Below are 269,431 nucleotides of genomic sequence, written 5' to 3' on the forward strand. Positions count from 1 at the left end.
GGTTACAACTCTTTTTTTTTTCCCCAGAATACTGAGGACTTGTGATGACCTGTAAATTACTATTCTACACTGACGCTCACACATCTGTCTGATCTGTTGATATTTCAAAATCTCTATCTTTCTACATTTGATAGCAACTTAATATTCTGTGGAAATCCAACTGCTTTAATTTTAGGTAGACATACAAACACTGCCAGCCACATTATTTGAAAGGAATGAACGTTGTCTTAATAAACTGCTAGGAGAAGTCAGTTCACATAGTGAATATGCTTGCCAGTAGCTTTGCTGACTGCATAAATTCAGTTCTGTTTGAAATGTGTTTGTGAAATCAAGAGGACCAGTTATGCCTTTGACAATATAACTGTGCAGACAAAATCGGCACTGAAAGCAGATAGCTCTCATATTGATTTCTCTGAAAGCAGTAACAGAAAAGTATATTTCATGCATTTTGGCAGTTCTACTCCTTACTGCTATAAATACATATAGACTTGTGCCTCAAAATGTTCATATTCTTATTCCATTCAGGATCAGGGAAGAAATACCATATGGTAATGAGCACGGTAAGTGGGGATGGAGGAAATTTCGTTGTGCATCTAGATAAAATACAATTATTTAATGATTATGGTCGTAGTTCTACAGGATAGATAGATCTAAAGTATAATTATCTGCTCACTTTAACACATGCATTAATGGCAGGAATGGAACTACATACTTATTTATTCCTTTAGTTACAAGTCATTTAAAACAACTTTTTTAATAGCAGAAGGAAAAGCATTCTTTTATTTATTTTTCACAAGAGAAACACGTTTTTAAAGATAACTAGTGGTTTCAGGCACTTCCACTTATGGGTACTTTTCTTTCAAGACCTGAAAGTCAAGGGCTTGGGGAAGCACCTTGGAAAAAGCAACATCTGAAGTATCCTAAGTAGGGCACACCACACCATGAGTCATTTCTCAAAATCTCTCCAGAAACAGTGAACGTGACAAGACAGTGTCATGTGGGACGTATTTTGTTACAAACAGTAGAACTGCTCTGCCTACAAAATGAGACTATAATCCAACACTGGATAACAAAGGGGATATATCAATAACTGTTGTATTTTAACAGCTGTCTCAGGTACCAGATGACTTTTGCTGTGTATATTGTCATCTCCTGATTAGAAAGGGAGATATATATACATGCACACAAAAGTAACGCAGCAGTGACATCATGATTTAAAAATACTCTAATAGCACAAGATGGAATTCAAGATCTAACCAACCAAGAGAAAATGCATCATTTTCCTATTTTAAATTTGTCAAGTATGAATCTAAAACTTGCTTTTTTAATCTCTACTATCTTGTCCACATATAAGGTTTGCTTTCCACTAAAGGCTATTTTAATGGGATTAGTTATTACAGTCAACGGGAAATAAATCACTGTTTCCAAGAGTGCCTGTTTGAATTTGGAATTATTTTTTTTTCCTACTGCAGCAAGTTAAGTCTTTCTTAAGCAAAGACAAACAGAAAAATCAAGATATGACTGGTCAATGACCGTATTAATCTGTTAGGCATTTCTTTCCTGGTAAGTCAGAAAAAGCCACCTCTAAAATATAGAACTTATTACACAGTATTACTTTTAGATGATTACTTTTTAGACATTAGTCAAGTACTGCTTTCATTTTAATGTATAACTCATCACTTAACTTTACCACACTTACTCAATATTTAGATATCTGGAGGCCGATTCCGCCCTATCATTGCTGTCAGTGCAGAGTCATTCCAGTAAAGCCACTACAGATCAAAACATGAGCAAAAGGAAAAGCAGCCCTGTATGCATTTATGTTTCTTCCCATTTGGTGCATGAACAATTTTGCTAGAATTGGGTACATTTAACAATTTTTACTATTGACCGTGATTATTTTTACTGTATAGTGTCCAATGTCCCTGAGGCACTATATGATGGAATTTCCTACATGAGTAAGTTGCATCTGCTGAATATTACCATTTGACTAATTATCCATTCCTCAACAGAAGGGAATTCATTATTCTAACCTTTATTTTTTTTAATGTCAGAAGACCATACACACATGTCTACCCTGCACGGGCACACCAATCTCCATTACATGCACAGTGTTAGATCGATTAGTTGTATAAAAATCTGTTTGTGCCTAATGATGCTATTTGCATATTGTAAATTGCAGCAAGTCTGGTTTTTCGATAGCTTTGCAAAGGTAATTCTACTTCCTCTTTCTCTCTTCTTAACCTTTTCCTCCAAAATAACACTTAATTTTTTTTTTCTAATTAAATTGCTACACTCTGTATCTGCATATAAGTTTATCTCATTGTGTCTCTGTTTCAAGATCATGACCTGCACCCGCTATGTGCCCCTGGAACAATGAAGCTGTCAACGACAGGGCAAAAATGTGGCATTTAGCCCATGAAATTTGGAAGCCGCTCCCAAAAGAGATCATGTTGACTATGGACATCTGTGTCTTCAAAGCGAAATGCAAAATCCGCTTCTTTGATCTAGTCCTCTACTCAGTAACACCACATTTATAAACAAACATGCATCATATAAAATAAACATTGCCTTGCTCCTGTTGAGCAGAGAGAGAAGAAGGCTCCTTCTGTGTCCATTTTATTTTTGGGAGGCAACTGGACGCTACAGCAAAGAGACGCTTTATATAAGGACCTAGAGATGTGGAGATTTTCCAAAACTAACAGCACATTGTGCACTGACAGGGTGGTAAGGCAGGCAGTTTTTACCATTAACGCCTTGCAATTCTAGCCACATGTTCAGCTGAAGCCCCCACCTGAAATCTGCCGATGAAAGCAGCTTTAGCTTGCGCACAGCAGTGACAGGGAATGAAGATACACAGCAGGCTGATGAGCACTAAGAAGTAAATTGTTTGCCCAGATGGAAATCAATAGCTCTCTTCACTCTCTTCATTCTTTGGCAAGATCAGGAGCTTCGGATGGCAATTAAAGCTTACCCAGCTGCCAAGTGTCCTAATTACACACACAAGAAATCCCACATTTCTCCTTCTACCTGAAACATCCCTTGCGCCACATTCATTTAGCTCATTACACTCAAGCCTCCTGCTGTTGCTAGCACTGACATTTCTTTTTTACAAAAAAAAACCCAACCCTAAAATCCTTGCTTGCACCTGGCTCCACCAGCGAGCGATCCTCCCAGAGCCCGACGGATGCTCCGCGGTGGCCACCAGCCCCTGCCATACAGGGATTTTCACAAGACCCTTCCAGGCAGTGTCTTCCCTCTTCCACTCCATCTTCAGTGTTTTTCACCTCCCATTTAATTTTGCAGCCCACCCTCCCCTGCCCAGGGCATTTTCCATTAAGAATTGCCCTCCTCCCTACTCATTCATCGGCCACTTGTTTCTTTTACTCGCACCTAATTTCCCCGCATCCTCTAGCCGCCGCTCTTGCTGCTCAGGCTCTGCATTGCTGGCCGCATTTGGAGCCGCATTTATAGACAGTGAGAAGCAGGACGGGCCGTGGCCGAGATGCAAGGCTAGCTAACTGCGTGTGGGATCGTGCACGCAGACCACCCGCCGGTGCCGCCTTTGAACGCTCGCCTGCACGAGCAGGCAACTGGCTTTCTAGGCGGGCACATCATTAGCTGCCTACACCACCGAGAGCATTCAAAATGGAGCGGAGAGCGGTTTCCTTTTGACATCCATGGACTTGTCTGATTCTCCTGGAAATGAAGCCCTATCTTTTATGTATTTTGTCATTACAGTGTTCATCCATCCTTTGTGAACTGAGGCAGGTCTGGATTCTAAGAGGAAAGAGCAGATTTTACTTCCCTTGTAAGGAACAATATAGCAAAAATTTCTCATAGAACTTTATAATCTCTTTAATTTTCCTGGCACTTTCTTGATGCTGTATAAATAAATGTAGACTAATGGACAGCTGAGCTTGAGCAGTGCAAACAGTTTCCAGGAACTCCTCCTAATTGTCCTTGACCAAAATACATGTTTTTTCAGAAGCCTTCAATAATTCAGGTCTGAATCTAATGCAATTAGTGAAGCTGCGCAAAACATACTGAAGAGAAAAGCCACTAAAAGCTCAGGCCTCTTATTTTATCATCATGATTATCACTTTATTATGAATTAAAGTGGGAAGACCCATTAAGTACCCGTGGATCCAAGAGCAAGGGCTCTGAAAAGCTCTAAAAAGACAAAGGTAAAATAGCATCCCACTTAGCCCAGCAGCTCAAGCCCACAATGCCCAAGACATTGTGCTGTATAAATCACCTTGTCATTGCACAAAATGGTTAGATTATCTTAATTAAGCCGCAAGATTAGCTGAACAGAGTTCAACTATATTCACCAAAGAACAAATAAGCTATGGGATACATCAAGGGAGAAAAGAAAGGGTAAGAGGGAATCCGTCATTCCCCTTGAGCCATCCGTAACCTTCCAATTTACATGTGAACTTCTAAGGAGGAAGAAGGTTAAAACAAGTATTATGAACATCAAAGAGTATTTACTTTTTTTGGTCCCTTTAATAGCACTTTGATTCTCATTTATCCTCGGCCTCTGCTGCACTGCTCTGGAAGGGCAGAGAGGCCTTAAAGGCAGGTATAAATGAATTCACACTGCCAGAGAAGCACAAGGGTGCCTTAGAGCTAATGAAAATGATCTCCATTAGCAGAGAAATAAAAAAATATTGAACAGCCAGTACTGTTGTTGACGCAAGAAATAGTTAAAAATTTCACTTCATCTCGATGCATTATAGTTCACCAAAAAATGCCATTTTCATTCTCTTTTAATACAAATAATTCATATGCACAAAAACTATTGCAAATAAAGCCTGATGGGAATTCTCCTTGAAGGAGAAAAAGACCATCTGTCCTTCACCAGCCAGGCACAAAAGGGATGCCTCACTATTTTATAAAAGCTGCCAGTCAGTTCTAGGTGTGCGATCATCTACCACAATAGGCAAAGTGCCATCTTCCACACTGGTGAAGTGCTGTGTAATTTGCAGCACTGGGAACATGGTTTGTAATTATATTTGATAGGGTCACAGGACATAAATTACATAGATTTTACGTTTAGCTGCTACCGCAAATTCTTGCCTGGCATTAGCTCTGGGAGGGTTTTCAGTAGGAATAAGGAGGAAGAGGGGAAAAAAAAATGTTCTGAACTTTTTAAGAGACTTTATTTAAAAAAAAAAAAAAAAAAAAAGAGTTTTAGGAAAAAAAAAAGAATATTATCTATGTGGGAATGTTTTATTATTATTATTCTTGTTTTGTTTTCAGTTCACTTGGACAACATCCCAATAGGACTAGTAAGAGAAGAAAAGATACAATTTTTAATGCTTTTTTTTTTTTCTTTTTTTAAAGTCTAGGGCTAGCAGTATCTGTCTAGGTATGTCACAGCAAGACCATTTTTCTTCTCCTGTTTGCAGTGATTTGTAAGCACAGGTGTCAGGCGATATTCTGGTCTGGAAACCAGCTCCATAAAACTGATAGCTTATAACTTGTTATGTACTTGTCAGGTGCAATACTTGGTCATACTCGCTGACTATCATGACAGACGCTCTCCAGGACACAAAGCAAGAAGGCCCCTCCTGCAGACCTTAATGATGGAATTTGAAGAGGCAGATCCTAATCATAGCACAAGAATACATACTCTGCAATTCCCCAAGGTTTACTGGCATTAAGGAACTGGAGGCTGAAACAGTGGCACGGTGAGGCCATCCTCAAACACTGATCCCAGGGAAACGCTGGATGATTGAAGATTAGCAACTATTTAATCCATTTTGGCCTGGAAAGAATTTAAGAAGAATGAGAGGCTTGAATCAAAACTCGAGTAAGCCTGAAGCTATCCTGACATGTTTGTGAACTAAATTCCCTCCCGACACTTTTCTATTATTTCGGTTCTTGGATCGTCATTCTTTGCGTGCTGGGACCAACAATGCCTTTTATTGTAGCCTGCCCCATTTTCCTCTTGCACACAAAGGGAAAGCTCCCTCGGTGAATGCCAGAGGCAAATACTGCTTTCTCAAAAAGTTACATGGGAGAACTATGCTTTGGCTTTTGTTTGCATACTGTAATCTTCAGCCACACCGAGAGCAGGCTGAGTCATTCATAAATACGGCCTTTGGACTTTAAAGGTCAGCTATGCTTTTCATAATAAAAACCTGTTAACACAGAATCATCCCGGCAAACCCAAACATCAGTTTTAAGTAAGGTATCACAAATGACCCACCATAATAAACACTCCACCCATAAACTACCGCTCTGCAGTCTACAACAAGCAGTACCAAAACAGGAAAAAGTGATGGAGATAAGAAGGTCTTGGAAAGGTCTAGGAAAATTTGGGATGCTTTTCATCAGCTTTGTGAAGGAGTTTACAGAAATGCCTGACACAGCTGAATACGAGAATATTTAGACTGAAACAGGAGGCCAGCTTAGGAAAGAAGAAGTGACATGCAAAGGATCAGCTCAGGAATGAGAAGCCTTGCAGTGAAATGACAAGGGCCAGTTGTAAATAAGAGAATAACATTTGAGACATAGAAAAGAAGCACAAGCTATTTTCCAAACATAATGAAAAATTCAAACTCTTTCAGGGGCTTAAGGGTATTTAAATGTAAATGAGTTTCCTTCACCCAACCCAGAATCAAGAGCTGCTTAGAAATTGTTGCATTATTTTCTGTTGAGTAATCATAACTTTTGAGCATCCAGCGTACTCCGACAAAGAGCTGTGAGCATGGTGTCTGGGTGTGCATGGGATTGCTTCCTATTAAATAGAGTGGATGTCTACTCTAAATGATGTAGCACCTTCACAGCTGGGTTTTATGTGCATCCATTTAGATAAGACCAATTCCCTTACACGTGCCTGAACCCCAGCATTCACTGTAAACTTGTTATTTTTATGAAAATAAGTGAGAAATATGTAAAAAGAGTGGTATAGGGTTGCTTCCATATGAGAGCCATAATATATTTTTAAATTTATGACTGGGTTTGGAGCTGATGAAAGACTATAGGTTGACAGACAGAAACCGAAGTCCACCAAGCTCACGCGAGCGGTAGCGGGAAGCAGCTGTCCCCAGCCCCTTGCGCCGTGCTCTGGCCAGCTGCCCACATCCCGAATGGCCTCGTCCCTCCCTGGCCAGCACCAGCAAGGACGCAGCTCAGTGCCAGTTGTCACAGAGATGTCAGTGTCCTGGAGGGTTTCCAGGAGATGGCAGGAGTGAGAGCAGGTAGGCAATGCTGAGCTGTGCAGAGCACTCACGTAGGATGGACTGAATCCTCACATTCCTGCTAACCCCCTTCCTCCCGCCCCATTCGTGCCAGTGGCCTCACCACCTCTCCTTCCACTCAAGCACTCGGAGTCAGATAACTTTCGACTCCTCCATTTCCTTACCCCTTCTGTCCTCCCAAAATCTCTCTAGGTTCCAATATTTCTTTCTCTACCACTCTAGTGAGAAGTCCAGGCTGACCTGGTCATGACTGCAGTGCAGCGTCGCTTCTGCCACCCTGCCACTCGGCCACCCCACCGTGCTGGCTTATAATGTTGCTTTTGAAGTCACCCAATGCTTGGATCCCTCAAAACCATAGCTCCTCATGTTCCTTCAACAGGTTTGGGCTTCTGAGAGCAGGCCCAAAGCCGGTGGGAGCCGCCCTAGGTCCCTCTGGCCTCAGTATAAACGTTTTTGCCATCTGCAGATCTACTCCTTGCTCCACCTTTGAAAATCCAGCCCTGCTCTCATCAGTCTCTAATACCATCTCCTATATACACATCCCTGGTGCTCCTTTAAGGCTCACCCAGACTGATGTTTTCTTCTTTCTTCTGCACCACCTCTCCATAAGGAAATGTTTTGCTAATTCTGCTCAGCTTACCACGTCTTTTCTTTTAAATCCCTCCTCAAACTCACTGTCACCAGCCTCCTCACAATGCAAGCAAAGTAGTGCCCGGTTATCTGCATTAGCTTCTCAAGAAGTTATGTCACACTGCGATATAACTCAACCCTTTTCCCAGGCACTTGCAGGCCGGGCTGCTGAAGGAGCTGGCTGGGGGGATGGAACAGGTCCCCGCACGGCCGGGAAGGCTGAGGAGGGACAAAACATTTCTCCCAGCTGCCCTGGTCAGATGGTGGCCACCACAATCCCCATCCACAGCTGGTGACCAGACCCCAAAACTGCTGTCTGTGGCTCTGACCCCCGCTCTCCATTGCCCCTTCTGTTGGAAACACTCAGCTCTTGGTCTTGCTTAAATTTGGATTAAGTTCTCTGGCCAGGAAGCTTGTGCCATCTCTAGTACGGGAATTTTCCTTAAAGCACCTAGCAAATTTCTGGGCACTGCCAGTTTACCAAAGGGAAGGCCATTTCTGTTTCCAAATAGTATGAAAATGAATGAATTTGGCAATATTTGTTTCTAGTACTTGATAAATGCTTACTGGAGCTGATTAGGAACGACACTATTCCTATGCCCAGTTAATTCTGCAGAGCATGATTAGCAGCATGTATCATTTCAGCTGACTGACTCTTGGACCAGCTGAAAAAGCCAAAGCTGGAAGCCTTCAAGTGAGCATGTGAAGACAGAAAATGAAACAAGAAATTATACACATTTTTAAATATTTGTGCTACTGGGTTTCTATTGCAGATCTCTAAATACTGAAATGCCTCACACCATACTGCTACCCTGTTTCTCCATCCGAAAAGGCACCAGAGCTATTGTCATGGTTTCATTTGAGACCTTGTTAAAGCTTGCTCTTGTAACCTCTGCAGGTTATAAAAAGGCCTATCCCTAGTGAAATATGTATTTAAAATAATTTTTGGAAACTAGACCCAGACTTGTTTTATACAGGAGAGTAGAAAGGCTTACAGCTGACATTTGCCTAAGCTTCAAATTGTACTCCAGTGAGCTAAGATCTTATTTTAACTTGCTTATATAGGTTTCTGTTGGTAAGTGGCTGTAGTGTCTTATTTTATTTGCAGTTAATGTCTTGAAAAACAGAAGGTATCAAAGATAGCGATTACGGAGCCTGTTTTCTCCTCTGGTATCGGAGCAGCAGTGAGGAGCTGTGCTGGTGATGCCTGAGTGCATTTACCAGACAAACTGTCATGAAGATGGAAAATGGGGGAAGAAGTACCAGCGGCAGGAAAGCGAGCGAGGCAGCGCGGGAAGAGTGCGCAGCGTCCACGCAAGCCACGCCATCGGGTACCTCTGGCTAGGGCGTTATAAGATTTGTATTGCCTCAGTAATGACGAACAAGACAGGCATCCCAACCAGAAAAAAATTAGCTGAAAATGGATAACAACAACTGGATACAAATAAAATTTATAAAAGCATGCTGTAAAGCCAAGCAGAGAGGTACCAATACCATTTAGAGACCCAGTCTGGGCAATCTGACCCGGACGAGAAGCTCTTCTGAAAGCATAGGTGTGTCTGTACTTTAACACACCAAAGAAAAACTCTGATTTCGGGAATCACCTGAGCACAGATGCTTGTATCTTCAAGCAGTTTTTTTTTTTTCACTTGCAAAGCAAGGGTGATAGCCCAAGGATATGTCATTCCCCGCAGAGAAAAACTGAGCTTAGGGAGAGCGGATCACCTTTCTGCCTCCAGCCTAGGCAGCCCAGCGCGTGCTGGAACCAAGGGAGACTTTGCTAGGAAGAACTGAGAAGGAAGGTAAGGATAAAGTAACAGGCAGAAGAAAAACTGCGGGGACAGGGTGGGTATGTTTCAGATGCCAGCAGGAGAAGCAGGTTAGGGGTGGGTACCTTCTCAAGCATTACTATCTCTGCAAGAATCGAACCTGAAACGCAGAGTTCAGCATTGCACTAATGCATTTTTCTGTGCGTCTGGGTCTAGGGAGGAAAGAAGTCAAATCCCTTTCTGCAACAGAGCCAGGGTCTTTAGCTGGGCCAGCCTGCCCACCCCTCCTACCCGGTGCCCAGGCAGTCACCTCGCAGCTCAGCACACCCAGGTACAGGATGGAACTTGTTTTCAAAAGTCAGATGTCAAAAGGACATCTTTTTTTTCCCCCCTAATGGAAAACTCCTTGTGCTGGAATCAAATAATTGAAAAGTTGCTGAAACAAGAGAGTAACAGTTAATCCAGCCCAAAGGGTAGATCTAAATTCTCCCTGGAAAGGCTACTGCATGTGGGATTATATACAGCGGTTAACCAAATATTCAGGGGACATTAGTAATTACCATAACATCCCACCACTTACTCTGTCAAATGCACAATTTATGCAACAAGCCCGCAACTTCAAAAAGAATTTGTTTACTTTAAAAATAGTTGGAAATACATTTCCAACCCACAGTTTTTTCCCCAATACCTTCCTGTCCCCACCTCAAAAAATGCCTGAAAGGCTTCTAGGTGTTTTGTGCAAACACCTTTCCCAGTGAATGTTCCCCTGGTGCCGTTCGTTTTGAACGCACAGCATGCCAGGGCACACAGCTCCTTCGTTTCCCCACTCTCCTGGCAGAGGTGCACGCCGGCCACCAGCGTGAGATGGCTGCTCCGGACGCCGGCCCCCGGGGTCCAGAGCCCTCCTGCCGCCCCGTGCACCCACCTCGGGGGATCCCCCGTCAGCTGTCACGCTCATCGGAGCACGGAAGGGGGTCACAAAGAAGGTGGCTGCACAGAAATCAACCTTTATGCTGCAATTTCTTAAAATCTCAGACTTATGAAAAATACACTGCTGGAAAGCAGAAATACCCCAGGGAGCTGTAGATGGGTGTCAGAGGCCAACAGTTCCCACCCCTCTGCAGCACCAGCACCAGCACCCCGGGCACCAGAGGTGCACCAGGATGCAGAGAGTTCACGCTCCTCTCAGCTGCTTTGCTCCTGCCTCCGAACAAGCCGCAGCCACGGCCCCGGGAGGGCAGCCCCTGCCCGCGGGGAGCAGCCCGCTCTCCCACCGGGAGCCAGCAGCTGTCAGTGGGAAACCTCCCAGCCGGTATCGTTCCAGGCTGCGCTGAGTCAGGACCCTAAAAATAAGAGCAGCCTGGTTCCAGCCCCTGTGCTTTTTGATCTTCCGGCCCTAATGCTGCGCTGACCCATGGCTTCTGGGGATCGCTTTGCCAGCCGGGCCGGTGGCATGCCTAGACTTGTTGTAACCTGTGGCCCCCTCATTTCAGTGATGTGTCAATTGAAAGCTTACTCTTGAAATCTGATACATGTTTTGGTAACTTGCTTCTTTCTTACCTACACTTGGGGAGCACCAAATGCTTTTAGGGACAAGGGATCAGGGTGTGCCCCTAATAACGCCATGTTTTCATAGCAGCACTTCAGTTTCTGATGGGATTTATTTAAGACTGTGGAATATTTGTAGTTAAATGGAACTGAGCAATGGAATAAAAATAGACTTTATAAGTTAAGCTTATGCTATTAACTGACTCAGTACCAGTAGCCAAGAAAGAAGAAGTGCTTGGTAATACAATTTTGCCTGATCAGTCTAGCTTAATAAACATGTTGAGCTGAACTTAACTGAGCTTGTGCTCACTGCCTTCACCTGGACTTTGAATGGGGTTCGCAATCCCTGCCTTCCCCCAGCGTGGGCACGGAGCTAGCTGCTCCTCGCAGCGTGGCACGCTGGCGGGAGGGGACCTCGGCAGCACGGGAGGCGCAGCCTGCGCCTGTCCCCCTGCCCCGTCCCTGGGCACGCCGTCACCTGCGGGGCTCTCCCGGCCACCCCTCGTCCGCCCCACTTTCCACTTGGTTTTGCCTCTGACCTCGATGGCTTTGCAGCTGAGCCTGCGTGGGCAGAGGCTCCTTACTAAGCCTTACAAGGTTATTTTAAAAAAACGATCTTGCAAAGATACAGGAACTGAAAGCCCCACTTTGTTCATATTTGTCTTCCCTCGGCTGCGTGCGTGCCAAAGGGCTATCATCTTGCTTTCCGGCTGAAATAGAAATTCAGTAATGCATACTTGGGGAGTTCTGTCACTGCAGTAATCATTTAATAGTGACAAATAAGCCAGGGAATAAAACAAACAGATGGAAAATGGTCATCCCCATCCATGGACACCTGCTCTGGGATGCAGTCTGTAATGATCTATATACACTTCAGAGACAAAATTACTTTACCACATGTTGGAGAGTATCTGTTCAGATCTGGGAATGAGTTACAGGAAAGACATAACGGGTACCAAAAATGGCATCAAATCAACAGTCTAAAAAGTACCTAGTTGTAGTTTTGAAAATAACAGATTATCTCATTCACAAAAAAGCTCTTGAATTGGGAAACAAAACAAGGGTAAAAATATCCCTTAAAGAAAACCAATACAAGCCCCAGCACTATTCACCCACAGGACGAGTCACCGACACCATAAGCTTCCAGGGCTTTTTCAAATGTGGGTTACTGAACCTGATTTTGTCCAAAAGAGGCATTCCTCTGCCTAGGAGCAAGGTGGAGCCTTCCATGCATTTCATTTCCAGGCTCAAGCCTTAAGGCATTTCAGCAGAAGTTGACTTCTAAAGATTTTTAAGGCTTCTGAAGCCCATTGCCCTGGTTTTGGCTGGGATAGCGTTGATTTTTCTTCCTAGTAGCTGGTGTAGTGCTGTTTTTTTGATTTAGGATGAGAATAATGTTGATAACACACTGATGTTTTAGTTGTTGCTAAGTAGCGCTTACAGCAGTCAAGGATTTTTCAGCTTCCCATGCTCAGCCCGGTGCACAAGAAGCTGGGAGGGGGCACAGCCAGGGCGGCTGACCCAGACTGGCCACAGGGCTATTCCATACCGTATGGCATCATACCCAGTATATAAACTGGGAGGAGCTGGCTGGGGGGCAGCGATCGCTGCTCGGGAATGGGCTGGGCATCGGTCGGCGGGTGGTGAGCCAATTATATAGTGTATCACTTGCTTTGTATATTATTATTGTAGTATTGCTATATTATTATTATTACTCTTACTACTATTCTATTTCATTCTACTTCAATTATTAAACTGTTTTTATCTCAGCCCGCGAGTTTTCTGACTTTCACCCTTCCAATTCCCTCCCCCATCCCACCGGGGTGGGGGGAGCGAGCGAGTGGCTGTGTGGTGCTCAGTTGCTGGCTGGGGTTAAACCACGACACCCATATTGAATTTGCAAAACCTACATGCTCAATACTTCCAAAAGGCAAGGCCAACCTGATTGTATGCCTAAACAAGATTTTAGGAGTATAATAATACTGGCAAGCATCCCAGTCTGAGTATCATTTACAGTAAAAAAGAAGAACCTTTGCAAGAAGATTTTGTACTTGTTCCCTCAGCAAAATTAGCCTTATTAGATTTTTTTTCAAGAAGTAGAGAAATGATGCAAAGAAAACATGCCTCTATTCAACAGCACCCTCCCAGCAAAAGTTTCCAGTCTCCGTCCTTCTGCCAGAATCTATTTTCATTCCTGCGCTTTGAAAGTATCTCAGAATGAAGATAGCCAGAGTACTCTTACGTAATAATGATGTGGCCTCACGCTATGAAGTCACTATCTGGTAAAATTTCAGCTGTTTCAGTACATAAATATTTTAAGACTGGGATTGCTGCTCTTTAATTGTAGGAAGGCCAGATTTAGGTTTCCACAAACTGAGCAGAAAGAATTCTCTTTCCCCTCTACCCCTCCCCTCTTGGGTTTAAGGGGAAGCAGAGTAGGTCCTAAATCTACACTCATTCATTACCTTGTCTTTCTGAGTGCATATAGATATGTTAAAAGAGCTCACTAGCTTCCCCCCTCAGAAGAAAAGCCAAAGTAGATGACATAATGTGACAACTTACTAAGATGTCAGTACTTTCGCAGGAACCAAATGGATATTATTGCAGCCCTGGACTTTGAATTGAATCCTTGATGTCCAACAATGTGTTTGGAAAACTTAATAATGGGAAGGAAACAAAAGCAGGTGTAAACACGGAAAGAAAATTGAAAGCAAATGGGCTGAATTTTGATTGCAATCACATGAAATAAGTGTGAGCACACAGAATATATATAAAAGCCTTATTGCATGCTTTAACATCAACTATAAACCATCATTCCAAAAATAACTTTCCCGGCAAAAAAAACCATATCCACAGCAGGAACAGAAGACTGTTATATAAAGGGAATCAGGGTCAAAAAAGAAGGTCCAGGAACAGTGATCTATTCACAAACCCTGAATTACTTCACCTCTTTCATGGAAAAATACAGGGCAAGCGCAGGCTTTCTCGCTTCATGTGGTTACAACTATAAATACATCTTCTGCTGACCTGCAGGTATTTAGTGATGCCAGGCAGATTAAAGGGGAATTCCTGCCAGCCTTCTGCTCCTTTTCTTGATAACAGGTACGTGTCCACGGCCCTTAGCCACGGCATGGTTCAGAAATGACTTTGGGACTCTTACAGTGAGGGTGGCTACTTTTGTAATTCACTTGTCTACATCTGTGGGATTTTCCCCATTCAATAATCCCTATTTTAAGATTAACTTGTCAGCCAACACGAGCCAGAAAGATGAGATCCAAACTTTGCACTGTTTGTATCACCATCTTGAGTCAGCAATCGGTAATGCTGTAAAACAACTCATTTTAGGCACCTGAGGCACCTAAGCAACCTTCAGCCAAACCAGCACCATAAGCAGACGACCTGGCCCAAACAGAAAAGCATTCAATGTGTTTCAGATGCTGCCCACTGCTGTTTGGCAGGGAAAACTAATTAACCCTGTATCAAGGTGCAGACAATGCTGCTGCTAGCCCACTGTCTCAGCCGCAGGGTCACCGGCAGCTTGGCAGCGCCCCACATGACTCACCTTTGCCTGCAAAGAGCGTCCCGACAGACAAACGTCCCTGCTGCTGATGGCCATTACTCGAGCTTTGAGCAATGCAGATTGTGAAAGAGTTCGGCTGTATGGGAAATAAATTGTTATTTTTCTTCCTGCACAGAAAGGAATGGATTCAGCATGTGCCAGACTTGCCTTTTCTTTTTTTTTTTTTGACAACTTGTAGCCCATTGTTTATCAAATGGCACCCTGAATCTTCTGCGTCATATTTTCTTTCACTTAAATACTTTTATTTAACAAACACAATGTGTATGATGGCAAACAAACAAATAAATTTTAAAAAGCAGGACTCCTGTGCAAACAAAGCTTACAATTTCCCACACGGATTAGATGCTGATTTTCCTAATGAGATAAAACACTTGCATATAACTCTGCTCCTCTGTACTCTAGATGAACTCAGAGCCTCACGCTGGATCTTTTCAGTGTGACAGACAATTACAAACGTGCTATAATCACCTCACCTTCTTACCTTTGTTTTTTCCTTTTTTTTTTTTTTTTGGAGAGATGCTACATTTCCCTTGCCATTTGGCTTCTGACCTTTTTGTTTTCTCCAACTGGAGCAAAACTGTTCCAAAGTTATCCGTGTCACCCTCCCCACCAGGGAGTTTCAGGGCAAGCCGACGCAGCCATGGCAGACGACCCTGGCCCACGCCACAGTGATGCTCCACTGCGTCGGGTTCCCGTACCACTGCCAGGCAGGGAACCTGCCACCAACTCACTGGACATGAGAAGGTTTTGGCTGGACCCCAGCGCACTCCAGGATGGCAACTCCTACAATTTGTTAACAGCTTGAATAATTTAGAGCAGTCTTAGCATTGCTCCAAATCACTCCAGGGCTGCTTAACCCTCCCTTGCTACACCATTGTTGTGGCTATCGGAACCCATCTCCTCAGTCCTCTCCAGTGAAGCTGTTTTAATTTTTGCCTTCGAACAGTGGAAGTAAAGAATAAATTCCATGTGCGGTTCGTGAGGGCGGCAGGAGAGCCCTGCGAGAGCCTGCCAAGGACAGGCAGCTACACAACGAACGCCCTGCTGGCACCGCAGCCTTCTGCGCATCCCTCTTGTCCCCCTCCGCTCATCCCCATTTATAAAAAATAATAATAATTAAAAAAAAAAAACTCCTAAAATCCCTATATATGGACTATCAGACTATCCCATGGGGTTTCAGATGGCTGCAGTCTTTCTAGGCTAACAGCTTTGCTGTAAAGGATTAATGCACCAAAGGGTTCAAATATTTATGAGCATCATGGAATGAGGCCGGGTGACATGCAGAGGGTGCTAGGGCTGTTACACTCATTTAGTGTTTTTAAATGGTACCTTCTTCTCCAAAAGACAATATTCTTGGGTTTGGAGATTTTTTTAATATTCTTTTGATCTTACTTACAATTTTCTTTGGAGATTTTTTCTTCAGGCAGCCAGGTAATCTGTACTTACAGAAGGTCTACAGTATTTTGCCTTTTTTTTTTTTTTTTAAAGCAAGCTACAGTTGTAAATAAGAACTCTGATGACTAAAGTGGCATGGGATCAATGCATAAAGCTTTTTCAGGCTGTTTATTAGAACATCTGAGAAAGCCTGGTTCACTTTTTCCTCTGCACACGCGTTTCCTCTGCCTCTGTGTATGGCAACAGAGGAGAAAAAACCACTGGGAAGATGTTGGAAAATATGATAGTAAAAGTGCAAACACTGACAGGTGGGCTCAGAGAAGGTACGTCTCTCCTTCGTCACTTTGTTTTTAATGGATTAGATGTGATATCGAAGTGCTGTTTTCCTCTCCCATTTAAGAAGGAGCCTATTTGCAGAGGCAGGAGGAAAGGACGTGGGGCGGGAGCTTCGAAGGATGCCGTTGGCATTTCACCCTAATTCCTCTGAGCTCTGTGGATTGACTCGAGTCATCTTTGCTCGCCTGCCTCCCAAACCGCCCCATCCTCAGGGAGCGTGGGGACCCCTCCTGCAAGCAGGGGTGCACTGGCTCAGCCCTGGGATGCACACGGGTTCATCCCCAGGAGCAGCTCAAACGCCCTTTCCAGATGTGACGTTGCCAGGCTGCAGCTGGCCACCGAGCTGCCGGCTGTCCGTTTTAGCTGGCCACAGCGCTCAAGCCAGCAGCGAGGTGGCCGCTGGAGAGGATGGCTCGGGCAGCGCTGGGAAGGGCGTTGATGGCACCTCCCCAGCAATAACCCGCCTTTTGGGGGATGCTGTGTTTATGGTGGCCGGCAACTCCCCGCCGGCTGAGCCAGGGCTGTACCCACAGCCTCACCACGCTCACCCACACCGCTGCCGGCTGTGCAGGGCCACAGCCAAAATGAGTAGTGCAGTTTCTTGCTAGGAACATTTGAAAGCAATTTTAGAGAAATGTATCACATTTGGAAAACTCTGTGTCACAGGGCTGTTGCGTTTCTGGGGGGGGAAGATGGGAGGTGGAGGTGCAGCATTACGCAGGCAGGAGGAAAAAGGCTTGGCAGTCCTTTCGGTTCCACAAAATCTGAGCTGCCGTTAGCATGTACTGAACAGCAGCTGGACATGCATTCAGGTAATTTTTCCCTAGTGATGCTCTTGAAGGGCTATGTTTTTCTTTTAAACCATGCGTTGTGCCACACAACCTCTCCCAGGCGCTGCATTACCACCTCCCATCGCTCCCCTCGGGACAGCGAGATAGAGCAGCGGCAAACCCTCCGACAGGAGCCCAACCCCAAGAGGCAGCACCACCGACCCTCTCCCCTGCCCAGCCCTGCTGCCTCTGCCCCCGGTGCGAACGCACACCCTCCCTCCGAAACGTTAACACCCCCCACGATTTCTTTGCGCCGCGAATAAGCTGCAAAGCTGCCAGCAAGGGACGAGGAAAGGACGTCCCTTCGGGCCCTCGGCCCCTCTTCTCTGGCAGCCAAAGGCAAGGCAGAGCCTGTCCCTCGCCTGCAGCGGCAAAGCCCAGGGGTGCTGGGAGGCATCGGGAGTGGATCCGGCCATGTCTCTGTGTCTGGGCTGCACGGCCAAGCTAACCAGCTGGAGTGTGGAGGAACAAGGACCATTCAGTGCTTTTAAAAGGGGAAATTAATTTTCTGCCAGACCATCCCAGGCTTCCAGCACTCCCCACACCATCTGACCATGGGCTACATTCAAAACATGCTCTCTGGCTCTTTCTCACCAAGGAGAGGATGTGAATAACAAGCTGGTATAACCTTCTCATAATGCCACGTTTTTCTGGTTAGTAAAATCTCTGGCAAAAACACAAAGAAGATCCAGATGGATTTCAATGCGCCAGCACACCAGACACAGGTTGGAAGCCTGTATGATGATGGACAGCTGGATATCACCTCCCCTAGCAGCGCCCTGGCCTGCGAAACACCTTGACCTTGGGGAGGTGGAAAGGCAGGGTGACTCAGGGAAGACATCTGCCCAGTTTCCAGCAGCCCTTTGACCAAACCGAAGCCTTGGAAGCGCTGGTGGAGCCATGAGCGAGTTGTGGGCAGTGGAACTAATGAGACCTCATTTCCTATGGATTTGTGTCTTGCGGTTGGACTTTCCGGTGTCTGAAAACCATACCAGCGCCAAGGAGGCACTTTCTGTGGTCAGGGCGTTCACGGCCTCTCCCTCTGCCTCCCCACCGTGGATTCTTCCTCCAGCCTCTAACCGGAGCTGTGCTCAGGCCACTGGCTCTCCCCGGGCATCGGCAGGGTATCCCTCTTCCCCCCGGCTGCTCGCCTTCCTGGGCTCTGCCTCCGGCTTAACCTCTCGGAAACACTGGTTTGCTGAGACTCATCCAACGGACTCAAAAATAGAGGGCGAACTAGCAGGCAAAAGTGACTAAAAAAATGCATTTAATAAGAAAGCCAGCATAACGATGTTACAAAAACATTAGACTATAAAGCAGGAGCAGCCCACAGTCTTGAGTCTAGCAGCCACAAATGAAGACTTTCTCAAGGCCAGGAGGCACTGGGCATGTACCACACACCTCTGGGAGCCGAGGACAGTGAGGGAGGGAGGGAGCCGTGACCGGGGCTCCCAGTTACCTTCTTGGGCATCACCAGAGTCACCTTCCCAGGCCCCCCGCTCTGTCCCCGGCAAGCCCAGCAGCTCTCCCACCTCCTGCCGCGGGCGCAGGATCAGTGAGCGTCCCGACCGCAGCACAGCCCTGCCACGGGTCACCCAGCACAGCAACAGAGGGGAAAAAAGCTGGTAAACTCCTCTGTTTGGTACACACGGCTGGGCAGGCACACGTTGCATTTCGCATGTTAAAAGTAGATCTATTTTGCATATGTGTTTACCCTCGATGAGACTAATTATGTAGCACTGGCAAGGGAACACCTTTGAACATTGCTGACCCGCATGTAGTTCCATGCCACAGATCGGCTGGTCCTGCAATAAACACCACTTCACATATATCTTTTGCAAGAACAGTAAGAGTAGATGTTTCTCCATGGAGATACACGACAGAACAAATGGAACAAATCAAAGTCAAAAATGAGAGGCTAGCCAGCTTGATGTACAATGTTGGAGGTGTCATATGCCCTAAAGCTATATAATTTTTAAAAAAGACTGAAAACGAAGGCAAGCACGTTCTAGCGACCATGGCGTTTGCTGTTGCAGGCAGCGGCAGGACATGGGCGCAGCCACGGTGCGGCTTCAAGCACACCATCGCGGTGCCACCGGAGGAAGCCAGCGATTCTGCCTCCCGCGCTCGGTGGCTGTGGGGAAGAGGGGTGAAGAGCCATGACAGCGCAGGCTTCCCGCGCGCACACCGGGCACGAGCCGGCAGCGAAGATGGCCACCAGCCTGCTGGGCTGAGGGAAGGGGGCTTGGTTGCCCTGGAGAAGGGGAGACTCCGGGGGGCCCAAGAGCAGCCCCCAGCACCTTTGGGGTGGTTATCCAGAAGGCAGAGCCAGGCTGCTCACAGTGGCGCACACAGGAGAGACGCTGGGCATAAACGGGACCGAGAGAGGTTCAGACTGGGTTCTGAATTCCAGCCTGAATTATCCAGTGATCTTGTATTTTCCCTGTGCCTTGGCTTCCCACATGTAAAATGCAAAGGCACATATAGATAGCATTTCCCGTTGACAGTAGGTTCACGAGAACACATGCACTAAGACTGTGCGGCACCAGAGACCACAGAGGTTTAAAAATAAATACCTTTTTAAGACAATGAAGAATAAATACCCATCACATGAACAAGTGCAAAATTAGCTGGGAGCACGTTGCCTGTGGGACTGGAATTCACTTTGCTGTCAAGCTGGTTTGCGGCAGAGCTGACCAGCCGCAGGGTGTGATCCCACAGCACATCCCCTGCTGCAGGAGGCGAGCGGGACAGCGGGACACAGCCTCGGTCTGTATTTACAGCTTAGTCCATGCATCCCACACCTTCTCTCTTTGCATGATAATCTGCTTCTCAAAATATTTTCCTTCCTAAAACTAACATGAAAACGAGAGCAGAAGAAATGTAGCCTCAAACTGCTGGTTAAATAGCACTGGGTTACTAAAAAGAAAAAAAAAAAAAGCTGGGGATGCTATCATCTGGAGTAGAAGAGAAGAGACTGACAGGCAGCAAGAGGCTTCCAGATATGCTGAGGGGAAGATGGCTCCCATTCACATCAACAGCAAAATGTCACTCATCATCTGAATCAGGACCCCTCTGCACTGGAAATCAGCTTTCGGATGCGGGGCGGCCACTCTTTTGTATTGACTTGTCTGTGCCACAGTGACACTGCTGCTAACACTTAATTTATTTTGTCCATTTAGGAGACATCTAGTTATCTCAATTATTTAACAATGTGTAAAATTACAAACATATTCAACTACAATATGTTCCTCTTGCGTAAACCTCTCCTCTTGGCCACATACATAATGAAAACCCTGTTGAGTCAGTAATAAAATCCAGAAAGCTTTCAAGTCTCAGAACTGAATGTTCAAATTTTGTAGCTCACTTCCTTTTCTAACCAGACAGCAGGGCTGCCAAGAGAATTTCTGGGCGTTCAGCCCCTTTTGATATACATATACATACACATACACACACACAAATATATATAGCACTCTACCGGGGCTGGCAGAGAGCAGGCACTAATTGTTTTTAACCCAGTTATGAGCAAACGCATTTTAAAAAGAAATGAGAATACTACTTGTTTTCATCTGACGGAACAGACAGTTCAGAGCTGGACAGGGAAAACGATCAGCTCCAGCTCTGTCAATAAATAAATATTTGCATTTCATTCCAGCAGAGGAAAAATGCAGCACTGATTTTAGGAACCAACCTCAAAAATTTGTGTGTGGAAATACCACGGTTCTTTATGCAAATGGGCCAATTGCACATGCAAATGCCTGATTTGCGCGAATAACGGCGCTATATGCATGTACAGGTCGGGCATATGATCTAGCACACCACATTTTTGGAGGCTAAGCCTCATTCCCGTGAAGAACAGAGCATCCTCACCCTGCGCTGAAGCCAAACGGTAATGAGTGAACTGGGCCAACCACAACTGGGAAGACTTCTATAGCTAAATACGAGAGCCGTAAGATTATATTACACAGAACACTTGTGATTCCTGCCCGAAAAGCTAAATAGCTTCTAAATCCTTTGCACTATTTATAACAACAACCACCACCACAATTACATTTATTTCTCTTCAGAAGCACTGTCTGCTTTTGTATTTATACTGTAAGAAGCGTATTAAAACGGGGACCAAATAGATTTCACATATGTCAATGCAATACAAGAGCAGGCAGCAGCCACGTGAAGGGAAGGACAAACATTCAACGAGTTTCATATGGCATGAAAATACAAAGCGAAGTTCAAGTCTGAGAGTTTTCCCACACTTCGGCTAAGTACATTACCAACAGCCGCCGAGGTACTCTCGGCCATCGTACAGGAGCGGGATGATACAGGGCATGATACAGCATCCCCCCGGCACACACAGGTACTTACACTGGTGTGGGAATGAAGAGCAACTGAACGTGAGATAAACTGGAAAATAAACATCGGCTGAGGAATCAGACCCTGTGGCTCCGCTGGACGGGCGGAGCAAGGTCATCCTAACCTACCCCGCGCTCTAAACGGGGAGATCTCTGCATCACTTTCATGATGAAATCTTTCCACTGTCAGTGGGCAATGAGTCAGAATAGCAGAGGGATGCTGTTTACTGAAAAGCTCTTGGAACCAGAGGGAGGAAAAGGGAAATACATAGGAGAGGCTAAGATGGGTTCCAAAAACAAGATAAGAAAAATAAAACACGGACAAAATGTGGGAGGATGGAGGTGGAGGCAGAAATACCAAAGCGATTGCAGAAGGGGAGACACATGCTAGAAGAAACAGAAAGCTGAATACAGGTAAGGAATAGCATAAGGAACCACAGAGGGGTGCGAACGGGAACAAGAGAGATGAAAAGCGGGGCAGACAAAAGGCGGCAGGTTCCCAGGTTGTGTGCTATTGACATGCACGTGCTCCTTTTTTAAGGGAATGCAGAGCCAAGATGACCCTAATATCACCAGGACTCCAATGACCCTATCAGGACAGTGAGCTTGCACTGGCAAGGGTATAAAATAAAGGTGTCTAGGTAGGGAGAATTATGGCAGTGACTAAAATGACTGGGATCAAAGGGAAGACCCATTGCCCCCCCACCAAAATGCCACTCCTCCCCCTGCGAGGGGTCAACTTGTGGACTGTCGCTGCTCCGTGCATGCTCCTGTCATTTGTAACCACCCATAGTACCCTCACTCATACTTCAGGTATCTGAATGCCTCCCAGTCTTCAGCTCACCCTCCTGACATCCCTGTGAGTCAGGAAATAATGTTTATCTCCTCTCTACAGAGGGGCATTGAAGCATGGGGAGATGAATGACTTGTCCAAGACCACACTGGCAGGCTGTGGAAACCAAGAGTTTGAACCCAGCTCTCCCAAGTCCCAGGGCAGAACTGCAGCTGCTAATGAGAACCAAGAAAATTCAAAAAATGCAAATGAACCATCTTGAAAGTTTTATAAGTGAAACTCCCGCTGCAGGCATGAATGGAGGAAGCGCAGACTCCAACAGGCAAATTCTTTGCCACCCCATCTCCCGAGTCCCAGAAATCCTGTTGATCTGGGCTAATAAATTTCCCCAAGCCCTAGACATTCTCTTGGCCCTCATCCCAAGCTCACATAAGAAGCTATTTCATAGGCAAGGTTCTTATTTACAGTTACTCAACTCCCATAATATTTTATATCTGAGGTGGCATTTTTAACACTCCCCTCCCCAATAGTGGATGAACTGTCTCTTTCTTTGCTTTATAGGTTTGTAACTAATCTAGTTAAAATCCCGTAAACATTGGGATGTTTCTGTGCTCCCCATTCAGACAGGAGGCTGGCTGAGGAAAGAGTCCATTAGCATTAAAATGATGGTGACATCCAGACTGAAGCTGACAATTCATTCATTTTTTCAGCCTACTGTCATCGTGCCAGCTGCCCTCCAGGAGCTGACTGTGCATCAACTGTGTAGCCTCCTAAAGGCGCAATACTCAGGCAAGGGTATCCTGCCATAAAACCCAGAGAGCGTCACAAGCCCTTGCCAGGTCGCACAGTGGGTTAATGTGCTGGTTTGCTACCCCTGGGAGACCCGGGCTGGGGTCTTTGTTTTACTGCAGACCCGTGTGCCACTCTAACAGCAAAAAGGAGGTCATAAATGCAGGGGAATGGGGCGCCGGGGAGCAGCCACGGCAGAGCAGGGCGCCTCAGGCCAGGAATCAATGAATCTCAGTTTGGGTCTAAGATGGCTGGGTTTGCTTGAATCGGTGCTCACAACTAACGCACAGTAAAGAGGTACGAGCGGGCCATATTGAAACATGGCCTGTAATTCAGCCTGCAAAGAAAGAGTTGCATTATTCTGCCACTCCTCCTTCTGGGTGTGCAATGGCCCCTAGTGCTGTTGCTCACTATAGCATCCTCCTTCTCCCGGAACCCTTGTTTCGTGATGCTCCCAGGTGCAACAGGGTGGTCTATGGCCAGGCAATTCCAGGAGCAGGTTATGGCCAAGCTGCCAGGCAAACACGTCCCTTCCCACAGATAAGCGGAATTCAACTAAAACAATCCTTCACCATGCCTTAGTAGCCCCTAATCCATCCTTTTCTGGATGAAAACCGTTTAGCTCCCCAGACAGTAGGAGGAACAAGGGCAAAGTAGTCCTTGCAGGCAAGGAAGCTGCAGCCAGGGCTCGAGGGCAAAGGCAGCCCAGCCCCCTGCGCTGGAAGGCCCCAGTAAGGAGAGGTGCTGAGCTGCTTTTCCCAGGACGATGCTGTCCTGCGCTGAGCACGTTCCCATGGGATGGCCCCATCCCCTCGGGTCACCAGGATGGCAGGTCACCCGCAGCTGGGGAAAGATGCCCCTCTGCAGGTGAGGCTGGTGGGAAAGGAGAACAACCTCGCCAGGACTCCTAGCTTTATTCACACACTGAGACAACTATTACATTCATATCTATCTATCTATATCTATATTTAATGATAGAGTGCTTAGCCAGCCCTAATACAGACTTCTACTTCCTAACTCTACTTTTCTTCAACAGAAAAGTTCCCTGAGAAGTCAGTCAGCCCGAGAATCCCTTTTTAAAAGTTAATCTTTTTTCTTCAAGAGTTAAAAAGCTGCCAGCTGTTTAATCAGATTATCAAAATAAACTTCTCAGCTGAGGACAACTTCTGAGGAAATCAGAGAGAGGCAGATGCGGCCACCTGTTCCATGGGAGCTCTCCAGACACTCAAATGTCAGTTGTTTCAGTTAATTAATGTGTGCTAATTAATTAAAGCCATTAATTTTGACCAGATAAATCATCTTTAATGTCAGTATAATTGAGATCAGAAGCTAGCGCTCAGATAAGACCTCAGCCAAGATCAAAGATAACTTGTAAAAAAAATGCCCCTGAATGTGGAAGTGGATTTCCCACCGTCCCCCACAGCATCTCACAGGTGTGGGAGGTGCGTGCATCCTACTGCATGGGGAGGGCTCTGCGCGTTTTGCTTTCCCCGCAGCATCTGGTCCCTCTCACCTTTTAGGAACGTGCCCGCTGATAACATCCAGGCTCTCAGCTGTGGTCCTGAGCCCCAGCGCCCAGTCCATAGAAAACCACATGCACCGCGCGCTGGCCTGTGCCCCCTACCCACCCACGCTTCCCCGCTCTGCTCACTCCTAAACTCTTCATTTCACACCTGAACTTCATCAGGGGCATTTCAGCAACAACCCTCTGCTCCCGCAAGAAGAACTCTCACCTTGACAGTCCCTTTCACTGGCTACGTAAGCGAGGAAACGTTTCTCACCCCACATCCTCACCAAGCACCATCTAGTCCTCTATTTTTGAAATATGTAAGGCCTGAAATGTAGAATTTGGGGTTTTACACCAGCTAATATTAATAGAAACATTCTCAGGATTTTTTCCCCCAATGTAAATGGAACACTTTTATTTTTTTAAGCGTGCCCCTGCGGTGCTCGCAGGCCAAACACTGCAGCATTGTACCCGCCCGGGGAGCTCGCTATAAACACATCTGTCTAGCGGCTCTGTCAGGCCCACTGAGCTCTCTATAAACCAGGAAAAGTAAGCCTGTACATTAAATATTTACTGTTTTCAGCATGTATAATCTAGAAGTGTTTTTAGCAGCACAAGTAAGGCGCACTTTTAATCAATGATTTTTATTTTGACATGGCACTGTTAAACATTGTATGGGTACATCCTGAAAAAGCCCGCTCCTTGAAACCAGAGGCTCTCCTCTCACAACTGGTTACAAACATTATCGTGTTACCACACACTGCTCACCTGAAAGACCCATCCTATCTCCCATTTGTCTGCTCTGATCCCAAATTATCCCGTAAGTCTAAAAGTTGAGGTTGTGGGGGGTTTCAGAAGCTGACCGCAGGTTAGGCAGTAAGAGAAGACAGCGACAGATATGTAGTTGGCTGTGTACAAAAGGATACAGATGAGTGCAAAGAGTTAAAAGAGTAACAACACAAAAGCAAACTTCTCTGAAAGTAAATAGCCACCAGCCAGCACTAATTTTCTTTTATGCTTAACATAATAGCTAGCTTTTAATGCTTGCTCCATGCAAAAGGGCTCCTGCTTTCACCTCAGCACTGACACTAGGAGTCATAGTTTCTGCACAACAACAGGAAAAGATACGTTAATGCAGTCGTAAAAAAGTCTCTGCACCAAAGTAGTCTGCTGATAGCCCCTGCTAACCTTTTACTTCCCGAGGACCTCGGTCCCTGGGAAAGCAGCGGGCAGCAGACGGGCTTCCTGGCTGACTCAGAGATGGCCTTCTCCCCGCCAGGCTGCACAAGCCGCCGGGCTCCTCGCTCCCGGCCGCTGGCCGGAGCCCACGCGAGGACCCTTTCGCAGAGCAGCCCACCAGCTCTCGCCAGCTGGCTCCCTCCAGTTGTATTTTAGCCCCCAGCAGAGAGAAGGTGAGGAAGAGATTCGGTTCACATAGCTGCTTCTTCGCTCCCCTAGAAAAATCACCCCAACCAGCTCTACAGCACAAGACACATCTTTCAGATTTGGATGCTAATCAAGTCTAGAGATGGTTTAGCACTTCTCCCTAATCGCAGGCACGTAAGACTGGGATGGGCAGCTATTTGCACATTCTTGGATCGTAACTCCGTCTCCACAAACATTCTTAAAGCACATACATGATCTATTGGCTGCCTGCAAGTCCTCCCTATCTGCAAGGATGACATCGTGTCTACTTATTTGTCTGTTATTGATTTTTTCACTACAGTATCACAGACTAGAAGCAAGGGGCACAAGCCAGAGAACGGCACAAGTAACTGATCTCCAGCAGCAGAGTAGCCCTGGAGGAGGTCGCGGCTGGCTTCCTTGCACCAGTTAGCTCGCGTGTGCCATAAAATAAGGATGCACAGCAGAGGAACACAGCTAGCTGCCACTGCAAGGTGCTCACGTAACATATTGGTAGGCAAAGGGTAAGAGCCCAGATGGAACAGAATGGAAATAAACAGTAACGCAGCAAACACAACTAAGGTCTCACCGTGTTTTAATAAGCTTGTGTACGTAGCAGAGAATGAGTAATGATTCTGGACAAAGCCAACAGGCACCTCAGGGGATTCTAAAATTAATCCTGTGACATTTCCAGCAGCTAGCCTGGAGAGCACAGTAAGTGACAGAATTCACTGTGTGGCAGAGCACGTTCAGCATCCCGTCAGGTCAGGCCTCCCCTTCTATTTGCATGCAAAGACAAAAATATATCAATCAATACTATTTTTGTTCAAGAAAATAGCTACAAAAAAGCGTTCTTAAAACCAAAGGCTAGGCAAGGCCTTTGAATGTCCAGGTATCCACAACAAGAAACTTCCATCAGGTCATGAACAGCAGAGAGGGAGGGAAAGCATCAGAAGGAAGGCAGAGGGTTCCCCTAGCTCTGACACAGACTAACCTTAAGGAAACGTAGCTGTGATTACTAACTATAATGAAACAAAACACCTTTGGGGAAAGAAGACTTTGCCATATATTTCAAATGTAGAGAAAAAAACCAAAACCAAGCAAACCTGAACCTACTGAAGAGAACATCTTCTGGGGCACGCAGTCCCGCAACACAGATAAAAGCAGGAGGCAGTTGTCTCCAAGATGCAGTTAAGCTGTAGACTGAGGCAGACAGCAGCTGACAACCATTACAGACCACAGCCTGGAAGTGTGCTTTGATCAAGGATTTCTCGGGCACAACCCGATTGATTGCAATCAGGTTCAGCTAGCTCCAGTAATTCCTTGCGATCATGAGCAATTTTCTTTTGAGCTTGCTCATTTCGTCTTAACAGACATCAGTTCACATGCGTTGCTCTACTGGGAAATGCTGCACTCTGAGGACCAAAGTTTAAAGTTAAGAAGAAGTTTCTACTGAGGTCATTTGGGATGATTAACTCTCTGGGGTGGGATCCCTGGCCGGGACCTTCATCTCAGCTGACACTGAGAAAGAACCTGTGTATGCGCCTGATGCCTCAGCCTCCTCCACGAAACTCAGGAGACAGCTGTGAGAATTTTTTTCCTAGACGATATAAAGAGATTTCAGGCTATATTGCTATCACTTGCAAGCTACATCACTGCATGGGATGAAAACAATAGACGTGACTAAGAACTCCGTGTGCAGCCAAGTGCTAGCTAGGACCACCTGATTTTTTTTTTTTTTTGTTGCACAGAGAGCCAAAACCTACAATAGTCTTTTCATTGCAAACTTCAGCTCTAGGGATGTGCCTGATGCAAACTGCATCTTCTGAATGTAGCCTAGTCTTGAGGTACACATGCATGAGAGCAGGTGAATATATATTAAGTAATCCACCTGTCTCACTGTGGAAACAGCAGTGGCTGGTACTAAAATGAAGTTAATGCCAGTGACAAAGGTATTTTGAGTCTCTGACGGGGCAGGAGGAGCTAAGCAGGAGCTGGCTGTACTGCTTTGTGTTTCTGCATCCCGCTTGGGGTGAGAAAGCCGTGCAGTACGTACTGCCGGTCAGCGGCTCAACAGGAACACGCTGACCGCCAGCAGGGATGCTTCTTGCCTCTGTTATGCTGCTACATCCCTTCTGTCTGTGGAAGGTCTATCTGTATAGCAGTGCAGTTCACATGCTGAAGCAGCAATGAGCACAGCTGAATACTACTGAAAATTTTCGTTCTCTGTTTCCCTGCAGAGTGAGGAGGCTCACAAGTCCCCCTTCCGCCTTCGCACAACAGGAACCTCTGCAACACCTTGACGGCAGGCAGGGGAAAATGCAGCACAGCTACAAAGCAAAGTGCCTCTCAGTGCACAAATACTGCAAAGCAAAAACCCCCCAAATATTAGAAACCACAGGCAAGGCACACACTGTATAAAAACTGTCAGGCATGAGTACGGCTAAAAGGAGGGTAGTAGAGAAGAGGAAGAAAACAAATAGGAAATGCCATACTCAAAAGAATTCAGCATAAACTCTGAGCAAATCAAAGCAAGAAAAAAAATATCTGAACCCACTTGAATTTTAGCTGCTGAAGCCTTCTGGCTACTCGGCCGCTCTGCCTGCGCGTCGCTATGCTTAATGTGCCCCACTGGATTTGCACCTCCTGTGAGTGACTGAGAGGAGCCATTGACTCCGGGAGGACTGATTTAGTGCAGCAGGAACCGGCGGCCTGGCAAGGGCTGCGGGAGAGGCCCAGCCCAAGGTAGGTAAACATTAGAAGAGGAAAGACCACGGGGAAAAAGACTGGAACAGGGAAAGGGAGAAGAAAGAGGAGGAGAGACGGAAGAAACGCACAGCAAAGGATGAGCAGAGGAAAAAGAGAATGAGAAGGAGGAAATGAAACACGGTACAAAAAAGGACTGGACGCTGGGTTTAGTAAGATCTTTCCCCAGAATTCACATGGCTGTAAACCTCCGGTGTGCTCCGGTTTGGTGCTGGATACTTACTGCCAGTGGGAGCACCAGCACCCAGAGGAGCCTCGGTCCTACGCAGCACTTCACGCTGCTCGGCGGTCCCAAAAAACTGACGCTGGGCGGAGGGAAGATAAACCATTCAGTTATTTTTTTCTTGATTTGTTTCGCTGGAAAGTCCTTTCCCTGGAGAGACACAGGCCTGTGAAAATGACGGGATATACTCAGTAAATCTGTAATACCTGCTGCATAAGCCAACTGTTTCAAATTCCTGCTTTGCATTAGCCAAGCTCCCAGCAGACTTTACCTGACAAACAGCGATAGCCTACGGCATAAAAAGTGAGGAGCCAGTAAAATACTCTTCATGACGTGAAGCAGGGAGTATTTCCCAGTTCACTTAGGGCAAGAAAGGTCTGGAACAGTACGTTACACTGAACAAAATCTAAAAAGGAAGATATTCCAAACATTTTCCTGTTTCCTGACGTACATCCAGGAGATGTAGGCACAGCCTGGAAGGTAAATGCTGGGTCACAGCTTCTGTCAGGGAAATGTGTGCAGGGAAAGCCTATGAAAGAGCCACAGTCTAACCTGAACTCCAGAGAAACTCAACCCATCTCAAGTGTTGTCAACTACTTGAAATTCAGGACAGGTTTGTTAAAAGGTGCTTCAGAGCTTTCAAAGTGACCTTTTTTTTGAGCAAATGTAGGTTCAGTTACAGTTTCCCATCAAAGTTGTGTGAATGTGCGGTAAGACACAAAACCAAGTGAGAAAAGGCGCTATTCATTGACTTTTCCTGTGGCATTTGCTGAATGTTGTGAAAGTCATCGATCAAAGCAAAACGCTTGGTGCGTGTCCTTAAATTAGATGTAATTGAATAAACAAGTGTTTGCATAAATCCCTGAAAAGCAAAAATGGCCAATTTAACCACGCAGCGGTGAGCTAGCTCCTTCTGCTTTTTCAAAATTTTTGAAAAATTTTCAAAATTTTCATTAATCAAGGTGTGTGTGGAATCACAAACTTGTTCCTCCTGATCACAATGCTGCTGTGTAAAGAGTCGTCCTGGGAAAAAAAGGTACCAGTCAGATTCTCCATCTAAACACCACTGTTAAGAGTTTTAAAACTGAAGTACCACAGAAAAAAACCATACATCTACAAAACCAAGGGAAGCCTGGCGTACTGGATAGCTTGGAGTCTGGAAACGGGACCAAGCCTTGCTCCTCCTCGTCACCGGCTGGGTCTCAGCCAAATCAGTAGGGATGGAAAGTCATTACTACCATTACTGGCAACCATCAAAGTTCACCGGTGGTCTCTGTCCAATTCTTAATGGACACATAAAATCACTCCTGTCATCAGAAATGGTATATATTGGCAGTCTTGGGAGATGGCTGCATGTAGCTAAAGACTGAATCTCCCTTTCAGCTACTGTCCTTTCTGGTCAAATTTTGAGGCATACGGGTGATGAAACCCAGTGCTGCGTTCTGTAGAGCAAGTTCCGGGCAAAGAGGGCCTGGAGCTTTCATCCCATCACCTTTCCCGAACCAAAAACCCACCACAAAGTAAAACATGGATCTAATTTACCTGAGGGAAAAGAAAAACACGAAGAGAATAAATTGTGGGGAGAAAAAAACCCACAACAGGAACCCTCCATCAGGCCTGGCCTGGGCACGGGCCTGGCCACCGGTGAGAGAAGGGACAGCAGTGCGAGGGACATGAGCCCTTCTGCCGGGCAGGGCCACCGCCGCGGGGACATCCCTGGAGGAGGAAGAGGAGGAGGAGGAGGAGGAGGAGGAGGAGGCCGGGAGTGGCACCGGTGTGCCTCCGACGGGGACACCCATCCCAGTGCCCCCTGTGATGGGGTCACAGCATCCCCATCCCACAGCTCCCGGCCCCCTCCCGTCCTCTGCCAGGGTGCCGGTGCTGCGGGAGGGCCAGCAACGCTGGGCTGTCGCCATCAGCCTCGCTCCATCCCCTGGGGCTGGAGCCCCTCAGGGAAAGATGGGACGCTGGAGAAGTGAAACAAAACGGTGTATATGTTTTTGGGAAGTCCTCCGTGAGGTTTCAGGCTGCTGCCGCCGGCCGGCTTGGCCGCAGACAGGGTCCCCATTGTGCGCACCCCTCCTTGTGCCGCCTGCCCGGCAGCCCGCGTCCCCCCGCCGCGCTCCTCCGGCCGAAGCCACGTCCAGGAGCAGCGCTCCCAAGACAACAACAAACCCCCTTTTCTGTGGCTCCGGCAAGGTCCAACAAGGCTGCCTTATTATTATTCCTGCTGGTATTAAAATACAAAACAACACAAGACGGAGGCACCCGCCCGCACGCACACGCGTCCCCCGGCCCCTGGGCAGGGGCAGCAGCACTTACCCGCACCATGTGCACAGTCCCCACTCGGTCCCTCGTGAAACGCTCCTTTCTGCGACCCCTTCGGCTGTGGCACCCGGCGGGCGGCGAGACGTCTGAGCTTCGCTCCTCTGAGCAGCGGGGCTGCTCCTGCCTCCCCTCCCTAAATGCCCATCCTTCACCAGCGGGGCAGACAGACACTTACTGTATGGAGATGCTATGCAGACAGGTTAATCACATCCCCCTCCTCTTCGCATCCCCTCCCTCTCCACTCTCTCCCCCCCTCTCTGCTTTTCGTGGGCTTTGGAGGTTTTTTTTTTTTTTTGCAAAGTTTCGCCTCTCTGAATCTGCTCTTCCACCTTCCAGCCTTGAAGGCAACCAAAAAAAAAAAACCAAACCCAAACCCCCAAACTTGTGTTAGGAACAATAATCTCATTTGCAAAGAAAAATCCCTGGAATGGGGACTTATTGTAACGCCGTTGGGTAGCAGACTCAACTGCTGGGCTTTTTTCAATAAAGGAGCAAACTGCAGTATAACGCCAGTTGGCTCCTCCAGCGCAGTTCTCCTAAATCATGATAGACAGATTGCGTGAAAAACAGGAATTCCAAAGAATTTCCTGCCCTGGGAACAGAAGTTGAGGCTATATTTAACAACATCTGAAGCTGTCAAGAATGCTTTGTGGTTGGATAACAGAGCAGAAAAATGTGAAAAATGCAGGCTACTGCTATACCAAATATGGAAATATTGTTACGTCTGGTGTCTAAATCCGCATCTGGAAATACTTACAGCCACGAAAAGAAAAGACGCCACAACAGAAGCTTAAACTCTCCTCCCCAGCCCCAAATCCTAAACTTCAGCTCGGAAATACGGTTCGGGGCCGCTCAGCGTGAGCGCGGGACGCCAGCGGGGTGACAAGCGGGCTGCAAGGGGGCCGGGCGCTGCGGGGCCCGGGAGCGCCCGCCGTCTCGTTCCGTGGCCGAGGAGCGGGCCCCCGGGCGGCGGCGGGGCACCGCCGGGCTGCCGGGCTCGGCGGCGCCCCGGAACGCTGCGGCTCCGCCCGGCGCAGCGGCGGCAGCGCCAGAACCCCGGGCTCGGCGCGGGAGGCACCCGGCGGGGCCGGCGGGACGCCGCTCTCCGCCGCTGCCGGCGGCGGGGCCGGTCTCCCGCGGGGCACCCACCGGCGCCGCCTCCCAGGCGGCAAGCGCCTCGGTGCGGCACCCTCGCGCTCGGGCGCACCGGCACGGATAACGGCGGGGGGAGGCGGCCCGGCGGGGGCGGGCGGGGGGACGCCCCGGCGGGGGGGCCGGACAGACGGCCGGACAGACGGACGCACAGGGGACCCCCGGTGGCGCGGGGCCGCCGCCCGGGCCGCGCTGCCGGGGGAGGGGAGGGGGCGGGGCGGCCGCGCCGCGCGCCAGCCGCATTCCTGGGATGCCGCGAGCGCTGGACGCGGCCGCGGCCCGGAACGCGCGACGTCAGCGCCGCGGCGCACGCGGCGGCCCCGCGCCCTATATAAGGGCGGTCGCGCCCCGCCGCTGCCTCAGACCGCGCCGGCCCCGCTCCGCGCTCGCCGCCTGCCGCCGTCCCTCGCTCCCCGCACCGCCGGCGCTAGACATGGGCTCCGCGGGCACCCGCCCCGCTCTGGCGGCCGCTCTCCTCTGCCTGGCCCGCCTGGTAAGTGCCGCGGCTCTGCCCGGGGGGGCGGGGGGGCAGCGGCGCGTCCCTCCGCTCCGCTCCGCTCCCCTGCCGGCACTCACCGGCCCCCGCTCTGCTCCGCTCCGCAGGCTCTGGGCTCGCCCTGCCCCGCCGTCTGCCAGTGCCCGGCGGCCGTGCCGCAGTGCGCCCCGGGCGTGGGGCTGGTGCCGGACGGCTGCGGCTGCTGCAAGGTCTGCGCCAAGCAGCTGAACGAGGACTGCAGCCGGGCGCAGCCCTGCGACCACACCAAGGGGCTGGAGTGCAACTTCGGCGCCAGCCCCGCCGCGCTGAAGGGCATCTGCAGAGGTAAGCGGCTCCCCCCGGGAGAAAAACCCCCGTCCCCGTAGTGCCGAAGTTTAGTAATTTCGAGTCCATGTATGGTTATGCTTTGTTGTTGGTAGCTTGGCAGAAAGGCACATGACTTCAGCAGTCTGGAATGCGATTCAGTATGTCTGGGCTGCGCTAAACGCACATAAGGAAAAGTGATTCCTGACTAACTTATTGTTCTGGCCCCGCGTCTCCGGGGGGTTGTAGGGAGCTCCGCCGTAAATTGAATTTAACAGACCAGCACATAGCTGCGCTGAAACGAGCGATTCCCACCGCTGACCCCCTCCTTTCCCTCTCTCTTGATCTCTGCAGCACAGTCCGAGGGGAGACCGTGTGAATATAACTCCAAAATCTACCAGAACGGCGAAAGCTTCCAGCCGAACTGTAAACACCAGTGTACGTGCATAGACGGGGCTGTGGGCTGCATCCCACTCTGCCCGCAAGAGCTCTCTCTTCCCAACCTGGGCTGTCCCAGCCCCAGGCTGGTCAAAGTCCCCGGGCAGTGCTGCGAAGAGTGGGTCTGCGACGAAGGCAAGGATGCGCTGGATGAGCTGGAAGGCTTCTTCAGCAAAGAGTTTGGCCTGGATGATTCCGAAGGCGAACTAACCAGGAACAATGAGCTGATTGCCATTGTGAAAGGAGGCCTGAAAATGCTACCTGGTGAGTACCGACTAATCTGTGTGACAGTTCAGGGGAGGAGGCGGGAGGATGGCCGTGCCACTCCTCAGACCCCGATGGGAAGAAAGAAACCCAGGGAGAGGATGTATTTTGGCTAAGCCCTCCTTTTCTCTTCCAGTTTTTGGATCCGAGCCACAAAGCCGAGCTTTTGAGAATCCCAAATGCATCGTGCAAACAACCTCCTGGTCCCAGTGCTCAAAGACGTGTGGAACTGGCATCTCCACAAGGGTTACCAACGACAATCCCGACTGCAAGCTCATCAAAGAGACCAGGATATGTGAAGTGAGGCCGTGTGGCGAGCCTAGCTATGCCTCCCTAAAGGTAAATACAGACTCTCCTGGTGCTCCTCTTCTTTCCATACTGCTTCGGGTAGAGGGTAAAGGCTGGAGAAGAGTCTCCTGCTAATGATGGTATTGCCTCTCCTTTACAGAAGGGAAAAAAATGCACCAAGACTAAGAAGTCCCCATCCCCAGTGAGGTTTACTTATGCCGGATGTTCCAGCGTGAAGAAGTACCGCCCCAAGTACTGTGGCTCCTGCGTGGATGGCAGGTGCTGTACGCCTCAGCAGACCAGGACTGTCAAGATCAGGTTCCGCTGCGATGATGGAGAAACCTTCACCAAGAGCGTCATGATGATCCAGTCCTGCCGATGCAACTACAACTGTCCGCACGCGAACGAAGCTTATCCCTACTACAGACTAGTCAATGACATTCACAAATTTAGGGACTAAGTTGTGTTGGGGGTGGGATGCTAAACAGAATTTTGAAGTGACCAGCCATGGAGAAAGGACCTTTGATGGAAATGGTGCCCTGCCCATTTGAGGGCAACATTGAGATGTTACGAGAGTGCACTGTGCAACTGGACACTTAACGCAACAGAGATTTAAGCATACTTAAAGCTTCATAGTACTGGAGCACCTTTACTGCTTCTTTTTGGAGCACCTTATCTAATTCTATACTGTTTTCTGTTTGTACGTGATCAGCTAAATGTTGTGTTCCGGTTATGTTCTTCTATCCTGTTCAATTTAACACTACGCTTCTCCCACCCTTTCCCAACCAAGTTGGAAGTTACATTCCTTCCTGAGGTGGGCACTTGTGGGGTGTTCACAGTGGCAGCTATTATGTACCAACTGTAGGTTAATGGCAAACAGAAATCAGTTGTTTTAAAGCTGAGTATTTTATTTATCAAACTGTAGCTTTTTTGGTTTTCTTTGAGTTTTTTTGGTTGTTTTTTTTTTTTTTTTTTTTTTTTACCCTTTCCAGCCCCTGTAATACTGGAATAAGTTGTAAATGATTTTAATTTTATATTCAATGAATTAAAAGAATTTATTTATGGAATTAATCATTTAATAAAGAAATATTTACCTAACTACTCTTAGTAGAGCATTCTGGTAGGCAGCAGGCTTAAATACAGCAAACGCAAGAGCTTCCTGTGAGAAGTCTGAAAAGCTTAGGTTCTCCGAAAGTTAAAACAAGCTCTACTGCAGCTGTGGCACTGAACTAGAAAGCCGAGTCTCAGCCTTTGGGTAAATGGTGTTTTGAAGTGGTGCACGCAGTCTGCAACCCCGTGCTCTAGAAAGTACATAGAGAGAAAGCTGCTTGGCGTTGAAAGCAAATGTTTGATAGGGAGACTGAAATGTTAATTAGACTGTCAGAGCATTCAAACCGTCCTGGAATTTGCAACATAAGGTACTTCATTAGGATGCAGTGCATGCATGGCAATGTTGAACGTCGGGGTGGAAGTGGTCGTCGGGTCTCACATTTTTTTGGTGGCCGCTTTTTGCAAATTAATACATTTCTGTGGCAGAAGAATGTTTCCTACAGTCTGCAGGAGGTAGTTTGCTTTCACTAAATTCAAATTAAATGAGCTTGAAGCAATGACTTTTGTTAATCCTAATAACCCAGTGATGAAAAGTAAACATACTGTTAAAGGGAGAAGAATGTGAGGAATTTCAAGTACTTCTCCAATAGAGTAAAAGGCAAAGCAGCCACTCTTTTCTCTTCCTCACCTCCCCTTCCTGCTTTTTAAAGAAGTAATTACATGTTATGCTGTGGGACACAGATGACATTTGGCTAACCGAGGGAGTCGTAAGATGGCTAGCCGGCACACGGTGAGAAAATGACATTCAAAAAAATGCACTAGCAGAGGACCTGAGAAAGCAGCATCGACCATTTGTACTGTGCTGGTTAGCGTAACGCTGCGCTACAGGTAAGACCGAAAGGAAACCTGCAACAGGGTTGGTTTCTTTTTCCCCTCCTTGTCACTGGTTAGTTCTCTGGCAAAACAGCCTGCCATAGTCTTTAGTAAGAAAGCTACTTCTCATAAAAAAACCAGACTGATTTTTGAGGTTTTAGAATTGTGAAGCGGTGTCATCCAGTGTCATATAGTTCGACGCAGAAGTGGTTAAGAGTCAACTTATTGTTAGATTAGGCATAAATATTTCAATAAAATAAACGGCCAAATATCTCAGAAGCTCATCTCTGGCAGCTAATGCTTTGCCTGAGAAATTACAGCCGTCTCGCTTCTGCTCAGTCAAGTTCTCTCCCCGAAGGCATTCAAAACTTGAGCTGTTTTGGAATTCACCACCTGGCCACCCGTCTCAGCTGTATCTAAACTTGTCTGTGCAATATCTGTTGACAGCAGGAGCGTAAAATGCGGCGAAGCGCTTTTGTTAGGCTTCTGCTTACGCCTAGCACCGAACGCGTCGCCACCTCAGCCGCTCGCTGAGAAGTCATGGGGCTCAGGCGCTGGCCCGCGGAGGGGAAGGGGCGCACAACGCGCTGCTCGCAGGCCCCCGGCAGCGGCGCGCGCGCCTCCCCGTCCCCGCTGTCGCCTACGCTGGAATGACACCCGTCTCCAAACCCACGTAAGTAACAGTCCCCCGAAAAATGACATGTACCTGCGACTGTGCTACACGCGTAGGCTGCATGGCGGTACCACGCACGCCACGTACAAACAACAGCGGCCCTTCCGGCTCCCGCCTCGAGCGTGGCTCTGGCCCGGCCCTGGATTTTACAACCTGCGCTTTGGGCTTTCCATGTTTCATCGAGCAGGGGGGTCGTTCTGTAATCTGCTCACTAGAAAAATGTACTGTTGGGAGAATAAGGGCTGCAGGAGCAGATCATGCAAACGTAAAATACACTAAATGAAATTATCCTGCTATAAAGAGAGGGAACGAACCCCACTAAAATGAACTGCAAGTCCTCCAGAGCTGGGATCTCACACCGATCGATCATCACCCATATAGTCCTCGCTTCACTTTTTGCATTTCACGATCACATGGCAAAACTACTAAACCCCTCAATTCACAATACCGTAAAAGGAATCAGTGTCATATTTTGTGTCTCATCTTCGCACTTGCTTTGAAATCTTTATATCCTCTGTTGTTCCAGCAGAAAAAAACCCTAAGTACTAGGCATGAAAATACAAATGATAAAAACACGGGTTCCTTAAGTGTAATCAGCAGGGCTTACAGGTAAGGTTAATGAGCGCAACTATAATTTTATTTCTTGGTCAAAACCTGAAATATCAATATTCTTCTTCAAGAGAAATACTAAAAGACGAGGAGTTAGGAACATAATAAATAAGGTACATGACAAGACGCAGTAAGTTTTCGGCACGTTTCAGTGCCAGCAAGCCCTCCAAGCCGCTGTACCCGGGCAAGTGCTGGGGTCACCCGAGGATGGAGCGTGGTGGCACGGGGCACTTTGCTGGATCTGGTGCTGCCGCCAAAAGGAGCATTTGTCAAACTACAGTTTTAGCACCGAAGGAATGCGTAGTCTTGTTTTCAACGCACTTATTTACAAGGGTTTGATGGTGGTAACCACTATAATATCAGGGTCACATATAAAAATCTTCCCTACTAATAAAGGCAACACAGTGAAGACAAAGTTTCTGCCTCCTTAAGTGCTGCATCACAGGAAACAAAATAGAAGCAGGAGTATGCAGAAAACAGCCTTCCACGATTACAGTAAATTCTCTCACGGGATGCTGCTAGCTCGCTCTCCTGAAGAAGCAGCAGACGGAGGAAAAGCTAACATCTTACTGACAGTGGGACAGCCAAGTGATTAATTAACCCTCGCTGAGCTGAGCCACGAGAACCTCTGTACTCCATATATAAATTACTGCAGAGCCCACAGCAAAGCAGTCCCCACCTGGCTGCCGACCCTCCGGTGGACACCTTCTGGGAATGGGCCCACCTCCCCGCTACCGCTGGGAAGCTGAGGGGGCACACGGGCTGTGCAGGAACAGGCAGAGACGCCGCGGATGGGTGGGATGGCTGCGGGAGGGCTTCCCGTGCTCACAGCCCACCGAAGCTGCATGAATTCCCCCGCGCTCCAGACAAGGAGCTCTGCCACAGATTTGGGGTATGCGGGAGAATTCCTGAGCTACCGCTGCACGGGTCTTGAGGACTGCAGCAAGAAAGTTTGCAGTGGCAAATGGACACCCACGCAGGGTTGGAAGTCAAACCTACCTACCTGCCTATGCAGAAGCAGTGACATGGGTTGCACCAGAGGCTTGCTCTTGCCAGGTGCTGGCCCTTCTGAGCCGATCCCGCAGAAAAGCACTTCGATGCACGTGCACATTTTAGTTTACTTCTGTTTAATCAGTGGAACTATTTCCATGCAGTGCCCAGAGTGCTCAGCACACAGCAAGGGAAGACTCTGTAGTTTTACCAGCTGCTCTGCCTCAAGCCTGTTTTTTCATGTAGACATGTCTTCACATTTTTTTTTCTCCACGCTACGTAGCCGTGTAGCAAATAGCACATAGAAATGTGGAGGTGCCGTGGTGAAAGCAGTAACATACAGCTAGCTTTGGAGATGATACCTATAAATGCATTTCAACTCCTGAACAACTGAACTGCATTGAACTGCAGCAAGACTTGGGGTCTAGAAAATGTAAATCCTGTAAAAGACGACTTCAACCAACGAAAACATACAATAAGCATCTGTGTCTACTACCCTGTAAAAACCAAACACCAAGAAACTGAATAGATGGTATCCAGTATGCTATGATTTTTTTCCCCCTAGAAAAAACTACAGAGCTACGACTTCCACATACACAATTTATGTTGGAGAAGATCCTGAAAGACCCCAAGGCACCGTTCACATAAGCAGCTTCATCTGTCTTGAAGTACACTTACAGGATGGAATGTAGCAACCGTCCAGGAGGAAAAGATTACACAAGGTTGTACAGGTTTTCATTTAACTAGACAGAAGAAAGGTAGGGTGCATAGATTTGCCCAGATGGGAATCTGGCTAGGACATTAATACACATTAACAAGTTAACCTCATGATGAATGCAGTTTCAGTAAGAATGAAGGGACTCCATTATAGACGTCAGTTAAACAGTCAGCAGCGTAATCCAGCACTGTTTGAGCACACTGATTGAACACCAGATCAAAAGGAGCCCAGCAGATCGTCCGAGTCACAGATTCTCAGAAGCTACTGATTTCCTTCAGCATCTCAAACCAACCAGGTCAGATCCCAATTAGCCCAAGAATTTGACAAAATCAGACATCCAAGACGTCATGGCTGTAAAACCAGTGAGTCTATTAATGAGAACTTAAAACAGGAAAACATATTTTACTCTACAGAAGCAGATACTCGTGCTGTAGTGGAACAATCCCATTAAAACCAGTACGGATGCCCAAGCACAGCTGAAAGCAGAGGTTAGGAAAAAAGGTCAACAAGGAGATACCGCTGAGAGTTTAGATATGGAAATGATGGGGACTTCTCAGGCAAGCTTTTAATGCCACCCTGTCTGCTCTTTTTCCTGAATGTTTATACCTCATCCACCAAACAATTTTTACCTCACTGGGACGTATCTCTACTCCCTATTGGCACTCTTGGCAAAATGGACAAGTTCTGGGGCTACAATATGATTCAGTAGTAAATCTGGAAGCGAGGAGTGGAAAGGCAATAGGCAGCTTTCACGGTCACTTCTTCCTCCTCCTTGAGGCAGAACTTGGACGCCAGGAAGAAAGTGGCAATGTGATTTTAAAAACACTTTTGCTTTCTCCAGCAGCTGAGATCATGCAGGAACCAGCCAGCTCCCAGTGTCATCATTTATTCTCTAAAGCAAGACCCCCTCTCCCCTCTCATTTCTATCCCTGCTGCTTTGGCAGATTACTTTTAACCCACTCTGACTTGTCATGCAACCCCACTAACAGCTGTACTGATGCAACTGATGCAAAAAGAAGCCTAATGCAAAAGGCTTACATAAATGAGGGCAACCGTGCCAGTTAAAAAGAATAAAAATCCACTGTTTCTGTCACTAGTAGGAGCCAGTAAGTCCACAAAGACTTCCCCTTGCCCCCGAGGTAGGCAAGGCTCTAGTGGCTTTCCATATTTTACCGCTCTATCGATTTTTCCTGCCAAAAAGCCTACTACAGTAAGAGCCTGGAAATGCTTTTCGGCAGGAAAAGTTAGCAGCGAGGACATCAGGCCAAGCCAGCGGAACTTTGCTTCCAAAACAAAAAAAACGTTACAATGCGGAGAGCCAACGAGGGAAAGCAGCTCTCGCACTAAAAGCATCGTTAGAGCGAAGTCACTGTCCGACGGGTCGCTGAGGCCCGGCAGGCCGCAGTGGGAACACATTCCCGTTATCGCAGACAGGCAGGCCGCAAAACAACTATCCTTGTTTTTTCCTGGTTTTACATGTCATCTGCAACTTCCCTTTCAGTTTCAGTATTTATTTCAAGTTGTTTCTGCTGCCATTTCTTGTTTGTCTTGCATACATGTGACTTCCTTCCATTTCACCACAAATTTCCCCCAAATAAAACCATATGCACTGCCATAGCAACATTTTAATACAAACACAGGGTAATCTTTGTTCACTGAAGTACACAGTTCATTTTTTTTTTTCTCTCTTATTAACAGAACCTGCATCTGCATACAGTTTAACTGAATGTCATAGCAACAACGTAAACACAAATTTAAGATATTTTTTCCTTTGGAGGGAGGAAGAATAAATGTTTTAAGGAAAAGAGCGTGGGACTCAAGAAATGAGAATGAAATGTTTGTGACCAAATACGGCCTGAAGTTACATCATCACAGCTGTATATGTACTCTCTGAAGCCTGCGAGGTGTTATACATTCTCAGTTCCTACAGATGTCAATAGAGAACAGCTGTAACTGGTAGGGCAAGGTCTGAATCAGAGCTATGCTTATACACAGCACGGAGGCTGGACTTCTGTCAGCACTACAGCGAACTTAGAAATTCATGTACTTTTTTAGGCTGGAGTGCTTGTTCTGCACGGTTCTGAACGGTTTTACTCCCAACACAAAGTAAAACTGCACTGTTCAACTGGAGTAACTAAAATTGGTCCGGCACGCCTCTAAGACCTAGCGCCAACCGCACGTTTCACAGCATAACCCTCTTTTCCTCTATGGATCAACAATTGCTTATGTGGTGATAAATACAGTAAACCCTAGAATGCAGATGTGTTTGTTCAAAACTTAGCTGTTACACTGACAGGGGGTATAACGTTGTTTCCCCAGGACAACTCAGTAACATATTCCTCATACCCTCGGGGCCGTCATACAAAAAAGGAAAAGAACCACGCTCTCTCACGTGGCTGACTCAATCCTACCCCTCAGCTATTGCTACGCGTTTAGCTATGCTCTATTTTTGTCCGTTATGGCTTGTGAAAGGGATGACTTCATTAAGCTTTTAATTTCTTTAAGTGGCATGTTCATTCAGGACAAGAGCCTTTGCTCTTTGCTTTGTAAGCTGATGGTCCTTCAGCTCGAGCACGCTGTGAGGGTTCAGGGTTTGAAACCTGAGAAGTCTGAACATTAAAAGAAATGCCGTAACAACGCCATACACAAATAGCTTGTTCCTTCTGTGACAGGTAATTTATAGAGGATAACAAACGAGTAAGCGTAGTAGGCATAAAATCAAGCACTCAATGCAAGCTGGTGCTAAATGATGAAGATTAAAACATCATCACAGTTTTCATTCACAGACCTCATCTGTGCCGAATGAAGGCAGAGTCCTGTAGGGATCCTGGTACAATATGATTACAATAGTATGTTTTCAAAACAGACAGAACTGAAGTCTTCCGGGCAGCCTCACCTCCGTGTCTTGTGTTTCAAGTGCTTGACCAGAAATTTAAAAATACAGCTTTTAAAGATGTATTTTCTCCCTTTGGTTTATTACAAGATGCTCATTCTGGGCTAAGTCACTCAGAGAAGAATTAAAGGCTTCCCCTAACCGCCTATGAAGGTGTTAAAAACCATCTGCCTGGCCAAAGAGGGCATAAACTTCGATTAAATCAGTAACCTTATTATTATGAAGAATTATCACTGCTGCAGGACCTGCACTGGTCACCTGTTATCAGTAAGGCTCTGCTTTTAGCCAGAGACAATAGTTCTGATTCATTTTTACAAACAAAATTTGAAAAAGTTTAGCAAAACTGAATAACAATATTTGAATTCCATCTTGGCTTGCATTTGATGAATTACCACTGTTCAAACTAGTGTAACTGTTATCAAAACCAAATAAAAATAGGTAAATAGTAACGTGGGAATGAATGGCAAATGCTACCAAGGCCTTTTACTCTCAATTTGATTGAACTCTGGAAGATGATTCCCAGCTTTGTTTGGGAAATTTCAGTTCTAGTAACCACCACAAGAATGCTCCTTAACCAGTTTTTAAAACCTTTAACATAGGAAAAGATTTAAATCTGCAGGATAGATTTAATAGCATCTTCATTTAAAAAAAAATTATGGTTGCGTTTGGCTCACAAGGAAGCTTAAACTAGATTTATGTAAGAAAAAAATGCAGGCAAACTCTTTCATACCATTAATGAAAACCTCCAAGAGTATAGGAAAGTAATGCAAATTACCAATCTGTGTTCCTCAGCCAAAGACTAATCACACACACATGCAGATCAACACTAATATTTGCAAGCACTCCAATTTCCACTGTGTGCTATGAATCTTAACAGAAATGCCATGCTTTTACTCCAGATGAAACATTTTCTGGCAAATGAACTGTGGCAGTTTTGCTGTTCTGCTCTTTTATCGGTGTTATTATGAATGGGTTCAAGACTGGTTTAAAGTAATTTGTGGCTACCAAGTCAGCATGCAGTAATCACTGATTAGGAAAAGCTTATTCACTTTCACTGAACTGAAAAAATATGAAAGCAGCACCTATAGCTAGGAATCCTGGTCCTTTAAAAAGGGTTAAAAAAACCAAACATTGAAACAAGAGGTGGGCAGCGGACCAACAATGACTAAAAAAGAAAATAGAGCACAGGTGGCTACTGCCAGGCAAGAAATAAAACTTCCCTGTTTTACCAGGGGTTGCAAAACACACCAGGGAAAGGACACGTGATACACAGCTAGGAGAAAAAGTAGTATGTGACTACAAAGGTCTGATGCTCCTTCAGTAGCCAGATGTCACGGTCAACGATTTTTTAATGACAATTTGTTTGCAAAGGTGCGAAAAAAATAACTTCTAAAACTTTTGAGCATCTCAAAAATCCCCTCCACGCAGCATGACTGGTTAAGGAACCGACAACCGGGTGCCCTGAAGCCTCGACAGAGAGCGTGGAAGCCCGAGCCCTCTCCCATACTGCTGTCACAGCCTCCCCTTACCTCAGCAAGTTCCTCCACTGCTTTCTGTTGTCGCAGGAGACAGACGGACTGGGGTAACAACCACGGCAGCAACAACCTCACAGAGCTGTTTACAAAGTGATCGTGTCCTTAAGACTTTACAAATGCTGACTTAGCTAGACCCTTGCGAACTAACCCCAAACCGAACCTATGCTGATTCCTGCAAACTCCCCGGTGCAAGTGTGCAGAGGGGCCCGCCTGCCTCACACCACTCGCAGCACACGCTCTTCTCGTCCTCCAACAGACCCCACAGACGCGGCGGACTTAATACAGTGGTAAGTGGTCTGGGATCTACAAATCTCAGAAGTTAACAGCAGATTTCTGTTGTCAGCAGATGATACAGTACAGGACTTTTTCTTTTTTTTTTAAGGTTTATTTGCTTTTAAGTAGGTAAATATAGTTGATATTCCAGTAAGTATTTACAATACCTGGCTCCAGTAGGTAAACTAGTAATACGAGATGCATAACATAAGCATTGTTTAGAAGCCCAATATATTAGCACTAGTGACACTCTATGTATCCATTTCTATTGACTTTAAAACCCATGCTAATTTAGAAGATCAGGGTAGAAGATTAAACATACAGCAACATGCCACCCTGAAAACATGGTTTGACCTGTTCTGAACACACTAAACAAGATTCAACCAAGTAAGAAAAAATGTGTTGCACCAGGCACCCAAAATGTCACCACAGAAGATTGAAGTCAAAAGAAAGATCATTTGCAGCAGCCAGCATGACAAATAAATACCCTAAAAGAAAATTAATCTAATGAAACACCAGTGGTTTTCTCAGTAAGTTTAAGCATTAAGACTCAAATCCACATATAAATACAAATATGCGATCAGATATTTAAACTCAGAAATCAGACACTGAACTGCTAGGGTAAAAGGAAAAAATATATTGTTGAAATTAACTTGGAAACTTCAAATTTGGGTTACTCTGATTTATTAAAGGTACATGGACAAAAGGGTGCAATTAAATAAGAACATAATTTTTTTCTGCAACTAGCAATTCCCCATCTCTTTACTAACATCCCTAAATATGCATTCCTAAATCTAAAACCAGGCAGGCAGTTTAGAAGTGCTGCCTTTAGTGAAGGAAGCCAAACCAAACCACTGAGAACTCAGTTGTATAAAAAAAGATTTAATTAAATTAAAAAAAAAAAAAAAAAAATAAAAGGCTCATTCCACCCTCTTCTCTCAAAGAACCTTCATGAACTGTCCCGAATTTCCCCTTCTTCCATAGATGAAAGGGATGAACCTTCACTGTCTGAGTTCTCTGCAGGTTCACTGGCATCTGAGGATGTAGGACACAAACAAAAAACAAACAAGCAATTAGTTTCAGCAGTGTTGTTTGCTCATCACACAGAAGCAGTTTCCTATCTTCTTTTCCTTTTAATCACACTTTCCTTGAGGACAGCTGTTTTGTAAGACAACCAGTCTCATAACATGGGATAAAGCCCTGGAGAAGGAGAAAGCAAGACAGTGTTGAGAATTTCTTCTAGTTTTTAAATCTTGGGTCTTTCAATCAAGTAGGTAAGCAAAGTCTGTATCCCACACAAAACTCTTCATCCACTGAGAATTTCAAATTGTTCTTTTGGCTTATTTGTTGTAAATGTTGTTTTCTGGGTTGCTGCATATATATATATGGCAACTGTAATGAATTATAAATCATTTACACTTTTATTAGCATTTCAGTTAAGATGGGGAACTACTGAGAAATTCTAAATGGAGACAGAGAATTAAGACAGTGCACCTATGTACTCTTTCCACATGTTCCAGCATCCCTAAAATGGCGTTAAGCTGTGCGAATCCATGAGCTAAAGCTGATGAGGTTAAAGCTGCACTTATGCTTTAGGACACAGCTGTTGTGGTCTGCTGAGATCGTATCGTGAAGCACTCACTTCCCAAACTGGTCTTCAGCCTCACACCCTGAGACTCCTTCTTCAACAAGCGCTGACCCCGGTCACCTTCTGGTGAGGTCACCAAATGCCACTGGTCGGTGGCACTCAAGCAGCACAAAAATAAACTACAGCAAAGTAGGCCCGTGATTCACGCTCTGCTCTCATTGTTATTTTCAGTATTTGATCCAACTGTGAATTTAAAGGTGTTTTTGAGCATTTAGAGTCAGATGCTTCATTACAGAAACGTTACCCAAAGGGAGCTGATGCAGTATAGTTACTGTCTTGTCAAGATAAGTTCTACAGCTGGCAGACACAGATAATACATAGGACACAGTGTGCACCTGTACAGTTTCAATGGAATTTGTTCAAGAAAATAGAAGCATTTCACCCAGAAACATCAGAGGTCGCACTTTGTCTACATTAAATCTAGTGTATAATCAATTAACATTTATATGCCAGATATGTACTGAGTAATGCACAAAGTAAGGATTGTTTTTGCCCCTAAGTCCTGTGAAAGCTTCTATAATCCCCTACTATCTTCAGCCATGACTGACCTTGTATGCTGAAATCAGAGCACCTGTAGTTTTTGCTATAAGCAAGTCAAGCATCAAAACATCACATAACAGAATGTGGCAATCTTCTGACTCACAGTGAAGCTCAACAGACAAATTTTAGCTTTAGTTTAGTCTGTTACAGTAAGTTTTATTTAACAGGAATTATAGATTGTCTTCACTCAAAAAGAACATTTTTATGGTGTTGATACCATTGCCTATACATTAAGATTGCCCAGTCCTTCCCACCATAAAACTGCAGTTTACTTATAATGTAAAAATCTAAAACTCTGGGTTTAAATTTTTCAGTGCCAGTTTCCTTCCTCAGTCCTTATTTTCCTGATTTTTTTTTTTTTTTTAAAGTTTCAGCCAAAATACTTCAGCCATTTCTGAGAACAAGGATTGGAGAAATAGGCTTTGTCCTTATTAAATTCTAACAGTCTCTCTTTGAAGGTGTTTAGCTCTAGCTCTCCCCCAGTCTTTGGGGGTAGTAACTTGAATTGCAGGGGGGAATGGTGATCGTTCCCCAGCACGCGCCTATTGCTGTGGCTATGAAAACTTGCCTCTGTTCTTCCTGGGGAAGGGAGATCTGAGATTGCTCAGTAAAGAAGCATCATTTTAGAAGTCACATTTCCACAAGACTGTTTCTTGTTCCAGCCTGGGTCCTTTGAAAACAGACCCTGGAGGGCTATGGTAGTCGAAGCCGCTGCACTCCGGCAGACGCCCTGCCAGACGTCCCCTGATCGACGCGGCAGCTGTTTGCCTGGAATGCCGAGGGGAGGTCAGCCGGAGAGGCGCTCCGAGACAGGTGTCCCTCTGGGTGCACAGGGAGAAGGAAGGCAGACAGGAAAGCCACTACTGGCGGAGACAGGAGAAGCAAGAGCAGGATGGATGGCTTAGGAGGAGTGTGCAACTGATACAAAAAGCCATCCATGTCGAAGAAACTGGACTGCAAGTAACACACAAGATGCTGCAGCAGAAAGGTCACTTCTTGGGAGACGGGAGTGGGCTAAAGCACCTCTCCGATTACACCAGACCTGGATTACAATTACCCTGGAGAGTCTGGAGGTGAACCCAAGATTTCCTCTCTTAATGATTATTTGTGAATGTAACTGGTAAGCAAACTAAATACTGTTTTTTCTCCTTTATTCTGTAAAGATGACACACAACAGAAGAGTACAATGATTGTGCCACACTTAACAAAAGTGATATTTTGTTTTCAAGTGGAATAACAGCAACAAAAAGCTCTCCTATTTTTATATTCATGTTCTGAACATGCTTTTCCTGAAAGAATCTGGAGTTACTGTGACAGGCTTCCACTCTTCACAGAAAAAGCTCCAAGAACACAGGGTCCACACCAAACTCAAGGCTGAAGTTAAGTGTTAATAGGTTAACTAAGAAGATATACAAAAATAAATTATGATAAAAGTTGTGAAAAGCATGTTATTTTTGCCATTAGCTATAATCTTTTGCTATGTTATACCCAAGACACCTCCACAGGGAGCTATGTACTTGATTTTTATGGAATCTATAGAAACAGTTAAAAAAAAATTAAGAAAATTAATGGTTCCCAAAACATGAAAGAGCTGCCAGTGTTCCTTGAACACCAACCTCAGGGATGACTGCTAACTGAATGATCCCCACAGCAGAGGAAGGTCACCGTCTTGAAGACGCACACTTGCACTGCCCTGGAACAGAGCTATCGGCACTCCCCCAGCTATTGCTGGCTCTCTCTTCCCTTTGCCCTTCTACTCTGCCTTTTACAGAATCAGCTAGTTGCTGCCGGAGCTCAACCTCAAAATATAGTTGTTCAATCAACACTTATTTGAATCTATACCCTTAAAAGGACAACCTCCCTACTAGCTCAGAAGACAATGACAACCACCCTATTCAGATTAAGTCTATGAGTCAATCAATTGTAATTCCCTCCTGACATCTAAATCATAGGGGTAGGGCTGACTACTGAAAAGCAAGGGACCTAGATCAAGAAATAATGGATAAACTGAAAGTACCTAGTTTCCTTGTACTCCAGTATACGTATGTGCACTCCTCAGGTGAATACCAGTGGACCGAGTTGCTCAGACAAGACTCCTACCTCATCCCCTGGCGTGGTGTCTCGCTCTCAGAAGCTCTTGCGGTACATAGCGCAAGAAATGTTTGCATACCGTTTCTTTGAGAGCAGATTGCTCCAATGGATCACTTAGCGTCATCTAGCCAGAACAGCCAAGATGCATGGAAGTTTGATATCACTGGTACAATATTCTCAGTCTCATATTTATTCAGTTAACGTACACAGCCATGACTGAGTTGCCGCAGGGAAACAGCCATTGCAAACATATTTCAATGCTTTTCCTCAGAAATCTGTAAAAATTACAGACTGGCTTATCACTGAAAAGTATGGAATTTGATAATTAAGGAGACTAGCTGGGGGACTAAGAGACAAGGGAACTGATTCCTTACATCAGCAGCTGCAGAAAGCGAAGCTGGGACATGAAGCCTTTATACTGGGGAGAAAGATGGAAATTAACTTCAAAATTAAAATATAAATTCCTGCTAGAGCAGGACTCTCCTCTCAGTTAACTCAAAGATGAAAGTCTTCCCTTAAGTAAATACTTTTCGAAGATAACATTGTGCTTTTAACCCACCTGGAAAGCTACTTTGCCATTACAATTTCTAATAAGTATCCTGTAATTCAGAATTATTTGTCCAATGTTAGGAGTTATGCTAGGAAATAATGGAGAATGATTCCTTTGTATGATTAGCAGGCTTACTGAAAACTCATCTTCCTCAGACAGCCTGACTTTTTAGAAATAGCCAACTCTGTTAAACTTTGCTACATACAAAATTTAGCACAAGTCTGAAGAGTTGTTTTACCTTAATGGCTAAAAAAGAATCAAGCACCAGTAAACAAAGTTAGGAAAAACACATACAATACAGCTTATGGATGTCAGCCAGCGGCCAGCAGTTTGAAGACAGAGCATTCATAACAGATTTTTTGTAACAATCTTTTAGATTCAGAGGGAAATACAACACATACTGCACATTCCTGGCATTATTAATAGGTGTATCCTTAATTATTGCTTATTTTACTAAAATATCTAAGTCTAGCATAACAGGAAATAAATATATGCTTACCTTGGCCAAGAATCACCATGTCATTCTTCAATGTTTTCAAGACCACAAAAAACGTTGGATACTCGATTATTACTTTGCCTTTCAAATTGTCCAGGAGGCTTCTACTGGCATCCAGTTCATTGTACCTTAAAAATAACAGGGAAGTTTATTTTGGATTTTAATACTACCAAGGACATAATGTACACTTTCTGAAGAAGGAGGAAGGAAAAGGAAATAAAAAAAAAAAAGGAGAAACTTTTCTGGCAATTTACAGGACTTTCAGATGATACCATGTTCAGAAGAACTATCTTATGATTCAAATTAGATATCCAGTCTTATTATCCAACGACATAATTTTTTTTAAACCCTCCTAACATCTAAGTGTAAGAACAAGAGGAGAATCAAAGTAAAATTTCTCTAAGGGCTGAAATGTTTTATGAGTTCTTAATGAATCTTTACCAAAATCAGATATAGACATAGGGTTATCAAAATTTATATATTTACCAAGATCAGATTCTAAATTAAAAGTAACACTTAATGTTCTACTTATGGCTTAATTTACATGGTTTAATTTACATGGTTAGTAGTGTACCTTATTTATCACGTTTGGTTATGAATTATAAGTGAAGTACCGGGAAGATGAAGTAAAAAGCGTATCTGAACAACTACTAAAGCAAAGGTATATTGGAAGCACTTAGAGCTCTGTTTTTGTAGAAGTAAGGGCTCTGATACCCAGAGCACTGGGACAATAAATTCTAAAAGATGGTACAATACCCCTGTTTAGCCTAAGCAAATCTCTGCTTACAGCACCATCTGCAAGAAACTCCTTGTAGAAATCCCCACATACGTGTGTGCTACAAGAGGCGCACGACCGGGATGCGCAGTCCTTTCCCAGAAACGGGCTCCTCTTCACCCTGGAGGGTGAAGCCAGGTGCATAACAAATGATGCCACAGTAATAAAAAGTAAACTGAGCATCTTCTCCACAACTATTTCCTAGAACTGTAATATTCTCTCCCAGCTCTCTAACTGGAAACCTGGACGCGGGATTTTGGGGAAAGGAAGGGATATTTCAAAGCCCTTTGTAAGAGAAACCCTGTTGCTTTCACTTGCTATAACTGCAGCATCCAACAGATGCTCTGATATTATTACACTGCAATCCGAGTTATGCAATTCTTTCTGTAACCAGCATTATTAAATTACTACTAAGCTATTGTATCAGTTAAAGGCAAATGAAGTTCAAAACCAAAATACACTGTGGGCAATAAGTGGAGTATTTCCCATAGCTGCTCTGCTTTCTCTGATCATTAACGTATTAGGCAGTTGGGTTTTCTTTTGCCAAAACCAACACTGGATGGGTGAAGGAAATTATATACTTTATGATTTACAGTAATGTGTGATTAAGGACAGTACATCAGAGGAGTCAGCACGCAAGAAGTATATCGAAGGTAAAACAGGATTTGAGTTCTTGGGATTTAAGGGAAACTTAGTTTGAGCAAAAACTATTTCTCTCTCATACTCAACTTCAATCATCATGAAAATATTTGGTTTCATGTTTCTCTCAACCCAAAGTAATTATGACCTCTTCTTACTGAAACCCTTTAAAAGGGATAACAGTATATTACATTTCTTATTGAATGAATGCATTCATAACTTGTGGATTAACACACATGAACAGAAACATATTTACTGCTTTATTTACAGTACTCTAAATGCAAAGTATGGCAATACCTTTCCTTTGGCAAGGACCTCAACACATTCTTTTCTGGTTAAGCAAACATTTACCACCAAGAGGCTAAAGTAATTCACATGCCACAATACACTTTCCATTATCTCATGTTTTAGACAAAACATCTTTAGCGTCCAGCTTGGCATAAGATAAAACATTTGTACTTAAAACTATTTTATGATAGTAAATTACTGAAGTGTTAGATCACCGAGTCAGAGCTTTATCGTTTTTGTTTTTGAAGTAAATTTTATTGGTTGACAGTGACAGAGAAAACATCTAAATTTTTAGTGCATAATGTGGGCTGTAAACTTCAGGGAGAATGTAACGAAGGAGCTTAATGCTTCTCTTTTTTAAACTTTGCTATTATTGTCTATGCTATCCAAAAGACCTCAGTCTACCACATTCCCTACTTTATACACAAGTACAAGTTGAGGTTTTCTGTTAATCCACCCGCCAACCTCTTCCTTGACTGTGCATGCTTAAAACATCTCAAAAGAAAACTAATACTTGTCACTCAATTCCCGAGTCTAATACAGGATGGCTCCTGAGCAAGACTGATTTTTCAAGTTCTCGCTGAAGACTTTGCCATGATAAAAACCTGCCCAGTTTTATCCCAGAGCTAGAAGAAAGTCATACATCAGAGGGTGAACAACACAGACCTATGGGCAAAAGACGACTGCCCTGCAAGGCTTTTCCAGAAGCCTATATACACACACAATTTCAATTTTTACTTATGAGAAAGCTAGACCTGTCCGGAGAAAAACGAAATGCAATGGCATTTTTACAAGTCTTGTAACTTTCTGTACTGATTATTCACCAGGAAGAGCTGAGCATGTAGGGTAACACTGAGATGCAGGGCTTCCCATGTATTTGCAGGGAAGTGGTCTCACCACAGGTAGGAGATGGAGCAGGGAGAACCTGGTAATCAGATACTACCAGATATTCTATTATCACCGTTTTTACCTACTTGTCTTGTATCACCAGGACTGCGTAGCCTGCTCAGTAAGAACCCCTAACGAGCTGCAACCTTCTTCAGGCCCTTCCTTCACTGTGCATTTCAAGTGACAACCCAGTAAAATGAATGACAACCAGCGTAAGTCTGTCCTTTCACTCGGACTCTTCCATGCTCCAGGGCCAGTTGCAGGAACCAACTTAACTGAGGCTGTCATCCTACACAAGCTCCTTCAGCCCTTCATGACAGTACGGATCTGAATTTAAGCCTGGCTCCAAACGAACTGACCACCCTGACAGAACCACTGCCTTAACACCCCATCTTCACATCTTTCTTTTAAACCCTCCTCCTGCTTTCTCTTTTCTCCCACTGCCCCGTTCATACAATTTGTCTGCGCTGCAGCTTCCCAATCTCTGTATTCAGTGGGACTTTTTGCACCCTTCTCTCTCAATCTTCTTTCCTCCCTGGTATTTACTTCCCACATATTTTCTCTCTCCCTTCCACACATTCCCTCAGCCTCCAACACCCACCATCTAATAATACGCTTTCCTGATTATTTTCTTGCCCCAAGCAAGGCTTTAAGCTCATGTCACGAAGCAAGAAACAGGCCTGGACTTCTTCTTAATGAGACTACTCCATTTATAAGGACCACAAAGAGACAATCTTGGCAGACAACAGCTTTTGATTTTGGCTGGAATGAAATAACAATAACTGCTTTTTAAAGGACAAAAATTAAGTAAAATTTGCCTGCCAGCAGGCAGTTTAAAAGCCTACAAAAATTGTGACAACTGAGAAAATTTAACAAGATTCAGCAATCCCACAACAGTTCCCATATAATCTGTTACCTTCGCGCTACAAATGGCTTTGTTGCCTTTCACGAAATACTGAAATTAATGCGGCTCTGCACTTCTGATAGCATCTACGAGTTTCTGCGAAGGATAGTTTCACTATCTATAGTTATTCCACCACCTTCCAGGAATTCAACAATTCAGTCTCCTAATCTGTCTCCCACAGGCAGGAATGCTGTATTAAGTCACTGCATCACAACAAGCCCCCCTCAAACGGAGCCTGTGGCTATCATCGCAGTGGCGTAACTTGTCTCCATGAATTCAGACAGCAGGAAATTCCCTGCTGATCAGGTTTTCCTGAATGTCATCTACAGGAACTTTGATTTTAATAATAATAAACAAAAATTTGCAATCTGGAAATAAAGATAAATTGTAACCATGTTATTTCTTTAGTTTAGTCTTCCAGACACTGAAAAGAGAACAAACAAGTTTTAACCATCTAAATAATTGTAAATATTGCTAAAATGCATATTTGTATAATGATGTTCATAATTTTCCTGTGAGAGAGATCAACTAAAACCCTCTGTATATTTTAAACAAAGATGCTTTTTCTTCCTAGAAGCGAGTGGAAACATCGAGGTACTTACTTGGCATAATTCAGATACAATAAATCATGATGTCTATTTTGGGCCTAGTCCTAAAAATCCACAATCAAACTTCTGCTAACGTATGGGAAGAATGAAGATTTTTTTCCCCCCAAAACAAAAGAGGGTAGCATTTCCTAGGTATCTGCATTTGCCTAGAAGAGAGCAAAGACTGGGTATAGCATTTAAAGTCTCTCGCAAGCACTCATTCTGAAGTGCTGCAGCACAGCAAAGATAATAACTAACAGATGGACTTTCATTCCTAAGTGGTGAATAACCTCTTCGTGTGGTTATGATTTGGTGAACATGGAAGTAGTGAAACACACTCTTGAATTAGGTATGAAAGGAAAGTTATATGGCAGAAAGTAAACGCCATGTATTGAAATAATGCACAATTTTTATGTTTAGCTTTGTCACTAGAATTCTGACATTCTAAAAATCTGGAACACAGTGAATTTTGTTAGTCCGTATGTGTGAAGAAGAATTAGAAAATTCAACGAGCAAAAAAGCAGAGACCTCAGAAACAAAAAAAGGAAATGACTTGCCATAACATTTCCCTTGTAATTAATTTTTATCAACAGCTTAACAATATGAAAGACTACTCTGCTTGAACACTCTTTTAAGGAAGGGGGATGGGACCAAGTTCAAGTTAATATTTTAATTAAAAAAAATTATACTACAGTTTTTAAAACCTGCTGGCTCCTCCTTTCACTCTTGCTCTATGGTTCTTCTCCCAGTCTAGGACCTCCATAATTTGCCTCAACAAATGTTCACTAACCTCTCCTCCATACTGTCGATACCTGCATAGCTCAACCTATACTAATACAGCCTGGCCAATCCTTTTTCAAGTCAGATCCCCATCTTAAGTAACTCTTCCATCACACACGTCCTTTTTCTGAAAAAAGGAAAATTAGGCTAAGAAACATTCTCTTATCAACCATTTGGCCCACAAGTCCTGCTAGGAACCAGCTAAAAAAGCACAGGAGGAAAAGCTGCCAGCATCCCAGGAAAGCATCTCAGACATTATCACCATCTCCTAACTATACACAGAATACATAAATGCACTTCCAAATAAATTGTTACTTGCTGTAACAATCCACAGTCTCCTCTTTATGTGCCATAAGAGGCCCCTCCACTAGGGAAACCTAAGAACTGGTGAAAACTAAAGTGTAAAATGGGGAAAAAAACCAACCAACCAACCAACCAACCAAACCACAAACCCCCTCTTCTTACAAACATATTTCAGGGAGTTAAAACATCCTGGAAGAAAAAAAAATAATACCCAGGTGAAGACAGCAGTAATGCCAATTGTCACCTAAATTATTTGGCACAATAGTAGATGTCCAGAAAGATTTAATCGTTTGTTCACTTTCACCCTAGAAAATACACAAACACTTAATGGGAGGAAGAGATAAGCAAAATAAGACTACAAGCATGTCACCCTAGAAGCACAAAGGCTGTCCTTCTTTAAACCTCTTGAGAATGAGGCAATTACACAAAAACACAGTTAAGATTGTTTGATGACAATCATGGAAAAATGTATCGATCGATGGCGAAACCCATAAAGCAGATAAGGCATCTGCTGCAACAACTTAGTGGACTGAGCATTAAGAGTAACGTGGTAAACGGATTCAGGATGCACAATAACGATGTAAAGATTAACTGAAGTACAAACCATTCTGCATCTTTCAGTTATGGGAGAAAGTATGACAAAACAGAAGGACAAGGTGAACCTAGCAAATGTCAGTTTCTAGGGTTCAGTAGAATTTGGTTCAAAGAATACAGAAGTAAAGTGATACTGAATTTCAAGAAAGCAAATACTTTCCCCATCTCATAAGACATAATGAAAAGAAGTAACAAAATCCAGCAGCAAGTAAAGATGCTACAATTGAAGTACATCACAGCAATAGTCCTTTACACACACAGGAATTTACTTACTTTGTGAAGCCAGGCAGCTTTACAAACTGCTCAAAAGCTCAAGGTTTGGAAATCTTTATGTAGTATAGAGCAGATGTACCGAAAAAGGGTATACCACAATCATGTAAGGCTACTACATGACCGAGATAAAGAAAGAAAACAGCTTAGTGAGTTAAAAACGATAGCCAGATGGCCTAAAAGGAATATGAAATTTCACAAGGGAAAAGTTATTAAAAAGAGAGTGGGTTGACTACCAAAGACTAATGCCTGAAGTTTCAAAAACTGAAAAGATATTAGTGGCATCTCTAGTACAAGTGAAAGCTGTGGGTGGTTCCCCAAACATGTAGGGAACTCAAAATATGTAACTTGTACCATGAATAAAATACGGGCATGATCACGGAGAAAAAGTCAATGTCATAAGTCTACTTTAAATACAGTACTTCTGTTACACAGCCTCATGAAACATTACTGTAAATCATTTTAGAGGTGGGGGGTGTACCAAGGAATACCAAAGGATGCAGTGAAAAACTCTTATAATTGGCAATACTTTTGTTATTACACTTGGGTTAAGCTAATGAACCTCCACTTCAAGAACAGGAAGAATTGATACTTCTGTAATTTCGGCTCCCTAAATAGCAAATTCTAACCTCCAAATTTAGCTCATATGGAGATAGCCTGAATACTTCTAACAGTTTGTACTAAATGGTGGAAACATATCCACAAATTTATACTTACTTGCATGGGAATCGCAGTGCCATAAACCTTCCATTAAGGGGTTACTAATGCTTTACAATGAAAAGGAAAAGCTATGAAATAAAGAAAACAAATTATTGTCTTGGCAAACAAGCAGGAAGGTCAGTTCCCTCCTTGGCGAGGTCGAAGCAATCAGCCCTAGCTCATTTCCGTTGAGAAAGAGAAAAACCAGAGGGATTCCCCTTTGGCAGCACCAGCAGGAAATAACAAGTTTTCTCCTTCCTGACTGGAACATGAGGAGGTTCTCCTCTACTCCGCCTTTGTGAAAACGCCGATGGCTACGCTGCCATGTTTCACAGCACGACAGCTTCCAAGTTCAGCCTATCACTTCAACTTCCCTCAAAAGTGAACGAGTTTATATTTTTGCTCCCAGGAGCCTCTTACTGCAGCCTCCCCATGCTGCCTGGTCCCCAAAATTTAGAAGCTCGGCTAACTTTAAGTCAGCCTCTCATTGTGCCTTTTTCTTCCAAGAAACTAGCAGCAAATCCTTTTTCCTTCAGAAAAATATTTTAACAGCAACCCAGACAGATACTGTTGAATTAAACCCCTCGACACATCTCACAACACTTACGCTAGACTGGAACAGGACAAATAGTTTGAATGTTATTTCTGCTCTACAGCCCATTTCTACCAGCTCCTTCCCCCAGCCAAGGGGCAACAGATTATTCAACAGGGGTTTTCCAACTGTAGTCTTTTCTTAGACTTCATGGCCTGTCCTCTTGCCTTCAAGTCTGCCTTATATTGCATGCTACACTGTACACGGATTTCCATGAAGGCATTTTCCATATTATGCATATGTTACATAGTACATACATACAGGCAAGTTCCTCTCTGCTCCCTAGGAGAGATGGCGGGCTGAAGCAAGCTGCAAGATTTGTTCTTGAAACAGCCCTTCCTACATGCACGCTTGCTCAGAGAGCGGAGAGAAAATCTGCCTGTGCATACGCTGGCTATGCTGCTCCCATGCTTCAAGCCCCGTTATGATGCAGAAAAGAGGCTACTCTGTACAGTCTTCTTTATGTTTGAGAATTTGGGGTCTGCCTACCTGCTTTGCAAGCATGAAAGGTCTGAAGGTCTTCAGGTCTGCCTGTGGTGCTTACAGACCACCACTAGATGACCAGACAGGACAAACCACTGGCTGAAGCCAACACTAACACTTTTATTGCTATCTCATCCTCCACCTCTTTACTTACTCACATATTCCTCCTTCATGAGTGGTCTGGATCTAACTTGCTCCAATGTCGACTGCAGAATTTTGGAGCGGAGGCTATAATTTCAAATAAATCTTTGTGCAATAGATGTCTCAGTCAGTGACTCTCTAGCTGGGACACTCCAGAAACCCTAATGCAATACAATTAATTATAAAACAGTTCATCCAAAATAGTTCAGCATGGGTTACAAAATGCTGGATTGTTCCTTTAAAAAACAGGCGCCTACTGGTTCATAAAGGAATCCCTTTCAAGAAAAAAATAAATTAATGATTGCTCAAGATAGTAAAATGGACCAATTCTGGGTTTTTTTGGAATCACCCCAAAAATCTTCTCAAAGGTCAAGTAATTGTAGTCAGACATCATAAACATTTAGCTACAGATTCAGACCATACATACTTATATTCAGCAATGACTAGTTTTCTGATTTCCATCTATGTTGTGTAATACAGGATTTCAATGAAAAACGTAAGTAGATAGGAAGGAAAAGTGACTATTTTTTACAGTAAAAGCTGTGTATCCTGGCATCTGTTGCTCTGCATCCCTTTTGTCAGCAGAGAGACTGATTTTCAGCTAAAGAAGGAGCAAGTGAAAAATGACATGAAATGGCTGCAGTAGCAAAACTGGAAAGCCTGAAATGACCTACAAGAAAACGTAACAAAGTATTCAGTAAGAAAAGGTGAAGTTTTAATAAAAAAAACCCTTCAAAACAAAACCCAACACTCTGGGAAAAAAACAGCGGCAAGTATTAATACACAGGAGCACTGTGTTTAAGAAACACGCTACAGACCAAATTCCATTTCCCCTTGAACAGTACAAAGTCGCCAGAGCCTGACTACAGTTGTGCAGTGAAGAATGACTATTGTAAGCTAGCTCCCTGCTTTTGTAAAGCTGGCAGAGCTGCTTTTGTGCCAGCTGCTGCGAGCTAGAGAGGAGTAATGAATTCTACTGTCAATCTTCTGCTGGCATAGGTTAAAGCCAGCTTGGGGTCTGTTCCAACTCATGCCAAGGCCAGTAGTTCAGCCGGGGATTTGTATCCTTAATTCCTGTCTCATGTATACCACATACTACACAAATGTGAAGAGAAATTGCTTCCTAAGTAAGGCTAGAGAATCTTAAATAAGCCACCCCACACTTTTCAACATTTGCAGAAAATGCAGAGGAAGAAATAATGTTTGAAATGTGCCAATTACAGTATATTTGTTTTGCTAGATGAAGTAGTATTTTTAAATGAGGTCGTAATGTGATGATAAAAGGAACTGATCCATGCACCACACTAATAGCAGTGATTTTTTTAAAGCAACTGAGTTATGTATAAAAAGCAGAAAGCAAAGACTGTAAGTTCTGTTGGTTTTACATGAAGTTATTCACAAATTATAATGCAGAATGAAGTGCCCTAGGAAGATGGTATGAAAGATTAAGGAAAAAATTAACCTTATCAATATTTGAGGCTATCTGCAACATATTTAAATATATCAGTTTTTGATAATCTTAAAATCACTGACAAAACAGATATCTAATAAGACATTTTTAATGACAGGAAAATAAATAATCCAATATAAATACAACATTTAAAAAGATTTGGTTCCATCATATTTACATTATTCTTCGAATTCCAAGAGGATTTTCCGAAAGTCAGTTGGCATATTTGCACACGCTAAAGCAAAAAACTTACTTCATCTTCCTCAATCTATTACTGTGACTACTGCGACCTACTAATGTGTTCTAACCCTTAGTTATTTAAAAACAATAGACTACAAAAGAAAATTCTCTTTGAGCACAGAACTCAGTCATCCAAGGAAATAACTCTCATTTCTGCCAGCTGATCTTGAGACAGGGAAGTGCTCCAAAATTACTAACATCATCCAGCCTTCTGGGAAGCAACTGCATTTGATCTGTTAAAGCAAAATAAGTGTTCACCACCATAAAGCAAGGGCATTTAGTAGAAAAGAACCTCTGATACTTGTTTAGCAGATTTTCTTCCCTGTGGCCCACAAGAATTAAGTGGCAAACATGCCAGTATTCTCATGTGCACCAGCCAATGTCACCCCAGAGAGTAAGGAGCCCCTTGATGTTGGAGCTGGTACAAAAATGCTTTTGATATTTTTGGCTTTCTGAGTAATTGAAGCACGAGCTGCACCCGTACTACTGATATAAAAACCAATGCTACAACTGATTCTATATGCATCCCTGTATGGTGCGGCAGTTCTACAACAGGAAAGCTACAGGATACAGTCTGGTATTGCGCTGTACTCCAGCTCCTTGAAGGATATGGTCCGTTGAAAGCACTGGGTTTCACAAAGCTTTTAAGGCCAACCAGACTATATTTTCCAAGTGCCTAAATATTCTGTCAGTGCCTACTGATATCTTCAAATCCCCAAAAGTCTTCTACAACAACTTATTCTGAAACAATATTCACATGCCATTCTGAATATATTAACAGGCAAAAAAGAAAAATACTATATAAAAGACCTAACATTGATGTTTAAGAAGGCATTATTTTTAAATTCCATTAAACTAAATGCACGTGATTAAAGACAGACAACTATCTAAACTAGATTCATGCAAGATATTACTGAACCCAGTAAAAGAGATGTTCCGTTTGTGTGCTTTAACCTCATTAAGATTTATTTAATTCATTGTCTCAGATTAAAGTATCTACTGGAAAACAAGTCTGTTGCCATTATTTCTCGTCTATAAATAGGATCATCTTACATGATAAGGATGAGCAAATAACTTTTTCATTAAGTATCTGTAGTTATTTCTGACCATTAACTTACTTAAAACAACTATGAAGGGTCTGCTGGATTTAGAAATTCTTTTTTTGGGCATTGGTTTAATTTTGGTTTTTTTTTGGTGTTTGGGTTTTGTTTTTTGTTTGTTTGTTTGTTTTTGTTTGGGTTTTTTTTTTGTTACACAAAGCCTAATAAGGCAATCCTCAGGAAAATAAGAAGGTGTATTTCCCAAACCAGATTGTATAATTTGGCAGTTGCATCTTTCGTTTCCTTAGTGGAAAAAGCAATACTCTTACCATATGAAGTCACTTTGAAGGCATCCCAAATAAAGGACTGAAGACAGTCAGGACACTAATTTATCCTGAAGAAAGAAAAGACTACTTTATAAAAGAATGTAGACTGTAAAAATCATCCAAGAGGCAGCAGTTAAACCTTTCTTGGAGTAGTTACAGCCGAGGAGAGAATGGACACCAACCACCAACTAAATATTGCATAACAGGTGACAGAGGCAAGCACCACCAAACGGAAAACTTATAACCCATTCAAAGGCAGATTTTTTCCAAACCAAGGTTTTAAAGGAAGAAGAGAGTTGTGTAACACTCGTTTTTTCAAACCCTCCTTCATAAGATTCCTTATAAAGTAAGTGCAGCTAATGCGAAGACTATCAAGTGGTGTACCGGTTACTGTGTTATAGTGTTAGGTGACAGGTAGGGAGGAGAGATTATGGCTTAGGTTACTCCAAGGAATTGTGGAGTGCTACCAATTCATACTGAAAGCAGTTCTTACAAGACAGAAATAAGAGCTTATCACAAAGTTCTCTAAGAACTGTCACCACGGATGACAAAAGGCACCTAGCAAGAAAGCTAGGAAGGGTAAGCACCATGTTGTTTTGCAGCTATCCATGATATCTGCACACCAGTGGATTTATCCAGTTGCTTTCTGAAGTTCTGCAGAACTGTGAGCAAGCAGAAATCTGTACTACATGGCTAATTTATATTCCTGGAGAAAGAAAAAAAGAAAACCCCAAAAATTTAAAGCATTCTGCAACAGGACCTTCAAACTAAAAGGGCCATTTGCTGTGAAACACAGAAACCAGCCAAGACTAAACCACAAACTCCTGTTTCATAAACAATTGCAGGAAATACTAAAATCCTTCTGTAACATACTTATCTTAAAACTAGAAGACTAACATTTTATAACCCATAATAATCCTGCTTAGATGTTCTCTGAAACACCATTGCACTTCCTCAATAATACGTACTTGTAACTATGAAAAGTATTTTTTTCAAAAGGTTCCGCTAAGCCTAAAAACAACATCCGATTCAACAACGTATATTTACAGCCTTTCTATTATCTAGTGCTTGTGGAAAAGGAATTTTTCTGGTGGGCACAGGGGAAGTTTTGGATAACACAACATTCATGTAGACTTGCATGTATTAGTAGACTACATCAATCCTACTCCTCCAGTCTGCCCAGAGTGACAGAAGACGATTTTGCCATACAGCCTAAAATCACGCAGAATGAGGTGGCACAGGATGAGAAATTACTCTGAGCTGACGGTGGCACTCGAGGCTGCACAAACCAGCCGTTAACAGCTCCCCACTGTTAAAGAAACGTAGATAAAGAAACGTGAGAGAGCTCTGTCTGCGCTCACCTTTTGTTCCACACTGAACACCACTAAGCAGCGAGCTGGTCCCATTACAATTGCAAGTACTTCCACTGCAATTCCAGGTATTGATTTATAGAATGAGAGCCATCGACCTCAAATTAATTTAACTCGGGGTGGGGTGGGCCAAAAGGAGAAGAAATCAAAATAAATTCTCTCTTACTTAATTGTAATGCAACTACAGTAAAAATTTAAATTCCCTCATAGAGCCTTTGTCACAACAAATACGCTGGAATAACCGCACTGAGAGCGCCTGCTGGCAGAGACACAGCTTATGTCGACAGAAGATGCTTTCCTGCTGACATAGCAGTCCCATCATTTCAAACAAACTTTGTTCTTTCCTTTCAGAAGTGGAATCTTCTTTCAATATGCTGCTTCCTTGACCTGTCTGCACTGCTGCAGCTGGGCCTGCTCCACCAACTTGTGTGAAAAGATTCACATAATTTCCAAGTGAGGAGTTGCATTCCTCAAGTCAAAGAACTTTTCTATTTTAACTTTCTACAGTTCTTTTTAAACTTTACATTCACTAAGTGGGATAAATACTCATTACTGTGACTTTAATATCAACCAACATAGCTGATTCTGGGAATACAGATGAGGCTCAAACTTAAGGATATTTATGTGTAGCACAACTCTTGAAATTCTTCTAAAAAGCTTCATGAAAAATAATTCTCTCTCCAACAAATCTGTGAGCTAAGGAAGCATTATACAGATTTCAGAAGAGGAAAATGGTTAAGTAACAAAAGAAATTGATGAGCACAAGAGATGGTCCACTTTGATATTAAACTGGTTACTTTCCCAAGCCTTCTATGCAACGTACATACCCTACTTCAAAAGATTAAAAGGTGAACTTTACCTGCTATTACAAAAGCCATTTTTTCTTCCTTTCTAAAAAAAAGAAATATGAAAAAACAAGCACTACAATACCAGGGAAAAACCCACCTGTGTATAAATTACTATATTTTTAAGATACAAATTAATATTCAATATCATTGCTTGAATACTGCCTTTCCAATCAGGTACTGCAAGAAGATGTACAGCAGTAATATACTGAATGCATTTTCAATTTTTGCTGCATTAACTTGAGTTAATTACTTGAGAAAGGGACAGACGTTGATCATGCTCTGGGAACCTGTCCTGAGTACCACGATTAACAGATGAGCAGAAGAGTCTGTTTAAAATATTTTAAAAATGGGAAATTGTTTCCGATCTCATTTCCCGGAGCTGAGCTCTAGAAGGACTTCTTTATGTGGCTTCAACAGCACATACAACCTGTACGGCTAAAGTGCCTGTGCTGAATAGCCAGCCCTTCATGGGGCACTGGAAATACAGTAGAAAGACAGGCAGAGAACTGGTAAAGCTTCATCTGCCCAGGTGCTTCTGCAATGAACTTTCCAGGGTAGCTCACAATACCAGCATTTCTAAATTTTCACCCTAAACACCCAGAATTTGTTTATTCTTGAATTAAATAGCAATCAGTCCAGACATTTCACTTAAAACCAAAAGGTTTTTAGCTAACAACTCTGATGACAAATGTTATAACCATATTTCAAATAATGATTGCAAAGAGGGGGAAAAAAAAAATCAAAAGCATGAAGAGTTTGGGGCTTGAATTTCGAAGTACATTACACATTTTTGAATAGTACTTACTGGGGAAAAAATACAGCACAAACAGGAAGCTCAGTTACAACTAAAATTTTTTTGGTATACCTTTTTTTCCCTCTTAGAAATAATATACCATGCTTCAGGGAAGCATATTATTTACATTTGTTACATTTGAAGAAAAGAATGTACTTTAAGAACCCTAACTAGGAATCACTGGTCAACCACAATAAGCTATGATATTAAGCTGGTACATATCCTTCTCAGTAACAATGACAACAGGGTGGAGTGTTCAAAATGGTATTTATACCAACAAAAAATATTTCTTTAAAGTTTAATTTTGAAGTTCAAGATTATTGTCTGTTCTGGAAACAAAGAAAACAATTCTGCACAAGTCTGAATTCTGGAGACTTAAAAGCCCACACCCAGAAATATGGTAACATGAAGAGCGATGAGCTAGTAACTTTGAGAAAAATGTGTTATTTCAAATGCAGTGACTGGATGCTGATAAGCACATAATTTTTGCTGCAGTGATTTAAAAAGACAGCTCTCCTCATCTATCACTTCAGTTTTCTTGAGGAGGTTAACATATCCACAAAGGAACTTGCAGAAGGGAATGGATGTCTACATTCCTGATGGTCAATACAGTAATTTAGCATTTTAACACAAACCTATCTTTGCTGCAGACATTGTTACATTTGCATGGACTGCTGCTGAAGCAGTTCAGGTACACTCACTATTCCACCAATGTAGCTGTGAGTGCCCTAGCTTCTGAAATTGTCCAAGTATGTGTCAGCTGAATTTACTACTCAGTAATTGCACAGAAAATTCAGTGTTGACATATTAAAAGACAAAGACATTTTTGACATTTTAGTATGTTGACATATTAAAAGACACTTTTGCTGAGTAATTTTTAAGGTGGCTGGTAATTACTCACTGAAGTTTAATCCATGAGATCATGCAATCTCCATCTGTAGTATTAAAGACTAAGAAACGTATTATTTCTTTTTGCTATTTTTAATTAATAACCACACAAACTGAAGAAACACCTTACCTGACAGAATTTTGTTTCCTGTTTTCTATTTTCATTAAAATTTGTACATCTGACCGAGGAGACCCCGTATATATTTTTAATCTGAAAAAAAAAAGAATATGCAACAGAGATGAAGAAACAATGATGTACAATGACTTTTCTTGCTATCATCCGTAAGACATGGATATCTTTTGCATGTCAACAGCCAAAAGTATGTATTTCTTCATAAAGACAAAAATTTGACACATCCTAAGTATTTCCTATAAATGAGGGCTATGATTACTAGTATGTTTTTCTAATTACTCCAAAGGAAAGGTTCACTGTCACCCTCAGTGAGGTTAATTATGGTTACATTTTTTAGAATTACAGTTGGTTTATTTGATCTTTATGCCACAAGTCAATTTCTTAATCTTCTCCTGGTTTACATTTGGTGGCTATACTCCAGGGTTAGTTGGTTGGTGAATGTTAGGATGGTTTTCATCACAGAAATTAAAGATGTACTGCTGACTGGGAACTCAGCTCTGCATGCTGAAAGTGCAGCTAGTTTAAGCCATTTATTCAGAACTGTCCCCTTCTTTTTTTAGTGCATTAGATGAACTAGGCAGAAAAGTTATTCAATACACACCTTTGACAAACTACAGGATCTGACTCCACTGGATCAATATATGGCTTAAGGATATCAGCGAGTGTTTTATCGTCAGGCACCCTTTCACCAAAGATAAAAATCAAATACATAAGACATGGTTCATCATGTACACAAAAATCTATTATCTGAGGCATTTGGAGGAAGCTGTATATTTGCATGCTACAGCGGCACAACTGGGTACTTTATGGGACCATCATAAATGTGTATCAATACAGCATAAATAATTGACAGCTTTATCTCAATTTCAACACTGGGACTTCACTGGCATCTACAAGGAGTAAACAGATGCATATCTCTAGTTTCTAACCCTGCAGGAGAAACATGCTGTTTCCTACAGCCCTAGAAGTAGAAAAGGGCATGCTTCTCATCCCCCTTCAGGCTAGGAAAAAAGGAGAAAGATTTGTCAACAAAAGCTTATTTTTTGCCCTTTGCAAAATGTGCCTGTGGGATTTCCTACAAAGCAAACAATGCAATCATTTCATCCTATATGAAGGTCAGCTCCAGTGTGCAGGCGAGGAGGGATGGCAAATCTTGCTGAATGTCTGCTCCATGAGAACAGAATGTGTTAGGTGTACAGGATATCGCTGTCATGAATATACAAGCTGCTCTGTTTACATAGAGAGGAGGACGAGCGATCAAACATTTTGCCTGATTTGAAAAGCCCGCTAGCTTTCAAAGAGGGAAGGACTACACAACTTTAAGCATTTTTTTCAATTTAAATGCCCTTTTAATTAAGACTAAAAATAATATTCGAATTTACCTTGTATAATAGAAATAGATGAAAACTGATCAAAGTATTTTGCAGTTCAATTTCAACAGACTAAGTTAAACTTTATAAAAACCTGTTTTTCAAGGTCTGTACCCTTTTAAAGTGTATTCAGCATGACAGTGAGGAAATACGAGCTTCAAATGCCAGTAGAACTTTTTCTCCCTGAAAAGAAAAAGAAATGCATATTCTTAATGTTAGCTGGTAACTACTACTTGTTTTTTCTATGATAAAGCTCGGTAGCCTACAACATGGGCGCAGAAGAAAACACATAGTCAAGATTTTGAATGGCGTTTTCAGAGAGTAAAAGGGGCATGTAGGGAAGCTGAGAGGCACTTTGAAAGATGCACTGCTCCCAGATCCTGCTGAATTTCAAGTCCTCATGGGATAAAAATCTGTTCCCTACAAAGACAGGTAAGATATCACCAAGATATCAACAGCATTTCACATTTTAAAAGGGATTATCTTCCAGCTGACTTTCTATGTGTATAGCTGCCCTTTAATTTCAGAGAAGGAAAATGCTTTTTGGCTTATCACCCAGGACAGATTGCCAAACCTGTGCAACAGTAATAGCCAGAAGTCCCAGCTGACGCCAGGTTCTACATAAAATAGGTGGCTCGACTTTTCACAGCAGTGATTGCCTAAATAGAAAATATGTCATGGGCGGGGAGGGAAGCTGCATTTTGACATAACATGGGTAACAGAAGTTAGAAAGAATAAATGTCTCACAGAAAGACCAGGAAGCTTTTGGTAGAGACAAAAATTGATGTCATGTTCCCTTCTCCAGTTTGTTAGTTTTAAGACCTAACTTCCCCTTCCAGCTAGCATAATTAATACCTGAGAATAGAAGCTACTGAAGCATGGTTCCAGTGCAGTATCATCTTAAGAAAGGCAGTATTACCTAGAGGATACTTTGCTAGATTAGGAAATCTCTTTTTGCCTTTTTACTCATCTTCAGAAACGCTGCTGAAGTCAATATTGACTTAAGACAAAGCATTTTCCCCGTCATTGCTCCAAATTCTCCCATTTGGTATGGTGAGTGTAACAATAAATATTTTTCTAAAAGAAATCTCCTAAGAAAAAGCACAGTCTAAAAGGTAGGTGCATGGCCCCTTGCTCTGGTTCAGAATTTTACACTCATAAGAAACAGCAAAGATTTGGAAAAGGAAGGAGGGAACTACTACCATTCAGAAATTGGAGGCCAGACATCTATGTGAAGCACAGGAACATCTAATGGTACTCCCCCCCCAGCCCCCCTTTTTTTTTAACTACTTAAGACCTACGTATCATTATATCCAGGATAAACACCATCAGTTATGCAAAGATTCTGGTACTACAATTAAAAGTAAACATGGTGTTGTTCCAACATGTTGTTTAACTTGCCTATCAGGCAGATGAAACATTACCCAGCAGGTTCTAGCTGGCTGCAGAGACAAGTGTACGTGCATCCAGTAGCAAAACACTGAACAAGTTAGCTGCTAAGTTCAATTAACTATGATATCAATTTTTAAATGCAAGCACTTTATTAAAAAAGTGCTCTTATCAAACAGATAATCATTCCCTTACCTAGTTATTCCTAAGAGAAAACTGAGCTTTACAGATGAACTACACTTCCTGTAGCATAAGTAAAATCAGAAGAGTGTTTACCAAAGAGACAGCAAGCAAGAATCCTAGCTCCAAGGAGCTACTAATTAGAATAAAAAGAACTAATGAAGGCCAAGGTCCCCAAAGCAGCACGTGACTCAGCAGAGTTGTGCAGCATGCCTTGGGATTCTTCCCCTCTATCTGGTCATGTTTGTTAAAGCCAAGAATGAGAAAGCCTTCCTTAAATGACAAGGTGAAGTTAGAGCACAACAGGTCTGAAAGAGGTAAGAAGACTGTACGACCAAAGCTGGAGGATAACACAGAAAACATTATTAATTACACAGCATATATAACCAGAAGCTGAAATAGTATCTTGCCTCATGAATTTTATGCTATTTTGCATATTGGTATGATACCGTCTTAGATTACCAAACTGAAAAAGGTTTTGAAATAAAATCGGTGAGTGGAATATTGGAAGTTTTTTGCAAGATGAGTGAAACAAGGTTTTGCAATTCTTCATCTTGACAGCTGAAGGAAGCATCAACACTACTGTATGCATAGAACAAACTGGAATATCAACAGGGTTATGGAACCAGTTCAATTGATTTGCGATTAACAAGCCTGTGATTCCTCTCTCAGACATATGTTAACATCTGGCATTTAACATGGCATGGTATTAATTCAAACCACCTTCTCAAGGAGACTTTAGTAAAAGCTGGTAATCTTTAGACATAGAAACAGGGTCACCATCATTAGCTGCAGGAAACATTAATGAGGGGCACATTTATTAAAATACTTACACGGACTGTTCAGATGAGGTTTTTGATATACATTATCAACTAAAATGAGGCTTTCTAGCATTTTTTCATTTAACTCATCATCTTCCACAAATTTTTCCAAGCAGGCCATGTTTATCTACTCTAAGTGACCAACCTTTCCTGTGATATGGATTTTCTTTCTACAAATTTTTAAATCAGGACAGCCAAAGCAATCGGAGTACTGCAGATCTTCCCCTCCGAAGTGGAAACAGACAAATCAGGACACAGCTCACAGAAACCAGTATGTGGCCTAGAGGGCTGTCTCCAACACAGGCACTTGAAAAAGAAATGTTCCCGAAGTACTTCTAGCTATCTGCTACCTGTTGTTAGAAATACTCTATGTGTCTGCAGAAATGGTTGTAACACAGCACATTCTGATTTCACATGCAAGACCAGTTCCCTGTGGGCTCACTGAGGCAGACTCAGCTCATCACTGCAGCTGTATAATCAGCTTAAGAGGGATCTTTTCAGACTTTCGCCCTCCCTCCCCCTTCCAGGCACAATCTAGTCTGCGGAATAGTGCACAGAAAGAGCTATGAATCAGGGAGCCTGAACATCGAAGTTAAAAAGATCATTGCTTGTCAAAAAGTTTCACTTTGGAAAATCAGAAATGTTGATTTTTTTTCAGCATGCTAATACCGAAACTACAGTTACTTAATCTCTCTTCAAAGTACTCTTGCCTGACAGTAAATGGCAAGCGGAAAGAGGTAAGATAAAGAACTGTGTAGAAGGAGGCAAGGAAAAAAGAAGCTTAGAATTGAAATAGCCTCATTCTCTTCGCTGTACAATGAAGTCTTGAAAAACAACCTGCTGGGTGCCTGTTAGTAAAGTGAAGCATCCCTCACCATCACTGATGCCTGCCCAGTTAGAGAACTTGATGTCAACTGTAGATGCTATCAAAGCTGCTTCACAACAAGTTCTGATTAAAATTAGATATCCTGGCTCCAGATCTCACTGACTTCATTTTCCATTATGGCTCACTGGGGTAGTATTTCCTTCAAATACAACTGACATGTACTATGTTCATTTTCTAAATGAAAATGCTTAATTGAGTAAGTCATCTGCGGTTGAGTAAGAGCTCACTGCATGAAGTCTTCCATGCTGCTCAGCTGCCATGGAACGCCACTCCACGGTTTTCTTGAATACCAAGGCACTGACTATAAAACTACTAAATGGCAGAGATCTGGATGAGGCACAAGCACATCCTTGATGTCAGTAAAAGCAGCATCACAGCCCATCCCTGCATTGCTTGGCTTCATATCCTGTTCTGGCTGCTTCAGAAGCATGGAAGCTGATCAGAGGGAAAAAGAGGAGCCAAGCACCTCTTCCCCTGTGTGAGATGTAGCTGCAAGTTATGTTCAGAAGTGCACAGGCTGTTTTGCAATCGCTGTTCTTCTAAAGAAAAGTAACTGTCTCCCTTTCATTTCTCCTAAAACTTAAAAAAAAATATTTTCTATAATCAACTGTAGTTTTCACAGAACTACACGTAAATTTTTACATTTTTCACAGCAACAACTGAAAGATTTTTATTTCTGATGTTACAAAGACAGCAGCAGTATATACAAAGTGGCTGTTACCTTCAGCTCGCTCTCAGGACAACTGCAAAAATTCTGACCATCTTTTATGGTGCAGTACCTACGAAGATGCTCCAAGTACTGGGGGTGTAGGCAGTACAGCTGTGGGGAATTAAAGGACAGATCTACAAAGGATTCTGGGACTTGGACATACCAGTTAAGTGCCTTGGCAGATTTTTAGAAGGGTCCAATATTTACATATTTCTTAAAACATTTATGAAATATCTCATAAAGCTTAACTTTCTTACCTAGGTTTCCTCTGAACAGTCAATTTTGCCTAGATTGCAGTAGAAGGTTTTATGTATATAAAACCTTTTTAAATGTGTGTGTGTATATATATATATGTAAAATAAAATATATATCCACAAAAAAATCCAAATTCATCACATCTTAAAATACCAATTGCAGTTCTGGCTCTACAGAAGTACTTCACTTCCAGCCTGTCAAAGACAGCGATTCACTGATGATTTTGTTTCTATTCAGCAACTAATATTCTTAAAATGTTTTAAAAATAGGATACAGGACATCCTACATCCAAACCCAAATACTGTAGTATTTCCCATGTTATTCTGAATTGATAAAAGACATAAAAAGGACATAAAGAAGTTTAATGAAGGACCAGTTATCCTTTAACTTGACAATACCCAGTACTCTCACCTAATGCACTGAAGTTTAATTGAAACACTGGGCATTCAGTATCTACACCTTTGGATAATAATGCCTTTCTCAACTTTCTTAAGCAATGAAGATTCAGCCAAAGTAAGTGACTAGATTCTTTTATGGATTAAAAAAAAAAAAATTAAAATAAGAGAACACTCAGAAGCCTGATGATTTCATCCCCCCTGCCCCCCCGAACTCTGTGTTCCAAGCGCCAAATTGACTTTGTGGCACTTTGAACAACACAACACAAAAGAAGATGTCTTGTTTTCTTGAAACTTGGTCAAGCTAATTCCTGGATTTGATGCATAAACATTAAAACTGAAATATTTCTACTGAAAGTTCATATGTTTCCTAGTTACAGTAAACAGCAAGATAATCAATGAAGAAACTGAAGCACGCTTCCTTTGCAACACATATGGTCTTCTATCAAGGGGCCTCCCAACAGCAGGAGATGTTACTAACCATATGTGTTGCAATAATCAAAAATGCCGGGCTTGAACTGAAAGTCCTGTGTAAATTAAAGGGACACTGTGAAGGCCGAGTAACCCAAACTGTAATAATCATTAAAGAATAAAACTGTCCTCTAACTTCTGCAAATAAACAAAATTACCATCAGATTCACTATGAGAATAAAACATTTCAGTTGCTAAAAAAAAGAAAAAAAATCTCAGTTGCAGAACTCAGTACTCATCTTCACATGGGGATATTCTGAAAAGCTACTGATTTACTGAAATGCATGAACATCCTGCTCTCTGATCACTCCACAGTAGCATTCCTTTGCCTGGGAACTTACTTTGGTGGGTCCTACAAAGCAAGCAAAACTATGTACTAAGAACTAAATTCAAGTTTAACAGCTCCAACAGTGTAATATTAGCCCAAAACCCAGCTCAAATAACTCCTTGGTAAATTCTCAAAATCAGCAACACTTCAAACAATTAATTTTAATTACCCCCACCTAGCTAAGGATTAGAGTTGACATTTTAGGGCTTTCAGGTGTACCTCAAAGTAGCTTCTGTAACACTAATGATCTCTTAACTGATGCTAATCCCAAATTTCCACACTATATTTTGTTCTCAGAACTAAATCAAAGAAGAGAGATAACGAAAAAGATTCCTTCTTCTCCCACATATATCATCTGATCAAATACTCCCAAGCTGCAGGCATGCCTTCCACCAGGGAAGGAGACTTGTAGCCCTCTGGCCCCTCTTGGTGGGGAGGAGAGGTAAGAAGTATTTTGTCTGGGAGGTGCTGTGAACTTAGCGAGGAGGAAGCTGGGTGGAGATGGCTCTGACAGTGTAAGCAGCAGGGAGGGCTGGAGCAGGGCAGCACAGACTGCAGAGCTGCACTCACCCATTTCAGCTTCTCACGGCTGCCATTAACTCCCACCAGGGAACCAAAAGCCATGGAGTTGCAAGCTCCGTCCCCTCTTCCCATTTGCCCTCCTGGCTGGAGCTCCCCAGTTGCTGCCCCAGCCCTCGTACCAACCTGGTCACATTCTCCACCCCTTTCCCAAAGGCTGCCTATTCCCGCAGGCCACCCCAACTCCACAGCAGCACGTGTCCAGAAGGGGAGCTATCACTTCTATTGGAAAATAAGGGCATCACAGGAAAGGCAGGGTGAAACGCAGCATATTAAAAATAATTTGCGAATAAGGCGTCCTAAACCATCTCTAAGTCAGACACCACATGCGTTCACAAACCAGACTCAGACTCTACTTTCTAATAACCCTCCATTATCTAATAATATTACCAGTTAGTCTAGTCCATGGGTTGCCCAGCATTGGCACGTATGCTTTCACAACACCGAATTTAGCAAACAAACTAATGGAACCCAGGAAATGAAGAGTCTGGTTAACACATCCAAACAACCACTGATCTGTCCTCCAGAGCTGGCACGGGCAGGGGATGATACAAGAATACATCTTGTACTTCCTAGTTTTGGATTACTCTGATTCCTGCCTTGTACGGCCTAACAGCTTGGCTCACACAGAGAGCGTGAAGAGGACATCAGACAAGACTGTTTGCAGCCTTCCATGCGCATATGTAGAGCAGCTTCGAACATCCATCCTCTGCAGCAACGCCTCTGCAAATCTCGTCTGACAAGCAGCGTGAGAAGGGGTTCAGATCTACAGAAGAGTGGACACACCAGACCCAGGCCCCTGTCAGGTGTTAAGCTTATATAAAGCAAGTATTTGCACAGCTCTACCCCATTTGAACATAATATTCAACAAAATGTCATGGGTGTCATGACATCACATGGGATAGGTGTTAAATGGCTGATACTCGCTGGTTCGATCAAACCTGAGGTTTGATTCCTCAGGAACACATGTAAGGAGAGTAAGCAAAACATGTCAATTAAAAAAAGAAAAAACAAAAACAAAGGTGAATTTTTAATCTGCATCACTGAATTCAAACAGCCCATTGCTGCGTGAATAACAGTAGCAGCAAAAGAATGGAAACGTGTCCTTTGTGCAGTACTCACTGAGCATATTCCATGCCCTTGGACAGCATTTACAGGAAAGAGATGGTTATTTCCTATCCTCTTATGAAGAGGGAACGTTATGTTCCTTCTGATGGGATGTGAAAGTCCCAGAAAGGCTAGCATCCCAAAACAACAACAAAAAATACCCCAGGACTTTACGATTGACAAAAAAAACCCAGTAAGGCATTCTCCCAGGCGGCCTATGAAATACCTCCGTGCTTATTTGCCAATAAGTCACCTTCCTTGCACCATCCTCTTAGTTTTTAAATCTGCTTCTGTTAAACAACATAAAGCACGACACGCATGAAAGTGTAATCTGCTCAAAGGTAAATTCATTCTCAACACAAGCTACACTTCAGTATGTACCCAAAAAGGCTTTCTAGAGAAAAAGAACTGAAAAACATGGTACATGAGGGCAAATTTCTGTCAGCACAGCATTGTACCATGCCCAGGATCTTCCCAATCTTCCCAATCTCCCTGTATCTGTGCCTTTTATGTTCTTCTGCCCTTCTCTTAGCTACTGATCCCGGCATCCCTGGGCTTTCTGCACTTGCTCTGGCTCTTAAAGACTACTCCTCACCTTGTAGTACTCCTAAGGGTGTTCATGTTGTTTTATCCACAACATTGAGGAAGTTCCCCAGGAAAGTTAAACTCAGCTCTAAGTCTGAGATATTTCAACAGCATGAGACTAGCAGAAGGTGTCTGTAAAAGGTAGAGCATATAGCCAAGGAAAAGAAAGTCAGTGCAGAGGCAGACAGCCTCTGCTTGCATGACTAACATGTGCAAGGTTTGGGGCTATCCCCTGGTCTGTTCTGAGGGGAGAGCCTCAGCAATGTATAAATTAGGGGTAGAGGAAGGAGAAAATGCCCCAGATTGCCTTTCTTTCCATTGATCCACCCTGGGTTTTCTCTAGCAGAACTGGTAAAATATGTAACTTTAAAAGGTTACACTTCTACACCTGTTTTATGCCTTATGTTCTGCTAAAAATTAAGATATCTGCAAAACCAAAAACCTGTGCTTTTGCCCCAGAACAAAAGAAACGATACAGGCAAGGTTGTTGAGCTGTTTTACAGGTTGGTTATTACTTTGTCAGAGAGAGACACCTGGTGGCTAGTCAGTCCTCAGCCATCGGCACCTTGCCCTGCCAGACACTGCACTTTACACCATGGCTTGTACATCTGAGAGAAGAGAGAGAAAAACGCATCCTGAAAGCAGAACTTGCCACCAAAACTGCGACCATGAAGAAAACAAGTGGAGGATAGCTGGCACAGCTGATTACTGTGAGAAGCTCAGAAGGCATTTATATTTGCTCCCAGTAGGTCATCAAGCTGAACTCTAGGTCTGTTTCCTGCCATAATGAAATAGTTTGTAATTTTTTTTTTTTTTTTACTGTGAAAATACTTTAAAATACAAACTCTGGATATCAGATAAAACCCACAGAGTGGATAAAGGGAAGAACACTTGAAGTCTTCTTAGCTTTTTTCCTGAATTCATCTGTCTGCCTGCACTTGTCTCTCTAAGCTGTGCTGTATCAAGCATCCACATCCTCCAGCATAGCAACTCCTAACACGGCACGCAACAGAGATAACTGTATTGGAAGCACCTCTTCAGACTTAAAGTCAGCCTTTTCAGAGAGAGGGATTTTTGCAATCATTCTACATCAATCCTCTGTCATAAACCTTTAAAGAAGTGTTTTCTTTTTCCAGCAACAAAACTCAATGTTAATTAAAAGATGGAAAACCGCAACAGCACTGATTCCTCCTCCTGTTACTTAATGTTGGTATTTTTCAAAACAACGCATGAATTGCATGAGCTGCTAAACTGAGCTCAAAGAGCCTAAAAAATGAAAAGCTGCAGCAAGAAATATTAAATCTAGATAGCTTTTGTAAAAAAAATCGTGCATCTAACAGATTTTAAAAGCAAGCATGTTGGTATGAATTCAGATTCTCATCATTATGCATTCAGTGAAAACAAAGTATTGCTGACTAATCAACTAAAGACTCACATGAAATTGAAGGTGGTTGAATTTTCTCTTCTTTTTGTAAATCCAACGGGCAGCGTTCTCAGGTCAATATTACACCTTCGAGCTTTGTTTCTCAAGCAATATAACTAGTAAAAAATAAAAACGATTTTTTTAAAAAAAAAATTGAATAATATATTCAAAACCTGAAAGTTAAACAATAAAAGAGTAATGCTGACAGGAATTATAGGAAAATTGTAGAATAGGCCACATTTAATGAAGTACTTTCTTTGACTTTTAAAAAAACCCATCATGTATGAAAAAATTAATAAAGGAAGCCTAGAAACTATCTATCTGAAACATTTTCAGGTGAAGTTTTTCCATGGTTAAAAAATAACATGCCAATGACCTCTTTACAGTACAAGTCGTTTAACATACCGTAAAAGCCACAGCCAGCCGTTGAGGGTGTAATACCACCCACAGAACTGTTTTTTGGGCTACCACTCAGCTAGCAGAAGGGATGCACAAGCACCATCTCAGCCACTCTGACAAATTCCGATTTGGAGGTAGCACTAAGGATGTCATCCCGTGTCACGCCTAGTACCACACCCTAAGACCTGCTACCTAAGTAGCATCTCACCATCTTCAGCGCATGTTTTCAAGACATCATGGTGATAAGTACACACACAGAGTATGACTTCTGCCTGAAAGAAAGCTGGACTCTCCGGGATTTACTTTGTCATCAACATGAGTTCTTTCCAACTGAGTTTAGTGCTATATTTAAAGATATCTTCACAAGACTGGAATACAACATGGCCCTGGTGCCTTTCTGTGACATATCAATGAGTCAAACTATTTTGGAGCGGATTTTGTTTTTCTTTTTTTTTTTTTTCCCCTCCCCTTTTTCATCTTGGTCTTCACAGTTTATCGTCATAGGACTTGCAGGAAATGCCATACATTTCTGTGATCTCACTAATGCTTTACTGGAATTGAAGGCGTTTCAACAAAAGTCCTCTCTCACCCTTATAAGGCTGGCTTTTACTTCATTGTTGCTTATTCTTTGCAGAACTCTAGTTGCTTTCATTTGGTATATGGGGAAGCATGTTATAATTTTTAGGCAATCAATAAATTCATTGTTTACCTGGGAATTTTGTACTTAAAAATTCAGAAAAGTTGTGGAGGTGAAAGGAAGCGTTCAGGCTTTCTTAACACACATCTATCACCAAACAGCAAGAGTCGTCATGCATCAATTTTAAGAACGTACACTGTTAGCAATTTATTCTTCTAAACAATTGGACATAGCCATCAATACTATTGTTACACAAACCTAGAGACTTTTTTTGATTTCTGGCTCTAAAATTCAGGGTGATTCACACCTTCATAAGAGAGGTATCAACTCTGAAATTTGGATTGGGACTGCCTCAGTGGGAATTCAAAGGTAGTCAACCCTATCTCCAACAGACCAAGTTGCTAATTTAAAACTTACAAGTTTTTTTGCTGCTGGACTATGCACAGTAGGATGCCGAGCAGCAGCATCAGCTGTCCTTCCTACATCTTCCAGGAAACGATAATCTGAAGGTAAAAAAAGAACAAGGAAAAATGTAGTGCTAACCTAGTGAAGCCAATGAATTTTAAAAGCACAAGGAATGTTCTTACCGCTCAAAAGGTTTAAGTCGGTGAATTCATTTACAGAGACAAACGCTGTTTTATCCCTGACTCCATTACAGCTCAGCGCAAGCTTATGCTTCTTTACACACAACAGACTGAAATGACAAAAAGAAAAACATTAATATGCCATGTACAGCACGAGTAGGGGAAAAAAACCAAAACAATTTAATTCAGATAATAGATACCTGCATGAATATTTCATACATCGTGGACATCTGTACTTAGCTTCCTCTTCACTACATGTTTCACATCTGAAAGAAGTAAAAAATACCTCTTAATAAAGCGGCATCTTTGTGCCTGACTGGTCTGGGAAAGTGCCTGCTCAACAACCAGGCACTATGGTGCCATCAATTGGCATTTTCAGGAAAAGTTATCTGAACCTTGAAAGAAGAAAGAAAAAATACAAATACCCTGGATTAGGTAAAGCGGCAGACAAAATAACGCAAGCTATGGAGAATATCTCCAAACACATACAGGGGTCTTACCTGCATTAAAAGACACCGCAGATGCTTGAAAAAAAGAAAAAAACCCCAAACAACTATGCTAACTGCAGAGTTGGAAGCACAGCAAGGCTGTATCAGTTTATGCTTTGTGGCCTGGTTGTATCAGTGCCTTTCTCCATTTACATCACCTGTTATGTGTATCGTACCATGCTGGCTGATAATGCTCCCAGTTTTAGGCAGGTGGAAAATAAATGCCAAGGATTCACACTGAAACCTGAACACCGCATCCCATTTTTTCAATGAAACAGAAAGACCATGCCAATATAGTCAGCAGAACTCCTGGCTGTTAGCAGTACAAACGCCAAAGTCAGGGAACCTCTCAGGCACAACGTGTAAGCTTGATGAATATAGCTAACAAATATTATCTCATTAGAAAAAATCCTCTACAAATATAATCTTCTGCTTTTTAACCAGGCTATCGCAACAGATGTTTCTATTTTTTGGAAAAAGTTCTTACATATTAACTGAAACAATCGCCACTTTTCATTTATTTTAATTCCGACAAACAGGGAAGGGAAATGACCCTCGCCCCGCGTCAGTAAAGTTTTCAAGAATGGCGCAAACCCACCACGTTCAGCTACTAGAGGAAAAACGTAAGCCTCGGAACACCGTTCCTCCTCTCCCCACCACACGCTCGCTGCCAGCTGCCGGGGGAAGCGTGAAGGCCAAGCTCAGCAGGACCATCGCTTGACGAGAAGGTGGCTCGCTATACTGGCAGCACGAAGCAGTGTAAGAACAGAACAAAACAAAACCGTTTCATGCGCTGCAAAACAGAAACGTTGAACACTCGGAACACGGATTCTTCTCGTCCTGCAGCAGCGTCCCCGCAGCGCCCCGGGCACGTCAGCGGCTCGCTGCCACGCCGGAGAGGAAACTTCGCCACGCGTCACCGGCGCGCAGACCCCCGTCACCCGCAACAGCAGAGGCCGCCGCCCAGGACAAAACTCACCCCGCGCCCAGCAACCGACCCCAGAAACTGCCCCGTACCGAGGCCGCGACGCCCACGGCGGAGCAGGCTGCTCCCCTCCAGACGTGCAGAGAGGAGAAACGCGAAGGCGCGGGGGCCGCGGGGCAGGGGACAGCGATGCCGGGCACCTCGGGCACCTGCGCTCCCGAGGCCCCGGCGCCCCCCGGGGGGGAGGCAGGCCCGGCCCGCAGCAGGCCCGGCCCGCAGCAGGCCCCGCGGCGCCGCATGAGGAGAGGCCGGCGCAGCCTTTCCCTTCGGCGGCCCCGCGTTTCCGCGGAGCCCGAGGGAGGCGCACCCGGGGCCCGGCCGGCCGGGAGGCTCGGCGGCCACAGGCCTCTGCAGGAGACCCGAGGGCGCTCCCGGGTACGGCCCTGCACGCCGCCCTCGCCCCTACCTCTGCAGGGACATCTTCCGCCCGCCCGACGGCCGCCGAGGGCTCTCGGGGCCTTCCCGCTCCGCCATGGCTGCGCGGCGCCGCCTCCCCGCGCGGTGCCCGACGGGGCCTGGCCGAGGCGGGCCCGGCCGCGGCCTTTCCTGGGCGGCGGCGCCGCCTGGCGGCCCTCCGGTGGCGGCGGCCTCACCCTGCCCCGGAGCGGGGGAAAAGGGCCCCGCTCCCACCCGCCGCGGGCTGAAGGCGGCCCGCAGGCTGCGGCGCTGAGGGCATCCTCTATCCTTTAGGCTTTGTCCCTCCTGCTTTAGGCTGGGCTTCAAAGACTCGCTTACCAGGTCCTTTTTTATGGAGTTTTAACCATGAAAAATAACAATAAAAGGAAAAGGGATAAAAGGATTCTGACGAAGCCTCTTGTAATCTAGCTCATGACTTGCTCTAAAATTAAGGGTAACAAAGTAGGCAACCACCTCAGAAACCATAAAAAATTAATTGCAGAGTACAGGTACTTGTTAACATTGCGGGACAAAATTGTATGAGATCTCCTGCGAATGCCTGCAGGAACTCCAGTAAAGATGGCCGAATACAAGAGGCTTTCCAAAACGCACACTGCACCACATATGAATATACTGTCAAAGAGGATGCTTTCAGCCAAGCGTTTCTGGCAACCCCCAGCTCAAGCAATGTGGTGCATTGTTATCTGTCAGCGTCCTGCTGCACAAGTTCATTGTGCTGTCTGCACGGGATGGGCATTCTTGCCTCAGTTACAGAAATGCAGATATTTATGTCTGAGCAGCCTTACAATACTTTTAAGCTATTTGTTTTTAAAATACATAATTTCTGAGACATGCTAATATAAACCATAAATAAAAGCTATAAAGAATTTCCAAAAATAGGGCAATGAGGCTAGTAAAATATACATGAAGCAGAACATTTTCTAAAAGATGACTTTCTTACAAAAAAACCTCAATTTGTCAGAACATCAGCTCTACAGTCAAACTAAGAGCAAATGACAAGTGATGCTGTCAGACTGTAACGATCTTGAAAACGCAAGAAGTGAGAAATTTTCCCTAACCTTTATTGTCACTCCATAATCTTGCTTCGTCTTTAGTTTTATCAGATTTTCTCACAGGGAACAAAACCGATGCTTCGATATAAAATGTAAAATGGGATGTAGGCATACGTTACCTTGTAAACGTAAACACTGTCACTCTTGCAGTATTCCATGGCACGAAGCGTGTGCATTTCCCCTTGGTAAAGGAAGCATTGCCACCTAACAAGTACCCTTCTAGAGGATTTTCATTGCTACTAAGAACGAACTACAAAATGAAACAGAACAGTAAAAGACAAATGGATAGCTTGGAAGCTTATTTTATTATACTTTGGTACGTATGGTTTCCTGTGGATCAAGACAGTTAAACAAGTTGTTTGAACACTCCCCTTCTCCCCAGTATGGTTTGGTATCATTTTGCCACGTGCTACTGAGCAGACTTTGGACTGATAACAGATAGAAACGTATCGTTATACAGAATGCTTTTCCTAATGGTAAAATTGTTCTTTTTCTAATACAAAAGATGGTTGAACATTTTAGGCTTCATTTAAAAGAACTGAAATGACCTAATAATGCAAAGAAATGGAATTTCTAGGTTGATGAAATGCTGATTATAATTTAACAGCAGCCATTCAGAAGACATGCTGTAGTAGATTTTTTTCACAAGTTACAAAATATATACACAATATATCATCTTAAGATGCCTTTGGCATTCAAAATGTTAACTGAAGTACAGAATCTAAAACTCAAAACTACTGTAGGTAGCTCTTCTACAACACTTTTTACAATGGCTGTAAAGCTAACTGGTCTGACTATATGCATCATATACAATGTGCTTCTCATATACCATTTCCACAACAGTACATAAAAATATTTTAAACAAGAAATCCACATAAATAATGTTTTCTCTGTAGTGAAGTATGTGACCAACGATTTAAAATAAGTACCTTTACAACAGAAACATATCCTGATGTAACCAGCACATACAGTCTGAAAGACAAAAAGGGACTCAAATAATCTCTGGTAAGGCCACAAGCACCTCGTGTTAGGGAGAGCACCAAGGCAACATGGACAGGAAACACGGAAGAGGTAGTGTGCCATCTGTTAAGATGTACGTGTCCACAAAGGACTATAATAAAACAAGGTTTAAGAAAAGAAGACGTATTGTACTGTGGCATAATTCACTTCTCATATATAAGCTATTGCACATTTAGGAGCATTAGCCAGTATTGCTCCTTAGGATTGTATGTCTCCAGCTTTCCTCGGGATGGGTTTTTTGCAGTGCTGTTAAAAACATTGCTGAGAACACTAGAGGTCCTGAAAAATTCCATGTTCAGATACTCAGTTCCAGGAAATTATGCAAGAAAGCACCAACCAATTTTTTTTTTTTTAAATACTTTATGAAAATTGTTGTAGTCTTTTCTTTCTTTCTTTTCTTTTTCAATGACGTTTCTCCTGAGGAGGAAGTCTTTTTCTTCCTGAGGTTCTTTAACCAACACTGTTTAAAACGGTTCTTCAGTTTCCTACTGATTTTGCCTGCAGTGGATCATTACTTTTGCATTCTATCTATGCAGCAATTCCATGTTGATGCAAAAAAACCCAGGACAGGAACCTTAAAGGAAGCACACTGAACCACTTTCTATGAAGTGCTGCTGTCCCGGTTTGAGATGAGGAAGCGCGTTAACTTGAACAACTGGAAGCTGATTAGTGTCCTGAGTGTGAAAAAAGAACTGTGTTTTATGCCAGCTGCCATCTTCCATCTGCAACACACAGAAGCAGAATATTAGATTCATATCAAAGATGACCTTCAAAACACAAATGGAAATTGTGCTTAAAGAGTAAGAGGAGAAGGAGAAGTGTACAGAAATATTTCTTCTCCCAGCAGTTCCTAAAGAAACTGTGTAATTTAACAAATTTCATTTCTCCCGTGCAATACCATGGGGACTCCTGGCAAAACTGTAACTGTAAAAAAGCCCAGCTCGCAATCCAGCTGGAGTGGATGCAGACACAGTGCGACATGGCTCAGAGCAGAGCGCCTGTCACTTTGCAAGCAGTCCTGGGCTCATATAGACTCACATCTCTTGCTAAATTCACCTCCAAATCTGACCAGTAGGTCTCAGGTTATGAACTCTACAGGCACTTGAATGACTTTGTCCTTGAAGAATAATCATGGGGAACGAAAGCTGCGTTTTTGCCATGAACTTTGTATCAATTATTCTAATCCTTTAAAAATCTCAGTAAGAAATTGATACCTCATAAAAATTATAAAATGACATTATAACATTGTTTGAGGCTGGGAGTGCCTTGATGTTTGCCATCACTCCATTCTTAAAAGCCATCAAGTACAGTGGACACCACGGGAAAGTGAAACCCCTGCAGAGAGGGAAATGTGTGAGATTCTGCAGCAGATCTGTACAATACATAGTTTCCCACAGAAAGAGCGACAGACCTCGTAGAATCTCACAGAAAAATGGCACTTCGCAATAGCCAGCACTGTATGCGTTAATTTTTCTCAGGGATTAAAACAGTCCCAAACACACTGGGAGGTGGGGAGAAGGGGCTTCAATGGCCATACCTTAGCTGCATGACACAGGCTAGAACATCTCATTAGTGTGTGCTAATAAAGGTTGGAAGCATAACAGCTTCGAAGTGCCTCAATAAAACCACTTTCTGTCTTGAGATTAAAAATCTCACTTGACACCTCTGCATCGATATGGAACCGGTCTCTTGTCTTTCATTATTTTAAATGAAAGTAGAGCTATAAAATACTGAAAGTGTAAAGTGCTTGTCTCCTGTATTTCATAGTGTTCTACCAAGACATGTACCAAATGGCTCACATCTTGGTGAGTGGAGTAATCTAATAAGCATTAGAAAATTAATAAGCTCTTCCAATTTTTCCTAAATACAAATATGATTTAATGTTTTAGTTAGCAGTGGAGTCTATTTCCAATCATCATTATTTTATTAAATAACCAAACAATTGACTCATAGTCAATGAATCGAAAGATATTTACTTGTCCAAAAAATAATTTCCAGCCTGTTTGAACCTGAGATTTTGTGTTAGATAACCTCAACAGAACTCTTACTGAAGACTGAATTTTCATTTTGAGAGTAACTGTTCCTAAAGTTACCTGGAGGACCTCCTTACTTCTGTTCTGATCTCTCTCCAGTGTCTTAGTAGAGTCTTCAAATACGTGACACTCAATGTGAACAGCAAGTATAGATACCCTGTATTACTCCAATTGCTTTTACATTTGGGTAGATGTTGAAATCAATATCAAAAGGTTGGCATATAGAGACATATGCAGAACAACGTAAGAAGTGAGCTTTAAGGGATGTGAATCTAAATGATTGTTATTTATTTGCAGAAAGTTAGTAACGTCTAAACAGTAACTCCATATGGTTTTAAAAATGCTAGTGCTAAAAGGTATTTACCATGCATTCATCCATAAGCACCTTCGGTTCAAGTAGCGTATTTGCTTTAAATATTTGACCATTCCATCCTTTGAAGCTAAGAGACGTTTTCTGGCCACCTACTTTATTTAATCTCCACATTGGTGTGTTCAGACAATGAACTGTGATGCTATGGGTTGCTTCTGAGCTCAGTAAATGAAGGAAGTTCATCTGCACTTTTCCAACGCCGAACTCCAGCTAAGTTCCAAGAGAAATGCATCGTTAGACTTAGAGCTGGACTGAGCTGAATGGCCACAGCAACGCAAAACGACGTGCGCGTACATGTGTGGTGTTCAGGCACGGGAGCACGTATACATGTTTATACATTGGGATCAATGCCAAAGAGCACGATTTGTATTTTTCAGGAGAGCTGTTCGGTTCTATTATAGTAATACAAGCTTTCATAGGACATTTTCAAAGATCAAATATAAACATTTGCTAATGCCTACAACATCGTTGAAACACAGCTGGGCAGAAAACACTTTTTAAATAAGGACACTGAAACAAATGATTTTGTGATTCAAACAAAGATAGCAGCAGCAGCTGCTGTTTAGTCTTCTTAGACCACAGGTTCTGGCAATACCTACACCCCATTAAAAATCCAAAAATTTTTAAGCATACTTTGATTTTAGACAGAAAATATAGTTGCTCATTACTCAACAAGAATTTCTCCAGGACTAGATCATATTCAGGGATCTTCCACAAGTAGGAATGCGCATGGGAACTTTATGGTATTTCTGATGCTCTTCAACGACTACAGTATAAGCAAAACTCCACAAATATAAAATTTCTATTCCCAAGTGTTTAAGGACTACATGTAAAAAGGAGCATGGACTAATGACATAAAGGAAACCAGTTTCTGCCTAATGGCATTTAAAAGTAGCTAAGTGTTGAAAAATAGTCATCATTTTCTTCCTTCCCATTGCAATGACCTCAGCATCTCTACACGTAGCTGCCCTGAGTGATGAGTTACTAATGTAGCTTAGAAGCATTTCAGGCTTATTTTTATGCCTTGTATAGAAAAGTATAAAGCAACACAAAATAATTCTATCAGCATGGAAGGTGAGGAAATGAACAAAGTGAGAGTTACACTAACATATATTGTCTCCAGAAAACCTGTAACTTCTGTAACAGAATCTATAACATGTCCTTCCACAAAGATGCACATTAAAACCCCCCTGAAATCTAACATCTTTTCAGGAGTTAAGTAAATACACATTTATTTGTTCAGAGTTCCAGCACATATACAGTCTTGGTGGAAGCAACGCATACCTTTGTCACAGACAGCGGCGTTAAACATGTCTGACCACCTGCAGTGAAGTTGCAGAAAACTTCAATAGCATCAGAAGGACATCCGATATTTGGGTCAATCCAGTATTTTCCTATTAGTATATAATCCCAGATGGAAAATAAAACCAAAATATAATTGTTACTAAACGACTTCCTAAAATATTCATACTTTTTGGCAAGTGTTAGATATATTATCACCATAGCTTCAGTAGGAAAAGAAAGAAAAGGAACATGAAAGTCTTTTCACTGTTATAATTCTACTGATAACAGATACTGAGCAAAATTATCCTAACTATTCAATTTTGATTACATATACAATGACTCTTGAATACTGTCATGGTTTCAAAAATGTTTTCTCTTTCTACAGCTAAATAGTGAGAACAAATGTTATTTCCAGTCTGCTCTTTCTCTATTAAAACTTAACTTTTTTTCTTTGGGCTTGGCTTTACACAGAGAATATATTCAGGACGTGAAATATCAATCTAAATTCTCTTGCTCTCACAGCATCTTGAAGATCCTTTCTTTCTCCGCTATCTTTCTCCTATCAGACATTTCTACATGACATATCCTAGTGATGGTAACAAGGAGTATTTGCCATTTTGAATCCATGGGCTTTGGTCCAATAAAAGAAATAGGACACATGCAAATTATATCAGGATTTAGCTTTCCTTAATTTATGGTTAAATATGGGTGCGCCTGTGCTCTACAATGTATATGGCTGTGTGTAATCCTCTGAAGCAGAGGACTGTATTGGTGACCTCCGTGGCCCTAAAGGACTGAGATTTATTTAGGAGAGCACAGTTCTAATAAGGGTTAGGCTCATCTCTACTAGAGTCTTAAAGAATTGATCTGTCCTTATATATGCCACCGAACAGTGATTTCCGTGTAACCTCTAACTTCATTTCCCATTTTCTCCTTAGCTTGTTAATGCTAATACTTGATAATAGGGATATTTACAGGTACGTGTTATTTTATCAGCCACTCAGAAGCTGAATTATGTCGCAGTATTGACATTACGGGTTTAAATAATTATTTTTGATTTGAAATATTGATTCAGGATCTTCTGGGATACAACAACTGTCGGTATATCTGACAGTGGTAGTATATTGTATACAATTTTCTCATTAGGACTCTAGAAACTGATCCACACAAAATTCATTGCAGATTAGCTATAAATATTTGGGAAACTTTTAATCACAAAATTGGATCCAGTTTCAAATTTTCTGGACACTTTTGTTTACTTTATATTTATAATATGTCTCTAATATCTGTATGATATTAGATAGCTACATACTTTCATCTTTAAAATTCAGAAATTTTATCTTAAATAAAGATAAAATAAAGATAGCTGTGACAGGCACACTGCAACCAAATATAATAAAAAAATCTACACGTTAGACTTTTGATGCAGAAAGTAACATTTGGAAGCAACACATTTCAAAGCCTAGTTGTCTTCGAGCTTTAATTAAAGTGGACACTTACCATCTGCCACTTTCCGTTCACAGTTAAGCAAATCCCTGCAGATGCGTGCTGGGTTATCCCGTGTGCCAAGGGGGTTCTTGATGCTGTGCAGTAAATTGCTAAGGTAGTGCAGCGTTTTGAATATCTCTGTACTGTGATCTAGTAAAGTTACTTCAGTATTCTGGTATTTCTGCCAAGGGCCATTAGCAAATGTGTTACCACAAAGAAGTATCACAACAAAAGTATATGCAGTAAAAGTAAAATGGCCATTGAATAGCCAGACAGAAGCAAAGTATTTATAATGCATGCAATCAGCCATATAAAACAGGGTAAGAATAACATATTCCAATAACCAAATTAGTACATTTTATTAAAATTATCAGAGCAGTGAAGTTACAGGCAGGTTAAGATCATGCAAATACGTCATTATGTCATGTTGACATACAAATGTGGATACAGGAAAAAAAAGAAAAAAGAAAAAAATTAGTGCATTTTTAAGTATACTTAGCAGTTTCAGATTTTGAACAGTGAAATCTACTCTTAGACTTAACCTAGAAAATATATGCAAATGTATTTGACTTCACCTGTGTGAGGAATTTTCTTGTAATCAGTGGGACCACACACTTGCACATATGTCAGTATTTTTTGGATCAAAGCCTAAATGCCACTATCATCATGTGTGGCTGAACAGATACAGTCCACTGTGTGTGACAGTCAATAAATTTCCATTACTGCCAATCATGACAAAAAGGTAGAAATGCTGCTGTTTTTCTTAACTTCATTTCAATTGTATGCTATAAATCCTAGCATGTTTAATTATATTCTACAGTAATTACTTGCTATCCATGATTCGTTTTAAATTAAGTCTTTGTAAAGAAGCCCTGTTCTGTCCTCAAAAAATAGAATTATAATTGCATACCCTATATGACAATATAAATACATTGAAATATATTACCTCCATCTGCAGTGCAGCATTTGACTCAATCAAAGCTTGAACAGCAGCATTGATGTCCACTTGTTTCTGAAAAAAAGATATTTCAGAATATAAAAAGATGAACAGGAATATTCTAAAATGCAGGTGGTAAATTCTTTGAGCACTATAGCAACATACGTGATAGCTCCTTTATTTTGTCATTTTAGAAAAGAATTAATTGTAAACACTTACTTTTAAAATATGATCCTCCCTTCCACTTCCAAAGAATGCAAGCATGCATACAGAAAAAGCATATTTGATTTTTATTAGCACCCCCATACCCAATTTAATGATCATACTCCTGGAAACTGGAAAAAAGATACTCTAATAGTTGTTACAGACTAATGTCCCAACTTATTCCTCCCAGCCATTTAATTTATATACTTAAGAAAACCAATCCAGGTAAGTGTGAAGTGTTATTCCTTTACAGAGAAGCACACAAAGAATATCTCAATCAGCCATCAGCAGCTGACAGATCAAAATATTCTTAATGATGCATGAACAGATACCAAGACTGACAAACTAGCCTCCGCAGGAGGAAGCCCGTTTCTTGCATATCTTCATTCTCTGCACTTTGTGTGATGTATGTACCAGACCCAGACAACAGGTTTGTTTATTTTTGTAGAATTAAGTCACGCAAACATCTAGGTCTTGCAATTTGTTCTCAGATTACATATATCATTACAGCTTCAGGACACTTCAGATATTGAGTCTGTCCTAACTGGCACAATCCCTTAACAAACTAAATCTCTGTGTGTGTATATATATAGGGAGAACATCTGGGCCACAAATAGCACAAAATTTTCTGCTTCTATCTTTCAGAGTGTTCAAATACAGAACTGGAGTAAAACCTTTTAGAGTGTGATGGAGTTAACCCATCTCAAAAGTATGAGTGTTGCCTGTTGAGGGCTCAACAGCATGGCAGAATAGAACTGACAGTGTAACATGCAAGGTTCAAAAAACATATTACTGTAGTAATGGAAGTGGTAGAAAAATGTATTTGCATTTCATGTGCAGTGATGGAACAATCAATGCATTTGAAGAGGATCCAGCTATTTTCACTGTCAAAAAAGGACTGTATTGTAGGTTAGGGTTGTTATAGAACTTACTCTTGGTCCTGGTGGTCCAGGTGGTCCCTGGAAAACGGGAGAAACCAGATGTTAGGTGCTTCACACGTTTATATAATGCAATCACAATGGAAAAATACAGGTGTGTTTTTTTTATGCACTTACGGGTGGCCCTGGCTGGCCCTGAGGTCCCTGAGGCCCCTAGAATAAATGGAGAGAAAATGCAACAGTTATAGGCGAACATCTCCGCTTTTCTATTTATGTATTTTTTAAATCACAAAATGTCACAATGCATACAATAAAGAAAATGTGATACCGGTTTTGGTAAAGCTGTAGATTATTAGTTACTATTGTTAAAGTACCATACTCTGTTAATGTGCAAATATTCCTGTTAGAATTATTGGCTTGTCTGGTTACTCGTTTATCCAATTACTTTTGATATTAAGGAAACATTAGAAGTCATAAAAGTATTAATATATAACGTGCTATACATTGTGCCAGCATTATATGCATGTTGCCAATACCAGTACTACAAGGGATGAATGATCATAAAAGCATTGTAAATAATGTTATGGGTTGTTATAAAAAACTAACTGATCTGCTTTACTCCATGAGTATCTGCTAGGCATTTATTAGCTCCATTTATTAGCAGTGTCAATTTTCAGCCAGAACACGTTATGTTCATTTTTGAACAGTGATACCACAGGCTTCCTTCATATTCAAGAAGTTATGCCCGTATTTCCTCATCATAAGTGGCATCATTTTAGTGTGTAGGATGATGCAGTGGGGAGAAGAGGAGGAGAAGGAACAGCTGCTTTTCCCTAGCTTATAGTGCCTACAATGCACGTAGTCTTAAGTCTAAGTTTTAGGCTTGCCTTGGGGTTGGACATGGACCCTCCCCAAAACAATAACTCCATCTGAATTATCCTTTCTTTGAGCAACTACTTACATTAAGATGGAATGATTATGAGTATTTATGAATATACAGTGATACTTGTGTTTCTGTTAGATTCCCTTCTTCAGTCTCTATATACTCAAAGCCTCTAGGAGCTGCTCTAACATAAACAATAACAAGAACAATGACAAGGAAAAGAATAGATGGCAGTGCCTTAATACGAGCAAAAGACAAGAAGGAGGAATGAAAGGCATAGGCCAGACTTGTGCCATGTATTAGTAAAACCTTTTAATATAACTGGGTTAATTTAAGCAAAACGCTCTTTAGCCAGTGCTGCTTGTACCAATTATTTGAGCACAGTAAGCTGTTCCCGTAAAAGCCCTCTTACACCAGTATGGTCACGCTAGTACTAAGTCTCTGCCAAAACAGAAATAATCTTATCTGACATGGTTATGCTGACAAATATTGCAAAACTGATCTAGTCAAAGAGGTATTAAGTTGTAAATCACTTAATATAGTAATAAGAAGTATTCCTGCTGTGAGATTTCACAGCAAGATCTGCGTGAGTGTCACCGCATGCTACAACCGCTGAACTTGGGCTGTGCTTCAGGCTGCAAGGGCAGCTGGAAATGGTTAAAGAAAGGCCAGATTCAATCTTACATTGATTCATGTATATTTAAAAAAAGGATCTCAAAGCAGATAGGTGCGATTTAGTATTTAAGTCACTGAGGCTCCAAATTTATTAATTTTTAGGAGAATACCAGCTACATTTCTTACTATCTCTAGACATATTCGTAAGGCAAAGCACATGGTAGCTACCAGGGAATGCATCTGTTGGGGGTTACAATAACGTCCAGAGCTGCACAAGTTAAGTGTGCCTGCACATCACCTGCCCTGGCCATGCCAGAGGGGCTCAGGTGCTGGATTATGAAGGGTCTGAAAAGAGGGGGCCATCACGTAATTCCTAGCACCAGATCTATACCAACAAGGCTATGTTGAGGGACTGCAAATGACTTTTGAGACTGACACCCATGATTTACACATGTTCTTTGGAGAACAGGGGAGAATCAAAATTGGAGCAATTTCTGGGTGTTCAGGGAGATGGCGTTCTGATAGTTAACTAAGATGACTTTAATGGCATAAGCTCTAGGGACTGTAAATATTGTCAACTTTTCAACTGATGCATCCTGACCTATTTGTTTATGTTTCATCCACTTGTACTTATAGAAGGGACTCTAAGCCATCTTTTAGGTAAATATTTACTGATATTTTGTAAAGGAATTAATGGCTGATGTTGGAAAATGGAAATCAAAGGATAAGTCATTTTAGCATATACAGTAGTATAGAAAACCCTGTGGTTTCTGTGGCAAGTACACAGCTTCCCTTTACTCTTCTGAGTTTGATTCCTGCCCAGCTTGAAATTTTCTTTGAAATCCTATTACTCTTAAATAGGCATCAAATATTGTTGTTGCTCTTCATTATTACAAAACTGATGAGAGACAAGTTTGCAGAGATGACATTCATTATTTTGGGGTAGTCCCTCAGCTGCTGCAAATCAGCTGGGTCTCACAGAACTACACTGTTGTATGCCAGCTGAGAAGGCTGACCTCCACATTGAATTAATCAGATCAGCAACTCAGGTGCTGTTAGACTGCTGCAGGATACCTTCAATCCCATGTGAATATATTACTGAACTGTATGATCATGCTTGGTGAAGTATGTTTAGTATAACATGAAAGAGGAAGTGTGAAAAAGAAACTCAAGAAATGAATTTGAGAGTGTAAGGACATATTTGTTTATCTTGGGTCAGGACTTGATTAGGCAAATACCAAGTTAAGGCAAGGCACGAAGTCTTCAACAGTTTGTCCCTAAGTAACCACTGCTCTCTGATGAATAGATGTCCTTGTTCTGGGTGCTGAGATTTAGACATTCCAGTGGATTTTTCAGATGACTGAATGCTTCAGTCAATATTCTGTTTTCTTGGCATGTGTCACAATTTTAAGACTCTCAAAGTCTTGGGACGAGAACAGTTCAAATTTATAGTGGTTTCTGAGATAGAACTGAATATTTAAAAAAATCAAAAACTGCACTGTTCCAATGAATTTAAGGTATTTTGCAAAAGAGGAATGTGATTTGTCTTGATTCACTGTCTCCTTGCCAATAAAACCCATGTAAAAAAAGGCAAATATTGAATGCTATTTGTTAACTATAGTAAACTATGTTTGGGGATATTACATTTCTTCAATTCATTAAAACTTCACAGGGCTGTATCAATTACCTTTAGAAGTCTCTAAACTGTAACAAGACTGCACAGAGTGTGTTGAAAATCCTGTAGAGATGTTATAAATGCTCATTTTTTTCTGTTGTAGAGCAGCAAAATAAGGTTAAATTACACTTTTCTTGGATTAACTTAATTGCTAAATGTTTTACTGGAATGTACAGGATTACCTTTACAAATCTACTTAATTTACCCTTTGATCACATTAGAATTTAAGTGAGAAAAGTGTAATTCCAGTTCATAATGACAAAAGCAGAGAATGGAACAGTTAGTTTTAGTGTGCTCTTTAATTATTTAATCACCCAATTTGATTGCTAGTACAGAAGTTCAAAGGCCAAAACTTCAATTTTTTTTCTAATACCAAGGACTTGATTTTACATGCAATGATACATATGCTTAACTTTGAAAACATGAGCAATCCCAAGGACTCCCATATTTTCTATGACTTTTCAAATTTTCCAAGAAACAGAAAGTATTTTTAAAAAAAATGATTAATGTTAAGCTTCCCCTGACCACTTTTGTCATTTTGATGTTACGTCACCATATCTCAGAATGGGTAAAGCCTAATAACATCCTGCAATATAACAGTCTGATGCACAATACAGTGTAGTAGCTGCCATTAATGATTGTAAATCTAAGATAAAAGATAATAATAGAAAGTTACAGATTATGCCCTGTTATATCATATCTTTTTTTCACCTTGAGGATAGTCACGCACTGGAACGCGTTGCCCAAAGAGATTATCCAGTCTCCATCCCTGGAAGTTTTCAAGACCCAGCTGAATAAAGCCCTGAGCAACGTGGTCTGATCTCAGGGCTGACCCTTTTTTCAACAGGAGGTTGGTCTAGAAATGTCTTGAGATCCCTTACAATCTGGATTATCCTATGACTCTATGTTATAATTCATTATGTGACATGTCATGAAATAATATAAAAAAAAAAAAAGAAAATGAAAACACACTTTCAGAAATGTCAGAATTCTGAAACAATATTCCAAAATGTTTCCTGTCTTTTTCTAAATGTTTCAATCACAGTGATATGAATATTTTGAATTGAAAAATAATTTAGATTAAAATTTTTCAACAAACTTGTTTCTGACTCTATCAATTTTTCTCCAGAAATAGCCTACAGGACCTGAACTTTGGTTCACCACTGACTTCAACAAGGAGATACAATTTTACATTCCATGTTTTTCATGGGATAAAAGGATATTTCTTTCTAGTAATGAACACTGTATCCCTGACAGACTAAACACTGTAACTAAAACTTGGACTGCTACAAAAAAGTTAAAGTTTTTGTGATTCTAGGAAGAATGCCAATATCAATTTTAAAGGTATAAATTCAAGCTGGGAATCCACAGTTGGATGAAAATAATTTTCTCCTTTGTATCTGAAAATAGTTGGAAATAAATCCTTTTCTTGGCTACATAATATAAACTAATGCCACTGGATATGATTTAAAATGAAACATTCTTCTTCTGAAGACAGTCTTAGGAGATGAATTCATCTTGATGAATTCAAGAACTTATTTAGGAAATAACTTCTTAAACACCAGCACCAATAATGGAAACGAGTGTTTTGGATGGTTTTTATTATAATTTTTTAAGCGTCAGCATTTTTAGCTTTATACTGTCATAGCAATTCTTATGAACAAACAGGAGAAAAAGACAGTTAAGATGGTTAATAGCAGCACAAATTAAGAACCTAGTTTTCCTCTTACTCTGAGATAGGAATAGCCTCAAGAGGATTAGATCAAAGAGGAAAGTTCCCCAAGATGTGTACAGCAAGCTTAGGTTCCAAGTCTTAATTCTTTAAGCAATTTTTAATATTTCTGATTTATTTTTCAAAACTTCTACAAGGCAGTTAGGTTGGAATTGCACACAGGTGGCTACTAAAAGCAAAATACAATAAGACAAGATAAATTAAAAGATTTTAAGTGAGGTGGGATCAAAGGCAGGATAAGAGCAACAGAAACAAGATCACACTGGCCAGTTACTGGAAAAGGAACTGATCATAAACCTGTGATATAAAGTAACATCATAGGTATCATTGTATTCATATTTGCTGTCAATACGATAAAATGACACTGGCTTTTCACATAGCCATTATTAATTGAAGTCTTTACTAGCTCTAACACTTTTTTTAAAATAAAATCCAACATTTATTAATGTACAAAAACTAATGTAATATTCCTACTGAAAAATAAGAGAGCGTGACTTCATAACCTATCAATGCTGCCTACTGCTACTACAGCTGGCATCCGTTGCATGGACAGCCATCCTCAGCTCTAGCCTTCCCCTGAACTTCTCCCTCTCTGGACAAGATGATATAGACATATGAACATGTGTATGCATGCTGTGCTGTGAGGCACTGGAGCATTGACAACAAATGTGACAAAGGATTTTTCTTTTAGATCTGAACTGGGACAGATTTGAAGTACATGACTGCTATATGATCAGGGGCCATACTGCCCGACAACACATACTCACTGGGCATATCTACATACGTCAGCCTGAACAAGAAAAGGTCAGACTTTTGACTCATGCTACCAGCTTTCTTGGCCAGCACTCTCCAGGAGCACAACACAACTGTCTGGCATTCAGAGCATGCAAGAGTACATACAGAGTAACACAGGAATATTTTTTACACAGCTAAAAAAATGAAAGCACAGAATTTGTTTCATCTTACCATTTCACCCCTTGTGCCCTTCTCACCTCTCGGTCCCTGTAAGAAAGAGAAGCTGTTAATCCAGTATGCTTTCTAGCCGCCTAGGGCTGAAATAAGCAAATTAATATCCACAAGAGTTATACTGCTCACGTGAAAAGTCCAGTCTCATCTGTGGAACTATTTACAATTCTGGGGCTTTAATTTTTCTGTACTATTAGAAAAATAAATTACTTGAAACCATCTTGTAATTCCTATATGTGGAAAACTAACCATTTTTTTCAGATTGTAAATATGTTTTTTTCTCAGTAAATTTAACTGTCAGTGTTCTCCCTGTCCATCAGCTGTACTCTCTACAGTTTGATCCACAGTGATAGGTCAGTGCTTCACCATCTTAAGAGCTGAGAACAAAACTCGGTACTCTCCGTCACTGATGAAATTCATTGGTTACATATCTGCTTTTATTACCTCTCACAGTCAGATTAGACACTGTTTTTCTGTCTCCATGGCATTTTAGCTACTTTTGCACTTAAACTGTGTTTCCGAAGACGGTAACAATCTTAAAATCTTCTCTGGAAGAATTTTGCATCTTGATGGCAGCATTTTGTAACACATCGAAGTAATCTTCAGCTGTAATGCTTTCTTAATGATAATGGCAAACTATTACATTCAATATGAAGTCTATTAAAAGCCTTCATACAAGTATATGCAACTGTAAATTTTTCCTCCTGAGTGGGATTGAAAAGAGTGTAGTAAGACTTAAAGTGCTCTCTTTTTCCCAACAGGTGGAAAGAATAGTCTAATTATAGAAGAAACATTTCCCTTCTCCTTTCTTTTTCCCTTGTAAATATTTGTGTTTATTACTTTTATTGTATATTCCTCTTATTTTAATGATTATTATTTCAATTTTTAGACATTCTTTTTCACGCCAAGTCTTGTTGATCAGACAGAGGAACTGGCTGGTACAAAGAGCTTCTAAAACTACCTTACATGGCTGGGTAGTCTGCAGATATGAGCCAGAGGGTGCCCTTGCAGAACACTGCTCTCTCTCTGGCACAAGGAGTGCAACAAGGGATGGAAACAGGGATGGAAACCTGGGATAAGGGCAGAATTCCCCTACTGCAGGGAACCTGGGGAGCACTGAAGGTCATCAGAAAGGCCAAGAAGATGTTTGAGTTGTAACAGGAACCTCACCAGCACCTGGAACACCCCAACAAGGTCTCGTGGGTACTCCCAGCATGTCTAGATGGGCACTCTGGACAGTTTAGCCCAATCAACACACACACAAAAAAAAAACCCTACATCACTGAAACCAAGTGTGGATACTCTCTAGATATGTCTCAGACCTAAGGTCTAAGAAAGAATATCTGCGTGGTAGTCACTATGTGCTCTTTTATACCTTGACTCTCCCACTGCCCCTGTAGACATGCCCTCTGTATACTGCACTTAGAGAGAAGGCCATTGCAATGACTCTTTAGTCATTGTTTTTTGTCACTGTTTTTCTTGTTTATATCACAGATGCTGGAGTCGCATACATTAGCTCACTAACATGGTATAATATGAAGATGGTCCTGCTAGCTCCTATTTGCAAATGGAAAAAATGAGAAGGTTGCTAGTTGCAAAACAGATTATTAAAAATAAGGGTAGGTGAAATAATAATTTATGCAAAACAGAAGGGAAACTTACGGGCCTGCCAGTTCGGCCTGTTAGGCCATCTTGACCAACAGGGCCAATATATCCCTGTAAACAAGCAAAGAATTTATTAGTCCATAATGTTTTCAAAATTAAGAAAATCCTCATGATGTGTCCTGGTTTAAAGTTGCTCAGCACACAGCCCTGGTAAATATCCAAAAGATCATGGTGAATAACTATCTTTCTGAATGTTGAGTGCACATTGCTACAAAATCAGCAAGGTAATTATTTAATAATTATTAATAGTTATGCTTGGAAAGCCCACACACATTCTTCTATGCGAAAGCTGATGCACTAAAACCAGTGGAAACTTAAGTACTCTGATTACCAAAGACCACATATTTATTGAGCTAAAATCAACTATAGAATCATAGAATCATTAAGGTTGGAAAAGACCTTTAAGGTCATCAAGTCCAACTGTTAACTTATCACTGCCAAGTCCACCACTAAACTGTGTCCTTGAGCACCACTTCTACCCTTCTTTTAAATACCTCCAGGGATGGGGACTCAACCACTTCCCTGGGCAGCCTGTTCCAATGCTTGACCACCCTTTTGGTGAAGTTTTTCCTAATATCCAACCTAAACCTCCCCTGGTGCAGCTTGAGGCCATTTCCTCTCGTCCTATTGCTTGTTACTTGGGAGAAGAGACCGACCCCCACCTGGCTACAGCCTCCTTTCAGGTAGTTGGAGAGAGCAATAAGGTCTCCCCTCAGCCTCCTCTTCTCCAGACCAAACAACCCCAACTCCCTCAGCTGCTCCTCCTAAGATTTGCGCTCTAGACCCTTCACCAACTTCGTTGCCCTTCTCTGGACATGCTCCAGCACCTCAATGTCCTTCTTGTAGTGAGGGGCCCAAAACTGAACACAGTACGCGAGGTGCAGCCTCACCAGTGCCGAGTACAGGGGCACGATCATGTCCCTGGTCCTGCTGGCCACACTATTCCTGATACAAGCCAGGATGCCATTGGCCCTCTTGGCCACCTGAGCACACTGCTGGCTCATGTTCAGGCGGCTGTCAACCAACACCTCCAGGTCCTTTTCCGTTGGGCAGCTCTCCAGCCAGTCTTCCCCAAGCCTGTAGCGTTGCATGGGGTTGTTGTGACCAAAGTGCAGGACCCAGCACTTAGCCTTGTTGAATCTTATGCAGTTGGTCCCAGCCCATCGATCCAGCCTGTCCAGGTCCCTCTGCAGGGCCTTCCTACCCTCCAGCAGATCGACACTTCCACCCAACTTGGTGTCATCTGCAAACTTACTGAGGGTGCACTCGATCCCCTCATCCAGATCATCAGTGAAGATGTTGAACAGGACCGGCCCCAGCACTGAGCCCTGGGGAACACCACTCATGACCAGCCGCCAACTGGATTTGACTCCATTCACCACCACTCTCTGGGCTCGGCCATCCAGCCAGTTTTTAACCTAGCGCAGAGTGCACTTACCTGTATCTAGATCTTGAGCTATATTACTGCCCACAAGTACTCTTGTAAGGCTGCCAGTAAGTACTGTTAAAATGTTACTTTCCTGTTCCGTTTCACTTAGAGCAAACTGCTCATTTCCAGTGTTTATCTGGTATAGGAATGTTTAGTAAAAGAAAGCAGCTATTAGAATGGGCCTCTAAAGCTGCTGCTCTGCATCTGGTTAACTGAACTACTTCAGTTCTGTGATGGCAATGGCAGCAGTAAGGGAATAACGTTTTGTAGTAAGGCCTTCCATGCTGCAACCTTTCTCCCTTTTTCACTTGATGCTGTAAGCTGGATGCACGCTCCCCAATATTACAAACTACTAAAGATGCTTCCACATTTTTGGTGAGTAGCAAAGTAGAATGTCATGAAGAAGGTATCATGAAGAATGAGCTAATGCAAGTTAGTAACCTTATAGATACAAAAAAATTTTTATTAAAAAAAGACTACTTATTAATCAATAATGCCTGAGCACTACTCTGTCTTACTGCAGGCAAAGTCTAACCCTTTTTTGTTTTGCTGTAGGACAGAGTTATACAACCAGCATTGTTGCCAGTAAGATGAAAGAGAATGTTCAACCCCAATAGACACAGATATGACAGCGATAAGGATACTTGTGTAGATAAAATTATACTAGGAGAGCCACACTTAGTCAATAGTCCTTGCTTTTTCCCTTCAAGATTGAGAGCCCAGCTCTGCTTATGTATCTGTACCCATGTTGCAACCACAGCAGCGTCACCGTACAGGCAAAAGGCTTCTAGTGGAGTCACAGTCTCCGAGAGAAAGGTTTGACTAGAGGGTTCTGGCCTTGTTAATAAGAAAAAAGACAATTCCCTAAATTAGAAACACGTGTCACTTCCAAGTCATCCCGACAATCTCTTTCATGGAGTGAAACACTTACAACTTGGCCTGTTGGACCTTTTGGGCCCAGAATTCCAACTAAGCCAATGTCGCCTGCAGGACCCTGAAAATGCAAAGGAACAGTTTACTCAAACATGAACATTAATTATTCACTTGTTTCAGTCTCTTGTAATCAGTGGAAATAAGATAATTTCTAAGAGCAGTAACAGTTAAAATACCAAGCATGCTGACCCAGAACATTTGTCTTTGGACATGGAGTACACAGTTCTGCCTACAATGTTCTAACAGTTCAGACAGATTTTGAACAAAGTGTTGTTAAACCCAATTAATTCTACGCTTTCCTAATATTCTCACTCTGTAAATGGCTTAAGATCTAACAGAAAAGGATGAGCACATACTTTTGGACCTGGGAATCCTTGAAATCCCATCAAACCTTGATCTCCATCTTCTCCCTGTAATAGGAGCAGGCATCCTTATTATTACTTCACTTTGGTAACTCTTGGACTACTTATTTTGCATCAACAGCTGTGATTACGTACAGTCTGTCCTTTCAGTCCAGCGTCTCCTGCTCGTCCTTGGTCACCCTGTGATCCTGGAAGGCCTCTTTTGCCTCGCTTTCCTGGATGACCCAGAAGCCCTTTCTCACCCTGTCAATAAGAACATAATACATCCTTTATTAAAATTACGACAGTTACAAATGTAAAGATTTGTTTCCTGGCAGAAGTGTGGAACATGCTTTCTCTCTAAGAAATAAACCTACTCTAGTAATTTTATTTCCATCCGGAACACTTTAAATAATTATACTTTCAGTAAAATGCAAATGTGCCTTGACTCTTCCTTGACTTGGAAACATACAAAAACCATACATATTGGATCATTTCCAGTATGGTATCTCCCAGTGCAAGAACTAAAATGCACAAAATGAAATATAGAACAGGAAGGTTAGAAGTAAATTTAAAAAGTAATCCTCTGAGCAAGGCATAGTATAGTTGTGGAACTCCTTGCTGTAAGACTAAACGTTTACATCGATTCAAATGGAAACTAGACAACTTCATGCAAGAGAAATCCTCTGAGGACTATCAAATGCACAGAAACCATGTCTAGCTCAGGATGTTATTGAGCTGCAATTAAGGCTGGGAATATATACCTTTCGTGCTTGCTTTGCATTTATGCTCTTTCCTAGGTGTTACCTTTCTGCTTTGACAAAGACAGACTTTTGGTCTCACTCAGTACATCCACTCTTAATGTTTATTTTGCACAATGTGGTAACTGTTTTCCCTCACCTCATCTATTCCCTGTCTTTTTCAGATTGCAAGCATTTCTGAGCAGGAAATACCTCTTACGGCTCATTGTCTAGACAAAGGAGTAAAATCCAGAGTGGGGGCACTGGCAATAAACACTACCAATAGTGAATACAGTTTATACTAAAATATTTCCATGAAAAGGTAACAGACAGTATTTCCCTCCCCCAGTTTTCAAGTAACTTAAGGTCTTAAAAACTGCTTACCAATAAAATCTCAGAGCACTGCAAATCATGATTTTAGATGAAAAATCCTATTCTAAAGGGAGAAAATTATCTGTAATGTTTCCATTCTTTGCTTCTTTTACCACTGAAATGAGTCTAATTAATATTGTCAGTAGAAGCTGAGGATATGCTGATGTGGGGTATCTGGAACTGCCTAGAAAATGGAGCACTCTCAGATTTCTTTCTTTCTGACAGGACTGAGCAAGAACAATTTAAGTCCTATGACAAATGAACATCCCAGACATGCTTGTTAGCCCCCAACCTTGGGACTCAGGCTTGAAATTACAGTACTTCTCTGCTAATAGATTGCTTAGATGTTCAAATCATCCAGACTGTTCTAGTAGTTACAGAAGTTTAAAAAGAAAAGTCAGGAATCATTTGGCCCTAAAGCTTTGGATGAATAAATACAAAGTGTTTTGAATGGCTTCTGGAGTTGGGAGTAGCATCCAGATGGATGGGAACTCTGTTTTCAAATTACAGTTTATAGAAACGAGGTCAGCACAACTTGCAGTCTTACCCTTCAAATAAGTTTTGATGTCAATTACTCATATGATTAACAGTAGCATGGTGGTTCCACAATCACTGGGTGCAGTATGAAGACTAAGCAATATCAGCAACACTGTAGTTAAACAAGATCCCATGTGTGTACCTTTAGTCCAGGTGCTCCCATGGGCCCTGGCATGCCTGGTAATCCTTTGGGACCTCGAGCTCCAGGATAACCTGCCAGACCTGGTAAGCCTGAGTTTCCTTTAGTACCCTTAAATTGAAAATAATTGATTACAAGTAGAACAGCCAAACATGTTTTTTCATTGTGTGCTAAAACAGGCTTGTAACATAAAATCAGTCAAAGCCACTTAATGCTTTCTGTATTGATAGTACATCAAAACATATGGAAAGACAATGATCAGCAGTATCATCTGGATTTCTGCTAATACTCCAAACACAAAGCCCCATCATACTTAGCAACAAAGTTACATGTGCTTTAACTGTGGGGTGGATTGAGTTTTCAGAGGGGTCAAGTTATTATAGTTTAACAAGTCACTGATTGTCAGCAAAGCAAATGCTAACCATGCCATAGCCCATTGCAGTTGTTCATTTCAGTGTTCATCTTAAACCTTGTTGTGTCCTACCCTAAAATATCATGATGTCATTTGTATGGGATCGCCTACCTAGACCTTGAAAGACTTCTGAAAACATTCAAGAGAATCGATTGCCTCTTTGGGTTTATGCAAGGCATCTTCCTGATCAGCACCCTCCTACATAGGAATAGGTGCCCAGTTGGATAGTAAGCAATCTTTTGTCCACAGTAATTGTGCATTCAAGTATATACGGAAGCACTCATGGGCATACCAGCGACTGCTTTTACCTCCCCACAGGGAATCATACAGAATAGTTCATATTAGAGACCTAAAATTTTTCCCAAACCTGAAAATTTGCATGTTCAGATTAATAGCCTTCAGCGCTGATCCCTATTAATTCTTTTCTAACTCTATTTTGAAATATTCAGGAAGAGAGCACTAATCTCCGTTAGTTATAGGAGATGACTCCTTGAGATGGTTCTTGGATGAGTGTTGTGTGATGTCTGTGGATTCTGAGCTTACAATAAGGAGCTCCTTCTGATGAAAACAAGATGCTGGATTCATTCATTGCAGATGGGCTGAAAATATAGTTGAGATTCACAGTATTCATTTCTTTAGGAAGGAACTGCATGTCAAGAAACAAAATGAGACTACCTTCCCTCAGAAATATTCAAAATTCAACATGCTTATTTATAAGTACCAGGCATACTGATAATATTAGTACAATTGTGTACACTCTGTAGGGATTCATATACAATAACTTTACCACATCAAGAAAGATCGTAACATTTGTTATGAAAATGTATGAGAACATCAGACAATAAACAAAAGCAACTATTTTTAATGAAAAAACATGTTACTGAGTACGTGGAGTTAAGCCAATTTTGACATGTTAAAAATACAAAATGGAAATTTGCTACCATCCAAATGAATGTTTCTGTGATGCCATTTAGCAGAAATATATACATATATATATCTTCTTTCTTATTTCATATGACATTCCGTTAAGCTTTCATAGAAATGAAAGGGTTATAGGAAATAAGATTTTTATATTAAATGTGATTTTCAGAGCTTTTGAATATAGTACTGTGGCTTATAGCCTGATGGACCGATAAACTTACATAGCAAAGGTTCTGTTCTTTTTATTCATTGTGGCAAAAATCAGTTAAAAGCCTCTCTTTATTACAAACTGTAATGCTACTATATATTGTTAATATGGGGTAATGGAATCTTTTTTAATATGAAAAATGACATGTTGAGTGGAAAGGCAAAAATGTAAGAATTCTTTGGGGTGATACTCCTGAAGGCAACTCCAAAGAATTTTAAGTACTTGAAAAAGGAGGACGTTATCTGAAAATGGAGAAGGCTCGAATAGGGTACATCTTCCCCCTACAGGTAACTTGTTCAATTTTCTCATTGTTCAACCAGATAGGCAAATTTATACTTCTAATAGAGGTGCCTCATTCGGCACCTTGATTAATTCCTAACACCAAATCTAACTTGGTGTCCTTTTATAACAATTACTGGTCCATCTAACTAGAACTACTGAGAAACACCATACCTGAAATCAAAGTGATCAGACTTTCAACAATGACAACAACCGAAGGAATTTGCTCCCTCCTCTCTGGAGTGAATAAGTGAAGAGCTGTGTCACTGCTCCCAGAAACAGCAGGCAGCAGGTCACCACCCTTGGCCCACAGCAAAGCACAGACAGACAGAAAACCTGTTTCCAAGAATGTTCCCAGCTACCTCAGATACCTAATATTCTTTTTCACTGGTTTTGGGCAAAGCTTCAGAATTGGTTAGGTAGAGAGACATAGGTTACAAATTCAAAGACAATAAGGAAAATATGGGATTATCTTGAGGCCTGAGAGGAAAGAGTCTCAGTTGGGGTCTATGGCTCATTTTCAGGAACACAACTGCAAAGCCTCTCTCATTAAGAAAGCATTTTCACTCACCTGTAGTTACTACTAATGTGTGCTAATGAAATAGTTCTCACAGCACATGTCCCTTATGCTAACCTTACATCCTGGCCAGAATATCAGGAGTAAAAGAGAAAGAAAACAAAGAATTGGTCTCATTTTCAAGATGCTCAAGGAACTGAGAATGGTTCCTTCTGTTCAAATACCCTAACCTTAGGAAATTTGTGTAATGCAAAATGACATAAAGAGGGGCAATGTGGAAAGCAACTTACTTACCTTAGGGCCAGGCTTCCCTGACAGCCCAGGCTTGCCAGGGTTGCCAGGAATGCCTTCTGGTCCAGGGTACCCGACTGCTCCTTTCTGGCCTGCTGGCCCTGGTTTTCCCTTGAAACAAATTCAACCCAAATATAGCACTGTTGGCTCTCTTCATCTTCACCATTACAGAACTAGATTTCAGTCACAGTATTTCCTAAACCCTACATAATAACAGACCCAGTGACATGGATGAATACTCGCAGAGGGGGCTCTGAGTTAGGATGTTTGGTTTAAAATGCTGTTGGATTAACCTTAGACTTGTTGCATTGTGGGCTCTGAGCAACTTCACCTGAACCCATGGGGCCAACCCCTCTGCGTGCCAGGCCTGGAAGATGGCTGAGAGTGTTGATTCTTAAAATGAAGCAAGGAAACCTAATAAAGTAATTTATTTATCCCTGTAAAAAACCCAACCATTATGTCTTTTCAGCCTTCATTTCACTAGGTACTCTGAATCGTACATTTGCAAAATTAACGCTGTTGAAATTTGTACATATCAAATATACATACAAACTTCTAATTAGACAAGTTTGTGCTAACTGTTGCAATACTTGCACAGAAAAGCCTCATGTCACATCCACCAAAGGAACAGTGATTTTTTTCTTTACAATCATTTCCCTTTAGATGGACATACACTGTCTTAAGGGGCTTGGAGTTCTGCAATTATCTCTGTACGAGTGCATTTCTTAGAAATTTAAAATATGCTAACTACAACACATCTCATTTGAACAAGTATAGTTAACAACAGCCACACAAGAATATAAGTAGTGTGCCGTCTTAATCTTATTTCTAACTTCTGCTTGCTGAAGTATCTTGCACTTGGGATGTTCTTTGACAATTCTTCAAGTTCCAGTTTTACTGTCTTTTCCTCCTCACTGTATACCTTGTCTTTCCCTCTTTTCCTTTGTCCGCCGAACGATACGCTCTCTGCAGTCCTCCAGAGGGAAGAGCCAAGTATTTACAAAAGACACACAGTTTGCTTGCCTTCAAAAGGCTATTCTTGCACTCTGCCCAGCAGGTACAAGCTCTGTGAAGCAGCTGCATTTCTCTGGCTACTGACAATGTTTTGATGTAAGGTAGTAAAAGTTATTTACAATATGTGCTTGTGTGGTATTATTTATTAGGGGACCAAAATAGTCTTGATGCATTTTGTTCTTGGTTATGTTTACAGACCACCTATTGCTTCCTGCTCTTTCTTCTCCCTCAGGGAGAAAGGGATGCAAGTTAGCGTCTCTACAGTAACTCAAGGAAGAGCATTAAAAATTTCAACTCAGGGCAAGCGAGAGAAAGAAGTAAACCTCAAGGGATCTGCCAGCTGTATCCATCATGGACACATGGATCCAGGCTTCTGTAGGCTGCAGCTGTTCAAAGAACTGATGGGAGCCAGGAGTGAACAGTAGTACAGCTCTGTGCAATATAATGTGATAACTTGCACATGGACTATGAGCCACATGCAGAAATGATCTAATTAAGTAACTGTACAAGTGGGAAGGACCTTGCTGTTATATTAGCTGCACTTCACTTCCATGTGCTGAACAACTGAGTATAATTCAGTATAATTTAAGATTTTCAAAAATTATGCTTATTTTCACAGGGGTTCCTTTACACTTCCTGGATAATAAGAAGGTTCTTTAGAGCGAGTGTAAGACTTTCTGGTACCACTGGCACGACTCAATTTTGGTTGTATTAGTTACTATTTTCTTTGTTTTATAACCTGAAGATAGACTGTATACTTTTGTTACTTACAGGAATTCCAGGTTTGCCTGCCTGACCCGTCGCTCCTTTCTTCCCTGTGGGTCCCTAGAAGTTACAAATATTTGTGAACTGACAAATGTCTTAAACTCAATCCCCTAAGACGAGCTGAGAATTATGCCCCTCTAGTACGCATGTTCACATTGCCTGGCTTTGGACCAGATTGTTTCCATTTCAGGAGACAGCAGAAAGTTTTTCAAGTATAAGTGAATACATTTTTGGTAGAGTTGTATATTTTTCCCTTTCCCAAATTGGTAAAGTGTAGTTTTTAGAACTTTTTCAACAACAATAGGCATAAAAAGTTTTTCACTATGAAGCTGGCAATTTCTCCTCTATCAGCCACACCTCTGTAAGGGAGTATGCTTTTACAGCACTTCCCGTATCTTTAAAAAGGGAAGTCATGAAAAGTAGGCAAAGCAGATGCACTGAGTGCATGTGGAAGAGAATGCTAGAAAACAATAGTGTCACATAAGGGAACATTCTTTTTATCTAAGATGTATGCAAAAGATAAAATTTACTTGAAACCAGACTTTTTTTTTATCTTGACTGATCTGGGAATCTGTAGTCTTAGAAAACTGAGTGATACTGATAGTAGATAACATTCTTGTGAGTTACACAGGAGGCCAAGCATCAAGAAAGAAAAGCTCAGAATGGGTCAAAAGCATCTCAGAGAACTTTGTTTATAGGATATTCTTCACAGAATATAAAGATCTATGGCATGAATTTTATCCTACCTCTAAAAGATAAAACCACTCAGATCAACTAGAAAAAGGCTTCCAAGATTTTCTGGATTAATTATTTTAAACACTGTTCTTAAAGCAAAAGTGATGCTAAACTACTATGCTGCAATATTACATAACATGCAATAATGTGAAAAAGCTAAGGTCATTGTAAGGGTAAATGTTTTATAATTAATGTTATTATGATAAAATCAGCAAAATTTTGTTCTATTCCTTAATTTAGTGTCTTTTTGTTAAGAAAGGCATAAAAAAGTCCACCAATCAGAACTGGAACATGTATATTCAAAGAACTTTATTATATTGTTTTCATTAAGATTTCTGAATGCATATAAAGTAAACCCAGATGATTCAGCATTGCAGTTTATGAGATTAGCTTTGTAAGGCTTGCTATAGCAGCACCAGTCATGCCACTGGAGCTAAGCCTGTATGAATGTTTTCACAATTAACGTTTTTGCGTAAACCTTTAGGCTCTTACGGGTTGCTCCAGGCTGGATATTGGTTCCATATTTGCAAATGGCAGTTTTATTCTGAGGGGCATTTGCAACACAAAGAAAACGTTTGCCAAGGGAAAGACAGAGGAATGACTGATTTTATCCTGTGCTGTGAGTAGTTTGTCAAAGGCAATATATCTGAGCTCATGGTTAGAGTACATGCTTATAATATCTTCACATCATGTTTCCTGTCTCTTGCTCCCCATTCCTAATCTACTACAGATTCTTGTATTTATGCAGAAAATTTTGAAACTCTAACAGAATTGTGCTATGGAACTTCTCAGACAAAATATCTCATTTAAGTTGCAATGGTAATTGGTATTGTAAGAAATCTTTTAGCCTAAATCTTTTGAAATCTCAAAAGCCAATGAAAGTCAGCCCATGGGAGAATATGAAATACTTTTGGAAGTTTTCAACACACCACTAAGATGAACTATTATTTCTAAATGAGAAGATATAGTCTTTGATCTTTTTCATGACTTGCTCTGTCATTATCCCTCTACTATTCTGTAGCAAATTCCTTATTTCCAGGTCTCTCTGAAAATTCAGTGCAGTGCAGTACCAGGAGGCTTCGTTTACAGATCAGAGCCATAAAATCATGGGTGTCTTCCAGGGCTAGTTTGCCACAAGGAACTCCATTTAAGGGTACAATTGAATATCACTCAAATGTTTCGAAAAGAGCCTCTCATAATGCTTTATGTCACTCAAAGTAAAACGACTTATCTATCAAATAACACATATTTACTATCCCAGATCATTATGCAATTTTCCATTCTATATTTTCGTTATCCCTGCAGGTATGAAAGGGAAACCCAAACACTGAGTTTTAGCCATATATAACAGTTTTCCAAGGATAGTCAGTGAACATACAAATCCCAATTAAGTGCAGTTTTGCTTTACTTCATTCTACTTACTTCTGAACCTCTTTCTCCTTTTGGTCCTTGCTCTCCCAATTCACCTGGCTCTCCCTTTGGAAAGAACGTATATTAAATAAATAAAAAAAAAAAATCATTTGAATGCAGATGAAAATGCATTTTCAACACCGAATAGAGAAATCTCACTTGTTTGAAACACTTACTGGAGGCCCCTGTTGTCCAATAGGTCCTCTAAGCCCTGGAAGACCTATATGACCCTGGAAAGCAGAAAATATAATATATTGCAATACAAGTAATTCAGGATATCATGCTCAGTAAGGTATAGATTTCCTTGTAAAGCCCATCTTGGGAGTTGCTGAGTGGCCCCAGCTTTATTGACATGACCTAGATAAACTATGCTCAGCTCTCCTGAGATCAGACCTTAGGAAGATTTTCTTCTTTAAATTCTCTACTCCAAACTGCAAGTGGGAATTACATATTGTTTAAACATTTCTGCACTTCTGTGAGCACAGATCATATTTAGTTCATTGATTTATTACTGTGTCTATCTGTATTATCTGTGTAACTTAAACAGGATATTCCATGTCAAGGACTGTCTCTTTTGTATTTCAGCAAGCCAACTGCATCAGTGATTAGCATGAGTTACCATACAATTTGTATTTGCTGAAAGACTGAATACAATTAATGAATAATTATTAGGATTAGATTTACAAAGAAATAGTGCTTAATGATAATTCATTCAGTATTACAGAATCACAGAATTTTTTATGTTGAAAGGGACTTCTTGAGATCATCTAGTGCAACCCCCTTCTCAAGCAAGGCCAGGTGGAAAAGGTTGTCCAGGATGATGTCCAGTCAGGTTCTGAGTATTTCCAAGGATGGAGACTCCACAACCTCTCTGGGCAGCCTGTTCTGGTCCTCAGTCATCCTCACAGTAAAAAAGCATTTTCTTGTGTTCAAAAGGAATTTAATGTGTTTCAGTTTGTGTCCGTTGTTTCTTGTCCTGTCACTGGACACTACTGAGACGAGTCTGGCTCCTTCATCTTCATTCCCTCCTGTCAGGTATTTATACACATTAAGATCACCCAAGCCTTCTCTTCTCCAGCTCATGAGTCCCCGCTCTCTCAACTTCTCATATGAAGGATGCTGCAATGTGTTCTAAGAGCTCATCAGTGCAGCGAGGCATCAGCAAGTGCATCTATGCACACTTGCGAGAGAAGATGATACTTCTGCTACATTACATGTATGCATAGCATGCAATGTTCAAACAAAAAGAATAAAAAGCAAGAGGTATTACCTTGTAGCCCTCATCACCAGGTTCTCCTCTATCTCCACGTTCACCACTAGGACCCTAGAGAGAAAACCAAAGAGCAAAATATAGCAGCTGAACTGAAATAATGCTGCAGTAAAGTACAAAAAAAAAAAAAGCTGGGATTTCTCTCCAAACAGACTAACCAATGAGATGGAACTAAGGATTACAAATATTCAAGTTATCTCATCTAAAGGAATAAACATGATTTTCTTCTAAACAAAAGGCATTGCAGTCAGACAGTAGACACTGTCTAAAATATTTTGTAACTGAAGACTAGAAGCCAAAAGATTGATCTTACATGGGCATAGATGAAACAGGAGTACTGATGTCAGTAGAACTTCTCCAGGTTTATACCCATATGTATCTATCTATCTATCTATCTCCCTGATATCTGAATTAAAACTCTCCACAAATAAACAAAGAGACTGTTTTCAAGACATGCGAGGAAAACTCTCTTATGGTCTCTGTAAAACAACACATGAAGATTGGAGTTCTGTTCAGGAATGACTTGCTGCACTCAGAATCTGCTTTAATTTTGAAGGTCGTCCTAATAAAAAGGCAATTTCAATCCCTCTGCATACCTTACACATATGAGAACTGCACAGGTTCAGAGGGAATGGCATGATTTTTGAGTGTCACGTGGTTCTTCGTGCTGCATTCAGACACCTCACTGACTCTACTTCAGGAAAGGCCCTTGCTCTAGTCCCATAAGAAATGGGATTTTCCCCCAGAATTTTAACTCTCATTGCAGCAAATGGACCAAATCTCAGTCAAAGGAAAAATGATGGGATAGGGAATCATGCCCATAGAAAGTAAGAACAGCCAAGACTTCCCAAAAGACATCCAGCCAATCATTAGGTGAAATAATAAGGGACTGCCTTTTTCCCCACCTATGTCTCAAGTAAAGGCACATAATGAAAAATTGGCCAGGCATCACTAACTGCAGTGTATCTTTACAAGTTCACAAATCAATAGATTAGCCACTTCTAGTGCATATCCACGAATAGATACTATTATGCAACAGCTTGTATACTCTCCAAGGTTTTGGCAGCTTCATGGCATGTTTCCTAGAAGGAATCTACAAGGTGGAAAGGCCCTGTTTGCAACGTTTGAGCAGTCAGCATTACAGAGCCAGTTCGGCTACAGCAGAATTGGCTGGAGTCTCTTCTCTCATGCATTTCCATAATTAAATTAAGAACCTAGTCCAGACTCTGTCTTCAGTTACATCAGGGTCTTTATAGTTCTGCCTTTTGAGGAGGTGAGGTATAAATATTAAGATTAATCTTAAGAGAATTAGGCTGCACAAGTAGTATTTCTGGCACAATCAAAGCCTGAACATGAAACACTTTTAATAAGATTTTGAGATGGCATTTTTTTTGGACATGTTCATAATTGCTGCAGAGAGATACCCCACATACGAATTTAGTAAAAAAATGGTTACAAAAGAGGCAGCTCTCTCTGAATCAGCTAAATTAGCTTTGTAGTGATAATGAAATAAGTCAAAACATATTTCTGGTTAGTGAAGCAATTAGGTATAATTCAGGATAAACACAGAGGGTAAAATTCTGTTCCAAAATGTGCTGGTCTAAACACAGACTAATGGCATTAGCGTAATTAAACACAGGGCACATACCCTTAAGCAAGAAAGAGCACATGACTGCATTTTTCTGAGAGGGATTACCGATTAAAGGACCATCATTCTACATTTTTTGTACAAGGGTGTACTGGCTCCTGAGACAGTGATACCAATTTTCAGAAAGAGCCTGCATTGTCTCTTGTCCTGAGAGGCACTAATATAATTTTTTTGAGAAAGAAAGACCTACTGGTTCACCTATGGGCCCGGGTGGTCCAAGAACGGTATTGTCTTCACCTGGGTAACCCTAAAAACAAAGATAAGTATTAAAAATATTAACTTGGAAATTCAAGTTTGTCTACAATGCATACATGTTCAAATGTCTTAAAGACATTTAGGATCAAACAAACCTAAGTATTTGCTCTATTTGCAAAGGCAACTATAAAAAAAAAAAGTATTTGAACAATGTCCATGTACTCATTTCTTTATTTAATGAAAAAAAGGACAAACAGGATATTTGACAAGAGGAAAAAAGAAAATTTCTTCCACTCTTTTGAGAAATATACTTAATATAGACAAACAAGTGTACAGAAGACTCCAACAATCAGCCTGAACCCTATTAAATATTAAATATGAAACAACTGCCATCCAAACTAATAGACAAAAAGTTATCTGTTCCAGATGATATTTACCAATATTTAATGGAGAGGCTCACATTTTAAATATGATTAAGGGTTTCCAAAGTGCATCAAAGTGCTTTTTCAGAAGTGACAAGCAAGTGAGTCACCTAGCTCCCACCAATTTAAGTTTTCAGTTATTGTTTCTGAAATTATATCAGAACCTATTTATAACATCACCACTAATTGCCTATTAGCAGTATTCACTGCAAAACTGGCCCTAATATAAGAACATATTTCCCTGTCAGGTGCAACTCCAAACTAGTCTTCATGAAGGGAATCCCTGTACCTGCTTGGGGTCACACACAGACTTCAGTCACCATACAAATCTGTTTGCAGGAGTTGAGGCTTAAAAGAAAAACAGTGAATCTGACACTAAAATAGCAGCACTGAGGCAAGATCCTGCCCCTAACATTTTATATTAAGCACAGACCTTTGTCCATCTTAGTTGGACTTTCAGCAAAATCTGTGGGTGTACTCACAGGCTTAAAGCTAAATAAATACTTAACTGGTTCCACACTGATTATTTCTGTCAGCAGTGCTCACTAAGGGCAGCAGTGCTATCTGATACAATAGAATGTGTTTCTTACAATGGCTACCTTGTGTTTTAAAAGCTGAAACATTTCAACTGCATAATTCGGAACTCTGCCTCTGAATGATCCATTTCCTCAGTTTTGCATTTCTTTTCATATTCTCTCACAATGCTAATAAATATTGGAAACAGTGGCTTTTGCTGCATGCTGTGGAAAACAGTGAGCATGCAGTAACATTTCCTCCCTTTAAAATTACTCAAACTGTAAGACAGTATAATCCATCTTCAGACCTTTTCTCCTTTGAGTCCTGGGGGCCCTGGGGGCCCTGGAGGACCCTGGTGACCCTAAAGAAGCAAACAAAACAAAAATTAGTTCCAAAACAAATAATTAAAAAAATAATTAATTCCAAGCTTTCTTTTAGCTGCTTGCTACTTTTTTTTTTTTTTTTTATTACTATTTTTGCTGCTTGCTAATAAAGCTAAATAGTGATGTGGCACAAAATTAATGGGCCCAGACAGAAAAGCTCTGTGCACAGTGGGAAGCCAAAGGTTCTGGCAGGGCTTGATGCAGGTGAGGGGAGCCAGGCTCGTTCTCGCTTCAGGGTTAGGGCCACTGGTGGAAGCTTCTGTTTGGAAAAAAGACATGGCAGTCTGGTCTGCAAGAGCAGGACTCGATCCATCTATGATTATGATCATAATTATTTTTCAGTGAAAGTCACAATATTTTCCTGTCCTTCAACTAACCTCATTCAATCAGTGTTTCTGTTATTGAAAGAGAAACTGCCTGACCAGACAGTAAGCGGAGGTGATGGTGTTTGCTGAACTCTCTTTATAATGAATGGCTGCAGTAGTTTTATAAGAACTTTATTCACAAGGAGTGGGATGCATTGCACAAACAAAGGTTTCAAATCTGTGGTAAAAAACAACTGCTAGTGAACTCACAAAAAAAAAAGTCATCATTGCTTAATTGCTAACATTTCAGCGTAGGCAATCAGGTGTCATATAAATATATGTGAGTATCTGACACTTCTAAAGATATTTGTGTATTCTAGATACAAAACCCCATGATATTTGAAATTATTTAGAGTACCACAGACTTACCTTAGGGATGCGTGTGTATATGAATTCAGTAAAAAACTCACCCCATAACCTGGAATTCCTGACTCTCCTTCAGGTCCCATTCCTCCTAGATGTCCCTGTTAAATGCAATAGTTAGGGACAGAAAAATAGCTCCCTTGTAAAATGTTACAACAATGTATACTTTATAAAGTTACCACTTGGAAAAATCCTCAAATATTGAGATTTGAGAACTACAGACAACTTCCTTGTTAAATCCAACTTCATTTGGTAACGAATACTGGACTGTCCCCTGTTCTGTGGAAACAATGGTCGACATTTTCAGTCCTAACCTTCTAATCCCTGTGCATAATTAAGATCAAAAGGATCTGAGCTTTCGGAGGTGCGGAGGAACTCTATAAATGCTAAGTATGCCAGGAGAAGCTGAGGGTGGTCCTCACCTTAGGAAGACGAGTTCAAGTCCTTCTCTTTAAAATATTGGCCATTAGATAGTTACTTTACTTCTGTACTTTGTGTTTTCAGGGACACAGTGCTGCATTCAGTGGCCACAGGATTGGGCCCTGGAGCAGTGAGATAGGCACGCTGCCTCACTAGTGTGGAGGTCGCATGTACCTGTGCATCTGTCACACAGTGTGGAGGAAGCTTGGGGAGCTTGTGCTGAGAAGAGCTCATAAAATTAATGGAAATACACTTAATTCAGTTAACTTTGGATCAGGTTCCCATTCAATAGGAGCAGCAGTCCTCACCTGAAATTCTTTATTTCAGCTATGGCTAAGGCTTATTTTATGTAATAGCAAACCCCACGATTTCTGTTCTTGGAACTGGAAAGGTTTAAGAAACAGCCACAGCAGTGAGGTTATATGTAGACTGTGGGGCATAAATATTCATGCCATATTCATATATGACGGCATGCCCTGCCATCCTGCTCCTCTGATTGTCGGATCAGGAACCTGACCAGAGCATGAGGTGACTCCCTCCAGGTCCATGGCCCGGGTTTCTGTCTGGAAAGGCACACAGGTCTCATTCTGATGCTGAAAGACCAGGGCACTCACTGGGATGCACAGGCTGGGAAGGACATTGCCTGCATCTCCAGCTACCACAAAAAATATTTATATGTACTACAGCTGTGACTTGTCTCTTCCCACGGAGAGACATGATTCTGCTAAACCAGAAATACGTGAGCTCTTAAATAAGCATGTTTTGTACGAACCAAGGGACCTCGAGTTCCTCTTGCACCTTTGGGACCAATTTCTCCAGGTTGGCCAGAGTCACCAGCAGGTCCAATTTCTCCAGGAGGGCCAAGCTGCCCCTTTTCCCCCTATTGATGTTATTGTATTAAAAATAATAAGAGATTGATACTAAGTTTCAAAATGCAGTTTATGCTTAACCAAAGTGTGTAACAGCATTATTTAATAGGAGTATTACATTTACATATGCCATTTACTGTAGTTCTTAGAATGTCTGAACCCAGAACTCTGCAGTGAAAAAAACCTCTGCTAAAGACTTTCTTTTTGTTTGTTTGTTTTAGCCAAAGCTTAACATTTTTTGACAGCAGCAGAAACTGTTCTGATACAAATTTAAATTTCCTAACGTCCTGAATGTTATTGACTGCAGAACGATGACAATTCTAATTGCTATGGCTAGCAAGAAAAAAAATTGGCTTGAAGTGTGACATAAACCAGGGATCGACTTGGTTCAATGGAATTATTTTGTAATATAAATTTGAGTTTCAGATAGAAGGAAGGGAAGTGGGGAAGATGAAAAATACTACCTTCTTTCCTAAACGGCCCCTCTGACCTGGATTTCCCGGTGTTCCTTCAGGACCCTGTATATTTATTAGGGAGAGAAAAAGAAACTATTGAGAAAGGCCCTGGAAACATGTTTAAACTGTGCTCCAAATTGGATAACTGAGAAGGCTTTTGTAATGCAGAGAGGTGGGAGGAAAAATCTCATTAACTGTGGCAGTGAGCAAGTTAGTAGGACTGTTTCACATTACAGCAGAAATAAGTGGGCAAGCATCAGGGATCACTTATCAAACTAGTGAAAAGGCACTGAAAATGGGGGGGGGGGGGGGGAGGGAGGAATAAATCTTGTCCACACAGATAATATTACTTTAGGAGTAAAATTGCTTCAAGACAACCACTGGATTTAGACAAATACAATACACAGCCAGAGAAAAACTAAGAAAACCTTGGGGCTGTCAGGTGTGAAGAGAGAGGCTCTGACACAATGTGCTGCAAAGCAGAGACCTAACTCGGTAAGTGCTGGTGCCTACCATGGCCTGCCTCTTGGTAACTGTGTAATTGGGTGTGCTGCCTGCAGATGAGGGTGCTATGGAGCTACAGCTGCCTTCTAGGTCACTTCAAAAACTGATCCTCCCAAAGGTCTGGATGTGTCCACCGCTCACTGGTTTCAATTTACCCAAAAGCTCTGTGAGGTAGAGGAGGTAACATAGCTTCAGTTTTGGATAAAGGGAGATATATTTGGGGTTTTTTGAGTCACTGTGGTGATAAGCCGGGGTAAATACAGTTTAAACTGATTTGTGAAACTCATTTGTTACTTTGTAAGTTTTTGTTTAAGGAAAATGTAATATTACTCTCACCCCAATAAAGCCCTCAGACAACTGATTATAGGAAACTGATTTCCATGTTTAGACCTGGGTGTTGTGATCTGTCTGCATCCCTAGAAGGAGGTCAAACCAAAACTGTTATGTTAACACTCCCAGATGCCAGGAAGGATGAGTAGGGAGGGAGGCAGCCGCCTTTGGAATGCGTGGAACAGAAACGTGAAAAATCCCTGGCTAACCACATCCTCCTAAACATCAAATTGTCAGACCCCCCTGTTTCACTGAGGCATAGCAGCACTGCTGATGTTGTTTACTGTATACAACTATAATTACATACAACGTAGATATACCAGGGCTGAACTGTTTTATGATAATTTCAACATACGAAACTTTCGAGCTTCTCTACAATTGCCAACCCAAAACAGAAAATAAAGTCAGGGTGATATCATTGTATCAGAAACAAAAATTGTTCTGTAGCACACTAAGTGTGCTGATAACTAAAAGAGCATTTTTTTTCCTTCACTAGGAGAGCAGTTCACTGTGAAGAACCCAGGACTAAAGAGAGCCAATTGTAACACTGATGCTTAGAGGACAGAGGGGACAGTGCTCACAGCCGTTGACAGCTGGCCCTCCAACTAATGTTTACTCAGACTCCATCATCACATAAGAGCTACAAGAGAAGGCAGTCAGAGGACTGTGAATGAGAACATGATGGGTTTTGGTAAGGGAATCTGATGTCTGACTTGAGGCTACAAACTTGCTTTAGAAACTGTGCTCCAAAATATTAGTTCACATTAAGAAATTGCATAAAACTTCAGCAAAATAGATTTCATAGATGGATTTTAGCTGCTAGGAGTGATGCCACAACAAATACGCAAACTGATCTAGAAATGGTGACTACAGATCCCAATGCTCGTTTACTATGTGACCTGCGTATGCTTGCTGCCATTTCTCTCCATCTGCAATCTCTGTTTCAGTTGTCTATGGCAACTGGTGCTCTCATGACATGTCTATTTAATTCCTTTCACAGAGGCATCAAAATGAAGTTAGTTAAAGAATAAATGTCTTTTAAGAACAAAATGGAATAATGAAATTCTTTCTTTCTTCTCTCTCCTTACTTTTTATAATATATGCCTCATTACAGGGTGATTGATGAGGTAAGAAGAGAAGGTCCACCAAAGATATAACATCACACCACAGCACAGAATTATCATCTGAAGTAGCGCTGCCTGGCATGATAGATCCTCATTTCTGGAAGTCAGTTCCAGTGCAGGATGGACAGCATCCATAACATTGTCTTTAGAACACCTTGGCAGCAGCGTAGAAAGACCAGTGTTAGGAAAGGCAGGCCATCCTTTGATGACAACTGATCAGGAATCAACAGCAGGATTAATTTGGATTATCCAATATCTATTATGTGATATGGGTTTTAAGTCACTTTTGACTGCCTTGTATTCCTTACCAGAGAAGGTGCTATAATCCACACCAACACTTTAAGAAATCCTGTGCTGTTGGTGTCTGTGCTGCAATAATTTTGTAACTAAAGAAACCTCAATGGTCAGGATATCACTTTTTCTAGAAATGCTATTTTTAGACCTTCCTTTTGTTATTAAGGTTTATTAAAAGGAATGACAGCTAAGCATGTATGTGGTAAGAACATTAGCACAAAATCTTAAATTGAAGCCAAATCTTGTGTGCTCTAACATCTAATGCTTCATCATTTACAAACTGCTCAAAATGGCAGTTCTTTGCCCCAAGGAACTTTTAATCTAAACTAAAAACTAGATAGCCCTAGGACAGTAAACAAAGCCATGAGTAGAGAAAGTGATACAAGACAACGAAAGATCTTACAGCACAATTTATGGTAGTATATGCATCTTGCCAATTTCTTTGGGTGTTTTTAAAATTTAAAGAATGATCTAATACCTTGAGATTGCTCACAGTCTCCAAATGAAGGTGAGGATGGAGACTAATGACAGAAGGTTGTCTGGAGAGGAGAGATCTGAAGTGAGAGGCTCCAGGTAGTGTGGTGTATGTGTCTGGATGACAAGTGGTAACGAATCTGCTAAGAGGTCCCAGATTTAAGATAGGAAAAACACTTGTCTCCTCTCTCTACCAACCCTGAAAAGCTGAACCACATAGAAAAGGGAGGCAAGCTAATTTAAAGATTGTCATATCTAACTGCAATAGAAAATCAGAAAATAAAAAATAAAAGAATCAAGCAAAATTAAAAAGAAAATAATTACAAAAAGCGAATGAACCAAAAGTCCACTTAAACCTGAAAACACTTACAGGAATGCCCATTACACCAGGTTCACCAGGGGGTCCAGCAATTCCTGGTAACCCCATGTCTCCTTTTTCACCAGCTTCTCCAAGAAGTCCCTGGTCTCCAGGGTCTCCCTAAAACAAAGCAAAAAAAAAAAAAAAAAAAAAAAAAAAAAAGCTTAGTCAAGCTGCTGCTACAGGATTACTTATTCTTGAGAAAAGTGAATTCTGAATCTTCGAGTCTGACAAAAAGCACACTAAAACTGATGGGAATCTTACCAGTCAAATTCAGATCAGGCTCTAAGTTAGGGTAAAGCCCTTTCTATCTCATTCATACACTCCCGCAGCCAGATTTTGCCTCATCCTCTGCCAACTACCTGAGGGTGTCCTCTGTGACATCCCCTGTCCTGGCACCTGCCACAGTCCCTGGCACAGCATTGATCCAATGCAGGGAGTGGGGTAGCCTTGGGCACGCTCTCACCAGCATGATAGTCAGCACAGAAATAAGCTGCACTCAGTTATCCAGCTTGCATTTCTCTGTCAAGCCATTCAACTTTGCAGCCCTTGCAGGGTAGGTATGTGCCTAAAAGGCACAGGACAGCCTACAACATACAGGGCCTCCTATGTTAAAACTAAGTGCACTCAACTGGGCTCTGTTGACCTGGTGAAATAGGAGGGGGAAAAAAAAAAAAAAAAAAAAAGATATTTGAGTCCTTAAGCTAATATGACTGCTTTACATATGCTATAAAAACTGAATATACCTTTGGGCCATCTTTTCCTTGAACACCATCTTCTCCTGGAGGTCCTGGTTCACCCTTATAGAAAGGAACAGTTGAAAACAAAGTTATTGCCTAAACTTCTCAACATAGAAGTATTGCCTTGGAAAACTCAGACTAGTTTTACACATGCTTATTAACTTTTGGACAACTTTTATGTCGCTGTTATAGTTTATTTGTTTTAATTTTTCACTGATTTACAGTGACAGAGTCAGAGCCCTGTGAATCTCAAACACAGAAAAACATAAAAGATGATCAACGTTAGAAAAATGAGTCAACAGTATGTCCATATAACACTAGAGATTTGGACAGTGGCACTGAGATTGTTTCCTTTCAGAGTATACAACATGTAATTACACTAACCTCAAAATATAGGTATTCTGTCCTGAAACTTCCGTGTTTATGTGGATAACTACTATATTGGTAAGTTTAGTGACTCAGTTTAGGGCCATGAAAAACTCATCGTTTACCAACAGTATGGGTACCATGGCATTTTTGAATATTTGCCTTTCTCAGGTAAAGACACTGGCAACTTGCAACTTTTGATGCAGATATTAAAAAAGCAAACGCAAGCTGTCCTATACTAATAACACAGTATTTCAGACATAGTGGTATGGTTAAGTCCAGAGCACCCACTGTGGACCAGTAATTACTCTTCTCCAAGGACAGGAAGAATTGTGGAATGCACCTTGCTGGAGATTTTGCGCAGAAGGAGGAGATGACAGTAAGGAGCTAACAGAACAAGACAGCTCAACAGTAAGACTTAAGTCAGAAAGGATAGAGTTTATGATCTTTTAAAACCATTCTGGATAAAATCTGTTTCTAGCACTTTAAAAGGTTTTTTCAGCCTTCAAAGGCAGGCAGGTGTTTGGGTCAGATGAGGGGGGTAAGATGCACAGGAAGAATAAGCAGGGGCACAAGTGCTTGGTAAAATCAAGTGCTGAATGAGCCTTCCACAGCACCAGAAGAAAATCAGCTGCTTTAGATGGTGGTACAGAAAGATACCCTGCTCTGCTGAGACTATAATGTTTCCATTATCTCACCTAGACTGGGTATCCGTACACAGAATTATTGTGTGCTGTCATCTTAACAGCTGGGCTGGACACCCTTGAATTTTCCTTCACGCTCAAACCACTCGTTCATGTCTCTCAGTGACATGAGACACTTAGATAGAAATATTTCAACGTTATAATCAATACTCTTTTCAACTTGCTACAATATTAATTTTTTTTATAAGGTATCACAAAATAGCTTCTTATTGAATTATTCTGATAAATCAAGGTTTCTCAACCTGCATTTCTGACACATTCGTAACATACTTTCCTTTTTGAAAGAAGATTTGCATCCATAGCTTACCCTTAAACCTTGGTCGCCTGGTTCTCCAGCCTTCCCAGCAGGTCCAATGTCTCCCTGGAATATCACAAGAAAAATAAATCATTTGATTTTAAAGGACAATATTCCTAACAATGATGGGGTTTACAGATAATGCAGTCATCACGACAATAACAATATTTCTTAATGGCTCATTTCCTGTATCACTACCTATTTGGCTAATGAATCAGATCACTCTGATTTGCTTTTATGGAAATTTGAAAACCTAAACAGCACAAGAGAGAATAATTGCAACACTTACCTTTGCACCTGGTTCTCCCTGCAGGCCAGGTTCTCCTTCAGGGCCAGGAGGTCCCTGCATGGTACAAGAGCTACTCTTAACACATGGTCACCAATAATAATTTTGCAACCACCAAATAATACAGCCAAAATTGAAGCAGAAAAATGGCATGAGACACTGGGAAAGATGCATGTCTGAAAACTCAAATTAAGACAACACAGTTCTTTGTTCTTACTAGAGCCCAATGGAAGAAAAGAAAGGAGGGTATAGGAGAACTTCATGAACTGCACTGTGGATCAGGAATGTACTGAATACTCAGCAGTACCACTAAGCCTGTACCTTTCATCATAAATTACTAGCAGGCTAAGCAATCATCTATCATTTGTAAATCTGACTGACAACTTCATCATTGTTTAGGCTTGGAGCCAAGTAGATACAGCCTTTGGAGAACAAAGCCCTTTTTGGAGTCCTCAGCCCTTAAAGAGTTAATGGTATCAGATTGCTTCTTGTAAAGTTTACATTTAAACCTTTTTTTTAATTGTCAGAAGACTGGATTTTGGGTGACTGAGGAAGCGCATTTCTTTGAATAAGCCAAATCCCTTCTGTTCTAAGTGAGTTCGTCCCTCAGCTACTTCATTGCAAATGTGGCTAATATATTCTGTCATATTTCTTTCAAAGAGATACTAAAAACAAAGCAAAAAATAGAAGCAAAAGTTAGCAAGAAGACTGCCTGCAGCTGCTTTTTTTCATCTACCATTTGCAAGGACATATGGTTAATGCTGTTCCACTGTCTAACTGCAAGGAGAATGGTGCTTCCAGAAAACAAACAAACAAACAAAAAAACGCAACCAACAGGTAATAGCTTTAAGTAAGAGTCTATCAGCAGCTCATGGTATTTAAGTCAGCTGCAGGTAATAAAAAACTAGTTTCTAAACACATTGTCCAGGCTTATTCAGTTGCTTGAGTGTTTGTAATTACCATATAAATGATTAAAAGCTCACCTCAAAACCCATTTCTCCAATAGGGCCAGCATCCCCTGGTTGTCCTCTTGGACCCTGGCATTAAACAAAATTTTGTATGCATCATTCAATTAACATTAAATTACATTGTATAGTCTTGACTTTGTCATAACTAGCATAAAGAAGTGTATTTCATTGTCTTTCCTCCTGAATCCAACAGTGTGTACAAGTACCATGATGGCATACAGTACTGAAGACCTCATTGCCAATCTTGACACGCTGAAATAACAGATTTCAAATAATAGCACAGATGTCTCTTCTTTTAGACCAAAAGTAAATTATTATCTAAACTAAGCACTCCTCTTGATTAACTAAGACTTTGTTTAATTAAGGTTTCTTAGGCTGTCTGGTTTGCTTTGTCGAAAAGCCTACAGTCTGGTATGGAATTAACTGAAAACAACTACTGTGTGCTTCACTATGGATTTAGCAATGTTTATACAGGACAATCAGTGAGGTGTAATAGACTAAAGGCTGGAGCCTTTTTGGTAATATTAGTAATTATATTATGAGCATTTTCTTATAAGCCCTACCGTAAGTAAATTTATTGCAGTAACACACAGGGATCATTTCCTAAAGCGGCACGCTCAGATTCTCTGCACATGTTAGATTGTCCATCTCTGCTCACAGAGTGGGATTTGTGTGCTGGGGGGGTAGAGGTTGCCTGTAACAGCTTACAGCTGATTCCATAGCCACTACGAATGTATGTCAAGACAAATCAACCCTCTGGATGTATCCAGTCTTTGAACTTTCAGAAAGTTCATATCCATTTACCCCTTTGGGACTCATCTGTGTTTAAGTACATTCTAAATTCAAAACATTTTGTTGATTTATTATTCTCATGTAAAAGAAAGGTGCTGCTACCCATATTTATGATAGAAGCCTTTTAGGCAAATATTTACTCTTTTTGGTTTCACTTCCTCTTACAGACTATGCATATGGTTTTGCTCCTCCTGATGACTTGGCAGTGATAATGTGAGTATATTCTTTCCTCGTAGCAACAATGTAAACTGTATATTACTGAGAGGATTTGCAAAGAAGGATTTTACTGAAATGCCTGACAAGTAGGTAAAGTTAGAGTGTAATTTAGATCAAGCCTGTTACTACAAATAGTTCTAATTGCTTATGTTTCTCTGCTTCTCCACCAATAATTAGGAGTTTTCTGCTCTGTGCAGAACTAGTGACAGGGCCAGAGAAACTGTTTCACTAGCTGGCTTCCATGTAGTGACCAGCTGACAGAAGATGAAATCAAGGTGCTTGGATGGGCAGTTAAAAAAAGAGCCACACATTTCATTTCGTAACATCTTGTGTCATTTTCATCACTTCTTTCTAGCTCCACAGATGATTTTCCGAAGACATTTTACTCTTTCAGCACTTGAAAGAAAACGTACCCTGTTCACAGGATAAGCTTTTCTTACTTCTGACGCTGCATGTGTAGATTCTACGATGATGAGCAGAACAGAAATGTACGTTGCTCAAGAGTAGACCACTTAGATTATATAAGGCTGATAGTCATTTTATATATATATATATATATATATATATATATATATATATATGAAAATTCAGACTTGACCAGAAAATGGCAGGAATTTTATGTATAAGCCTTGCATTGTAATGCTCTCACATGTCACAACATGAAAATTAGATAAAATAATAAAAGACAAAAGTGACAGGAATCCAATAATAACCGTTAGAAAATACATTTTCTGTTGACACATTGTGCTGCTCCTACAAGTTGGCAGCTGAAGTTAAGTAGGCAAGTATAGGCAAAAGAAAATTTACCAAAAATAAAACCTGCTGTTGGTATTTTTCTAGCCCCCAAAAATGTGTAGTGGCTTTCTGTAAGCATGTCAGTCTATGGATTAGTAGAAATAATAATATTAGAAATAATAACAATTAGTAGAAACTCTAATTTATATCAACATTCACTTTCAAGATTTAAATTAACTATATGTCATCTGATGTGCAAAATAACTTTTCAGAAGCAATGAAAACACACAATTTTTGACAACTCTGTTTGATTTCTGCACTATAAAATCGCAGCCTTCTCCCAAGTCTCCCTTGGACAGCACACACTCTTTCACTGTATTTAGGTAATCTGATTTACCCTCAGAGATTGCGATGGCTACACCTTGTAGCACTTTGCATATATTTGCTGCAGATCCTGCATGATCTGTTACAATATTAGCCACATAAAAGTGAGCGTGGCTTTGAAATAATAACCATCAGAACAAGAATCCATTCAGCAGAGGAATGTCTGAGGTTTATTGTAACAGCCTCTCTTTTGTTGAAAATTTAACCTGCCAAATAGATGTGGTCCCTGAGTTCCTGAATAACTATCCTAAAATTTGCCTGAAAAAAATACCACTAATAACTGTATGGGCACATACATTTACATAATCCATGATGTAGATGTCTGCCTCAATACAGTGTAAAGCCACATAATATTGTGGTTCAGATTCTGTCATGCTCTCTTATGTTGTGCACCCCTTACTACAGTGCTTCCCAACATGATTAACAGGTCTCCTTATGAACAAGTTACGCTAAGCAAGAGAGGCAGACTCTAGCCCTGCAGTTTTGGAACAATTACCCCACAATTCCAGCTGGCAACACTGAATCCTGGTAAAACGGAGCTTGAGTTACCAGGGAATTCAGTATAATATGTGGAAAAAATTTTAAGGAGGCATAAGGATCAACTTACTGGCTCTCCCATTGGTCCCCTGTCTCCTGTGGTTCCAGGAGGCCCAAGCAAACCCTGGAAGATTAAAATAAAATAAAAAATCATTGGAAACAAGCTGTTTCATATTCTGTGAAAAGCCACTTCCTCTCTCATTTCTGCTCACTCAATAACTTGCTCAGAAATACCCAAGAAATATGTGCAGCCTTTTGTTCTGGTTGATGTGCACTGCCACATCACTAGCTCCCATGGCAGGTGAGGGATCCCTGAATAAATCCTTCCTCAGTTTCTTTTACATAGGGATGGATCTCAGCTGACCCACCATTTACCAGTTCCTCATCATTCTCCTTAGACTCATGTACTGCTTGTGGGCACAGACTGAGCCTAAACACAATGTTATGAGTGTCCTGCCCTACAAACTGTATTTGAGATGATCAGTAAGGTTCACAGCCCACTTTTCTTTCTGGTCAACCTGGCTTATAGCATGTGTGTCTCATACTCTCTTCTAGAAACTGTAGCTGTAGGAGTAATAGAGCAGCATCTTGTACTTTGCAATAAATGTACTAAGTCCCATCATTTCAACACAATGAGGTTTTGCGTCATTCGTTTCTGTATATATAAATAAATCTAAAAGTCCTAGTGAATGAAGAGGAAATGAAAACCCATGGTGTCAAAGGTGAGAGGCAATAAGCTCCTAAATATGAGCAGAAGAGGCAAGAGAAGTACAATGACAACCAACATTTTGAGTCTCAATTTCAGCACAAGATCACCACCATTACTGCTTTGTTTCTGCTTTTCTGCTTCCTTCCTTATTCAAAATCCAATACAATTTGGACTGACTGGTAACCTTGTTTTACAAAGAAAGCCTCAAACAGAACATGTTAGATTTCCATTGAAAGAAGCCCTAAAAGGAAGAATTTTCTCCTAAACATGCGATATAAATTTTACACATTTTTCTGCATTTATTCCCAACATCGATAGTACGCATCTACTCTAAAAATCTATCAAAGAATTATTTTTCTATGTCACAATGACTTTCTCCCTTAAAACTACAACGAAACTAAAAAAATCAAAGCAACTTCTAGGACCCCCCCTACTAACTACAATCGCCATTTCTTCTCTGCAATTTGCTATCATATTGTATTCTGTGGACCATCATCCATGAAAACACTGGTCTTGTAGCAGACTAGAGCATGTTCGCACTTACTCTCACTTCTGCCCCTGATTCTTTGTAAGAATAAATGCAAACCGTACTGTCAAGAGTTTTCCAGCTGCTCTAAAGTAGACAAATTCCTTCATATCGGAGTATGAAACAAAGTATGAGATTTTGTGGGGGTTTTTTGGTAGAAGTACTAGAGAATTTCATACTCACAAGTGCACCCTGATCTCCTCTTTCTCCTGGATTTCCAGCTTTACCCTGGTCAAAGAGAAATATTGAAAGACAATGCTGTCTTCAGAGAATTTCCAAACACAGCTCAGAAATTAGCAGTAACTGTGTTAAGGCTTACTAGAAAGATTGGCTCCAATACTTACAATGAGCCCAGGAACTCCTTTCTTTCCCGGATCTCCTCTTTCTCCCTGATAAATAACCAACAATGTGTAAATTCTATGTGCATTTGCTAGATAAGCTGCATACAGGCGCTGTCAGTTTAAATGCTGGGTAACTGCAAAAACTGCAGATTCCGGCTTAGATGGGCTTATACCATAATAAGGAAGTACCTGAAGAGGGCAGAAATTTGCAAATCTCCTCCTGATTAAAAAGGAAATTTATGGCTTCTGACATTCTGGGTTGTTATTTTGTTTGTTTGCTTGTTTTCTTTTCTTATCTGTTATGGTCTATCTAAATGTTTTGTATAGTACTGAGCAATGCAAGCACTCACCTTAATGCCTTGTGTTCCTGGTTCTCCTAGAGGACCGTCTAGACCTCTTGGCCCCTAAATATTGAACAAGTGATTTGGAATATTAATTATGCATTATTTTTGGTTATCATCAGGGAGATGCAACATAAGTGTTAGGAGAGGGGAAACATGTTTTGTTAGCACGAAAAACACTTTTCATTGTATGTTAAGTGTGAAATAAAGCTTCAAAGAATAAAATAAGTTTCTGGTTTGCTGAAATATGAATTTAAGAAGAAAGATTTTTTGGAAAATATGTAAAGAAAATGTTCAGGTTGCTGTTGGAACCAGCTTGCAGGCTGACATTTTCTGCTCTCTTTTCCATCCACTTTGTACATATTTAGAAGCATTTAGATGAGCACTGGTTATATGGAGTGCTTGCTATTGAGCATAAGTTGTATATGCATAAATCCAGCTTGCTAGTAAGACTCTAAAACAGGCAGATAAAGTTCTTCCATTAGTGAACCAGTTTCAGGCAAGATTAAAAGCAATTTATCATCTTGCATAGTGAACTGCTCTACTGTTACAGTAAAATGTTTCTTGCAAATTGACTTTTTATAAGCAATAGATGAACAAAGATAACCTGTTATATTATTGTATTACAATATAGCAAATATTTATTGCGAAAACAGTCAGAAATGATTATTTAAGGTTAGAAATCTAAATCCATTAGTTTACAAACAAATGAAAAATCCTTAAAACACATCATGAGCAAAAATGGAAAAGAATATTTTATCCATGCTGACTTAGGAAGTTATTTCTGTACTTCTAAACACCATGACTATTTGGGTATGGAAAATAAAATTAAAACCAGTTAATAGCAACCTAAAACCAATGACCACTTTAAAGCAAGAACTAGATAAGTATCAAGACAGAGCCAGGCTCTTTACAGCAGTATGCAGTGGGAGGATAAGACACAACAGCTTTCCTGGCAGTGTCTGGGCTAGGCTGGCATCAGAGGGAACTAGTAAACTGCTATGGCAGTGCCTAGAGGAAAATGATCTGCCTTTTCAGAGTGCTTTTCTGAGTTGTAGAGAACCTTACATCTTGGGTCACAGTTTATAGTGCAGGGTATGGGGCATGCAATCATGACTGATTTCCAGAGAGTTGTAATACTGTTCTAATAGGTAATAATAGGGGCTTGTAAAATGACTTTGTTGGAAGCACATCTGATTTTATTTAATTACTTTCCCCTCAAAAATGTCTGACTTCCATGTCCCTCTTGAATTTTTTGAGACAAAACATAGCAGAATTCTCTTCTCCCTGACTTGAATTTACTGATGCACATCAAAACCTCTGTCAGAACAGATGGTAAGCACCGGCCTGCTTCTTTCTGGAGCTACAGTGAAAGAAATGTCTGACTGGTAATTCAGGAGCAGTGTGTATCCAGAATCATTTAAGGCTTTCCTCCTGAAACAGAAATCTCTCAAGAAAAGGCCTTTCCTGTGACCTGATACATAATTACAACCCCTGGCAGAGCCAGAAATATCCCACGGGAAGCTCATCTGTCAGCATTTCAGCACTGCTGCTTCTGGCCAGCATGAGGGAACACACAGAAACCATAGGAAAAGGAAAAGGAACAGGCAGGGAAAGCTGTCTGAATACTTTTGATACCTCGGTAGTTTGGGACACAGCTTTTGGGAGGCAATCCTTGGGTTAGCCTGGCCACCTTTCTTGTTTTGGTCTAAGCCAGGAGTGAGTATTTACAGGCATTTTTTTAAGCTAGAGGAGAATAGAGGCTACAGAAGAAGACACTCCAGGTTGCTGCATGACTCTCAATGAGAAAAGTCCCAAACCAAAGGCTACTGAAGTCTGTGGAAAAAACTCCTGGTGACTTCAATGCACTCAGAGATCAGAACCAACACACTAATGGTGTTTTCAAAGGCGATGGAGCCCTTTATAAGAACAACAAGACTGGGCCTCATGTTAAGATTGTGTAATTGTGTAAGCCCAATTATTGAACTATTATATAGCATAATTTAAAAGAAAGCTAAACATCTTGATAAAATAAATGTCAGGTTACTGCTCTGCACTTTTTCTGTAACTGCCACCTGTAATGCACAAAAAATGGGTTGTGATGAAAGTTCAAGGCAGACTAAACAGGTTTAGAGTCCCATGATCTAATATTCCTTTCAGGTGAAATGACCTGTAGAACGGAGAAGGGAGAGGAGAAAATCTGGAGATGGAGTGAGGATAGGTCATCTCGCAGGGGGGGTAGAAGGGGAGAGAAGCTCATGGAAGAGCTGCAGAGGCATCCCCTAGGGAGAGGGAAATTGAGAGTGTTAAGCTAAGCAACTGGAGGATAGTTTTAGTGTTTCTCAGACTGTTTAGATACATGACCTGTCATTTGTCTTTGTGCATCCTCCACAGGGCTGATCAGGGGATAGAATCTCAAGATGAAATATTCAAGGAGAAAAAAGGACACATTTTGATTGTACAGATTTGTGAAATACAGAAATTTCGTTCTATGTTTTATCTTATATCATTAATAATATTAACAGATAAATTCTTTGAACACCTGTGAATTCCTTTTAATCATAAAGGGGGTCATAGCCCATAGTTTGAGAAATGGTCCTGTCACAAAACTGCACAGGATTCTCAGTCTGTGTTACGCGCATAACACACCAAAACCTTTCTGCTAGTCACACAGATCTCCAGTGGAGTTCGCATCAACAGCCTGATCATTAGGAAAAGAATGACAACTGATTTGATCACTAATAATCAAGTGAAAAGGCCTACCATTCAAAACACCAACCTTCTACTATATAATTTTGAATTGAAAACAAAGTAACAGAAACCAACATGATGCTCAGCTTCTGGCTCTGGGCCGTGCTTGCCTTTAGCCTACCTTTAGCAAGCCACAGAACAGACTGCAGGAATCCAAAGGAAAGGCAATTTAATATTTTAACAAAAGCGCACCATAACATTCCTATAAATAGTATGGTGACTCATTATTGGCACAGATTAATTGGATCTGTATCATTTCCTACTATAGCTAGTACAGAATGAGAGATACACGATTTGCCTGCTGTTATTTAATTTAGGTTGCAACAGAGCTGAGGAGTAAGGCTGCCAAACAATTGCTACTACTTTTTTCTTTGGCATGGGTTCAGCTTTGTTTCTAAAATGGAACATATTACATTGAAAACTCTAGGATAATAAGCTGAGAAAAAGTCCGTCTAAGAAGACAAGAAGCACCAATTAACTCTTATTGTTCTTTCTCATCCTGCCTCCTAAACATAAGAAAAGTGAAAATAACATAAGCACACTATGTAGCTACTTCTCTCTTTTCGTGGTTCATATGCAAGAATATTAGAAAATGACATCAATTTTAGTCTCACTTCCTTTGAACAATTTAAGACAGATAAACACACTCAGCTACTGATGTATCACAAAGCACACTGGCCACTTGTTTCACATAACCCTGAAGCACACACATTTTTCTAGGTTCCATATTCCCTGCTGTGAGGAGTATGAATGATATTACTGATTAAAACTGAGCGCTGATGTCCTTAGGTAACTGAGGTTCTTCATGCCAGTACAGACACGACTGAAGCAGAGATAACCCTACTTGCTGCCACAAGCATAAGCTGCTGTTGCCTGACCACAAATTTATGGCACTTCACTATGTCATTTATCTGTGTGTTCAAAATTTAATTTCATGACCTGCAGTCCAGGAAAGTAAGCACAGAAAAAATATTGCTTTTAAGCTTTAAAACACCAAACATCAGCCTGAAGAATACTAACTGCTAAGAGTCTTAGCGGCTATTGAGAATTTTGCTTAGGTCTCACTCATGAAATGAATCTAATGATACAGGGCCTCTTCCTCTCAAATTAAAAGCTACAGTTGTATTAGTCGGACATTACGGTACAAACTAAAAGCAGCACCAGTCTCTGACATTGTGGTTTTCTTCTCCAAACATTAGCAAACAAGAACAAAAAACCAACATGCAACAATGGCTTCATGGCTGCCTACACTGCTACAAGCATGTCTTCCACACTAATGCATTTTTTCCTTCTGGTCATGGAGAGAAATTCCTTCTCTTAGATACAGATACTCCCACTCCCAGAGTGTAATTCTGACATTGAAGTATCTACAAAGCGGTGTTCTCCCTCTGTGTTTTCATGAGATTAACACTAAAAAAACCCATGGGTTGCACAAGGACCCAACCTTCCACATGATTCCAGCTGAAGGGCATCAGGTCTTGAGCAGGAGCTGAGGAAGCTCTGTGGTAGCACTACGCTCAGTGGCATATCCCCCCAAATCCCCTGACAGCGAGATACTCCATAGACTCCTAGACAGCCTGCCTTCAGCTAGCCAGAACTCCCGGGTGTACTGGAGACTCAGCAGCTGGATACTCTCAGGCAGAAGTAGGCCGCTGGGTAACCTTGGATGCAAACCAGTTGCTGAAAGGTCCAGAATTTATGAGATGAAGGAATTCCACTCTGTGACAGTGCAGAAGTAGAGGGTCAGCGCTCCTAAGACTTCCTGCAGATTCCAGCTGTGAAGACGGGATACGTTCATTTCAGTACACAACAAAGGGGTACTTCCATATGCTTCTATTTAACTTCTGTATGTGACTGTGGTATGCATTTTTCCGAGGCCTGACACACAGAGCTCGGGGTTCTGACACTTCTCTTTCTGAATCCAGTGATGACAAACCGCAGGTTTCAGGGGCCCACAGATATTTTCCTTATGCGAGATTCCATTTTGGGTCTGATATTTTGATCTTGAGAACAGACAAAATTCTCAGGGGCTTCAGTAGGGGTTTGTTCGCAGAGTCTGGAGACCTGGGTCTGCTCTGAGACCCCCTTCCATGAAGCATTCCCAGTCATGCTGGATGGAGGCAAAGGCATAAACCACAGCTCCAAACTGGGACTTCACAGAGCTTGGGATGTTTGGGATTTATTTTGAGTGATCTTTAATTATAAGCAATGTACTCCATGATGTGCTGCCAAAATCATAGAGACAGACTCCCTCAAAGATTCCTGTCTCGGTTGGCAGAAGATGTGACACTCCTTAAATAAAAACTATTTATATTCTACCTTCAAAATAGAATCCAAATTAAAATAAGTCTTTCCCCCATAAAACCAATCAGCAGGTAGCTGATGCTGCTGGGAGGGAGGAGAGCCTGCAGGGGAGGACTCACGTTCATATCAGTAGCTTGACTCTGACTCCAGCTCTGTTGATGCCGGCAGACGGACTTGCCAGGAGGGAGTTTAGAGGTGAATGCTATGTCCAGAGGAATTAAAATGTACAACCTGCAGCAGTTCAGTGCCAATCACAGAGATGACTATTTACACTAAATTACTTTTGAGCTGGCCTTCTAACTCACTGCATCCTATAGGCCACCAGTCAAACTGAAACTCCGGTGGACCAATAGGGCCCAAGGGATTTTCCTTTTTAGATGAAGCTCAAACATCAGCATTTTACAGTGAAAATGAGTGCAGATGTGCACTCTTCATCTGATGCCACTGGCTTGTGTGTCCCAATTCAGTGTAACACTTCAGCATGTATTTCGCTATCAGACATGCTGCTACTGAAATCACAGAGACGTAAGGCACCCATTTGTTTCATTGAATCAGGGCACTGAAGAAAAAGTGGTGCCAAGCTGCTACTTCTTTTCAGCCTCGCAATTGCTTTGCATTTCTGTTTTGATTTACATTTTCAAATCTGCCTGTGAACCAAAAAGGCTGTTTTTCCCTCTGCTCCTCTACATCAAAGCAGAGATTCACGCTCCTGTCAGAAGGCTGCCTTCGTTATTAACGTAGGGCTCCCAGGAGCCCCTAGAGCCCCTCTCCACTGAACACATTGGTATAAGCACCGTTTGAACGCTTCAGGAGCTACTCCTCTGCTAGCTGATGCCTGGAGTTAGACACTCCTGCTTACACCAATTCTTGGTAGCTCACTGTGCTTATCAGTGGGGGGTGGATTCTTGTCCTCTGCAGCTAATTAAGGTTTCTCTTTCAGTTTTGTTAGATATGTTGCACAAACAAATATATCTGCATTTCAGTTTTGCCTGACAAACAGGCCTCAATAAACTCATTTTTCTAGGCACTGATAGATTCAGTATGTTTGACATATTCAGTTCAGAAAATAAGCAGATGACCTGTGAGATGTGGGAAGCATTTGCTATTTCTGCATGTAAAATTATCAAAGTAATACTGAATATTTCTTAATGTATATGACTTTGTGTTTGGTTTTTTTTTACAGATAATTCATTAATAAATTAAAACGTCTATTATTATTAAATTAGCAAATTCATTCCCCAGAAAGAAATTTTTACTAATACATTCTTTTAAATAGGCTTTTAAAAACCACATCTATTGTAAGGGAAAAATGAAGACTATTTTCAGAAGACCATAAAGATTCTCTCTGATGATGGTGGGTATGTCGTTTTCCATAAGCTGCTGAGATAACTTCATTAATCCTGAAACCCAGACTCAAACAAATCTCCTACTGATAGGTACTTCAGACAAGCACAAGAAGTTCTAAGTGTATGTAGATATATGCTCAAATCTGCTTCACCCATTTAAGGAAACTGAAGTCTGAGATAAATTATGTCTGAAACTAAACAAAACAAAACAAAACAAACCAAAAAAAACCAAAAAACACCAACCCACTGGGCACTGCCAGCTGGAAACCTCTCTAATACAGGGTGACCTAGAACCACTATTGCAGACTTTTAACAGAAATTATACATTTCATATGCTACATTTCACAAATTGTTCCTACAAACTGCACCACGAACAAAGAGGTAAATTAAACCAGATTTCTTCTGAAGGAGAAGGAAACCATACTAAAAACCGAAGACTCATTTGAAACATGTGAAGTTTCTCTTATGAATAATCCTGTAGCGTACTGCGAAGTTGCTAAGCATTGTATATTTTGAATATACAGAATATTCAAAATATTGTCTATTTCAAAATATTGTATATTTTAAATATAATGAATATTCAAAATATGGTTTCAAATATACTATATTAATATTAAAATATATAATACATTCAGATATATGATTTTGAGTATACTGAAACGATAACTCTTTACCCAATCTCTTATTTAATAGTTCAGCAATCATGAAAAAGTAATGTAGAAGAATATATAGTTGATAAAATTTGTATTACAAAGTTTGCTAATCACAATATTTTCTAATCTAAAACCTTATTTAAAATGCAATGCGTGCTTCTCAAGTACCTGTCTTTAACTGGAGTGAAACCTCCAGATCTTACAACTTTTCAAATGTTACCACGTATTTTCTCAGAAAACATATGTTTCACGATAACAAAGGAAGGCTATAGTTGTATTTTGCTGTAGCAACAAAAGTTTCTGCTTCCTATGAAAGAAAGAAACCAACAAAATTATCTCACTGACAAGGATTTAGGGACTTTATCAGGAACGAGTGGTAAGGACTGCCCAATGCTAACACCACCTGTGAAGACACACTGGTCCAGCCACTGGTACGAGTTGTACAAGTCTCACAGGAAGCCTGGATATGCTGTCAAAGTGCTAGGTGAGGCTCATATTAGAAGGGTGCATCTTCACGGCTAATCTCAACAAGGTCCATAAATCCGGTGAGAATACACTTGCGCATGCTGAGACCAAACTCATCTATACTCTGAACTGGGAGCACTTCCTGCAGGCAGCCTCAGCTGAAACTGCAAAAACATAACAAAAAAACCCCTCCAGACAGGAAATGCAAGTGACTGGTGGGGTTTATGAAGAAAAGTGTTTATGAAAACCATGTAGCCAACCATCCCCCGGTAACAAACTGCAATACTTTCACTGATACTGATTTATGCATTGTGATCAAATGCTCATGTGAATTGATGTGGACAGACTCCCTCTTCACTTATGTAGGCTTTGGATTAGTGTTTTGTATATAGTGAAAAAATGGTTCCCATTTCCCTGATAAAAATGCATGAAATGGAAATGGCAATCTAATCAGAGGTTTGAGATTCTAGCACACACTATCTTCTGACTTCGCTTCTTCCTCTCTCAGAACTACATTTAGGTGATCTTGATTGTCTTTCCAAAGACATAAATGAGATGCAGATAAAGAAAATAGTCCTTAAAACATTGAAAGAGTCCAACGGCAGTTATAAATGCCAACATTTGCATATTTATGTATACAGAAAATAAGGCCAGTGGTCCTTTTGGTTCTGGTCCTGCTCTCAGCTGAAATCAATGGCAAAACCCCATTTAACTGTAACGTGAGGAGAAATTAAGATTGATGTTGATTCCTACATGAAAATACAAGTATCATCTGTCTGATTTCAGTACAAATGGCTTGAGTCCAGAGGACAGAGTTCAAAGGAAGCAACTGCACATGGGTTACATGTCAAATTCATATCGGCAACACACTACTCTCTGCTCTAAGTAACATGGAACAGCAATATTACTTACTCTTCTTCCCTTAGGTCCCTGTGGCCCTTGTGGTCCTCTTGTCCCTGAAGGTCCCTACATGTCAAATAAACTTATTATTCATTGTCTTCTGTACACAGATTTCTGAAAATTACAAGGCTCATGCACATTGAACAATAGTCAATGTAACCAATACAAATGAATCACTTTCACTCATGGTTCACATTCAATTAATTGTGTTAGTACAATTTATCTAGAAAAATCTAAATAAGAGACTCTATGTAACTTTATTCTGAATAAGAAATCATGACATGGCTGTTCAATAAATTACTTCTGTCCAACATCCTAAAATTGCTAAAGGATACTTGTATTTCAGCAACGTTATCTTAAAAAGCCTAATAATTTGTGATAAAAGATTCAGTTTTTGTCTGTACTGAAGACCTACAGTAGCCAAATTATAACACAATTATACACAGAAAATTAGAATACAATTTATTTTTGATTAACAATGAAACTGAACACATAATGAATATATTTAAATTACATTAGGCATCAATGAATTAAAAATAAAATTGTTGTGCAATTATAAACTATACTTAAAAAATTCTATTCCCCTACTTGTCTCAATAGAGTGATTTTTAAATGGATGAGTAAATGATATAAATTAGATCATCCTGGTAAAGAGCAGGTGAACAGACTTTGTGTCTGGATGGGTAAATTTTCATGACAGTTTTATAGACTGCAGTACAAATTAGAAACCATTCTTAGCTTCATCAGAGCAAAAAGACAATTTGAAAATGGTACATTTTATGTCAAACCAAAGCACCACTCTATACCTACAGGTAATCCTTCTGGCCCCACAGGTCCAGGGCCTCCTGGAGGTCCTGCGTAGCCCTAGAATTGAAATAAATATAGAAAAGACAGAACAGTTTTATCAAAATTCTTATTTTAACAACAATAATAAATCCGGTTACTTACCTGAAAAATTGGAGGGAAGTTAATAAAACATTTAATCTTGCAAAATTTATTCCCAAAATTTTGTTTAGAAAACAGATATTTGTTTGGATATATCACAATAATCTTAAAGCAACCTAAGAAGTTTTCCCACACACAGGCACTAGCTGACAGGGATTTACTGAAACAAAAGCTGCTGAGTTCTAACTGAATTTCAAAATCCTCACGTCAAGGCTGTGACAGTGGGAACAGAAAGCGGACACATCCTGGTGTGGGCAGGACTGGCCAAGACAAAATGCATTCTCTATACATTCTGGAGCCATCACAGTGCTTGCTAGCAAACACACAGCCAAACCCTAACCACTTCTCCTCAAAAACTTCAACATGAATGTGACAATGGACACATGTGTATAGCTTTTTACTTAAGTGCCCCAACAACCTACTTAACATGACAGTGGCCTCTAGACTGTCAAATGCTGCATGAAACATTGCATCCTGATTTAGGACAAGTGGTGTTGTCAGGAAGCCAGTCCTCCCACTAGAGTGGCACCCAGAGGCAGTCTGGGTACTGCTGTGCAGTAGAATTAGAGGTGATGCTGGTTACCAGTCTGTCTATTAGAATAACCTGTGTTAAGTCAGTCCACACAGGAGATCATTCATTTACTTCCCCTCCTTTATTTATCTCTTCTTTCAATTCATTGTGTTTAAAGTTTTATGTAAGTCTGCTTAGAGCCATTTTTCAAAAATGCAGCTGCTCTGCTGCTTCATTCAGCGTATCACTTTGCAATGTCACTTCCACAGAGGGGATAAAGCTGCTAAATGAAACTTCCCAGGAACAATGCATCATAAATACTACTCTTTTCCATAAAGTTTGCACAATCAGAAGAGTGAGAATTTATTACTGTTTTGGAAGGTAAAGTACCTTTGTAAGTAACATAATTATGGATTCTACGTTATTTGTGACTTACCATGGCACCTTTCTCTCCAGGAGGACCTACTGGTCCTGGACTGCCTCGCTCTCCCTTTCGCAAAAAATTAAAGAGAAAATAACAGTGAGCACTCTTTCCCTGACTCATTCCATGCCCATTGAGCCAGGCATACCTGGCCAACGAGGCTAACCTGCAATAACAATACCACAGCAATCTAAGAGGTCTTTCATGAGGGTTGTAGCCCACAGTCTACGAGAGACTTGGTTGCTAAAGGGAACAACTTTTTGCGGTGCATAACACCATTGGTTCACGGACTGTCCTTAAGAAACAGTACAGGGGCCTTTTTTCACTTCTGTTGAATTTCTGCACTCCTTCTTCCTACAAGCCCACTCATATTTTGAAAAGATGGTAAAACTGAATTTCTCTGTCTTCCCGTTTCATAGAAGACTGAAGAAGAGATTCGCTACATCAGTCTTTGCGAACTGCAGCTAAGCAGATCCCTTCTTTCTCTGTTGGGTGCATCACATTGGTAGTTATGTTCATCTTTAATCCATAAAATTCACCACAACAAACAAGCAAAAAAGAAAATGTTGTTCCCCTCTCCCTCATTTCTTCAGAATGTGTAAGGCAAGCACAGATCTAAAGGCAAGACCAGCCCTTCAGCAGCTGCAGAAGCAATTGGAGTAAGGGAAGCAGGAAGGGTCTCTTTCTTGTCTTACATACTTTCTCACCTTTTATTCATATAACATCCAGACCAAACATCAGGCTTGCCTGTAGATTATCCCCATACAAATTTTACACTTTTATTGCAGATAGTACCCGTGACATAGTGCTAATGCTATATTTTATGTTGCATACTGTCAAAGGCACTTTTCTTTAAAATAATTATGCTGAAAGTATGTTTATCATTTTAATTCACATCACATGCTTACATTTTACTGTTTAATCCATAAAAGAGGAAGACGATAAATTCTACAGAAACAGCAAAGCAATGACAACAATTATTGCACGATGAAGAAGCTTGCTTCCACTTGCTGATAGATTAATTAGCCTTTTACTGCCTCTTCCCTCCTTGCTAAACTAGCAGCAATATCCCAAGGTAATCTTTGTTGGGCCGAGTGTAATTATAAAGAACAAGAATCCTTTGACACTGAGTTCTAAGATGATATTATGATTAAAACCATATGAGACGTCTAAATTTTACTTTTAACAAGCAGTGCTTTCCACTGATGTATTTCCTTTCACAGATTATATAAATTATAATCAGATTTTCGTGCAAGTTCTAATACATTATTAACACTTTCTCAAGAAAACATCTAAATAGCAGCCACAAGTCTAGGTGAAATAATTCAGCCCTGCAGGGACGAAATACAAATGGTGCTGGATCATTCTGACAATTATGTTTTTATTATAATTGAAGCTGACACGCAGTCCAGTAATAGCTTCCTGTTTTTCAGTTTTAAAATACTTCACCTAAATAAAACCATGTCAAATATGCTTAAGCTATTTATACTGTTCTAGTCACATTAAGTCTGCCAAACTTTGCTTTCATAAACATAACTGTTACTGCACAGCAGACAAAACTAAGTGTTTTCTTTACTCAGTTAATGCATACAGCCAAATTTTACCTTTCTACTCTTGTCTTCATTATGTAGCAGTGCAAACCCAGTGACTACTGTATAAAACAAGTGTAATTTATGCCAGTTTCTGTGAAGCAGTAGTAGCGGATAGTAAAGTAAGTGGCATAATATGAACAAGATATCAAATCTATCAGCTCTAAATTCATTGCTAATTAAAATCAAGGATACCAGATGCTACCTCAAATAACAGCATTTGGGTTGCCATTTATTACATCCCCGTGCTCTGAAATAGCTACACAAATATTAGCTTTATCAGTAGTCAGTAAACAATCTCTCACCAATATTTTATCACCCTAATGGTTTCCAAAGCTGATTTTTGCTGCTCAGTAGGCATATACATTATTATACCTTTTCACCAAGGCTTCCAGATGGCCCAGTTTCTCCAGGTAAGCCAGCTGATCCCTGTACAAAAAGTAAACAAACTTTTATTAGTACAATGTTCGTAGTAGTTCATGGTTGGCAGCTCCCCAGCAACCTGGCAGCAGAGCACGGCACATTTCTTCATCTGGGAGAACCACTGGTCTATTTGTGTAAGTGCTCCTGCAGGGAAGTGACGACTGCACAAGCTAACCTGGCTTACAATCCATGCAGGAGGATCACTGCATCTAGACACACCAACAGTAAATGGCTACTGCTCGAAAAGAAACTACATTAATTTAATCATTGTACTGTGCTACCACCTAAGGTCTGCCACTGAGCTCAGTCTTGCAGTGCTAGAAGCTTTACAAACACAAAATTAAAGGTGATAATTGCTCTGCTAGTGCTTCAGTCTGACCACAAATTTCAAGGGAAATAAGTTCAGTGGAACAAAGTAAAAGCCAGTCAAAACAAAAATGATATTGTATCAGGTGTTGTCGGAATTTTCCCTTTAAGTGTTGTAGCCCCAAATGCCTTTGAAGTCAGGGGATCAGAGCTTTTCAGTCCTTTTAAAAATGAAATAACTCTCCTGAGGCTCTCCCACAAATGTCCACTGGATAGATCAAGTACAATCATATGGAATAGGAAACATAAGAGGAAGTACTTTTAAAAAGCTTATTCCCAAGTGCTTGCAATACCCCCTTTATTATCAAATGAAAAGAAAAAAAATAATTCTAGAGCAAGGCCCCAGTTGAGAAAAGTATGAAACAGTGAGCTTGAAGAAAAAGCAATAGGTGCCCAGAGTACATCGCATGACTGCTCATGAAAGATGGCAGAAACGTGGAAGCTTCTAGTAACATAATACACAACTGTACCATGTCTGTAACACGTTAAAAAACAAAAATTATTTGCACTTTAAAAAGTGCAAATAAAATGTCAGTTCACACATTGGCATTACTATCTCTACATGTGTAGGAATGCACTAGCTTAAGTAGGACTACACTGGCACTTAAGTGAGATTTTTTTTTTTTTTTTAAGCGTTACTTCTGAGCTCACTAGACAGCTCATATTCCTTTCAAGAGCCTAGTAGTGGTTTATTCCATAATGTCAAAGCAGAAAGACAACATTCCGGTCTGAGATCTCTGCTGTTGAAAAAAAAAAAAAACACCACCATTTTTTTAGCTTTTACCTGTATAATTTCAATGAATTTCAGCCTCAAGTACTTTAACATAACAGATGCAAAGTAACTAAGGCTTTATGATGGCTTCTTATTTTCTTGGACTGCTAGGTCCTCTAGAAATCTCATAGTTCAAATATATTGCAATAAGCCATTGATACAGCTGCCTTTGAGGCTGACAATACTGGCACAAACTACCTTCTGGAAGGGGCTAAAGAGATAAACAGGCACCTCTATGGCTGCTGAACTGATGTATTATGTGTGAGAACTTGTGTACTGTATGTCAGAACTGAGATGTCTCTTGGCAGCAGCCAAAGATTTGTCCTAGTGATACTGGCACTAAGGCAGTGCCCAGACGTCACTGGCAGGAATGAGGGACTTTCGTGACAAACTCTGAGAACGTGAGCTACACCACTGCTACCAGTCATCGCCAACAGTGGGCCTCAGCACCAGGCAGAAATCTGTGAGACAAAGAATTACCCTGTATTCTTGCTCATCAAGATAAGGGGTGTGGAGGTACGGTTTCAAAAGGCTAATCACTTTGATTCTCTTATTCCAGAAAGGACAGAAGACGTAATCAGAGCCAAGATGTACCTCAGATCTATTCTCCTTCCACAGAGACACTCCTGATCTCCCAGCCAATGCCACACTGTTTACAGGACTGAAGACACTGATTAGAAAGATGGGTAGCAGTACCTTGCACCAACAGTGAAGCATTTACTATACAGCCCCGATCAAGTCCCCTTTTTAATTCAAAAGTGTTGTCTTTCTGACTAAGCTGCTCTGGTCTGAAAGAGAAGGAATGACCAGGAAGCAGTGATTGTGAATGTGCTGTTGTATTACCCAGCACATTAGATGTAGCCTACAACACCTTCCAAAGCAAGAACAAAAGTTGGCTATTAAGTAGCAAGTTTCCTAGACACCAGCTGTTCCTCAGAAGAAAGTAGTTAAGTAACGAAAATTTACAGTAAAAATGCTAAAAGAAGAAAGTGGATTTTTGTTGATATAAAAGATGGGAAAAAACCTCTGCATGAGTGAAAGTAGATATGTATGGGAAGCAAAACTATAGTCAAGATGACAAGAAGAACTGAAGCCAGCAAAATGGTAAAGGCAATAGGGACTTCAAGAGGAATGAAGGGGAAAGAAGCTCATAACAGGTTACCTAAATGCTCTTCTACTCCTCCATCCAAAACAGAGGGCAAGTGTCTGAGACTGAGATAAAGCTAGGGCAGGTAGGTACAGAGGCAAGAGAGGGGAAAAAAAAAAGCTTACTTAAGAATATAATTTTGGTCCTTAAAACAATTAGTAGCATACCGTGAAGAGAAAGTGCAATCAGAGAGCAAAACACCTTGTTCCATCAATACGTTAGTCATAAAGCGCTGTTTTCCCAAGGAACTTTCTTAAAGATCACATGGCTCCTTAAATCCCCGATTTGGATTGGTTTATTATCGAGACCAGCCGCCAGGACTGGATTGAGGTTTAAACTCTCCCTCCTTCTTACGTAAGAGGATGAATACAGTCCAAAGCAGGTTTGTTGAGTCAGTGTCTTCCAGCATCCCTTCAATCCTTTGGGGAGCAGTGGTGGATTCCAAAAATCAAACTGAATGTATTAGGCAACAGAAAAGTAAAGCAAAAAACCCTGAAATATTTAAAAAAAAAAAAATCATCATGGTTTTAAACCTTATTAAAAAAATAGTCATGAACTTTCATTTACAAGGATTTGTGTAAAACTCTCCAGTGACAATAACAGCATTTGAGAAACCTTGACAGGAGCATTTTTGTGGAAAATTAATCGGAGACCAGATCTCACAACTAATGTATGCCTGAGAAAGACAAAAACATCTTGCCAGGGCATATGCTCTGTGTTAGAAACTCTACTGTAGTTGAATAATTGAAAACACATTGTATACTTAATGCAAACCCAAGTACGGAGTAATCCATTGAAAAGCTTGGTAGTGAGAAATGAATATTCAGCTGGTTCCAAACATTCCTGTGGAAGCAGTTACCTGTCAGGGTGTATGCTAACACGTTCTGTGTTAACTGAAAATTTTCCAATCCAGTGTTATTTAGGATCCATCATTTTCAAACATTTTTATTCAATATCATTTAATGAGATGACACAAGTGATTTTAAAATATTATCTTGCCACATTAACATTTTTCTATGAACTTTTCTGGTATTTCCAATTAATTTTCATTAAAATTTTCCTGAATCTGTGCTGAATCACTTCACTCCAGATCCAGCATTCAGCAATATAATCTCTGCCTGCTCATTAAGATTCCCACTTAAACATTTCTTTAAGACCTCATCAGCATCATAGTTCATGAAGGACTTTATACATTTTGGCACAGTACTCAAAAAAACCAAAATGAGCTAACATTTGGGTTTGATTTTAACAGATCAAAATTTACTTGAGGATCCTTGAAGATTCAAGCCAACTACCTATGTTAAAAAGACAACCAAGGGTGAGGGACAGGAGGAGGAAGAAAAGTGGATGCTCTGTCAGCTTCTACTATTTCATACCCAGCTGATAGATAGAAAAAATACCTCTACAACTCATAATATTATAAAAATGAAGTTCTAAGAAATAAGTATTAATCTAAGCTCAGTTTTGCTAGCCAGACATAATGGTACTTACAAATATTTTTTAAACTAATCCATCTGGACCTTGGTATCATAGGCACTAATACTGGATCTGTGCATGCATGCTTCTAACAGATGTGACCTAGATTAGGTCTGAACAAAAAATAGGAAGAAAGCATGATGCAGGGTTTGCACTGGCTGCTACTTGGGCTTCATATTATCTGCAGTAGAAAAAAAGGTAGCTGATCTGTGAGAAAGGAGGTGTCATGGATGGCTGATACCTGCTCTGGAATAAAAAAACCTGCTATTCATAGATTTCTGGGTGAATTTGTATCAGATCAGTGCTTTTGTTTGACTCTTATTTTTGATCTCACCAAAAACAGTATATTGCTGAACCACAGACAGGCTTTTGAAATGAAAGACTTTCAACAGAGCCTTTGTGTAGAACATTTGCTCACTACTGTACCAGTATCGGGTATGAACTGAACAGAGCAGCCATCAGTATCCCACACTCAGAGGTAAGAGTAATGCGAAGTTTTAAAGAAAGCCCTGTCTCTAGACCACTGGGAAACAGGATCCATTTTGGAGGATGTATTTTCTCAGAAAAAGGAGAAGCTCTAGTAATTTGGGTTATTTGAAAAGCTAAATAAAGAATATAAAGCAAACTGATGCCTGTTTACTTACAGTTTACTGCCATTTCAATTACTGAATTAGTTACTTTTGAATCCCTTAGTGACTCATACTACATTTACCCTCTAATGGCACTTTAGTTTGAATTATCAAAATGCAAGAGTAGACCAGAAAATGGCCCCATGTCAGACCTTGGCATCTGAGGAGCTCTTGGCTGACAGCTGTGCAAACTGCTGTATGTATGCCACAAAGCAATCCTGGCTTTTAGTTGTGTGGTCCTTTTTTATTATTAAAGCTGGTGGTTCCACCTCTAAGCTTTAGAAACTATTTCCTACCTCATAACGACAGTACTAAAAATGTTATGAAGTGACCATAAGATCTGTAGCTGCTTCACCCAGGATTATGTTGGGAAGCATGATATTTGAAAGGCAGATACTGTTTTCTTCTTTTTGATGCTGAGATCTGGCCATTTGACACTGAGATCATTGGCATTTTCTGTCTGTTGAGAAAGTTACTTGGTAGTCAACCAAAGGCTATAATCCAAGTGAAAATCTATGCTTTGTTACAGCCAGCGGAGGAGGTGAGTGAAAGCAGAGATGCACCATATTTGTACCTCGCAGCTAATGTTTCACTTGATTTTTTTAAAGGACTCAAAACTGCAACTACATGAATATTTGAAAGGAAAATGTACTGGCACCATTGCTTAATCTACAGCAGTTTTAGGAAAGAAATAAATGGGTTAAAATTTGCTTTCAGTAACACCAGTGTAAAGTAGGGTAATTCTGTTTGGTAACATTATGTAGAGAAACACTTGGATTTAAAGGAAGCTAGCTCACAAAGTGGCAGCAGGATGTGCCCGCTGCCTAAACCTTGGAAGCCAAACTGCAGATGCCATGTGCAGATACTATTCCTCTGTATTTTTCTTCCCAAACGACTGGAGTACATGAAATAGAATCATAGAATCATTTAGGTTGGAAAAGACCCTTAAGATCATCGAGTCCAACTGTTACCCTAGCACTGCCAAGGCCACCACTAAACTGTGTCCTCAAGCACTGCAGCTACATGTCTTTTAAGTACCTCCAGGGATAGGGACTCCACCACTTCCCTGGCAGCCTGTTCCAGGGCCTGACAGCCCTGTCAGGGAAGAAATTTTTCCTAATATCCAATCTAAACCTCCCCTGGCACAGCTTGAGGCCATTTCCTCTTGTCCTATCGCTTGTTACTTGGGAGAAGAGACCGACCCCCACCTGGCTACAGCCTCCTTTCAGGTAGTTGCAGAGAGCGATAAGGTCTCCCCTCAGCCTCCTCTTCTCCAGGCTAAACAACCCCACTTCCCTCAGCCGCTCCTCACAAGACTTGTGCTCTAGACCCTTCACCAGTCTCGTTGCCCTTCTTTGGACACGCTCCAGCACCTCGATGTCCTTCTTGTAGTGAGGGGCCCAAAGCTGAACACAGTACTCGAGGTGCGGCCTCACCAGTGCCGAGTACAGGGGCACGATCATGTCCCTGGTCCTGCTGGCCACACTATTCCTGATACAAGCCAGGATGCTACTGGCTTTCTTGGCCACCTGGGCACACTGCTGGCTCATGTTCAGGCAGCTGTCAACCAGCACCACCAGGTCCTTTTCCGTTGGGCAGGTCTCCAGCCACTCCTCCCCAAGCCTGTAGCGTTGCATGGGGTTGTTGTGACCCAAGTGCAGGACCTGGCACTGAGCCTTGTTGAACCTCATACAGTTGGCCTCAGACCATTGATCCAGCCTGCCCAGATCCCTCTGCAGAGCCTTCCTGCCCTCCAGCAGATCAACACTCCCACCCAACTTGGTGTCATCTGCAAACTTACTGAGGGTGCACTTGATCCCCTCATCCAGATCGTTGATAAAGATATTAAACAGAAGTGGCCCAAATACTGAGTCCTGGGGAACACCACTGGTGACTGGCCGCCCACTGGATTTAACTCCATTCCCCAGCACTCTTTGGGCTCGGCCGTCCAGCCAGTTTTTTACCCAGTGAAGAGTATGCCCGTCCAAGCCATGAGCAGTCAGTTTCTCTAGGAGAATTCATCAGTTAAATTGAGACAGACAGTAAAAGAAACAAACAGGGAAAAGACTGAATGTGTGCTGATATGTAACACCATTATTGAATAAGTTTAATACATGCTGGAACAACTTATCCTTGATTATTGCTAAAACAGCCTGAAACATTCTTCTCATATTTTAGTATTCAAAAATCACTTAGGCATGCAAATAAGTATGGATATAAAGCTATAGATTGGGTGGTGGGAAAACAACAACACAGTTGCAAAGTAACTACCACACAGGTAGTATCTGACTCCCTGGAAAGGCTAGATTCCTGTCTTGGTCAAGGAAAGAGCAGAGGATTTGTATGCTTTTCTGACGTTCTACTAGATCTGCAGTACTATAGTGGCAGTCAGGACACAGTTCACTTGCTGGGATGGATACTGCATTTTACAGTCTGCTTGCCGTAAGCAGCTTGGAGATGACATGAAGTGAATTGGGTGACACAAACTCCATCCAAATCAGAAGTATTTTCACTTTTCAAGTGACAATCAGAATAATGACATTTATAGAAGTTCTTGGTTTTGATTGTCAAGTTCACAAGGTAGCTTTTTGTAGTCTGTGCAAGGGAAAAAAATATTCTTCTGAAGGTAGATATTAGTCCAGAGAGTCATATCTTAGCTAAACTGAATTGGGATAAGAGTTATTTACGTTCATACATCTAACTAGTGGCTTATTTTGCTTGGGTAACAAATCTCACATGGAACAGATTACCCTTCTCTTTGACTGTTCTCAATGATATAGGGAGTGTTGACTGATTTAAGGTGTTAGTCCTAACTTGCAAAACCATAAAGGATGTGGGGCTGTGGGTATCCTGCGGGGTAGCATGGCAGCTGAAACTAGCTGAAGAGCACTATGAGCAAAAAGTCCTTCAAGGAAAATGAACATTTTGAAAGAGCTAACCTCCAGATATAGTAACCTGTTTCCCTACTCTTCTGGAGAGAAAGACCTAGCAGCAATGATAGTATATCAGTTCATCTAGGGCAAAAACAAGAAGCACAACATAGACACAGAAGTATCATTATTACCATTCACCGTAAGATCTTCATAGAACTTTCATTAATCTGTATCCAATAGGTTTCTGAAAGCAGCTGAACTAGTTCCTTCTTCTGAAGCGCTTGGCAATGCCCCATGCATTCACCAGTCTTTGAAAAAAAAGGTTTTCCTCAATTGACTTTTCTTTTGGCCTATGGCTTACAATTCTCGTTTCCATATCCCCAAAGCCCAGACTTTTCATGATAGTTCAAAGAACTCCTTCTATTGAGCATCCTGAAAACATCAGTTAAAACTCATTTAGTCTTTTCTTCAAGCAAAAGGAATCGCAGTTTCCACTCTCCATGAATTAAGCATCCCTGGTGCCTAATCCAGCTAAATTTTACCTCTGCAGGAGATGTGGTAATTGCTTTATGGGAATTCTTCTCAAAAGCAACTCAACTCCTAGGCACATGGCCTGATTGCAGTATTTTCTTGTCTTCCCACAGACTATCACAGGCTGACCATTTTCTGCCATTAACAGCCTGAATATCAGGGTTTTTTTCTTTGCTGGACTGTAACTTTCTATTCTTTTCAGCTTTTTTTTTTTTTTTTGGTGAGGGGGAAGCACTTCTCATTTCAGCTTGGTTTCTCTTCTGCTGTTTCAAAAACTACTTGCAACTGGACAAACTTGCTGACATCTAACTTTTCCGGGTCTTTGAAGATTATTTTTCCAGGATTTGTGTTCATGAACTCTGCTTACTTTAGTTGGTCCTTTTGACACCAGTTGTACATGCTGCAGCTGACAGTTCTACCCTTGTACTGTATCTCAATATGTGTATAAATGCCAGTTATTTCTAATTCAAAAGTGTATGGGCCAAGGGCTGAATTTCTGTAACGGAGCTGGCAAGGAAAAATTTGAATTAACTTGCACTTAGTTATTCAGCGTGGCCCAGTCTGGGTAAACACTAGCATTACCAAACAGTAACACAATTCTGACAAGCAACTGTTTTAAGTTCAGATTAGTTCAATTTTGTGCCATGAAAGTTGAGCAATGAATCATTTTCTTAAATTATGCCTGACACTAACACAGACAGGTCATTTGTATGAGATGCTTGAAGCTGGTTTCAAATACTTGCTGTCCATCACTGGATAGCATCTGATCTAAGCACACAAAACCCAGTTGCACATGTCAGCAAAGCGAGATTTTCCTCCCCCCAATTGTAAGGGCAATTTTCTCAGTAGCTGCAGTGGTTGTTTCCTTTGGCATGACTTCCAAAAGATTTTGTCTCATCAGCAGTGTAAATTTGTTCTGCCTGCTGTCCCTTACTTCTGACTATCTTAACCAATCCCTCTTCAATTGGACCTGATGGTCCTGCAGTTAACTGAATATCTTGCAGCAAAGGACAGCTGCTGGGTCCTATCACAGCTTGGGGCTCTGCTTAGCCAAGCAGCACCATCTGAACCTGCCCACCTTCCCCTTTAATCAGGGTGTACGTGGTAGCCAGAGAAACGGTTTTTATTGTAGGACTTGGTTAAGCAATAGCGTCTGAAGTTTGATCTTAGGCACATTCCTGATCTAGTATTACAATGTGTGTCATTTTAAGCTTATGAGCACAGTGAACATTTTATAAATTTAGCCTACTCAGTTTCCACACTGGACAAACATCCAGAAATACTTCGGCAGAAATGTGCTCTAAGAGTCAGCAGCTTCATGTGACCTCAGAAATGTTGGACAATATGGCTTCTAGCCTATTGACAAAGCTGTGTCTCAGCACATATCCCATCTTACCAGACTGAATAACCAAGCATTATGGCCCAGTCTGCTGCTGTTGAAACTTCCCTGCTTGTGCACTCTTGGCACCTGTATTTTTCTAAGCAAATATTAAGCAGTACTTGACCTGGAAAAGCTGCTACAGAAAAGCAATAACTATTTTGGCACCTCAGGCAGCAGTGACAGATGTATTAGCCAAAAGACAGAAGACGGGTGATACCAGAAAAAGTAAGAAAATGGAAAGAAACAGAAGAAAAATATTGGTGCAACCCTTTGGTATTAATACCAGACATGCACATGTGCTTCATGTCATTATTTGCTATGAAATCAACATTTACAGGATTTATTATTGCAAAATTGCTTCTTTTGACAGCTTATTCAAGAGAAGCACTAGTTTTCTGTTGGAGAACTGGAATACTGTGATGGATTCCCCATTGCTAAAAAATCCAGTATTGTATATTTCAACTGTGGGCTTAAAAGTATACATCATCATTTGTAATTTGAACAACTCAGTCAATAAAGATCATGAATAAACAACAAACAATAGATAAGCCAAAACAGGGGGTGGCATGGAAGGAAGAAACCATACACACAGAATTTTATTAGACATTGGACTTCCTATCAGCTTTTTAGTAACTTCTTTTTCCCTTTGCCTTTACTATTAAATAAAATGTACAGTAATTGCACATTTTTAGTGCTATTTGTACAAATCCTCTTTGTATTTGGTGTCACCAAGCATCTGGTAACACAAACTTCACACGGCATCAGTAAGGACAGATGCCTTACTCCATACTGTCTTTTGGGCTCCCCATCTCAAAATCTATCACAGCAGCTAGTAGCATTTGTACTTTACTCTTGTACTTCGCCTTTTGTTTTCCAAACTTTTTTTTTTTTTTCTGTGTAGCATGTTTGATTCCAGAGATGTCCTGGAGTCATAATGTGTGCCGCCAGAGCCAATATTGAATAGCAGGGAGTAGATTTATCTGTGAATGAAGAAGTTTGGAATCTCTCTGCACACCAAGGAAAAGAAAAATTACTTGTTACAAACAGAAGCTGGTGAGAAGCTGGAAGTAAAAAATGCATCCAAAGTGTACAGAAGTGAATATTTTGCATCAGGACTCACATCTGGAAAACAATTTCCTGCATATGAGAAAAACCATTCTCTTCCTGCTAGTACTTTTCAATTTACTTAGGAAAAGCTTAACCATTACAGATTACAGTGGTGAATAAAGTGAAGGGAAGGGATTTTGAAAGGTCTTCCTGTGAGTTCTGCTGAGTGTGTTTGAAAGGCTGTCTCCTGCTCTTGGTGTTTTAACATGGGCCTTAACCACAAGATAATAAATATTATCCCCCTAAAGACAATATAGTGGGTGTTAGTCCTCTGCTGCCAGATAATACAAAGGTAATATAATAGGATCAAGGGACTATGAAACTCATTTGATTAAAATGCATGTAAATAAAGCAGAAGACATTCTACAATCCACAATTAAAAATAAAGACTATTTATCTATAGCTTATAAACCACTTCAGTTCTCAGGTATCTCATGTCATCCTGTATCATATGCAAATTCTCCAAACAGGAAGTATGGGAAGTGGTAATTAATGATGGGCCATAATTATCTTTCTTTATAACATTATAACAGGCCTACAACATCCCCTTTTTCAGCACAAAGAATATGTTTGTTATTTTTGTTATTTTATTCTTGCAGCTTGTGCCTGACTACAGTTAGGTAATTAGTATGATTACTAATCATCATTGCAACATATAATCATTGATTATATATTTGAGCTAGTGAATATCATATTTGTATTAGAATGGAGCTCATTTAGTGGTGAATGATATTATGTTTATACAAAATATCTGAGTTGTGGAAAATGTGTGCACTGAATTCAAGTTCACTGAGGAGCAAAACAAAGCCCATGACAAATCCAGAAACTTAAGGTTAAGTAACTAGCTTCAGTGACTGTTTTATGTACTATTATTAATGGGGTGACTTCAGATTGAGCTTAGCTTTGTCTTTTGTTGAGGATTTTGGTGCATCTGGCACTGTAGAACAGAGTAAATGCTATCAATTTTCCCTAACATGTTACAGGCTGAAAACCAGAATTTATATGTAATAAAAGCTTCATTTTGCACACTGTTGGGAAAAAAAAAAGCAAGTGTAATGTTGTCAGAGAAATGCTGGCTGTATGGACAGGAGAGTATATTACTGTGTCTCCGTTAAGGGGTAATTTCTGCATCTCTCCATAAAAGCAACATAGTGTTATGATGTCCCACCCATTCTCCTCTACCGTGACATCCTCATTCCCCAGTACTCATCCATATTTGCCCTAATCATTCAGCCATATAAAAATCCCCAGATTTTCCAAATGGTATCATAAGGAAAGGAAACTATTGCTTTACAGCTCTGATTATAACCTAACAAAATGAAGGTTTTGCTATGTGTAAACTGCTGAACAAAGCTATGGATTAAGCTGCTACTAGTATAGTCGCTGCATTTAGAGATATGCTGGCTGACTTTTAAGTGGACCTTATGGCATTATATGGCATTATCAGTTCCTGTCTAAGCACATACTTTTAACTGACTGAGAGTCCAGCTTCTCAGTTCCCTTCCCTGAAGCACAGAGTCTTCAGAGTGCACACAGGAGCTGGACTTGAGTTACAAGGAGTTCTGAAAATTTCAGCAGTAACCAACCATTTGATGAACTGTCTGGGGTATGTCTGCTTGGCATTTTGCAGACAATGGGGACCTCACTCTGACTGCTGCCTAAGTTGAACAGAGTTTATGTCAGTAGTACAGCACTAAGCCCAAACCAGTGTATGGTATCTCTCCTCAGCATACATTAACTCAAGAAACAAAATCAATTTAGTCATGTTCTACACAACATCTGGGTAACTCAAACATGGGTCAACAAGTTCACATCTGCTCATAATTCCCAGACAAAAGTCAAAAATAAAAAAGGGCAGGGGATGAAATTAAGCAGAGAAAATTGCAAGGCAGTATGTTTAAGTGATAATTATAATCTAAAAAGCACCTACAATGGAAGAACTAGGAAAGATAATGACTTCAAAAAAGAAGGATTGGAGACTGTGGATCACAAACCAAGTAACAACAAGATATTGCAAAAATGGGGATGTGTATGCAAGAATATGGCTTGTAAGAAGCAATTTTTCCTTTCTCTCAGCAGTCTGAACAGTTTGGGCAGTAAGCTGGAGTCATAGATGTTTAGATGAATTGGAAACAGTCTACAGCAGAGTAAGAATGTGACTTAAATTATCTAGAAAACATGAAAGGCTAAGTGAATTGGGACTGTTTAGCCTGAAAAGAAAGAAGGAAGGAGGCACACAATAACAACCATCATTTGTAAAATGCTGCTTCCAGCAGAAGGGAGTCAGGTTATACAATTGAAAGAACTTTTTAAAAATAAAGATAGAGAAGCCCTGGGCTGCCTGCAGGTCATGGAGACTTCGTTCTTGGAGCTTTTTAATAACTGCTTACTCAAATGTTTGTCAGGAGTGATATAAAGATAACTGAGATCCTGCCTAGGCAGTAGAGGATACACTACGTGTCACCTCAAGGTCACCTTGAGCTCTGTGATTTTATGGAGGGCGGACAGGACAATTCTGCAAAATACATCTCAGGCTAAATGTAGCCTCTCAAATGATTTCACTGGAAAAGGATTACTCATTCATTTACTCGAACGTGCTTTGGAAGATCCCTACAACTACCTGTAATGTTCACTCAACCTATTAGGAAAAAAGCAGAATTAACTCTGGAAAATACTTAAAATGGGCAATTTCTTTAAATAGTATGATTCTGAAAGACCACAAAAGTATAGCCAACATACTACAGCTTCAAAGAAAGGCAAACTTCATCAGAAAGTTACTGCAACAAATTACTCATTCACTCTCAAATAAACATAGAATTAAAAATAAAACCAGAAAGAGAATTCAAGCTTACTGCTTCACCAGTTTTTCCAAGGTTTCCTTGATCTCCTTGTTCTCCCTGTTAAATGTAGAAAACAGACGATGTAGTTCATTAGAAAAGTAATTTCTTTCATATGTGTATATTAAAGTCCTCTATTTTCCTAGGAGCCTCTTTATTTTCTAAATTACATCCGCCAATTAAAACTTTAAAAGCTAAAATTAAGCAACCAGCAAGAATTTAATTTTGTCAGTGGCTAATTTTGATTTTGTAAAAAGCTGTAAGCACTGCCCTAATGTATTTAGGAGTTGCCCACAAAAATGAAAACTATGTATTAAGGGTTCACTAAATACATTAAGCCAGCAAGTTCTATAAATGAATGATTTAGTTTTTATTTACATTTTTCTTTCAGCAAATTACCTTCATTATTTCACAACTGCTTCAAAAGTAAATGTTACCTGTGCACACTATTGATAGCTTTAATTTTGTAATGAAATATTAGAAAAATTGACATTTGAATACCATTTTAACAAATGTCTCCACCCCCCAAAAGCTTGGAACTGGCATTAAGTATTAGATTAATTAACTCTGTTCTCCTTAACAACGCTGCAAGTCATGTTACATAACTCTGGAACACTTCGCTATGTATTTTACAAGTGGAAGCTGGGTGTATATGCACTATTAATTGTCTGGCTACGACTATAATCTCAGTGCCCTGCTGAACAGTGATTTGGGTACTGTTTACTCAGATTGCAACTCAGCACTGAGAAATTCTGCTGCCACAAGCTCCTCTTTCAAACTGCAGCACTTCATCTCATCCCCCCTCACACCCCCAAAGTCCTGCCAGTGCAGGAACTGCCCTTGGTCCCTTGTTGCCCCCAGGCCAAGCCACCCTCGCATCACCAGGCAGCTAGATCTCATTTCAGCTGGTGCTGTCTTTGCTCACACATCCCTGTCTCCTAGACCTGCATAATTTCCTTCTTTTCCAAAATGGGATCTTGCAAGTAAGCAGAATCACCAATATGATACACATTTATATTATATGGAAGCATGTGTACTCATATCCTTTCACTGGCATGCCACTGTATATAGCAGTGTATAATTGTAAACAGTTGATAGTCCAAACGCATTTTATTTCATACCTAAAACCATCACTTACCTTTAAACCTTCCAGTCCAGGATCACCTACATAACCTTTCTGCCCTGGCTTTCCCTAAAATAATGATTAGAATAAAATATTGTAAATATTTTATTTTTAAAAGATAATTTCATCTCAATTTCTGTATTTATCAAAATATGTGCACTCAAAAATGCGCAGTTTAGTAATATTTAATACCAACATTTGAAGCTAGTGTATTTATAATTCCACATCTGAAAATACACTGTTGATTATTACAGCAAATACTAGCACAGTGAGCAGAATCTATATTAACTCTTACAGTGGTTAACATTGAGAAAAAACAGTCACAATCCAAGAATCAAACACATTTCAATTTCACTTTAAAAGACATAGTCAGGAGACAAAGGTCATGTTCTCGCCTGGCTAATTCCAGCAGAACAGGGACTCATACTAACAGAATTTGATGTTTAGACTGCAGGGACTGGTGTCATAACTGTCCTTCCTCAACCAGACAAAATCAGCTCAAATATCCTCTCCTCTTTGTTCATTGAATTGATTATTTTAAGCCTTATCTCTCCCCACTAGCATTTTGCTGCCTATATATCTTGTTGCTATGATACTCAGTTGTTAACATATTGTTACCTGGAAGAAATACAGCAACATCAATCAGACCAGGAGGCCATGAAGTGACAAGATCTTTAAAGCATTTTATAAAATACATCCTTCCCTCTGTTGTCACTCACACAGACCCATAAAGGCATAAAACCAAGAATGCTTTTTTCCTGAATTTTCTATTCGATGTTTATAACTTAATTATGTCTCACTTTTAGGAGGTCATTTTCCCTCCAGGTGTACTTTACTTCCTCTGCAACATAAAACCTGGCCCTAACCATTTGTTTATCTGAACAGCATAGCCCTGCCTAGGCAAACTTTCCCCATCTGCTCTGAGCAAAGACCCTAGTCCAAAAGTAAAGGTCCAATGGACTGGATCTGGCTCTTGAGCAAGTTGCTAATGAGATCGCTGAAGCCTTATTGGAGAAAGCAGATTAATTCAACATTCTAATGATTCAGTAACAAAAAGATGCAGATTTCTGCTAAAAGGAAATTATTAGTTGTTGTTCCAGCAGACTGAATAATTGCAATCACAGGACTCTGTAATGAGAGCTTTCCTTTCCACATTGGCTGTCTTGTCTTGAGACAAGAGCAACTAAAGCAACAGATAACAAACAGGTTTCTTCAGAAAAGATGGGACTTTTCCATTTGGCTCTTTTGCTCTGGCTGTTCTGTGCCTCTTTCAGAGGACGTGTGTGTTAGTTTCCAGGCATCTGAGAAATTCTCTATATGGCTTAAAATTATATTGTCTTAGTAGGTTCCATAACTTCTCATATTAATCCTTTTTACCTCTCTCGTTCTCTCTCTGCCTGCCTGAGCAATTTCATTTTGCCCCACAAGTTGCAACAAAATATCACTGCTTTAGGAACAGACTGTTGTTTTTGCCAATGGATTAAAATATGGCACAGCCAGGAGTGCAGGGAGAAAAGATGGTGAAGAAAAGTTCTGAGAGACCCAGATAAAGCAAGTCATGTCTTTCCACAAGGCTTAGCAAAGAACAAGTGATGGGCTTCTGCAGGTTACTACATGCTACTTAACTACTTTGCTGCAAAGAACCTTAAGGTCTTTCTAGAAGGCAAGACTGTAACCTATAAATGGTTTAAACAAAATTCATTGAAAGAAAACTAGTAGCCACTATTAACTACCTTGATAATTTTAGTCCTATCAGAACTCAATGCGAGTTACAACTTGTAAAGGTTTCTAGGCTGTAGTACGCCAGCTATGTACTAGCTGCAAAGGACACACAACAGATGCAATTTGATCGGAAAGTGGAACAAGTGGATTTAACTGGTAAAGCAATTTGAAACATACAGATTTTGCTTTAAACAGAAACGCAATACAACTGTTAATTACATATCAAGGAAAAGCCACTGACAGAAGGTTAAACTAAGGACACCTGCTTTTCTACTTGCAAACCCCTGAGAAAATTACTCTTCCAGGGCAGGGAAATCCCAAAGGAAATGTCTGTTTCCTAAAATATTAGCTGAAAGTTCTGCCCTGCCCTTTCACGAAGCAGCAACCACCTGTGCTTCCTTTCACCTCACAATGGGTTGATACAGGTGTGTATTAATATAAATATCTCTCACTATCACTCTATTCCCATGCCTCCACAAGCTCCTCACATGCCTTCAGCCCACAGGAAGACATATGCCACCTTCAGAAAACATTGCGCTAGGGGAGTGGGGCAGCTTTGAAAGCACTTTCCTCCGTCTTCAGGAGGAACTGCTCACCTTATGACTATATAAATACCAGCTTTTGTTTTACACATGTATCTCAGAAAGGAATCAACTCACAACAATTCCGTTTTACATTCTGGTTTAAAACAATCTCCCCACCCCTAAAGGCATTTTCTGCTCCAACGATGAAGATACAAAAACAATAAAATGCACCAATGCTTGCACTGACTGAGCTGAGCTACACTGACAGTTACATGTTAATATTTGGATAGCCTTTGAGAAAGAGACTTAATTGGGAGGAAACTGAATAAAGACAGTCATTTCTTTAATGTGGCATCTACTGTATTTTCACAGGACAAAGAAATACTAAAAAAAAAAAAAAAATCAGCATTTTTTTATTTAGAAGGATTAATTTAAGAGAATGTAAGTATTTGACTTCGGAACAGAATGGGTGGGAAGCTTTGGAAAGGAATGAATGAAAAATCATATTCTGTGATCAGATTCAGCTCAAAAACCTCTTCCTAAATTCAAATAGGCTGAGCTCTGTGGAACCTGAGATATATCCTGAGTAAGTGGGGAAGCATCCTCAGTTTTGGCTCCAGTTGTTTTAGACATATGGGAATTCTTTTCCAAGCGAGGACCTGGGAACTGGAGTGCAGGTTCATATTCACCTTCTGTTCCAGTACAAGATGATCTATTTTGCTGGCAGCACTGTTCAGGTGGGACCCAAGGGTTTTTGGTCTCAAGCACGTGTTTTGAAGTAAATGTCAGAAACAGGGGCAGGGGATGGGGTGGTGGGGAGGAGAAAAATGAGGCGAAAATTTATGGCTGCCTGCTTGGTGCATGCCTAAACCTGAACTGGAGGCTGAACACTTTTACCTGAAAACGACACAGTAGAAGAGATGAGGAATTCCAGAGGCACTAGAAACCTGCTCTGTTACTGTCCAAGAGAAAGCTAGAACAGTTTCATAAGAATAATCAAAGGTTTACCGTATATCACCTACAAGGATACTTTACCTAGTTTAGACAAACCCTAAGAAAGTCAGGATAACAGTGGCTGAAAAGAGGACTAACCTATTAACCATGCCTACAAATAAGGTCTGTAGGACAGGAAGCAAGGTTGTAGCGAGGAAGACACAGGCAAGACTTTCAGGTAGAAAGACTAGACATTAGAAAAATCGTCTGTAAAACAGGCAAAGGACTGAAGAAGGTTGCCAAGGAAAATGAAGAAACCCCACCCCTGGAGGTTGCAAAAAACAAGTTAGAGACACATCCGTGAGCTAAAGGCACAGCTGACAGCCGATGGTGCCTCGGGGACATGCATGGCTAGACCACTTCTTCAGGTCCCTCTCAGACACCTCCCCTGCCCCCATGGCTATTTAATTAGTACAGTGACAACACAATTCTGATAGCATTTACTTTCAGATGTAAGCATTCACTTTTTAAAACTCCTTTAATGGAAAATGGAAACAAAGCCTATGTAAATCAAATGAATGTGAAATTGCAATCAAGCGAGCATAATTTAAAAAGACAGATGGGTTCAGCAGCTTACTGACTCAGTCCTGCTAAAGTATATCAGATTTAACAGCTTCATGATTGGGACTCTCTCTCTCCCCGATGTAATCACACAGTCTATGTTAGAACTGGGAGTGAAGAAGCAAGGACAAGCAGAGATGGGAGCAGAGTTCAGAGCAGCAGCGTGAACAAGTTGGCCTGGAGCTGTGAAACAACTGGAGCCAACAGAAGCTGTAGAATCCAGGCAAGAGCAGATGGGCCCCAGGATGAGGGGGAAAAACAGGCAGGGCTCCCTATCAAGCAAAATTCCCATTTCCCCTGCCTCTCATTTCAGCAGGGGATGTTAGCCAGCAAGCTACTAAAAAATGTCTGGAGGCAGCAACCCTGGGGCCCTCCTCAGATCCACACATTCTTCTCTCAACAGCTTGTTGTGAGAGAGAGAGAGAAACCAGGGAGCCATAAGACATGGCAATGGTGTGCACATTTCCCATTGAGAGAAATCAAAACCAAAATAATTTAGGTCAAACTGACCCAAAATAGATCAAAAATATTTCAGTTTGCTAGGTTACACAGAAATTTTTCCTCTTGGGTCACTTTGACACCAGCTGATGGTGACCTGTGCATGCCCGGTGACGCAGAGAATGTGAAGGTAGGTGTCTCATTGCCCATGAGTCACCCGCTGCAGCATCTTCTTTTCCAATGGCCACAGCACAACATGGGAGATGCTGTCCAGCCATGAAGCCCTGCCCAAGGAGGAGACTCAAAGTATGATGCAGCCAAAATAAAAATTTCCATGAGGCTCTTGGCAGAACCTCAGGCAGATTAAACCGAATATTGAACTGAGTCACACAGTGTGTTGAAATTCTGTTCAATTTTTTGCATGTTTTCCTCAGCTGAAAAAGAAAGGTTTGGGGGGGGTGGGGGTGGGTTGTTTTTGTTTTTTAACACCTAATCCATGTGGCAAATAAGCATTTTCATATTATTTCTAACAAAAAGCAAATTCCCAGCTTTGACCAGCTAATGAACAGGAAAAATGACATAGGAATATGTCCACTCTAGAACCGGGAAACAATGGGAAAGACTTTCCCAAGTTCATGTAAGAAATGGGAAGTCATCTAAAATGAAGACCAAGGCAGTGATTACCCCACATAAGCAAATCAAGTACAGGCAGAAGATCATATTGCTTTCAATAATCTTAGCGACACTCCTGTAGTCCATAGTTCAGGCTAGTATTCATTTGTAGCTTAGAATTTTTCTGAAAATAAGCTTCAAGTCCACTAAAATATGCTTAGACACTAGTACATTTTTATAACTAACAAAATTGGTTGTTAATTTTAAACTTTTGTCTTTTAAAACATGTCAGCATAAACAGCATTGTGACATTCCAGCTTTAATGTTTTCAGCAACTGTCTACCAGATCAGTTTGAAAATGATTTCTTAAAGCATCAGTCCTTTACATTTCTCCCTGTGAGCTGAGTCTCATGGTAGGTTCTTCCCCAATTTAAATATCTTGATATATCAGCTGGTTCAGTCCCTAGAAAACGCATGGTGGTTTCGTCTGTCTCAGAGGAGCACCATAAGCAGTTTGTTATCAAATCTTTCATTTTTAAAAATTTTATTTTGTGCACCATGGCTGTGATTTCCTTCCAAATCCTTCGTATGGAAAACCATTTCTCCCCCCAGCTCTGCTTTGAGCGTGTGCTGAGGAAAGAGATATATTTATTCAGGAGATGCCATTTTAACACAGTCACTTCTCACAGTAAATTTACCTTTTAAAGCAGTACTTCTGCTGAAAAATAGTCTGTTCTAACAAAATTACTTATACTTACTCTTGGGCCGACTCCTCCAGTAGGTCCAGGTGGTCCTACTTCTCCCTAAAAGAAATCAGGACTTCAATAATCTTGATGCCAAGTTTAGCTTTAAAAAAAGAAAACCTGCAGATAACTGTATTTATTATAGAATCTTAAATTTGCTTCATATGTGTTTGTATGAGTCCAAGTCTGATAGAAACGCTATAAGAGAGACTAATCTGATTTCAGACAAATTCATTAGCCAGAAAGCCATGCCCTGTGTAGCCACCAGATGCAGCCAGAAAGGCTGTGAAACTGTCGGTATACCTATCATTATAGCAATATTTTCACAATTTTGAGCAGGGAGAGACTCAGCAATGATGGGTCAACCTCTCTATCTGCTATGCAGTTAACTCCCTTCTAGCAACATTTGACACTTCATGACTATAAAAGCAGTAGGAACATTCCTGCTTTTCTCTTCCATGTTGCTACGGCACATCCACTAAGTTAGCCCAGCCATTTTGCCACGGTTTATCCTTGTCTTTTCTCAGGGATGGAGGGAGGCTGGGGATCAGGCTTGTCAGGTGTGTAAGAGAAGAAATGAGATACTGTGCCTGTGCTGTGCAGTGCACTGATATAATTATGCATGATGGGGAACTGCAGCGTTAACTCTTCAGGGTTCACTCATTACACAGTTATATTAAAGCATGGATTTGTATCAATGCCATGCCAGGATGTCACGCTGTGATCATTTTATGGTTCACTGATCCTCCTCAATATGGAAGATTTTCTCCAGGTTTTGGAGGAAGTGGTACACAACCTTTTCAATTACAAACAATAGGAAACAGAGGAATTAAGAAATTCTATCTGCAGCTTCTTGGCTTCTATCTAAACAGATCATTTTGCCACTGCTAGCTTTTACTCACTCAATATCTGTCATGGAAGCCCATAATTAAGCTACTTAGAAGCCTCGAGGTCTATCCCCAGAATCACTGATTAAATTACTTCTAATGTTAATTACTTTTAGCCTAAGAGACATGAGATTTTATTTTTATGATGATGAATTAAGAATACTCAATAAATTTATAAGATGAAGAGCTGCCTTCCCCCCTCTTCAGTTAATAGGGGTCTAACTGTTTACTTAAGTGTAGCTAGGATACTGTAATTAAATTGATACATGGTTTCCATCTCCATACCACCCCCCCACTCCCTCATCTCCCCAGTTTAACTAAAAGAAACACATCTGACTCTGGACACATATTATCTGAGATTCCACTGAAATAACTAAAAGAAACCACATAAGGGATGCACAGCCCCATAAGGCTGCTAAAACTTCTTTGCAACACCTGCGAAAATGCAAAAGAAACTTGAAACTTTGCATGACACCACCATAAACACCTAACCATTGTTGTCTAACCCTCTTACCCTTCACAACTTTTTCTTTTAAATATAATCTCTTGATTGGATAGTTTTTCCATCTTACCTCAACTCCTTTGGGGCCTTGTGGCCCTGGAGGCCCTCGATCACCCAGAAGTCCCTAAACATCCAAACAAATACAATGAGAACTTATATCAGCTAACAATCAGGTTGGTCTAGTTTCTCTCCTCTTACAAACCTGGACAGAAATGCAAAACAGAGGAATCAGACCTCATTTCTTACCATTGTTCTTAGGATTTCCCTTAGGAAGCCAGGAAAAGGTGCAGCAGAATTTTAATATCTGCTAGAAAACTGAGTATCTTACAAACTTCTATTACATAGATTTTTCTGAAGTTTTTTCCTTCGTCTTTTTGAAAAGGAAATAAGAAAATATTGGAGCTCACAGAAGAACAATTCCTCTTTTTTTTTTGAAGACATAAAGCACATCATCATATTAAGATTAAAGCAGAACCAATATCACTCTTATAGATCTTTGATTTAGGTAGTCTTTAGCATAACATGTGATGACAACATTGCAATGGAAATGAACTACAAAGTGAATTTAAATGACTAGCTTGTCTAAAAGTACTTGTGATTTTCAGCCTTTACTTTTCTGTCAGGATTATAATCAGCTTCCCAGAGATAAAGCACTTTATCCTCTGCCAGCTCCGAGTGTTCATGACTGCTCACACCAACGTTTTTAAAACTTTGTTAAAATGACTTTGCAGCTAGCAATGTGTCAAAAATCTTGGTCATCCCAATTACAATGGTAGTAATTGGGAAAAGCACTTCACCTGGCATAGGACAAAAAAAAAAATATCCGTGTAAACGTATTATTAATGTTCTGGGAAAGCTAAGCTTAACAATATCAGATAAAGCAACAAGAACAAAGAAACTGCCCTTTAGGAGGGATATGATTAGCCTCTGAAGAAAGCAACAGTGGGAAAGTTCCAAGTGTAAGCCTTAATAATTGCTTACTAATGAAGCTGAAGTCTAGACAGAAGGTGCAGGCATTGGTCCAGTAACAGTTTACTTAGCACGCAAAGTAAAATGGAACAGAAAACAGAACAGGCCACCTCAAGGTACTGAGTTTCATCAAAGAGCCCATCAGTCTGGGAAAGACTGAGGTGGACTGCTGTTTGACGTACCACCACAAAAGTGACAGGAGGGCTTTTAGTAGCACTGCATAATTAATATTCTTGTGTAGTTAGTCATGAAAATTTTTCATTGACAGAACTGTTGTTTTATTCTAATAGCAAAGCACGTGAGGAGATACGGTTTTCAGTACAAAGTAATTGCACAGTGGAAGTGTTAGCAACAGCCCTATTGTACACATCCTTCCACTGCACTTAATTGGATCCAGAAAAAAGTCCCAGACTGTAAAATGAATATTAAGACTAAATGAAATTTCCACCTCTGTTTTGAGGTTTCAGGCAACAAACCGAAAATGAAGGTAGTCATTAGACATGTGTCAAAGTGTCTAGAAAAAAATGGGGGAGTCAGCAAAAGGGGGTATCCTGTATTTCACATATATAACTTCCCAGTTGACCACCCCTTCCAGAAGTGGTGAAACTCCTAATAGCCACTTCTATTAAATGTGTTATCCAAACAACCATAAATGAGCAGAGGAAGGAAATTCTCAACTACTTCCATGGTACAACACACGTTGGTGGAAAAACTACAGTTGTAGTCAGCATATTCTGACCACCTTTTCCTCTCACTTTTCTTGGTTACAGAGGATAAATTCTTGCAAGAATATCATAGAAAACAAACTAAGTTATTTCAGAACTTCTTAAAAACATTCTTATTCTCTTTTTTTAAATGTTAGTATGCTTTTTTTTTTTTAAATAAGTGGTGGATCAAGATCAAACACCTTCTAAAATATTGTTTCCAAGTCGAGTAATGTGTTGTAGACCATATTATGTAATGAATCCTTTGAACATTATTTTAGAGAGTTCAGATTTGCTGATTACTGCGCTAATTTAAGAAAAATTGACAATGCAGAACTTCTACTGGTATTTAGACGTGGCTGATCACACTCTTAAGCTTAAACTTTCCACCAAGAGGCTAAATCTCTCCCACACCAACTGCTAAAAAATAAAGCTTACCCTGCTTTCTTGGCTTTTAAAGTGGGTATTGCTTCTGAGGAAGCATAAACAAAAACATGAGGAAAAGAGCAGCACAGCGAGACAGTTTTCTAAAAATACAAGCTGGAGGAAATTTTTAAAAACTGCAGTCAACACAAGACAGCTGGGAATCCCAAAAGCCAAACATTTCCAGTGTTATGCAGCCCTTCTCCCTTGGTACTAGGAGCAGTGTAAGAATTTTTCCAGTTTGGTAATCTTACTTCTCAAATGTAAGCCATCAATTCTCCCTGATTAGAGCAGGCTGTCTAAGCTTTTTGTCTCTAAGACCAAATGTGCTGGAGACCACTGAATCTTGTTCAGCTATGTAACTTCTGTTTCAAAGGAATACAGAGTCTTAAACTTTGTAGGCTACCTTTTAGTACTTTTTTGCTGGAATCTGAAAAGGCAATAGATCAGTAATATATGTATTAAACATCAACCTGATTCTAACAAAAACATCTATTTTAACACTTTGGATATAATGTGGAATAATATGATCTCACTTAGTGAAGAAACTGGGCAGCAGGGATTAGATCTTAGTTACATCATTCATGTATCAGCTTGGAGGATTAAATCTGATCTGCAGTTCAAGAACTGTTCTATTTCTCTCCCCTAGACCCTAGACAAAAATCTTGCATCAAAAGTTTTTTTTAAGTGCTCTGGTAATTCAGAAACACAGGACCAACTGCCACTGCAAAGGTCAAATAAAATTCATTCACGTAAAGCTGCTAATATCATACATACATACATACAAACAAGTTAGCAAAGCAATATATCAGAACTAAAGAAAAAGTCCACACCTGTCTCTGAAAATGTATTTTAACTTCTCCACATTTGGCCATATCAGATAATGAGTTCTCAGCCTTCCTAGTAAATTCATGTCTGAGCTATTTTGGGACAAGACTCTTGACACATTTGAAAGATATGAGATGCAGAAAAGATTGGCTATGGCTTTGGCAACTGGATTATTTGAGATATTCTCAAGAATCATTGACTTTGGCATGGAGGGATTGTTACAATCTTCTACATACAAATAAGACTATATCTTTAAACTATTTACTGCTCCCTGTCCTGTGTTTTCTTGAGTAGTCTGCCACAGAATTTCACAACTCTGTTGATAGGAAATCTTGTCACTTCCATTTCTGTTTATTCATGGACAACTTGCATGTTTTGTCCTTGGACCAATGATATTGCTGGTCTTGCACAGTTCTTTTGCCTCACCAATTTCTGCCCTCTGGTTTACTTACACAGCTCAAAAAGGCCCTTGATTTTGGCAGGATAAACAAACTGCCTCTCAGAATACAGTCATTCAAGTATCCTTTTCTGCATCTAGTCCCACTTGATTGAGTCCTTCTGGAATACAAATGCCTAGAACTGTGTGTACTACTTAGATAAAGCCTTCTCATGCTTTTTGCAGCATTAACAAGACAGCTTGCCTCACGTGTTCTAGAATTTCACTTAATTTCTAACCACCTTATTGTGCTTTTATTTCAGAGAGATCTGGCAGTGTCTTTGCTTCTTGCCAGGTGTGAAGCTCTAAGTTTACAGTAGGATTTATTGTTTTAGTTCTAACAGAAGTGGGATGAATTAATACAAAATGCAGTTTGTAAGATCATCTAAAGATGCTCAACTTTGTTCCATATGCAAATTTCATTCCATCATACCTGTGCCTATTTATCAGTGAAAATACGATGTAAGAATAGTCTCAAGGGGGGTGAGCGAGGAACTTAATTGGTACTTGCCTTTCAATAACAAGTAGTCAATCTTTAGATATTATTCAATCATCTTCCTCTGGGTTAATTTCTTACCCACCTGCACTTTTTGTACTAGTCTCTACCTTTTCCATTTTAAACAAAAATTTCCCATATGTGGAATCCAAAGCTTCATTGAAAACTCTATACATGTGAATTATTGCCTAAGCTTGGTCTAAAATATTAGTCTGCTAAAGAATAGAGGCTAAATTAATCTGGCATAGTCACTTTTGGTAGATAAATTTTATCCATTATTATTATTATATCCATTATTTATTCTGGCATGTAAATTTTACCCATTTTTCCATATCTTTAGCTACTATTTCTTTCAAAATTTGTTAAAAAAAAATCTGTATTACTCAGGTGAGATTATAAAGATCTGCATGCATTTGGCATGCATTTTATTTAAATATAGGTGAAATATATGCTACTTTCTAGCTACATAGCATTTTCTCCAAATTTTCTTGCACTTAACTTGCCACTACATGCTTCCATCTAACACAGTAATTACCCTCATAATTGCACGGACAGCTTTAAACATTAGATTAACTTCCTCATGTAAATACCTGAGGCAAAGTACCTGTATTTTGACAGTAAGATTATCTTCTCATAATGCCAGTGTCCATCTCTCAGAGCTTTTCCTCAGATATTTATACTCTTTATTGTTATGACGAATAAGTTTTCATATAGTCTTACCTTAGGACCTTCAGGGCCATTTAATCCAGGTACACCAATATCTCCTGGAAAACCCTAAAGAAATCATATGGACAAATGATTTACAGAGTAGGAATGTTTCCAATGTACTTGTTTTGATTCTGTTCATTCATTTAACAAACCTAAATCACAGAAACAAGAAATAAATTTGTTCTACCAACCCCCAAATGTCAAAATCCATTAAGTTTCCTTGAAAAGACATGGATAAGTGACAGATTTTAGGCAGCTTTCATTAAACTCAATTATGAAGATGTCAGTATGGGTTTAATTTCTCCTTGCATAAGACTTTTTATCCACTAAGCAACATTTGAAATTAAACCATTGGATTGGTCTTGATGCACAAAAAAACCCCACAAAGCAGCCAGCACCAGGTCCTGTACTCATGAATTCAAGTATTTTTTAAAAAAAAAAGCTTAGAGAGCAGCTGAAGCCCTTTAATCCTTGGCCACACATTAAGGACAAGATCACTGCAAGATTAAGAAAAGGGTAGAAAGCCTTTTGTCTCCAGATCAGCAGGTGCTAATCCAGCTCTGGCTGGCACTAACTGAGGGTCACTAGCATGTAGCATTATTCAGAATAAGCCTTTGTGAAATAGTGTGCGGTATAGGTCCAGCTGTTGTTAAAGAAAAAATGAATATGCAAAGGAAATGAATCAACTGAAATTATCACCCCAAACCATCTGGCTGGTAGGCACTGAGTGGGACACCATGAGGATGCCTCTATGTCAGAGGAATCCAGTCCTACTACTAGATTCCTTTAGAAGGAATGAGTGCATTTTAAGGAAACAAAAATGACGCAGCTAACCCTTATACAATACAGTAGTAAATTAAATTTCATAAACATCCAGTGAAGAAATGTAATCTTTATATTTGTAGGATAAAGTAAAGCATTGGTAATTGACTCTCTAGTTAGCACAGGGCTCACTCAGTCATCTGCCAAGATAGTATTTGATTTTGTTATTTTTATCAACTTTTAAATGTCATTAAATCTTGCCTATCTGAAAATAGAAAGACTGCCACTGAAAAGTTCTTCCTCTGAGTAAAATATTTATTACCACATCTGTGCACATCCATCGCCTAACACTAGTGAAAACAAGTTTCTTTCTTCCTTAACAGAAAATCACTGCAGATTAAAAATTATAAATATCATTCTTTGCATGCATACTTTTCCAGTAATGGAAATGAAAGCATCATACACGTTTAGAACAATTTAAAGAACATCTCATAAAGAACTTCCAGCATGAAATTCTCTCTGGCACCCTTCCATACTAATGCAGGCTAATGCATGTCATCATTAAAGCTTCAAGAGTCACTTTTTAGGTTCTCTAAGCGGGAAAGAGGTATTAAAAAAAAAAAAAAAAAAAAAAAAAAAAAGCCTCACTAGGTGGATAATAGTTAACGATACTCTATTCTTCCAGAACAGCTGAGCTTCAAATACAGGTAAGAACCATTTCTAATGATTATTCATAATTAGCTGACATTAATCACAAAAGAACTTACCAGAAAGGTAAAGAGAAATCATAGCAAAGCAAGCAGTTTAAAATAAAATATTATTTCACCCTCAACTACCACATTATAATAAAATTTTAAAAGTATTTAGGGCATCACTGTTCTTATTTATAGGGCTTTCTTCCGTTGGCTTTCTATAACCTGTTCTTAACAGGATGCAGAGAGACTTATAAGTAGAGATTTAGATGGGATGCAAATATTTTTAGGTGTGTTTATATATTAAATAAAAAATAAATGTATAAAACAAAATATGAAACACAATTATGACTTCTTAAAAAAAATCAGTTTTAGCACTTGAATGCTAATGAGTACTAAAACAAACCACTAAAGAGTAAAAAAGAACTGATCTGAGTTTTCAGAATAAGTGGAACAACCCTTACACACAGCATTTCACAAAACATCACGGTGGTAATTTCTGTTTGCCATAAAGCAGTTAACTACTAGCAGAGCTGTGCAACAACTCCAACATGCCTCTAGGTGGCACATCGCATATTATTCACATGTGACCAAGGCACCCAGGCTGATACCTCAAGTATCCACTTAACATCAGCCTAGATTTCTATACAGTTCATAAGAGGATTTTTTAAAAATCCTGACCACACTTATCTACTGAAATACACTGAAGAGTTAGGTCAATTCTTTGGAATTTGCTAACTTGTCCTTTCTTAATTTGAAATTTGCTTATTTACCCACATTAAATAGTTACCAAGGGGTGGGTTGCTTTGTACATCTGTAAATCTTTAACTTTCTAATGTGTGAACAAAGTGCTAAATGCTGACACAGAGACAAATTTCCCTCATGCCAATAAACATTCCAGAAAGCAATCTGTCAAGAAAAATGTCTATTTAGAAAGATTCTTATACTTTCACAAGGGAATATGTCTACTTTATTTATTTATTTGCATAAATACTTCTAGAAGGAAGTCAGTAAGAACTATGAGATGTAAGCGTTGCCAAGCACTATCACAGTTAGAACAATCATGGCCTTTGGAAACGGTCCCATGTCAGGCAAAGTCTTAGGATACAAGAGGGCTACTGGCCTGAGAGCATCAACACCAGCAATGCATTTAAAAGTTTAAAAACTTCATCATTTTTGTCTCTGCTGTAAAGCTAGATCTAGTCTTTTCTTGTAGAGCACTACCACAGAGAAAATGCAGAGGCAATGGCAGTATTAGAACACTATTTCCAAGATGTTCTCACATTAACAATCCACAAGATAACTGTAATAATCCAGGACACAGATAGCCACTTAAGACAATTCCAGAAAATGAACGAACCAGAAAGGAGTTCTTAAAACACCTCAGCAATGGTGTTTGCCATTCAGATTCTGAGTAGTGAAGCGGTATACATTTCTACCTGTATCTGAATTTCCCAAGACTTATTCAGCAGCCAGTTCCTGAAGAAGCTACTCCAGATTAAAAATTCATTATTTTTCCGTAAGTGAAAGGCCAGGAGATCAATGTATAGTTTTCAGCTGCAATGTAATTTTCATCAGAGACTACTCAGAACAAAATATCACCCAATATTATGACTTCTACTAAGGAAGATTCTTATCTTCCAATCAGCCAGATGCCCGGCAGCTGGTATCTTACAAATTATTTTCCAAATCTTACTGCAGATGTGGCCTTTTGCCAGAAAAGCACTTTAGAGTTCACTCAGTTTAATCAAACCAGAGGTGGTGTCAGAAAAACCTGAAGTACCAGCTATCTCAACACAAGTGTGCTTTAACCTTGCTGTGAAAGTGTTGCTTTTTGTGCTGAATACATTTAAACATAAAATTAATATACTTATTGCTGTCCTTTATCTATATAACCTTTAAATAACAAAAAATGCAGAGATCATCAGACTGCTACTATGTCAGGGCATGTCTTTTTGCACTGAAGTAAGTGCCTCAGAGATGAAGGATCTGCAAGAGATGTTGCTTTTCTTTTGTCTGCTTTCCTGTGTGGCTGCTAACATGGAAGCAGAATATCAGAAATGTTTGGAAATTACACTCCATTTCCACTAGGAATTCTCTTACATTTGCAGAATTCCACTCACTCCAAATTGTTTCCACGTGACATTTGCCAGCATTGCTATTAGTCACTGACCCTCATGCCCTCTAGCTCTTCAGCAGCCCTCAATGGGATTGGGACACGAGTGCTGGTGGAAGGGCACCACAGAGCAAAAACCTCTCCAGAGACTGTGATAGTCCCTTCAGTTGCCAAGTTTCCCTGCTCCAATATTATTTCATTCAATCACATGCTGTGTTTCATTTGAATGAGAATACAGAATGAATTTTCAGAAGCAATACTGACTGGATGCAGCTACTGAACTTCAACAAGATACCTTATTAGAGCTTTATTACTAATTATTATCAAATTACAAAATGAAGATTTCTGCATAAAACTACAGTATCTCTAAACAAAGAAAATAAGCTGTGATTTTGTGATTTTCTCAAATAAGAAGTGTTTATTATTCTTCTGAAAGGACACACTATGCTGAGATACATTTCAATTTAAAAAAACCAACAGCTATTTTTTTCTCTACCCAATTTTAGAAATGTCAGTATTCACACAGCTACAGGACTTTGCTCTTTGCCATTTGTACAACTGCATGACATTGTCAATAATGTGCCAAGTACAAAGAGGAAAATATAAGAAAAAAAAGATTTGAAATGAGCTTTCTTCTGTGTGTGCCAATCTAGCCAAAGTTTAATGCCAGCATTTTTAAAGGGCAGAGACATAACTTTAATTTTTTCCTACAAACCTTCAATTCTGATTTTGGAAAGGGTGGAGGAAGGAATCTAACAGTACAAATTACAACTGTACAATTGCAATTTGTCAGAGAACAGAAAAAAGGGCAATCATGGACTATAGCATACAATACAGGAAAGTTTTGCAATTTACTGTTGCTAAGACGTCAGTCAAACGATGCCGATGTTGCTTTGTGCTTTTGTCTAATTGCACATGGGAGATCTGTTCAGCCATGCTCACTGAAACACTAGTGACTGATTTTCTTGTGAGAGACTGAGTCATCAGTTTTCCAAATGTGATGCATCATCCTTTAAAGTCATCTAGTGCATCTATGTATTTATATGCAACGCACATTAGAATCATGGTATTTACAAGTAGTATCCAGTGTAGTCTACATTATACTGTGAGCAAGGCCCTACACCAACCCTTCAAAACACGTCCTTCATAGACCAGCTTGGCTGCCTGATGGCCAAGAAGGTGGCTGGTGATTCCCCTGACTGACCAGCACAGCAGCACCAGCCACCATTCAACATATTAAGGACCAAGTCTTGAAGCATTCTGTAAATCTACAATGTGAAAAATTAACAGCTTTGGTAAGAAAGAACTTCAGCTCAGACCCACTCCAAGGATCAGACAGGATTTCCAGAGGGAGCTTGGCACAGTTTGGTTAGAGCTACACCTGCTTTTTAAACTCTGTTTAACAGTCTCCCTGTCTGCCCTGAAGTCTTCCAGTAGTCAACCCACAACGTGCACCATGAAGAGGTGGTCTGTTGGGCAATCACGGCTCAGAGAGACCTTAGCCACCCGATCAATTGCTTTCATGAGACTCAAAAATCAAGCCCGTCATTCAACATCAACAGCTACTTTTGTGGAACTTTCCAATACATAGAACAACGCTAAGCAGAGAGATGTGTATTTTAAAATTTTGTTCTGACTTATGGTGAAAACAAGCACCAAATGTGGGCATTTCATAAAGAACAGAAATACCAGATCATGTATTTATTTTAAAATATTCAGGCTCAGTTTTGCGTTACAAGTCCTCCAATAATAGTTAAATGACTAATGTCTGAGGAATAGGTCTTCTTTCAGGCATGCTTCTAATGATATAAGTGACAGTGGGGTTAGGCAAAGCCTGAGTACAGAGGAAAGTCATCAGAAACAACACTGTGCATTTTGAACATCAAGTTTTCCTAACTTTAAACCTTAGAAAAGAGACTAGTAACTAACAGTCACTGAAATAATCCTTGTGCAAGAGGAAGTCTGTTCTCTTGCAGGAGGATTATTTCACAGTGCATTGCTTCTACACTGCTAACAACTGTGTGCCCATACAGATCAGACCACGCCCAGACTAAGGCCAGACTAAAAAAGGCAGAAATTTCAAATTTATTTGCAAGACTACTGTTTCTTCCAAGATCAACATGAAAACCCAAGAGCCAAAGCAGTGCAGGTGTTTAAAATAAAATAAAAAAACATTTAAATATTAGCTGACTCTAGGCAGATTCAGAATGTTAGGAGTTAAATAATGCTCTGGTAAAGCAACACAAATCAAGTTTTGTTTATCTGCATGTCCCTTCTTTTCTAGCAAAGTCTCACCACAGCTCTGCCTGAAAAAGGAAAATCTCCAAGATGACAAATTCTATGCAAAGTACCTACGAAGGTCTGTGAAAACAGACTAGGACCTAACAGGCACAGACTGAACTATCATAATCATTCTGAAGAAAATATAGAACACAGGAGGGTCACATGAAAAAGCATTGTTCAACATTATTAAAAAGTCATGGTAAATCAAATATTTCCGCAAAATTAATACATATTTCTTTAAAAAAAAAAAAAAATCAGAAAGACTTATGTCAACTAAATTTATGAAAGGACCAGTTAAAGATTTTGTGCAAAGGCAAGCAGAAAGTATAAGCAATTTCACAATGAGAACAGTTCTTCAGATGTATGCCAGAACATGCAATTAATTCAGCTATAAAATTGTCTTTATTTCTATATTTCCCTCAAGTCATTTGCATGCAAGTTATTTGATGCAGTATTGAAACAGAAGGCTATGTTATCACTGCATTCATGGCATTGTTTGCACAACTTCAAAACATCATGTGATAAAACACGCATTAAAAAGAAATCTTTTTTTTTTTTTAAATTAACAACTCAAAGCAGCCAGTGATTCACTTACAAAATACGTGCCTTTTTGACTGTTTACTATTATTTGAATGTATCCTTTTCCTTTGTAATGCTGTTGCCTTGAGCATGAAACATACCAGCTGAATCCCATGTGAGTACCTTCCTGAAAGAATAAGCTAAGGACTTCAGATCAAAATACTGCACAGATGAAAAAAGTTCTATTGAAGATAATGACTAATGCTCCCTCTGCTCCAGATGAAACCTATTTATAATACTCAGAGCACATCTGAAGGCACATCTGAAGGAAACTATCACCCTCATTCTTGGGGGATAATTAAATGTGATTCGTAGAGCAAAATTTAACTATAAAATATTCTGAATACAAGTGGAGGCCTGTTAAAACCTTGTCTAATTTCATTCACATTAACAATAAGCATTACATACTTCATTGTACACAGTAAACACAGGCATTGTGGGTTAAAAGAGTCAGACCAGCACTTTCCAGTTGTCATACCAATAAAATAAAGCTCTCCAGAAAGCTGAAATTCTGGCTGTTCATTTTTAGATGGATGACAAAGCAGGAAAATGTGTAAACTGATGAAGAATATGCTCCATAAAGTTGTGAGTGGCACGCATTCAGGCACGCGACAGACCCTGGCTCTGCGGCAACATACCTAGAAGAGAATTTGGCTTGACGCTGCAGGACTTCACTGAAAAAAATGCACTCGGCAGCCAACCCTCGTACAGCCACCCAGAGAGCGAGCACGAGACCTCTGTCCCTCTCTCGACTCGCTCCTGCCCATCAGCACTGCTGTTCTCAACTAGAGTCTAGCTATGAGTAGGTGGCTTATTTCAACTCTGATCTGGTGTACCTAGGCTGCACAGCTGCAGAGGAAAGATTTAGGAAGCAATTCACTGCTGACCTGCATACAAAAAGCCAAAAACCCGGGAGGATGAATGAAGCCTGCCAGGCCCGCTCCCACTGTGGTGTGCAGAGATAACTATAGACTTCAGCAGCTGTAGTGCCTGATTTACGGCAGTTTACACAGGAAAAAAATTAGGGATATGACTGCTTATTCTTTATACTGGAAATGAAAGACATACTCAAACGTGTAATTGGAGAGACCAAAGGATCCCCAGTTTCTTATTTCACATGTACCCAAAACAAGCTCAAACATGGGGACAGGGCACATTTATAAACCCCACTGTCTTAGTGTTGGACAAAAGGAGAGAGACACAGTTTGAAGCAGGATCTGACAGGTTCTGCCACTGGGCAGACACAGCCTTGTTCCTCCCGTTCACATCAATGCCCACTAAATCCCAACATGGCCCTTTTTTTTTTTTTTTTTAATAAAATCTTTCCTAAAAGGTATATGGTATAGGTTGCCATGTCCATACCAAATTCAAAGTACTCTTCTTGTAAGACACTAATTCATCACATTCTGTTGTTTCCAGAAACATCAAGAGGAGCATGTAGCATAGGATGTAATGTCTGTTTTCTACATGGGGTCATGGGAAGTCTGACCATTCAGATAATGAAATGGGAACAAGGAAAGCAGCCCTGTCTGACCTCCTAGCTGTCTGTTTTTGGAAGAAGAGACATGATTAGATATATGACAGTAGGCTTTACTTGTAGGAAAATCTGCACTAATTGCTCATATTTCATATATCCAGTTGTGTCTAAATAGCTCCTGGCAACAACAACGAGCTTATTTTTATAAGACAAAGTAACAGGGAGAGTAAGATACAATCTACAGTTTTAAGCTGTTTTTTTTTTTTTTTAAATTTCTTTTATTATAGAACTTCTAGAATTTCCAATTTGTTCAAGATCCTGGTATACTGCTGTCCTAACTCCCTTCTATTTCTGCTATTTTGCCATATGGTGACCATGTTTTTATGAAGTAAAAAAGGCAAAACTTCTTTTACTTTATTTGGATCTGTCTTGTGTGACTAAAGAGAAACATTACTTTATAGTAATATACCTGACATTTTGCAGACAATTATTCAAAGAAAAATACCTGGACACTCAAGCTTTAATTATGTAACATAAAGCACTCTATTTGCCTTGTAATGGCTGAAGTAATTCTGCATCCCTGAGCAAAAGGAAATACTGAGCTTTTCAGACACGAAGTTTTCCCATCCCTATCTGCCCTGAGGGTACTAGCCTATAATTTCCCTACAGGCCCAAAGGCACAGCATGCCTGGGTTGGAATAAGTAACTATGAAGAACTACCAGAATAGGCGCCAGGGTCACCAGGACACAGGCTTCAAGACCAACAATTGGATATTAACCTGCCACAGGTCTCCCTTCCTGGAAGCTATACAAAGAGAAGAGATGATGCAAGGATGTCTTTTGCTAACAGTGAAGAGGCTCACAAAATCTAAAATCCTGAGCCACAGAGGGAGGCAGCTGTGGGCAGCATGCACAGGCTTTGTGCCTTTTTCATTCTAACTGAAGGGCATGAAAATATTTTCCCCCCATTGACTAAAACATATTGGCTTATTCTGAAAAAACCATCTTGTGTTGCTACAACACATTTCCCAGTGAGTTTTCTCTCAATGAGGGCTCATCTCCAATAAGAAAGTGTGTTCTTTAGGATTTAGAGGAGCTATAACAACAAAGTAATAAAACCCAATAATTTGTTCTTTGAGGATCAGAGGCCTTGGGCTCCCTCTTAAAAAAGGTAGGAATATAGAGCCTTGGTTTGAGGAGATATGCTCCCAGACTTACTGTATCTTGTAAGGCCAGAGCAGCCATCATTGCTAATATATATCCTCCAGACATATTTAAAACAAATAAACAAACATCCATTGGAGGAGGCTAATTAAAAAGAAAAATCTGCATTTTTTGCATTCGTTTCTCCAGCAAATACATGTGTGTATGTGTACGTCTTTCCTGTACAGTCCACAACATTTTTTCCTGTAGCCCATGGTATAAATGCCAAAAAGCACCAAAATGGAACAATTCAGAGACTGACTTAGTGCCCATGTAGACTTCCATAGTACTATACAGTTCTTAGGCAACCACACTGCTAGATTCAAGTGCTTCGCAATGCTTCCTATGTAACTGGTGTTTATTCTTTGCATTCCTTGCAAATGAAGTTATTTTATAAGAGATAAATATGCAACCAGGCTTCGAAAATCCCATTTGTAAGCATGCTGTAGAATTCATGAATGGAAGTGTGCCTGAGAAATCATGAAACTCATTCAAGGTGTAATCCATAACATCTGGATTCAAAAGAGAGCAAATCCTAATCACATAGGCAAATGAGGAACTACTTCATATTCAAAGAGCCTGTATATTAATATTTTGCATTAAAAAATTATGAGCTAGAATCTTTTGTACTTTATGGAAGAGAATGAATTCATCGGATATGACTGAATAAAAAGCATTTCCTAATTCAACTAAGACAACAATCTTCTGTGAAGCAAACCCATTTACCTCTTATTTTTGTAATTTAGAACTAAATGACATTCAATTTACCTGTATAAAGCAATTTCTTACCTCAGGTCCTGGAGGACCCATTGGTCCGTGCGATCCAGGATCTCCAATTTTCCCCTTAAAAAAATCCAAACGGTTAGATTTTTGATGATAATTTATGTTTTTAACAACAGACTGTTAAGAAGATTTTAAAAACGTTTATCAAAAAGAAAGCCAAAAAAAGCGTTGAGATGACTTTACCACTAAATAGGAAATTTTATAACTGCCTCTCTTTGGATTAATTAAGACTAGTTCTTCTTCATATCTCTTTGAAGTAACATCAAAAAATGCAAATTAGCTTTAGACAAATAAAACTGGGAGTTTTGGGACAGTCCATATAGTCATATAAAAGAACCTTGAAATATATAGCTGTTTTCACAATAAAAACTACATATTATTTAAAAGTCCAGGAAGTAACTATTATGGATATTGGTTTATGTACTTATATAGTTTAAGTATCCAATCATGGCTGAAGAAATGGCAGTTTTGTGATTAATAATGGTAAAATTAAGTCCTATCCACATGTTATATCGACTCCTTTATATACAAATAGTGACACACCTAAAAAATGACCAAAATATTTCTATAAATTATATCTGTTCTTCCACATTTTTAAAAGTTTGCTGCTGCTACCATAACTAGGTGTTCCTTGACCAAAATTAAAGCCTGACCTAGAAATTTTTTTTTAATTTTTAATGTAAATGATTTTATTATAAGTGTATTCTACAAAGTTAAACATTATATTACATGCAGGACTGAGGTCTCATATCTTAATTTAACGTAAGTCAAGAAGTTGGTCACATTCAGTTTGTGCTTAAAATCCACAACCATTTAGGATTGTGCTAATTCACATGCTTATCTTTAAATGAAAATGCTTATATCTGTAAATGCAAAAAATCCAAGTTTTCCCATCTAAGCTTAAGCAAATTTGTGTAAGTTTTTTGCAGGATTAGTGTTTATATTATAAATTCTCTGGGACAAAGGAAGTATTTTTTATTGAGTCTAAGGGCATATGACACTCATGAGGTCCAAGCAGGTTTATCAGATAGTGGCTTGACTGCACATAAGAAAATTGAGACTGGAGTGATTAATTCTTTAACAGCTTTAAGTAGGCAGCTTTTAATTATACACCAAAAAGAGGCAGGCAGTAGAGCTAAAGACAGGTGAGGAAAAAGCCAGGTAACCCTGTGCCATGCTTTTTCTGCCTCAACATTTACAAACGCAGAAGTGGCAGCACTGCACGGATGCCTTTAAAGTTGCTAAAAATCAGTAAATACTGGAATGCATGACTACTTCCATCCCTGTGAGAAATGACTGGCCATTATTAATGAGATTTCCCACACTCTCTCCAAATCCAGCTAGCCGAAATGGTTGTCTTGGCAGCTCCCAAAGCTCTCAGTGGATTTGTTTCAAACATTACCAACATGTCTATTCCCCTACAAAGTGACTGTCACAGAATACGTAATATCCTAAGCACTCCTGTATTACAATCTGACACATATACTGATCAATGTAATAAAATCTCACACGTTAGGATCTGACTCACTCACTAACCAGTCACTAGAAATAAAAGCAGCTTAGACCTTATTCTTTGCGCATTTTGAATTAGGTAGCTTCTAGTGGATTACATGCAGTGTGATCATAAGATACAAAGAAGTATCAAATATAACAACATATTGTGTTACATTGAGAGCAAAAATCAATGTGTAAACTTACTGGGGGTCCTGGCTTTCCTCTGATCCCTGGGGGTCCTGGTAAACCAAGAGCACCCTGAAAAAAAGAAAGCTATTAAATACACATGAAAATGTATTGTTGTGTTGGAAGCAACAGATAGCTACACTTTCCCACCTGAAACAGGCTTCAAAATAACTCTGCGGGATGAGAAATGTCTTCTAACATTCAACTTTCATCAAAAGAGTTCTCACAGGATGTGCTATTTCAGTGACTTCTGATGTACTAGCCAAATAGGAAAGAAGATACTTAATTTATCTCAGTTTCACAATATGAAGGAGCATGCCAGACCATATGCTGCTGCTAACCACTATTGGTCCAGGTGAGCTGCAGATGAACCTTGAGGTTCAAGGGAAAAATATCTTTTACAACAGTTTCTTAGCAGGTTTCAGATCATACCATAATTCTTTTCTTGTTTGATGTATCTCTGAACACATGGCAGCCAGAATTCTGCCCATGCCCCTTACTTGTCTTTGTTCACTACTTTCCATAACTAAGTTTTAATTAGCACAGCATTTCTTAAAAATATGGTGAGTTAGTGGTATCCAGTAACTTTTACTACTGCATTCTACTTTTATGCAACTGACTTGTTGCATTTTAAGAGACTCAGAAGCCTGATGAAGTTGCTGAAATTGGACAATTTTGTAAAACAATGCAATTATAAATTACCTTGTCTCCCGGGTACCCCTGGTCTCCTGGCTCTCCTGCAAGGCCATGTTCACCCTAAACAATACATTATTTTATACAGACATACATATGTGGTTTTAAATGGGGTAGTTATCAGAATTAGAGAATGAGAAAGATGAATTCAATATTTAGTATCTAAAATTAACACAGATCTTTGAATGACATTGCAAGATGTTGCACTGAAGTACCCCCTCCAGGAAACCCTATAGACACAGCACTGGATATTGTTATGCCCAGTAGTAAGTGCTCTGTCCAGAAGTTTGTCTAAAGTACCAGAATGTGAGACTGAAGTAATTTTAAAAAATAAAAGTCAGAAGAGAAAAGAAATCGAAAGGAAAAAGGCAAGACTTTATTTTGCTCAAGATTTAATGAAATGAGTCTGAAAGAATTATGTATCTCTAAGATAATGGAAATATTTAAATCACCTTATCACCTTTCATTCCAGGCTGTCCTGCACTCCCTGGGAGACCCTATTAAAATTAAAAAAAAAAAAAAAAAAAATTCCAATGTTTGTCTATAATTTGGAAAGGAGCATAGGCACCAGGCTGTGGGATCATTTGGCACTGTACCGTGGGCCCTGGAATTCCTGATGGTCCGCTTGGTCCTGCTGGCCCGATGTCTCCCTGTGAGAGAGCAAGAGAGGTGACGGCATTAAACATCTGATGAAATGGAGTAACTTTAAGACTGGTAGCAGAATGTGGCATTTTCTGCACCACAGAGAGAAACCAAAATCTTTTTCAGGCTAATTTCTTGGGGGAAAAAAGTATCCATATTATAAGCTCTCCACTTTCACAGTTCCTAACCACATCAGCAGAAACACAAGAAACAAAACCTCCCTCTTTTCCTGTAGATTATGTATTCAAGAGAAGATAGCAGTGCATTAGACAATGCAGAATAAGGAAGCTTTCTTTTGTACTGTACTTGCACCTTCGATGACTATTCCCTCTGTCCTTAGGGTCACATGACATCACTACTCTATAAGCATCAAATTTGGGTAAAAGACTTATTCTACCATGTTCAGTGCCATAAAAAGTGACTTTTACTAGGATTTCTGATCTCTCTGACTTCTGCAAGTTAAAAAAGAAAAAGAGATGGGATTCTTCCAAAATACCAAGTGTGCAAACTTAACTTAAGTTCTGACAGGCGTGCTAACTTTTTCTGTTCTCAGGTACCCTCAAAGCCCTTACTACATCTCTCCTTTCTGGGATTTATATGGACAGTTTTATGACTTGAAAAAGAAAAGTGAACCAGAATCTTAAAAGATCAACACAGCAACAGCAATAATATTAATGAAAGATGGTGAGATAAACATAAGAAATGATTTAGCAATAGCTAAAACTATATTACAGAGGGAAAAGTCTGTCTGCTTTCTGTCTATTCTGCCTTGGGGGGGGGGTGGGGAAGGGGAAGGCAGTGTTATACCTCTGTGGCTATGCAACAATTTAGCAACAAATATGAATACAGAAATCTTTTGCCACTTGCTGAGAGTGACATGGAAAAGATGAGATGGACACCTACTGATTTCCAGTTCAGCACATATTCATTATTCTCTAGAGACTCTTTCAGCAATGTTAGCAAAAACATTCTTCTGCAGCCATCATCAGACTCGTGGCCCACTGAAGAAAAAGGAAGACTGATGACTTAGTATCAAAATGGTGCTTGGTAAAGCTCCCAGGAAAATCGCCACTCTATATTGCTTTAGCTTTCCATGACTGCTTAAATGATCTATTCTGTCATGTTAGCTGATGCCAAGATAAATTATTTACATCACTGTCTCTTACTTGTGCTATATGTTCTAGTTCAGCAAGACATTTCTGTATTAATGATACTGTACGTTGAACTGCATACTTATGGTAACAGCAGCATTGGTTGAAAAATCACAGAGGGATACTGAGCTGGGAAATTTAGCTTACAAAAGCAGTGGGAAGAAGTTCCAAAACAGATTCACAAAATTCAGGTTGGTGAAAATCCTGTCACAGTCTCCAGACATATTGGCTGACCAATTAACAGCAAAGAACTGGAACTACACAAAAATAAAACTGAAAAGTGATCTCACTGATAAGAAGAGTGTTGAATTAGTAAGTCAGTTTTTTAAATCTTCCTCCGCCTAAACCAGCCTTGCTATATGTTACCACATGCTTATCAGTTTGGTTAAAACTTACTGATAGAAAACAAAAAGTACTTCAGCTACATAAAGCATACCTTTTCCACCATTTCTATGTGACAAGTGAAACTAAAACCACATTGCTTTTACCTGTCAAAAAGATAAGATACCAGAAAAGGAAAACTAATGCTTCCTAGTATTAGGTGTGTTTTGGTTTTGGTTTTGTTTTTAAGAAAAAAAAAAAATGTAAAAAGAAAAGCCAGCTCTGATAACAGTAGTCGTAAATTTTCTGAAAGTATTCATCTTATTAAAACTCATAATCTTGCAAATCTTGAGAGACTGACTGCTCTGCCAGCCAAAACTCTGACCTTGGCAACAGCTTTGTATATTGAAAAAATCTTGGAAGGAGGGAATTCCTGGGCTCAGCTTGCTAATGCTGCTCACTTTGCTGCTGTTCTCATGAACAAACACAAAAACATAATTAGCTCTTGACACTGCATACAGCTGGGCCGGACAAGCCACTTGAATTAATGCTGTTGGTTTCTGCCAGAATAATATATTTAATCTCATGTTCAATACTGCATCTTGTAATAGTATAATGTGGTCTAATTGACTAAGTATTTTAGAACAAACATTGAGGTCTCTAGTTCTTTACTCAGTTTTGGATGACCACTAGCATCTGCCTGAATAAGGGCCATGTGAAAACAGAGGCCAGGGTGCACAAACCCATTTGGAGAGCAGGTGTAGTCAAGGGACAGGGCTGCACCACACAAGCTGTATTTGGGGATGCTGGGGTCACATGAAATTCCCCTGGGGTCTTGGTGAAATTCTGCTACAGTTTAGAGTGCAACGGTCCCTTGTAAAGAAACTCTGGAACAAAGCACAGCTCTTCCAATTATCTTACTGACTGGGAAAGTGGGAACCAGAGTAACTAATATGGTGTAATGCAGAGACACAGAGGAGCGCATAATAAATTTTACTGATGATGCCTATATACTGTGTTAGTAGCCACAAAAGACTCATGCCACTAGATACTGAAGTCCTCTTTAGCCATGTTCCAACCTTATTTCAAAACCCCAACTAGATTTGCTGATGCTTTGGAAGTTTCCAAAGGGTGTTCAGAAATCTGGAGGAAATGTTGCTGGGCCATCTTCCTCAACTGCAAAATCTTACTGTCCAGTAAGGTCTTATCAACCACAGAGAGTTAACTGCCCCTGAGCAGCAATGCTAATGTGTCTTGGCTAAATAAAAGAAGATACCTTTAAAAACACCGTAATATAGCCGTAAGATCTATTAAGCTGTCAGAAGAATTTACAATGACTGTACCTTTATAGAGCTGCATTTCTACATCATAAGCGCTTGCCCATACCTATTTTTGTTCACACATTTATCATCCCAAGCACTAAACTCTATTAAGACCAGAAGCTCATTTGCAAAAACATTTCTGCCTCCAAAAATGTCATTGTTTTTCAGCATATAAACATATACCTCAGCTACAAACACACAAGGATAGGGATCAAAGGAGCTCTCTGCTCCATAAAAGACCCCTAATTCCTTGCAGTCAAATGGAGCTGCAGCAGATGATGTGAAGTTTCCAACAGTTCTGGGGCCAAACTCTAATTCCAATAAAAGCTGTGAATATCAGTGCACTCCCTGTAAAAGTCCTATTCCAAATTGTCACATTGCAAAACTAAAAAGTATACACAGGAAGAATTAGCTTAGTAATTGTACATAATGAAGAAAGAAATGTCAGTTTCTATGCTTTACTTTCTTGTCTTTACTTTGAATACACATTATGTAGAAGACATGGGCACTTAATCAATGCTCTTACACAGCAGAAACTGTGCAAAAGAGTCCCACATATAAATGGGAGATGGCAGGCCACTCAAATGGAGTTCACAGGAAAAACAATGATTGATTTCATGCTGGTCAAAATCTAAATATGCCATCAATTTTTTTTTTCCCCAAGAAATAGCTCTCATTATGTTTATATTGTGGCTATGTACAGGTGGCAAAGGCTTTGGACTGGTGATCGAAAATAATTTCTATATTTCACAAAAAATTATTGACACTCAGTCTCTCTGTGTAAGTGACTGCAACTCAGCAACATGGCAAATCAAGCTTTGACCATGCAAACATTTGTGCTCATGAATTCTAGGAAGGGCTAAACTGCTGACTAAGTTTTAGCCAAAATAATCAGTAACAGTATCTTTTTAGAAGTGATATATAGGCTTTTTTAAAAACTTCAGATACATTTGTACAATTACCAAGTACTTGAGATAAAATTCCAAAGACAGTCATGTAAGAAAGAAAAGTAAACTGTAATTCAAAGCAAATTTTCAAGAGTGCAACCTCTAGTCTCATGAGTGGTTCAATTGGCTCAAATATGTAAACTGACAAGAATACAATGAGTCACGTTTGCATGATGAAGGCTGGAAGTCACAGAGGTTCCTTGACCAAGCTTGTGTATCTTCAGTATAGCAATGCCATAACAATCCCCATCAGGCAGCAAGGGAATACTTTTTGTTCTGAACATATCATTAAAAAGATAATAATAATAATGGAACTCAGCTGTCATACTTCAAAGGAAAAGTTAGATGACCATCACTGTAAACTAACAAACTTATCAAGAATGTTTCATATCTCCAGATATCAATAAAAAACAAAACAAAACAACCACCCACTGGAGACAGGCATGGCTTTCTTAATTCAAGTGTAAACATGCTATTTTCTCCCACATGTTATAAACTATGAACATGGCTGAGTAGCCAGCCTTGATTGAGCCAACATCAAGAATCAAATCCAGGTCTTCTATCAGTAAACACATGAATAACTTAAGGGAGTTAAGACTACACAGTATGAAAGTATCAGTCTTTACCACCTCCTGTAGGACTCATTCACATCACAGAGCTTTTCTGGTGCAACTACCTTTATACAACTACAGCTTGCAACTCCATAATGAGCATCACAACCTTATTCTAAAAACAAACAAAACCAATATGATACTGTATACAAGATAAAGTAATTTTGCTTAGGAATTAATTCTGCTTAGAATTTGGTAGCCATATACAGGAATGAATGAGGGCTGTGGATGTTAAAATGTTTGAAAGTATTGCACTTTTTCAAAAAGTAATGCTGGCTTTAGGGGTATAAACTAGCAAACTTTGTTATTTCAAATAAAAAACCCAGACACACCAGATCAGAAACAAGCGTACAAATCCAAACCAAGTATAGAAATACTCCATACCAGCAATATGACAGCAGTTTTGCAGAGTGATTTTAACTGAAATCACGGCTAACTAAAACAAAAACTGTTTAAAACCCTGGATTCTTATATTTGTTTTTATTACTTCACAAACATACAAGACAAGTATTCTAATGAAGCCATATCAAAGTAAGTAATAAAAGTGTACTCACTCTTAGTCCTGGAAATCCAGGAGGACCAACACCACCAACAATTCCCTTCAAAGAAAATGAATTTTAGATTATCTGAATTTTATCATTTTAAAAAATTCCCAGTCGTAAGATAAACAAAAGTGATCTGCAAAGCACGTCAGTTGGGATTTTTATAGAGAGTTCCTGAAGAATGACAGCTTATCACTGTATAGGGGAACATACTTATTAAAATCCCTGAGCGTGGAATTAGATCTCAAGATATTTGCATCATGAAATCATTCCTGCATTACCAAGGAATACGAGATTTGTGCCCATAATATTTAAAGTGGGAAGAAGAAAAAAGATTTTTTTGGGGTGGAAAAAAACCACCATGAGAATTTATTAAGATTCCTTTGAAAGATAAATAGAACACTGGTTCAGTTCATAGAAAGACCTTTGCAAATTAAAGGCTACATTCTCTTTATGAAAAATTATTTCTTGATACAAACTACGGTATTTGTAATTTATGTAGAAGTAACAAATCCAACAGTACTCTACTACTGCCTTTGTTGCACTCAAGTTTAACTCGGCAGAGTGTAAAATAGTGAACACCTCTGGAAACAGTTGCAAGGTCTCTTTGCCCTGCAATGAAAGGGGTATTGTAGCCCTCCAGGTCAGGATGCTTCGTGCAGGCTGTCCCAACACCCGGGACCTGCTACTCAATGGATATCATACATAGGGTTCATAGGGTTCACTGCAGGCCATTGGCACCCACAGTGAAGGGGAATTTTTATGCAATCAAATCTGAGCCCCTTCTGAAGCTGTCCAACAGGGCATGGCTGCTGGGCAGGGCACAGAGGACACCTTCATGCTTTCCTCCCTCCTCTGCTGCCTATGCACCTTCTCCAACCTGCTCCAAACTAACCACAGGGGAAGCTGAATGCTCTAGCAACATCCTCCAAGGCAGACTGACATCCTCAGAGAATTGAGAAGGTGTTGTGGAAATGAAGGATGGCATTACTCTGTTAAGCAGAAGAAATCAGGCATGGAGACAAAGGTCATTAGTGTCAAGTCAGCACATGGGAAGAAATGTCTTCCCTTCAAGTTCCTGCCACCACAGGCCTCCCAGGCAGCCCCTGCTCTCCACTGCCAGCTCGCAAACAGGCTCTGTAAATACTCCATTAGCATCGCAGCCCCCTGCAGCTGCAGCTCTGGCCCCTTGCCTGAACATGCCCTGCAGGGTAAGTTTTGGGGGAGGAGAGGAGGGGGGTTGAGGGGTTGCTGCCTGTCTGAGAAGGCAGTAAGATCAGCAGCTGTCTTGGCAGATTAGAAGGAACTTGATTGCAAATGCTTGCGTTAAAACAGGCTTCTTTGTAAAGTGCAAGTCCGTAATTTCAGATCCAGGCTTTCTGAGCTTGTTTCTATTAAAGTACTGTTGTTTTGCAGATCTTGTGGAAAGACAATATCTGCTTTGTCAGGAATGGAGGGAGACTTGGGAATACCAAGAGTGGAAGGAAGAACTAACTTTTTTATATCATTTGCAAAGCAGCTGGTGACACTCACAACCCCTCAGAGGGCTTTCAAGATGAAAAGCACCATACTGACATCACCTAACATTCCCACAAGGGGAACTTTGCCTCAGGTACCAGAAATGCAAAATTTTTTTTTTTTCCTATGTTTCAAAATGCTGACACCAAACGTTGACAACCCATCAGCAAAATTCATGTAAGCTTTTCTGAAATAAGTTTCTAAGATGGGTGTCAGGAAAGGGCAGGCCTTCAAAAAGGAGACCACCTCTGCCCAGTTGCTGACTCTGGTCCATACCGGAATAACCTTTAGACACAAACTGATAGCAGTTTCCAAAGGAGCATCCAACAATAAAAGCAGATTCAAATCAGCTGCTCTTTTGTCCAGCACTTATTGCTGTTCCCTTGTCTGGCCCAAAGCCCTTTCACTGGCTTCTCATATCAAAGGAAACCTGAGTTTGGAGTCTGCAGCCAGAGTTTCCCTACAAATTCAGCAAGACAGCAAAGCTCCTTTGAGGGCAGCCAGTAAAGTGACGTGACTGTGCCACAGTTTGAACACCATACCACGAGAGCACTTTAGCTTGCACACGCTGCCAAGGACAAAGCTGTTATCATACTGATTATAATGCACTAAAAGACATACTAGCAAAATTGTATTCACTAACAGTTCAAAGGATGAAATCAACTATCAAATGCATAAGCATATGAACTCTAGGGTTTTGGCACGCACGCAGAATCCCATTTTGTTAAGGTGATCTTAGAATAATGGTTTAAATAAACAATGCAAAGTCACATCCAGTGCAAGAATTTTTTAAGACAAAACGTTCATCAGTAATGCAATGAGGACAGCAAGACATCTGATTCTCAAGGTAGTCAGCACATACAGCAGTGGAAACTGTGTTCTCTTAGCAGCTTTCTGGTTCTTTTCTCCTCTTTTTTATACCACTGCTTATTACAGTACTAGCTTAGCAACTTCCATGGAAAAGTAACAGTCCAAAATTTTCCTGTGGACTTCATGACATTGCTTTTGAGGCAAAAGTCTCCTTTCCATTTGGGAGGGGAGTGAATATTGAGCATTTCAAATTTTACCGTGTTTATCAACACACAATTTGATACTTACAGGATTCCCATCTGGACCAGGGGGGCCTCTATTTCCAAAGTCACCTGGAAAACCCTAAAGCAGAAGAGAGAATGCTTGTTCTTTATTATCCAAGACAAAAAGGGTGGTCTGAACACTGAATTCCTATAGGTATTAGAAATTAGGACATCAGCAAGTGGATTCAGGGAGAGAGATGGAGGAACAGGAGAAGCAGAAAGTTTCAGCTGCACAGTTCAAATTAATAAAACAGAATAGTGGTATTTATTTGTCTCCTAAAATCATAACCAAAAAAGATATAACTATACACAATGTAAGCACAGGGCAAAATCAGATGACTGAATGCTTTAAGAGCAATATTAAACGAGTATTACTTGAACTGTTTGCTTGGAGTCTCTTTTCCTATTTAGTATTTTTACTTCAATTTTTTTTCCTGTTACCTACAGCATTCACTAAAACATCTGTCTTTTGTTCTCTCCTTACTTTTCCCCAGATATTAATGGTTGCAGTCTCAGTGCGACACATGTTCACTAGAAATCAAATTTTTCATCTTTCTGGCACAACACTGTCCTTACCAATGTGAACACTTGCCTTAGTCTGCATCGAGAGACTGAAACAATAACTCAAACACGACATGGAAAAGCCTCATTTCATTTTATCAGAGTTTTGACTTCAGAGACTAGATTATCAGGACAGGGAAGAAATCTGACCAGCCAAGTCAGGTGTCGAAGCTTGAAAGAGAATTTCCATTTCTTGCTTGAGAAGCAAAATGAAATGGAAATCCACCACTTTACTGGCTCTAACTTTTCTTGCTTTCTCTCAGGGTTTTGCAGATTGTTTTACTTCTTTCTGATGTTGCCCACTGCAGAAGCACATGAGTTGCTGGGGAAAAGTGGTTTGTTTTGGGTCTTTTGTTTGTTTGTTTTAAATTAATTTTTATCAGTGTACTATTGCCAGCCAGATCTCACTATTTCTCTGGAAGAGCCACATGAAGCTAACAGCAAACTCATGCTATTAGTTTGAAGCAGCACCATGCAATATTTTCATGATTCCTATCACTGTATAAAGTTAGGAGAAAGGATGGAGCACAGATCTACAGAGAAGTCAACATCCTTTTTAATTACATTGTAAGGTCCATAGAAGAGCCTATAACAAAATTTGCAAAATATCAAGCTGGAAAGGGATTCTGCCTGGCAAAAAATCCAACATAAGGAGCCCACAGGGAAGAGACTTTTCCTGGAACTGAAAAATCTCACACAGTATTAGAGTACTGAGATAACCGAGATATGCATTGACCTCAAGAAATCAGCCGCAAAGCACCACAGCATTACTAGTCCATCTCCACGGGGAAAAGGAGCAAATTCCATCCTTACAATAATTTTTACACAAAGTACTCTTCTTTGTCTTTTCAATGTTTGAATGTCTTCTTACCCCTCCCTGTGTATCAGGAACAGTACTTTGAGGCATTAACCTTTCACCTCCGTAAGACTGTGTTCAAACCTGCTGCAGGTCAAAGGTACAATTAATTTGGCCTTTTCAATCTACCTTGTTTGGAGGACATCCACATAGCTGTCCAGCTCAGGACTCAGTATAGCAGTGTCTTTCCTTAATGGAATGGGGGATATGCATCATTGTACAATATTATATGAACAGCAGCCAGGAAGACAATATAAAACCGCAGCAAGAAGGTGGAAAAATCATATCAGAAACCCAAGTAGTTTAAGCACTGCTTAAGCCATATTTGGCTTTAGTAATAACTTAAACCAAAATTCTGTCAAAGTTAAGGCAACTTCTTACGTGTGTCTATATATGCATACACACTGCTTAAACAATATGTTGAAACAACTTGATAGGCTCATAATTCCCATCATCATGCATGATACTGTGAATTAATCCGAGACATGCTTAACACTCCCTATACTATCTTCTGGGTTGATTTTGGTTGGAGTTTTTTTCTGCATTCTCCTGGAAACTGAGGAAAGCAAAAGATGGGAAAGTCTCTCACAACTGAAATTTTTATTCAGGATCTGATCATGGAACTCACAAATAAGAATCTATAGCCATAATTTTAAGATCTGACAGTACAGGTCTTTATATCGTTACTGTCTTATCATTTAAACAGTAGAGGTTCATAGGTTAATGGTCAATAAAGAAGATTTCATTGATTCTCAATCTGTACACCATTGGCCAAATTTTTGCACGACTGAAAATGTACTATAAAATTTCACGTATGCAAAATGGGTATGATGACCCACAGTCATCATAATCCCATTCTCAACAGCATGTGTCTTCTAACTGATGCTGATAAAACTATCTTAGTAAGTAGAAAAATTAAAGGAAAATGCAACATAGAAGAACAGTCAGAAAAGTCTAAAATTGGAAGTAATATAATAACACTACAGTGCAACAAGTGTTTTATTACATCAATATTATAATTTAACATTACTATAAAGCATACAAAGGATGACTATTCGTAATTTTAATATAAAACAGAACCTGAACTGTTTTTGCAGTTACAATGGACTTGATTAATAAATTCTTGGTATAACTTACAAGGTCTGTTCTGTCACATTGATTGCTGGTTGTAACTAATCCCACATAGAAGAAAACTATGTAAAAACATTCCCCCAAATGTGGTCAAACCACGTATGCAAAAGCAATATGCATCATACTAACAGGAGAGACAATGTATTAAAAATATTGCAGAACTAGCCAAATTTCATATTACAAGCATACAATGGAAAAAAAAAAGAATACAGATGCTTTTACTATGAAATACTTTCTTTAAAGCGTATTGTATGCAAAACTAATCTAAAATTCAAAGAAATCCTCACTGTATAATCTTCACAATAAAGATTTTTGGTAATTGAATATTTTGTTCCATTTCAAATATGCCAGAGATGTAACAAGTACGAATAACTATTCAATAAACCTGCTAAGTAGTAGCATTTTGAATTGTAGGTGTACAATCGCTTGTACGATCCACTTTTCTTATACTTTAATATTGCTTTCCAAAAATAAGATCATATTTGGGATCTTTTCTCTTTCAGAAGGATCACTGCCAGTCAGACAGGTTTTTTTCCCCAAGTACTATTATTGACAGAAGTTTTGTCTAAAGAAATAAGTTGCATTCTCGAACACAAGGTGAGGAGCCTGACTTCAGGCACTATTCAATTCCCATGCCAAATTTCCTTTAGTGACAGTGCTCTGGCCCAAAGCACCAGTGTTGTTAACTCCGGGACACTGTGTCGAAAGATGTTGTTATCATCAGAGCTATCATTGTCTGGGGTTAAAATAACACACATTCTCTAAGCTTGTGATCCAGCAAAGTACTTCAAGCCAGGTTCCCATGTGATTGCTCTCCTGGTTTGGTCCCTATATTAGTAGCCTTTAGTCAAATAAGTACTTTATAGATCACAGAAAGGATTTGGAATCAACCTTGGGATTCAGGAAATAACAACATTACAGAGGAATCAGTACTGAATGAAGGTCATCACAGACATTGTGCAGAGGTGCTTTTGGTACTCCGTCACCTATGTGAAACCTCTCTGAATTGATTTATATAAATAAAAGTCCTTATCAGAGCATAGCCTGGCACTGATAGAAGTTGCGCTCTTGTTGTAAATGAAAAACAACTGCTTACCACAGCATGCACAGCACCAGCTGTTACAGATTGAAACAAACTACTACACTGGCAACCAGAAGCCTCAGTGAAACCTGCCCCTGAGAATGAGATTATAATGCAAAACATATTTTCCAAGTACCCTGCTGTCACCTCCCCTTCCTTTTCCACACTGAGCACAAGCCTTTGCTTTCTGTGTCCAGGTTCTCCTTCTTAAATGCTGCACGTGACTCACCAGCATGACACACTGCCAACTACTGCAAGGTACTGGTGGCACAGACACCTTCTCGCCCAACACTCAGATGCACAAAGTGGCATTTGATTAAAATCATAAGCAAACTACAATATGGTCAACAAGCACAGGAGCACCCTGTCCTGCTAGTTGAATACTTAAAAAACAGACTCTTAGTTTGATTTTATATCTTAACACTTTGAAGGCAGCTTCAGAAAGAGCAGTCTATCAACTTAATGACACTTTTCTCTGTTTGCCTTTCTTTACATCAAAAGGAACTCTATTGAAGGCTAGTGCCTTTTTTTTGGCTGGTGTTAGATCACACAGAAAACAAAAAATAATTAAACAGAATCCTCCACAACTTTCATAGCATACGTCAAGAGCCAAACAATGGTAAACACACGACTACTGCTGGAGAAGCTTGTTAAACATGCTGGATGAAAAGTCATCTGAACTGCTAAGCACAACCGAGCGCAAAACTGGAGAATGCTATCGCAGTTTCCAATCTCAAACCACAAAAAAGTTAAAATTGGAAACTCCTGGATAGCTTCAAAGACCTAAAATAATAAGGTTGCAGCAGAGAACAAAACACTTGGCATTGAAGATATACCACAGGAAATATGTAAACCTTGATAATGTATACTTGGCAGATTTGTGTTTATTCTCAGCTGTAGAAATATATGTTAAGTAGAGGACAGCTTTAATTTGCCATAGTCCAGAAATACCACACATTAGAAGTAGCTGATTTGCATTCAAACCAACACCAAAATCAGACTTATGAAACTTGCATCATATCTGTACCTTGTGCTAACACTAATATTACAGAAGATATTTACGTGTTTCTGTCATCTTTTAACCCTCAGGTGGCTGATATCAGTAACCAGCCACAAGGCTCATCATGTTAAGTCTTCCTAACTTCAGAACATCTAGTAGTTATAACTTGCACAGAATTTGCAGTACTGCAAAGTACTAACTGGACACAATAGATAGTCATCTATGGAAAAAATAAAACTAACATTTTTCAGCTGATTAAAGGTACAGAGTGAATTACAGGTGCATTTACATTGGCAGCAGAAATTGTAACGAGTGTTAGAAGTTTTACCTGTCTCCCTTTAGGACCTCTTTTTCCACGGAAGCCTGGGATGCCCTGAGAAAGAAATAACCCATTATAAGTACGTTTTCTTTCCTTCAGTAGCTTAAATTCAAGTAATTAAACCTGCATTTGGAAAAGACAGTGTGAGAAGCATTGTTAAAAAAAAAAAAAAAAAAAAAAAAAAAGATTTGAGCAAAGAATCACAGAGACAATATCCTAACAGTAAGGGCAGAAACACAAACTTTGTTTGTCTTTACTGTGGCCACATCAGAACAACTATGAAGGGCCATATCCTGCTTCCATCAAAGTACATGGCCAGACAGCCTTTGTGCTCAAGAGAAGCAAGAAAAAGCTCAAGCACAGAGTGACAGAGATTAAAATTTCCATGATTGGTTTTATTGCAAACATCATCTGACAACTGACAAATATTAATTATGGACTGAATGAAATTGCTTCAATGAAAAATACTCATTATGGACCTTGGTGATAAGAAAAAACACCCCTAATCCTTGCAGCTCTAGATTAAATTCAAATAATAATTTGCAGCTGCTCCCCATTTAACTTTAGCACCAATGCATTTCACTGATTAGACTAATTAGATATGACCTATTTATTTAATTCCCTCCACATCAGTTTTGCTTTTAGACAAAGACTTAAATGAATCGTTATACCTTGTACATTTTTCCCCATTCTAACATATATTGCATTACCACTGAAACATCAATATTTCATTGATATTCCATTAAACCTACCCTTTCTCCTTCAGGTCCTGGTTGTCCTGCCACACCTGGAGGCCCAATGAAACCCTAAAAACATAAGAACAACTCTTGATTACACGGCTGCTTCTCACCAACACTGCTTGTCCCTCAGTATTGGTCAGCTGTGGGTTCAAGATCCAGGGATTAAATTCAGGCTTATTTGAAATTACCAGTGAAGCTCAATCAACTGAAATGTCACTAGGTTTTATTCTCCAACCAACAGGAAAAACAATTTCCTATTATAAGGGTACAGAATCAATTAATAAAGTACTAAGAAATTGTTCCAATAAGATAAAATTGCATTAGAGACCTTATTTATTAGAATAAATGAAATATGAAAACGCTGAAGTTAACCTTATTCATGAAATATATCAGAAAAGATGTTCTCATCTTTAATAACACTGTGTGATCACTGCTATAATGCAAGAGTCTTAGAAAGTTTACCTTGTCATAAGCAGAACGTTTTTCTTAAAGTTCAGTCACAATGCATTTCTCTTCCACCCTCCCCACAGAAAGTCAGAAATAGATCCTCTCATATTCACAGAATGTTGACTCAGCAGAAATGATAGTACAATTTACAAAAATAGTAGTATAGATGGATTCTTCACTACCAGATTCAAACTGAGACTGGAACAAAAATATTAATAGTTACTAAAAAAGAATCCCTTGCTTTCATATCTCTCTCTCTCTCTCTCTCTCCAGTCCTCCGATTGTAACGATTTGTGGGTTTTTTGGGTGGCTTTTTTTTTTTCTCTAAATTATGAAAGATAGTGCCCATCTTATCATCCAGCCCTAATGAGAGTAAGGAAAGCAAAGGCACTTCTTTTTTCTACAGTTTCTTAAAACAGCTGAGAAGCAGGGTATAGTTTGATTGCAGGAATGTTCTAAACTTAAAGCTCTAAAGATACTTTGTATCATGTTGCCATACACCTCCATGGCACAGTAGTATGTCTCAACAGGGCTGCGTCATCGTTTTTATTGGAAGTTGCTGTAGAATTCATATACAGGACTTATCCTTAAGACCTGACAGGTGTTTTTCCCTAAAATTACTCATACGTTGGCCATTTTTAGCTTTGTGTAAACAGAGAAGTAGTAACTTTTCAGGAAATGACTGGGATCACTTAATGTCTTGTTGGTTGAGAGGAGAATGAGACGAAATGCATTGAGAATCTGAGCAAAAATAAACTGAAGAAATGTAAAAGATAAAATCCCTGAGGGTGCAATATCTGTTGGCACTTGATCCTGACAAATTAATTTTTTCCATCACTGCAATGAAAACTAACATGAAAAAAAACCCACCCCAAAAAAACAGACATATGTTTAATAAGCTGCTGCAGGTAAAAGCTTTTAGTAACTACATTAAAAAAACAGGACAAAAGCAAATCTAGCAATACAATAAGATTATTTTAATAGATACTTGAAAACACAGCACGCTGCTCAGCAACCTGTACAGCATGAGCTGAGGGCCTGAAAACACTTAGCAAAAGGCTCCTCCAAATCCTAGGTGCAACCAGCAACATGCAATTTTCTAGAAACCCATGTCTACTGCCTGATGGTGAGAGTCAGTCTGAAAAAATACTTATACAAGCATGTGTACGCATGCACATGTGCCTATTAAAAAAACAAACAAACAAACAAATACAAAAGAAAACCAATTTAAAAAAACACAGAAAAAAAGCCAACCTATTTTATCTCCAACAATAATCAAAAGCAAACCTTGAATCGAGCAGAGCATTAAGAGCCTTCAGTCCCTAGGATACACATGACTACAGCTGAACCATTCTAAAATCTCAAGATCACTTCTATGGTTTTATGTGACAAGACGATTTCCCTTTATCAACTTCTGTAGCTGTTACAGATTGCAAATGCCAGATACATCTCCCTTCTTGACAGCTTCCATTATGGAAATAATGCTTCAGGCAGGAAACGTCCGCTCCTCTTCACTCCCAGCTCTCACACACCCACATTCAGTATTGCTTTCCTTCTCTTGCCTGCAGGCATTCCAATCGAGAAGGGCAACAACGTAAGACTGCTCTACACTGCTCACCACGGAAAAACAAAAATTAAATCCTTACATGTATTTTGAAAGAAACACTATGTTTTCTCTTTTGCGGGTTCTGTAAAGACACAGTGGATCAGCGGGCATACAACTGGCAGAGCTGAATGAAACTCCTCATCCCCTTTCTTATGTCTGGGTAAAAATAGACATGCGTGCCAAAAGGCTTAGAAAGCTTACTTACTCTTACACCTTTAGGACCTGGGTTACCTTCTGGTCCAGCTAAGCCCTATTACAAAAAAAAAAAAAAAAAAAGAGTTGTACTTCATTTTAAACAACCAGATATGGTCTATTTAAAAGAACTGTAACAGTATTTGTTAACTGCAAACTGGCAATATGTTCTTAAAATGATTAGGATTGAAGAGGATGTTGTTAAGCAGTCCCCTGGGACCATATTCAAAAAGGTCTCCCATTAATTCATGGCTGAAACTTAGACAATGACTGAAACTTCCTTTACATTAAAATTATTTCTTCTGGGAGGAGATTTTTTTCCAGACCCAGTGATCTGGCATTACAGTGAGATAATTTCACAGGATTTTTCATAAGTTTTTATATTTGGACACATTTCCAATTATTTTCAAGCTAATGTCAGAATAGCATATGCAGTCCAAAAGCTGTAAACATTTGATGTGATTCAACACAAACATGTTATCATCCATTACTATATAAAATATTGTAATGGAATTTTAAAATATACAGCCATTACAAACTTAATCCAATAAAATGCTGAAATATTGCTCAAATTCACCCTTTAAGTAGACACAAATCCACAGAGTCCATTGTTGAATTTAGCACATATACCTTTATATAGGGAAAATAATGAATATTTCTACTTTATGTCTTATTTGTATTACTGGACTGAGGTATCTGTTAGCCTATATGTAAATTTAAAAAAATAAAATCAATATTTCTATAAGTGCTTGTGTTTATAGAAAGCTGCTTTCTGGCTTTATTGGTTCTCCTCAAATATCTGGGGGGGGGGGAGGAAATCTTTTAACGTTCTGTTTCCCTAAAGGGCTGAAGAAATAGTTTCAGCAGTGAAGTAAATACATTGGTGAAAATCAGGAGGAACTATACTACAACAGGCAGTTTCCTACTGCTTCTGGACTTGAAATATGAAGAAGATAAAATCCATAGAACCACAACAGTTTTATGAAGGAGCATAAAACATTTAGACATTCAGTACTTTGGTAATGTCATTTATGTATTCCAGAAAAGTACACCATTACTGCACCTAACCCATCCAAGTTTAAAAGCCACAAGACTCAACATTACTAAAGGGTACTACCTGTGAAAGAGGTTTGTTTCAAGGATAAATGATAGGATGTAAACAAATACATTTATACTATTAGTAGTTCCAAGAGTTAGATATGGTACTTTTGAAAAGAACACACAAGAAAACCCTCAAAACTGGAAAGACATTAGTATAGTTACTGCACCTGCCTGCCAGGGTAACCAACTGCCCCAATATTGCCAGCCATTCCTGGAATTCCCTAAGTGGAAAAAGAGGCGGGGGGGAGAAAAAAAGGAAAGAAACAACAAACAGGTTTAATGTCATGTTTTGGAGTTTATTTGTTTTATCATTTGTCTTTTAACACCCAGTCATATGACAGCTTAAGCTCATGGAAAAATTGCTTTCTAAGCAAGTGACAGAGCAACACCCTAAAATTTACTCATCATATATAAGTAACTCCACCAATTTCAGTTACGTATCCTTTAAAAAGCATTACAAGCAGAGTAGCCTGATTTTATGAAGTACAACAGTGCACCCCTTATTTCCATAAAAAAACCATAGATGCTATTTATAAAAAGTAATTGAGGAGGACTATAGGAGACAGGTCCTTATCATGAAGTAATTGTATTGGTCTTAGCTGTATTTGAAAAAGTATGTGAAATGTTTCATTAAAGAAGAATCCTTGTGTCCTTACAAAGCCAAATTTCTTTTTTTCTTCCAGAATCAGGTCAATATAGCACTGGATTAGTCATGAATGTATAGAACTTCTCTCCATCTTCTTCCTCCTAAACAAATCCAAAAGTCTTTTTTTTTGTTGTTGTTTTATTACTTAACATCTGCGCAGCTGACTTTATTTTCAGAAAAATGTGCTTTTCTGAACTGGTGCCAAATGCCATGGCCCCATCACCAAGACATAGGAAGGTCCACCTACCTCTGTTTAGTTAATTTTATTTTAAACAAGCCGAGTCCATAAATTGGACACTCTCCCAGCCTGACCCATCCACCCACTGTCCTATGTCAATGTTGCCATAGCAATGGATCAGGACTTCCTCTCTGAGCTGCTCACAGCTGATTTATGGTGAAACAGCAGTCTTAGGAAGCAGAACTCAGAAGTGCAGATGCAAAAAGGGGTTGCAGTATTTTTTGTTTAAATGAGCTGCCACTGAGATGATTCTGTCACCTGCTTTCAACCGGTACAGATTCATCTTCTGACAGATGTTCTATCATGGAACCAGGCTCCATGGTCTCTTGTTTTGGCTCAGCTGTATCCCAAAATATGCATATATGAAAAAACTAAGCAAGTAGTAGAATCATTGCATTTACAACTTTTTTTTAAAAACTTTTCCTTTGTTACCAGCTGTTCAAGAGGTTCCACAATTCACAAATTCAGAGGAATGTCTGTCCTCGCTGTACAAGCTTCTAAAAACTACAGACACAGGTAGGTGCTACAGATGACAAGTAACTGGTCTAATTCATCACCTTCACCAGCCACGCCTGAAAATACCAGCAGTAAGAACTACGTGCAAAATAAAACACTTTCATCCAAAGTGCTCTCTTAAAAGTTATATCAGAGTATTTTCTAAGTGATAATAACGAAGGAAAATATTTACAGCAGCAGTATAAGAACACAGAGATATCAAACAGTTGCACATCACCAGTTTTCACATTCTTGAACATGAATTGCCTTCGAAGGAACTTGCATGCTTGATTGCATGAATAATAAGCAGAATTACTTTTCCATGCAAGCTTCACTTTTACCCCTCCATGGTAACTAACTGATTACTTTTCGCCTGCAACTTCTTCAAAGACTGAGGCACTCTTCTCCTGATGTTAAGAATGACTTTTTTTTCCACTGGCTATCTCTTTATCTCACTGCTAAATTATAGTCATCACAGAAAGATGCCTGTGAGTCTATAATAAAAATCACCACTCATTCAGCTAAGATTTGTGTATAAAACTCATTAATGGATGATGTTCATGAGTTTTCATCTCCCTTCAGGTGTCTATCATCTGTTATCATCACCGCTCTCTTTCAGTGTGATCCAAAAGGAGATTCATGCTTCCATCTACTCTGCCATGAGGAGCCTCGTTAATGCTAACAAGACGCATGAGCAATTGGATATCTTTGAAATTTACATTCAGATTGCTTCTTGAACTGACATGGAAGTGCGAAAAAGCACTAAATAACCATTTCATTTTCTACATGCTAGGACATTTAAAATGCATTAAATCAGTAGAGGTTTTGAAAGAATCTGAACTGTGCTTCTAACAAGAATTTTACACCAACCTCCGCCAAGCCAGTGTGGTAGTTGAAGAAAAACAAGCTGGTCTTTTCCATTTCATTTAGACCATTTTTTACCACACTGACCTCTAAATAATCTTGAATTCTTGGTCAAGAACGACCAAGTATTTCCTTAAGCAGTCAGTAATCTACACAGATTGCTTATATTGAACACTTATATTGGATTATGTATTTTTCTATCCTTAATTGTTCCTCTGTAGTGTAGTGTACTGTGCTTTCATTACTTACCTGCTCACCCCGTGGCCCTTGCAGTCCCAGATAACCCTTAAGACCCTGCAGGTAGAGACACAGATATGTGATAAATACAGTTAAACACACAAAATGGACCTTTTTTGCCTACTCCAATCTCCCTTTTTATCAAGAAAACAAATTATCCAAACTTGTTTGCCTGCAGCATTAATGTGGTTTACATTTAAGAGCTCATATGAAAGCCGAGTTAGAGAAAAGGAGTAAGAAATCTTCATGGCAGTTTAGACAATTCCAAGATATCAGCATGCTTAAAGACAGTTTCAGACTTGTACTCTTTTAAACAAATGCGTACATGGGATGCTGTCCCCAGTTCTTGCTGAAACTGCAGAACTGGATTTGGTACAGTGCATTTCCCAATTCCAAATCCTTGTCACTATGCCCTTTCTGAACAAGGCATTTCAGAGGAAGGGTATAAGTAGAAGGTCATCCCATACTATTCTAGGACACTCTCAAGAAAGACAGACCTTCCAGGACACACGATATCTCTATAAAATTAACATAGAACAAATTTCAGCCCTTATATTATGGAATTTATCTCAGTAAGGAGAATAGCCTGTTCCTCATCCCAGAAATCTTCCCTGTGGTACTGGAATCATGAAGCTGTCAAAATTTACTCCCTGTGCATTGACCATTTCATGCATATTCTAGCCCTTAAAGAAAAAAAAGAATTAAAAATAGAGCTGGAATCTGCCATCTGCACCAGTACACTTGAAAGGGGAACCTTCTTGGATGTCTTTACACTGTACTAAACATACCCAGACAAGCTGGCCTAAAAGGGAGGCTGTAACAGTTGTATGATTGATGCAGAAGCCAAGTGTCTGGTCTTCACATCCCTTGCAAGAGGTAGCGGGAATACGCAAGTTCCAAAAGCTGCAGCTTGAAAGACCAAACCAATCCTTATTCTGGATAGAAATCTGTCATAAAATTGGCCTCAAAGGCATTGATGGAGTAGCAGGAGTGCCTTGGCTGATGTCAAACATCTGGCTGCCTTGCGGCATGATGATACTTATTAGTCAGTAGAGCTTTAACACCCCCTGTAATAAGAAGGAATTCTGCAACTGATTTCAGCAGATCAGGTATGCCAAAGGTCTGGATAAGCTTCTGCATGACCACAAGAGTATTTCTGCATGAAATTAATTTTATTATCATATACAAAATTAAAAGCGGGAATGATTTTGCTTGGTGATAATTTTAGATAATAGAAGAGCGTGACATCTGTCAGGCTTCAAAATTTGCAATTTTGCTATTATAGGCTTGCTTGAGGAATCTTGATCTAAAAGAGATATACTCATTAAGAAACCCAAAGGCCTCATTTTCTCAAAACCCGACACAGCAGGTGTGTCCTTTCATTTTGCTAATCACACACAGGGCATTGCCAGTTTGCAGAATTATAATGTATTCTCACTTCAATCCCTCCTGTAACTTAAGTCTAAATAATTTATATATGTTATCTTGTATCTAAGGAAGCAGGTCTGCGTTGTTATTGGGGAAAAAAAAAACCAAACAAACAACTGTAACACAGATAGCCAGGAGCCAATCTTGGATAAACCAGTTAATATGAAATATCCCAATTTACTATATTAATGCATGCCTAAAACCAAATTTTTTATTGAATTGCTAAAGTAGAACTAAAGATGCCAGCATAAGCCAGTAACTCATCTTTAGCTTTCAAAATGTGCCTCAGAAAGCCATATAGGTTTTTACAGTCCCAGCCCACTCAGTATTTCATGAGTTTTATCCATTTCAGAATTTTATCCTCTCTCTGTGCTAAAATGATCAACTAAAGTAGGTGTTGCTAGAAGAAATCTCTCAGTAGTTTGTATGCAAGGAGAAAAGGAAAGCAAATGCTGCTATACACAGACACATTCAAAGAGAAGTTTATCACAATTTAGTTTCAAAGTGGGTGAGTTTAGCTGATTAACACCTGCATGGACAGTCTCAAAAGAAGGTACACAAGGAACTGTGAGATGAAGAAGAAGGACTAATTACTGGTGTGCATGTTTCTACATAACAGCATCTTACTTCTGCCAGAGGAAAACTGCTCTGACCTCATATTTTAGAGTAGTATGCCCATATTGTTATTCAGAATTAACACGGCCTTAATTCATTCTAACTCATTTAGTGCTGGTTGGGAATGAAGCTGAAACACGCTAAAATTAATATCATTCCAAAAAGAGAGTTTTCACATAGGGGTTTCCTTTCCTGTGACTTAGCTAATGCTCTTAAAATTCTTAGTTTTTTATAAGTTTGGGTTCATATTCTTGAGCATACCCATATAAATAAGACCCAGTTTGCTCTGAGCTAAGATGAAAGTAAACAAGAAGAATACAAGTTCATATGAACTGGTTTGCAAAATGAAATACGTCCCCATTTCTAATGAAGATTAATGCTCTGATTTAAAAGCTCAATGTGGAAGAGAAAGGTTTGAAGCTTCCAATTACAGCAATACAGACTTCAAGCACATTACAAAAAACCAGCAAGTCGCAAGAATACTTTGGTCTGCGTGAGAGAAAAATCTTTACCGCCAACTAGTACGACTCAGAAAAGACTTCATAGCAAGTTTAAGCGTCTGACTTCTACCATATGCCTAGCACAGTGGGACCCAGACTGAGTGAAATCTGTATATAGCAAAATATAGATGTTAAATCATAACAGAAAGGACTGTTCAAGCCAAGTCTTTCCATCTTACTGGTGCCCATTGTGTTTTATTAGAATTTTTACGCATTTGTTATTAAAATACATCTGGCACAACACTGGCAAATTTGCTAGAGAGCCAAGAAGTTTCTGTAACATCTAAAAATTAGTAGGTGAAGTGTTATACCTAGTGCTACAACCATCAGCTACAGAGAGATACAAGTCTTTGAAAAGTGCCGGAAAAAAAAATTTCCAGACATGGGGTAAGTCTAGCATATAAACAGATTTCCATGCACTGTCCCAGGAGCCTCTGCAATGCTTAGTTATCAGCTTCACGTTGTCACCACATGGCACCCAGTTTTGAAAAACTTCTTCATCAGCAAATGCTTTGGTTTTTTTTTCCTTCATAGCTCCATTCTATCTTGTTTGCTGATGTTTATTAACACAACTAAGATTTCATCTACCATCTCTTAGCCAGAATATCCTAATAAATAGAAATACCCCTTAAAAAAAAAGTGTACATATAGAAGACGGACCTTTTCACTGTCTAATTCGGTAGAAGAATTTCTCTCACACAGTTGAAGTTTCCTCCTACTCAAGAAAAATCGCACTCTCTAGGAGAAGCAGTAGGAGACACTTGGTAGCATAATGTTGACATCACCGCAGGTACTGCTTTGAAATTTATTTATCTGCCTTACCCTTTACAGGATACAAAAGTAAAGCCAAAAGGAAATATAGAGCCCTTCTCAGGTTGCAACCAAGGTTTTTCCTTCAACATGTCTTACCCTATTATCCTTTAGTATGTGAATTTTATCAGGATTTTATAGATCCAGATACCTGTGATTTACTGTTACACGTATATTAGGGAATAAAGTTAGCCCCCAAATTGTTGCCAATCTTTTTAAAAATCTTTTCCAATGTCATTGTAAAGTACCTGCAACCACACAGGCACTGCAGTCATTCTAATGTGTTGGCATGATCCCAGGCAAGTTAATGCCCAGGAGTACTGTCCTTTGGCTGACAATCTATCCCCCAGTACTCTGGCCAGCAGAGGTGAGTACTCGTCTGTACGGTGAAGTAGGCCCTTGTTTGGGAGAGGGGAAAGGAGGGGGCTTCCGCTCTGTGAGGTCTCTGGACTGATATAAGGAAAGTTTTGAGTGCTGATTTAAAGATGGCCCTGTCAAGACAGCTCCAGATACGAGATCTGTGCAACTGCTCTGGAAACAGCACTCTCCTCAAACTAACCCTCATCTCCCACCATTACTTCTCTGCTTCAAAAGATGCCTGAAGGAAACAGTCCTCTAAACACTTCATAAACATGCAAGTTTCTGCTCTTATGCTAGAACAAATTTGGAGCCCTAACCCAAGGAAAGCTTGGCTTTTTATAGTGTGTGTTACAGGCACGAGAAATATGTCATATTTTATATGCAACCACAGGGACACATACTCTGACACATGGCATGTAATGAAAAATACAGTCAATCACAATAATCTGTTCCCAGAGTCCTGATTATTAACATACGTTTGCGTTACTATCTCATTAAAAAAAATGTAGATTCTCGGCTTTATAAAAAGAAACACATCATTTTATAGTTCTAATCCAAAACAGTAGTTTACTAGTGCTTTTCTACTGCATTGAGGGCTTCAAAACAATTTTTTTTTTTGGGGTGGGGGGTGGGGGTGTAAAATGAATCTTTCCGAGTAACTCTCTCAACATGATCTCAGATATTCAGAGAAATAGAACCAGAAGCACATGGAATATGGCTTCTCAAAGTCATTCTTCTCAAAAAAAGTGAAAACAATATGCACGCTTGCCTCAAACTTTCACAACACATGTTTTTGTGTAAGCACCAAATGACGTTGCACAGGAAGTTCAGAAGCAGGCAAATTCTGGTTAGAAAACTTGTTAAACACAGTTTCCTCCATAGCCACGCTGGAGTGGGGCGATCACGCCCAGTGGAGGGCAGCAGGCATTGCAGCACACCCTCTGCTGCCACTCTCCAAGGCCACCGCTCCAGTTAAAGGGAAATGGATGATGAATTCCATAAAGAAAAAACCTCAAATTTCTAGGTCTCTCGGGAAAACACTGAAGAAGTCAATATGACAAAAAGTAATTGCCATGAAATGAACATAGATTCGTATTACACTATTAAAAATATCTGGAAGAACATTAGAGTTTTTATTCGCTATCAAATATCTCACTGTTTAGAAACAACTCAGTTAACACAAGCTGACTGTCAAAATCAAGTAGAATTTGGGACATCATTAACTCATATGTAGGATTTTTTTTTATCTCCCTTTTTACCTGGAAATATGTTATTTATTCAATATTATAGCAATTCCCCAGTAATATTGGGGTACAAAACAAAAATGGAGGTACTTGATTTTTCTGCAGTTTTTTCTTGTAGCTGGTTTACTTCACAGCTACTTGTGCTCACATTCCTTTGAAAATAATTTCTGAGATCACAATGAGCTAACAGTATGTTTACCTATTTATGTATACTGAAAAGCAATAACTAAAATAAATTATTTAAAACACAATAAATTGTGAGCTTGTCATTAAAAAAAATTAAGCATGATATACTTTTAACTGTTTACAGGTATAGTGTTGTTCAAAAGCTGGTATTCTTACAGTCTGGGTCAGGCAGAAGTTATGTTAAACATGCTTCTAGTTAGCATCTGATGCGTACAACATGGAAACAGAGAGTAAAATTTCCAGTGATCAAGTGAGCACGATTCTCCAAGAGTCTAACCCTCAGATAAGGAGTGAATTCTTGTGGCAGGAAGAGAGCATGATGGCCATAAGATTTTAATTTCCTTGCCCCCAAATGTCAGTCTCATAATCCAGAACCAGTGACAGCTGCTTCCCATCTAAAAAGCTTTAAAACAAAACCTACTTTGTTTTCAGAGCAAAACTGTAAACCTGATGAAATAAGAAAGCACAATACTTGGGGAATCTCAAGGTGGCCCAAGATCAGTGGTGACAAAAGTTATCAGTGTCCAGGCTTGTAAGTTAACTCTCACGAGAGGGGATGCAAATTCTTGTCACAGCTACGCATTTTCTCAGTTCATAGAACTGTGGGCCACATGTTTGGCAAAATAAATTTCCACGCTCCTCCTGGTGCTAATTCAGTGACACCTTCCTTTTCTGGTCACATTTTTACTATGTTTTGCTCAATGAATGACTCGACTTTTTAAGAAAAAAAAAAATTATCATACACTTTAAGATCAAGACAATGTTGAATGAAGCCATCTTAAAACGTAATACTGAATATAAATTTTGTTGCAATGTCATTTTTCTTTAGTTTCAATAGCAGGCAAGCATTTAATTACTATCCCCTCTCTATATGTCAAAAATTAAGGCCAAAAATACCTTTCTAACAATTCATTCCATCCTTTTGATAGGCACTTTACAGCTGCCTTTAGTGTTACATACTACTTCAAAATTCTGCTGTGATATCTGTTCTCCCTGTTTTTCTATTGCACTTGCAACACCGAACTATCTTCCACAAAGACAGCATTTAATAGGACTTTCCCCCCAGCTTTCTTGCCGATTTTTGCCACCTCACCAGTTTGTCACCATCTGACTAATCAGAGTAGCCTACTGGATTTATGTCAGGTGACCTCTCCTTCCACATAAACTATATTCACTCCCTCAGTCTTCTGTGCTCATTTTCTTAAGGTTGTCTCATTTCCTCTATTGACATCCTTCACATTCCCTTCCCCAAACTACCTATCTGCTTTATGCTTTACTGTATACATAGGACTGCCATAATTTGGATATATTTCTTAAATGCAGTGTGTGGCACCTGACATTTCTCATATTAAAAAATATCTCGTTATGTAGCATCCAGAATTGGAACTTATTCCACCTGAGTTCTATTTCAGCAATACTGGCACACGTTTGGGAAAAAAAGCAAATAATTCAGTGCAGAAATACTGAGCCCATGATCCCATGGAGCTTTTTCTATATGACAAAATACACAGTATAGAAAAAGAAATGAAAAAAATATTACTAAAAATTGAATACAATTGATTTAAAAATGACTGTATCTTGCAGGCAAGCCTATCTTCCTTAGTACCTATTCTGTTTGAGCAGGGTCACGCCATGCCTTTTGAAGGACACAAACCTAAGCAGCTGCAATTTACATTCTGTTGCCATGATATCACTTGATTTAGTTGCAAGGAAAGGTTTTGCAGGCCCTGGAGCCTGACACAGTAGACAGTCACAGTACCAACAGCACACCTAAAGCCCTTCTATCACCTCTTGACCACCAGACATCCACCTGACAGCCGCGGATGTGAGCCAGGGAAGGTTACATGAAAATGGCAACAGAATCTTACCTTCTGGCCTTTGATCCCAGGTGGGCCTGGAAAGCCTATGGGGCCTGGATCACCCTGTACAACAAAAAAAATCCGGAATCACTATGTTTCACTGGAACATGACACAGAGCTATAAACGTGTAGAACTTCATATCTTCTCTGCATTCTTGGACATTTGGTATGAAGAAGTAGCTAATGTTGGTTTATCAGGCATAGATTTTTCTTTTTTTAGAGGAAGAAGATTGAAAAGGCAACAGTTCCTCAACTGCAGGCACCTGGTGCAATGGGCATGCTCCTGCATCATACAACATGACCAAATCATGGCTGGAACAAACTTAGTTCACAACCTCACAACATTTACTTTTAGCCAACATAAATGGGAGTGAAGAAGCTATGTAATTCTTGAGGTGATCCTTCCCTCAGAAGTGAGTGGTTTCACCTCAAGTAATATATATATATTTGACTATTACTGTTTATTGTTTGTGTTACTGTTATGCCAACAATCCTCAACCAGGAATCAGGACACCATTATGGTACGTGCTGCATAAGACACGGCGTAGATCTAATCCATATAAAAGACAACATGAAAGATGCATATAGACGAAAGTGTTATGGTGGCATATAGCTATTCTCATTCGAGTTCTTTCCACCTCGCAACTACATGATGGCATACGTGAATGAGAATTAGAGCATCTCAAATGCTAGGGAGCTGGAAGAAGGTGCATTTTCTTATGGTTGTTGCAGTTGGGGGAGGAAGGAATGTTGTTCCAGTTCTTTTTTCCTTGCTGAGGACTGACAGTGAAGAGACTCACTCTTTCAGGATTAGTGCCCAAATTCAAAGTCAACTAACAGATCCTGGAAGTGAGTTTGCATCAAAGTAAATTTAAGTTCATTACTTAGGGTGAGCAAATTTGACTTGGGTGAAAAATTAAGAACCCAAAATAGTGAGAACTATAAAAATACATATCAATCCCATATTTTTGGATTATAGATTCATTATATGTGTATTTAGTTGGAGGTCATACATACACATTGGTGGGCTTTAGACTGTTCTGTGGCAGCTTGGGCTTATGCCAAAGAATATGCCTTAATTTTCAGGTAGACTCATATAGCTCACAACACTACGATTAGATTGCCAAAAGCAAAAGCTGGTTAGGTTAAAATAATGTTGCTATTTCTACAAAAGCTGCACTTCAATTTCTTATCAGTGCATCAACAGGCACATTTCTGAATTTTACTCAGCAGCCTTTTAACATTGAAAATATATGTTTGTGAATTTCAGGGTCTGACAGAATGAACGCATTACAAAAAAATGTTATTTTATGTACACATCAGCAGCTACTAAACAATAGTTATTTGCTAATGCTTGCTTCATTACAGAGAGTGGTCCTGGACTCCTACAGTGTTTTCTACTTAGCACAGATGTTCCACAATTGAACTACTAGCAAATGCTTATAATAAAACTTAGCGTAAATAAAAGATATTCTAAAAGATATAGAGTAGGCTAACACATTAGAATGCAAACATGCAACTATATTTTTAGCATTATCACATTGATTTTAAAGTTTCATACATAGTCAGTAGATTTGCAATCTAAAAATGAAATAATCACAAGCTTTCAAGCCCACAATTTCTGTGAAGAACCATTTTAAATATTTATACTCAAATATTTTGGGCAGAGAAAGCAACTGCTAGTTCGGCTAAAGCAGCTTAGGAGGAACTAGCAAGAAAAGCCTCTGAAGTGAAAGGACAAATCTTAGCATCAACAGTCTGTTAAAAAAAAGTGGTTAAATACAACACAACATGCAATACTGTGTGCACTTGTCATCATCAAATTTTGTCTGTCTTACACAACTTTCTGTGGTAACACAAGGTACTAAAGAAAACTAGAATCTACTTTGTTATATCAGTGTGAACAGAATTCAATTTCATTGTTCTAAAGGTATTTTCCTTTTATTTTTTTTAATTTTATTTTTATAAATGAAACTGAATATACCATTTAAGTTTCAGCTTTCAACATAATTTTTTTATTTGTCTTTGGTTCATTACATCACCTGTGTCTGCACTGGACAGTCTCACACAATTAAGTGTCAAAATACACCAGCGTCACAGTAAATACAAAGCACTGTGCTGTTATAACTTGTCTGAATACTAAACAAGACTTCAGCAAAAGAATGGGACAGACAAAACATTTTTCTATAATTAAGAAAATATTACCTTTTCGCCACGTTTTGCCTGTCCTGGAGAGAATCCGGGGTCTCCTTTAGGGCCCTGTTGCAGAGAAATTAAGTTCATTAAGTTCATCAGGGAAGAGAGTTTTTAATAATATATGTGGAAACAAATATTTTCACTGTTATAGGAAGAGGAGAGGGAACGTTCATATAAAATTCACTTGTTATTACAGATTTGATTATGATTACAGATCATAACTTTTTCAGTAAAGAACTATGACAAAATGTAATAGTGTGAGTTCACATTGAAATGAGATTTACATTTTCCAAATTTCAGAACGTCACAAAACATTTGATAAGAAGATTTTATGGGTAAATCCAAGCAGGATTACAGCAGACACCCCAGCTGAAATGCTCTCCCCATGTCTCCACCACTTCAGGACACCACCTATTCCCCAAACACTGTGCAAGATTATCAGGCTGTATTACTCCATTGATTATAATCTTGTCCAGGCTTCCTCACGCTCAGTACCTGCCCCATGCAGCGCAGACACCGCGGCTGGGAAGGACGGAGCTGTAAACACACAGGCCTCTGTTCAATTACGAGTTACTTCCTAGCAGATGAGACAGCTCATCATTCCTGGCCAGAAGTTACTGTCTGCGTACAAGACCCGGCCGCGGAGAGGGGAAAGACGCAGCCACACTCAGGTCTCCTATTTCAAATCCCCGCTGCCAGAGCTCGCCGCCACACAAAGCGCCAGGCGCTGCAGGCCGACACGCCACAGAGGCCTAGGGCCTGCCTGGGCCGGGAGCCAGGGCTGGGCCGGGATCAGCCGGGGCTGGCAGCTGGCCCTGCAGAGCTGTTGGCCACAGGCAGCTCTGCCACCACAGCAAACCCGCAGCCCTCTTAGTCAAAGTCGCTGCCCTTAAAACGGGAGTCACCAGCAAAATGGTACCTCGTGAGGCAGCCCTGGGTGAAGTGCTTCACGCTGACCGAGCAGTCACCTGGGGGGTTCCCAGAGCCATAGGCTGAAACCACATTCATGCACTAATAACTGAAAATAGGGTAACTGAGGAGGAAATGGCGAACCCCTCAGTCTAATTCAACTAAAAGCTGCATGCAAAAGGCACCGTAACACTTCATTGATCTGTTTATATAAATGGCACAGGCTGCAACAGTGCTCTTGATTTCAAAGCTGTAGAGTAAAACTGGGTGTTACTCACAAGTATCAAGATCTACTCTTCTCGCTCAAAAATACATTTTATGTCGCCAAGGAAATAAACGTTACTATTAAAGTTATCCCACAGCAGCTCTAGATTAAAGATTATACGTGCCCTCCGTTGAAAGAGAGCTAAAGTTGGGAAAAACAGCTGTTTAGCCGTTGCCAGCACAATCCTGCTCTCAGGGGCAACACTGGCTGCTCAGAAGACAAGCAGCGCCAGGCTTGCCGACGGTCAGCCATTTCAGACCCGTAACGCCCATGGCTCCTATCTGAAATGCTACAGGGCCTGATCCTCCTCTTGCGTACGGTACTGCAGATCAGGCGTTATCCTTCCCTCTGCGGTTGAGATTTGTACGTGTGAGGCCGCTTGAGAAACTAACCCTGTTGAATACTAAATAAAGCCTGGACAATGAATTCGCACAATGAATCTGTTGTGTTAAACCGATGTGTCAGGTCAGAGAGAACACCATTCCTCAGCATGGCAGGAGTTATCCGAGTATTTTCCAGCTGATTCACCTTTTGGAAGGTAAATAATTATATTGCTTGAACAACTCCAATCTGTCTTCTGCTTCCATTTTCCAACACAGGCATATCAAACTAAGAGTTGTAATAAAATTGTGATCAGCTCTTGGCTAGTTAAAGCACAGGCCTCTGATAACTTACCCATGGCCTTTCCTTTCCCTTATAATTAATTCCTCATTATTTTTAATTGAAAAAACAAACAGCCATTGTTATGCATGGCCTTCAGTTGTGGATTAACAACATTTCACCACAGGTCAAGATGTGAGGATAAAATAAAGCACTTAATTATTTAATCTATGTAACATTACAGTGTAGTTAGAATAGTGCCAGAATCCACAAACTAGATTTTCTTAACTAATCCATTTTTCAGAGAGCCAGGAATACAGCCAAACTCATGAATACTTTTGAATGACTTTACAAACACCCATCAACTCTTTATCAGGAATTAAGTGCCGAGGACGTCAGCTGTCGGTTGGAACTGCTAGCACGCGTCCAGCGCTGGATACTATACTGTAAGGGTATTAGCTAATGTTGTTCCATGCTTCAAAAGCAAGTACATGAAGGATGCTTCAGCACAGGAGGGAAAAACACATGCATCTCAAAGGCAGAATAAAATTCTGCATTAAGTTACTGCCAGAAAATTGTTTCAACTCGCCTACAATGTTTTAAGATCAAACAAAAGTATGTTTCGTTTCAGCTTACATAGTGTGGGTCAACTGGATTATCATAGTCAAAACTTGGTGAGCACCTAGCTGATTTTTATTTAAAGTGTTTCAGAAGACACTTGTATTGAGAGGATAATTTATATTCTAACAGAAATACTGTAAAAAATAATTATGAATCTCTAAATTTAAGTGTTCCTATAGAACCAGATAATAACAAAAGCACACACACAAAAAAGAGAATCACTTGGTTTTACAGTGTTTGACACCGAAAACTTTATTAAATTTTTTCTTTTTATGTCCTCAAGCAGTTTTTAACACCTGTCATGACAGGGCAGATTCCTGCCATTAGGAATCGCACTAAAACAAATCATGGTTGCTGCTGGTTTTTTCCTAACGTATCTATCAAATTGCTCAAACTAAATATGAGTTGAAGGCATTCTGCAACTGCACAAATCTGTCAAATCTATTTAAAGGGCCTATGTTACACAAGTTTGAAGGGTTTTATTTGAGCTTCCAGTCTACTATTTTTTCTTTGGTTTTAAATATCACATCCATAAATCTTCAGAAAATTATTCTAGCATATTAATCAAGTAATAATGTCTGAAATATTAGAATATTTACATATGAAAGGTTGGCCACTGACAAAAAAAAGAGAGGAATTTCTAGAGAATGACAATATATTTTTCTTCCCCCTTTAAAACCAAAAACAAAAAACAAGGCAAAAGGTTACAGCAATTAAATGTTTATTCTCACTTAAATTCCAGTTTATCAAAGAGGCCAAGCTGATTTACAGGAACTCTTTTGGGAAGTACAGACTACTTGCATGGATAACAGTTTCCAGGTTATCATTCTGCACACACAGAGGTTTTTTTTTTTTCCCCTGAATAAACTGCTATTTTGTTTTGATGTTCAATATGATTGATTACATTTAATTAAAATATGTTTATAGTAACAGTCTCCATCTGTAAACCAAAGAAGGCCAATTGCTTCTATTATAGGAAACAGTTCTGGGGCTTCCAAAAAGTCACTAAGAAGTTCATGTATTTACACAGCAACATGGATAAATTAACTCACCTTTGGACCTGGCAATCCTGGCAAACCTGGATTACCGTGTGGTCCTGGAATACCCTATAAAAAACAAAAAAACAAACAAGAGTGGGATTATTCAGTACTCCACTTAACAAGGGTGAACAGTTTGCAGAGAATCATTTTACTGCATCATTGTTGCTTTTAGAAGCCCTGGTTGGGATTTTCAAAGGATTCTCAAGAAATAAAAGATGTACATCTTCCTAAAAAATTAAAAGTGAAGTTAAGTACTTCCCTTTCTTTTTAAAAAAAAAAAAAAAAAAAAAAATCTCAGTTTCTATCGTGTTCCCAAGTAATTCTTAACAGGTATGTGGCACCAAGTCACTGCAATGTTTCTCCCCAGCTACAAAACTTGGAGGCACGGGATAAAATCAGAAAGAACACATTCTGAAGTACCCAGCTATACACTGCAAAGAGAAGGAAGTGGATCAGTTCTCACTGACTTAAAAGATGACTCAAAGCAATGTGTTCCACCTTCTCTAAACAAATCACAGATAAAAACCCTTCACTAACCTGATTCTCCCACAGCCAATGTAGAAAATGGGCTTATTACTAAAAGAGTTGGACTTAAACCATTCCAGGAACAGAACAGGCTATCAGGACTATATACGCCTTCCAGGATAAGTGTCTGTTCCTACAATACACTCAGCAATCCTCGTTCCTTGACAAACTGCGCATTAGGGAAAAATATTTGTTGCAATGGCTGTCAGCAGCTATTCATCTTCCAAACACTAAAGGACCAAACTGGTGAAAACCTATCCCTGGTAAGTTGGCAACAAAGCTTTTTTGAATTCACTAAGGCCAAAATTCCACCTGAACAATTAATCCAAATACCAAACATAATAAGAATCCTTTTCAGCTTTCTCATATATTCAGTGGTCTTACAAGAGATAAACTCAGTGTTTGTCCTTCCCTCACATGAGACTGAATTTACTGGTTATACCTTGCAGTAACACTGAAAGCTCTATCTGTTAAGTGCTCCCTCTCACTAATGACAACGTTGACATAACTCCACAGAAATGTTAAACCCATGTGCTGTTTGAGAGATTAATTTGCACACTGGCAACTTTGGAGGCGCTCTCAGGGATTTAGGAGAAAGGAAACAAATAGAAAGTGCCAACGTAGCTGCAGTGCTGAAGTGGCTCCTAGCTTTTGCTGCTTGCAATGTTATTATCTTGGGGCATAGTACCGCAACACAGAGGTGCAAAAGTATCCTCGTGAAATGAGAAGCATCAGGGGAATTTAATCTCATCACTGACTAATTCTGAAATCATTGAAATTTCATTATTGAGAAACTCAGAAAAAGCCAAGACACTTAGAAAACCTTAACTGTCAGATGTGGACTTCTCTACCATAGAACTACAGAGATCAAAATCAGTTTTTAATGGAAATCTCTAACCATTAATCAGGCATTGATACCATGCCCAAAGTGTCCAACCCATGTGAATCTCTGTCAGGATCAAGTCTGGACGCACACCTGAGAGACCCTGAAGAAGGCCCGGGCAATGCGGCTCTGCACTCTGCTGCTTCTCTTCGACACCTCGAGTCACATTTCAGGATCACAAATGGCAGCTCATGTGAAGGAAGACAGAAGTCACAGGGCAGACTGGTAGATGTGGACATGAACTTCGCATCAACAAGGTTTTACGTGCTTTTTGGCTCAAAAACCTCCTCTTATCATACCATGTATCTTCACTGGCTATACTTGCTTGAATTTATCAGTGTTGTATTTCTTTGATCAAATAGTTTTATAGACTTTCTTGGCCCATATAAATATGTATTTTAAACTCAGAACTACTGGCAAATATTCATCTCTGTCATTTCCATACTTTTCCATGCACCCTACTGTAAGCTGTCTCCTCACATCAGAAAGCATGTCCTACTCAATAATTAATCCAGAAAACTCACACAGTAGAGCTCTGTGCTCTTAAGTACTCAATACCTGTAAAAAAAGACCTGCAGAAAACAAACCCCAAACAATCAACAACTGAGCAAGAGAGATCTCACAAACAGGCATGGCTTTAAACACGTGGGCAGCCTCCTCTGAACCAAAAACAACTTCCCACTTGTGAGGATCTACTTGGGTATGTGGGATCCTGCCTCTGATGCCAGATGTATCCTCGACAGAGGCACTATGCAACATAAAAAGCTGAGTTGTAAGAATTGTCAGCTCTTATGTAGAAGGATAATTTGTAAAAAGGATCCAAGAAGTCAGGAAGATACGGATTTCAAGGAATGCTTTTAATTTTATACTTTTACATGTATACTCCCTTGTCTCCAACTACTCTAAAGCATCAGTTTGGTTTTTGGCCCCTTTGACCCATACACTTCCCTACCCAGTCAGACCAAGTTTTGAAAGCCAGCAAAGCACAGGATGTTCAACACACTATTGAGCAGCAGCTTGTTTAGACGTTCCTCAAAGGCTGAGTCAAAACTCCTCCACACGTCTGCTGAGCCTTCATATAAACTGCTCCCTTGTCTCCCACTTGCGATTTGCCTAGATGAGTGCACTCCAACCATAACCACTTACATCCCCAAACACCGTGGACCGAAATAGTCTACACAACAAATGCTAACCTGTTGCCTCCAGCTGCCCTTCCCCTAAACCCCCCCCAATCAACCATGACCTCAGGGACTCTTCAAGCATTTTTTTTTTTTTTTTTTTTTTTTTTTTTTTTTTTAAACACAATTGTGCAAACACAGATTTACCCTCTTTTGCCCCGTCCACTAGTCCTTGCAGTGGCCCATGCTCTTGGCAGCTGGGTCACAGGTTTCTGCACACTGCAGCAAAGCCTGTACTCTGTCCCCTGGCACAGGGCAAGGCTGCTGCCCCGCTCATGTTGGGGTGCACCCGGTCACACAAAATAAATCAACGTTTGCTACTGTAGCTCATTTCTTGGGCAAATTACCCAGATATCTATGACCCCTTTTATCAAGCTGCTGTAACACAAGAGACTAAACCAGATTTCTGGGAGTCGTTTTTTTCCCCCTCTGTCTTGCAGTGGTTAATTTTGCATCCACCGCCTGCTCTGTGGCTGTGGCATGCATTGCTCACTCCCCCTCATTCCATAAACAAATGAACATGACCTTAGATTGCAGCAGATGGGAGCAGCATGGAAAAACTAAAAGTTAATATTGTGAGCAGCAAAAGCTAGGTACAAACGTAACAACGCTCTGTGTATGCGCCCATATGCAGAATTAAATCTGCTGGAGGCTCACAGCAGAAAACAACTGTTTGCTTTGCCTTTCTTTAACCTATCTGCCAAATGTTAAGAATCATACACTTTCATAATCACCAAGCATATAAATAAAGTTGAGAGAAACAAAGTTATACAAACTCCAGTTTGATTATTGGTGACCTGCCTAGAGCTACAGAAGTACATAGCTGTTTTACTCACCCGAGGACCTCTCTTTCCTGATGGACCAGGTAAACCTGGAGGACCTGGAGGACCCTGGTGACAGAAAATCAAAACAATTGAGGCTAAAACCCGATACAAGGTCAGTATCACAAGCCTGAATCAGACTAGTTCTTCTAACTGATGACTTTCTGCTCATGCAGACCTTCTCAACTTGAAAACCAATTCCCAAACTACAAGCACGTGTGTTTTCAATCTGGCTCCAAATCAGATTTCTGTTTAGAAAGTGTCTTATGTCAGAGGAATTGGAGCTAACAATCTAGACAGTAACTTTTACTTAAGTGTATTCATATTAAAAGAGAAAGAGATCAGTTCAAGGATTAGAAACAAGCAAGTGCAGTGTATTTCAAAACAAAGACTAGAGAATAATTAAGCCTTTTTAATAAGCATTTTAATAAGCATGCCAAACACATTTTAGCAAGTCAGGAGTAACTGCGAAAAAATGAGATACCATCTCACAGAAAAGATAGACATGAAATAGAAGAAAACAAATGTGGACAAATGATTGTTCAGTTACCTATAAAAACCTTCTGATAAGAATAACTGGTAGCATGTTTGTCCTTGTATATAATGAATATCATTCTCTTTAAAGAAAATGCAGATTTTTTAAAAATTATACTAGTATATAACTAGATATATCTTTTGCAAATAAATTAGATTATTAGTCACTATAAGGATATTAGGCAGTGTACCACCCTCTGTATACCTAGTTGTTTTGACCATAGAAACCTTTCCTTTTCTGTATGTGATTGGTGTTCACATTCAAAACCCCAGGATCTACTTCATTGTACTCAAATACGAATGAGAGCTTTAGACTAAAATCTGCACTCATTTATATCACATTTCATCTATCACACTTGAGTCCTAAGGAGGCATGGGCTATTTGTAAGGGTGAATTCAGGTCCCATCTAAATGCCAGCACAGCGAGTCCCAGCTTTAACAGAAACCAAGTACTCCTACTGCAAGGAAAAATGGGCATCAAGAAAGTCAGACCTCATGAAGGAGGTCAGTCGATGACAGCAGAAAGGGATTCAACTTGCTCTTTCACCCAGGCTTCCTCACACTCCTGTGTTCTCTATATACCACAGCCTCTCAGCTGGGGCCCTAGGCAAAACACTGAGTGTCACCAAACACCACTGCTGAAAGCTGGCAGGGATACCAGGGAAATCAGAAGGGCAAGTATGGTGGCTGAAATGGCCAACTTGCAGGCTTCGTAAAAAAGGAAAAAGAAAAAAAAGGAAAAGAAAAGAAGAGAGAAGGGGAAAAAAAGAGAAACACCCTTTGGGGTTTTATTAGCAAGCAACAAATCATTTTATTAAGACAAAAGTTGCATTTTCAAAAACCTAAAGTTTTGTGGAAGTTATATTTCTTTTTCCTTGGAAAGATAATGTCACTGGCAGAGAAGGCAGTGCTGATTATGGACTTTAGGCACTGTCAAGTCAATTACATTCATCTGGCCAAAATACAGGCCAGTTTGGACAATCCTGGGAAAAACACTGTTGTTCCGAGGAAGGAAAAAAAAAAAAAAAAAAAAAGATCTTCCTCTCCAATTAATCATAATAATATTAGGAATCTAATTGTAGTGCAACTGCCTGTTTATAGTTGGGAATATTTTTATGTCCATACATGCTGCATTAAGTCATGCTGAAACCTATACCCTGCACTTCCCTCTCTGTGTAATTTAGGAGACTCAAATCTGTTACAGTCCTGGTCTTTAGGTCAAACCATAACATGTCATACTTCTAGTATAGGAGGTTTGCTATTCAGCCTGATTACATAAATGCTCACTAGCATACTCATATTTTTCTAAAGTAAGAAGACCCCATGTTTAATAATAATAAAAAAAAAAAGTAGTAGACAGACACAAAAACCTCTTGACCTGGCATTCTTGTCCAGGTCCAAAAAGGTACCTGAAATGGCACAGAGAGCTCCTACCCTGCCACTGCTGAACTAGTATGCTTTCTAATCTCTCCTCTCAAATTGTAAGAGATGCACTTTGCTTAGAAAATCATCCTGGGACTACAAAGGGAAACATATTATATTTTTTATTAAGTAAAATACTTGCAGCTAGCGTGCATTCTTTTGAGATTTGTGGTACAAAGTTCTTCTCTATCTCTATTTCAGACACACTCTACATTTCCTTAAAAATAACATTAATAGCCAAACCCCACCATTTTCCTAATAGAAATCTTAGTGAGTATTTATTAACATCCCTGATCTTTGATGCTGATTTACTGAATGAGGGCAGTGAGAACATTCTTCTCTATGTGACTTTAATTAGTTTTTAAATAGTACCCTGCTTCCTTTGCCAAAAAAAAAAAAAACCACAAAAAAAAACCCCTCACTTTGATTACACTAATTCATAAGTAATTATCTCTCTTCACCTAAAAAACACAAAACAAAGAAAATCTAATCACAACCAAGCCCTCTGCAACCCCTAAAAGAAGCAGTAATATATATTTTGAACTATGCGGCCAAAGATTAATAATGCTTTCTCAAGGCCTTCTAAAATGAAGTCAACCATTGTAGATGAAGTCTCTGGTTAACAATAATTAGCAATTAGCACCAGCAATCCAGGTGTTTGATTAAAGTATTAACAAGGACTCTCCTTAACCAGAGTACATTACTCCTTGATCTCCAGCTTAGACTCCTCCCTGCAACTCAAGCAACATCTCTGCTGACAGCAGACTTAGTAGAGCACACCTAAGTCTTCCTGGAAATGCTTTTCCGACTAGTTGTAAGAAGCTATTCCATCCTATGTACTTCTTTAACCTGTGAAAGAAACTACAACTTCAAATCAGCATGACTGCTTTTGTACTAGCTAGGAAGCCTAGCCTCTTAGGCATCCATGTAAGCCACAGAAGTCAACTTCTGAGAGTGAGCTGATCTCTCAAACCAAGGAATTAGTCATTTGTTTGAATAGGTTTTCCTCCAACTACTGGAAACAGTAATTAAACAAACCTGAAGCAATTAAAAGTGTTAATGTGTTTTTTGGCACTTGACATTTTAACCACCAACAAAAAGATAGAGACTTTGTGTAAATATTACTGATACAAATTTAAAATTCTTTTCTTTAATAAGATCAGTTTGCTCAAAACAGCTCTTATGTACCTTAAGAAAGGTACTACAACTTACTGTCCTTAGGAATTGTGAAAATTTCATTTAGCTATTGAGGGGAGAAGCTCAAGTTCCAAAAAATCATGGCTTAATCCTGAAATAATAGAAGTAGATGGTACTCTTCCAGAAATTTTCACTACCTTTCAAATGGTCATTGCGATGAATGTAATGGTGAACTTTCACAGACTTTTTCTAGGATACTGAAGCCCTTGTATGGATGCATGTGTTTCAAACTTGCCCTACACCAGTGGTAATAGGAAGCATTTCATTTACATATAACAAGCCCCTAAGATTTCAGAGGCACAGCAGTAAATTCTGCATTAAGTAGTTAAAACTTCTGCACAGGCATATGCAGATCCTGTTGCCATTCAATACCTAAATCATATTCACTGAAGTTTCTCTTGCAAAACAACTGTGAAGTTTCTCTTTAAAAGGCATTTGACTACACCCCAAGTACTCAACCTCAGCTCACCTCAAACACTTTTTTAAAAGACTAAATTCAAGAAACATATGAGTTCAATACTTGATCCATCAAATACCTAAGGCAGGTGGTCCTTCAGCAAAACAAAAAAGACATGAACCTTTCTGCACATCATCACCAAAATACCTGAAATACAGCACGGAAGTAAACAGAAACATCAGGTTCCAAACCTCTTCTAAAAAACTCTCCACAAAAGGAAATTCCACTTCTAACATTGCTAGTACCACTTGTTCCATTGTGCAGGTATCACTCTGATCAGCCATGTTTTCCTTATGTCCCACCTAAAATTTCCTACTCTGTCTTGCCATACTTTCTGTGAACAGGCAAAAAAGTATCTTTATTAACTCACCCTTTGCAGAACTATAACATTTGTCTCTTACTTTCATTACTAAACACACTTTAATTTTAACCTTTACTCAGAATCATGTTTTCTATAACTGCACGACCGTCACTGCAAACTTCTGCAATCCTTCCAGTCTGTCTATATTCTTTATAAAGCTCATCATCCAAAACTGAGGACGCTTCTCCAAACTGCAGCCTCAGCATACCCAAACCAGCAGAAAAATAGCCTGTCTCTGATACTCACCACTCCCAGTAATGTATCAAGCATCACAGTGATAAGATGCATTTATTCTCTAGTGCACTGTAACATCACTCTATCACCTTCACCTGACTGCCTAACCAATCACTCCCCCATCCTCTGTTTGTACTTTTAATTTCTGTACTATTGCACTAAGTTTCGTCCCATCAATTCCAGACCATCTGGAATTCTGATTCTGTCACTCAGAATTCTGCTACCTACTCCTAGCATGCTTCGTCTACCTTTTTAAAGCATGTTACTTCATACAGATATCAGTTTAATTATTGAGCAACAAGGATCCTACCAAACATGAACACCCACCTATTTTTTCTTCTTGCTTCATTTGCATTTCACTGGAAGTGATAAAAAACCCACATGCTTCTCTTTCCCAATGCCCTAGAGCAGGCAGTCACTTGTGTATGATTAACCTCCTTTCTTTACAGCTGTGGAAGCCTTTCCCTTTCTCTGTCAAGAATTCCTACAACAGCCAAAGCAATGTCATCAACATCAGAGGAATATATATATATGGCTTTGGGTTATAGATTAAAGCTTTTCAATATTGTTGTGCAGATGATAGTGAAACTGCATCAGTTCTAGGTGAATTAAAAGAAATGTTTAAGTATTTAAGACTAACATTATCTTTTTGCTACTAAAAATAAAACAGCAAGAATCTTAAGTATCTGAATCAGCAGATACTGAGATAGATTTCTCAGCCTGGGTAGAGAAATGTGAGGGTTACCTGCAGAGCTAAAATGCGTGAAAGTGATTAACTGCCCAATATATCCCCTGTGGCTAGGGAGAGCCTCAGCAAGCAATTTTGTTCCACTGAGAAATAAGAGTGAAATCTCTGCTGACGCTACCCTTACTGCCATTCATTTAGCACCACATTTAGGATCTCTGAACTGCCCTCTTTTGGGGTTCTCACCCTCACACCTCTTGGTTGGAATAAGAACATCTCATCCAGGACTCGGTTCTGCCTAATGCAGGGCTTGCATTTCCAGTTCCTCCTGGCAGTATCTACAGACTGCTTCTCCTTACCAACCAGATAGCCTAAGGAACACCACCTTTTGGTCTTCTACTATTTCTCTTCCTGGCTGAGTGTCTTCATAATCCAGAAAGCTTTTTCCAATATAGAAAACTAATTCCTAGCTCATTTCTCCGAGGAAGCCAAATCTCGTGCAGATAGGCCTGCAGATGCAATTACCTACCAGCAACTAACCTAAATCAGCTCTTCAGCTCACATCAACCCCTCCTTCTACCAGTGTGGGACTATGTATCACGTTACTGCAAACTGCTTTAGAACTGTGCCGTGAAGAATATCAGTTTGAAAGTTAAACAGTTAAAAACACACCAGATTTTTTTTTTTTTTTTAATCTTTATACAGTGCCAACACCCTCTGCAACACAAAAAGCAGTGGTTCATCAGATGAATGGAACAGCTTTCCCTCTAAACTAGTGGTTCAGGAGACCACACTGTTCCACTTTAAACTCACCTTATATTTTTGTAGGGGATTTTGGTCATTGCAACTGCTAGAATTTTAATCAGGGTCTTAATAGTTTTGAAGAAATAGGTGCCCTTTTCCATATGCTATCCATAAATGAAAGCCTGAATTCTGGAGCCCTGCTTTGCAGCGGTGGGTGAATTCCACAGCTGTGGGATCATGGAATACAAGGGGCCTAATTATACAAGGCAAGAATCAGTTCTGGTAGATGATTAAAAGCTAAAATGAAGCTGAGGAGTTTAAGAACCACAAAAGCTAGTTCTTGCCTGTCAACTCCAATAGAAGGAACATTATTTCTGTGTTGAGATCTTGAAAGAAGGTTCAAACCAACCACAACATAATGAAAGAAGGAGAAAAAAAAGGGGAGGGGGGTGTTCATGCCTCATCAGGATTTTTTGCTGCAAAGGAACTTTGCAAGTTCCTCAGTGTTGCTTTTTTAGGCTCCCCACTCATAAGACTCTGTAGGTACTTATGTATTAAAGTGTTAGAGCCACACAGATAAAAGCTGGATTATCTCTGGTCTTCTCTACATGGATGTAGTAGACTAAGAAAGCAAACCAAGACCACCTCTTCAAGTCTGAGGCCAACAACAGTGGCAGGTACTGTGCCAGGCAGCCTCCAGGGAGCACAATTCTTTCCAAAAGCCTGCATGGAAAAGGCCACGCAGAGGCCTCTTCTCCCTTCGGCATCAACCTCTCTGGCAACACAACGCTTTAGCTTTGCCTCTGTTTCAGTGGGTGCTTCTGGCCCCTTCAGCCAAACTAGTGCCCACAAAGGTCTAGATTAACTTCCCAGCTCTGCCACAGATCTCTAAGACCTTGGGTATGTTATTTAAATCCTGACCCAGCAATACACTTCAGCACAAATGCACCATATTTATCACTACAGACTATACCAAACGCAAAGTCTGCTCTAGCTGCCCTCCTAGATGAAATAAACTTCTGCGTCCCCAGCCTGTAAGAGAAGCATATAAAATGGTAACATAGACATCTTTGAACTCTCCAGCTATCATCTTTGACACTGTAGGTATAGTGTCTGTGTCTAGAAAAAAAAAAAAAACAGAGCATTTGCTTGGAGTTTCTTAGTAATGCAAACAACCAAAGCATTGTCAGCTGCCATTTCTGTGCCACGTAAAAAAAAAATGGATTTAACTTTCTTGGCTGTAACTGACTGAAATCACAATGTACAAGCCACGCGCTAAAATTAAAAGCTTCCCTGAGTAGGTACTAAACATCCTAAGCTCCAAAAATGAAAATTAACCTCACATTGATGACAGCTACATACTTAGTGATATGTCCCCATAAATACTATTGTAAGGGACAAAAACAGAAAAGAAGACTGACTTCACATTCAGTAAAGATTAAGCAAGAGCACCCTGGACTAATGTGAATTACTTGTTAACACATTTTTCAACTGTGTAACAATCCCTTTGCATCTAGATCCTGTTTAGAGTAAAAATTGAACTTTTAAATAGGTTTTCAGTTGCTGACTACCTTAAGAAAAAAATATTTCAGTGCTGAAATAATACACGCAATAAATTTATGGCCACATTCAAATATATGTGAGGAGCTGCTTAACACATATCAAATTGCTTTCCAGTAATAACCACACAAATGCACACACACACAAAAAAAAAAAGAAGAGCAAGTGGAATTATTTACTCCATGCTATGGTTTAAAAATTTTAACCAAAAAAATCAAACAAGCACCAACTATCATATTTCCCAGGCTAAGTGGGAACTGCTGTTCTTTCTTGTCTGTACCTTCATATATACTGCTCCCATTTTTATGTATTAAAAAGTTTATGAGCCTTGTGCGCAGAATAAAAAAGGACAGACGGGTTTCTATTAAAAGCACTACTGTGCATTTGCAATTGTTTCAGGACTCATTTACCTTGCGAACTGAAAAAATGCCACAAAATCTTGTAAGACTCTTCTAAAAATCATTTTACATGCAGGTTTCCATGACCTTGTAACCTTGGGTTACAAATGGTTTCACCAGTCTAGATTCTGCAGCTGGTCTCTTTCTACAATTATGAATTTTGATGGCATTGCCCAACTGAGAAAACTATGTCAGTCGTCCAAACAGCCTGGTTGTTCTTTTCATGGATCAGTGTCTACATTTGGGTACTGTATGAATTTACCCTGTAATTTTATTAAGTGAGCAGTCTCCATAATTAGCAGTTACAAGCATCTGGCTGCATTTCAAAATTTTAAAGAAGTCTGGGTTGCCTACCACTTCACCAGAATGTGAATATCTTCAATGTCTTTGCATTCTGCCAGTAAATAAAAATACACAACACTTACACCAAAATTACATGCGGGAAAGAGACATACTTAAGGCAGACAAACATTTGTACAGTACAGCCGGGAGAAGTTGCAGTCACAGCTTTGGCATGCTTTGCGAGGTTTCTTTCAAAGCCTCTCTTAAATGTACGTTGCTGCGTTAAAGTAAAAAGAGTAGTAAAGATAACTTACAGGAGGTCCAGTTTCCCCCTTTGGACCTCTGACACTTCCCATTTCAAACATTTTGTCAAGATCTTCATAGTCATAAGCATAATTATCTATACCAACGTCATAACTGTTGTCCGTGTGGTAAGTCTCATTGGCATCAAATGCACCTTCCTGCCCCAGACCGAGTTGATTATCCAGAGAGAGGTCAGCAGGCAAACCGTACAGGGTTGCATTGAAGATTTGCTGCTTTGTGCTTGGTTCATTTAAATGCTGCTTTGCTTTGTCCATTCCCTTGCTTTTAGCTTTACTCTGTTTTACAGGGGAGATCAGAGAAGGCTCACTTTGTCTGCCTGCATCTTCTGTGGTATTATCTAAAGTATTTGGATATGATGCTGCAGGGGTTTTAGTGATGTTTTTCTTTTTGCTCATCTCCTGCTGATGAAGAGGCAGATTGACGTTTTCCTGGAGTTCTGTTTCAGGCCAAGCTTCTAGCAGCAGAGGTTTGGCCTCTGGAAACTCCGATGCAGAGACATTTCTTGACTCAAAGTATTCTGATAGAAAGTGAATCTGAGCACCATTGGTTACAGGAATGTTTGATGTTACTTCCCTTCTATAAGCTGATACACCCTCTGACTGGTTTTTCTCATCAATCATCATCTTTGAAAAAACATCCAGCCCATCTGACACACGTGGAGCTCCTAGCAGAGATCGATACGTTTCAGCCTGGCGACACTGCTGTTTCACATATTTACAATAGTTTGCAGAGGCTTCTGCAGAGGGAATAATATCTAGCTGACATATAACTCCTTCAAAGCTGACAGAATGAGAGTTCATCCTTCCCAGGGTAAATAAACCATCCAAATCAAATGTCTCCACTTCAGAAAGTATTTGCTTACTATAGTACTTCTTTCCGCACTCAGCAAATACCGAGACAGCCTTGTCTCTAATGTCAATGGCAAATGAATGCCATTGTTCATTATGAACACTATAATCAAAGTATACGGACTGCTTCCCTCCAGTGTACACCACTACCTTTCTCGGTAGCAACTGGACACCAAACTGCAGTCTACTTTTGTTCCTAATACTGAAAAGGAAAGCGTTATTTACTCTGTAAGAGTACAGCCCAACTAATATGGTGAACTGATGCCCTAGATTTGATGGTATGACTTGAGCGATGGGGGACTCAATATGTGCATCACTAGTTAGTACAACTCCTGATACGGTTAGACGAACACCCTGAGGTAACAGAGATGATGTTGAGGGCACTGTCGTCTCTGAGGGCCGTTGAACGTCTTTCACAAGGCCTAGTTGATGAAGAACATCTATTGCTGTAAAAAGAAATAAAGGCATACTGTTGATTTCGTTTACAAGCTCATAAATTCAGATCCATATAAACAAATGTATGCACAACATCTTAACAGATCTGTACTTCCCAGAGCATATATACAGTACACAGCAAGGCCACCAAACCCCCACTGTAAGGCACATCAATCTTTCACATAAATCAAACAAATAATTAAAGCCAGAAAAAAACTTCCATCTTCAAAAAAAAAAAAAAAACCAAAAAACAAACCACACATAGAAAGGTCTACGTAATGCCCATTGTAGGTTAGTTCATTTATGAAACTGAAAAATGCCTATTTGCCATCTTCAACTTTTTCACGGTAGTCAATGAACACACTTTGTTAGTTCCTTATTTATTTGGCTAATCCTGCCTACTCTTTGAGCAGATAATTTTTTTTTTTAAACTTTAACTTTTTTCTTCTGCAAAAACCTTCTGCAATAAAACCATGCTTTTCCTCTTTATCAAAAAAGTTTAAATGAAAGTATCTGGGGAGAGGGTTGCTTTGTTTTTAAGAAGGCACAAGCTATTTATAACACAGTAACACCTCAGTGGAGCACCAGAAGATAGTCACTGGCTCAAAGCAAAATACAAAGGTAAGCCTTGCCGAGTAGCTACTATGTGCTGCAGAGGTAACACAACTGGTACCCGGGAGGAATTGGTGTGCTTCCACCAGGGAGCTTTCCTCCTGCCCAGCAAGACGCTCTGCCATTACAGAGCTGGCTTCAAAGGGAATTGCTTTCCCAATGGGATCACCCTTGATAGTATGTATCTGGGCCAAAGTTATTCAGATTAAAAGAAAACAAAGACCTTTCCAAGGGGAGATGCACAGTGCGCCACCGCCTCCTTTACCTCCACACAATTTACTTGTTAGGGCCAGGGATGAGGTGAACTCTGCAGAAGTGGCAAGGAACAAGTTAAAAGGAGAAATGCCAGGACTCAAGGGGCAGCGCTCCCATCTTCTGGCTCATCTGTCCTTCCAGCGAATGCAAGGCTGCAGCTACCCAGACAAGATATTGAATTAAGAGTGCACTCCACAGCAGGAGACAGCAGTGGACATTAAGGAGACAGAGAAACCAGCTGTCCTACTGATTTACGTCCTATAGATTCGGCTTTGGCATATAGAAGTCAGCCTGGCTGAACAGAGAGCTTTGGCTGGAACTGAGGAAAAAAAGGAGAGTTTATGACCTTTGGAAGAAGGGGCAGGCAACTCAGGAGGACTACAAGGATGTCGTGAGGTTATGCAGGGAGAAAATTAGAAGGGACAAAGCCCAACTAGAACTTAATCTGGCTGCTGCTGTAAAAGACAATAAAAACTGTCTCTACAAATACATTAGCAACAAAAGGAGGGCTAAGGAGAATCTCTGTCCTTTATTGGATGCAGGGGGAAACATAGTGACAAAAGGATGAGGAAAAGGCTGAGGTACTTAATGCCTTCTATGCCTCAGACTTTAATAGTCAGACCAGTTGTTCCCTGGGTACCCAGCCCCCTGAGCTGGAAGGCAGGGATGGGGAGCAGAATGAAGCCCCCATAATCCAAGGGGAAATGGTTAGCGACCTGCTGCACCACTGAGACACACACAAGTCTATGGGGCAAGATGAGAGCCACCCAAGGGTACTGAGGGACCTGGCGGAGGTGCTCACCAAGCCACTTTCCATCCTTTATCAGCAGTCCTGGCTAACTGGGGAGGTCCCAGTTGACTGGAGGCTAGCAAATGTGATGCCCATCTACAGGAAGGGCCAGAAGGAGGATGCGGGGAACTACAGGCCTGTCAGCCTGACCTTGGTGCCAGGGAAGGTTATGGAGCAGATCATCTTGAGTGCCATCACACAGCACGTACGGGACAACCAGGGAATGGGGCCCAGCCAGCATGAGTTTATGAAAGGCAGGTCCTGCTTGACTCACCTGATCTCCTTCTGCGACAAGGTGACCTGCTTAGTGGATGAGGGAAAGGCTGTGGATATTGCCTCCCTAAATTTTAGTAAAGCTTTTGACACCATCTCCCACAGCATTCTCCTGGAGAAACTGGCTGCTCATGGCTTGGATGGGCATACTCTTCACTGGGAAAAAACTGGCTGGATGGCCGGGCCCAAAGAGCGGTGGGGAATGGAGTTAAATCCAGTGGGCGGCCAGTCACCAGTGGTGTTGTCTGGGGGGTCAGTACTGGGGCCAGTTCTCTTTAATATCTGTATCAACGACCTGGAAGAGGGGATCGAGTGCACCCTCAGTAAGGTTGCAGATGACACCAAGTTGGCCAGGAGTGTTGATCTGCTGGAGGGTAGGAAGGCCCTGCAGAGGGACCTGGACAGGCTGGATCAATGGTCTGAGGCCAACTGTATGAGGTTCAACAAGGCTCAGTGCTGGGTCCTGCACTTGGGTCACAACAACTCCACACAATGCTACAGACTTCAAGAAGAGTAGCTGGAGAGCTGCCCAGCGGAAAAAGACCTAGGGGTGTTGGTCGACAGCTGGCTGAATATGAGCCAGCAGTGTGCCCAGGTGGCCAAGAAGGCCAGTAGCATCCTGGCTTACATCAGGAATAGTGTGGCCAGCAGGACTAGGGAGGTGATTGTCCCCCTGTACTCGGCACTGGTGAGGCCGCACTTCGCGTACTGCGTTCAGTTTTGGGCCCCTCACTACAAGAAAGACACTGAGGTACTAGAGCGTGTCCAGAGAAGGGCAACGATGCTGGTGAAGGGTCTAGAGAACACGTCTTGTTGAGGAGTGGCTGAGGGAAGTGGGGTTGTTTCCTACAGGGTGGAATGGGCTGTGGTGTTTTCGCTGTTGGATTCTCTAGTGTCTTATATAATGTGAGCTTTGTGCTTTAGCCCTTTCCTTAGCCTGGACCTTAGAATACGTCCATCTTTTACCTGGCTAAATATCTTCACCTAATTGGTAGGAACACAATTATCTAGCCTCCTGATAAACTGAAATCATATCTGACCTGGGGTAAGAAATTGAAGCCACTTTCCTCCAATGGTCAAAGATGACCAAATTAATTTGGTATTGCCTAAATCAGATTTAGGCGTGTTGGAGCTGGTGGGCATAAACACCTTCCTTCAGGATGAATATAGAGACACTGTTAGATCCCTTATGATGCAGCTGAAACAGAAACACTACAAAGGCTTGAATAGGAGCTAAACCACACATCCCCAGCAGTCTTCCCGTAGGGTTACAAAATAAGACAGCACTTACAGCAGTGATTGGTAAAACTGCTTGTCTGGGTGTTTGTGAAAGGTGCCACAGAAATACTGCAGAGACTGAGACAAAATGCAATCATGGAAATAAGAGACAAGGAGGTTGGGGGCTAAAACACATGACATGAGAAAAGGCTGAAGGAGCTACGTTTGCTCGGCCTGGAGATGGGAAGGTTTGGGGAAATCTAATTACAATTGTCCATTACCTGAATTGGGGTTACAGGGAAAAGAGAGAAAAGCTGAGGAGCAACAAGCACAAGCTGCAACACAAAAAATTCCAGCTCCATACAAAGAAAAAGCATTCTCACCGCAAAAGTGGTTAAGTGCCGGACCAGGGGGCCAGAGACATTGTGTAATCTCCATTCTTGGAGATTTTCGAGGCCAAACTGGACAGGACCCAACAACCTGAACTAACTTCAACATTGACCCTGATCTCAGCAGGAGGTAGGAGCAGATGAGTTCAAGGTCCCTCTCACCTAAATTTTCCGATTTCCTGCACAAGGGGAAACTGAACATTGCAGTTTTTGTAAACAGCATTGCACAGAAGCATACAGTACCAGCTTTTTTTCCCCCCTAACTGGAACAACTGGCTGGACCTAAGCTTCAGTGAACTGCTTACATTAAAAATGACTAGTAGTATCTAACAGTTGCACTGATCTAATAAGCCTGACTATGAAGAGACTTGCACTTCCCATAGCATTTAGCTGAGGGTACTTTTACTATGCACATTGTGCTTACATTAAGTAAATAAGGCTATTAAATGGCATAACAAAAATTTGGAGTAATCAAGAAAAGTTAAGGATTCTCTGCTATATTAAGAGAAAACAGCAACTGAAACAAATGGATGTTCACTCTTTTTGTGGAAAAAAAAGGTCTCCTTTCACAGTCTTCCCTTTCTGTGTTTACTGAACGTATTCATAGCAAACTTTAAGAATAGACAGATGTTGGCTTTGTTTCAGTGGTAAATTATGAAAAGAACCTGAGATTTCCTTGAGATGGTTTATAAATTGGAACCAAAAGCATCAACCTGAATGCACTGTACATCTTGAAAATGAATTACACACCTTGTAGTGTTACTAGTCATGTTTGAGATTCACGGACGCGCCAAGATTATCCTGGCGGGTAGCCAGCACAGACAGAGGTATGGAGAAAGCATATCTTTGCAGAAAGTCATGTGTACGCCAATTTCTCAAGATGTTTTGCCTCAGAGCAATTAATTTACTATGGCTGTATTTTTATCTGTCAAACTGATAATAGAGGTCAGGTTATAGTAGAGATCTGAAGCACAATGCATCTGCTAATGAACCACCACACTTTCCCAGGATCCCAGCCTTGCATGGTCTGCACGTAGTCATGGAGGAGAAAGCTGTACTTGTATTGCCCTTGTGAAAGCTAAAATAAACACAGGTCCCGAGCTCTGGGCAATGCCAAGGTCTTACGCATGCAAATAATACCCCAAGACTGGAGACACTGCTCCAGCACTTCTGTGCATTGGCCAGGCCAGCTGACTGCACAGAGGAGAATAGCTGATAATCGAATCTAAAGTTGTGCCTAAATATCACATCCTAACCTGAAATATTTGGCAAATACTTGTATCTTCAAAGATTTGTAATTATATATTTGTATTTAAAAATAACAATGCACGTGATCTGTCCAAGTATTATAAATCGAAGTATAAAACAAAAAACTTAAACTGGCTTAAAACAGTCAATTTAAAAATGACATTCAAGAGTATTGCTACTAAATCTCAAACTGCAAGCAAAATTGCCAAAATTTTGGCAGTTCTGATTTGAAAACAGCACATTATTTAAGAGTTATTAAAAAAAGGGAAATCATCTGAGAGCACAATGAGAAATAAGACACATTCTCCACATCCCGCAAACAGATTTCTGTGAACAATGACAGGTCCTGAGAAAGCTAAACACAAATAAATGCTGTGTGAAAAATGACAGCAAAATATTAAGTATCAAGTAATTATTCCTTGCTGACTTGCTGCCTGTTAACCCACCGTCAAGCCAAAAGGCTGTTCCAAACTTTTTTGGCCAGTCGTTTCATTTCTGGTCCAACATGTATTTTTATTTTATTTTAAAGCTTTCAGAAGCTCTTGGCAGTACACAGGGTTTTGGGAGCAGGCAACCCTCTCAACTCTTCCTCCCAGCATGACAACCACTATTTTCTTTACCTATCAGTAGTCAGTTTTCTTTGTTTACCCATGTCTGCACAACATCTGTCTTCACTTACTGTTCACTCAACCCATTAGTCCTCCAAACTGTAACAGCTCATCTTCTTGAAGGAAAAGTTGTTTGGGGTTTTTGGTGTCAAGTGCTTTCCTTCCACCTTCTAGGAGGACTTGAAAAATTCACAACCTTACTGCATCATGAGGGGAAGAAAAACCTAACATGGGCTTTCGCAAAACATCTTCTGACCCTCTTGTGGCGCAAAAAAAAAAAAAAAAAAAAAAATCCCAAAAAGGAACTGGGGAGGGATGAGGGGATTTGGCTATTTGATCGGTCCACACCCCTATTCTGTTCAGTCTCTCTTGTTCATTTTCCACATTCCTCCATACTCATGACTATTCTGAAGGCAGGATATTTGGGATGCTCTCTCCATTTCAGCAATCCTAGTATACACATTACTCGCTTTCCCTTTACCAGTACGGGTAAGGGAAAGACAAAGGTCATTCATCAGCTCCACCAGAACTGAGAGTAATTACTCATCAGGCTGCCCATTTCCTAGGTGATGCTGCATCTGCAGTTGGGTAAATTAAGATACCTGGCTGCAACCAACGCTCTCCTGGACACTGGGACGACTGACTGGCATAAGAAAGCCGACCAGGTAAATTGATTCTGTATGTCCTTGAGCCACACTCGAAGTACTCTTCCTAAAGGCTGAGGCTGTATCTCTATGTATATTTCACTGAACACAATTTATAGCAGCCTACCAAAATGAACAACGCACAGCTTCTCAGGTAAAGCATGCACAGGCTGTCCCATCAGTTCAGGAGAGAAGGAATGTTAATTGCTCTAGCTACCATCTTCATATTTGGCAGAATACTCTTTTTTTTTTTTTTTAAATATAACTGCCAAGAACATTTTAATAACAACAACTTAAGTGTTAACACATTCCTAATGGGCAGACAATCCTGTTCCTGGACAAACTCTAAGCACTGCAAATGGAATAGTGCTAGCTCTGCACGTTATGTACTGCGAATGAAGGATACACTTGAGCCGCTCTTTTTTTGAGGAGGTTTCCTCAGTCTGCTGTTCTCTGAACTGCTTTTTGCAATCTTGTTTACACACCATGCAAATAAAGTACATGAGGGACCAAATTCACCCACAGGCAGAAAGTTGCATCAAGGTTCAATGCATCCTTTTGACGTCAAGCAAGCACTTAAAGAAAATGAAGTCATGTATGACATCTGTGTACGGGGAGCGGAGGGGAGATTCCATTCAGTGAGGCTTCTCACATGGCTATCTAGAAATGCTATTGAGCAATAAAAAAAAAGAGTAGGAAAGCTCTTTCAGCTGCTGGTGACAAAATAAAAAATAATCAAATATAAGCAATTCAAGACAGGAGGCTTTACCCCATTCCTGCAAAGCTCTGTGCATGCACAGAGGTACTCTAAGCTGAGAGGCAAATAAGCCTCAGACTGCACCCACTCCCCTGTGCCACTGCCGCCCCCCAGTCCTGTAGCCTTTACAGTCCTCACCTGAAGTTTCGCTAGAAAAGCAATTCTCAGGCTGAAGCACATGAGAAGTGAGAGAAATTATTCATTTCTTTGCAGAGGAGGAGGGTGGGGTGGAGGAATGAAGACAACTCAAACCGTCACTGCATACGTGTCTCTGGCATCCCTCACCTGCTCCCGCTACACTGGGGAAGTGCAAACTGCCTCCCTAAAACAGCCTCTTCCCTTTCCATCCCCGCAGGCCTGGAGCAGGGCAGGCCACACGTCTATGGGTGCTGCCCCTCCTCTGATGAGAACTTGGCTCAGCTGTTACAAAAGTCCGGGAAAATCCCATCATGACAAAAGCATATGTCCCTCATTGAGCTGAATGTGAAAAATCAGCAACCAATCTTACCAGGCAAACAACAAGCAACTAATGGAAGGCAAAACTACAAAGAGAACCGGGGGGGAGGGGACGACGGACGGGATGGGGGACACTACAACAAAAAACATGCAACTGAATTAAAAAAACAAGCTTTGCCAGCTGCAGGGAATGATGAGAAGGAAAAAGGCATTGGTGAGAATAATGGTGGGAGGCTGCTGAGATAGCCCACAGGGCTCGAGCAAAATGTTATCAGGAATGAGTCTTGTCTTAACCATGCAACCCAGCTGTTTGTATTCAGCTGAGTATTTGCAGTTAACATACTCACCAGCCAAGGATGACCCTATTTCTTGCTTCACCTGTACAGTGAAGGAACATGGCAGAGAACTGATGCTGCCACTCTCCTGGCAGATAAGAAATGACTAAATGACGTGTTACCTCCGCCGCTTTGGGACGCTAATATTCCCACAGCGGGCTCTAGTGCAAGCTGCACATCTGGTGCAGTTACAACAGCTGGCAGATGAAAAAAGAAACTAAAAATCAAGACAACCCTATTTCCTCACTAACATCTGCATCTGAATGCAAACCCAAATGAATACACAATTTCACTTTTTGCTTTAATGATGCCAGCCTAGACTAAGCCTTTATTATATGCAGCGGTTTGCTTGCACAGCCCTAAGTGCAAAGGTAACTCAGTCATAGCTTGCCACCCCCGAGGACACCCACTTGCAGCGGAGACACAATCAAAGCCTTTTCACTGTACAAGGCTTCTCTTTTATGAAGAGCTGGCTTAAATATGTAAGCAATTTCATAGACAGAAAATCTGAGTAATTTTCAAAAGGTCATCTTTTCTAAACTGGTTGCTTTAAACTTTTGCTCTCATTATGCTGTAGCTGGTATTTTCTTTAAGTCACCATTAAGGAACCGAACCTAAGGTCACTAGTAACAACAGCCATTTACTCTTTTCATCTAGCAACAGATTATACAAATGTCCTGTTATTAAAAAAAAAAGCATTCTCACCTTGTTTGGGTACTTGAGCAACACCCACAGCTATACATATTGCAATAAAAAGGAGAGTTTTCCTAAAAGGGAAAGAAAGAAAAGAACATGTGAGAAAACATCTACAGTTTCAGAACTCCAAGGAATTAGAAGCTTGATTCAACATCCAAAGTCAATGGCAGGATACCATTGACTTCAAGTCCTGGATCAAAGCCATCCCATTGTACAACTTTCCACTGATGCTGAGAAGGCGTTTTACACAAAGATTAAGGATTATGTATGCCCTCACATATAGTACATATATTTTACACTGGCTTATATTAATAAAGTAACTGCATCTGGTTTATATTTTCTTGCAGCAGCCTTCAAACATGAATGCTGCTATGTAGTAAATTTCTTCCTGGAAAGAAAAAAAATGTTACTGTAAAGAAACCTTAAAATAAATGACAAGTTAATGCCTGTAGAGATCATTAGATATTTCTGACCTGCTATCAGTCTTATCACAATATCACATCATTTTACCATAAATGAAAGTGTCCTGTCACACTTTTGTTGCTCTATTATAAAACTTTGTCATGTTACATGCTCTTCACAAAGTAAAAAAATCCCATCACATTTTGCCTTAAAACTTCATGCTCCGATAGAGGAGTGCAATACTGGTAAGTATCATAGGCTCACCGATTGCAATGAATAAAGTTGATATGGATTATGTGCTCAAAATTTGCTTTAAATGAAAAGTGTTGGATGTTGGGCAAAGAATACATTTTTACCATGGTTAAAAACAGGCTGCTGGTTTTTACTCAATTATCACATTAGCATCTAATCACACTCTTTTCAGTGACTGATTCTTTTAATAAATGAGAAATATATTTTCTGTTAATGTCGGACATCCAGGCACAGAAACAGATGTATGTAACAATAATAGTAACCCATACCTATTTAGTTCTACGAAACTACTCAACTCATGAACAAGCCTCAGCTCAACCTTCGTTCTCATTAACGTATGTAACCTCATTGATTTTTCATAATATTAAACGCTAGATTGACCAAGAGTGTTTGCTGGACCATGCCAGAGAGCACTTCAGTATCAGCAATAAACAGTATTTGAACTGTTGCAATTAAACACCCATAACTTCATGTGCTGTAGCTTTGCCAGCTCCTTAGTCAGGTTTGCACAGCAAAAAAGTGCAGGAAGAAAACCCTACCACTTTGTACAGGAACATATGGTTCAAACAGCAACGACAGACAAGTTCCTTCCGCTAAGCGTTCACTGCCAGGTTGCCTTCAGCTCAGAGGACAACATATGCATAAACCAAGTATTAGTAATGCTACAATGACAAGAAATCATATATATAAATATTTAAATCATAGCATATGTATGTAGCCACACACACACACACATATAGCAGTATTTAGTGAAAAATCTTAATATTCCTTTCAAGGGTTTGCAATTCAAAAATTCCAGAAACATCCAAGTGCATGAAACACATTAAAAATCTGGTTTTCTCAATTTGCTTAGTGAAACAAAGAAAAAAAAAAAAAAGAGTCAAAACTCATTGATCTAGCAGAGGATGGGTTTGATTGCTTACTCTCCTTCCACTTAGGCAGTTTTACTGTGGGGTTTCACCCCAGTTTTCAAACCAAGTCCCCCTTAGGGGAGGGGGGTACTTCACAGCTGGTGCCGCTGCTTCTTGCGGGCCCCCTCCCCAAGCCCAGTCCAACCCAAGCAGCAGGCAGTTCTCAACCGCCCCCTCCCCAAGCCCAGCCCTTGATAGACACTTGGCAACCAAAGCCCACTGGCTGAGCCTTCTCCCGATTCCTGGTACAAGGAAAAACACCTGCGGCAAATGCTGGGAGGAGGAAGGAAGCATTCTAGACCCAAGCAATTCCCCTTCCTTACAGGTGTGTTGGCTCAAACGATAACTAAAAAAAGCACACTATCCACCACCACCCACTCTCCAGCTGGCAAAGCTCTCTGGTGTTCTTTCCTTTTCCACCTGATCAGCAGCCTGGACTGTATTCACAAATTGCCACACTGATTTTCAGGCAAAGCACTTATGTAAACAGGATTTCAAATTACAGGGACAGGGAAGAGAAGCTTTGTAAAATTAGACTAACCATATTTTTCCTGCTATGATATATCTTAGAGTCTCCTGCAGCATTCTTCAAAAACATCTGCTCAGAGTTTTCAAAGCAAATAAGTGGGCTGGATCTTGGACAAAATTAGGTCCATTGGTTATACACCTACATGTGGATTTGCATATTGTGAGAGCTTAAGTTTTGGCAATCAGAACAAATGAATAATTTAAGGAACAGTAAAGCATTATAACGGTAATATTTTGTCATTGGTATTGCCACTGTAAAACTGCAGATACATCAGTTTTTTAGAAGAAAATGCACAGGATGTAAAGAATATTCAAAAATACGCATCACTGCTCCAGTTCTGATCACAGAAGGGGAGCGGAGTGGAAACCACACCTTACAAATCCCAACGTGCTTGTAAGGGCACGTTTTTTAATTAACCACTGCAGTCCCTCGCTGTTGCTTTCTTCAGGCTTTCTCCTGCAACAGCCATGAAATATCTACTGAGGCAGTTCTGCCACTCCTGCAAAAGACCCAATATTGACTGTCGTCCGAACAGCAAGTCAGCTATGGGACGCTCACTTTGGGTTTTTCCAGCTCTGAAGACCGGAATTCAAGTTCATCGTTTGTGTCACACAGTGCATCATCTTTTGATCTAATGAGAAGCTCAGTGACAGGAGATAGCTGTGTTAGGAAGAAAGTCCATGCATTGCACTGTACCAGCTAAAACTCATGACAAAACTTTATTTATTTATTTGACTTTCATGGGCACAAAATGGACTCGCAGTTAAAAATAGCGTAAGACTTTTTAGTTAACTCCAAAGTCAGGATGCTCAAAGGACCCCAGAGCCCAAAATGCAAAGATGACTCCTCTTAACATTACAACAGCCTCTTCTACAACGTCAGCCAGGGAGAAGCTGTGTGTCAGGTATCTGCCTCCGTCACCTCCCAGCAAATGTTGTAGGAAGGCAAGAAATTCCAAAATGCTCCCAGGGCTGTAAATTACACAGATGTAACTGGATATACAGAAACATTCAGTGAGAGGTAAAGACAAATGTCTGGCTTACACGGTGCTCTCCAGCTAATGTCAAGAACAGATGAGTGATCAGCTAAGAGAAAAAACAGGGACCAGAGACAACCATAGCACTGGAGGTCCTCTAATGCGTGGGAAAAGTTAGTCGTCTTTCTACCTTTTTTCACTACAAGTAAAATTTTTTGTAAATGAAACCATGTGCAACCTAAAGTGAAGCTGTACAAGGGAGCCCTCCATAGCCGAAGATGAAAAAATGAAATTCTGTCTTTCTGAGAGAATCTGTTCATGCAAACTCTCCCTTCTTGGTCAAGATCACTACTCTTTGCAGAGCAGCCAGTTCTCAGTCTCCATTCTCACACCAGCACTGCCATTAAGCCACCAGGCTCCCTGCTATGTAATGCACACCTGGCTTGATCCATCGTCTGCCATAGCTGTGAGGAACAAAGCAAGCAGCATGCAGAAACCCTGGACCACATGCCTTAGCTCAGCCCATAGCTCTTGGGGAGACTTGCCCTGTTGGGACATGACAATAGAAAAATACAAAAGCATGTGGCAAGGAAGACTCCAGCTGACTTGAACGCTGACTATTTTTCCCCCATTTAACACCACACATGAAGCTGTTCCAATACCCCTTGGCTATGTCCTGTCCTAGAGCCTAGGTATCTCTTGAGCTTCCTCCTCTCCTCCTACCTTTTCATCTTCTCTCCTATTTTACATGCAAGCACAAGCTGAGGGCAACTATATAATTGGTTGGAGGAAGGCACTATCAAACATGGTTGAGCTATTCTACCACTTAAAATAGAGCTTATCTTTCTGATAATCTTTGACATCTTGTGGCTGTTTGCCTCTTCCTACGAGCGGACAGCAACTATCTATGTTTATTTTTTGTCCATTAGGGGTGACAAATGAGGAAACTGATAAGCCTCAAAGCAAGTTGTGGCAAGCAACGGTGAAAAATTCCACCCTCTGAAGACTATTCAGCAGCGTACAGAGCTCAGGTTTGGTCAGTGCACAGCAGTACCCTCTTCGTTCCAGGCTAGTTTCCTAAACCTCAAGTTTAAAGGAAGAAATACCACTAGCTGGCTGCTAGAGAAGGCAGGAAAACCTGTTCCCAGCATAACTGGCACAGATGCATTCAACCCTGTGCTTATCAGTCATGGTGGTTTAAATACCAGCACCTGCGCCAGGTGCATTGCTTCACTGGATCTCCTCTGAGGAGAATGGCCCAATTTGTGTCCATCAAACAGGAGGGCTTTGGGAAAGGTGATGGCACCTTGTGGGCAGAGATGCCCTGGGCCTCTCAAAGACCCCAAGCTGTTAAAAAGCCTGTCTTTCAAGATCGGAGAAGAAAGATATCTTCCTTTGCTGCTATAATGAGATTAGCCAGCGGGTCCAGTGCTGCTTGCCAAGTTTTAAGAGACCTACTCTCAATATGGCTTGAGGGGACACGACAGCCTCCAAAGCCTCTCCCGGGTCCCAGTCCATGCCCTTTGGGCACGGATGCCGCTGCGCACCTAACCAGCGAGGGGGAAGCTCCTGAATCCTTTGCTGCAAGTTCGCAATTTGAAAGAAGGGGAAGAGGGGGAGGCACAAGACAAGGTTAGAGGTAGAGGATCAAAAGATGTATTGCTCTTTCCTTCTGAGGAGCAGTGGCCTAAGAGGAGTCCTACAACAGTGCTGTGGTTTGGAGAAAGGAAACTCCCTGCCTGGTGGCCCAGCCACTCTCCGGACAGCATTTGGTTTAAGATGAGAAACTACCACATCCAAAAGAACAGTCAACTCTGTTAATATTTCTAAAAGGAGAAAAATTAATGAAAAAGATGCGGTTTTAGAACCATTTTATGAGTACATCCCTGATTTCTTACACTAGTTCTCTCATCTAGATAGCATACGCTAAGCGTTTTCCTCTGTATTAAGGCAAAAGCATACAGCTCAAATTCCCACTCCTATGAAATACTCTCTTCTTTCAGGGTTTGTCTCTGTACATTTTGTAGATTGCTCTTCAAATGTTCTACAACTCAGCACTCACAAGAGACAAGAGTAAACACAAGGCTGTTCATATTTTAAAATTAAATATTCCATCAACAAATTTGTTGAGAGATTTAGGAGTCATGCAGCTGTAGGAGTTTTATTTATTTAACCTGCAGAGACACCTCTATAGAGGTGGCAGGTCTGACCTAATGGCATCTCCACAAAAAAGTGGTCTAGGTTGCAAGGGACTGACTGGTTTGATATATGCTAAGGAAACCTGATCCTTTTGCAAAGAATTCTGGTTTCTTAACACAGGCAAGCAACCAGGTTGCTTTCTCTCTAGTCAAGTAAATTAGGTAAATAAGAGCTTCAGAATATATATCTATATGCATCTATCTCCAATTCTGAACTTGGGTAAACTGCATCTCTGCTACTGTACTACTTTATTCATGTTTCTCTATCAGCAATATCCCTTACAGATATCAAATACAACCCTTTTTCAAATTGCACTCAGACGATTCCTGAAGAAGTCCCACGGACACAGCCATTAAACCCACAGATGCCCCGGGGAAGGCCACCTTCAGGCAGCCACATAACTGCTCAGCAGCATTCAAGCACACCCAGATCATACACCGGGCACACTTTACCAGCATAAGCCTCGCTACAACACAAGGCAAATCCTTCTCTGTCCCGCTCGGAGCTCTCAGTAAACTTAATTTAAGCCACAGCCAGAATAAAATAAGCACTTTACAAAAGGAGACACATACTAGTAACCTCTATAATACCATTAGAGCTATCAAAAGTTCACAGTCGTCCTGCCTAGGCTGCTTTTCGGCAAACTACAGAGGAGAGCTGAGCTCTACCTTTGCATCGCAGGTGATGATGCATTAGAAAAACCTCAGCCTATTGCAGTAGCAATACAGGGCACCTCATCTGGTCACCTCTGTTATTAAGAGAGCAGCCTCGGCTCTTAAACCTAAATTCTGCAGGTTTTGTTTGGTTGCTGTGTTTTAATAGCTAGGTAAAAGGGAGGACGAGCAGCCGGGTTACTGGTGGGTGCAGAGGGAGGCTCTCTCCCAGGGTCCCTGTCCCCGCCTCGGGGAGCAGGGGCTGTACCGGCTCTCAGGTCAGGCTGCCCCGCTCCCGGGGGGCAAACACCCGCCTAAACCCGCCCCCCCTGCCCCGGGCCGGGCTCCCCGGAGCCAGGCTGCTGCCGGGGCGTGGGCTTGGACGGGGGAAGGATGACACGAGGGTGCTGGACGGGACCGGGAACATCCAGGAAAGCAAGAGGGAGCGGAGAGAGAAGGGAGAGCGCCTGGAAGGGGCGTGCGGAGGGGAGAGAGGCACAGGCGGGCTCCGTCCGGGGAGCCCTCCGGGGGCACCCGGGACCTGGCGGGGTTCCGGCTGGTGCTCGGGGGGTAGGGGTGGGGGGACAGCTCACCCGGGTCGGGGGGACAGCCCACCGGGGTCGCCCTCCTCTGCCCCCGGCAGCCGCAGCCCCCATCCCCTGCCCGGCCCCGCGGCGGGGCGGCGGTCCGGTGGCCCGGTGCGCCCCGTCGCCGCCGGCCGGGGGAGCGGGGCCCTCCCTCACGCCTCCCCGGCTCCCGCTTACGTTTGTGCCGCGGGAGAGATGCGTCCTCGCCTTGTCCTCTCGGCTCCCAAATGCATTTGTATGCATTTGCCCGGGCAGCGGAGATCCGAGGGAAAGCCGGAGCCGAGCGCCGCGCCGCCGCAGGGTCAGCTCCTGCCCATGAAACCCCGCCGGACCCGGGATCTCCGCCGAGCTCCGCGCAAGCCCGAGGGCGGCCCGCGTACGGCCCGCGGGGGCGGGGCGGGCCGGGGCGGGGGGGGGCGCCGGGGGCCGGGTGGCGGGGGAGCCCCGCGGCTGCCCGCGGAGTCCGGCGGCGGAGCAGCGCTGCAGCCGCCTGCCCCGGCACCGGCCGGTCCTTCCCCGCCCGCCCGGGTGTTAAATTTCAGCGCTGGCTGCCTGGCGATTACATCAGCAAACACGGCCCCCGGGGCGGGCCCCGGCCGCGCACGCTGCGCGCTGCCCCGCGTAGCTCCCTCCCGGGACCGGAGCCGGGACCGGAGCCGCGCCCGCGCCCGCCGGCAGTGCCGTGCCCAGCCCCGGCCGCTCCAGCCGCGCCCGGCCCGGCTGGCAGCGGGAGGGATGGGAAAGATGCAGGTGATGCCGTTCAGTGCATCCCAAGGGCGAGGAGCGCCTTCGGGTCCCGCTAGGAAGGCTTGGCAGGAAGGCTGCAAGTTAGATTAAAACGTGGGGAAGGAGGAGAGGGGGGAAGGGAGATGATGAAATGGCGTAAAGAGAAAAAGCTGAGTGTGCTGGAGGTTTTGCATCTCGAGTATAATTGGAGTGGGGTCCAGCAATCCTCCCTCTGGAAAATGTTTGAAGAGCAGATGTAATTTGGTAGCATTACAATGCCAAAAGAAATACGACACTCTTCACTGTCTTCTTCCTAAAGAGATAAAAGTCGTTTTAGCTTTAATTTCCAGTTTTCTTACCTTGTCGCAGTAACACGGACTATTACAACATTATCCCATAAGGCATCTTTACGCAAACTGTCTCTCAAAACAAACAAGGTAGAGTTAAACAATACCAGACCTTGCAATACACGCTGTGCAGCAAACCCGTGGTCAAATCCTGCTGCCTTACTTCGGCCAAGCTTCCATTGACCTAAGCAGAAATTTGATGTGAGTTAGGATTGTGGTATTTGGCTCTCGCTGGGTGCTACAAGAGCGAAGATTTCACATCAGACCTGCAGCAAAGACCTTCAAGTTGTAAGAAAGGTGACGTGAAATAAAACCAAATGTATTACCAAACAGCAGAAAACAAGAGAAAGGATAAGGCACAAAGAAAAGTTTTACAAGACAAGGAGTTTATATTGTTATCACTGAGGATGCTCCACTCGGCTGAAAAGGCCTTTTCTGGGTGATCCAGGTAGCTAGGAACAGGCAGAAAAATGGGGGGGGGGGGGCTGGGGGGAATTGTCAGGCAACCAAGGGCAAACCTGTAACAGTGAATTTTCCTGGGGATAACAGAATCCAAAGTTACAGGGAAAAATTCTTCCCAGGAAACACACCTGAATATTTTAGTATTTAATTTCACACTCAAATTCATTTTCAATACCTTGAACCATCCAGAATCTATACAGTCTCACTGGCTACCAAAGCCGAAGGTAAAAGCTGACAACATTTTGTCTTCCTGTCTACGTACCTTGCGTTAACAAAGTGACAGCAGAACATGAACATTTATTTGTTCACCGAAGCGACCATGGTGCCTCCCCAGGGAGGTATTGGACGCTGCTGCAATAAAGCCTTTGTCAGCATTTCTGTTTTAAACCACATTTGAATGGCTTCCAACAACTGCAGTCTTATATTTCATTTAGGCTTTGTTTATTAGCATTAAGATGAACTAAAATGTGTACATTACAGATTGGGTTCGGAACGGTTTGGTGCCATTCCATGAAATCTATCAATCCCTTAAATAAGATGTCTCGTATGCAGTAGACATATAGTTGATTTATTAACCCCTTAACATCAGCATTAGGTCTACTATGGAAAGAATTCTGCCCCAAGAGTGACCCTGGGTAAATCCTGCCCTCATTTCAGTGCACATCAGCAGGAGCCATTCTGCAGCACATGGCGAGATGGGCTGGGGGCATTGCGTGCCGAGATCTCCCTTTCCAGCAGTGTTTGCGCTGAAGAAGGCACAACTCGAGATTCATGCCAGCTACACATACAGGGTGTAAATAAGCTTTGCTGACCCTGATTATGCAGTGACTTAAAACAGTATAAAGTTTTAAAAATAGCATTGGCTGTTCAGTTTTCTATATTGAAAACTACAAAATTAAGCTGACAAAGTAGGACGCTTCGCTGCCATTTGGCGCTTTGCTCTTTAGGTCCTTGTTACAGCCCCTGCCGTGGTTTGAACCCTGCCTTCGGGCCGTTTGGGCAGGGTCCTTGGCTGTGCTCCTGTAAGGAGCCCGGGGGCTGGTCAGGCCGTGGGGAGGCACAGGCCAGGGGAAGGATTACCTGTGCCTTGCCGTTTCCCCGCCGCTCACAGCTCAGACGTCTCTGAGCCACGTGTCCACAAATGGGTTGGGAACGTGCAAGGGATGCTCCTTGTTCCCTCCCCTGTGTCCTTCTGCCTGGCAGCTCTTGCACTTACTCTGCAGCTTAGTTGCTTTCCATCGACATTAACACCCTTCAGAGCTGCTGAAGCTCCTAACAGAAGAAATGAGCACCATCTAACCAATGCAAAGGAAGAAAGCAGATGAAAAAGCACAAGGAAATCAAATGACTTCCCCGGTGTCCGACAGTGAGTGTGTGGCACTGTTGGAAATAGTCCAGCAGTCCCCAACTTGTTACCCATCGCCTTGTGTTTTAGATGAGCTCCAAATCTCTTCTAAGCTTCATGGCAAAAATCAGTATCAGTTTTATCCTTACACTTGCTTCTTACAGCCTAACAAGCAAAACCTACTATGTTTAAAGCTATCAGATTACGTGTGTTTATTTCCAGATCTATATATAGCCATCTGCGTACTTACACACACCAGAAGACATGGTCAAGCTCCAAATGTGTTAGCACTCATTGCAACACAGTGATGCTGGATTTTCATTTCCTATGGTAAATGTCCCAAGATCCCATTTTTCCATGTCTGCTATCTCCTTCTTGACCACAGCCTATCCCTGATCTCTCTTATCTCTTCAAGTAAACCCAGGGATTACTGAAATACAGAATTAGTTCTTTTGAGATACCACTTCTTGCCTTTCTGACATGATTGCAAGCTCTTCTTCTGTCTGTTTTCTCCTTTTCCAACATTTTTTTTCCTCCTTTCATGATCTGACTTGCTCATCTGTCACTGCAGATTACAGCTGCTGAGTTCCAGCCACATTTTGGGGCACAGAACAGGAGCTACTCCTAAACGGTGTAAGAGGCGAGGAAAATGGTTCCTATCCGTGATTCTCCTTTCAGAAAATGTACAGGAGAGAGTAACAGTTAGTATACTGCCAGAGCCTAAAAATAAATTTTAAAATGAATAAGAATTCGAAGGAAAATGTGTGAAGCGGGAACGTGAGGACTGAGTGTTAGAGCCTGAGCCTTATCCCACTGCCGTCAGTAGGAGCTTTACCTTTGACTTTAGTAGGAGCAGAACAGGACCCACACAAGTTTCCTGGTACAGTCCCAGAATTAGGAATTTTTGGCAGAAGATCCATGCTGCTATTGAGTTCCCTTTGGAGAACTGATTTTCCCTGCACACCACAATATATGGTGTTAGGCTACGTACCAAAACTGCTGGAACCTAGTTCAGCAAAATATTTATTTAGAATTCTCTCTGTGGCAGCCAAAAAAAGTTTAACACATTGCTCTGGTTAAAGAAAGTTACCAAGCTATCAAATATGATTAAGAAATACAAGAAATGGAAAGGATTACAGCATGTCTTTGACAACAACTGGCTAAAATTGAAAAGGGGACTCCAGGTCTGAAACCGTTAGACGTGTCTATTCTTTCTAGAAAGTGAAAGAAGTTGTAATGACCAACGTCTCCCTTCTCTCTCTAGTTATGCCTCTTACCTGCTGATAGAAGGAATTGGTGAGATAGAAGGAATTGGTGAGAAGCAATGTTCTCCAGTTTTGAATATGTCAAAAAAATCTGGAAATGCCTTTAAAGAGCACAGTTGATGACTTTATAGATTAATTCTATCCCTTCTAATCTTCTACTAGCAAACTAAATTATAATTAACATAAATTTACATTCTGAAGAATTCAGAGTGGAGAGGATTTTTCTGCCTTACAAGACCAACACACAAAAACCTGTGTGGGGAAGGGGCTGAGAGAGGAAAGGAGAGTCCTGTGGGTACATGGGACTGAACTTCAGAGATCCTGGCACACAGAGCAAAAAAAAGGCATGATAGAGTCAGGACTGACAAAAATGCCAAGCCACAAATGACCATATAGACCAGTGAGATTCCTTAAGATGCTTAGTTAAAGCAAACAAGGGAATATATCCAGCCAGGAGCGAGAAACAGAAGAGAGCCTCAGTGAACCGCAAGACAGAGTAGAGGCTCCAGACCACAAGGCTCCAGTGGCTCCAACAAAAAAAGGTGTCTCAGTGAAGCCAAGATACTTGCAATTGTTTACAAGACCAGGTATCATCCATTTTAGAAAGTCATTGCTATAGCAGAGGCCCACCCTAAGCAGAGTAAAAACTCTCGTGGAGGGAGCTGAAACGGGCGACTGAAGCAAAGCCTTCTGGAGGAGCAACCCCACACCCAGCAGCTGAAAAGCTCTGACGTCTTCTTCCAGTGATGGCACATCGTATGCCATACCAAGAATGCGGAGAAGCCTAGCCAAACACACAAGAAAATATTAAAGGAAGAGAGAAGCCTGAGAAGCAGTTATTAGGAAAGTAAAAAGTGATCGGAAAATACGAGAGCAAGAACGAGTGCAACACGGGAACCATGGGAACAGCTCACCGAACGAGAAGACTCCAATTACCAAATAGGCCAAACTGCCAAGAGAGAAGCACAGTAAATTTCCATCTCAAAGAGGGGCTCTGGAGCCTAAGAGCAACTGGAGAAAGAAAAAACAGAGAAGGAGTTAGAGAAAACCCAATGACTTTCATTTGCAGTTAATCTTTATCCCATCATTGATGGAGTGTTTTGCCATCCAGGCAGGAAGTGGAGACACCCACTCTTACAGGCGGGAAGATGTGTTTGACATGAGGTATTTTCTGGGATACTCATTGAACTGAAAATCTCATTGTAGATGAAGTCCATAAATATGACTAAGAGTCTGTATTCTTAGGACCAAATCACCACCTCCACCGACGCGTGCTGAGAGACAGAGAGCAAGACAGGCCTGAGCAGGTGTGTTTAACCAGGGTTCCCCCACTGGAGTGGTGGCTGTGATGTCCTGCCATGGGCATTGGGCAACCTCAGTGGGGTCTCCTGCACCAGGGCTTGCCTAGCAGGTCTCCCCAAAGCCTCCTGCCCATGGCAGGATCCTGGTTCTCGGTCATTATATGAAACTTGCCCTGTCTCCATCAGCAGAAGGAAGCAAAAGCCTATTTTTACAAAAAATAAAAAGCTGTGGTTGTCCTATGTGAAAAAACACTAGCTCATACAACCCAAGGACACTTACTTGACCTCCTTGGTGGTGCTCCGTAGCGCCCTTTCACATTGGAAGGATGAGTCAAAAATCGCTTAGAGACATCTTATAGGATGTCTTTCTGCAGGATAAAATCTGCAGGTATTTCCTGAAAACCACTCTCTGTAAAAGAATAAAAATGGAGCCCATTTGGAGTGAAACTGTCCGCACTCATATGGCGCTCTCAGCCCGCTAGCAAAATCTCATCAGCACTAAAAATTGCTCACACATCTGGAAGAACCAGCGCAGTCATCTGAGAAGTATTTCATTCCCGAGCCGCAGAGAGCTCCGCGTTAGGCCAGTCCTTTTTAAAGACATTCCCTTGCTTTTCTCAGCAACTGTGGGAGATGCTTCATTCCACAGTTCATTAGTCCTAGAAAAGTCTTTCTTGACCGTCTCCGCTTCCAGCCCTGGGGCTATGCAGGTTTTCACAGTGCTGCCCTGCAGCCAAAAAAAAATGTGTTCCCAGATATTCCTTCTGCAGTAACTGAAATACAGTTTTGGCTTGCTTCTGCAAAATTAGCTTCTGGCAACAGCAAGGGGAGTTTGCAGAAGCCTGCCTTCCACTTTCTCACCCGATGAGAGGTGAGCTACTGATGCTCAGTGGCTCACACATCGTGAAATCTCTGCCTTAGAGTAAGAGGACTTGTTCTCAAATTAAAAATCTTATAAAAATTTTCTCCCCAATTATAGAAGCAGAAAATTCCATGAGACTCCAGTTTATGACCTTCAAAATGATGCAAAATATGGTTGTTTGAGGCAGCCACAAGAACTCCATTTTCCCTGCCCAACCTTTGAAAGAAAGAGAAATAATGTCATAGTACTATGAATACTTATGAACTCCATCTTTGGGAAGAGAGAAATTTAATCACAAAAACATAAATAATTTGACCACCTTTACATAGTTATCTCAACCATTAACAATAAATGATTGCCCTGATATGTCAGAGAGTTTCCTCCAACTTCCCACCAATTCTCTCTAGTGGTTTTTAAATATCCTGAGTCACTTAGTACACATCATACCTAAATCACGCAGAACAGTGGAGTAATTTCAAGCTGACAACATTTGTTGACGACGTTCATCAAAACAGGAGTTTCCAGACTCAGTAGGTATTAACAATATCAATGAAAAAGGAAATTGCACTATTTCCCACTTTTTTTTTTTTTTTCCTTCGCATGAGTAAGTCATCATCAGACTTCTTCAGTAGTCTTTAACTCCCAATAAAGGAAAAAAATGGGGCTTATTGTTGTTTGTTTTCTTGGAATCTCTGGATTTAAGAAGAAAGCCAAAAGTATTGTCAAGTACAACAGGGTATTTTTGTATGATGAACATTTAATTTCCAAATTAAGAGTTCTAGATCAGGCATGTATAATGGCAGGAAAAAATTTCTATAGAGAAAGGGACTTTAAGTAGATTGCTTTTTCTGAAAATACCAGACAGATGAATATGTGGAATCCAAGACCAAAATACATTGGCACTAACTTCAATGCTGATATTTTTACAATAGTAATATAATTAATTTTTGTAAATCCCTTACAGCTGTACTACCAATATAGCATAGAATTTTTAATAGGCTATTTTAATCACCTTATTTTTAGAGATGAAATTTTGATCCTGTTCTTCAGTTATTTAAAATTGATTAGATATGTGAGTGAGAACTACTGTTGCAGGAAAGTAAAGGACTAGGTCTTTCACCAGGCCCAGAATTATTTCAGAGCAGCCCTTCCCCCCGATGTCATGTAAAAAAGTAAAACTGAATAAAGTCCTCCTATAAATGCTGATTTCAAAAAACTAGAGAAAAATTATGAATACATCCGAAAGATGAGACTTTTTTTCTGCTTGGATCAAACAAGTTCATTAAGCCAGATGTGCCTGGATTATTCTTATTACAGAGAGCCATAAAAACCTCATGGTTGTTTAGTTATCCGGTGTTGGCTTAGACATAGTCAAAAGTTGAACGACAGATGATATGAGTAACTGCACCGTGTTGACCCAAACACACACGCAACAGTTTAATGAACGAACACGACCAAGGTTGAGAAGTCCAGAACTTGTCAACGTACCAGCATTAACTTTTGTTTGCAACCTCGCACTGCACATTAGAGCCCTTGCGGGATCATGGGTTGTTTTTCACAGGTCTCCAGCATTCTTCTGGTGCTCCAGGTCCTCCAGAGACAGATGGGCATTGCACCCCGGGACCTCCAGGCAGCGTAGGGGTGAAACCTGCCGTGTCTCTCCTGGACACAAGTGAACTGCTGCTTTTTGAAAGGCTCACAGCCTGCGTGAATTGTAATGGCAAGGCAAGAGATGTCAGGCTGACACAACGACCTACTTCACTGCCAGATTTTAGCCATTTTCTTTCAAGCAGGAGATGCCAAACCTTACCTCAGACTCCATTTTCAAACACAGGCACAACAATATACTTTTTACCTCCCTTCAGAAACTATTGGGGCTGCGTAAAGTTTTCTGAAACCATCCAGCCGAGACAGACGTTCACACGGACCAAAATGTAGACATCTCTAAAACCAATAAGAGGAAAAAAAAAATTACATAAAAATTCTATAGCTTGTTCTTTTTCTATTTTATAGTTTGGGGATCACTTTTTTTGTCTTAAGTACTTGTGGCATTAGAATGTGCATACAAAAAAAAAATAGCATTTATGGTTATCAGATGTTTAGCTTTGCTTTAAATTGGTCGGCCAACATATGTAAGCTGGCTGCTCTTTTCCAAAGCAAAGTATTCACTTTTAATAGCTAACTTACAATGATTTCAAAGTTACATATGTAAATATAACAGCATTCTTATTTGCCTGTTGGGGAATTGGAACAAAATGGATTTTAATAAAAATTTTCAACAAAATTAATATTTTATACCTTTACAAAGAATTGCAGCTATAATCTTTCTTATCTCAGAAAGTATTTTTATAATTTAAATACACATTAAGGAGTTGGGCAAACGTCCCCTGATGTTTTGAGAAGATTTGCATTATTCTTGAAGTAACATTATTGATTAGAAAATTATTTCCTTAAGCTCAATATTCTTCACAAGATTTTTTTTTTTTAGTTTTTTTTTGGGGGGGGGAGGGTTGTTTTGTGGGGGGGTTTGGTTTTGTTTTTTTGTTTGGGGTTTTATTTTTTATCATTCACTGGGGCAGCATGAGGCTGATTACAAAACAGAGCCTTCCTGTTAAAGTTTGGGCAGTTCATTTGGAGTATTCGCGGGTCCTAAAACAGCACGTGTGTCAAAGCAGACTCCTGAGGAAAGAGTGGCAACCAAAAGGTGTTAAATTTTCCAAGACATAAAAGTCTCCTTCAAATCCATCTAGATATTTCAGTGACGCACTTCTTTATATAAGCAGAACCTTCATTTCTGGCAACATCATCTCTACCAGGTCCAGTTTACCTTTGCAAAATCCCAGTAACTGTCAAATACGCCCACGGGTTTTGTGGAAGAACTCCAGATGTCAGGAACTTGGGCCACAGGAAAGGGGAATATTTCACATATGCCTCTGACAGCCAGCAGCAACTCTGTGCCTTCACTCAACGCCATTTTCTGCACTTTGGAGAATGGAAGAGATTTCGAAGGCCTTTGGTTTAGCAAACTTGGGGATAGGAAACCTCCTTCTGATTACTGGGAAGAAATAGCATGTGCCAGCAGCAGCCAGGCAAGCGTGCCCATCTCCAGTCCTGCACGTACGACATGATTCATTAATCCATACGGACAAAGGCATGCATCTACCTAGGCAAAAAAAAGAGCATTTTACTGTCTTAACAATACTTTTGAGGAAATGCTGGCTCCTGCAGGAGCACTAGAAGACCGATCACTGCTGTGAGGCCATCATCAAGAAGTGAGAAGAATCCCAGTGGCACCAAAGCTGCTTGAAAGCTGCTTGTTCTGTGCTATGGGATTTTATGCACTGAAGTTAGTTCATATGGCAGTCTGACAGGAAAAAAAGCAAATCTTCATTTTGCATAGCAGCAGGTAACATATTACTCCAAATTTGTAAATAATTTAACAGACTAGTTATCAGAAATATTTGCTAACATGGACAATCACTTCCTTGTTGATGTTAGGGCATTTGTTTTCCATTCTTTTCGATGCCTCTCAGTTCAGCTGCTTCCCTCGTTTGACAATCTTCCATGAAAAAAAATGATACCACAAAGCATTTGGAAGAGGGACTGTTTACAAAGCATATAAATAGACTGTGCTGTATCCAGAGTAATTAGTTGTAAGCAAAGTAATAAAAAAATGTGGAGAACTCACAAGTATGCCAGATGACTGAAAATCAGTTTATTCAGATGTTAGGAATGGGTTGAATGCTATATGCATATAGGGTAAATGCCACGGCATAATCTGAGGGCAAAAAGTAAGCAACATGCTACATTCAGACCAAATGCACATAATACAGCTGAAATATCAATTGAGCCAGATGTTAATTTAGCTCATGACCCAAAAAATACATTTCTGCAATCTTACGCGCAACATGCAAAGCAGGATGTGTTTTTCCCGACTATTTACTGAAAACTGAATTATTCTGAAAGAAGAGCCTTAAAAACCTTAGAATTCTTCAGAACTTCGCCATTGCAAATACAGCTTCTGGGGAGAACTATTTAGAAAAAGAACAGTAAGCACTGAAAATATACCTCGCTCCTATTGTGTAAGCAGCTAGTTTGCAGTGAAAAACCCTGGCCCTCCTTGCCCCCTGCTGTTATGTTTTAAAAATTAATGCAGGACTCCATCAGATCAATGTTTATTTCAGACAGGGTGTTTTTGGCTGAGCTGTAGCTAATGTCCTTGGCGTGTTTTAAGTACCATATCAGAATGAATCATCTACTTTGGTAATACTGTATTATATTTCTGTCTCTTGTTTAGAGAAGTAATGTGTAGCAAGGGAACCTTTAAGGATTCAGTCTCCAGTTTGGGAGACAATTACATGTACACATGCTGCGATATGTGACTGCAGTCCATTAACCAGCAGCAACTCTGAACTTACACACTCTATACGCACCTCTCTCGATTTACCTCCTGTAGTCTAAAATATTAACTAATCCTCCCACCTGGTATTTCCCAGAAGAACATAATACCGAAAAAACCCCTCATAATTATATCATTGAAACCATTTTGTTTTCCTAAGGGTCTAAATGGATGATACTAACAGGAGCCTGCAGTGCTTTCTAGGCGCGGGCACAGGAGCTGGTTGCAGAGGGAAGTTCACACAGCTCAGGGGCTGCGTTATCCTCCAGCCCTCGGCACCACTTGGTTATTTCTAAGCAGAATATCAAATGCATGAAAAATATACCAAATGCTGACAGTTGCCATGATATATAGCGATCATCTCGGAAACTCAGTGGCTTTTTGGGCCACTGAGATCCCTTCTTGCTCTCAGAAATGCACTTTTTGCAGAGGCACATTCAGAGCTTGAGGTAAATCTGGCAGCTAGATATAGATGCTGGCTGTGCTGCCAGTCTCTCCCCTGAATTGCTGACTTCAGTTAGGCACTATCGGTAACACTGTGGTGCTCCACGGGATGCAAGACTCATGGCCTTGTTTCATCTCATTCAGTAGCTTCCTCATCTCCCCCAGGAGCTGCTCTCCACAGTGATAATATCGGATAAATATACCCTAGCAGAGCCTGGCCCTTCGCAACCTTGCATCTGTGTTCTCTACCATACTGCTGTAGCAGGCGGTTTCTGGACACAAGCTTGCTTCCTTCCCAGTCTGTTGCTGTGTAGTTCCACGTGCTGTAAATGCAAAAAGCTTGATGGATGGTGGTACTTCAAATTACATTGGGCTTCTTTTTTGTCCTGTAGTGCATAAATCTGAACAGATTATCCTCCCAAACACCACCAGCTGCGTTATGATAACTTTTTTAGTTCTCAGTTATTTGGATTGACATTTCTGCCACCGCACTAGGCTCTACAGCATAGGTTTTCTATCATCTGCTTGAGCTCACGCATCTCAAAGAATTGCATACAGCAGTATACTACACCCTGATGATATTCCTGCTTAATTTTAAAACAAAACCAGGAATAGTCTGATAGGAAGTCATTTAGTTCTCCCATTTAACTCAGCTGCACCTCCTGACCGTGTCCCAAGAACCACTGGGAGCCTCATTCTTGTGCATTTCTCTTCTCCTGCACGCAGCTTGGACCCTGTGCCTCTTTCTGCTCTTTCCCCCTCCGTTTGTACTGTGCGGAGCTGGAAAGCCAGATTGTTTGGCATCTTGTTTGGTATTCTGCTTTCATCGAGAGCTGAGCTTTCCTGTGTTCCCTGTAAGGGGAAGAACACACACAGAGGTAATTATGGGAGCCAAACAACGCTGTACATCTGAACGGCACTTCACGTAGCTGCAGCTTGTATGTGGCTTTGTTTTTAAGTTATGTGGTCCCTATGCAATAGCCTTATTGGAGTACTTTGATAACCTCTCATAAAAGATTTCAGCATAACCGGGAAAGGTTTCTTTGGCAAACCAATCCAGTCTTTTATCTCCTGGTCGTATGCAAGCATAGACTTCATCTCTTTCATACTCTAATGATGTGGATTTTTTTTTCCCCCCTCCCACTGGCAATTCTTAAACTATATTGCATACCCACCTATCTTAAAGATTTTTAACTATATAACAGGCTATAGCACTGCATATAGAGATTTAAAATAGAAGGGCAAAACAATGTTTAGTAATTTAATAAAAATATTAATTTTAATAAAAATTATTGAACTTGCATGCAACCCAATGGTGCCATTCAGAGGCTGAAATATGCCACGGCTAACTCAAAGGGAACTATAACAACATTATTTTAAAATAATTTTTTCCCCCATCATATTGGGGGGGGGGGGAAATCTTTCTTCCCCTTTCCCCAGCCAGCATATTTAACTCAGCTTAGCCAGATGGATTATAGCTGCCCAAGATGCTTTTGAATTGTTAGAAACAGCTCACCATTTGCTGGTTCTCATGACAGATTATACAATAACTTCATCCTGCCCTTGTACTTATGTTTGGGGGTTTTGGGGGTTTTTTGTTTTATTTTTTTCCCCAAGATGTTCTGACATTTGTTAAATTACTTTTACGTGGTTTGTTGACAGCATAATTTAGCTCAGGAAATGTTTTAGCCAATTGTATGAAAATCTTGAATTGCTTTCCCAATGACAGGTAATGATATCTCACACCAGGGGTTTATTTTGGTTTGCTTCCCTTTCATCATATTTTCAGTTTTATTTTAGCTTGCAATTGTGCAATCCTGAATGTGCTACAGTAGGAATTTACCGTGAGAGGAATAGCAAATCACTTACAAATTTCCGACCAGACAACTTGTGTTGTCTGGATACTGTTTCGTATGTGAAGGAGTAAAATAAGTACTTACAAATAAGTAAGTTTTAGGGGATTGGTTTTAGTCTCTCCGTAGAGCAAATCAAGCCATGCTCTGGAATAACACTCAAATATAGCTTATACTTTGCAAGTCTTCTCTTCAAGAAGAGTGGTTAGGAATGCTTCATTTTTGCCTAAACATGATATATTCATGAGTCCCTTGTTTCAATGATTAAAGATCAGCTTTAAGTTGGCTCATTTCAGACTTGCCTTTCCAGAGAAAAGCCTACCGCAAAATAGATTAGGAGGGGCAGTGGGACAGTAAAGCTTACATGTTTTGATGCCTGAGAGGGGAGCCTGGATATGCTGTGGAGCCGGAGGCTGCCCACGTGCTGCCCCTGCCTTCCCATCCCCACGCACCGGCTGTTGCGGGGTACACGGCTGCCTCTCCAAGCAAGGAGCCAGGACAAATAGCCATCGCTCCCCACATTCACCGCCTGCCCCCGACAAACCTCTGCGGCAGCTCAGCCAGGAGATGCAGATTGAGGGACCGCATACAATATTCCAGCATCCTAAGGTGACGGTAAAATACTTCAAGCTGCAGCTTTATTAGCAGCTCCAGCTCCTTGTAAGCAGCTAGCCTGAAACGCATTCTCCTGTTTTACTTGAAGTTTAATCAAGCTGGGCAAACACACCCTCTTTTCTCCAGTATTTCTACCTGCAAAACGCTACCTACTGCTTTCACATATACAAGTATTTAAGGAAGAAGTTGCAGTCTACGATGTTCTTTTCAAAGAGACAGATTTCAACTTGTTTTCTGCAGAGGCATCCCACAGGGACATGTCTCAGCTCTTTTGGAGTTTTATGTACAAATATTTACAATAAACAGCAAATGCCCAAGAAGGCAGTGAGGGGTCAGCATTCTCTGGTTATATTTTGGATTTAACCTCAATGAAAATCAAGTAGACATAACTACTACTTCATTTCTTTGTGCCATCATGACTGAAGCAATAGCTGCCAATATGTTAAAACAGCCACACAACACCATCTAAAACTGAACACATTTCAGGGCAAGAATTTTGCCACAGACAATTTTGGTGAAATATTTGTGTGCCTGTGACAGGAATAGGAAAAAAAAAATCCTAAGAAACCATGGTGGGGGGGAAACCTAGCATGAAAATGCTAGCTGTTGAAACAGCTGCTTTGGGAAGATCTCAGAGATCATCTAAGTATGAATATTTAATGAAAAGATACTTTTCCTTCTTTCATTTTTCAGATACTAAGACAAGATTTTATAGATGTTATAGTTAAATGTGACTGCTTTAGAGAATGGTTAATTCCACTGGTAGGTGTTACTTTGTACTGCAATAACCTTTCAGGCCTTTTTCGCACACCTGTCATGCAAGTGAAGAAAAATTTTAAGAGTATGTTTGCCCCAAACCTTTGAAAGGTTAGTTTAGAGACTCCATAGCTTTATACAAACAAACTTCAAACCCTTTTAAATCTGGAAGAAGATACATGCCTAACTTGGAAGTTAGCAATGTCACATGTACTTAGGAGGGCATCAATCTCTGAAGAAAGAGGGTTTCTCACCCTGAACCTGTCACTGTTTGCTTTCTCAGGGAGAATGAAGCATAGGCAGTGTACTTCCAGCATCTTGCAGCCAGGACTGCTTTACATCTTCCTTATGTGAAGATCCAGAGACAAATGGACTGCACTCTCAGCAGCCTCTGGGCTGAGCTGTGTTTTCACCATGGAAGACCTTTGCTGGTTCCTCACCTGAAGTCTTTGAACCAGGACCTTCCCATCACTGAACATTGAAGTTGCATCTGGGAAACAGCATGGAGAAAACTCTACTAGTAACCAAAATACCTCAGTCTTTAAAGATTCAGAACTGTATCAGGCTGACATAAAAGTGGAAGTGGGAAAACTTGAGGTATCAGCCTGTCATACCTTGCTGCATCACAGGCTACTTTGGGTGAAACAGATGTGGTGGGTTGTTTTCAATGCTGTCTGCAGGTAAAGCATGTTGCCATGCCATCCTCAGGGTGACAGAGGTCAGCATTGCAAGGAGGTCTAAAAACACCACCAGGATTGCAGTTCTTCAAATTCAGCGGCGCATGTCCTGCCTGAAGGGCCACGTTATCTTCCCCAACATGCATAGTTCACTTGGCCTGACCAACGCAAGAACCCAGCAGCTGTGCTGAAGCATTTTACTGCTGGTTTCTAACCTCATCGCAATGGAGTAAGCACACGGGCACTACAACAGCATCGGTCCTGGTGACAGAGGCCTGAAGGGCCAAGGCAGAAAGCTGTGCTGACATGAACAGGGCGGAGGAGGCAGGACAGTTAGTTGGACAGGGGACTCCAGTTCATGCCCTGCTGTGTGGGACAGGTCATTCAGCTGCATTACAGTTGGACACACTGCCAGTATAGTCGCACTAGGATTCAGACCATTGCTCAATGAATTTTAGAGGATTAGTCAGTATTATTGTCATACAGGAATAATCTACCTCTAGGAAAGTGAGAAATCCCAGAGCTGGAAGAGAAGTTTAGGATAGTTTCAGGTCACCATCACACCTTCCTCATTCGGGGTGCTAAGAGACCTCAGGTGCAGCAGGGACACCAACTCCTTTGGGCTGCCCACCAGCCCCAAGGCAGCCTGGATTCTTGCGCAGCACAGCTTTGCCCTCAGCAGTCCTTCCCCAGATGTGCAGCACTTGCTCTGGGGCCTGAGGGACCAGTCTTGAAAAGAGGCTTTGGCAGGGCTCCAGCAGCAGAGGGGTCTCCCAGTCCTGCAGGTCACTGGTGACAGTGCAGTCACCTGGGATGAGGATCTCCCCTCTGATCTGCAGGGGACAGAAGACAGAGAGGAGTGACCATGGGTGGGACCAAATCCTGCTGTGCCTCAAGTGCTGCAGCCAGGTGTGCAGGGCTGCTTCAATGACATCCCTTTGGACACCAGAGTCAAAGGCAAAAGTAAGCGAGAGTACAGCCACTACTCAGTTCAGCTGCTTATATTTCTCATGTATATTCAATCAATTCTGTCCTCACTTAAATTTATTTTCCACTAACTACACTGAGTTCCATGACGATATCCTAGATTTACATTAACGAGAAGAGTAGAATCAGACCTGCTGAATTCCCTGGCAGTTTTCTTTTTTTTTTTCAGCTCATCTAGTAACAAGGCATGGAGCAGACTTACTCAAGAACACTTCTTCAGCCAACAAGTGACATTAACAAGAAAAATCAAAGGATGTATTATCATTCTTTACAATACATTTGTAAGTGAACAAAAATTCTTTGCATCTGGCATTTTCGTTTAGCCAGCAGGTACTTTTCATCATTTGCTAGGATATTGTGTCCATAATAGAAGGGCAATTAAGTGATCCAACAAAACCAGTTGACATCTATAAAGCATATTAAATATTGATGTCTGGCTTGGGACTTGGACAGAACTGAACCGGTGACAAAGCAAAGGAACCATCTCCCAGAACATTACATAGTAAAAAACACCAGAAAGTATCTAGCATAAATTACTTTTCCATCTCATTTCCTGATTCGACAACCTTTTTTAAAAATGAATGAATGCATCTTCTTGATGACTTTCCCAGCCTTGTTTTAGAAGAGGAAATGGAAAAGACTGTGGTTAATATATTAAAAGCAAGGAGAAAGCTGTGTAAGCTTTGTCATGTTTCCTCTTCATCCTAGTTAAGATTGAACTGTGACTTTCTTGTAGGAAGCTTATTGGAATGGGCAAATATTACAGATATTGTGAAAACAGCAACAATTTGTAGCTGATGACCTTTGCACAGATTATATATGGAAAAAATGAAAAGGAAAAGCGTGTCTGTGCAGGTACTATAAGCAAGCCCAGCATGTTTGAGAAGAACATGAAGAGATGACGATTGACTAACAGCGGACAAAACTCTAAGCCACATCTTATTGTAATACTTTTTTGCATGGTCAAACACTGCTCAAAGGGCCAGATACAATAGGAAGCTTGCAATGAACAATGAATAAAACACTTTACAGCCCAGAATTTCTACTAGTTTGTGTTTTGCGGAGAGTTCTCCCCTTTTATCCCTCTCTCAAAACCAAGATAAGCGAGATGTCTCCTTCACTGTTACAAACGTGACTCCCACGAAAGCACATCTGAGCATCCCATACAGGGAGGGTAGAAGCGATTCCAGTGATCGTACCTCAGAACGGGGCCATTGCACTCGGACATCGGGACCCTGATGGGTTTCCCGTTTCTGCCAGCCCCCCAGCATTGCTTTAGCAGAAAACACCATTATTCATGCTTCAAACTCCCTTTTGTATTCATGTAAAGCAGCCTTACCATAAGTGAGAATCAGCCCCAGATGTCTTTACAGGAAATACTACATGGGAAAAATGCATAGCCCTACAAATATAGAAGCCTTTCCTCTCTCCATCCATTTTCAAACCTGAAATTTTCCTTAGACATATAAAGACACATATAATTAAGGACATTGAGCTGGCTCTAGGGATGCAAATTTGTAGCCCTGCTCTAAGTTAGGCCATTGAAACAGAAGTGGTGAGACAGACCACTAATCAAGGAGAAAACTATTTACAGAAGGAAGGAAGGAGGAGGCACGGCATGTCTGCCCATGGATCAAGCAGTGGCCTTGCACCTGCCATGGGCCCCATTACAGAAGTGACACGTTCTTCCCCTCCCAGCGTCCCCACAGTCTTTGCTCAGAGCCTGCCTTCGCCCCGGTGCCCTTGGCAAGGGTTGGGCGACAGGAAGAAACACCTTTTGCATTTGGATAGGATGATCGGGGCTTGTGTATTGCTGAAACATCATATCCACAGCTTCCCAGAGTCTTACAGACAGTGGGGAGATCACAGGCAGGGTTTAGGCTCAAGTGCAAGGCTTACTGAGTTCATACAGTAGTTTAGGGGAAAAGGGATTACCGGCATATACATTTTCACCGTAATACAAAATAGCTCAAGTTACCTTGTGTTTCACTGCAGGACAGGAGTTTGCAGAGCGGCAGCTCCTCCAGGTTTGCTGACAATCAGTACCCAGCTCCTCGGTGCGCAGTCGTGGAGGCAGCGGTGGGGCTGTGACCTGCAGCACGGCCCTGCTCGGCAGCCGCACACCTGCCGGGCTCCACGCGCGTCCAGCATGTCACTACTTTTAAGTGAAATTCCATTGCATAGTAGTTGCCCTATGCAGCTACAAAGAACCCACGCGTACAGCCCTTCTCCTGACACAGACCTGGCAAATCTCACTCAGTGAGAAGGTAGAAATTCTAGATATTTGCCATTTTACTCCTTTACGCAGCTGTCAGCGTAGGCTGACAGGGCCAGTGGAAAGCATCAAAGCTGAGAGAGCTTTCAGCAATTTCTTTTACGTAAAAACCTGTATTATGCAGCTGTCCCAAAGTCTGCAACATTTGAAGGAAATTGATTTGGACAGAAGAGGAGCTCTGTGCAGGTTAACCATTTGTTGTGAGTCCTGGTTTTGCTCCTGTTCCAGGAGTAAATCAAACACCCATAGTGAACCCCAAGTGATGCACCAGGCAGCTCCAGTTTGCCATGGGATACTGGTTTCAGTACACTGGAGCCTCTGCAAGAGCCCGTCTGCTCCCACCAATGGCAGGAGGGACATAGGGATATTTGTCTCCCAAAGCATTTTTAAACTGGTTGGATGTGAAAGAGCAGGCAATATTCCTGGGTAAATAGGGATGGAGGCACACTGTTGAATTGCACTTAATAAAACCTTTTGCTCTTTTCTGTACACACTTTGCCTCTTCGTGAAGACTTTGCTTTCTCAAAGCACTCCTTTAATTTGAGGGCAGTTCTGATTAAATCAAAAGCAAATAAAAGTTAGGTTTCTCCCACGCCTGAAGCCTGACAGGGAGCAGGAGAAGACCCCATGGGGGTTCACGTCTGCTCCCGCACTGCGAGGGCATGGCAGCAGCGGGGGACACCTCCTGCCCCCCGTAACCTCCCCACTCCCGGGGCTGCCCCAGCTCATGCCCCCAGCTCTGCACCTCTCCCTCTGCTCACCCAAGCCTCCGCCATCCACAGTCACAGCTGCACCCTCTCCCTGATGCCACCACTGCCGGACATGGCAGGTGGCACAGAGCAGGGCCAAAACCCCACCATTTAGCTCATTTCTTCCTACGCCTGGGACAGGTAACGCCAGGTCAGTCCTACACAATCCCCCACACTGTGGGGGAGAATTAAATAGCATGCTTGGATGCCTTCATGGGAAGTAAATAGAAGGCATGCATTACTTGCCAAGAAAGGCCATCTTTAAGTAAACTTTTTACGATTCAAGATGTCATGCAGGACAAAGCCTCCTTTCACCAAAACACAACATTTAAGATCACTCCCCCTCCCTTAGAGTTCCTCTTTCTCCAAAGATCACACTCCTCCTTTCCTATGTTACCAAAATGATACTCCCAGAACAAGCAAGTAATATAGCAGCCATGCCAAAACAGTGGGAATGCTTTCCTATAATACAGTTTCCTGCTGAGCGATGAATTTAAAGGAGGAAGGGGTAAATTCACCCTTGTTTTATTCCCTGCAGTAGGCAGAAAAAAATAACAACATTGCTACTCCAGAGTCAGTGGATTAGTGATTTTGCAGTTCTTCATTGACTGTTTCCTCTGCCTTTTCAAGACCATGGGAGATATTTTTATTACCAGCTCAGCGAATGGAAATACTGCCAATGGTGAGCAGGGATGAAAGTTAACACTATTTAGTGAACAATCCCCAGATTATCTTAATGCACCTACATGCCAGTGTTTCAATTCAGCCGCTACAGATTCAGTAGGGCAAGTCTGATTACCCTGCCATTGAATGCTGCCTATTCTGTTGCAACAGTATGAAAGCCAGCTAAACATGTGCGTCCTGAGGCCACGGTGTTGGTCTGTCTGCCCCTCTGCAGCGGACAGGGCGTGAGATGAGATGGGAATACTCTGCAACACGCCATACTCTCACCAGCTGCTCTCAGAGAAGTTTCTGGTCTCAAATCTACACATAACCCTTAGAGTTTTCTGTTGAAAGCTATAAAAGCTCATTAATATTTCTTATCAATTTGCAGGATAAAGTTTGTGATCCTACTAGTGAGTAAAATTGCATTAAATAAAACAGTTATTCCTGTGTCTGTCTCAGCAGCCAATTTGGCCCCACCTGCCTATCAGCTTTCTGAAACAAACCAAGAACATTTTGCCTTTAAAGGAAAAAAAAATGTGGTTTTTTTCTAATACTGTATTCACTCGAATATATTCCGTATTTTTAACATGGCAAAGAAAGCCCTTAATATATCAGAATGCTCTCAGCTCCCAACAAGCTGAGCTGTTCAGCACCCAAAAATGTAGCTGAGATAGTGAGACATATCTGGAGAAAGCTTTAAATTATTTCCACTAATTCTCATGATCATGCAGGTTGAGGCAAAGCACTTCAGATGAGAAAAATGAGGACTTATTTCAGCAGGCAGAAGTCCAAATGCTTTGCCTGTTCACACAAAGCTAAATCACTCAGATACAGATTTTGGGGGAACGGCTCTGACCCCGTGCATCCCTCTCAAAGCATGGAGTCTGTGTTGGAGACACAGACACACCTTGATCCCTCCCATCTGAGAGGAGTTTCAAGACGGATTGCTGGGATTTAGTTATAATGCAGAACTTCAACCCTCTGTGGTGTAGCACGGCTGATTTCAGTGGTGGAAACTCAGGGTACAAAGCTGCCCACCACCAGAACAGGCAGAAAAAGTTTTTCCATTTTGCCTAACAGTCATTTGCTACGTACCAAGGTAGTTAGTGAGCAGGATTTGGAAGCAACGCTGTGCACAGTGTATTTTACCTATTGGACCTTTTTTTTTTTGCTTTTCACCAGCTACAGAAACCAAAGTTTATTTTGGATTTCCTTTCACAAATATCCTACAACTGACAGAGGGGAATAAACAGTGCATCACACAAGCAGCAACAGAGCACACACAACATACACATACCACTCTTTCAGATGTTTTCCAAAGTTTTACAACAAAGTAATAACTCTGTTTTTCTTCCCTTATTCTACAAGGCTATAAGAGAGAAAGGACAGTAAAAAAAGGCTAAGCACACACCTGCAATCACAAGTCTGTGTACAAACATTTTGCAGTATTCACACATGTGACTGCAGCTACAGCCACATACAGTGGCAGGGCACTGAGACAGCAAAACAACCCATTTGACTGCACAGAATGGGATTCCAGACGTTCACATGTGAGCGTCACAGCAGAGAAAGGAAAGAGTAGAGAGGAACCAAATAAGGACTCAAAACCCCCATCCACATGCAAGGTCTGCATTAGCAACTGCATTCAACCAGCCTTCAGAAACTGCAGGATGAAGCACATCCATTTCTCCCCAAAAAGACAAAAATAACCCCCACATCATTCCACAAAGAATCAACTTTGTAAAAACACATTGACCCTACCAAGCACGGAACTTCAGCCACAACATGTAATAACAGCCTTACTTACACATTGCTTCTTATAGAGACACCCAAAATAGCCGCCCAGGGCCAGCGTTCGCCCAGCTGAAGAGCAGCAGCTCTGCAGAGGAACATCTTGGCAGCTCCCCCCAGCAGCAAGGGCAGCTGCCTGGGGCCTGGGGGGTCTATGGGGAAAGCAGCTGATTGTTTGGGACTGATCATTGCCATTAGAGACAATACATCTCAGCTGGAGCTTTACCCAGGGCTTCTGCTGAGGCTGTTTCTCATATAAAGGGCCATAATGTATTTAATCATCAGTCTATATTTTATGTCTTATTAATATCTGTGTTATTTACATTTTTTCTGGCTTATTGAACAGCAGCCCACATGCAAGGGGGTGGGGGGAAGACAGCCCTATCTCATCAAAACCATAGCACTTTCAAAAACTGCCAACATGGGGTTAAAACCTTTACCCAAGTAGTCAACTTCCCTTGCCCCAGCCTTTGGCGGGGGGAATATATATATTTACATTTCTTTTGAACTTCTAAATCAAGCTGGAAGGGGTTCAAGTGCCCAAGAGCAATTTATTATAGCTGCTGGGAGATAGGAAATTTGCATATGCATTCCTGTTAATATGAGTAAGCAAGAAGAGAAGTCACAAACTCCACTTCTGCATAAAGCACATCCATCTTTACGCTGAAGTGATTTATGAGGTGAAACGGCCTGCCTGTAAGCACCTTTTAAAGTAGAATCAACAATTGCTAATAAAGCAGCTATTTAGCGAGATGGATAAATGCATTGGGGTAAGCAGGTGCAGCTCTGTTTCAGTCCACAGCACGAATACACCCTATACCAATGGGGAATGTGGGTCCTTGTAAACGGCATGTTTCAAAGTAGGTTCAGAATTACATCTGATGTCGTGCATCATCACAGTATCTTCCGATATATGTTGTGGTACTGCTGGTTTTCTGGGACCTGCAGAAATAAAAAATGCTTCTTCTGAACGAAGTACATTGTGCTGCACTGAATGATGGCAAAGAAATGTCCTGCTGCATGCCCTCCAGTCCTGGGTTTGCTTAGCTAAACCAAGTCTGAGGCCAAAATAGGACAATTGGTTGATAACCCAGGTTTGTCTCAGTAAAGGTGACGTTGTTACTCAAAACATAATTTACTGAGGAGATTCCTCTACTGACAGGCCACTGTGCAGTGTTCAGTAAACCCTGAAACACATGCTGTACAAAAGAAACTGCCCGAGCTTTTTTTCCCGGATCTTTTTGCACCCGTGCTTTGAAAGAGCACGAGAATATTTCATGCCAGGATGTTACTAGCTTCTCCACGGACACGTCGTGTATCTGTGCGAGTCCTCCTCGCGCCGCCCACCCTCGGGGTCTGATGGCACTGAGCACGCAGAGGCATCTGCGGGGCTCTGCTGGCTGCTCTCAGAGGATGCCTTTCCACGCCAGGTGCCTCTGGTGCGGGGAGATTTACACAGTGTGTATATGACTGCCAGCTACAGACCTGATAAAATCTAAACACCCACTTTTCACCTCTTTAGGTGAAATGGGTTAAGTCCATATGTTTAGCTTTTACTTTTCCACATTCCATAGCACATAAATACACATCAGATGTGTGCAAGAGGGGATGAATTCCCGTCAGGCTGCAGAAAGCTACGTCAGAGCCTGCCTTTACATTTCCAGCTGCTTCTGAGGATGCTTTTGCAGTGGCTGGTACTGGCACGGTGGCTCCCACTCATGGGGCCCTGGGGAAGCAGATCTGTGCTGGGACCTGGTCTGGGGTGGACCTCCCTCCTCACATTTCGCCATCAAGGACTTGCGAGCATCTATCCTAAGTATGTATTTCACTGCAAGCTGTGCCCTTTGGGACTCAGTCTCCTAGAACTAAAGCACAAGTAAATTTAAAAAGTCAAATACAGAGGATAGAAGCAATATGAACATTTTAACCAAAGTGAAGAAGAGATCACAGTCTTGTCTTGGCAAGATGTTCATGGTAATTTCATACATCCTTCTGCTGTCAGTAATTATTAATGAACAGTATGAAGTATGTGAAATTTTCACTTGTTTTCCCATAGTCTCACATTTCTTTTTAGTTAGTTACTATCTGTCTAGTGAAATTAAGTTTGTACTCCATATCAGAGGACTCAGCACATTTACAGTTATTAATGTCTGTTTGGAGGACGACGTTTTTAAGTATCTGAAGATTTTAGCTTTTTTTTTTAACTTTTTTTTAAAAAAACCTTTTTTTCCATCTCAGAAATAAAATGTTTTTCTCTATTTATCTTTACAGGCTACAAAACTCTTAAGGGATTCCTTCTGCTCTAAAGTTTTTTGTCAAGGGAACATGTGTCTTTTATTTTCAAAACATTATATAGAGGTATTGTGCCATGCATGAGATTTTTATTCACAATAAATAATAGTTAATAAAGAAAAAAGTGCTCTAAACATAAAATTAAATCATTCAAGTCAGTAAGAGCATCAACAGAAGCTGGTTTGTGCTGTTTATTAGAGAGATGTTACTAATCCTAAATGATCTGCAAAGATTCCACAGAAAAATTTTCCCTGAGCTTAGTGAATTTTAATGATGATTTTGCTGAAAATCGTGTGTATTTAGATATAATCCACAGTGCAGGTAATGATCCTGCTTACCACAGGATACACTTAGTTAATCAAAAGTACTCCAGAAACACTATTGCAGTGCCTTTATTTGACTGAGTCCAGCTGGGAACTCCAGATATGTCAGGAATAAGATTTGCAGTTAATTGGCAACAGCTTAAAAGATTTAAGAAAGGTTCCTCTGCACAGGAGGACATAATCCATGTCCACAGAAAGTCATATTTGACTCACAGATGCAGCTCCATCTTGAAGACAAGCTCCTGCTGACTATTCCCAGCAGAGCTGGAGCTGACGCGTCTTCTGCTGTCGCACAACCACCCGTTTGCTTGAAGCCTTTCAGGACAGAGACTGGACTGGCCGTTCCTCCTACGCGTGGGGACCTGCAAGTAGTGCCACTGCCGAGAAGCCTTTCACAGCAACCCAATCACTTTTCTTACATAAAACTTCTAAACAAAATAAACTCTCTTAGTAAAATAACATTTACTGGAGCCATCAGCTTATGCCAGAAACAGCAGAAGGTTGCTAAGGTCCAACCCAAGAGGATGTTTACAGTTTAAGATTTGTTTAGCACTTATGGTATAATTTGTGCCATATGTTCTCTTATTTATAGTTTTCCACGCGAACCATTTTCTATTAGACGCGGAGCACGAGGAACTTTCTAGCTCTGCGCCTTCCCCCATAACATACCCCTTCATTACAGCCGGGATCATCCTTCCGTGGCAATTCATAACCGAGTAACATGTCCCTTGAATTCTTTATCTGGTCTCTGGCAGTAGAGAAAAGTTGCAGCGATGAGTCTGATTTACTGAAACCTAATCTGACAGAACGAAGTATACATGGAACACGGAACATTAACTTGGTTTTCCGATGACCTTCTGTATTCATCTTCAGAGGAAACCTCCTTTGGAAGCTGTTTCCAGCTGGTAGCCTGGGGCACGCTGGAGTGAGTCTTAGTAAAAAAAAGCAGCATGCTTCGTGTTATTAATCATACTGGGATTGCAGCAGCAGTAGTGAATTAGTGAGCATAAGTTGTCATGAATAGTCTGAAGTGAAGGGCTGAAACTGTCAGCCACCACAGGGAGGTTTTTACATTTCTCCTTGAAGGGACTGAGAGTCAATATTTCAGCATACAGTGGAAAATCAGAGAGTAAGTCACAAAGGCACAGGGAAGAGATCTGAAATGGCTGAAACGTCAGATTGACCAAGGAACTGCTTTTCTTGCATCTCTGAATGAGATTTCACTCCTGCAATACAGCAAATACTTCTAAATCCTTCTTGTGTCCGAGAAGAAGGAGAGACTTTTCCTTTACTGACAGAGGTGTATTTCTACTGTCCCTTTCTGTTAGTTAATGTATTATCAAGTGGTATCCACGCAGCATAAATAACTGTGGGAAATGAGTGACTCCTGGTTTTTACACCAGTTGAATTTTTCATAATAATCCAGTAGGATTTTTTTTTAAATCATATGTGAATAAGAGGGAAGCTGAGCCTTTGGTTCACTGGAGGGAATAACAGGGCCAGCAATTAGCTTTGAAAAGCCAACAGTGACTAAATTAGACACACAATTCCAAACAAATAAACATGGAAATTTTCTGATATTTTTCTAAAGTGGTTCTTCAGGCTACCTGCGTGGTGAGTGTTGATCCCATGCTTGATGGCAAGTGTTTCTACACAGCTTCCATTATCTTCCCACTGTACCTGACGATGGCCTGTCATACAGCCAGCAAAGAAGTGGCACCTGTAATGGCCAGGCTTAAAACGTTTGGTTTGATTTTTCTGCTTACACTTGTGCAGGACTTACTTACCATTGCTGTTTATACATCATGTCTTTGTGCAGAGCCTGCTTCCTCCGTACCATTCTTATTCGGAAAGAAATGACAGACTGTTTGGACTGACATTGTCCAGAGTTTTCACTTTTCCCGGCAGTGCAGGGCTTTGCCTTATTGTAAAATAAATCATTTTTTTAAAATCTTGGTGTTCCTGAGAGCAATGTTTGTGAGCTAGTAAAAAATGAAAGATTTATTGGTGGGTTTATATCAACACAAAAATGCAAAACAAAAGATAAAAACAAGAAAAACGTTGTCTCAAAGTCTTTTGCATGGTCCCTTTTCTTTGTCCTGTGACAAAAGTATATATATAGTGGAAACTACCTCTGGGTGTGAAGTTTATGTTCACTTCTCTCACATTATAGCTTTGCTGAAAAGATAACCATGGGCTGGAAAAAGGGAAAAGTCCCACCTGAGCTTAACTGTGGTTACAGTGGACCGGCATGGGTCTGTCCTCGCTCCAGTGCTGGGCCCACTGGGAGCACTGGTTTCTCCTCGGTGCTCGGCGGTGCGTAGCCTCACCCTGGGGCTCTGCGTTCCCCTTCCCTCTCCCTGTCCTGGCTCCTGGGACAGGGCCCAGCTCCATGGAGGCTGCCCCTCACCCTCGCCTGCTTCACCGCCGGGCATCGTCTTGGTCAGAGCCGTGTGGCACTGGCAGCATCACCAGCCGGAGGGCTGCTCAGAGTCCCGTGCAAATGATCCGCGGGGTCTCTGCTGCCCCACTGGAGCCGCGGACGGGAGCCCAGGCTGTGCCAGTGTCATCTGCACCCTGAGAGATAAATATTTATTTGTTGGCCAAAGTCTTTTTATTACACAGGTCAGTGCAATATGATAATATTAATGTAATACTTTTATTTCAAGTATCACTGAACATAATCGGTAGGCAGGAGAGAGCACCTTTAGTAAAATGGAGTCAGCGATGCTCGGCTTAAAGCGCAGTGCAGTGGTACACTTTACTGCCACTGCTTTTAATTTTATCACAACCTATTCTTAACTCCCTCTTGCAAATGCACATGTATTTTTTAAGGATCCTCACTTAAAATGAGATCAAGGGTGCTAATTTAGCTGTAAACATAATCCATCTGGTATCTTTGAAGTAAGTTCTTTAATGATTTCACTGAAATCAACACAACTCACTAACTGTTAATTAAGCATCTTCATCTGGTGGACCACAGCCTATAGAATTAAAACTGTGAATAATAAAATGAAGGAAACATAAAAGAGTTTCTTTTGATCTAGGGTTTTTCCCCACCAGAATGAGATCACAAATGTTTCATTATGTTTTATGGACTGACAGAAGTTCAAAGCTAACACGAGACAGAAATTGGTTGTCATCACTGGATTAAATATCTATGATTCAGTCAGATATGGTTATTGGTTATGATAATTCCTGCAAGAGTGCATCCATGAATGAAAACAGCAAGTATGGTAATCATATATAGTCACGAAAATGTTTAGGCTTACCTAGGAGCATCGTTACTACCTATGGGAATAAGAATCAGCATTTTACTGTGGAGTGCTAGAAACACAATAAGCAGCAAGACACTGGGGACATTTAAAAAGATGCAAGTTTCATCTACTATGCAGCTGTCCCCAGCTGATTGTCAAAGGACCGAGAAGGTACCGCTACGCTGGTTGCGTGTAGCAGCAAAAGCCCACTCTCGACTCTATTTCCAGTCAAACACCTCTCCAAAAGCTGCCTGTGGACAGGAGCCAGGGATTCGTGAACAAACCAAAGCAGCGATACAGAACCAGAGGTGAGGCAGCCGCTCGCTCTGACTGGAGAAAGCCTCCATGGCTGAGGTCCTGCTGTGACGCTGCTCAGACTCCGAGATCGGAGAGAAAAGAGTAAATAATAAGGAACTGGTCGGGACTATACTTCATTTCCAATGAATCTGGGGTAAAATTATATTCTTTATTGCTCATGCAGATCTTCAAAAACTGGGTGGTGCTGAAAATACCTGCAAGTTTTGTAGCAGGAAATGTGTAAAAGCTCTTAAAAATGCCACACGTATGTGAGCACTTGCTTTGAATACTAATCATAAATGGAGAGCCTACACCTTCTCTGGGAACTGCTTAATACAGCTGTATTCTCTAGACTTCTTGGGAGCATTTTTTCACATCAATGCATTCTTTGTTTTATGTTGGGAAGCATGTGAATGAGCTCTGGATATACATATAAAAATATATGTAATTGCATATGATGGTTAACGGAAGTCTACAGGAACCACTTGTTGATATTAAGCAAACAATTTTTTTAAATGAACATCTGGCATAAATGAATGTGACACAAATCACATCTAGCCTGAATCAGCTTTAACTCACTATAGAAAAGGTATTGATACATAGTGTAATGCAAAATGGAGAATAATCAAGCTTTCTTCAATTTGCCCTGAGACCTTTCCATGGATCTTACAACTGCCAAACTTTTCACAACTAAGAATTGTTATGACCATTTTTGGTACCACTATTATCACAAATAATTAATAATTTGGCAGTATAATTTATTTCATTGGATACTATGATACAGCAGCCTAGAGAATTTAATCATGATACCCATAGGAGGGCAACTAGGTTTTAGAAATTTGAACAGAATCAACTTCATTTGAGAGTTCATGCAGATAAAAGGCAGAAATAATACTGTGCTTCATTTCATTTCCTCCGCCATTTCCAGTGCTAGTACTAAAACAATACTACCAGGAATATTCCTGCATAAACCACCATAAGTATCACAACGATGTAAACCCTTATATTGTGCAGAAAAATGAGAAGTATGCAGACCAAAGACATAATAAATGCTTTCCTGAAACTCAGTCAAACAACTTCCCTTTGGAGGTATTTTGCTGTCGTACCTCTATGGCAAACAGTTGGTTATTTTCATTATTCCTACTGTGAATACATGCTACTAACACCTCTAAAATGATTCTGGACCTGCAAATATTTCTCTAAGAGCAACGGCTGTGGAAGAAGCAGACTGTAGAGCTGTCTAGAAAGTGATGGTAGCTTTAACGAGCAAATCCACGACAACCAAGATGCTTAGGCATGAGAGCAACAAGGAAGCAGACACCGGGATTTAGTTTCATTCCTAGTCTGCTGCATTTCTAGTTTTGGATGACGAGAGGTACATTTTAAAGAGAGCTACTGACACTAGCACACAGCTGAAAAGATCGTAGAAACCATTCACAAGGTTGCATTGAATGACAAATTGTTTTTTTAAAAAAAAGTTATACCAACATTTTCCAAGGTATAAACTGGATCTTTTGTGTCTGCCCTTGCACACCCACTCAGCTCCTGTCATGTGCCTGTGTTTGGAGAATGTAAAAGTTCCTCAAAATTTGGGGTTGTTTGGGGATGGGCAGGAAGAAACCAAGGTTCTAGGTTCAGCCAAGTGCTTGGTATGTATCCTTGAGGATGGATTCCTGGCCTTACTGGCTGCAGTGAGCTCCTTGTCACTGAAAAAACAGCAGAGAGAAACATCCACTTTGTCCCGTTGTCTCCAGTTCACAAGCTCTCCAGCTCTGAAAGTCTATTTGAAATTGCGAGGAAGGCAAAGAAGCCTTTCAGCAACCAAATTGTCCTTCCCTGGGGAAAGCTTTTTCCCAACCACCACCGATGATGCAAGGGACAGAATATCCTGTGCCAACTAAGAGCAAAGGGTTGCTCAGATGGTTCCAGCTCCTCTTGATCCCCTCAAGGCAGGAAGAAAAGAGTTGGCTTTTTTGTGCCTACCATGGCTGGCTGTGCCTGGGGCTCAGAGGATGTCTTTGGTGGGGCAGGACGGTTTCTCAAGGGTGAAAGAGAGTTCACCAAGAAAACGAATATTCATGCCTCTCGCCAGCATTCTTACTGGATCTACTTCAGTAGTCTGACAAGTGAGCATTTGCTCCTCTGCAGGATTTTCTTTTCTTTTTTTTGCAATACTATAGTCCCATTTTTTCCAATTATTATAGTCTACTGCGATGCCCTGCTAGGAAAGACACAGGAGATGGCATGTGCCTGAGCTGCTAACATATTGAAAGATGCACTAGATGCAACTATGCTAAGATTGGGGCCTGTTCACTTGCAAGCACAGCTTTACAAGAGTTTCTTTGTCCAACATATGAAGCATGGATCATCTCAACGCAAATGGAGGCAAATGAGCAAAGTCTGGTATTGGGGAAGAAGAAAGTAGAATAACAAAAAGGTAATTTCTTCCAGGGTATTGCCTGTGCGTCTGGGATTTCCTGGGTGCCTTACATAAAGTTTTACTGTTCGATGTGTGAGTAGAATTTTCATGTAATTTTACCCATTTCAATCATTATCATTAAGAAGAAGGGTTTCAGCTAATGAGATCAATATAATTGAAAGACTATTCAACATCCTTTTTCTTGAGCAGATGCTCCAGAGAGTCAACCCCAATTTATCATTTGGTTTCACAGAGTTTAAGGTTATGTTAAGACCTACAAACCCCCTGATTATTTATTTAAAGGAATCTAAATATAGCTTCTTTTAATGTTTTAGTAACCTAGCGAATAAAACAGCTGTCAGCAATATGTTCTTCTGAGAGGCATTCGTATGAACACTAAAAGTCTGTTGTTTTTTTAATAATTTTTAATAATTTCAAAAATATGGCCATAGTCAATAGTCACCCACAGACAGGTGTGCAGTCCAAATATAAAGTTTGTATTTGCCAGCTCATATGCACATTAAATACGGAGATGGTAATACTAAGTTTTACACAGTGGAACAGTAAGAGCCCTAAAATTAATATCAAATGTCTTGACGCTGTCAGATGGTTACCAGGTGCCTTACCCTATGAATTTTACATCATTAGGGACATATTTAAGAAAGATGATATATGGTGCAATATGTCACTGAAATTGCCAAATTCAAACATTGAATTATGTTGGGTAAAATAATTTCTCACGTTTGACAGATTTAAGTGGCTTAATGTGTAGAAGTTACTTTTGTCCTATGGGCTCTGTGAGCACTTAACACCGATATTTTCAAGTGGGCAAGCTGAGGGTCTGGAACAGGATCACTGACTAAAAAGGTGCTGCGCTTGTTTATGGCCAGGTTGAATCAGTCCACAATTCTCTATAGTTCTGAATAAAACAAAAATCCTGGCTTCAGAAACTAGCTACAGACTTTTACTTCATGTACAGTGAGTAGAAAAGTATATGACAAAGTCCTGGCCATGTTGATGTCGCCGGCAAAACACCCATGCAGTTTTAATAAAACCTTGGCCGTTGACTCTAACAGGTACTATTAAAATATCAAAAAATGAATTAGATAAAGACTGAGCATAGGAGTAGGAGTTGCTTCGTTTAATATAACACATTGTGTGAATTAAAACTTGCTTTTTATCTTCATTTCTTCTCAACTGAGAACAATAACATGTCTGAGGATGTGTGGAAAAAGTTGCGTACAACCTCCAAGTAAAGATACTGAAGTTCACAAATTTGTGAGTTTCTTTTCCCACAAAACTGTGTGCATATGTCATTTTTAAAGAAAGAAGGGAGGGGAAATAGAGAAATGAAACCAAGCATTCTAAGATATTTCTGTATGAGTATTATTTCATTTAGCCAGGAATAGCGGGTATGCCAGACAAAAGGAGCGCGTTTTGAAATGAGGGCACAATAGCTGCAACCACAAACATTTACACTTTCACTTTGCTCACAACCCCCTTTTTTTTAATGTTCTGCGTGCATGCCTGAAATACGTTATATGTCCGCCTGTTTCTCATACAAGTGTGGGACTGTGAATTGCCACGATGTCTGCCTTCATCTCTGAGCACTGAAAACACGCTCTCTGCTAGCGGTGGTCAGGAGCACCTTCCATGAGCAAACAGAACACCTTCAAAAGGCCTTGCAGAAGCAGAATAAAGGGAGCAGTTTACTGGGAGTAGTTTACTGCTCTGAAGGAAATATCTGAGACTGGCACTGACCCAGAATGCCTTTATTAATGACCTATGGATTTTTAGTTAATAAAATTTTGATAAGTCTAAGTTAATCTTGAGTAATGTATTGGTATGGAAACAATCTAGTTCAAAGGATGATTAATCCGTTCCCGTGTGACAAACATTAAGCAAGGATAATTAATTCCAGATTTTTAGATTCAAGAACTTAAGCTTCTGAATGGCTAATCAAATACATACAATGGTAAGATAATTCAGGAAGTCGGATCACATCTCACATGCCCCACCAGAGGCCTCATCTATCGTAAAAGAAATAATCTCATTCTCGTAGCAACTTGACAGCACAGTCAGACATTGTACCTAAAACTATCCATCCCACATCTAGCCATCCATCCAAAACAAACTGCTTGGGCATTCACCTGGGAAGGATTTCTGTAATCCATATGCTCTTTCACACAACTTTGCAAGTGTATATGAGTCTTCATCATGATCTTCTGTTGGAAGCACTCAATTTATATCATCCCAGCCCAAAGCAGCTGTTAAATCACTAAAATCTGGAATCAAATCTGGCAACCTTGGATATACCATTAAATAATTCATCCGTGTGTACAGTTCTTAGATGCATCTCTTCATACTTTGGGAAGTGAAGTCTGACATGCAAAATGAAGTATGAGGTTCACTACTATAAACCAATATTTATCCGGCAGGTAATAGTTACAGTAAAATACACTTTTCCCTATTTAAGTAAATGATACTGTGAGACTAATAACTATAAAAATTTAAAACATAAGTTGTAGCCAAAAAAGGAAAAAACAGTGAATTTAGGATGGTCCTGAATAAGTAAGGAGATTCCTAGAGAATATATTGGGGAGGACAGTTGCTGTTATAGTCTTCCTGTAAGATTTGGGCTACTTGTGCTAGAGGCAAACAGAAAAAAACAGGACCAGAGGATAATTACTGAGTTCACACTGAGGTCTTTTGGGCATGGTTGTCTTGTTTCCGGTACTTGATTGGCCAAATTACAGCTGTCACTGAAATGTGCCATTTGTGAGAAAAATGAAATGACTATTCAAAACAAAGTCTTCACTGTAGAGTCCTGTAATCCCTGGGAAGTACATCATCTGGAGTTTCTGAAACTTTCACAGCTAATGTAAATAGCAAGATGGAAAGCAAAGACAAAATGGAAATGAGCAACAAGTCTTGGGGCTAAATTACATCTTCACTTGGACCGCTGCAGCTGCGGTGAATAGAAAACTCGGGAATTAGACTCTAATATGCGCAAAGATATTTCTAATGTCACTCTGATCTGACTTCCAAAATAGGTTTTAGAAAATTATTAAAAAAATGTGCTTATTCCTGCCTGGAAAAAAGTTTGAATGAAGGAAGTCACTTCAAGAGTTTCCATATTGCTCAAAGAAAGGACAACCAAATCATCAAGGCATCCTTTAGAAACTGTGGAGAGTGGTTAGATCAAGTAATGTGAGTTTGCCAAAAGGCACAATGAGAAAGGATGCTTAGAGGGCTTGTGAAAATCTGGGTGCTTGGGCACTCGAAGTTTTCATACTGTGCTTGACTGTTCAAATAACGTACCTTCACAAAAGACACCTTCATAGAAAGGGACACTATTTTTCCATTATGTGATACTGAAAAGTGCTCCAAAGGGGGCAGAATTGGATGGAGCAAAGTTCCTATTTTGACATAGAATTTTAGTTCATTAAATATAGTAAGAAGACAGAAGGGAAAGGAAATTCCTGATATTCACCATTCGAAGCTGGATATGACGCCAAGAACTGAGAAGCGATGAGGCTGCTAGAAAGAAACAAGACTTATTGTATAAAAGTCATAAAGTCGTCCTGTTTCCAGATGTTAGCTTGGTAACCAAAGCCAGAAGAGCTGAATCCTAGCAAACAATATTTTATAAAAAACATGAACTGCAGTTGATACCACTGTTCCCGGTACCCCCAGCAGATGTGAGTACTGCTTAAGCACGCTAAGTTCGGGAGTGGAACCATGCCAAGAATGCTATCAACAAGCAGTACCTAGCAGGATTCAAAGGATGTCTTCTGCGAAACAACAGCATGGAGTTTTTGTTTCTCTTACTGGGGTTTATTTCATTCTGGGAAGCTTGTTTTGTTTCAGATCTTGGGATAATGGGTCTACTAGAAACACGTCAGTAGAAGACAACCACACTTCCCTTCCATTATTATATGTGCACACTGAAAAAGAAATCAGCAAGCCTGCCACCTGAATGCTTTTGTCTGGGGAAATCTCCTATGAAATACAAGTATGCAAACAAGTATTTAAATGACTATTTCCACATCGCATATGCTTGATAAAATATGTCAGTGCTTGAGTATAACTGCATTGAATTACTAAGGGCTGGAATGTCAGCAGTAAATGTCAGAACAATATTTGAAGTTCTCATTTATAGAACTTGAACTCCATTTTTCTCTATAGAGACACTGTAGGATTAGATCTCTTCATAAAGATCCATCTGAAATTTCTCCTAAACCATCATCTCAGTAAAACAAGACTTAATAAAAGTAGGAGAATTATTTGAAATGGAAATAAACTGCATGTTTAAAACATATGTAGAGTTAAAATTCTTACAAGATCAACCAGATCATTCAGCTTCCACTTAATTCCAGAGAAATGCAAGTCCCTAATTTTATATTATTTAAAGGCAGCCTCATCTCTCTTGATTGTTCCTATCAACCCACTAGCAGCAGGCTGCCACCTACAGAGATGCTCTCTTCTGCTAACTTCAGGATTGTCTAAGCCTGCTGAACCTCTTCCAGAGCCCCATCCTTGCTTTCCAAAACCATACTCAAGGTCTGGCGTTGCATAAAAAGATGGAGGCCAGAAGCTACTGATTTTCTTTTGAAAATTTACCACTTTTTCTGGTAACAATTCTCAACCAGGCCTCTAAGCAAGCTTTCCCAGTAGCATTGCTTGATGATTTTCAAGAATATTAGAGACGAAGATCTGATCCTTTATCATAGCTTGGCAGGTTCTGAAATTCTGTTATGACACTATTTGTCTGCCATTTCACTGTTTTATGAAATTAAAGTAGTCTACATTGTGGGCAGACAATGAGCACCAAAGGTAGAAGAAAAACAGGCTG

General features: G+C 40.8%; 3 protein-coding genes across 3 annotated transcripts; 1 reads left to right on the forward strand and 2 right to left on the reverse strand.

Moving 5' to 3' along the window:
- The first annotated feature begins 32,986 nt into the window (after positions 1-32,986).
- On the forward strand, positions 32,987-35,497 carry CCN1 (cellular communication network factor 1). The gene is made up of 5 exons (XM_082312255.1): positions 32,987-33,103; positions 33,214-33,430; positions 33,764-34,111; positions 34,248-34,450; positions 34,560-35,497. The coding sequence occupies exons 1-5, from the start codon at positions 33,044-33,046 to the stop codon at positions 34,857-34,859; spliced, it is 1,128 nt and encodes a 375-aa protein (XP_082168381.1). The 5' UTR covers positions 32,987-33,043; the 3' UTR covers positions 34,860-35,497.
- Positions 35,498-44,149: 8,652 nt separating this feature from the next.
- ZNHIT6 (zinc finger HIT-type containing 6) lies at positions 44,150-78,462 on the reverse strand. Its single transcript, XM_082313621.1, has 10 exons — positions 78,367-78,462; positions 76,688-76,753; positions 76,491-76,597; positions 76,321-76,406; positions 74,880-74,983; positions 65,854-65,922; positions 64,971-65,051; positions 64,367-64,447; positions 49,342-49,466; positions 44,150-45,048 (listed from the first exon to the last, which is right to left on the reverse strand). The coding sequence occupies exons 1-10, from the start codon at positions 78,432-78,434 to the stop codon at positions 44,963-44,965; spliced, it is 873 nt and encodes a 290-aa protein (XP_082169747.1). The 5' UTR covers positions 78,435-78,462; the 3' UTR covers positions 44,150-44,962.
- Positions 78,463-81,024: 2,562 nt separating this feature from the next.
- On the reverse strand, positions 81,025-234,701 carry COL24A1 (collagen type XXIV alpha 1 chain; the record flags this gene model as incomplete). The annotated part of the gene is made up of 60 exons (XM_082311754.1): positions 81,025-81,171; positions 82,847-83,062; positions 84,137-84,246; positions 85,637-85,805; positions 86,571-86,636; positions 87,698-87,724; positions 87,821-87,856; positions 93,515-93,550; positions 95,177-95,230; positions 97,540-97,602; positions 97,898-97,951; positions 98,039-98,146; positions 99,674-99,781; positions 102,302-102,409; positions 104,084-104,137; positions 106,235-106,288; positions 106,399-106,452; positions 107,493-107,546; positions 109,331-109,387; positions 110,581-110,634; positions 111,432-111,485; positions 112,577-112,684; positions 113,138-113,191; positions 116,225-116,332; positions 116,959-117,012; positions 118,330-118,383; positions 118,607-118,660; positions 119,587-119,640; positions 122,306-122,359; positions 123,654-123,698; positions 123,815-123,859; positions 124,162-124,215; positions 132,584-132,637; positions 133,382-133,435; positions 134,464-134,517; positions 136,413-136,466; positions 149,595-149,639; positions 150,718-150,771; positions 156,311-156,355; positions 157,755-157,808; positions 162,261-162,314; positions 172,150-172,203; positions 173,842-173,895; positions 174,526-174,579; positions 174,969-175,013; positions 175,113-175,166; positions 180,065-180,109; positions 182,669-182,722; positions 187,601-187,645; positions 188,344-188,397; positions 190,590-190,634; positions 191,845-191,898; positions 194,170-194,214; positions 201,169-201,222; positions 203,365-203,418; positions 206,803-206,856; positions 210,213-210,266; positions 218,386-219,689; positions 227,969-228,030; positions 234,646-234,701. 60 exons carry the CDS (start codon positions 234,699-234,701, stop codon positions 81,025-81,027), a joined length of 5,076 nt encoding a protein of 1,691 aa, XP_082167880.1.
- Positions 234,702-269,431: the final 34,730 nt, after the last annotated feature.

This window comes from Platalea leucorodia, assembly GCF_965183815.1.
Source record: "Platalea leucorodia genome assembly, chromosome: 5".
NCBI classification, from domain to species: Eukaryota; Metazoa; Chordata; class Aves; order Pelecaniformes; family Threskiornithidae; genus Platalea; species Platalea leucorodia.

What these genes read in the sequence shown, in the direction of transcription:
- CCN1 (XM_082312255.1), top strand. Translation starts at nt 33,044, where the DNA reads ATGGGCTCCGCGGGCACCCGCCCCGCTCTGGCGGCCGCTCTCCTCTGC. An exon ending in AGGCCTGAAAATGCTACCTG is followed by an intron (nt 34,112 to 34,247) that starts GTGAGTACCGAC and finishes TTTCTCTTCCAG; the next exon opens with TTTTTGGATCCGAGCCACAA. An exon ending in CTAGCTATGCCTCCCTAAAG is followed by an intron (nt 34,451 to 34,559) that starts GTAAATACAGAC and finishes TCTCCTTTACAG; the next exon opens with AAGGGAAAAAAATGCACCAA.
- ZNHIT6 (XM_082313621.1), bottom strand. Translation starts at nt 78,434, where the DNA reads ATGGCGGAGCGGGAAGGCCCCGAGAGCCCTCGGCGGCCGTCGGGCGGG. An exon ending in TCAACCACCTTCAATTTCAT is followed by an intron (nt 65,923 to 74,879) that starts GTGAGTCTTTAG and finishes TTTTCTTTTCAG; the next exon opens with GGAGAAAAAGTTCTACTGGC. An exon ending in CATGGTGATTCTTGGCCAAG is followed by an intron (nt 45,049 to 49,341) that starts GTAAGCATATAT and finishes CTACATCCTCAG; the next exon opens with ATGCCAGTGAACCTGCAGAG.